At 42.4% G+C, this 288,358-nt stretch overlaps 1 protein-coding gene across 1 annotated transcript; it reads left to right on the top strand.

Moving 5' to 3' along the window:
• The first annotated feature begins 58,587 nt into the window (after nucleotides 1–58,587).
• On the top strand, nucleotides 58,588–59,991 carry LOC147728685 (uncharacterized). Its single transcript, XM_086963324.1, has one exon. The coding sequence runs from the start codon at nucleotides 58,588–58,590 to the stop codon at nucleotides 59,989–59,991; it is 1,404 nt and encodes a 467-aa protein (XP_086819450.1).
• Nucleotides 59,992–288,358: the final 228,367 nt, after the last annotated feature.

The following is a 288,358-nucleotide window of genomic DNA, read 5'->3' on the forward strand; positions in this document are numbered from 1 at the left end:
GTCCTGCACAATATTGGCAATTATATAAGCTGCATGCGATCAGATGATCAAAGTACATTTTTGGCTGTCTCGTTTTATATCTACAAATCCTGTGAATTAAGAACCTGAATCCAGGAAAAACTGCGTTCATCAAAAGGCAACACTTGTACACTGATCCAGCGCTCCAACTAAAATACTTTATAAATGATGTCACAATCCACCATCACACTTACCAATCAATACCAGGCCCATAAGAAACAATAGAGCAGCTGAATCATGAGGTGAATGGATCAATTATGTTGATTTTGATACTAGCTACAATAAACAAGACCAGCTTGTCATTTTAAAAGTTTATTTTAAAATTCATAATTGGATAATCTTTATTAACTCTCTTTATTAGAATCAAACATTTAGTTTTATTAATTCAGTTAAATGCATTAAACATTGGCACAAAGATAACTGTCAACTCAGCATTGCTCAAAATAATGAATCAAGAAAAACATAAATCTTATTCTCTAAGGTAGCTTTCTGACCTGAAAGGGAAACAAATTAATAAACAGTAGAATGCTTACAGTCCAAAGGAAATCGGACAGCACTTCGCCCTCAGGAAACAGTCAGCCCCAATCCCTTCAAGATAGCCAATTTTATATCATTTTTGCTCTCAAATTTAACTAAATGTGTTTCTTTTTAAAAGTTCAGCACTCTGATTGGTTGATGGCTGTCAAACCACCAAAGCCACCTCTTCTAGGGTATGAACGTCACCCTGCTATTGTTCGTTGACATAGAGTGACATGACTTCCGAGCTTTGCAACATTTTAAAAGTTGCCTTTCTGACTTCCACCAAAGCTCTGCAAAATTATGCCTGCCACTTCCTCGGCCTTGTAAAAAGAACATCCAGAGCAGTTAGTGAAAAAAGTCTCTTTTGTTAGAGCCACAGTCTTTTTCAAAGGTTATGTGAAAGCAAAGTTCCATGGAATATTTCCAAGATGACTGCACTTGGCTCCAACTCTGCTCATGTACAGGCCGACCAACTTTTCTTCAGAAACAGAGGCTAGGCCTCAAACCACTCTCGGGCTAGTATTTAAACAAACACAAAAAGAGTGATGAATTCAGGTAAAGCAAACCCTTCTGTACCACCCAACCCTTGCTAATTATTAATTAACCCACTAATAAAAGACATCTAGCAAAAGCAAACAAATAAAGCAGCACATAAAATATCTACCATTCTTCATGTAATCCAGCTTTATGTTTCTGAAAGAGTAAAAAGATGATTAAATGATACATAGACAGACAAACACAACATAGGACAAACATGTAAGCACATATAAAAAGCACATGCCATGAATAATCTGCCGCATATTAATAGTGGCAAAGACAATAGGACAGACATGACAAACAAAACAATATTAATCACATGTTACAAAACAGACTTGCAAATGCAACAAGAGCACATGTTATTAATTCCTGCGTGTTAATTTGTGGTGCAAACTTAATCTAGGTTGAATTAATTAAACAAATCATGCAACAACTCATTAATAAATTAGTTCATGTTATGGGAGATTAAATCCACGAGTCAGAATAAAATATTTTCTGAAGCTCGCTTCATCAACTCAAAGGCCTAGATGTGCTTGTTATCTGAATGATTTCTGAACTATCCATTGGTTAAAAAGCAGCATCTCCTAATGTGCTGATAAAACTCAAATTAAGAACTTGTTACAAAATTAACATTCTACTTCTTGAACTACTCTTGTAACTGTTTAGATTTGAGGTCTATTGAGTTAGTGCACTGAAAAAATCATTGTGTTTATGGTTTTGTTCAGAGCAAGTGTGTTAAGTAAATGAAGGAGATAATATTAAGGGAATGAGTTTTGTACACAAATTTTAGTTTAAAAAAATTATTGTAATGCCATAAGTGAGATTCTACTTTAATTCTATCTTATACCTTTTAAGACCAATAAGCCACACTGTTTTTAACTTCTCTTTTAGACATATGCCGTAAATACAATTTCTAAGGACTGTTCCATGGTTTTTCCAATAGAGTTTGTTCTTTTGTTGATTTTACAAGGCAGGTTTAATAGTGCAATTGCCACAAGGATTCTGTATTGAAGCAGAAATGTGCATTGGGATAACAGGACGTCAGAATGTAGGGAGTGAGTCTCTTTACCACATCAGTACCTGTGGGCCCAAATCGGACAAGATCACCGTGCCTCACCTGAACTCCCAACCTTCCCTGAGTAACAGGTGATTTGGCAACCTAGAACATGACCCTCTAGTCCCCAAGGGAACCATGGAAACAGCTCATCACCTTCCATGTTCACTCATGTATGTCCTAAACAAAAGAAAGACAAGGAAAGTTTACAATATTTCTTGAAACTACCGTAGTCTAATAAGAAACAGTTGTGCTGCGATTAGAAAACATATACAACTAAGCAGAGTAATCAACATTACTAGCAAACTGTGTACAATAAACAGCCCTACCATGGCAAATAATGTATCAACATGTTTCTGCCCTAGTAGCCGTGAGGCGGTCTGTGGGCATTCATCAGGACCAGTGAGTGGAAGTGTGTAAGGAAAGGAATATTATTAACCTGTTCCTTGGTGCGAGGTCACTTGGTACCTCATGTTAAATAGCGCATTGCGGCATCAGTTGGGAGGCGCTGGGGTGCGGATGGCAATTTGCCTCGCTACCGTAGCTAGCAGCTTGTGCTGTCGCTGCCTTCAGCCCACAGACCGCCTCACGGCTACTAGGGCAGAAACATGTCGACCTCTCCCCCCATTTTTTTGCACTGAATAATTGCGTTTGGACAAAATCAATCCAATAAACGCACTTACCTTTTATATTAGAGCTCATTGAAGCTACCCGAATCCAGACCAATTAAAATAAACAATCTGGCTGTACGGGTATTTTAACTATATACCTCACCTTTCTCACTCACCAACCACTTCCACGATCACTACTGTCACAACCCAAGAAAGAACCTCCTGGTGGAGGGTGCATTTTACAAAAAATAACCCAATGATTATGCACTTACGTCTACTTTAAAAAGCGGGTACCCAGTATATACCGCCACGAGATCAGTACAATAGAACAACGAAAAGACACGTGCGTGAGGGTTAAAATTTGGGAGACACCATGTACATCCTGCACACTTGGGTTTTGCAGGACTAGTGATCCTTTCCATTTTTGATTGTTAGTTAACCATAGGTCCCCAAAACGGCAGAAAACCCTTTACGAAATCTCAAAATTCTTGTCCTGCAGTGTCTTCTTCACTGATGACACCTCTAACTATCCTTGTCTTATGGTGAGCTGCTGCGGCCGTGTAGGTGGGCGGCAACAGGAATGAAACAAAACATGTGCCCGAGAAGTCAGGGGGCAACCATGTATAGGCTCTATCATGGCAGATGAAATAGGTACCCTTAGCTGCTAGAAACGAAGGGGAAATCTGAGACGCAAAAACATATGTTTCAGTGCAGATACTTTTCACTAACTGAGCTCTGGGATTCTTGCCATTACCTTGCAGACATAGGTGACCCTGATGGGGTACAATCCAAATCGAGAAGGATCTCTTTGCTCGCTGGTTCTCACTCAGAGTAACTCCATATCCTGTTACATTCCATCTAGCGTAAGCTTGTAACTCATCTCTGGGAATTGTTCTATACGAGTCAATGTTTCTGCTCATATTTGTGATTCCCGCTATCAATGCCTTGTTGCTCGAGTTACTTTTCGTGGAACGTGGGGGATATGGTTCGATGGCATATATGATCATCGTCTGAAACGCCCACAAAGAACCATTGTAGCTAAATGGTAATACCAAGTATGGGATACCCTTATCTGTTGTATGTGGCATAAGACCACACACCCAACAACTAGTTGTGTTCACTACTAATTGGTGTTAGTGTAAGAGCTGAATGAAGGAGTTATTGATAAACTCTAATCTTCTAGCGGACTCGTGCTCAGGCAGAGGGTGAAAAGAATGCGAGGAAACAGTAGAAGGAGGTATGGACTGTGTAGTGGGTGCAAAGGTCACTTGAAAAGAGAATAACACACATCCTATTAAAAACATCATTACACTAAGCAACATGAAAATACATAATAACAAAAATCGTTTCTTTGTCATCAATATACACATTCTGGCTTTAAAGTCTATCTGTTTGGCAGGTCTCTCCATCTCGGAAAACTCCATCCTCTCTAATTGCTGCCCGTGGCGGTAGGGTGTTCTATGCTAAGGAATGCTTCCGTCAGTCCAGGGCAACTCCCTTAGACCGACCAGAACTGTCGACCTAACATCTTCAGCTGCACTCAAAGACTTGGGCAACCACGACCCTAGCAGCTGAACCCAGATGGCAGTTCGAAAAACAAAAATAAGAAAGTTTCTCAGATGAGAGAGCTGCACTTTCAAAAATAGAAAAAAAAGGATTTTTTATTTGTCCATAGTTCTCGGCCTCAAATTATAATGGCTTTCTCCAGGTACTGTTTGGTTCTGGAACAAGAGTGCAGGCTCTGTAGTGTTCAATCGAATTGACGGTGGCACAGCTTCTTGCAAAAGATTGTCACTTTCTCGTTCAGAAATTGTTCCTTTTACACGTGCATCGCTTAAAGGCAGAAAACGAGGCACAGTCTCAGTCTCAGAGCCAGTGATCCCCTCCTGGACCCACCGGTCGTACGGTAGAGGCAAAGGGACCCTCTTGCAGTGTACGCCATGGATCCAGTTCTTTTTCCCTTCCACTCGACAGCTGATCTTGTTGAGAGAAGGACGAGGTGAGGGCCAGTCCAACGGGGCTGGTCATTCTTTGTCCTTTGGAAGTTCTTGACCAGCACCCATGATCCAGGATCGATAGGATGTCCTGGAGCTTCAGAGACCTGAGGCAGAGTATCGTGAACCTGTTGGTGTAAAACACGCAATTTAGTCGTCAATTCATACAAATAATTAATCAGTACAGGGTGTTCCATCTCACTGAATTTTGTCGGCCTTGGCACTCCCCATATGTTGACCGGGCAGCCGAACACAATTTCATAGGGACTAAGTCCCACTTGCAAATGCACAGTCATTCTTGTTGATAGGAGTGCTAAAGGCAGAGCGTCAGGCCATTTAAGACCAGAACTCGCTTGGATCTTGGCTAATTTCAGTTTTATTGTGCCATTATAGCACTCTACTAGTCCAGCTGATTGGGGGCGATTTGCAGCATGGAATTTTTGTTGGATTCCTAGCCCTTCACATACTTTCTTCATCACTCGACCCACAAATTCACTCCCATTATCACTCCAGACCACTCTCGGCATTCCAAACCTAGGGAAGAATTCTTTGACAAGGGCTTTAGCTGTGGATATGGCAGTGTTGTCCTTTAAGGGATATGCTTCGACCCATCTCGAAAAGGCACAAACAACAACGAGTACGTATTTCAAATTGTTGCACCTTTCCATGTGGATGAAATCTAGCTGCAAAACCTCGAACGGATACGTTGGAGGCGCAATATGACCAGCTGGAGTTGGGATTTCCCTACAAGGATTGTATTTCAGACACACCATGCAATTCTTGACCACATTCTCTGCACACTTAGGAATTCCAGTATTTTGCCATACTGGAGCTAACAACTTACAAATCCCTTTCACACTGATATTAGCCATTCCATAGGCCATTGTCACCACTGCAAGCACATACGCATCGGGTAACAACCATCGCTGATGTTCTGACAATTCAACCCAACAACCATTTGCATCCAATGTACCCGTACTCTCTCTCCACACACTCAACTCTTTCTCTGAAGCTTCAGCTTGAATAGACTTCACACTCTCTATCGTGTCTTCACACATTCCAACGTCACCAACCCATCTTGCAGGGCCTGCAACATACATTCGATTCATTACATCGTTTGCTGTTTCTTTTGCGATTTCGTCAGCAAATGCATTTCCATGACCAACATCATCAGTAACCTTTTTGTGTGCACTGCATTTCACAATCGCAACTTGTAACGGCAAGGTCTGTGACTCAAGAAGCTCATTCACCAACTGACCATGTTGTATCTTAGCTCCATGCGAAGTCAGGAACCCACGTTCTTTCCACAATCGTCCAAAACTATGAGCCACACCAAAGGCATACTGACTGTCAATATATATGGTCACTCTCATTCCTTTCGATAACACACACGCTCTCGTAAGTGCAATCAATTCTGCTGCTTGAGTTGAATTATGCGGGATACGTGCAGTTTCAACAATCGTATGCAAAGTTGTGACAGCATATGCAGCAGTCGTATCACCATTCGTAAGCTTGAAGCACGAACCATCCACACATAAGGTTCCGTCACACTTCACAAGAGGAGTATCTTGTAGATCTACTCTCCCTTTCGTTTCTTCTTCTGTTCTGAGAAAACAATTGTGTTGTTCGATATCATCTGACTCTACTGAAATCGGCAATAGCGTGGCTGGATTCAGCGTATTGCACCTCTTTATGTGCACATGACTCGCTAACAGTGTCAACTCGTAACCTGACAAACGAGCACTAGTTAAGTGCTGTGTCTTGGTCCTGTTTAACAAAGTGTCCACCGCATGTGGAACCATCACAATCAACATATTATTCATCACTAATCCAGCAGACTGTCGGATAGAAACAGCTGCTGCCGCTGTGGCCCTCAAGCAACTTGGCAACGCCTAGCTACCGGATCCAAAGTCGACGAAAAATACGCGCATGGACGCTGTTTGTCTCCGAAAGACTGTGTCAGCACTGACAATGCACAACCTTCTTTCTCATGGACATACAGTGTAAAGGGCTTACTGTAGTCGGGGGTACCCAACACAGGAGCCGAACACAATGCATCACGCAATTTGGAAAAATAATTCTGACAATCTTCAGACCACGGAAGATAGTAGTGTGAAGTGGTGTGGCTCACTGGTTAGAGGCGGCAGACCCAAGAGCAGAGGACGGCCCGGGACCAGGGCTCGATTCCCAGCGCGGCAGGTTTCTGGACCAGGGTCAGCGGACTCGATAATTCTCTCGCCTCGGTGCCCACTCTGATCAGCGATCACACTCGGCAACTCTGGGCATTAGCTTGCCTCATCTTCACTAACGGCTCCACCAGACCGCCGGGGATGCCTGGTCTCACCCTGGAGATACCCATTAAGGGACCATCTCTCAGGGAAGCCAGGAAGGGTTTCGCAGCGGTCGAAGCGCCTTGGGATCCTCCGGGTAAGTAGTGCGCTATATAAATGCCTATACATTACATACATTACATTACGGAATGGGATTCGGTGTATCTTTACAAGTTAATGCCACCAAAGGTTTGGCCAACAAAGAAAAATTTGGTATCCATTGTCTGCAATATGACGTAATGCCCAAAATAGCACATACTTCTCTCTGTGTCCTTGGCACACTCAATTTTGCAATTGCCTGAATTCTTTCTGGGGTCAGTTTCCTTCCCTCCTTCGATAAGAGGTGACCTAAGTAGGTTACTTCTTGTCGACAATATTGTAATTTTGAAAGAGACACTTCGTGATGCAAATCATACAAATGACGCAACAACGACAAGGTGGCTTGTTTACAAATCTCCTCATTATCTGCAGCGACTAGCAAATCGTCGACGTACTGAATAAGGGTAGCGCCATCAGGAAAAACAATTGTATCAAGCTGTGTTTTTAAAGCCTGACTGTATATCGATGGACTTTCACATTAGCCTTGAGGAGCACGTTTGAAGCGGAAGCTTCGGCCTCCTAAACTGAAGCCAAAAATATCCCTGCTCTCCTCGGCAATCGGGATGCTGAAGAAAGCATTCTTCAAGTCAATCACTGAGAACCAAGTGGCTGAAGCTGGAATCATAGTCAATAGGGCAGTGATATCAGGGACAACGCGAAACTGTGGCACAACTATTTTGTTTACCTCTCTAAGATCGATCACAAACCTGTAAACAGGTGGCTGAGAGGGGTCGGTACGCTTCAAAACAGGCAGAACAGGACTATTACAAACATTGCCTCTTGTCTCTTCAATTACATCTTTTTCGATCAGATCATAAATGATGGCTAACAACGCCTTTTCACCTTCGGTAGAGATCTTGTATTGGGGAATGCCCGGCATTCTAACATTGGCTTTCAATGTGACAATATATGGCGGTATTTCCAAAAGACCCACGTCGTTAGGACCAGTAGCCCAAAGAGCATCTGTAAGAGAAGACAATTCGGTCCGAAGTGTATCCTTCGACAAATACATCGGGGAGACCACTCTCTTCCCCAGTGTAAGTTGTACTCCCGAAGGAGAACAATACAAGGTCGCATATAGTCTTTTCAACAGATCCAATCCTAGAAGGTTCTCCCCACAACCTGTCGTCAGAATAAGGGGTGCTTCAAATTCATAAGGTCCAACAGAAAGAGACATAGGACTAGAAATCGGGTTCCTAACCGGGGCGCCAAAAAACCTACTGAAACATTCATTTCGCCAGACAAAGGTGCGCCAGGGAGTTTTGAGTGCATAATAGAACTCTTTGTAGCACCAGTATACAACAGAAAAGTCTCTGACACACCTGATGTAATCACCTCGACATAAGGTCCACAATGATCTACTGGAACTGAAACAACTCCCTCTCTTTGTCCATGGCTGTCCTAACAATCATTACCATTCATTTCCTCGCCTTCATTATAGTAATCGTCCGTATAGTACTGAGCTGCCTTACCAGATGAACCTCGCTGTTGATCAAAACTATTCATCGAGTTCTGTGGAGGCAAAGAAAGTACACTCTGTCCACGACCTCTACCTCTAGGCGCTTGTTGAGCACCTCTACCTCTTATACCAGAAACACCATTCGTACGCTGCAACAAAACCAGACAACTATTTTTGTAATGACCCTCTTCTTTGCAATACGCACACTGATTAGGACCATACGGAAAACGCTGTTGAGAAGACTCGTTTCTTTGCGAGTTTCTCGAATACTGCTGATTTTGCTGATAATCACGTTGATTATTAGTACGGGGTGGATAAGCTTGCTGTAGAAGAACTTTAGTTTTCAATTCCTTAGTCTTCTTATCCGCTTTCTCTAACTCATCTTTGTGCCTATTTTCATAGTACTGGGCAGTAGCCAAAATTTGTGCTGACGTGGAAACAGCCCAAGCACTTTCAGAATCCTCCAACTTATTGCACAATTCAGGAAGCAAATTATGTACAAATTTGTCAACAAACAATCCCTGACCGCCCTCTGTAGCCATATCCTGACCACTATGGTCGACGAAAGTCTCTTCAAACCTCGTGAAAAAGTCAGACACCGTTTCATCTTTCTTCTGCTTACATGCAGACAACTTGTCCCAATTGACAAGCAATTCGGGCATTAAAGTCTTCATATACGTAATAATCTTATCAGGAAGTTCAGTAATCAAATCCTCAGGGTTAGCACCACCTACTTGCCTATTGTCGGCATCTCTAAGATTAACCCCTGTATCACCCAATTCAACAGCATGATCCATTTGACGAATCTTACTCCAAATAGGTTGTGGAACAACATTGCCAAACAACATATCGATGTCTGCCAAATTCATAATACATGAACCCACAGTCTGAGTCAACTCTTTATAGTACCCTGCTGGATTTTTGCGTGGATCAGGCAAAGATTGCTTAATAGCTAAAACTTCAGCGCATTTCCATGGAACATGCACCCAGACACGCTGAAAATGAGCCGGTACAGCTGGCGGATTATTATTTGCACCAGCAGCCACTTCTTCTTTCCACACCGGAGGAACCTCTCTCATTGGATATTGTCGTGCCTTTCTCCCAACTGAAGAATCAGGCCCGAACAATTGTCGAGAAGGGGACTCACTCCTAAATGACAACAACATCGCAACTGCTTTCCCAACATCAGATGGACTTACAATAGTTCCTTTCGCAAATTCGGAACGTATACTGTACAACTCGTCAGGAGCTTGCCCCACTTCCTCATCCCATTTTTCAACAAAAAAAGCACACATCGTATCGAAAACGTACCGTTGCTTCAGTACTTCCCATTGAAGAAAAATATGCATAACACCCTCAAGATCATACTGTGTATCGTACCTAATCCATTTACGCGCCATGTGGTCCAAAATCGTACGCTCATCCATATTCGGCAACTGACTACGTGACTGTCTACGCTCAGTAACAGGGGACATACCCCATTGTCCCAACAAAGGAGAAAAGAAACCAGTAACTGCAGTAGTCATTCGTTGTCTAGCAGAAGGAGAAGGTGAAAGAATAAGAGAAGACGGAAAAATAGCAGAAGAATTCGAAGTCGGAATGGAGGGAGAATTAAGAACAGGTGTAGGAGTAGCAGATGGAGAAGGAGGCAAAGGTGGCGGCCCCTGAGGAGGCGGCGCCAAAGGAATAGTAGCCAACGGAGCTGGCTGCGGTGGAATCACAGGTGGCACAACAACTGGGTGTTGCGCAACCACAGCTGGTGGCGGTGGTGCCATAGCATTTTGTGCATAAGTGGGTGGCGAACTCAAGAGATGTGACATTAAAGGATCTTTCTCAAGATCTTTCTTTTCTTCCTGTTCTTTACGCGGTAAAACTGGGTAGCATCTATCTACCGCTAACTTCTTCACCCTAGGCATCTGTTCGCTATCTTGCTCTTCCTCATTATCCCTAAACGCAACAGCAGCTTGTACCATATACATACCTCGTTCTCGTTTATTTTTCTTCGCTAATTTCATTTCTCTCTGTTTGGCTTCTTTGCGCCATATGCGAAAAGAGTCAAACATTGCCAGCCGGGCTTTCTTCTTAAAAAGTTTAACCTCCAGATTATCCAAAATCTCAGCGTCAAAACTACCATATTGGGGCCATTTTAAAACACCATCTTTCCTGGTGTATCGGATCCATACTTCATTATATGCGATGGGGCCTACGCCATGTTTCACATAAAGTTCATAGGTTGGAGTTCCAATCGGAGGAACCGGACAAGAGTCCTCCAATTGGGAATCCCTATGACAACCAAGACAAAACAGATTTCCAAGTCTGCTAAGACCAGGCATCTTCGCTCTCTAGTCTAGCTTCAAACTTCAAAGGATTATCGAATACGATAGTCTCGTGAATACACGAGTCCCTCGGCTTTGGTACTTGCAAGTTCCAAATCAAAGCGATCCCAAGAGGATTCCCGTCGGGAAGCGGGGAACCTCGCAGCAAAGACTTTCGGACCACGTCGACATACAGGGGTCAATGAAGTGGCGGCCTTCCTCCAGAATTTTCACACGAAGCTCCTCACGAACCTCTGGCTGGACCGGTACCGCTGATATCGCCCCACGTGGGGCGCTAACTGAAGTACTGGGTTTTTAAGAACCCAGCGGTGCCAGGGAACACACCATAAGACTTCGAGTCCTTCCTGTTTCAGACTACAGAAACACAGAGTCTTCTTGGTGAAGTCAAAGAGCATATTTATTGGCTGCAGCCAGTAACAGGTATCCTAGAAGTACAACACGGTGTATATTCTCAGGAGACTGCTCAATCTTACAAAGCCAGCCTTCTCTTTTTATACAAAATTTTATGCTTTAGGCAAACAATCCTTATTTTACAGTTGACCATTCACATATTTTCACTACAAAGAAAAAGCAGAGTCATGATGACAAGCCCATATTTTAGTTTGTCCAGCCCACAATCAATTACCCGGCAAGGCCCTGTATTTTCATCAGATTTCAACGGACCTCCTCCTCGTAAAGCAAGTCATAAAGAAAGAAACAGGGACAGGTGTATGTAATATTAGGCATGGTTTGTGTGCGATGAAAGGTTTATGATATGTTGTGCCTTGATACTAATCTCATTCGGCCACTGGGAAAGGAACTGGCCGAACAGGTTTGGCTTCAGGCAGTGGAGTCAGCTTGCCCAGGTCACAGAGGAGTCAGCAAAGGTATACGTGTCCTTCAGACTCGTTTTTGGCCTTAGTCATTTGGCCTATGTGAGGGCAATCACAAAATAGCTGCCGTTCACAAAATGTAACCCGAGGGTTCAGGACGGAAACTCTGATTTCAGGATGATTCCGTCACCCGAATGTGACGAAAATGCTTGTGCATTTTATTCCAATCATTCTCGGTCTGCTGATACCAAAATCGTCATTATACGACGATGTTTATAACACAGGTCCAGAATTTTCAGTACCACAGGCCTACCCTCACTCTGCAAGCACAGTGATATATCAGTGATCTCTGGAAATTTAGCAGCCTTGTGCTAACTGGTTGCGAGTGTACTGTCAAAGGAAGCACACTTTCATCTGGACTTGAAGCAGTATTCTCTGTGGTATGTATTGAGACTCCATGAAGCAAAGTATTTATATACTTAGACTCTTGTTTATTTGGTTACATCAATAGCAACGGCAAGGAGCATCGCACTCTCAGAATGAAGGTCAGAACTGCATGCAGTTGATCAAACTCCTAAGAATGAATACTCCAAGCACGAGGCAAACAGAACACAGAAAGAAGAATATTCCATTAATGTCACATTTAATAAAAACCCATTACATAACCTACCCCATAACACAAAATAAAAACAAAGTAGCAATCAGTATGTAACAAAATCCTTAAGTCTGGAAGGAAGTCTTTTACGATGACCCCCATACCAAATTGCCCACATTACTATCCAACGTACCCTCAACCGGTTCCACAGCTGAAGGACTTACATTCTCACTCCTGAACCCCGCCTGTTCATGATCATTCAACCAATTTGTCCACTCAAGATCATGCTCATTCATTGAGACCTTCTTGCCTCTAATCATTTCTGCTTGATCCTTCCTCAACTTAACGAACTGCCTTTTGTTCCACCAAACTCTACCTTCCAAAAATGCTGCACCTTTTTTTATTTATTTGGAAGTTTTATAGAGAGCGGACAAGACCCTTGCAGGTATCAGAGTGCTTTACAGTAAATGAGTTTGGTTATATCATACATTAACATACCATAGAGCACAGCATTATTCATGAAGACAAAAGTAAAACAACATGATGCATAACAGGAACGGCCTGGTGAATCATAGTAGAATAAGGAGTATACAAACAGCAAAGCAGTAAGGTGCAGAGCAAGGACGGGCTGACGAAGCAAGGTCATAAGAACCTGGGATTATGTTTAGGTGAATTTTGCCATAAGGATTCCTTTTACTTCCAACTTGAAGGATGAGGTGGAGGGATTCCGTCTTGTTTCCGGTGGAAGGGCTTTCCATATCCCGGGTGCCATTCCTGAGAAAGATCGTCTATACGTTTTTTTCTTGTTGAATTTTTGTGGCTTCAAAAGGAGGTTTTCCGTACTGCTTGTGGATCTGTTCCCCCCGGATATTGTAAGTTTTTGTGTGAGATAGCTGGGAGCACGGTGATGTAAGGCCTTGTGAGTCATGCAGGCTATTTTCAGGTGAATTCTGGCCTCAAATGACAGCCAGTTTAGATATTTTAGGTCAGGGGGAACGTGGGACCTTTTTTTCTAGCCTTACAGACTAGAACAGCATTTAAAAATACAGATTCACCTTTCTTAACCTTGAATGTTTTTTTTTAACAAAACCCAGTCCCCCTCAGCAATCTCCAAATCTCCTTGAAAACCATTCCTTTTCTTCGTATCTGCTGGTTTCTCCTTGACTACCTTAGCCATGCCAGAAGAGTCAATACCAACAGATAACTTACTGTCCTGCCATGACGGTAACAAAGAAAAGTTTGCCTTTCTACCCCATAGCAATTCAAATGGAGTGAATTCTGTGGTACAGTGTAGAGAGGTATTGTAATTCCACACTTTTTCTTCCAAAAATGCTTCAACATCAAGACCAGCAGTCAAGGCAATTTGAATGCCTTCTTTAAGGACTTTATTGCTCCTTTGCACTAGACCATTGGAAGCCAGGGAATACCTGGCCACTTTCAAATGCATGATATCATGAGTTTCCAAAAATGTACACATTCTATCCGACATGAAGTGAGTTTCATTATCTTTCACTAAAGACCTAGGTGTTCTTTTTAAAAAATGAATGGTATTATAAGTGTTAGGAGAATCCACAGCTTTGTAATACATCCACTTTGAATGATAGTCCATTGCCAAAATCAAGTATCTTAACTCTTCCGCCAAAACAATATAAGGACAAGAAAAATCCAGATCAACTTTATTGCAAGGTTTCTCCGTGCTTGTCTGAAAGCAAACATTCTTCACAGCCGTTCACAAGACTTCTAACCTGAGCTTCCAAAGCAGGCACCCTGTAATGTTGTTTTATTTTCATGCATGTTTTTGTCACACCCAAATGCCCCTCTGGGTCAACTCTAATAATAGAGTTTCTTAGACTAACAGGAGGAACGAATCTATCCCCTCTTTGCATGCAACCACCCTTAACTGAAAGTTCATGAGCAACTAATGCAAAAGTCCTTAATTCTCGAGTTACATTTCCTACTTCTGGCCATTTTCCAGTGGAAAATTCCACCCCCTTGGAAAAAACAACATCATTTAAGCAAGCAATACTCCAATCTGCTTCTGAAATAATTGGACTACAATGTTCAACTGCGTCCAGAACAGAGACACACTCTACCTCATCTCATTAAAGTCCTCTTCATCATCCTTTTCCATCAACATTCTTGACAGGCAGTTGGCACGAAAATTCATGCCCCCCTGAATGTGCTTCATATCAAAGTTATACTCTTGTACCTTTATTACCTCTGTAATAATTTTTCTATAAACACAACATCACAAGTCAGGAACTTAATGGCGGCTCTCCCCTGTATACTGACATGCTTTCAGACCCCCACAAACGAAGTGATGCATAAACGTCTACTCCATAAAATCTGGGGCGCCCACAGATCCCTGTCCACCTTCCATTATGCACCAGGCAGCTCATAATTTCTGTGAAAATCTCACTCCGGTCCTTAACCAAATTATAACCTCCGGCTGCTATCCAGCAATCTTGAAGACAACGTCTATTACCCCTCTTTTCAAAATCAACAGCCTAGATCCCACCGACCCTCAGAATTACCGACCCATTGCTGGCCTGCTAAAGGTAGCCAAAGTGCTTGAAAAACATTTAAATAAGGCTCTATCTAAACATCTCGATGATAACAGACTACTGGACCCTCCCAACACAGCTTCCGCTCGTACCATTCTACTGAATCCACCTTAATCCGTGTCACAGAAAAAATCTGAAAGGCAGTGGATAAGGGAGGGAGAGCGATCCTTGTGCTCCACGATCTCTCAGCCACATTTGATACCGTGAGCCACATCACTTTGGTAAAGCGGCTGGGAGATGTAGGGATAGGGGGAACTGCCTTAGATGTCCTGTCCTCCTTCTTGAAGGAGAGAGAGCAGCGGCTGTTTTGGGATGATCTAAAATCTGACAGTTTCATCCTTCCATGTGGTGTCCCGCAGGGCTCTGCCCTCTCCCCCACCCTGTTCAATCTGTACGTCACCCTGTTGGCAAATCTCGTCAGAAGGCATGGCTTTGATTTGGTCTTGTATGCCGATGATACACAACTTGTCAGTTCCATAAACGACCGGCCAGAGACCATAGCAGCCAGTTTTCACATCTGCCTCTCCGAGAGCATGGCTTGGATGAGCCAGAATCATCTGAAAATAAACAACAATAATACTGAGATGATGGAGTTTGGGCCGGGAGAATCGCTGTGGAACCAGTCCTGGTGACCCCTGGAGGCAGGAGACCGCCCCTCCCCAGTAGAAAAAGTCAGGAACTTGGGCCTTATCTTCGATACCAAACTGAACTTTGGCCCACAGATAAACAGCTTGATTTCACCATGCTGTTATCTTCTAAAAACTCTGAGGAAAATACTCCTGTATATTCCCAAAGACCTCCAAAAGACCGTGATGGTCGCTCTCCTACTATCGAAACTGGACTATTGTAATGCCCTGTTTCTGGGAATTGACAAGTACCAGCTGCAAAAATTGCAGTCTTTACAAAACGCTGCAGCAAGACTTTTACTGGGTATTCCCAGAGGTCAGCCAACTCCGGCTGGTATAAAAACTCTACATTGGCTGCCTATTAAACAGCGGGTCGAGTTTAAAGCTCTGACTGTGGTACATAAAGCAATTTATGGTGGTGGTGCAGAGGATCTCCAAGCTCTTTTTACACTCTACACTCCCACCGACCCCTCAGATCAGCCAACCACAGCCTTATTGATACCGCAAGGATAAGACAGGCAAGATGGGGGGGGCAGAGCAATTAACACTGTGCATCCAAACTTTGCATCAACTCCAAACTCTCTTGAACAAGCAGATCTCACAATGCATGATGTGTACTGGAGCGTGAAGCTTCTCCAGGAGCGCGCTTGGCCTCACTCACACCCCATATGCCTGCTCCCACTCCCCCGCCCACGACGCCTTGCACCAGACTCTCCCGCCGCTCGCCATATGCTCGTTGCCTCCCACTGGCGGCCTGCGGCCACTGCAGAGAAGCTTGTTTTAGGTGGTTCCTACGATGCTTGTAATCATGCTTTATCTCCTTTCATTTACTGTACATTTAAAGATCGAGCCCAAATGTTACCAGCAGTTTTGGAGTGGCCTCCTCCCTAGTACAGCTTCTGGGTCTTTAAAGTGCACTGCTGTCAGAGTAAACTTCCTGCAAGGAAAGAACACTGCCTCAGCTGTGGGAGTGCATGACCGTCAATGCTCACTTATTATCTACCGGAGCACTTCACAGAAGTTCCTGCGCCGCTGCTAAATCCTGGCTGAAAGCTCTGGTTGTGTGCGCGCACACACGTCTGCTAGCGTGGCATGGGCAGTGTACCTTATATATGATTGTACAACCCCCACCCCCTCCGCTGGGTATTAACTTGAGTCACCACCAGTCCCTCCCTTCCTCCTCTCATGCCTCTGCTTTTAACTCCTGCCCGGTCTCCTGTGTGTTGCTGCTCAATAACGCCCCTCCTCCGCTACTACCCCACCCTTGTTGCTTTATTCCGAGCAGGTCATTGCATGTGAATGTTAACAGATGCATGTATCTGTGTAAAATAAACAGCTTTTCGACATGCCATTACGTTTATCTTAAGAGCATCTTTTCTGCTTGTTTTACGTAGATCATCTAGAGAGATCATACCACGCCCACTGTGGAGTTTGTACTGAGGCTTTTAGCAGGAGAAGATTCTCTAAGATCTGCCCCCAAAGAATCGCATGCTAAGAAACGCCGCAGTGTTTATGCAGGGGCATGCGAGCATGAAAGCCACGGGTTGCAAAAATGTATTTATTTGGATGTAGGTTGTAAAAAAAATGTACCACGGGCCTACAAATCACAGTTAGGAAGCAGCAGTATTCATACATGTGGATATGTCAGGGCCCGGAGCCCCCATACATCCATCCCCCATCCATCTATTCCCCTCACTCCATCCATCCCCCCCATTCATCTAACCCCCCACTCCATACCCCCATCCACCCATCCCCCCACTCTATCCCCCCACTCCATCCCCCCACTCCATCCCCCCACTCCATCCCTCCACTCCATCCATCCCACTCCATCCATCCATCCATCCATCCCACTCCATCCATCCATCCCCCCACTCCATCCATCCATCCATCCCCCCACTCCTTCCCCCCACTCCATCCTTCCCCCCACTCCATCCATCCATCCCCCCACTCCATCCATCCATCCATCCATCCCACTCCATCCATCCATCCCCCCACTCCATCCCCCACTCCATCCATCCATCCCCCCACTCCATCCATCCATCCATCCCCCCACTCCATCCATCCATCCATCCATCCCCACACTCCATCCATCCATCCATCCATCCATCCCCCGACCCACACTCCATCCCTCCCCTGACCCACACTCCATCCCTGCCCGACCCACACTCCATCCCACCCCGACCCACACTCCATCCCTCCCCTGACCCACACTCCATCTCTTGCCCACACTCCATCCCTCGCCCACACTCCATCCTTCGCCCACACTCCATCCCTCACCCTCCCTCTATCTCTCTCTCACCCTCCCTCTATCTCTCTCTCACCCTCCCTCTATCTCTCGCCCCCCTCTATCTCTCACCCCCCTCTATCTCTCGCCCTCCCTTTATCTCTCCCCCTCCCTCTATCTCTCTTTCACCCTGCCTCTATCTATTTTTTGATTCAGAAAAGGGGGTGGTGATGGACAGAGTATCTGAATTAAGCAGAACACTCGTACCCATTCAACAGATCAGGGCTTGATCCATCACCGTTTTTTAGCTCACTGCACCATCCCAGCTCAGAACCTGGCTACATGCAAATTAGTCTGTCCCTGACCCAGTGCATCATGGGAACAGGGCAGACAAAATTACCAAGCCAATTCTTTTACTGGAAAGGAAAAAAGCTTCCGGGGACCGGTTTCTGGCATTACAGCCGTCTTCGGCCCGGCTTGCTTGAATCCTGATGGTGCAGTGAGCAAGGGACTCATGTCTGACCATACCCTTCCACGCTTATGGTGAACAAAACGATTCAGAAAAGGGTTTTTTTCGTCCTCCCTCTATCTATCTATTGCCCTCACTATCTATTGCATCTACAGCATCACTCGGCACCACCACAGCATCACTCAGGGGCACTACAACTTCACAATGCGCTACCACACCATTACTGAACGCTACAGCATCACTTGTTGCCGCCACAACATCATTCAGAGCCACCACAGCATCAATCTGTGTAACCATTCAACAACAACTGCTTCAAGTATGTTCTCTCCATGTTTCAAGCTTTATTACAAATGTCACAAAAAGATGTTGATATTTTACTTCTGTTCTTGGATTTTGTCACAATAAAATACACTGAACATAATCTTCACAAACATTATTTACAAAAGTTTAAGCTATTAAGCTATTGCCATTATAAATTACAATACCTTTTATTTAAGTATCAATTATTTAAAAAAATTAAAAGCCATTGTTATTTGTAATATCAATACATCTAAGTCACTTAAATACAACACATATTGCATTTACAAATGCTATACGTGTCACATTTGCGAAATTTCAAACTATTGGCATTGTAAATGACAAAGCTATTAATTTCGCTATTTTCAAAACCAACATATAAGTAAAAAATGTGTCATTTACAATACCAATAGCTCAAACTTTCCTGATGCGAGACCTATTGCATTGCAAATGCTTGTTTTGGTTACAGGAGCAGCCCTAAGCAGGGAGTGTCGCACTCTCATGATCCCGATGGGGATGTAGTGCTGGATGCGAAAACCCCCCCTTGTTCTGTAGGGGCTGGGGTCTGCATGGCTGATGTTGGAGAAGGTAAGGTGGCTTCTCTTATACAGGCACCTTGCCTTGTCGGGATATACCCGCTACCTCTCTCCGTAGGGTGTTCATGTCTTTCCTAAGTTCTTGATTCTCTAAGCGTGAGCATTGCACCTCTTGTTGCAGAGCTGATAGGCTCTCCAGCAATGACGTCAATACCAAGTTAGTATCCATCGTTCAGGCTGAGCGTCAAACTTGGGCTTGACAATCTGTCTCGGTTGTCAGCAGCACAAGATGTGATATACGCCACTAACCTTTTTCTGCAGCAGCCAGCAGGAAAGATGTTGTGAAGAATGGCCTCCCTCTTACCCTGAATACTACCCCTACCACAATGTAAAGAGACCACACCCTGGAAAAAGGAGTACCCGGGGGAAAAGCGAAGGGGACAAAATAATAAAGGACCTCTTTTACTTCACAGATCTGATCTAGCTCGGCTGCCTTCTTCTGGAAATACTGTGTATAATAGAAAAGGAGAGGACAGTAAGGGACATAGCAAGCATACATACAATTCAAATGTCAATGCTTATACTGTTAAACTCACTTGGAATGTCTGAGCCAGATTCGTAATAATGTACACAAAAAGAATCCCTCGAATTCCTCAATAGAAGTTGAACCCACAATGTTATGCAGGGCTATTTCCGAGGCAGAAGTGGGAAAAGCAATGTAGGCACCTAGACAGTTTTGTAATGTACTTTCACTCCACATTCAACTCGAAATTTAATGCAAGCAAAATATACTGAGATTTTATAGGCTTCACCAATTACCCAACAGAAGGAAGCCATTCTGTGGGAAAGATTCTGGAGCGTAACGCAGGCAGCACTTTTAGCTTCCCAATGCCCCCCTACCGTCCTCTTTAAAGATGGCGGGTAAGTCAGAGAGTAAACAATATACGGGACGGCGATAAAAGAAAGTACCTAATCTCCCTTCGTCCCGTCTGGATACGGAATGATGGAATGCCAATGCTAACAAAACACGGGACGGAGAGCGGAGAGGAAACAAGTACCAACTTTCCCTTCGTCATGCCTGGATACGGAATGCGGAAATGCCAATGCTGTCAACCACGAGAGGAGAGCGCTTCCATGCGCAATCTACCACTCTCGGGAAATACCTGTGTCACCCGCTGAGTTCACTGAAGCTGCTCCGGCATTCTGACGTCTGAAATTGAACACGCAAGCGCTCTCCGGCAACAAACGGCTCCTTCTAGGTACATCAGTGTCTCGATGGCGATGTGCCGAGACTCCTCCAGCGGGGAAGCACCATCCGCTCCTCGGCCCTGGAAGATTGTCAAGCGCCGTTCTCTGGAAGTGGCGGCGCTAATAAAGGAATAGGTTTTTTCTTGTCACATAGAGAGTTCTCTTTCCTATCACAGCGCCCTTTGGCCTTCTGGGAGATGTAGTGCAACAGACTACATTGCGGATCCTGAGCATTCATTCAAAGCAGTAAAGGGTGTTAAGTGTGTGTTGTCTGTACTAACTCCCTTTTGTGTCTGTAAACAAGTGATCGCGAACTATGAATCACAAAAACAGGTGTAGTTGTGTTGTATCTGTAGTTACAGTTGGTATCGCCCACACACACACACACACACCCCTCACTCTTTTTCCCCGTTGTTCAGCTCATCTGTCAACATTCCATGCCGAAGGCCTGTAAGGTTATTCATGAGTCAAGGGATATGGATGTTCGCTGTTAGCACTTGTTCTGGTTAATAAACTTGTTATCTAATCAAGAGTGCTTAATTTTTTCACTGGCGACGATTGTTGGGAGGAGGCCAACGTGCGACATCCCCTCCTGGAGTTACCCTATGGAAAAGGTGAATTAAATGAATGAAGTAGCAGAAAGTGAAGTTAGCCGCATTAGCTGGGTGTGGAGGAACCAGCAAAAGGAACGTAGCGGTAAGGAAGAACGTCCGTAATTGTATGCAATCAAACAGACAAATGGAAAAGTGAAGGATAAACGGCGCGAATTCAGGGAAAAAGGAACGTGAGGGATCTTAGTGTTGTAAAGAATTCATTGGAAGAAAAAGCTGACTGAAGCGTGTGAGGGGAGAGGTCGTGAGAAGCAACAGGTGCAGTTAATGTCAACTCGAGTTGCAGAGTAACGCGCTGACAGCAGCAACGTCTTAGTGGAATGGCAGACGGCGGATTGCGCTAAGGATCCCAAGCAGGAAGTTACGTGTTTTTATCTGACCTAGCGTGGAGATTTGGAGAAATTGAAGGGCGCAGGCAGTGGCTTCACGAGTGTAATGTGAATTGTGCTGCCAGCTGTGCCGAGTCACGCAGAGGAACAACAGTGGCTGAGAAGAGGCGTGAGGGGCGGAGCGTGTTTGGCCAAGCGTGGAGAGAGGCACACTAAACAGAGCAGATTCGTTAATGCGGTGTGTGACAGGAAAAAATCATCGGTGAACGCAGCACGTGACAGACAGAGCCATTGCGAGGAAAAAAGGATTTATATAACTTTACCTTGTTAGGCCAGTGTTCAGGAAAAGAAAGGGAAGGCTCAGTGGCTGTCTGACATCGGGTGAGGAGGAAAAAAAAAAAAAGGAAAGTTACTTCAGGCAAAAGCAGATTCAACAATTCAACAAACTGTAGCTGGTTTATTTATATGTAAGCAGATTCAACACGTGAACACAAGGAAGATTGAGGAACTTAATGTGAAGAAAAAAATAAAACAGGGTTTGAAATGCAATAGTAATGGTAATAGTAATTGATTAATTACTTGAAATTACATTTTGTAACTATAGGAAAAGTGAAATGCAATCAGGATTAGTATACTGTGTATGAAGTAGTTTAAAGGATATTGGAAACTGAAGGAATTAGTGAGATAATTCAAAGCATTAACAGTTTCATTGTAGTTATATTACACAGGTGAGGTATAAAGATGGCGGCAGCTAGCATGAATCAGCCTCCACCTTTCCTGACAGAAGAGGGGGAACCAGCCTTACCATGGAAAGATTGGAAAAAGGGGTTTGAATCATATTTAATTGCAATTAGCACAAGTGGGTTCTCAGCAATAAGGAGACAGAATATCCTAATGATAAATCTGGGGACGGAAGGAAGAAGAGTCTTTGATAGTTTACCAGAGTTGGAGGTGGGTGAAGCTGAGGCTGAGGATAGAGATGTATATGATCTGAGCCTAAGAAAACTAGAATTACAATTTGCTGATAAAATAAATGTTGTATTGGAAAGGCATACATTTTTTGGAAGGGTGCAAGGGAAAAATGAAAAAGTGGGGAACTACATTGCGTGTCTACGTGGTATGGCTAGCACATGTGAGTTTAATGAATTGACAGAATCTCTCATAAGGGATCAGCTGGTGAGATGCACCAATAACAAGAAAATTCAGGAAAAATTACTGGTTGGGAATCCAGATTTGAAAAATGCAATAGATATAGCGAAAAGTGTAGAACACACAGCTGAATGTGTGAAAGAGATGAATATAAACGAGGGGAGCAAAGTAAATGAAGTAAATGAGAGAAGAGAGGAATGTAGAGAAATTTATGCAGTAAAAATGTAAAGAAGAAGGAGCTTTACAAGGAGCCTGTCAGAGAGAAAAGTAACATGGAAGCCAAATTTAAGTGTTTCAGATGTGGGAGCACGGCACATTTAGCCGACAGTATTCGTTGTCTAGCAAGAACTGCGACATGCAGAAATTGTAACAGAAGGGGTCATTTTGAGAGAGTATGTAAAGATGTACCAATGAAAGTTGTAAATTGTGTAGGTAATGATGAAGAGTATCAGGGAAGATATGTACTGAGCATAGACAACAAAGAGGAAAACCAAGTTAAAATGGTGAATTTACCGAAATGTGACATAGAGCTAAATAGTGAAATGATAGAATTTACGCAGACTCTTGTTCACCTTTCACTTTTGTAAATCTGCAAACATACAAAGATAGATTGGAAGGCAAAGGGGTAAAATTTGAAAAACCAGATGCATGCCCAGTAGGGTACAACATGGACCCCATTCCATTAGAAGGGATGGCTAGTATGAAAATATCATTCAAAGGGAGAAGTACAGTGGGGAAAGTGTACGTTGCTAAAGCGGGTTCAAACCTGTTGGGTTGGGCTCATCAGAAAGACTTAGGAATGAAATTAGACCCCACAGCTGAGGTTCCGGTTATGCTTATGGACAGGAATGTGTGTGGTTTAGAAGTGGTGGAAGAATTCAGTGAAGTTTTCACAGAAGAAATTGGATGTTTGAAGGAGTATCTTCATAAAATAAAACTTTAAAAAAAAGCCAAACCAGTGGCTCATAAGTGCAGGAACATTCCACTACTAGCAAGGGAACAATTAAGAGAGGGAGGAACTGGAAAAATTGTTGAGACAAAAAGTGATTGAACCTGCGGAGAGCTCAGAGTGGGTGGCTTCCATTGTGATAACGGCCAAGGGTAATTCAGGCAAAATCAGATTACGCATTGATCTGAGGGAACTGAATAGCAACATATGGGTAGACAGATTCCCATTGCCAAATATAAACGACATGTTAAGTCACGTCAAGGAGGCAGAATTCTTTACAGTGATAGACCTGTCACAAGCTTATCACCAGGTAAAGTTACATCCGGCAAGCAAGGCATTGACAACCTTTATCACACCTTTCGGGGCTTTTAGGTTTTGCAGAATGCCATTTGGGCTAGCCTCTGCGGCTGCAGTTTTCCAGAGAGCGATGCAGGGCATTCTGGAAGGGCAGAAACAAGTACTGTGTTTCCAAGATGATTTACTTATATACGGAAGGGATGTGGAGGATCATAACAAAGTTTTGAGAGAAGTTTTGGAAAGATTAAAAGAGGCAGGATTAACCTTACAGAAAGCAAAATGTCAGATAGGGGTGACTTTGGTTACATATCTAGGACACGGAATCTCAAGGGAGGGAATCGAACCCAAATCTGACCACGTGGAGGCAATCAGATTGGCACCACAGCCCAGTTCAAAGGAGGAAATAAAATCCACCTGGAATTGGCGGAGTATTGTTCAAAGTTCATTAGGAACTTTGCAGAGATATCCTCACCATTGAGGCTAATACTTAAAAAGGGAGCAAGATTTGAGTGGAGTGAGGAGTGTGAAAGGGCGTTTGAGAATCTAAAATGTTGTGTAACCAAAGCACCATTTTTAGGCCAATTTGATACTAAACGGAACGCAATAATAACAACGGATGCGAGTAATAAGGGCATTGGCGTGACCCTTAGTCAGATCATAGAGGGAAAGGAGAGAATAATTGCTTTTGCTTCGAGAACTCTTACTGAGGCAGAGTCAAGGTATTCAGTGGTGGAGAAAGAAGCGTTAGCTTGTTACTGGGCAGTCAGACATTTCAGGGTGTATGTGTGGGGACTGCCATTTACTATCCGCACGGATCACAAGCCTCTAGTGAATGCGTTCAGTACAAAGAACTTAGAGAGGACCACTCCAAGAATTGCTAAATGGTTCCTGGGATTGGAAGGTTTCAATTACCGGATGACATATATTCCGGGAAGGCTAAATGAGGCAGCGGACTGCCTATCCCGTTTACCCAGTAAGAACAGAGAAGGAGAGTGTGAAAATGTGGAGGAGTATGTAGTGGCAGAGATTAAGGAGGCAGTAAACAAAGAAGAATGGCAAAAGGCGGTGACAGAAGACAATGCACTGCCTAAATTAAAAGACCTAGTATCCAAGGGCTGGCCTGGGAAAAGTTCAGACCTAGGACAGGAAGAGAAAAGATTCTGGGAGGTTAGGCATGAATTAAACCTTCTGGAAGGGACATTGTACAGAGGCAGGAAATTGATTCCACCTGAAAATATGAGGGAGAAAATAATGAGTCTGGCTCATGAGGGCCATCTAGGATGCAGTCTAAGGAAGAACAAAATCAGGATGCATTATTGGTGGCCCAGTATGGACACCATGGTAGAAAGATATATCAGACAGTGCGGGAGTTGTGCTACCAGTGACAAAACAAAAAAAAGTATGAAAGGGCCAATTTCTGCGGTAGAAGTACCAACCACTCCATGGAACAAATTGCTATAGATATTGTTGGACCCTTAGATGTAAAGGGTCTGGGTCAAAGATTTATAATATCACTAGCAGACTATCATTCGAAGTGGGTAGTAATAAAAATAGTGGAAAATGTGACAACGAATACAGTGATATCCTTCTTGCAAGAAACATTCAGGTCTGAAGGAGTACCGCAAATTTTAGTGACGGACAATAGGGTCCAGTTTGTTTCATCATTAATGAAAGAATTCTCGCACAGCTTGGCAATAACTCATCTATGCACTGCACTATATTGTCCCAGAGCAAATAGGATGATTGAAAGAGTGAATCGCATGATAAAAGAATGTATACAGTTGAATGGTAACAGCGGGAGCAATGTGAGAAAGGCCCTGGATGAGATGATCTGGTCCTATTTAGTAAGCCCCCACAGTATCACGGGGTTATCACCTTTTAAATCTCCTAAAGGTAGAGAACCTGGTACAAAGATATGTCCCATGTGGCTGAGGGGTAAAATGGTTGAGGAGCGGGATAAAGGAGAAGTGGTGGAAAGAATAAAGAAATACCAAGACGCTTATGTTGGAAAATACAATGTGGGTACAGGAAGGCAGAATAGAGCATGGAAGGTGGGAGATGAAGTAAAAGTCAAACTCCCGAGGTCAGTGCACTCAGGGTGCTCAATGTTTTCAGAGAGGAAAATAATTGTAAAAATGTGTAAGAATGTGGTAGTACTTAACGATGGACAGGCATGGAGCATGGATCTTATTGTAAAGGACAATAGTAAAGTACTGGAGGAAGATGACGCAGACAATGGTGAGAGAAACAACAAGGAAATAGACAATGGACGCATCAAGCCGGATCTCAGGAAGACAGAGCGGAGACAACGTTGGCAGAGGGACTATATAATGTGGTGATATGCAATCCTTTGTTATTGCATAGGGAAGGAGATGTGTTGTATCTGTAGTTACAGTTGGTATCCCCCCCCCACACACACACACACACCCCTCACTCTTTTTCCCCGTGGTTCAGCTCATCTGTCAACATTCCATGCCGAACGCCTGTAAGGTTATTCATGAGTCAAGCGTTATGGATGTTCGCTGTTAGCACTTGTTCTGGTTAATAAACCTGTCATCTAATCAAGAGTGCTTAATTATTGCAAGTTGCTATGGACTAAAGCCCTTCTACATGTCAGAATAGTCTTTGTGACTCACAAAAGGGTTTTAGCGATCCATTAAAATTACTATTGGGAGGGGTATTTTTATCGCTAACACCATTGGGTATAGCAGCATATGTTCTAAGGGGCCACTCCACGCTTTCCCCGTTTTCTATTTAAAAAAGCATCACCTTTAAAATGAGGGGTAATTGACTGCTTTTAGCTTCTTTTATAAAAATATGTTTCTGAAAGTAAAATGATCGTGGGAACAGAGATGTGAGCACTTGTGCATCCCTCTATTCATAACTAATCATAGACGGTTGTAAATTGTGTAATGGCTGGCTCATTAATAGTAATGGTTGAGGAGACAAGTTAGTTAACATATTATATTTAATTTTTAAGCCTCCTTTCTTTCCTCTTACGTATATGTACAGGGGAATGTTGTTTAATTGCTGATAAATGTCCTTGTGTATTATTTCACTTTTATAACTATTTAGCTGTTGCTTGTTGGCTTTTGAGGCCTTTTGTAGTTTACAGATATTTTCACTGTTATTCAAAATTGCCTATACTTAAAGAAAATGGCTTTTTTAAGTTAGCTGCCCTGAAATGTACATGTAACATAAAAAATAAGGGTTGACCTGTAATATGGTCATATACAACGTCATCTCGAGTTTCTGGTGATATTTACAAACCATTCAGCCTTCTATCTCATGGTTTAAAATTTCACAAGGACACTGGGATGGGATGTTTTCTGTGCGTGCTTTTATTTTTTTGTGATTTTATTGCACAGCATAGATACCCCTCGTGAGATAAGCACGCTCTACAAATCCTCGTCATATAATAAAACAAAATTCAGTGTTATAAAACATATTTCTCAGAATATCTGAAAATTATTAGATGAATTATGTATCAAATGCAGCAAATCCGTAACTAGGGTGGAAAATGCTGCAGCTACATAATTGCTTATTTCACATTATCTTCGGGAAAACTAAACAAAACCTAAATGTTTTAATTTCTCTTAGTGCAGGTTGCTATTTGACTTTGATGGAAACTGTTTTTAGGTCGAGCATTCGAGACCTTTTGTATATAATTTAATATATACTTATTTAGTATAAACTTATATGTGTATGTACTTTGTGGGCTTTGAGATCATCCCTAGGACTTGTCTACTTCCGTTTAGGGACTTTTTTCTGTTCCACTGCCTCTATTGAACTGTCTAGATAGAAAACGACCAGTAGAGGTCAGTAAAATACCAGAATTGGTTTCTGCTTGTTCAACTGCCTCTATTTAACTTTCTTGATAGAAAGTGGCCAGCAGAGGTCAGTAAAATACCAAAATCACTTTAGCATTCTCTAAATTCCAGTCCATAGAAACTTTCTTCCACGAGCACCCGTAGACAATAATATTTTTTTCAAATCTTGTATTTTCAGCGATATGACCACCGAAGGCCCTGATTTTATATTATAAACAGAGCTTTGGACTATACAATTTCCAGCTGAAAGGCACATTTCTCTCCATGCATTCCCATACCTGGCATGTCATGCAGCTTGGTGCTTACTTTCCCTCCATGTTAAAGAACAGTAGATGTTTCAGCACCCATGCTAATGTGCTGCATAACTAAATAAGGTCCCAAAGGCGAGACCAAATGCATTGCAAATGCTTATTTCATGCAAGCTACTCCAAAACAAATGCCCAATACTCAGTGGGTAATATTGTCTTATATTGCTATTTCTCTGCTTTGGTGATATTTTCAAACCACAAGGCCTTCAGCTTCATATGTATTAGGTCAGCAGTATTCCTCAATGCAACAGTGCCTCTATTACACCGTTCTCATTTTTATATGTGTGTGTGTGTATAAATAGATAGGTAGACAGACAGACAGACTGATAGACAGACTGATAGATGGATGGATGGATCGACATTACAGTAGTGTAAGTCAAGGAAGCAGAGAAGAGAGCGTGAGTGTGAGCGTGTGTAGGTGTGTCTATGTGTGTGTGTGTGTGTGTGTGTGTGTTTTTATGCCATCCATCCTTCACTTGAGGACTTCAACGAGGAAGCCCATGATTTTGGTAATGATTACCAGTAAATAACTGGGTCATTTTAGTTTTCCTTCCTATCAGCTGTAATAAGGTACGTTTCATCGCTGCATCATTGTCAGTGAGCCTGTCAGCCGAAATCAGGACGCACATGCTAGACCACGTTTAATTATAAATGTTTGCTGCTGTCATTCATGTGCTTTGGTTTCATGGACTTGGATGCCTTAGTCAAGGATCTTAAGGTAAATTATTCACTACAGAGTTGAATGAAAATAGCCTCGGAGTCAAAGGAAGTGAGCGGGTCGAGCTCTCCAAGAACAAACGTAAGGCGCATGTGAATACTTTATTGTCTCTGCAAGGCTTTCAGCACAAAAGTGTTTTTGAAACTTTGTTATATTTTGAAGCATGGTCAACATTTTCAATCATCAGTCAAGAAATGTAATATTCCTGTTTAACCATAACCTTTCAGATGTTTTGTGGATCGATAAGTTCCTGCTCACCTGCCATTAGGTTAGCACCTATCATCTATTATCGTTAATTGTGCATTTAATAGCGAAATACTTGGTAATAACATTCTCCAGATTTCCTGCTTACAGGGCAGCTTCTTTGATTTTTAAATGCCATGACATAATGGAAACGTATGTGTTGCAATTTTTTAACTAAACTGCATTATTTAATATAGTTTGTGATACATTAGATCGATTGCACTATTTCCTTGTCTCTAGTATTAATTTTAATTCATTTTCATAAAAGTACAGGGACAGTTTAATTTTTGACTGCAGTGCTGATGCAGTCTATTCCTTTAATCGATTTGAATTGATCTCGTGTGTTTTGAAGGACAATATTCCTTTATTTACAGTGTTACGATCTGCCCTCTCTCATGTAGTTTACCAGACAAGGCTATTTGCAGCGTTTCCAGATTTTGCTAAGTGCAGCGACCAACGATCTAGGCCGCATAGCTTGCAATACCTTACAATAAGGGCCGGGACCACACAGTAAAGTTAGTGGGTGGAGTGACCCCGAGCGGTAATCCTCCAATTCATTTATAACCTCGGCCACGCCTGGCCCGAGGGTGAGAGGTGCTACATTTCAGACTTCACGCCTGGAATAACAACAGGATCGCTGACCTGTTACTTCCCATCTCAAATCAGCCTCTTTGTTCTTCTTGTTGGGGCACGGCTTGCTAGGTGGCCAGAAAAGTCTCTTAGCCGTGAGCTCGGGGGAGGATTTTCATTTAGGCTGTATCTGGGATGGTGACTGCACCCTCCACGTCCCACTACTGTTGTTAGGGGTGGCGTGGTTAGGGCTGGGACAGCTTCGGCCGGAGGGGTGGTTGTGTTGTCCTCCTGGACAGCCGATCTGATAGCCCAGGGCTCCTTGGTGTCTGCTTCAGTTCTGACTTCACTGGGGGACCAGGGGGACTCTTCCTCCACTCCTTTGAACCAGGATATGTTTCAGGTCACCCTCTCGCCATTCTTCTCTGCTGTTACCATTATCCTTTTCACCTCTGTTATCTGTCAGTGGCTGGGCTCCTATGGTGTCCTTAATTTTCTGTCGGGTCTCCGATCCTTTATTATCACCAGATTCCCTGGTTGTAGGTTCTGGTGCTGAGCCCTTCTTTTGCGGCTGGCAGCCATATTCTGTTGTTCTTTCTTGACTTGGGCTTCTTCCTCTTGGTATACAGGGCAGGCCGGAATAGTGTCCTGGCGTGGCCTATTGAACATCAGCATGCTGTGGGGGGTGCTTCAATAGTCGCAGAGAAAGTTGTAGTTGGCGTTCAGGGTCAGATCCTTTGGCTACTGCGAACCTCAGGACTTTATTGAGTGTTCACATGAACCTTTCTATCTCGCCGTTGGCCTGGGGTCACTGTGGGGTGATCGGGCGGTGCCGTACTCCATGAACTTGCGGAATTCTATTCCTTAGAAAGGTGGTCCATTGTCGCTTTTGATCTCTTGAGGGCAACCAAACATGGCAAACACATTCTCAAGTTCCGGAGCTACTAGTGAGAAGGTGTTGGAGCTGAACACTTCCACTACTGGGTAATTCGAGTAGTTGTCCATCATGACCAGTGTTGTTATCCCATCTGGTAAACTACCAAAATCCATGCTTACCTTTTCCCAGGGGCTTCTCCCAGGTGCTTCTGTTTGGATGGAAGCGGAGCGCTCTGGCGCACTGGTCAATTGGCAGGCGGGGTACTTCCTGGCTGTCGCCTCTACTCGCTCCTCCAAGGGTGGGGAACCAGACCTTCTGGCGCATTCTTGCTTTCATTTTCAGTGATCCTTGGTGTCCCCCGTGGGCCAGCTGGGTAACATGGTGGTGTAGAGCTGCTGGAATAACGATCAGCAAGCCTCCCCTCCTTGAACGGCGCTGTGTGTCCAGTTTTGCAGCTTCTATGATGTCAGCTAATGTCAGCGATCCTGGGCACACAGCTGCAGAGATTATATTGATGTGGGCTTCCAACACTTTGACCTCCCTGGATTCCTCCTGTGATTTTCTCGGCACTGGGTGGTGAAAAAAGGAAATCCGCTGGGTTCTTCGAGCCTGGGCTATATACCACTTCCATTTGATATTGTTGTAGTCCAGTAGCCCAGCGTTCAATCCATGGAGATGGGTGCGGTGCTGACCCTTGGAAGAGGGGCACCAGTGGTTGGTGATCTGTGATTACCTTGAATGGCTGCTTGCTGACATATAGGTGGAAATGTCGGCATGCCCACTTTAACGCAGGGCCTCCCTCTCAATTTGGCCATACCGTGCTTCAGTAGGCAACAGTGACTTGCTTGCGAATGCTAGGGCGGCCCACCTTCCTGGCTCCTGTTCTTGGGTCAACACAGCTCTGAGGCCCACGGGACTGGTATCCACGATAAACTCTGTGTGCTTTGCCGGGTCGAAATACACCTGTGTGTCGTCGTCCAGGAGGGCATTCTTGATTCTCTGAAAGGTGGCTCCTTCTGGCTGCTCCCACTACTACTTGGTATCCTCTTGAATGAGGGTCCTCAGTGGCTATGCAATCATTGCTAATTCTGGGATGAAGCGGCCACAGTATGTGGCCATCCCCAGGAAACTCTGTACTTTGGATACTGTCGTAGGGGGCATTCTTAATGGCTTGGGATTTCAGTGGGTCGACTTGGATACCATTCTGGCTGAATATGTATCCAAAAAAATCCAATGGTTTGCTGGAAGATCTTGGACTTCTCCTTGTGTGGGATGACTCCGTGTTCTTAGGGGTGCTTTAGCGCAACTCAGAGGTGCCTGTATTCTTGGTCCGTGGTAGCGAAGTGGATGATGTCATCGCTCATGTTTAAGATGCCAGGTAGCCCAGTTAGGATGTCGCCTGTGGCGTTTTAAAACACCTCCACGGCTCACGAGATCCTAAAGTTGAGCCATTTGTATTGCCGTAGCCCCAGGTGTGTGCTGAACGTTGTTATACATCTGCTTTCCTCCACCAGGACTAGTTGATGTGGTCCTGTGTTTAGGTCCAATTTTGAGAACCCTCAAGACCCATTAACGTCCGCCACTATCTCATCCATTGTTGGTGTCAGGTGTCGCTCCCGGTGGATGGCCTTGTTCGGGAGGCGCATGTCAATGCATATTCTGATCTTGCCTGGTTGCCGGGGTTTTTCAGCAATGAACATGGGAGACACCCATGGGGTAGGTCCCGACACCTTCTCGATCACCCCTTGGTCTTAAGCTTCTAAAGTTCCTAATCCACCAGCGGTCGGAGGTGGAATGGAATCCGCCCCTGCCTCAGCACCGTGGGAGTCATTGAGGGGTCGATGTGTAGCTATACAGGGTCTCGCTTGATGCATCCTAGTTCTTCAAACAGGCTGGCGAATTGTTGTCGCAGCCATTAGTTTGGTTGGATTGAACACTCCTTGCAAACGTTACTAGGCTCCGGTCCTCTGCGGCATGGCTGCTGAGCAGCGTGTCTGCTTCTTGGTTGATGACATGGATGGTTGTGGTAATTTCGCTGTTCTCTGAGTGGAAGGGCACGGTCATTCAACCTCGCTGGGGCGTGTCCCTTCCGTAGGTTAATATCTTCATTTTGGAGGGTATCAACATAGGTCTAGGTGGCAACCTGTTGTAGTATTGGATCCCCATGACATTCAACGACGCTCCTGTATCGATGACGGCCTTTACTTCTGATCCGGCTATCTTCACGGTGCACAATCCTCCTTCGCTTCTTCAATTCTTGCGTGAAAGAGAGTAAGAACGTCTCCACTTCCCCATCATCTTCTGTCAAGGAGTTATCAACTTGGTAGGTTGACTGCCAGGTGCTTCTCTTGCCGCTTGGTGTCGTGATGAAAGTATTCGACAGTTGGTGCACCAATTTTATCATTGGCCTACCACTTCTGGTATCTCTCCTTTGGGTCTTCCTGCAGCATACCACTATGAATGGGTTCAGTATCCCACAGTGTGAACACGTCTGGCCTTGGACTGAGCATGACTGGATGGGGTATTCCTCCCACCCACTGTAAACACACTTGCCTTTTGGGTGTTTGGGTTGGCGGCTTTGGGCTCCTTTGCTTCTTTTCCCTGTTCTTACCTCGTCAGCTCATTCTGTCTTGATGATAATGTTTCGCTCTGTCGATCGGGTTAGTGCCAGGTCCATCTCATCCGCCCTTGCTGTGGAAAGATCATGTGTTCTGGCTAATATCAGAATGTCTTCTAGGGCTATGTTTGGTTGTCATAGGATCAGCCCCCATAGAACCTTGCTGCGGCAGCCTTGGATGAGCTGTGCACGTATGTCCTTGGGTTGGTCATCAGCTGTACAGGTACTTGAGTGTTTGCGGAGCCTGGCATGAAATGCATCAATCGATTTATCTTTGTCGGGCTTGGTGTAACATGAACTGCTCGAAATTGAGGTTGAACTGTGGGTCAAAGTGTGTGTTTAGCGCCATCATGGCAGTGTTGTAGTCAGTGGCTGCCCCAGTCTTCGGCAGGTGCTTGAACAGTATGTACACCTACTCACTTCCTCACCTCCATAGTGCACGAGTAGCAATCTTTTAACTGCCTCGTCTGTTTCTCTTGTTGCCACAAAGTAATTTTCCAGGCACCCCAGCCACGTCTTCCATCTTGGGAAGGCAGTGGCAGGGTCCGCTAGTTCACTAAATGGGGGTAGGACTCCTCTTGGGGGGTGTTGCACGATAGTGCATGCCTGTTGCTGGGCTGCGTCTGCTTCTTCCCCATGTTACTTGTGTGCTCTCTGGTTAATACTTATTTAAATTTTCCTATCTTCAAGTGGTCCCTGTATCTTCCCCCCTAATCTATTATGTCCTCTCAGGTGTTGTCAATACTTGGTGTCCTGTCTTGTATGGGGTGTCTTCCCCCTTGTTCCTGCTATAAGAGTCCCTCTCACCTTCCCTCTTCTATATTAGAATCTTCTGTCGGTTTTGGAGGAGTAGATGATCAGTTGTCCTTTCCTGTGTGCATCTGGGATTTCTCTCCTACCTCTTCACTCAATGTGGATGTGGATGGGGCTGGATCATGAGGGCTGGGTGGTGCAGGAGTTGGCCTTGCACAGGGCTGCAGAGCTGTCATGTGCATCTTGCACTTACTCAATCAATCCTGGAGGGCGGGCCGGGATGGTGCTGTCATCAGGCGGTGCCATATCTGGTTGCTTCACCGGCACGATCGGGGGCCCATGCAGCATCGCATCTGAGCAGACACATCTCGCTCCACTGGTGTTTATTCGTGCTGGGGGCTGAGCACCACTGGGGGTGGGCTGCGTGGATGCGGGTTGCGCCGATTCAGGACTGGTTAGACATTTCCGGCTTCTCGCTGGGCATAACAACCTGACGCTGACCTGTTACACTAAGGGATGATGATTTTGTTGCTATTTTGCAGGATCACAATTTAGAGAGGAGGCAAATGTATAGGCGTGAGAAACCACTGGGATGTATTAAATTGAATGGCCATTTCTGGACATACTCTAATGAAATTAAACAGAACATCTGAAATGCAAAGCAAATGCACTGCAAAACGCGAGCCACGGAACCCATACATTTGATTCATGTAGCTGTTGAGTTCCCATTTTACGAGTGAAAGTACCAGGCAGTCTTAACATTTTAGGTAAACAAAAAGCAAAATTCTGTTGGTAGGATCGAATAATGCACTGCTACTGCTGATGTTGTCTAATCCCTTGTGTTCCACACAACATACCAACCATACACATTCAATTGGAAACCACGGACCCTACTAGGCAATTATAATACCTATAATACTACAGGGATATACATTAAGAAAGATTTTATTCTTTTTTTAAAAAGATCAAAATATCATGAAGGTACAAGTAAATTCAATACTTCAAAATACATTAAAAACACAATGCGATATACATAAAACAATGAGAGACACAGACAGTTAAAAGTGCAGACTATTCATCACATTTTGTTTAGGTTGTTCCATATGGAATTTTTTCTATTATTTGTTCCAATGTCCATAACCCTTATCCTCTATTGGACATAGACAAGTTCCTTGAATACAACCATATGTCAAAAACACAAGGCGTCGACGTGTTTGGGGGGTATTTTTTCTTGATGTTAACCACCTTCTTCAAGACAAAAACATATATAATAGTGTCTCTTGTGCTACACCACGAAACAACCTAATAAAAACATAAATATACATATAATCAATATTATCAAAAAGGTCCCTTAACGATCAAGTACATTGCCTCACCTAACATTAACATTCTCAATTTAAAAAAAGAAAGTAAAAAAATGTTAAAAACCAAATCCACTGTATTCACTTTAGGTATTCAAATCAATTAGATGTACATTTCTCCATCAGCAATTAGTTAATATTAGAAAATCTTTTTTTACAGTACATTTTACCATTGTCAATCCTTATCCAAACACCAGTATCTCAATATGGGGTTACTCTATATATTTGGCCGTAGGGTCCAAATTCAGACAGCCATACTCATTCTTCCACACACATTTATAGGGTGGTGACTCATAGCAAACCCTACATTACTCCCACCAATTTTGCTGTGCCTCTATTAGCATCCTACCCACCTCTTAAATTCCTGGGGTGGGTCAGAGGTTTGTGTCCTTCAATTTGGATGAGTGGGGCTCCTTAGGGCTCCAAACGCAAACATACACAATCTCTTTGAATAAAACACAAATATCAAAGTGAGACCTAATTATTAAAAAAATGAACATTTCCCATTATCGCTCCCCTCCTGTCATAGGGAAACCTACCTAGTAAGAGGGCAATGCCCCGCACCTCAAGTATTTTAATCACGAAGGTCCAATCAAAGGCCCCCTTTATAGTTGATCCATTTTTGATCTTTTAAAAAAAATAATAAAACCTTTTTTAATGTATATCCCTGAAGTATTATATGTAGTATAATTGTCTAGTAGGGTCCTTGGTTTCTAATTTAGTGTGTATGGTCGATGTGTTGTGTGGAACACAAGGGACTAGACAACATCGGCAGTAAATGTGAATTATCCGGTCTTCCCAAGATAATTTTGCTTTTTGTTTACCTGTGGTACCCCTTCTCTTGGGTAGTGGGGTTGCTCCCTTCTTTTGAAACAGTCGTAACATTTTAGCCCTGAATGCAGTGGCAGCTGCTTATTAACAGGGGTGGTGAGGCAGGAGAGAGGGGGATACAAAAAAGACTTACCTGTCGGCGGCCACTGCCTCCTGTTCCTCTTCGGTTGTCCACACGCACAAAGCACACAAGCTCCCCTAGAGCTCCTGGGATGAGGCGTTGGACTTGGTAGATAGATGTCTGACAGTTGCACCACCATTCGGAGTGGCAGTACACTTATCCCAACCCCCCATGATACTTCCTCCTACCTAGATTACTCCCTGTTGTCAGTTTCAGATGTTGATTGCAAAAACACAGTCCTGGATTCTTTTGAGGGGGCTCTCGAACCATTTCCCGCAATGGTTGGTGGTTGGGGGCTGACTGCCTGGAGAGCGAGGTCTGGGTAGGTTGAATGCATGGTGGTTCCAGGAGGACAACTTTGATTTGAGATTAGGGATGCCATTACTCACTACTTAGAACTTAACAAGGGTACAGTCTCCTCCTCCACAGGCCTCTAGGAGGCAGGAGTCATCCAAGATGGTCCTTGGGGCTGGGTATTTTGATCAATAAGTGGGCATAATAGACAAGAGGAAGGGGAGCTGTATTACGTTTGGAGGATGAGTTTTCCAGCCCTGAATAGCAGGTTCAGGCCTCACCCACACAACCGGTGCAGCGTAATTCCGACCAGGGGATCACTGACAGAATATCGAGGAGGAAAATATCGACCTGACAAAATATCAAGGACAAAATATCGAATACAAAAATATCGAATTCCTATCTACAAACAGGTTAGTACAAAAATATCGAATCCAAAATATTGTTGTAAAAAACATAGCTAGTCAAAATATCAAATATTTAAAAATGTTCAAAAGTAATTTAAAATTAATGAAATAATAAATATAATTAACTAAAACATACTTAAAAAAAACTTACAATTAATAAATAATTAATGTAAGACAAAAAACCAAATAAACATTAATTTTTATTACAAAGATATATATATATTAACGTAATATTAATGAAAACTATTCAATATTTTTAGTGTAGGATAGCGGGAGGGTAAAAATTACTATTCCCAATCCAGTGAGTGCAACAGTAGGGAAAGCGTTGGATAGTGTAAGGGTAAAAATTACTATTCCCACTCCAGTGAGTGCAACAGTAGGGAAAGCGTTGGATAGCGGGAGGGTAAAAATTACTATTCCCACTCCAGTGAGTGCAACAGTAGAGAAAGCTTTGGATAGCGGGAGGGTAAAAATGACTATTCCCACTCCAGTGAGTGCAACAGTAGAGAAAGAGTTGGATAGCATAGGGGTAAAAACTACTATTCCCACTCCAGTGAGTGCAACAGTAGGGAAAGCGTTGGATAGCGTAAGGGTAAAAATTACTATTCCCACTACAGAGAGTGCAACAGTAGGGAAAGCATTAGATAGCGGGAGGATAAAAATTACTATTACCATTCCAGTGAGTGCAACAGTAGAAAAAGTAATGCTTTAATATTTTTATAAAAAATATATATACCGTATTTTCTGGCGTATAAGACGACTGGGCATATAAGACGACCCCCTACTTTTCCAGTTAAAATCTGGGTTTTGAGCTATATTCGCCAGCTTATAAAATGACCCCAGCGTATAAGACGACCCCCGACTTTTGAAAAGATTTTCAAGGGTTAAAAAGTCGTCTTATACGCCAGAAAATACGGTATATATATCAATACCAATAAAAAATTAATTAAAATAAATGACAAACTACAGAATATTTAATAAATACTCAATTTTAAATACACATAGATATTAGTTATTAAAAATTCATTACCTATTCTTAATTAATTACCAACTAAATAGTTTTCAATACCAACATGTAATTAATAATAAAAATAAACCAATTAATATTTTAATAATGAATTGATTACAAATAAATTACTTCCCACCCTATTCCCCAAGATCCCACAACCCACTATGAATAATACATTAATACAATTAACATAATTATCAATTAATCAATTGATAAAAAGTAATTACCAATTAATAAAAATAATTACCCATAAAAAATTATTTATCAATAAATGAATTATCAATACCAATAAATAAAAAGAAATATTTACTTAATTACAATTAAATTACTTCCCACGCTATTCCCCTATAAACTCACAGCCTACTACAGAACTAAAACTCAAAATTAAATGAAAAATAATTAATAATTCCTAAAAATTAAAATTACTTTACTATAATTAAATTACTTCCAACCCTATTCCCCTGTAAACCCACAACCCGCTACGGAATTAAATTACGCAAAAATTAAATACCATAAATTAATTACTTAATAAAATAAATAAACATCCATTACCAAAATAATATACACCTTTAACAGATATACTAACATACAAAAGACTTTAAAAAAAAAAGGAATATTATAAAAAATTCGATATATTTTAATGCCTATATTATGTACTTCGATATTTTGACAATTGATATTACTTACCTGCATTTTGATATTTTTAACCACTATATTATGTCCATTCTATATTTTGCCTTTGATATTATGTCCATTCGATATTTTATTTTTCAATATTATGTCTAGGTACCTTACCAGGCACACCTGGCACTTTGAGGAAAGCTGCTGGATTTAGTATAGCTGAACTGGCTCCACTCCCAAGGGTGGGTGTATTACCTGGGGTATAGGGCCCGCAAGTTAATTTACTGACTGGTGACAGTGGACTGCATGTGCAGTTTGATGTCTGTAAATAATATCAAAAAGGGGGAGTAAAGAGGTGGTGTTCAGCGGCACCAAGGTGGGTGCATCCTCCTCTCCTGAAAGTACGGTTTATCAAAAAGGTCCACCTCAAACTGAGTTATTGTGTGTCCAGATGTTAGTGGAATACACAATGTATGTTAAAATACCCCTCACACACCAAAAGGGCCCTTGGTGTCATGTTTCATCATTGGGGTCTTCCCGCCCTGCTGCGGGACGGGGCGTGCTGCAACAAGCGACTACGCTGGAGCACCTTTCTTATGTGTATGCTATGTGAGTGTATTGGAGTGAGTGTCGGTAGGGTCAGGGATGATATATAAGGTGATGTTAAAAATACCTTGCCTAGTGGTCGAAAAAATATTTAATAGACACTGGCTGGTATTGTTAAAAAAAGTGATTCGGAGAGATAAAGCAAGTTAATGGGCTTTCTCTCTTGTGCGGGTCAACATGTTTCGGGGCACCGTGCCCCTTCTTCAGGACCGGGGTCAAGTCCCCCTGTCACTCACTAATGTCTTACCACAGAAAAATATTTATAAAGTGTATGTACAAAGGTGTGTGATAATATTGTCATTATCAATGTGTATTGATATATAGTTTATATCATTAGTTTCCCTAGCTCTGTCAGAAATCCTGATGTAATAATCTGAGAGAGAATGGAGTCAGTGCCCCATGAGCCAAGTCTGGACAAAGGGTATATTAGGGTCCATTCAACCCCAGCAGCTCATTGCTTCCTCCTTCGTTCGTCACAACACGGAAGCTTATTGCAATATTCATATCCCAACTTTACTAATCCTCTGAAAAAGGTTGCTTAATGTTCAAGTGAAAGGGGGGGATCCTAAATTGCCCTTGTCTTGAGTTGCATAGCGTGTCAGTGCACTTAATCTTAAAGTAGTCTGCCCTGATAAAACCTTCAACCTACCTCCCAACTGTCCAGGCCCCAGCCTCTTGGATGTTAAGGTCTCAGTCTCTCCCCTGGTGGGAGAGTGGATGAGGGGTAGGGAAATTAGAGTATTCTGTTTCAGACCTATCTTAGTGTTTGGAGCCTTGGGCTTACTGTTTCTTGATGCCTATCGGCATCACACTTGCATCTTGAGTACACTCCTGACCCCAATTTCTCCTATTGGAAGCACCTCTTGTGTGTCTCCCTGGCCTGGCGGGTTAAACCACATTTGTCTGGTTTCTCCCCTCTCCCCCACTCCATACTGACTACTGGCATGACCCTTGGGTTCTGGGTGCACATTGGTGTCCTTCTTGATGGCTTTGTCTCCCTCTCCAGCCTCAACACTAGGTTCCAGGCTCGGTTACAGGAATTTATATCTGGATGGGCCAAAGGTGCATTTGGGTGGGTCAATGTGTGTTAATTTTTTGACAATTCTGGAATGGTCCAACAAGTGCCATATTTAGCATTAAAAAAATTCCAGTCATACAGAGCATGTGGAGAGTTATTTGAGAATAAATACTGATGGCTATACACGCCAGCTGCAACCCTCATAATTTCCAGCAGGTGAGGCTTCAATGAAAGCACCTAGGCCCACATGCATCAAAGCAAAAACCGGTCGCAAACAGGCAGATTCTCAGAATCTGCCCCTTTGCTACTGGTATTTTTGCATTTGGGATGCACCGTCTAGTCTGGGTACTCCACACTAGGATTCTGCAGGCACAGCCAGCATCCCCACCCCCGCAGAATCTATTACTGCACGGTACTCACAGTTCTAGGTTTGGCACTCTGTCCCTCCTCTAGAGTGGACATTGACTCAGGCGCAGGCTTCTCACCTTCAATGCCCATGCAGCCTGGGATTTGCCATCTAGTATTTCCGGGGATGAGCACCGAGACTGGTTTAAATATTGGAAAACGTCATTTAAGTATCTTACAGGGCTCTCAAGCAGCTCAGGGTAATTCTCGTCTGAATTCCCTGCAACTAGGGCATTCGAAGAGCTATGTAGGGATAGGACTAATGGAAGATCTTAAGTCTGTCATAGATTCTCTAACAGCTCACATCCAATTGGCCATCTTGTTGCCATTACCCCTTGCCGATACACATTTGTATAGAGCACATCACTACAGACCCATCTTCGCAAACATCTTTCAGGTTCATGAAATACCGCATTGAGGCTGAAACCCATGATTCATGATAGCAGCAGTTTCAAGTAGTAGACACTCTTCAGAATTCATCATCAAAGGAAAGCGCACTGTTGTCAGACGAGGTAGAGGAGGTGACTACAACTGGTATTAACCCAGTTCCAAAACAATGATTTTAAAACATTTTGGGCCAGATGTAGGAGCCCTAATACCGGTCGGTAACGGCCGAATTCGGCCGTTACCGACCGGTATTAGGGTTTTCTGATGTAGGGGGCCTATATTTTACCGATTCTGTAAATTTACCGAATCAGTAAATATACAGAATCTGTAAAATACAGAATCTGTATATTTACCGATTCGGTAAAACCATATGTAGGTGACACTCCTAAGAGTGCCACAGGCCCTTAAGAGTCAGTATTTTACCACCCAATCCTATTGGGTGGTGAAATCATGAATTCAGGTGTGCATGCACATCTGTGCATGCACACCTGTGCAATGTGACACACAGACATGCCCTTAGGGCATGTCTGTGTGTCACATGGCACACAAGCCTGTACTTGGGGTGCTAGAGGGTGTCAAAGTGACACCCCCTGCACCCTTGCAGGATTCGGTATTCACCGATTCGGTAAATACCGAATCGGTATTGCCCATTGATTCCTATGGGCTTCAAGGCCCATAGGAATCAATGGGCAATACCTATTCGGTATTTACCGAATCAGTAAATACCGAATGTTAACGATTCAGTAATTCTAAATTTAAATTTTGCTACATCTCCCCCCTTCTAATTTACCGATTCATAAATACCGAATCGGTAAAATTCAGTATTTATGAGTCGGTAAATTAGAGTTACCTACATCTGGCCCAAAATTGCTTTGAATGTAGTCTCAAATAGCAAGTGATTATTTGTGTTGTTGGCAATTTTGCAATGGATTCAGACAGACGCAGGGCTGAAAGTGAACCTATCAGCCAACAAGTATTCTGCCCAACACTGTGCGTCATCACTATTTGAAAACTCCTTTTGAAGCTTTGTAGAGATGACCCTCCAATCACCTCACCCCAGAGGCTATTCCATCAATTAATTGTACCTAACAGTGACATGGTTTCTCCGGTCTAGCCGCGATTTTTGTTTTCTCGTTTTAAAGCATTGCCTGTTGCTAACTACACCCGTATCATGATCCCTCGAGTTCTCGTTACCTGCAGATAGTAGAAGCCTATGTCTTAGTAAAACAGAAATGTGCATGATACAAAAAAATAGAAAACAATTGTCATAGATAGGCACATGATGTTTTCATGTTACTGTGATGGCTTGTATTCTGAAAAACCCTTCAATTATAGGAAATAGATTTTCGGGAAAATTGATTTTCTTTTTAACAGCACCACCAACTAGAACATCCTTTATTGAAGTGAGGAAAACAGTCTTCCTTACGAATACGCGGGTTTGTATTCCTGCCTCACACAAACAATGCCAGTGCTTTAAGATTCGTGAGGGAATAAGTCAAACTTTATAAAGCAGAGGTGGAGAGTTCCACATGCGTTAAATAAAAATGTGTCTTCCTAATGTTTTATCGACTAAAAGAATCAATAATGTGATTTGTAAGCTTGACCCCATGGTAGCATTAAGAAATGCATTCATATGGCCGAGATACCCGCCACCCCCTCTCAACACAAATCCCAAAAAGGAGGGAAACCGGAAACAGTTCTTGAAGTTTTTGGAAGTGGGATGGAGTGACCATCCCGGCCGTATTTATTAAAACAAAATTAAAACATTAAACGTTTCATGTTATGTACAATTTCATTACCACATTGCGATGTTTGGCTAACCTTAACAGATTCTCTAATACAGAGGTTCTCCTAGCCGAACTAGCATCCTACAAACATTTTCTTGACATATTGAAATTGTACATCCTAACGTTTAAGGGCCAACGGCAAGGTCATAACCGGTGTCAAGATCCCTAACCCGACTTACCCCTCCCACTTGGGAGGGGCGACAGCACGGAGGCGTACCTCAAGTGCAACTACTACCAATTTCCCTTGACTTGACGGGGGCACCTAAAGACTCGACGCCAGTTAAAGGTCGTTCGAATACTCGTGTGAGGTATCTAGAAGGTATCGTAGACCTTATCCCAACCCTACACAACTTACCGCATCTGCCGTCGCAGATGTCACTGGCCCCGGGAAATTCCCCAGGAGGGGGCTGTAACCCCTCCTACAAAGGAAGGGGCCTTGACCGCCTTTTCCTTTACTTCCGGCGACCCATCCTTAGAAGGGACCGCCTCCCCATTGAGGGGCCAATGGCCACCTCTCCCGAGCGCTCCCATCCGTGTTGGGTGACGCCCACTCATAGGGATCTACTAATTAGTGCTCACCGATCATGACCTTACCGCCTACCAAAAATAAATACGACAATGCTAACTAAACCTAAGAAACATTGGCCACCATGACCGAAAGAGCATGCTTAAAATTCAACACTATATCTGAATCTCTTTAATGGCAAAAACGTACTCAAACCGACCATTCTTTATTATACTCAACATCAACATGACTCCACAACCTGTAAACGAAATGGAAGCAAAATTAATCAACTTTATTACAAACAACTGGCTGTCTTCAGGGGCTGGTGGGTGGGTCCAAATTGGCTCTTCGTTCTGTCCCGAGCTCACGTGCAGCGAGGAGGTGCAGCTTCAGGGCACAGGAACAAGAGGATGTCTTCTGGTCTTGCGTCCCTTCTTATCCGTCTTCAGGGCGGGCGTGCACCCGCCCCTGCCTGCCCCGAGGGCGTGGCTGGCTGCGTCAGTGTCTAGGCCAGCCCACTCTAGGGCGGGAACGGGCGCGCCCCAGCTACGCCGCTTCGGGCATACCAGCCGAGACACGCCTCCCGCCCAAAAATGGCTTCCCGGGGGGATCGAGGCACTCTGCCATAAGTTCGGGGGGACCGAGTTGGTCGCCCCTTTCCATATGGCCGAGATACCCGCCACCCCCTCTCAACACAAATCCCAAAAAGGAGGGAAACCGGAAACAGTTCTTGAAGTTTTTGGAAGTGGGATGGAGTGACCATCCCGGCCGTATTTATTAAAACAAAATTAAAACATTAAACGTTTCATGTTATGTACAATTTCATTACCACATTGCGATGTTTGGCTAACCTTAACAGATTCTCTAATACAGAGGTTCTCCTAGCCGAACTAGCATCCTACAAACATTTTCTTGACATATTGAAATTGTACATCCTAACGTTTAAGGGCCAACGGCAAGGTCATAACCGGTGTCAAGATCCCTAACCCGACTTACCCCTCCCACTTGGGAGGGGCGACAGCACGGAGGCGTACCTCAAGTGCAACTACTACCAATTTCCCTTGACTTGACGGGGGCACCTAAAGACTCGACGCCAGTTAAAGGTCGTTCGAATACTCGTGTGAGGTATCTAGAAGGTATCGTAGACCTTATCCCAACCCTACACAACTTACCGCATCTGCCGTCGCAGATGTCACTGGCCCCGGGAAATTCCCCAGGAGGGGGCTGTAACCCCTCCTACAAAGGAAGGGGCCTTGACCGCCTTTTCCTTTACTTCCGGCGACCCATCCTTAGAAGGGACCGCCTCCCCATTGAGGGGCCAATGGCCACCTCTCCCGAGCGCTCCCATCCGTGTTGGGTGACGCCCACTCATAGGGATCTACTAATTAGTGCTCACCGATCATGACCTTACCGCCACAGGCCGGATAGTTGACCGGCTATCCGGACCCCCACAAAACTCCTACCTAAAGGTCATGTTCCAACGTTTTTTAACCATGCTAAGAAGTCTCCTATGAGTAACTCATTTCCCACCCGAGACAAATGCACACCATCCCCTAGATACATACTGTCATCATTAATACAACCATGCGAGATAGAATGCAATGTCCTGGAACGGAACAACCTACTCACTTTGTTATTAAGTTTTCTAACAGAGTGATTCAAAGCAGGAATCGAAACGGCCCCCCGCCACACTTTTCGTGGTATCATATGAGACCACGCAATTATGCACCCCGGAACTTTCCTCGCCAACCAACTTACAGTGGAAAGCATTGCCTCTAGGAGAAGTCGTCTACCGGTGGTGACCAAATCATTGCCCCCTAAATGTACTATGACTATAGACGGCGGTGACCTCGTCCGCCCTAACAAACCCTCAAAGAATGCCTGAAACTGGTCAATACAGAGACCGCCCCTTCCGTAGAAGGACACCCTGTACCCGTATTCCCCAGCTACGTGAATCATGTCACCTGCTTTGAATACGTCAGCGGCCCGCCTCACGTATGAGTGGCCCACGACCCACACCTCTTTCCTCACAGCCGGTGATGTCTGACCGCTGGCCTGGTGTTGGGTCGACTGCATAGTCCGCCCCGCCTCGAAGGCATGCGAAACTGAAAACCAAACAAAAGACAAGAAGCGTGAGTACATTGTCATAGCTTCACAACATGTGCAACCGCACATACCTCTTATAACAATTGGAGGACCAGCGCCCCACACGTTTCACTTGTTCCACATTGAGACCCCTGGCTGTAGCTTCAGTGGCAGCCCCTATCCGAAAGGAATGGGTCCCAAACTCGCCCGGGTCCAGGCCCGCTGCGGTAATTGACATCGCGAGCACCCGCTGAAACTGAAATTTCGTCAGTGGGGTGGCGTCCGCGTGTCTCAACAATGTCCCTCCCCATGATGCCACCCTTCGTGCTAGGTAGTCTTCTAAACACTTTACCGGACACATGGAGGACCCTGGAATCCTGCGAATGACTATGCAGTCCCCTACCCCACCTTGATCGGTTTTGGACTTGACAAAGGATACAGTCATCGTCTCACCCCAGATCTGCACGTGTTCCCGGCATAAACCCCCCACCACATCCTGTTTGTTCCTTGCCACCAGCTCACTTATCCTCATCGCCCCGTGAAATGCAAGCGTAAAAGCAGCTCGGAACAAACAGGCCTCGAACTGAGACGAGCATGTGGCGGGGAGAGTGGCCAGCAACTGGGACAACCTATCCAGACCTATCGGGCGCCTCTCATCTACCCTGCGACCCTCAAGGCGTTGCCACCCACGCAGCGCCTTCTGTACCACAAAAGACGCTGTCGGGTCCTGGATATTATGAGCCCTGGCAACAAAGGAAATGGCAGCACGATGCCTCTGGGCTGTAGCCACCGACTTCCCAGCCCTACGCAAGGACATCAGAAAATGTACTACCCAATCCTCATGCCCCCAAAGCCCCCCTCTCTCAGTCCCCAAAAAGGCTAAATATGCCCGAAACGCCCCTTCGTATGCCTTCCTCGTCCTTGGTGCTAGACTCTCTCCCACGAGGTAACGAAGTTCGGGGCACCGAGAGACCAGAGAGCTTCGGGAAAGGGTGCCGGCTCTGGGTCCGCTGAGGGAAGGAAACCCGAGAAAGCCTGCATTTGAAAACGAGACAGTGCATCAGCCGCCTGATTCATCACCCCAGGGACATGCTTCGCTCTGAATACCACGTTCAGTTGCATACACAGTAAGACAATTTCTTTAAGCAGCCTTAAAATCATTTTGCAACGTGCTGCCTGACTATTGATGCATTCTACAACGGTCATATTGTCAGACCAAAATATGACAGAGTGATTTTTGAATCCATCGGGCCAGGTTCGGAGGGCCACCAAAATGGGAAACAATTCAAGGAAAGCAATATTACTCGTCAGCCCCTCTTCATGCCACCATGTTGGCCACCTTTGTGCCGACCATTTTGTGCCGAAGATGGCGCCAAAGCCCATGCTTCCCGCTGAATCCGTCCATAGACCAAGCTCTTCAGAGGACAAGGCTGGTTTGTTCCAGACGACTCGACCATTGAAATCCACCAAAAATGCTAACCAAATACGCATGTCTTGGCGGACCTCAGCCGACAGTCTCGTGCGATGATGACCCTCCTTTAAGCCGACCATCGCCTGGGCAATTGAACGGGAAAAGGGGCGGGCCATTGGGATCACCCTCAGGGCAAAATTCAACTTTCCCACCAATTGCTGCAATTGATGCAGCGTAACTTTAGATGCATTTATACACATTTGCAGGGCTGCCCTGAATTTCGATACTTTGGCAGCTGGTAAACGAAAACAACCCTCACTAGAGTCCAACTCGATCCCCAGAAACTCGAGGCAAGTCGTGGGACCCACAGTTTTACCTGGTGCCAATGGCACGCCAAATCGATCCATTAATACACAAAATTCAGTCAAGGCCCGGGCACATTCGTCATCCCCAGCGGCCCCAAGGAACAGAAAGTCATCAAGGTAATGCATCACATTTCGAAAACCCGTTTCCTTCGTGTAAACCCATTGTAGAAAACTACTGAATTTCTCGAAATATGCACAAGATATAGAACACCCCATCGGCATACACCTATCCATGTAATACGAACCTTGAAACATAAATCCCAGAAGACGTTGGTCGTCCGGGTGTACCGGGAGCAAACGGAACGCTGACTCGATATCTGATTTTGCCATCAGCGTCCCGGGCCCCAAGCGATTCAAAATGGCTACGGCCTCATCGAATGATGCGTACCGCACCGAACATACCTCTGGATCAATTGCTTCGTTCACAGAAAGGCCATGAGGAGCTGATAAATTGTGTATCAATCGAAACTCACCTGGGTCCTTCTTGGGGACCACCCCTAAAGGAGAACAGACAAAATTCTGTACCGGGGGAACACTAAACGGGCCGGCAACCCGACCTCGGATAACCTCTTTCCGGATCTTATCCTGCACTACAGTCGTATGCTGCAAGACGGAAAGTTGATTTTTGCACGTCCCGACACCCTGAAAGTCCCCCACCGGGATGCGGAAACCATATGAAAAACCGTTCCGCAGCACCCCAGCAGAAGTACGATCTGGGTATTCGCTGAGCCAGGGAATCATCGCCAAGGTATCAATCGGGGTTGGTAAAGGCGCCCCTCGGACTACATTAGACCTGTTTGGCGCCTCCTCTACCCCCATTCTCACCCGTTCTGGCTCTGCACAAGGACTCAGGATGGGGTGCCCCGCAACCACTACATTCGTGCTTGAACTTACACGATCCCGGGGGCCTAGTACATTTCCCTTTGTTGAAATTAAAACAGAAACCCTTCTTCCCTGCATTGCCGGCGGGTCTCGGATAATCGTCGGTGCCCGTACCCGACCGAAAGGGCGTCCCCCCATATTGGCGGGAGGACTCACCAACAGTACTCCCCACCAACGGCATTTTCAACATCCCTGACTCTTTCATTTTATCCCATGTCAAAGAATCATAACAGTCCCAGGTTAAACTTTTGTTATGCTCCATCGCTTTCCTGAAAAGGTTGTCATAACAGAACCATTGGTTACCTTGGTGCGATGTCGAGTACCCCATAATTCGTGACTGATATACTGGAAACTCAGGGAGCAATTCAGGCCTACGTTCCCCCAAAATTGACGTAAAAATTCCCCATGCATTGCCCCAGTTGCCAATATTCTCATTCACTTTAAAGGCGGCCATTTTTGCGCGCCAAACACTTGGATGCATCAGATCCTTTTGACTCTTAACAGTTTCAACCTCATAATGATCAACAAGCAAGGAGAAAATGTTTACATATTCCCCCGCCCAAATCTTCTCCTTTATTGTCAAAGGAACATGTTGCCCCAATTTTTCTCTACGAGAGGGTGTTGACTCATCCCTCGCGATCGGCAATGGCCGCTTACCTGCACCGAACGCTGCTTCCGCCACTCGTGGCTTGTCTATCACCGCAGCCGGCGTGGGTACCTTGGCTGTATCACGTTTCTCGCGCAACTGTTTCATCAGTGCTTGCGCTTCGGCAGCCGTGGCGCCCTCGCTACTGTCCCCCAACCACGCTGCTAACTGTGCCGCCAACTCGGGAGGCATATCCTCAGTGGATGTCGGGGTGACTACGACGGGAATCGGATTCCCTTCCTTCGGTACCGGGGCCGGTACCGGGGCTGGCGCCTCGAGCGGGGAACAGGGGACCGGGACGTCTCCCCCGGCTGGCCCCCTTCTCGGCCTCTTTGGCTTCCCTCCAGCCGGTGGACGCCCCGATCCCTCCTCCCCGTCTCGCTCCGCCAACCGCTTCTTTATTTCGGACATCTCCTTCATGAGGACCCGAACCATCTGGTCAGTCGTCATTCTCTTCGCGCCTTTCTTGGGCATCTTTCAAACGAAGTATCTAAAAGACAAAAAGAAAGATTAAAACGCTCCAAATTGGCTCTTCGTTCTGTCCCGAGCTCACGTGCAGCGAGGAGGTGCAGCTTCAGGGCACAGGAACAAGAGGATGTCTTCTGGTCTTGCGTCCCTTCTTATCCGTCTTCAGGGCGGGCGTACACCCGCCCCTGCCTGCCCCGAGGGCGTGGCTGGCTGCGTCAGTGTCTAGGCCAGCCCACTCTAGGGCGGGAACGGGCGCGCCCCAGCTACGCCGCTTCGGGCATACCAGCCGAGACGCGCCTCCCGCCCAAAAATGGCTTCCCGGGGGGATCGAGGCACTCTGCCATAAGTTCGGGGGGACCGAGTTGGTCGCCCCTTTCCATTCTCTTGTCTTATAAAATGTTTTTGAAATGGTTGCTTCACATTCTGGGTGGGAAAGGGTAATATAAAGATTTTTTCCATAGCTGCAAAATCTATAGGTATTTAAGTAAATGGTAATTGTTTATACAATTGAAAGAAATGCCTATTACCTATTATGATGCAAAATAAGATAAAGAGAAAAATACGAATGCCTGATTTTCGTAGGCCAAACCTTAACTGTTGCTGCTTTCATAGATTGTAGGGTCTGTTAATAAATTACCAAAATTCAGAACATGAAATGTGTTAACTTTAGTTTGTGTTTGCTAATTTTTAGCAATATGCAAGGATAAGGCAGCTGAGGAGACTTTTCTCGCCTTGTGACATATTAGTGTATTATTATAGCATGCTGGCTCCTCTCTTTCCATCCCCTTCTCTCTATTTCAGTTCTCTCTGCTTTATCATTGAGGTGGTGAGGTTTTGCTATACATATTGTATGCTATTACTCTAAGATGTGGCGTTTAACTTCGTAAAGGGCAGCACTGTTGTGGCTAGTTTTGAAACATGTTGGTTTTAGACTTGTTTCTCCAATAAGCACGTAAAAGCTTAACAAACAATTTCGTGTTTTTGACATTTTCCTACCGATTCCTCAAAGGCATATGTGAGGATCTGGGAGTATTATATGGTATGGCTTTGGGGCCTTATCATGAAATACACTTGCTTGCAAAAACTGTCTTGGGTTCAGTCAGGTTCGTTTGTAAATCTTAGGCTCAACCCTGGGTAGCTATTACTTTGACCAGCAAGGCTTAGCAAAGTAACAATGTGTATAGTATTTAACAGCAAGTCATGCTACAAGAAAGAGCCATGACAACAATGTATTTAAGTAAAGCGCATTGTATTAATTTTTAGAGATCTTGATGACCGTAATCCATTTGAGGGTTTTGGAGATACTAATTTTGGAACTTTTAAATATTTTTAAAAATGTAACAGCAAACACACATTTGTTAACAAAAAGTTTGTACACTTTTTAAAAATTTGTAAGAGTTTGCCTGGCTTGGGTGACCAAATCTGAAAGGATGGAAGTATAGGGAACCAGAGAGGATACTTTGAACAGTTACCTGTCCACCAGACCATTTTTAGGGCACTGTCCAAGGTCTACAGGATGACCACCATAAACTATAACAGAGTGTTCCTGATGTTGGGGATGCAGGCTCAAGATATGCAAAGGATGCATGGTTGAGGTACAGTCAGTGAGGGTGTCTATGTGGTTGTCCCTTGGTCCTTGGGTGATGTAAGGTGACTCTGGCCACTGCGTTCGAAGACCCTAAAAGTCATTACATTAGCAGTAGCAGGCCAGTGTATGCTGGGCTACTGTTCTCCTTGCACAGCAGATGAGGCGAAATGCTTAGGTGGGAGCTAGTGTCCCTTGAGTGCAATAAATCTGGTGTCTGACAGAACTCCTAGCAGATATCGGTGCAGATTTTAGCTATCTGAAATTTGTCTTTTTATTCACCTGGCTACAGGTAGTGGCAAAACTTCTGCGGTTGCTACCAACTTCTTAGTTGGAGATCTTTCAGCTGTTGTACTCTTGTGTCCCTGGGGCTGTTTGCAGGGGATCAGACACCTGCTCCTTTTAGCCACTGACATGAGTTGAAGACGGGAATCAACTTTTCCCCAGGTCAGGAGCTAGGCACAGTCCAAACTTCACTGTCCGAGAGTGCAGCAGGTGCAGTTCTTCCCATTGTGCAGCCTCTCTTCTTGCAGTTTCAAGAGCAGTAGGTGTAGTCCTTCTTCAGTTCTTACTTCATGTCAAGAGTGATCATGTGAGCAGGGTGCCAGGATTGTCATATTGTTCCCATGAAAGTACACTGAGGGGACCATGCCATCATTAGCCAATGGGCTGCTGGGTCCCATCCCACCTAGTGAAGGATTTCCTGCAGATAGAATCTAGCTATCCCAGAGTGCAATATTCGAATCACTTTCATAATGTAAGGCCCCTTCCTCAACTGTCAGGAGCTCGGTAGCCCACCCTAGAGGTATGGCTACTTGTGGGCTATATGCCCACGGAAAAACCAGTCCAACTTGTCTGCAGGAACAAAAGGCATCCTTCTCGAGAGTGTTGGTGCAGGTGGCCCTATAAATGTAGCTTTTCCTTTGAAACTCACCTTTTGGGCTAGCACCCCGAGTGGCCTCCCTGGGTGAGGAGGCAACATCTCATTCTGCAGCAACTGCCTTTGTTCCTTGGCCTGGAAGTCTTTCACACGTCTGCCGAGGTGGGCAGAAAGTTGTCTCTGTGCTGAGGCCTTTGTGAGGCCACTGAACTAGCTGGACACAGATTGGCAACTTTCTAAAAGTTGCTTAACCTTAAACGTGACACAAATATTGACTTGCAACAAACCAAACCCCAGGGGAATCAGTAGACAGGGCCATCCTAACAGCATTATAGGCCATCTGGCAAAGCAGTGCACTGGATATTTGTCAAACAGGGAGTGACCCCACAACCCAAATGAAGGGGTACCACAGGTAACTAAAGAAATAAAAGGACTCTTGGGAACAACAAAAAGGTTCTTAATGTATATACCACATTTAAAATTGTCACAGTCAAATGGGGCAAACTCACACAATCCTCACACACACTTTTTGTAAAAAGAACTCTCTTAGTCAAGTGTAGTACAAAAACTAAATATTACCAAGATGTATACAAAGTATATATACATTTATTGAAAAACAATGTTGGTTCTTTTGGTTAAAAATTAAAACAAACACAAATCACAACCTCATCGAGATCATAACAATACATAAAAAACAAAATGACATAAATGAGAGATACAGACAAAAGTGCGATATAATAATCACATCATACTTGGATTGTTCCACATGGAATTCATTTCATGGATCTGTTCTTATGTCCATCAATACAATCATTTATTGGGCATGAACACATTCCTTGGTTACAATCTAAGGACAGAAAAATGCGTTGACGCGTTTCAGTGGTGTTTTTCTGATGGCGACCACCTTCTTCAAGACAAGCCAAATACTAGTCTCTCTTATTAAATAATACACAGTTAAAAGCCTCCTGAAATCAATTGGTAGGTGAGGTAATAATACCACTAATATTCTCTATGCGGGGCACCTTGAGGCTCCACACGGTGTACAAGAAACTAATTTCTGATGGCTGTTCAAGAGCTACACTTTAATTGTCTATACTCCTACGCCCGTCTTGTCCCTCTATTATATATTGGTTCCCGTAAGATGTCAAGAAATGATTATACTTCCAAGGCACCAAGGAATCTTTGGTGTCGATATGCCTGTAGGTCCTAACCACTCTGGTATGGAGATGGAAGTCCTCTTACTTTGCAGTGGTTCAAATGACCCTTCCAAATCATTAGGTTAAAACCTCGGTCTTGGACAAAGCAGTGCACAGGGCCCAGCCTACACATCCACACTGCGGAGGAGATGCTCTGGTCAAATTTTGGTTTGTGCATAGATCAGCATTGGGCCTGTATGCTCGTGGGCCCCCCGGCAACTTCCAAGCATGCCCATGCGATAAGACAGCACCGCCTGTAGACCCAGTTGAGACTTTTAGAAATAATGATATCTGAAATAATGTCTTAACATGTATTAATAGAGAACCAATTTCCCACTTAATAAATAACAACAGAAAGAGGAAGTACCAAGTATATTACTATGTTTATATAAACATTTCAGAGTACAGAAAGATACAAAGCAGCATCAACATTTCTGAACTATTGGTGAAGTGAATATAACTTAGTGAACACTTAGTGCTCATGAACTAGTGCCCGTGAATGGCGCATGTGAAAGACAGTGAAAATAAAAGGCCACAATTAATTTGATATCTTACAGTACTTACTTAAGTAGTCCTATTCAGGAGTTAGCTAGGCTGGAATGCAAGTCGGTAACCCTGTGTTACCCATTCGGGTTACTAACTTTTGCCCAGCAAAATGACAATTTAGAAGTGGTGCTGTTAGGACATATCAAATATATGTATGTCTTACTTAACAATATACAGCTGAATGCCAAATTCGAAATAGCAGTGCACACACTGCTCTTCCAATTGTCAGTGGAAGACTGGAAGACATTTTATCCTTTGCAATACTCAAGGTGGCACAGCCAGTGTTGTAGCTCTGTGTGAACCCTCTGCCCCTATATGCCACGGTGTGCTTCATTATAGAGTTAAAGCACACTCGTTCTTCTTTACATGATCCACCCGGTACACATAAGTGCATCAATTATTCCTAGGATGCCATTCAATTCCTTGGTGGCTTAGAAGCAAGCTGTACTGACAGTGTCTGTGTGGGATTTCTTTGAGAACTGTATCTGCTGCCACTCACTCTCAGCAAAGTGCATTCCACTCAGTTGAGTATTTTGCTGAAGGATGACTGAGAAATGCCATTCACCAGTATAGCACTAGTGGCATTTATTGGCATGGGGATTTCCAGTTGATCCCAATGTTGGCCCCAGGGTAGCCATAGAGATAAATAAATGGTATGTATGGTGCCCATGCCAAGTTTGTATGTCCTTTTGATCTCAAGCTGGCTCAAGTTGAGGTGCTCTAGGTTTATTCTGTCAATCCTGGCTCTAATTCTATGTTGCTGTACTTGGATTTATGACCTTACTTCCATACTCATGCACAGGCATGGCTCCTATGTTATGGCGGAGGAGCATTGACCCACAGCCCATACCAGCAAACGGTAACTAAAATGACAATAACACAGTTATTTTATTTATGCTATCTGTCCAAGCCCCGCAATGCCTATAGGGTGTGGCGGGGCTGGGGCATTTCCAGGAGGAGAAGAGTGCACTCAAGTGTGCATGTGTGCTTGGCCCGCTGTCCTAGGCTCACTTATGTTTCTCCACTCCACTTATGTTACACAGTAGGGTTGGAGAAAAAGAAAAGGCTGCAATGCACCCTCTGAGCAGCAAATCAGGCTGCTCAGACCAATCCTGGTGCTGCTATCATGTGATAGCAGCACCTAGATTGGGTGTGGAGCCTATGCACTGAGGATTCATCCCCTTCCTGCCTGACTGCGATGAGAGGAGCAGCAAGGCAGCGTCAGCGAACGGCTGGTAAGTTTTTCTTTTTTTTCTTTTTCATTATTTTAACCCTCCCCAAACTCCTGCCCTCCTCCCGCAGCCACCCTACCACTCAAAATAGGCGGCAGCAAACACTTTGCATGCAGCGTTGTTAATTGTCTCAGATCAGGGATCTGGCATATCATGATATGGTATATTGGCAGAGATTAATACATGATGACGTACTGCAGAGTGGAAGTGTGAACTGCTGCAATCAATTGTGTTTCACATGTTCATGGCTGTTTACAAAGATCAGGTCCTGGGTACAGGTATATGATTTTCTTGTTTACACTTAAATAGTGTATGTATTGTGTTTGTGTCCATTGTCATCCTTGCTTTTTTGACTAGTTTTCTAACTATTCTTGTGTTCCCTACACATTTATGTACTTTAACCGCCTTCTTTTGACTAGAGGTATTTTAGGGTGGCATTTCCCACTAGTTTTTATCGAAATTTCATACTTGTAATTTGGTTTTATTCACCAGATTCACCAGATTTACTCAATTGTACATGCGATAAATAGCACACATGGACCACAGCCATTCTGTATTAAGCATGTTTGATAAATATTGTGAGTGGTTTATAATTTGTGGTCAAAGTATTGCCTCTCCATTCCAAAATAGCATGATTTATCCACGCAAGTACATATGAAGAAAGAGAACTCTCTGAGCCTAATGCTATGATTACAGTAAGTTTCATGGGTTGCGGGGCCACCACTACCATCACTTTTACTAATATTGTATTTTCCCATTTGGACTATTAGTACCCAGGCTATTCTCTATTGATTTACAGTTACATACTAACTCTTCTAGTGTCGTTAGCGTGTTGGGTGCACTTCTCCTATATTGTGACACATTCCCTCATACTTAGGAACTTGTAGTAAGCATGATTCTGGATTATTTCCACTCACGCCAATAAATGCGACCTGACCGCCATGTACTATTACTTTTAGTGCCAGTAGTGCGTGTATCTTAAAGTCCATCTGTCTTTCTTATCCAGGAAGTTGTAGCAAGCACGTTATGACCTACTGTTGTACTGCTACAGTTTGATTGTATTGCATGCATGCTCCCACTTGTGATAAGATTATGCCCATTGTTTCAGGGCGATTAGACATGTACTATATTATTAGTAATATGTGACATATATCAAAATGATGTTTTTACATATTGGTATTATCAATAGTAATCACAATATAACAATGGGTATTATTTGGCTACTGGAGGGAGCACTATCTCGACTATTAGTAAGATGCTACTTGTCTTTTGGACCTATCATACCTCAAACGAGAGGATGTGATTATTTTATACATGTCGTTACGTATACTGCGATATGATATTATTGTCACCTTTTTCATTTACTCAGGACACAGTGTCTACATGATTGTTGAATCAAACAGAACATTTTTACTTTCACCCTAAAAGTAGGTAGAGATGATCTAGAGCTGATTAAGGTTACTGCAATTTTTCTATAATTTTTGTATTATTTGGCCTGTCCCCTATATGGGTGAATGGTAGGCATCTTGGCCCTGAGGGGTGAACCCTTGGGGCCTGATTAGGATGAATGTCTGACAAAATATCGAAATCCACAATATCGATGTACAAAAATATCGGAACAAATATATCGAAATCAAAAATATCGGGTTCCTATACTTAACTAGATATATACACAAATATCGACTTTTTAATATCGATATACAAAAACATTGTTTACTGTGATATCGACTACATTAATATCGGAAAACTAAAATATCGCATTCTACAAAACATAATGACATTAACAAAAATATCGACTTCAAAAATATCGTGCACATAAATATCGGATTTTAAACTATATCGACTTTTGATAAGCATTTCTTTACATAATTAATTAACGCTTTATAGGGAGAAGTGTGGCTCAATGCTTAGAGCGGCAGACCTTGATGCAGAACGCTGGCCAGGGACCAGGGTTCGATTCCTGCCTCGGCGGGTTTTGGGCATAAATTCCTCTGACCGGATATTCTCTCCTCAGTGCCGATTCTAAGCATGGGTCCCACGCTGCAACTCTGGGCTATAGCTTGCTTAGTCTCCACAAAGGCCCCCTGATACACAAGGGATGCCTGATTTCACCATGGGATGCCCAGGAGTGGACACCCCAAAAGGAAAAGCCAGGAGGGGTTCCCTTGTGGTAGGAGTACAAGCGCCGGGATGCCTCCGGGTCACTGTTCGCGCTATACAAATATGCCACATTTACATTTACACATGTTTTCACATCAAAATAAACATACAATACTTTCATTTATACTATAGACACACTATAAATTCATCAAATATTTACTATTGAATAATTATATCACCTACACATATAAAAATATTGTATGCTAGTTTGTATACTTTTATAATTATAGTTGGTTTTTCAATTCTAATACAAAGTAATCACAACTGAAATTCAAATATACTAACTAACCAATCACAACCCTAATTTTTTAAATGAACCAATAGCAAAGTAATTACTACTGACACTCCCCTATATAAGCAATGAAAATGTAAGCACAAACTACTTGCCAAAAGTCACTGAAGGAGATTCACCTCTATCCGAATAGCTGCACAACAACTAGAAGAACCAGACTATCAACCTACTATTACATCTTCTAAGTAAGTAAATAAAATAGAAACTGCATTATTTGCTAATAGTACTTACTTACCTGCTAAATACCCAGTGCCCCTTTGCTATTCATACTACTTAACATGCTGAATAATAATATAAAAATATTTTTTGTAGATACTACCACTACTGATTCTTCTACTCAAAATAAGTGTGAACAAAGCATAGGAATACAGATTCTAAAAACTATGTAAGTAAATTCACATTGTTTCATTATGTGCACATTAATCTAAACACACAGAAATAATGACTTTTGCACACCATCTTTCTATTTTTCTGTAGATTCTACTACTGAAAACTGCACTACTACTGAACTAAGGACATCAGTACTATTTCTACAATACTTTGTACTAAGTAAGTAAATAAAATAGAAACTGCATTATTTGCTACTACTACTTAATTACCTGCTAAATACCCAGTACCCCTTTGCTATTCATTGTAGTTAACATGCTAAATAATTATGTACAACAATTTTTTAAAGATACTACGACTACTGAATATTCTACTCAAAATAACTGTGAACAAAGCATAGGAATACAGAATCAAAAAACTATGTAAGTAATTTCACATTGTTTCATTATTTGCACATAAATCTAAACACACAGAAATAATCATTTGTGCCCCACATATTTATTTTTTCTATAGATTCTACCACTAAAATCTGCACTACTACTGAACTAAGGACATCAGTACTATTTCTACAATACTTTTTGCTAAGTAAGTACATAAAATAGAAACTGCATAATTTGCTGCTACTAATTATTTACCTGCTAAATACCCAGTGCCCCTTTGCTATTCATACTACTTAACATGCTAAATAATGATATAAAAATATTTTTTTAGATACTACGACTACTGAATATTCTACTCAAACTAACTGTGAACAAAGCATAGGAATACAGAATCGAATAACTATGTAAGTAATGTGACATTGTTTCATTATGTGCTCAAAAATCAAACACACAGAAATAATCAGTTGTGCTCCACATATTTATATTTCTCTGTAGATTCGACTAATGAAAACTGCACTACTAATGAACTAAGGACCTCAGTACTATTTAAAAAATACATTTTACTAAGTAAGTATTATGCAACTGAAATAAATGTAGAAAAACCATACAAACATTTATAATTGTTCTAATTAATTTCTATTATATATTGTTCATTTACAGAGCAAAGACGGCGAATAGATATACAGACATCATACAGAACTTCACATTCTAAACAATACTGATACAAATCACAAAGTAAGTATATTAAAGAACATATTTACCAGATAATGTTTTAAAAAACCTACCAACATGGTGATTAAGCTAACACATATGTTCCTTATTTTTTTAAGATAACACTACAAAGTACTCTCCAGAAGCTGAAGAAACAATTATACTGCCAAATACCAACCTTAAAAAATATGTAAGTATCTTCACAATGTGAATCATGAAGATACACTTTTGTAGTAGAAATGAGCTCTAACATTGCAAATGTACCTAACCATTAATTAATAATATACTACTTTCATGTGTCTCATAACAGCTACAACATCATCACAACAATTTATCCCCAACTAAAGAAGCAAGAAACTCCTAAGTTTTGCTTTACATTCTAAAACACGTAAGTATAAACATTCCTACTTATCACTAACATACATTATTTATCACATGTAATTTGACATTAACTATGATATATATATTTTATAGATATACAAAGTACAAAATGACCGAAGGAGCCGAATTTGTGACCAGCCAAAAAGGAAAGCTATTACTATGCTACATGGGTTACACGTACACACAAGAAAAGCAATATGGCATGAAAGTTAATTGGAAATGTTGTAAATATTATTCGAACAAGTGCTATGGAAGAGCAACAACTAGAGAAGCTACAGTACTATATACTAGGGAACACAATCATCCACCTAATATTACTGAAATAGAAGTTAAAACAGCTTTGGAAAATATAAAAGAAGCTAGTACAGGTTCCCAAAAGCAAACAAATGTCATTTTAAAAGAAGCCATTCCTAAAATCCCAAAAACAGCCACAACCCAAATGCCAAATATCCTATCCTTAAAAAGAACTATAGCACGAACTAAAAAAGCTACAACTGCTACAACACCATCTCCCAGAACATATCAGGATATTAATTTCACTGCAAACCAAATAATTACTTTAAATGAACAACCCTTTATAGTTTATGACAACGAAAACAATGAGAAAAGGCTTATAATTTTTGGTACCAATATGAATTTAATTAAACTGCAGCAAAGCCAATATTGGATGATGGATGGAACATTTAACATCTGTCTCAAACCATTTTTCCAATTATACACAATACATGGCCCCTACCACAACTGCAACATCCCTTTGCTATATGCACTATTGCCAAACAAAAACAATTCTACATATATGGAATTATTAAATATCATAAAACAAAAAACGAATGATTTTTCTCCAGAGAAAATTATTCTTGATTTTGAGCATGCAATGCTCTCAACTATTCTAAAAATCCACCCCCATACCTGCATTCAAGGCTGCTATTATCATTTCAACCAGTGTTTATGGCGACACCTTCAAAAAACTACCCTAAGTGTCGAATATGCTACAAATTCATCATTTGCTTTCCAAATCAAAAAACTAATTGCACTTGCCTATGTCCCTGCAACAGATGTAGCTGAACATTACAACATTATTATAGACAGTCCATTCTATAAACAAAGCGAAGCTAGATTAAGTCCTTTTCTCGATTACTTTGAAGACACCTGGGTAGGCAGACTCCACAGATCTGGCCACAGACGAAATCCAAAATTCCTCATACCCTGGTGGAACGTGTACAATAGTACCCTTAACGGAGAATCAAAAACTAACAATGCCGTGGAAGGTTGGCACAATGCATTTGTACAATCAACTGGCAGAACCAAACCTACTCTAGAAAAATTCATTAAATGCCTACAGAAAGAACAGAGCTATCAAGAATTTAGAATGGACCAATCTGTAACAGAACTTGTCCCAAAAACATCCAAGCAAAATAAACAAATGCACAAGTACCTGGAAGAACAAGTTAAACTTTACCCTAATACAAAAGGCATAGAATACCTAAACATCATAGCCAAAACACTACTGTAAATAATTCTCAAACGGTTATAAAACACCAAAAGTAGCACCTAAGTATGCAAAAATATGTAACGTGAGCTTCTAAAGTATTTAATGTATGCAATATATAAAGATATTTTTATAATATATGCACACATTAAAACTAAATAACAAGTTCAAAACAATTCCATAATAAATATGACATTACCCACCCACACAAAAATAGAAAGCAATGACTTACCAATTATGTTGTCAATCCAATAACGTCCTTCTCCACCAAAGTAATCCAGGTAGTGCAAAATTAACCCCAAAAAAATGTAAAAATACAACTGTTTCCAAATTAAGAAATCCATGTGGTCCTTAGCCATCGAATAACCATAAAAAACCTGAAAAAGTTGAAAAAAAGAAAGAATCGCTCCTGGAAACCCGAAAAATGTAAAGAAGTGTTTGTAAATCAGTGTTTAATGAAAAAAACTAACACTTCCTTAAAAAATAACCGGAACTTCCGATGTAGCGTACACCTATGACAAAAAACATAGAAAACAGACATTCCCACCCACATTAATTAGCTAGTAATTACATACCAACATATTAACATTGATGATTTAATTGTAGATATACCCTAAAAGACTTAAATGCACTCTATAAATAAATAGTTAACTAACTAACACGACGTGTATATAGCATACGTAAATGTCTGTTTTCAAAATGTAAAATATAACTCCCTCACATTCAACAACACTAAATATAAGCTCACTAGTCTAAAAACATCATAATAATACACATAAAACATATAAAATCAACCTTACCTGAAGCGACGTGAAGTGTCTCCCAACTGCGATCAGCCCTTCTTCCAAACAACCCAAAACGACCTAACCCGGTTACAAAATAAAGCACCAAAATGCAATAAAATAGTCCCAAGTTTAAAATATTATATCTATAGTTAACCAAATATGTTAAAAAAATGTATTATTTTATGTTATTGTAAAAAAAAATTCTTTAATCCTACAATGATTTCATTATCAAAAATGTACATGACTGTAATAATTAAAGATTATGAAAATAATAATGTTTATGTTAACAATGTTTAGAAATATAAGTACATTGTCACAAAAGAAAATAATGTAAAAAAGTGTAAAAAATGTGTGACTTATATTATCAAAATTTGATCTTCACAAATGAAGCAGAAAAAAGCTTAATTGAAAAATACTTGTGATATTTATATTTATTTTCCGACATAACAATATGTAAATTTCTGTTAAAAAAGATTACAAAATAATAATGCTTCTGTATAGTTGTTTATGAGTGTGTTGATAAAAATGTGTTTTAAAAGGAAATGTAAAATAAAAAATGTTATTATGAAAAAAATTATATTTTTAAAACATTAATAAAATAAATGTTTCTACAATCATGTTGATCAATTTGTATCATTATCTTACTAGAAAGTATCAATCTTATTAATAATTTTTAACTGTATATTAAATGTGAGTATATGTTGGACTCTAATAATGTAACGATTCATATACCAAATCCAGTGTACATAAAATTAGAGTTGGTGCTGCACACTAATGACATATTAATTAATATTCCTACTGCATTGTACATTAAATGTTAATATGTGCTGGACATTAATTAATTATAAAATAATATTCCAACTGCAGTGTACAGTAAATTAGAGTTGCTGTAATGTTATATATTTATAATTTCCTTTAATTGATTGAATGTAAAATAATTATATTTTTACCCTGTACAACTGTACAACAAAAACAGAAAACTGACCCTGAACCCTACAAATACCCCTTGACCCAAAAACAGAAAACTGACCCTGCACCCAAGAAATACTCCTTTACCCAAAATCTGAAAACTGACCCAGAACTCAAAAAAAAACCCTTTACCTAAAAACTGAAAACGGACCCTGAACCCAAATAATACCCTATTACCCAAAAACTTAAAACTGACCCAGAACCCAACAAATATCCCTTTACCCAAAAACTAAAAAACTGACCCTGAACCCAACAAATACCCCTTTACCCAAAAAACTCAAAACTGACTCTGAACCCTAAAAATACTCTTTTACCCAAGAACTGAAAACTGACCCTGAACCCTAAAAATACCCCTTTACCCAAAAACTGAAAACTGTCCCTGAACCCAACAAATACCCCTTTATCCAAAAACTGAAAACTGACCCAGAACCCAACAAATACCCCTTTACCCAAAAACTAAAAACTGACCCTGAACCCAACAAAAACCCCTTTACCCAAAAACTAAAAACTGACCCTGAACCCAACAAATAGCCCTTTACCCAAAAACTGAAAACTGACCCTGAACCCAACAAATACCCCTTTACCCAAAAACAGAAAACTGACCCTGAACCCAACAAATACCCCTTTACCCAAAAACTAAAAACTGACCCTGAACCCAACAAATACCCCTTTACCCAAAAACTGAAAACTGACCCTGAACCCAACAAATACCCCTTTACCCAAAAACTAAAAACTGACCCTGAACCCAACAAATACCCCTTTACCCCAAAACTGAAAACTGACCCTGAACCCAACAAAAACCCCTTTACCCCAAAACTGAAAACTGACCCTGAACCCAACAAATACCCCTTTTCCCAAAAACTGAAAACTGACCCTGAACCCAACAAATACCCCTTTACCCAAAAACTGAAAACTGACCATGAACCCAACAAATACCCCTTTACCCAAAAACTGAAAACTGACCCTGAACCCAACAAATACCCCTTTAACCAAAAACTGAAAACTGACCCTGAACCCAACAAATACCCCTTTAACCAAAAACTGAAAACTGACCCTGAACCCAACAAATACCCCTTTACCCAAAAACTGAAAACTGACCCTGAATCCAACAAATACCCCTTTACCCAAAAACAGAAAACTGACCCTGAACCCAAAAAAAACCCTTTACCCAAAAACTGAAAACTACCCAATAACTCTCAACAAAATACTTTACCCAATATTACATATTATTACTTAATTACCAAATATTAATTAATTAACAATAATGTAAATATATAAACTCATTAGCTGTAATAAAAGAATATAAATAATAATTAATAGTTTTCAAAATTTCATTAACACAAAAAAAATATATACTTTTAAATAATTCACATAATTAATATAATTAAGTAATTATTATTAATTAATTACCAATAAATAAGTTAAAAATAATATGTACTATATGATCTTAAATAATTAATTAATTAACATTATTTACCAATTAGGTATACATTAGAAATATAGAATAACATATAATAATTAATTAATTATTATTATATTAGTTCCCACCCTTATCCCCTATAAACTCAATAACCCGCTCCTAAACCTAGATATGTTTTAGTAACAAATTTTTTATATAAAATGTAAATTAACACAAAATTTATAATATATGTTTAAATAATTAACCTCATTAATATAATTTACTAATTATTAATAACTAATTCCCAATTAATTATTCATTAATAAAATAACTATATGATCTTAATTAATTAAGTAATCAATTAAAATTAATTACCAATTACGTATAATTTAAGAAAATTGCATAACATATATTAATGAATTAATATTTATTAAATTACTTCCCACCCTTATCCCCTAAAAACCCAATAACCCGCTCCTAAACCTAGATATGTTTTTATAGAAATTTTTTTTTAAATTTAAAATTTAAAAAAAAAATGATATATGTTAAAATAATTAACCTAATTAATATAATTAATTAATTATTATTAATTAAGTACCAATTAATTAGTAATTAATAAAATGGACTATATGATCTTAATTAATTAACTAATTAATTAAAAATAATTACCAAATAGGTATAATTGAGGATTATTTAATAACATATATTATTTAATAAATTATTATTAAATTACTTCCCACCCTTATCCCCTATAAACCCAATAACCCGCTCCTAAACCTAGATATGTTTTTAAAAAAATATATATTTATAAATTATTTTTTGAAAAGGATACACCTTTTGTACTACATTTTATGTACAATTATTTTACTTTTTCCTATACTATTGATTATTTCCATTAGTACACGATATTTTTGATTGTCGATATTTTGTCAAACGATATTATTGTTTTCGATATTTTTTTACACTTACCTATTCCGATATTTTTGTATCCGATATTTTTGCTTCCCTATATTTGTGACCTTCGATATTTTTACTTCGATATTTTGTCTTTCCGATATTTTATTTTATTTTATTTTCGATATTTTGTCTGATTACCGATTAGGATATCTGTGTCCAACAGACATCCAGCAGAGCGGTCTGCATACCACATTATAATGCATCGTGGGGTCCCACAACGCTTCCAACGGGCTCAAGGAGCGTATTCCCTACAGTAGGGGAGGTGCCTATGATGGAGCAAGGATTCGCATACAAAGCAACTTATTCGTACTCATGAACCTCGAATAACGTTAATGAAGTAACCAACCTGTTAGTCTTACTAATTTTGAACATCTTGCATTTACATCGGGTATCTGAGAGAAGCTTGCTTATGTATTTTCTAATCCTAATTTGCTTGCGTCTGCTTAATCCTAATGCTATAGTTTATTATAAAGTAATGGGTATAGCGTAGAAATTCATGGTATACAGTGTAATCATTTATTTCTGTGTTCTAAATTTTTTCCTTTTACTTTTCTTGTATTGTATTCTTTGGGCCTGGGAGGTGCTTATTACTCCATCTTGGAAGTCTTTTCCGCGCATGACAGACTGCAGCGAGAAGTTGAAAACATTTGACATTGAATGGGAGCCAAGAAAGCCACAGCCAATATGCGCCTGGGAAGATGAACCCTATCCCTGCTAGAAGAAGCTGAACTGTACTGAAATTATTACATTGTATTTTATGTTAAATTCACCATTGTTAGATGGAAGGGGTATGTCATGAGCACCTGAAATTTAATGGGCATAGTCGAAATTTGACAAAGGAGACCGAGAAAGTCCAAAATGTAGGTGGTGTGATGACCTGTCCTCCTCCTTTGTCCAATCAAGATTGGGGATCCTTCCACTTGCAACATTGGGGGTTGGTACACTGACCTGAAAAACAGTATAATTAGCGTAGGTTTAGCTAGAGAAATTGTCCGACTTGTGTGAATAGCTGACCTGTCACTGACCCAACGCATTCAATAGGTGACTAAGAGCAGAGAGCTGCGGAGCACTCTGTCGGGAGGTTCGAGAACCCAATCTGGGTTTTGGGAAGTGAAAGTGCTGGCGAAGCACTTTGTTGGTGAAAGCTGTAACCCAATCGGGGTTTTGGCAGATTCCTTGCAGAGAGGGAGAAGCGCAGTCTTTGCAACCGAAACTGCAGGTGCTGGTCTTAACTTTTGGTGATTCGGTCCTGATCCAAATCCTGTCCTGAATGTCCATGAGCTGCACCTGATTGCCTACTGGCATTAAAGTCTTTGGGGTTTCTCCTGTCCTTTCCACTGACCCGTGGCCAGGGTTGGTCTTCACACTATTCTAGGTAAATATAAATCTGTGTGGGTAATTGTCTTTATAAATTAAGTCCTTTTTCTTACCTTCCCTGAAATTTGCAAAGCTTTGATTGCACATGTTCCTTCTCTTTCCTGTCCCTTGGTAAATGAGATTTTCAATTTTTGCACTGTCTATTAGCGTGTTCAAATTTACATCCCACCATTAGTCAATATTACATGTTTCTGTAATAGTATATGTTCCTTTTCTTACCCTCCCTTTAATGAGATAAGCTGAATTTATAGTGTGTTCCAATTCTTACTTTCCCTATAGTTATGTGCTGAATTGAACCTAGATTTACATATTGTGTTCTCTTTTTCCAAACTGCCAATGAATTGTGAAAGTTCTTAGGTTTAATATGTTCCCTTTCTTTACAATCCTGTAATCAAGTTGCGAAAGTCTGTTTTCTAAAATGAGCATGCTCCTTGTTTTTACTTTCACTTTACTTTAAGTTTGCTAAATGGTTGTCATAGCTGAACAATGTTTCTGATCTTGGGTATTGATAGTTTAATTGCTTTCAATCTGTGGCTCATGACTTTTGATGATGATAAGATAAAGAGTTTGAACCTACCCTGAGTCTGTGGTTATTATATAAATACAAATGTTATGGTATTTTGAGTGCCTTTCTTTATTAAACTCCCTGATTCATCGTGTTTAAGTATCTAGGGACAAGGATTGGTAAGTTACTGGTATAGGAATTAGTATAAACACAAACTGGTAATAGAGCATGGGTTACCTGTCTGAGGTAACAAAATTGATATCCTTTGGAATTATGGACCCAGGCGAGTATTGGTAAGATCCTAGTCAGGTGACCTGCACGCTCTATCACCTGCTCAGGGACCACTGTGGGGATTACGATATCCCTTTCTGACAACCTTGCAAGAAGCAAGATGGCCGCCGGGTAGGGAGCTGCTCCTGTGAGGAGCTCCCGGTGCTGGGAATCCCATTCGGGCATTATCCCTGTCAGCACTCACCAACACGACGGAATGGAAGGAGAAAGAAGAACGGAACGTAAGAGTAACTGGATCAAGTAACTGGATTGGATTAATGACCCCTGAAATGCCCCGAGCGGACCTTCGATTCTGACACCCTCAACGCAAGGCGGCATAAGAGATGAGCATTAATAGGGGCGGCTGAAACTACAGGAGCCTAGTCCAGACAGCTTAATGACTTCGCTGAGTTGGAAGTGGTCCCCCGCTACAAGGCGGAGGAGGGCACTGGAGCTCGGTTGAAGCTTCAGGAGCCTAGTCCCGACAGCTTGACGACGTCGGAGAGTTGGACGTGGTCCCCCGCTACAAGGCGGAGGAGGGCATTGAGTTCGGTTGCTGACCCATCCCTAGAAGCTCAAAGGCACTCACGGTTGATTTGGTGAGCACCCTCGGCAGCACAGGATCGGTGATGCTGAGGAAGGGGGTCGGCGTGAACAAGCGCCCCCCCCCCTCTAAGGAAGGCTTCAAGACGGAGCGGTCGATGTCTGGAGCGGCTCCGGTGTGCCCCTTGGTGTGTTTTTAGCAAGGATTCGACGGAAGACCCCCCCCCCCCCCCGCCGTCCAGTGGCTCGTGAGTACCGAATGGGGGCATCTGGAGCGGCTCTGGTGCGACAGTGTTTGGATGTTTGTGGCGGCGTTTTGGGCGGGAGGCTTCCCCCCCCCTCCCCCCCTCACACGGCCGGTATGCTCTGTTTACCGATGTGTTGGGGGCACCCTCTGCGCAACTTGGGAGAAGCCTGATGGGAGCAGCAGCATCAGTGGTGATTTCTGAGGTGGCTGTACGCTGAGCTGTCCACCAAGGTTCCATTGCAGGTCTTTCCGCTCCCTGCCTGGAGTGCAGCGCACAGGACTATTTAGACAGCCTTTGGGGCGACGCGAAGGGCAACTACCTGTGTTCACATCATGTCAAACATTCATGCAGGCTTTGTTTTGTGCTTTGCCCGGACTTCTATGTGACTGGTATTTGCGCAGGCTTTTCACTCTTCATTGCTAACCTGGCTGGGGCCATAAAGCTGGAACCATAAATCGCCCCCCTGCCCACCATGAAGCTACATACCAACGCGGTCAGGGAGCAGCAACACAGAGATAAGCCACCATCTAGCAGCATAGAAGCTGAACTCTGCTCCCCCCCTCAATCAACATGGAAGATGGGCTAATTCGACATCCCCAGAGTAGAAAGAGAAACCAAACTCTGGAATCCTTGCATTTTGGCTGCCATCTTAGACTGGTCTCTCCCTCTCTCTCTACCTCTGTCGGCCATTCTGGACTAGTCTTTTTCACCACTTGAACTCACCCTTGGGAAACACTCATTAGGCTAATTTTAACTGGCGAATGTTTGCCACTTTGCAGTAACATACCTCCAATCACTCTTAATGCACCGATAGTTAGCCCATATAGCATCCTAAGAAATACTACTATTAATTAGAAAGACTACTATTAATTAGCGTGTGAATGCCTTTTTTTGTAGTACTATACTTCTATTTGTTTATAATGCACCGATCGTCAGCTCATATAGCACCATAATGGCCTATGTTAGATTATTATCAACTAGTGAATGTATGCCTTCTATTGCAGTATTATACCTCTATTTGTTTTTAATGCACAGATCATTAGTTCATATTGCACCCTATGCATGACCTATCTGATTGTACTGATTGCTTCTTTTGATTTATTTGTTTGACGATGTTTTATCTCTGAACTATGATCCCTCATGTACTCCTTCCATGTAAAGCGCTCTGATATCCGCAAGGATCTTGTCCGCGCTATATAAAACTTTCAAAATAAAATAAAAATAAATAAACCTTTCCTTTGTCGGTCTGACAGCCATAGAAAGGCTGTCAGAAAGAGACTTTGGGGGCCCTAGGCAGGGCCTCATCCCCTCTGTGCTTCTGCTATGAGGCTCAGGGGACACCATCTGGTGCTTGGCACACGGGGCATGGATGTTTCAAAACATCCCCTATTCCACTGCAGCTTGTGCTGCGGCCCTTATCTGTCCCACAGAACAAGCCACAATGGAAAACGGGATGCTTCCGACTGCTTTCACAGCAGTCGCATCGTAATTGTGGGGGTGGAACTACGACCTACATGTCGTTTGGTTTCCAATCTGCTGTGTTAATGGTTAGACACTCGTCCGAATGCCATTGCAATTATGTCCTTGGTTCTGAGTAAGCAGCTTACATGATGTGAATTTTGCACCCTTGCCAGCTTGTGTACTTGCATGTGGGTTAATACCTTGACACCTATTTATTTATTTATATATTTGTTGTCTACATTTACTTGGAATTAATGACTCCATTATTTATTCATCAATGTATATTTTTTTGCCACACTATCGTACAAGTAACTTTTTTTCTTTTGAATTTTTCACCCACTGGTGGGTGAAGCTACCATAGTGATGTGTGCCTGTGTATATTTTGATGTATGGTTATCTATTACTTTAGTCTCTAGAAAGTTGGAGGTGAATGTACCACTTCGACTTAACACGTGATAGCTGTTTAAAGTGTATAACTGCTGCACATAAATTGCTGTATAAGGAATAAGGGTCAACAGAGACAAAGAGGCAGCAGGGTTGACGGCAACTGCACTATCTAGGCTAGTCATGTAGTGTGCTTAGTACTCGTTTTGTCCACCTCAAATGGCGAGCTGCCACATGACCAAAAATAGATACATAAAGAGGGTAGATGAGAGGCAATTCACACAATCAGCAAATTAAAGAATATGTAAACTACAGAGTAAGCAAAGTAATGTTCATTCAACCGTCGTTTGTCGTTTTTGTTGCATGTCTTTATTTTACTCAAGCTCTTTGTACAGCATTAGACACAGCCAATGCGTTTAACCCTAAAAAGGGCTTCTTCAGGGAAAAAAAAGTAATGAAATATGTTTGAAATGGATTTAATCCGGTATTATCTAATCCACACAAAACTTCCTTCTTATGGACGTGATCTCCAGAAAAGATGCCTTAGGCCGGTTAAGAGTACCTATAAATCCTCAGTACAGAAGTACTGTACGTGGACTCCAAGGCGGAGGTGAAACTCAAATGGCAAACACACCGATAAGAAAAAGTACATTCACAGAATACACTGGAGGCATCCATTTGCCATTTGAGTTTCACCTCTGCCTTGGTGGCCATGTACACTACATAGGAAATGTACACATCCAAACAACTACTTAAACAAGTCAGTAAAATTTATATGTAAGTAAAATGAACTTGTAATTGAACTTTAAAATGTAAATGAGCAAATAATTAACAAAACACTCTCCAACTTCCATCACTTTACATGTAAATCCCAAAAGAAAACAATATGACTTTCAAAAGAAATCTGCCAAAAAAATCACAAAGCAGCAAAAAGATATGTTATGTTATGTTATGTTACATACATTTGTAATGCGCACTGCTGCCCCAGCTAAGGGGCGTCCAGGCGCATGGCAGGTAAAAATGCAACACCACAGGAAACACAACAGAAGGGAGGAAAGTGAATTTATTAAAACAAGAAGGTTTTTAAGGCTTTACGAAAGACTAAAAGATCATCGAGCAGTCGCAACTCTACAGGAAGGGAGTTCCAGAGCTCGGCTGCTCTGACCCGGAAGGAACGGCCACCAACCCGACACAGCCTGTATCGGGGAATCACAGTAAGTGCATGACCCAAGGATCTCAGGGGCCGAGTAGGCACATACCACGACAAAAGGTCCGCAAGAATAGGGGGACCTACTCCCCTCAAAATCTTGAACGCCATACACAGCACTTTAAACTGAATTCTGGCCCTGATAGGCAACCAGTGCAGTGATCTCAAAGTGCTGGAGGCAGAACAAGTACGGGGTAGGCCAACAATAGCTCTCGCCGCAGCGTTCTGGACGCGTTGGAGGCGGGTAACCTCAGCCACGTTGGACCCTACCAGAAGAGAGTTGGCATAGTCCAGGCGAGATAACACTGTAGCCTGGACTATCAGCTGCCTGGTGCGATGGTCAAAGAACTTCAAAACCGGGCGAAGCGACCGTATGATACCAAAGCAACAGGCCGCGATTTTCTTCGTGTGGCCAACGTAGCTGAGGGAGGGATCCATCCATACTCCTAAGTTCTTTAATTCCGTGACCGGGAGGGGGGCCGGCCCCAGCTCCGTAGGCCACCATCTGTCCCCCCATAGCTCCGATCTCTTGCCTACGATCATGATCTCCGTTTTCTTAGCGTTGAGCTGGAGACAGTTGTTCTTCATCCAGCTCGCCACCGCCCTAAGTCCACTCTGAAACCTGGGGGCATCCCGGTCCGCATCCCCGCTGATCGTAACCGCTAGCTGAGTGTCGTCAGCATATGAGACCATAGTCATGCCCCATTGCTTGACGACCTCAGCCAGCGGTCTCACGTAGAGATTAAACAACGTGGGACTCAGCGAGGATCCTTGCGGGACCCCCTGTTTCAAAGGATGGAATTGGGACTGGAACGGTGGGACAGCAACGCTAAAGAAACGATCGTCTAGAAAAGAACGGAACCACTGGAGGGCAGGTCCACCCAGCCCAATCTCCTCCAGGCGATGCAACAGGATAGGATGCGAAACAGTATCAAACGCGGCGCTCAAGTCCAATAAGACGAGCGCTGCTGTCTGTCCCGCATCCATCACCGTGCGAAGGTGTTCAGCCATGGAGAGGAGGGCGGTCTCCGTGCTGTGTCCAGCACGGAACCCATTCTGGGTGGGATCCAAGATGTTAACATGGATAAGGTGAGCCGAAAGAACTTTGTTGACATGGGCCTCCAACACTTTGGTCGGCCACGGGAGTAAGGAGATGGGCCGATAGTTTTCAGGCTTATCTGGATCCAGAGACGGCTTCTTCAAAATGGGAGAGACCACTGCCCGCTTCCAGCTAGCGGGTACCGTGCTAGATTCCAATGAGATGTTAATCAAGGAGTGAACCACGGCCCGTCCCACAAACGACTGCTCTCTAAAGAGAGTCGCTGTAAGCGGATCAGCGGGGGACCCTGATTTGACCTGCAGAGCCAGGAGGTCAAACCCCTCTGATGTCAGCGGGGGCAGCACGTGCAGGGTGGAATCACCATAGATGTTGATCGGGGGCTCAACCGGAGGCCCTGTACAAGGGAACGTCCGATAGATGTTTTGGACCTTTTCCAAAAAGAAACAAGCGAGAGCCTCACAGTGAGTGGTGGAACCAGTCGTCGTAGTACAGGCACGCTTTGCCAAAAGATCCTTCATCACTTTAAAGATGGTTTTAGAGGGGTTGGAGCTGTTGCCAAATTCAGTAGCGTAGTAGGCTGCCCGAGCTTGGCAAACAGCCCGATGGTAAACTTTGGCGGAGGCGAGATAAATAGCTTTTTTCCCGATATCGTACGCCTTCCGCCAAGCCCTCTCTGCTCGCCTACAACTACCCTTGAGTGTACGTAGGGCGCCATCGTACCACGGACTGGAGTCCCTGGAGCTGACTTTACAAGCGGTAAGTGGAATAAGGGCGTCAAGCGCCTTGGAGATCCAGGAGCAGAACTTCTCGTAACCTGAGTCAACCAGCAACGGAGGTTCTAAAGGCTCCTCGGCGAGGACACGGTGTAAGTCCTCCAGCCGTAATTTACTCCATTGCCGCCTTGTAACCAGCTTTGCCGGGAGAACAGTAATCGTTCCCGGCAAAGGGGTACAGATGGTAACCAAAGAGTGGTCCGTCCAGCCAAGAGGTGTGACGGCGGAGACAGCAGCGTCTGCCAGATTGGTGAAAAAAGGATCTAAGGTATGGCCGCCTGTATGAGTGGGCTGTCGGACCATTTGCACCAGTTGAAGGGCCTCCAGGTCAGCAAGAATACCGCTAACCGAGGGGGAGGTAAGGTTCTCAAAATGTAAGTTGAGGTCTCCCAAAATCGAGAAATTGGAGCAGCCTACCGCCAAGGAACTAACCATGTCGGGGAAGGCCGCTCTAAACGCCACATCACTCCCAGGGGGGCGATAGACCACCATCCCCGAGAGTGTGAAATGTGGGGTGACCGAGATCTTAAACACCGCACTTTCACATCCCGCAATGGTCAAACCAGACCAACTACCAATGAGGCCAGGTCGCATGGCCAACGCAATACCCCCTCCCCTGGTAGATCGATTAAGGGTAAAAACCGAAAAATCAGAGGGAAATGCCAAGTTGATAATGGCCACATCGTCATCCTTCAACCACGTCTCGGTGATGGCTACGATGTCCGGGGCCTCTTCCTGTATCAGGTCAAACACGGCCTGATAATGCAGCACCAGAGACCTGGCATTCAGGCTGAAGATGCGAAGGGACTGCTCGGCGCGGTTCCTACTAAGGGCAACCGCAGGAATTTCGTGTGAGCTCAGGGTAGGGGGATCCAAAGACCACCTTCCACACGCACAGTGAAAGGGGCCCACAAGTGGGTGTATAGGGGGAAGGGTACAACTCACAATTGAACGACCTATACCCCGCAGAGTGTCGCCAGAGTACACCAGCATGGTAACGAGAGCCGAGACCAACTCTCATGGACCCCAGATGCCCGCAGCGCCCTGCGCGTCCTTAGCGCGGACGGGCGCAGACGGGCAGGACTCAGGCACGACTCCGGCTAAGCGACGGCGTCCCACTGCGCGTTCCCGCTGCGCGGGAGAGGACGACTTTAAATAGGCGTTCCTTGGAGCCGAGCGAGCGTCAAAACGCTCCAAAATGGCGCCCGCAAACAAACCACAAAGCCCAAAGCAAGATGGCGCCTAAAGCTGCAACCCAGGGCCACCCACGGAACCCGGACCCGCCAAGTGACGGTGCTTTAGTAAATTTTACGTGCGGTAAGAGGGAGGGGGGAATCTATACCCATGTCCTGCCAAAAGTAAGGGAACAGTAAAAGCTCAGCCAACAAAAGAACAAAACTGAAGTTAAAAGTGCAGAGCGAGCAGAGCGCACGTACCAGCGCGCTAAGGGTAGAAGCAGTACCTGACCTGATATAACAAAGTAAGTATACAAAAGTTATAACAAATTATAAACTCACCCTAACAGCAAGTAAAAATAAATCTCAGAACCTTAACCTCTAGAGACAACAAACAAATAAATATCTAAAATGAAACTGACACTTTTTTTTATTCCAACAGTAGAGGGAACACCTGCTCCACATGACAACACCCCCAAAGTGAACACTGCAAAACAGTGTAAAACTTCATAGAATATATGTAAATATACAAATAGCAGTATTTGCATAATTGTATATGTAAATACAAAAGCTATAAACGTTGAAAATGTATGTTTATTTAAACTGCTAAACTATTTTCAGATACAATTACACAGCAAGCAAAATACATAACATCCCAGAAAAAAAGTAATTACTAAGGGCCTGATTAGGACTTTGGTGGTGCATCAAGCGGCAAGACCGCCAAAGTCGTGGTTGGGAAACTAGCCAGATTAAGAGTGTAACTTGTGTCTAGCACGCTTTTGTTTTGACGTTCCCACGGCGATGCCCTGAAAATGTAAATGTATTGGCATTTATATAGCGCACTACTTACCCGTAGGGTCCCAAGGCGCTTCGACCGCTGCGAAACCCTTCCTGGCTTCCCTGAGAGATGGTCCCTTAATGGGTATCTCCAGGGTGAGACCAGGCATCCCCGGCGGTCTGGTGGGGCCGCTAGTGAAGATGAGGCAAGCTAATGCCCAGAGTTGCCGAGTGTGATCGCTGATCAGAGTGGGCACCGAGGCGAGAGAATTATCGAGTCCGCTGACCCTGGTCCAGAAACCTGCCGCGCCGGGAATCGAACCCTGGTCCCGGGCCGTCCTCTGCTCTCGGGTCTGCCGCCTCTAACCAGTGAGCCACACTACTTCACTTGGGCACCGCAATGGGAATACCAAAAACAGTTCTTGCTTGACATAGACTGTAAAGTCAATGCCATGGAGGAACTGGAGTGCATGCACATAGGGGGACACATGTTGTGCCCCCACTGTGTGCATTCACATAGGTTAGAGTCACATGGGGGCCCTGCAGGGCCCCTTTTGCTTCCTCTCTAGCACGGTTCACTGCAATACTGCCAGGGAATGGTGGTTCCATGGCGGCTGTGGCAGGGCAATGGTTCTCCAACCACCCTTATTGTAAAAGGACGGTCAGGAGACCACCACTGCCCGCTACTCCATGAGTCTGCTCGTCAGTAGACTTGTAATCAAGCACTAAGTCACATGGGTTACACCTACAACCAAGAAAGTGCATTGACAGAAAAGAAATGGGAATTGGAAATGTACCAAATATTATCCTAATGCATTCTAATGCATGCTATTGAAGGGCTACTGTAAATTATGATGTTATGAGAATATAACCACCCCCAAATGTGACAGAAATAGAAGTAAGGGACCAATAATTCTGAATGACCTTTGACGTTCCACTCTCTATGTTTTTGCTGTGTCTTTGGCGCCGGGAAACCCTATTTGGGTAGCTGTTGCGCCTTACAAGTTCATAAAATAAAATAAAATAAATAAATAAGGGAGGTATGGCAGGATATGAGAGCGTCAAACACTAGTTCCCAGGAACACGTTACCAGAATCCTAAAAAACATGCTACCTAAAATCCCTGAGCACATCACAGGGTAACTACTACCTATGTTCACTTTAAAATGTTTAATTGCACAAACAAAAAAAGCAACACGTGATACTCCTTCTGCCTTTAGAAGATACCAAGAAGCAGAAATACCTAACCATTTAACAATGACACAAAATGGGGAATCTTCCCTATTACAAAACAATCTAAACAATGAGAACCAAATTCTGATATTCTCAACAGCAAATATTGTACTAAAACTAAGCATTTGTCTAACCTGGATGATGGACGCGGCCTTCAAAATGTGTCCCAAACCATTACTCTGATATACTCCATCAAAATGCAAATATTCCTTTTATATATGCCCTACAACCAAATTTAACAAAGCAGCACCTACTGCAAACTATCAAACCCCATTGAACATAAATGCATACCTACTACCCACAAAAGGTAATCATGGACGTTTCACTAGCAATGCCTCTGATGATTTTAAAAATATACCCCCACACAGTCATATAAGGCTATTGCTACAACCAATTTTCCTTTGAAATTAAAAAATGAAGGCACTAGCGTATGCCCTTGATACAGAAGAAGCTAATCACTACAAATTACTAATAGAAAGCCCATGACATTAACTTAAAAAAGACAAATTAAGCCCTCTATGGATTATTTCAAAGTCACTTGGTTTGGCAGAGTGCATCACTGTGGACACAGACATGAACTCAAATTCCAAATCCCGTGTTGAATTGTCTATGACAGCACAGGAAGTCAAGACAAACAACACAGTTGAAGGATAGCACACTACATTCCAATCTACATTAGGAAGTATCCAATTTACACTCTATAAATTTATAGAAGCATAACAAACCGAGCAAAACTACCAACAACTACTAATGAAGCCATCTGTTAGCCAAAATGCACCTAAAATTAGAAAACAAACTATGAGAATGTACGACATGCTACAATTTAAATTCAAACTGTTCATAAACAACAAAGGAGTATATTACTTGGAATTAATATCTAAAAGCATATTATAAAATAAATAGTAAGCTAGAAGTCCCAAAAACCTGCCACAAAATGTAAGCCAAGATGAGAAACCATTGTTTATATAGTTAATATAAATAACATTAAATAATAATCCAATATTAAAAAAGACAGAAAAATAAAATAATACATGCATTATTTACATAAAAAACGTAAATTTGTCCAACCAAAAATCTCAAAAAACAAACTGAATCAATATGTGAAATAAATAAATAAAATAAACTGTACATTTCCAAATATTTCACTAACAATCAAATATAACATTATGCATCCAAAATAAACAGAATATATATAACACTATATGCAGTAGCTGTGCATCTTCTTCTATATCCATGTAGTTAAAGATTAATAATCTGCCAAAAACTGAAATGTATTTTCCAAACCCCCCCAAAAATAAAAAAAATTAAACAAATCAAATAGACATCCTTCTTAGTAATCGAAAGAATGTAGGAACCATTAAAAACAAGAAACAGTGTTTACAAATAGAAAAGCTCCTTGAAACCTGAAATAAAAAAAATCAAAGCTAAAAATATTGGTTTGATATAAACCAAAAGCAATTCCCTCCCAAAAAGAAAGTATAACTCCCAATTCCAATAGGACAAGTTCGCTGACAAAAATCCATAGGTAAACAAGAAAACCCACCTGCAAAACACATCACATTGCATTATACTGAATCATCATAAAATACATTACATAATATAACAAACCTTAATAAAACAGTTTACCAATGTCCCAAATTATTTACTAGTAAAAAACATTATTACTACAACTAAGGGCCTCATAACGATGTTGGCTGCCCAACATCATCTCAGTCAAGGGACCGATCGACACCCGGTCAGCAGTCCCGCCCGACTAATTAGGATGCGACCAAACACTGTTAGGTCGCATACCTATACTTTACAATGGGAGCATGTGTTCGATCTGGAATACATGCTCTCATTGTAAAATAGGAGGTGCAGTTCATCTTTGCACCCCTTGGCAGGAAATTCAAGGTGCCTGCCATGGTGTGTAGGGACCAACACAGCCTCCAACCGGAGGAAGTACACACCTGTGTCAGAAAGGCAGGCACCGAAAGGCTGCCGAAATCTGACATCGTAATCCCCGGGCGGAAAGAGACACCCTTGGGATTACTGACAACAGTCCGACTGGCAGAGGAGCTCTCCGAGCCCCTCAGAAGCCAGTCGAAATGAACAGTTGTATTCCTTTCCGACTGCCTCTCTTTTGAGGCAACTGAAAAGGATTACGACCGGCACATTACGATACTGTCGGAAAGCTCTAAACAGCCATTGGAGCCTTTTCCGACAGCATCATAATTGGGCCCTAAATGTACAAAAGCTCACAAACATGACTATAATTCAACTCTAGACCCCCTGTACACCCTTCCTACTATCAAAACCCTTAAAAAACCTTTAAAAAGGATGACCATCCAACTGTTTTCGTTGAGGGATGGTGACAACCCGACTAGTAGTGAGTAGTTCCACCCTCCAAATTACAATGTGACCACCCATGAGGCAGTTGGAAACATGCTATTTTCTATTGTGGCTTGCGCTGCGGCCCAGAAAAGGGCCACAGCAGAAGTAGCTATGGAAAGGACATGTCTGTAAACATCCATGCCCCGTGAACTAGGAACCATGTGGTGCCTTGCACATTGTGCATGGATATTTGGCAGGGCACCACTTATGACCCCCCGGCCCAATAGTAGAGAGCCACAGGGGACGGAGGCCCTGCAAATGATGCCCAAAGTTCCTTTCCAGCTGGCTGGTCCTGGTAGTGGAACCATTATGACCAGGCAGTCGGAAAGGGGTATCCCAGTCCTTATGTTGGGGTTTGCACTGGCACTGCCTCATTGTAGGAATTAGCAATCGGACTGTTGCTGTTCCAACGGACTCCTGAAGCCTATCGGAGGCACTGGACATTCCCCCGCTTAACTCACTCCTACTGCCGGTATCGTAATTCGGCGGTCGGACCAATGGCATGGATTTCAGTGGGACCACCACTGAAGGCCTGTCAGTGGTGGTCCCACCTATGTCGTTCCACTGAACAGCAACTTCTTACCATGACCTTGATGAAAGTAGACCAAAAATGACACAAATAAAGTGTTAAATAGAAAGTAGCTCTGAAAAAACGAAATGGCTGCTGAATGAAATATAAAAAAGACTGTGGGTCTTGTAATTAAGCGTGGGCGGAAAATCCGTTCCGCTCGCGGATTTTGCGGATTTTCGGTAAATTCGCAATCCGTGAACGCTCGCGAATTTACAAAAAATCAGCAAATTCGCACGCGGCAGATTTTTTTTTTGGTGATACAATTTTGCGGCGTGCGGCGTTCACTTACCGTCATTCAGCGTTTGCCGAGTTGTTTTTCTCGATATATTGCGAGTGCTGCGCCATTTTGGATCTTGCTGCGAGATCCCACGGGAGTTTGGCGACCGCGATTACGTCATCGCGCTCTCCACCTTGCACAGCGAGAGTTTGTGAACGCGAGTACGCCGTGATCACGTATCGCGAGAGTTCGCACTCGCAAACCCGTACATGCGGCGGGCAGCAACAATCTCGCACTAGCGAAAATATAAAATTTGCAATTCTGCACAAGAAATCCACCAGCAAGCAGCATAAACCTTCTGGAAATGATGATTTTTATCAGAATAACTCCTCAGGTTGACATTTGCCTGCACTTTATTTTGCAAGGAGTCCATTTTGGGGGGGGGGGGGTGGGAGGAAGGAAGTGCCCCACAGTCTCCAACTTCCTGTTCCTGTCCAGCAGGCTCCTCCCAGTGCTTTCTTCAAGTGCTGGTCACTTTCATTCGGATTCTTCACCTGGAAGGATTACTTTTTGTGGATGCTGCTGGATATTTGGATTTGAGGCCTTTTTGACTTTCTTTGGATCACTTTTAGATTAAAATTTCACAAGTAAGTTTCTTTGGGGCATTACAGTTGCTGCAACTACAATTTTGTAATTTTCGACTTTTGGGCTGTTGTTGGGGCCTTTTGCCCAGGGGTACTCAGTGGTGGGTGGACTGAGTCTTTCTGTGGGGTCTCTTTAATAAAAACATCATGGAGGGCCTGGATGGCTTGGGATTGTGCTGATTTTTCTGTGATTTTCGTTTTTTTGGGCTGTTGTGGCCTTTTCACCAGGGGTACTGAGTGGTGCATGTGCCTAGTCTTTCTGTGGGGTATCTTGAATTTAAACATCATGGAGGGCCTGGATGGCATGGGATTGTGCTGATTTTTCTGTGTTTTTCGATTTTTTGGGGTGTTCATGGGGACAGGCCATGTGGGTGGGGGCCATTTTGAGTGCTGCTACAGGCCCTGGCCATGTGCTGGGAGGGAGGGGGCCATTTTGAATGCAGGCAGTGTTCTTAGGTCTGCAACCATTTTGCCTAGCTTTCCACCTTTATGCCCAGGGGTAGTGAGTGGTGCATAGGCCTAGTCTTTCAGTGGGGTGTCTTGAATTTAAACATCATGGAGGGCTTGGGATTGTGCTGATTTTTCTGTGATTTTCGTTTTTTTGGGCTGTTGTTGTGGCCTTTTCACTAGGGGTACTGAGTGGTGCATGGGCCTAGTCTTTCTGTGGAGTGTATTGAATTTAAACATCATGGACGGCCTGGATGGCATGGGATTGTGCTGATTTTTCTGTGTTTTTCGATTTTTTGGGGTGTTCATGGGGACAGGCCATGTGGGTGGGGGCACCTCTGTGATGTTGCGGGATATGCGGGGCCACTCCAGCTCCTGCCGCTTCGTCTTCCCGGGGTGATTTAAGGGTAAACGCCGTTGTCCGGGTTGTGGCTGGACGCCTTCATGGACCCATTTCAATGTTCCTCGTCCTGTAACGGCTGGCGCACAGCATCTTTGTTTGCTGCTGAATACGAGGTCGGTAGGTTGTCATGCCCTGCATATTTACGATCTTCTTGTTAGGGAAAATCCCCTTTGTCTGCTACTTACCGAAACCTGGTTGGGAGAGGCTTCCAACCCGGATGTCTTCTCAGCCATTCCTCCGGCGTACAATATCTTCCGGCAGGATAGAGTGAAGGGTAGAGGTGGGGGAGTGGCGGTAGTGGTGAAAAAGAGTGTTTCCTGCTCAGTTCTTCCCCTTAATTCCATCGGGAGCTCTGAGTCGCTCGCCTTTACGCTCAGACTGTCCCCGGGCCAGGCTCTGTAGGGGTTGTTGGTTTATAGACCACCAGGCCCTGTGGGTTCCTTCCTGGAAGATCTGCAGACAGCTGTCTCTGAGTTGGTGCTTACCTCACAGCACTGCGTCATGGCTGGTGATTTCAACTTCCACCTTGACGTAGCGGACGACCCGGATGCGGTCAAACTGTTGGATATTACATCTCCACTGGGTCTTATACCGTTTGTGTCGGGGCCAACTCATGAGAAGGGGCATACCCTGGATCAGGTGTTTTCGTCTGTCCCTCTTATGGAGGTTGACACCCTGCCGGTGCTCTGGTCCGATCACAGGCTGATCAGATTTTCGGTGCTGGAGAGTGCGCAGCCGGATAACAGTGCCTCGGTCCTGTCTAGACCGGCCTCGAGAGCGCTGCACAGAGTGACACCTGACATGCTGGAACAGGCGCTTCTGGATCACCCATGCCACCTTTCAGGCGATCTGGATAGGACACTGAGGCTCTGCAGCTGTGGCTCATTGATAGGCTGGACGATCTGGCCCCCAAGGCAGCCCCCCGATCCACGGCGGCACGGCAATCTGCACCGTGGTTTACGGAGGCGCTTCGTGTGGCTCGCAGCCAATGCAAGGTGGCCGAGAGGGCCTGGCGCCGTCTGTATGATGGGGAGGCTAAACTCGCCTACAAGGCGGCGGTGAAGGCCTACCATCGGGACATTCTGGGAGCTAAGAGGGACTATTTGGCTAGGAGGATCGAGGCATCTGCGAACTCCTGTAAGTAGATCTTCACCATTGTGAAGGAGTTCACGACCCCTAGCTCCCAATCGCCCCCTTTAGTTTCTTCGGATACGTGGGCATGTGATCTTGCCGGCTTCTTTACTAATAAGATCAAGGCGATTCAGGCCTCCTTTGTGGAAGGACCGGAGGATGGAAGCGGCGTCACCGGGGCTGGGTGCGGACTTCCGCACACACCGGCGGTGGTGCTGTCTGATTTTCCTGCTGTTTCCAGCGATGTGTCCAGGCAGCTGTTGGCCAATTTGAAATCTGGCTCGCCACTTGACCCCTGCCCCGCCAAATTTTTGACTGGGATGGCGGAGGTGGTGAATCCGCTGGTTAATCCCATCCTCAACGCCTCTTTGAGGGAGGGGAGGGTCCCTAGCTCTTGGAAAAGAGCGATGGTGATCCCCCTCCTAAAGAAACCGGGTCTCGACGCCGAGGTTCTGGCCAATTATAGGCCAATTTCACTTCTTCCAGCCCTCACGAAGATCACGGAAAAACACGTCCATGGTGTCCTGTCGCGCTTTCTGGAAGCTAACAATCTGCTCCACCCATCCCAATCAGGTTTCCGTCCTAATTTTAGTACGGAAATGGCATTGCTAGAGATCACGGAGATCATCAGGGAGACTCTGGATGTCGGCGGGAGGGCCATGTTGGTCATGTTAGACCTATCGGCGGCCTTCAACACCGTCCCCCATAGGGCGCTCTTAGCGAGGCTTTATGACATCGGCCTTAGGGGGACGGCGCTCAGGTGGTTTACATCCTTCCTTGAAGGCCGCCACCAGACGGTCTGGGTTTCCCAGAGCTCTGCCGAGATGCCGCCATTGGGAGTTGGGGTTCCACAGGGTTCTGTGTTGAGCCCCACGTTGTTTAACATCTTTATGTCACTTTTGGCGGCCTTGGTGGAAGCATATGGGGCCCAGATCGTCTCCTACGCTGACGACACGCAACTCCTCTTCACATGCGGGAAAGACCAGGAGTTTGATGGAGGGAGAATTTGGGACTGTCTTACATTGGTCTTTGACTGGTTCCAACGGAACAGTCTAAGGGCCAACTCTAGAAGTCCGAGGTTCTATTCTTCGGTTGCGTTGTCGATCTTGAGTGGCAGCACTGGTGGCCGTCCGACATGAGCCCTCCTGCACAGTCTTCCTTGGTGGCTAAAAATCTGGGTGTCAAGCTGGACAACCAGCTGTCGCTGCGAACACATATTCAGGGTCTGGCTGGCACCTGTTATGGAATTTTGAAAATGCTCCGTAAATTCCTGCCCCTGCTGTCTGAGGAGCACAGGCGTATTACTGTGCAGGCTCTCGTCGGCTCTAGGCTAGACTATGCTAATGCCCTCTTCCTTGCCCTCCCTGATTACCTAGTTCAGCGCCTTCAGGTGGTACAGAACTCTGCCGCCCGGGCTATCTTTGGCCTGCGTGGACGAGCCCGAGCCTCCGGGCTGCTACAGGCGCTACACTGGCTGCCTATACGGAAGCGGATCCAGTTTAAATCCCTGACTCTGATGCACAAAGCCCTGTTTGGATCAGGGGCTGGATACCTGCGGCAGAGACTGGCCTTCTATCGACCAGTCCGCTCCTTGCGCTCGGAATCCCTTTACAAAGCGGTGGTCACTCGGGTGAGGAAGGCCCGCACGGGAGGGCGCTCTTTCAGCTGCAAAGCTCCACAGCTGTGGAACTCGCTTCCTCTTTCGCTGCGCAGCACTGCCAATCTGTTCCAGTTCAGGAAGAGCCTGAAGACCTGGCTTTTTAATCTTTAGGCTGTTTTTATTGTTTCAGTTTCAGTTCTTTTTCTTATTCTTTTTGCTGTGTTGTGTTATTTTTATTCTGAGTTGCAGGTGGAAAGCGCCGGGACACTCTTTTCGAGTAGCCGTGCGCTATACAAGAGCGTTGTAACATAACATAACAACATAACATAACATAACATTTTGAGTGCTGCTACAGGCCCTGGCCATGTGCTGGGAGGGAGGGGGCCATTTTGAATGCAGGCAGTGTTCTTAGGTCTGCAACCATTTTGCCTAGCTTTCAACCTTTATGCCCAGGGGTAGTGAGTGGTGCATAGGCCTAGTCTTTCTGTGGGGTGTCTTGAATTTAAACATCATGGAGGGCTTGGGATTGTGCTGATTTTTCTCAGATTTTCGTTTTTTTTGGGCTGTTGTTGTGGCCTTTTCACCAGGGGTAGTGAGTGGTGCATGTGCCTAGTCTTTCTGTGGGGTGTCTTGAATTTAAACATCATGGAGGGCCTGGATAGCATGGGATTGTGCTGATGTTTCTGTGTTTTTTGATTTTTTGGGGTGTTCATGGGAACAGGCCATGTGGGTGGGGGCCATTTTGAGTGCTGTTACAGGCCCTGGCCATGTGCTGGGAGGGAGGGGGCCATTTTGAATGCAGGCAGTGTTTTAGGTCTGCAACCATTTTGCATAGCTTTCAACCTTTATGCCCAGGGGTACTGAGTGGTGCACAGGCCTAGTCTTTCTGTGGGGTGTCTTGAATTTAAACATCATGGAGGGCCTGGATAGCATGGGATTGTGCTGATGTTTCTGTGTTTTTTGATTTTTTGGGGTGTTCATGGGAACAGGCCATGTGGGTGGGGGCCATTTTGAGTGCTGCTACAGGCCCTGGCCATGTGCTGGGAGGGAGGGGGCCATTTTGAATGCAGGCAGTGTTTTAGGTCTGCAACCATTTTGCCTAGCTTTCAACCTTTATGCCCAGGGGTACTGAGTGGTGCATAGGCCTAGTCTTTCTGTGGGGTGTCTTGGATTTAAACATCATGGAGGGCTTGGGATTGTGCTGATTTTTTTGTGATTTTCGTTTTTTGGGCTGTTGTTGTGGCCTTTTCACCAGGGATATTGAGTGGTGCATGGGCCTAGTCTTTCTGTGGGGTGTCTTGAATTTAAACATCATGGAGGGCCTGGATGGCATGGGATTGTGCTGATTTTTCTGTGTTTTTCGATTTTTTGGGGTGTTCATGTGTACAGGCCATGTGGGTGGGGGCCATTTTGAGTGCTGCTACAGGCCCTGGCCATGTGCTGGGAGGGAGGGGGCCATTTTGAATGCATGCAGTGTTCTTAGGTCTGCAACCATTTTGCCTAGCTTTCAACCTTTATGCCCAGGGGTACTGAGTGGTGCATAGGCCTAGTCTTTCTGTGGGGTGTCTTGAATTTAAACATCATGGAGGGCTTGGGATTGTGCTGATTTTTCTGTGATTTTCGTTTTTTTGGGCTGTTGTTGTGGCCTTTTCACCAGGGGTAGTGAGTGGTGCATGTGCCTAGTCTTTCTGTGGGGTGTCTTGAATTTAAACATCATGGAGGGCATGGGATTGTGCTGATTTTTCTGTGTTTTTCGATTTTTTTGGGGTGTATAACTGAACTGATGTTCCTCTGTCTTCCATTGCTTTTAGGTGCACAAGACTCAAGAGAACCACCAGTGCCAGGAAGAAGTCCTGCAGCAGTGTGTGTGTGCAGCATACCGTCCCGAGACGTCACGTCTGGCCACAGAAAACTATGCAACTCGTGCAACTGCGGCCTGCTGTTCTGACCTGCTCTGAAGAAGTTCCCCGTAGCTCCTCTAGCAAGAAAGTTGCCAGTTAGGAGCAGAAGAAGCAAGTTACCAAGGGGACTGGTGTGCCGCCCGGCACACTGTTTGGGAGTAAAAAAAAAAGTACGCCTTCAGCAGCAGCGGGATCTGCTGGGGACCAAGCTGGGAGCAGCTCCCCCGCTCCATTGGGCTAAGTGCCGCCACCACCACCACCACGCCAACTTAAGTCCAAGCTCTTGAGTGCTGCAGAGGCACTTAGTCTAGTTGTTCAATCACCATCGACCAGTGATGTTGGCTCATCGCAAGAAAGTAGCAGCAATGTCCCTGAATCAACACAGGTTGTTGTAACTCATCTGATGAGTGTTGAACAACCACAGCCGCAACAACAACCACATGTGCAAGTACAAGCCCAAGTACATGTGGAAGGAGAGGCAGCGCAAGGAGATGCGCAAGCAGAGGTGCATGGAGGGTCACAAGTGCCCACAATAGTTGTTCCTCCCAAAGTAGGGGCACATCAGGAAATCGACAATCAAGCCGAAGTATAATTTGAGGAAGCCACTCCTCGTGATGATCATTCATTGTCTTCCACATCCCTAGCAAGGAAAAGATCAAGGTTGGTGTCTACATCTTCTTCAAGCCCACCTCCTTCTGATGATACGGATCCCAATTGGGAACCAGCACCACTGCCGTCTGAGAGTGAGGCACACCATGATCTGACAAAGGTACTTAAGCGTAAAAGGAAGGTCGTCAAAAAACTCATAGTTATAGAGTGTGATGAGGCTCAACAAGAAGTGGCGGATACTGCTGCTGATGAAGGTTCTCACCACGACGACCCAGTCATCATAAAGGTCACTGCAGCCCCAGCGGGAATGCAGCAAACAGACATTTTGACACTAGCCCGAGAAGCTGCTGAGCGTGATGATGTTGTTGACGAGGAGGCAATGGAAGAAACACCACAATCATTGGAGTTAACTAGTACACCAACACCTACCGCCTCCATATTTCTTACTCGCCAGAAGGGACCTCGATCCACCTCGACCTCAATTAGTGGTGGTGAAAGTGCAAAACATACTGAAGTTCGGCAATCCACATCCTCCACTTCATCTGGCATTAGCAGCAGGACCACCACCACCAGTATCGCCGCCTCCTCCGGCCCTCAAAGACATTCCAAGTCCCCAGTTTGGGACTTCTTTAGTGTTTGCCCAAAAAAGGAAAACCTCGCCATTTGTAGCATTTGTAAGTTTGCAGTTAGTCGTGGAAAGTTTGGTTCCAACTATGGTACCGGAGGCCAGAGAGGTCAACTTGAAAGAAAGCACGCTGTCAAATGGTTTACGCACCTACAGGCGATCAAGGAAGCCCGAATTGCACGTAATGAAAACGTTGATGTTTCATCTGATGATGACGAGGAGGAAGAAGACGTGTCAAACACTTCACTTACACCCAGTACCCCTGTCAGCAGCACACCCCATGTGAGCCACACTAAGAGTGTGGGAGAGAGTGAGACACCAATGCGAAAAAGTTCATCAGCGAGCGTAACTGGGTCGAAGAAATCATCATCATCATCCCGTAAATGCTTGGTCCATGGCAACATTAAAAAGATGTTGTTTACAGAAGCGCAATATGAACGCAACCACCCACTGACGCGTCTGTATAACACTAAGCTGGCTAAAATACTAGCTCTGTACCTTCTCCCTTTTTCTTTTGTAGAAGGGGTTGGTTTTATAGAATTAGTGGCAGCGCTCTGCCCTAAATGGAAGGTTCCTAGCCGGTTCTATTTTGCCAGAGTTGCAGTTCCAGCACTACATGAAGATGTGCTGGAGGTGATTGGGGCAGTTTTGCAGAAGAGTGCTGTTCACACTATACATCTGGCAACAGACATGTGGACCAGTGGCGCAGGCGCTGATTACATGTGCACACTGGGTCTCTTTTTCAGGGGTTAAAGCAAAGCTAAACGCAGGTGTTGACCCGGACCAAGTTTTTACAGCTGCTCGGAAACATGCAACACTAGCCATGTTTGGCTTGGAGAAACGTCACACAGCACAAAACATTTTGGATGGGTTTAACACAAAGGTCCTTCAATGGCTGTCCCCAAAAAAACACCAGATTGGTTATGTTTCCACGGATAATGGTGCCAATGTAGTTAAGGCCATGGAGCTGGGTCACTATTTCAGAGTACCGTGTTTGGCGCACTGTATAAACCTGGTTGTTAAAAAATTCTTGAGTTATAAAGACAGTCCAGCGTACGAGGTAGTGGACACCTGCCGAAAAATGTGCAACCATTTCAGCCATTCTTTTAAGGCCCGGAAGCATCTGAGGAGCCTGCTACATGAACGTCGAATGCCAGTGAAAGCACTCATCCAGAAGGTGGCAACACGTTGGAACTCAACCTTCTACATGCTTGGGCGTCTGTATGAGCAGTATACGGTACTCAATCACTATTTCTTAAAACAGGGTACAGCTCACAAGGACCTGAGGATGCATGCAGCACAATGGGAACTAGTTAAAAGCCTGACAGACATGCTTCGTCCTTTTGAGTTCTTCATGCATGCAGTCAGCAAGGAGGACTGTAATTTGGGAAAAGCTATCCCATTGTTGTACATGCTGGAGCACCAACTGAAGGCGGTGTTTTCTGTGTTTCAAAGAAATGAGAAAAAACCAAGACCCTTTTGTTTTGGCGGAGAAATTATTAGAGCGCCTACAAGGTGATGAACGTCTTAAAATGAACCACTCAGAACAGCATTACATTTGTGCTACTATTCTGGATCCACGCTACAAAAAGGCGCTGGCAGGCCGAGCATTCTTTCCTTTTGCTGATGAAGATGTTACAAAGTACAAACGTTGGCTAGCCTTGTCAGCCAAGAGGTTTGAAAGAGAACGGAAGCTCATTGAAGGAAAAGGCAGTACATCAGCATCAGCAGGCCATCCCCAGTCAAAACAATACACTTCTGCACCTGTGGCTGTGGCACAAGTGACCTCTCAGCCGTTAAAGACACCGGCAACCGGATCATCTGCACCAGAGACAACAGTAACATTGGAGGCTGAAGAGGATTGGCTAGCTCTGCTTGGGTTTGGTTCTCAAAAGGTCACAGCAACAGCTAAGCAAAGTGGAGGAACCTTGGAGGAGGATCTTGAGTCAATGGTGCAGGACTATCTGAATGACTCAACAGAGGTCTATGTTAGTGCTGAGCCATTGGCGTATTGGCATGGGAAAAAAGAATTGTGGCCACATCTCTCCAACCTGGCTTTAAACTACTTGTCTTGCCCACTCGCAAGCGTGTCTTCTGAACGTGTTTTCAGTGCTGCTGGTGGCATTGTAACTCCCAAACGGAGCCGCCTCTCGCCAAAAAATGTGGAGAGGTTAACAATGATCAAGATGAATCAGCACCTCATACCACCAGATTACAAAGTAAGAGAAAGCACGCCGGATGAAGACGAGGTGGACAGCAACGTAGATGAGGGAATTTCTTCTCTGTTAGGTGACACTGAGCTCACCATGCCTGAATTCGCAGAATAGGATGACGAAGCCTTATTCTAATTCCTGGACCCTGACACCGAGCCCTGAAAATGAGACAATGAATCAAAAACCTTCTTTTTCGTCCTTTTTCACTTTTATTCCTGTGTGTCTGTCTTTCTTTGTTATGCACAGTTAATATAATTCAAACTTTAATCACCTAATCACAAAAACAAGCCCATCAGCAGAACTGTCTTCCTTTATTTGCTTATTGATTTGAAGGTGCCGCAGTCTGCATTCCTCAGGTTCACAAGTTCAGAAGAACATGCTCCTCTATCTTCCTCTTCCAGACTCCTATTTCCCTCAAAGCAGAGGGCTGGATTACGCCCAATGAAGAAAGACTCAGCACTTGTGGGGGTGTTCTATTTCTTTACGGGTGAGTTGACAGCTCTGGGGCCATTGCTGGGAAGCTCTAATACCGGATAAAAGTGGTTTGGACCAAATCGGAGGCAGAATTTTTTGTGTGTTTTTGCTGACTTGCTTGCCTTTCAGGTGCTCTTTGGGGGGGTTCCGGGTGTTTGTGGGTGAGTTTTGGGGTCTGGGAGCACTGCTGGGACAGTCTAATCTTGATTGCATTTGCTTTTCAGGAAATTCGTGGTGGAAAACGGGAGTTATGACATAGCTGCACAGCGCGTTTGGACCGAAGGCCGAGAAATATTGTAAGTATGAGATTTTCCTTTTTGGCTGCTTGGGGGTGTTGTGCTTTTTGGCGGGTGGGTTGGCGGGTCTTGGGGCATTCCTGGGAAGGTCTAATACCGGATAGAAGTTGTTGGGACAAAATCCATGCTGAATTTTTTTTGCTATTTCTGACATTTTGCTCAATGTAGAGTTTTCGGGGGGCCTGTTTGGGGGGCTTCCTGGTGTTTGTGGGTGGGTTTCGGGGTCTGGGAGCACTGCTGGCTATGGATACTTTAGTTTGCAAGAGGTTTGAAGCAAATCCATGGTGGCAGAGGGGAGTTAGGGCCTAGCTGCAGAGCGCGCGCGGAGTGATTTGGGAAATTTTCAAGAAGATGACTAAGTCCCCATTTTTGTACTTTTGCTTTTTGGCTGTTTGGGGATCTTCTACTAGTTTTCTCCTGGGTTGACGGCTCTGGGGCCATTGCTGGGAAGCTCTAATACCGGATAAAAGTGGTTTGGACCAAATCGGAGGTGGAATTTGTTTTGTGTTTTTGCTGCCTTACTTGCCTTTGAGGTGCTCTTTGGGGGGGTTCCGGGTGTTTGTGGGTGAGTTTTGGGGTCTGGCAGCACTGCTGGGACAGTCTAATCTTGATTGCATTTGCTTTTCAGGAACTCCGTGGTGGAAAACGGAAGTTATGGCCTAGCTGCACAGCGTGTTTGGACCGAAGGCTGAGAAATATTGTAAGTATGAGATTTTCCTTTTTGGCTGTTTGGGGGTGTTGTGCTTTTTGGTGGGTGGGTTGGCGGGTCTTGGGGCATTCCTGGTAAGGTCTAATACCGGATAGAAGTGGTTGGGACAAAATCCATAAGGAAAAGCCTTTTGGCACTTTTTGTAACTTAGGGTTCGTTAGGGTTAGCCCTAGCAACAGGATTGCATGTGTTTCGGGGTGTTCTAGATTTTTGCAACTGAGTTCTGGAGTCTTAGAACACTTGTGAGAATGTGTAATTTTGGTTGCAAGTCATTTGAAGAGAATCCATGGTGGGAAAGGGGGTATTTGGCATAGTTAAAGAAAGCCTTTGCCACTATTCTTAACTTAGGGCTCGTTAGGGTTAGCAGTATTTCTATTGCATGTGTTTGGGTGGGGGGGTTTTTGAGTCTTGGAGCGATGCTGGCTATGGATACTTTTGCTTGCTTGCAAGTGGTTTGAATACAATCCACGGTGGGTAAGGGGGTATTTGGGCCTACTTTTACTTTCAAAGTACGTTTTGTCACCAGTTCTCTGCTAGGCCTCATTTTTTGAGATCTGATCGGGGGTCTTCTACATTTTTGCGACTGGCTTTAGTAAGGGTCTGGGTGGGAGCACTGTTGGGAAGGTCTAATTTTGTTCTAAAACACAGTTTACAGTACACCTAGCTTGAGGCGAAAGATCCGCTAAATTAATTTGCCCATACTTATTTATCCTTCAAAAGGTGACTCAGACAGAGTACGCACTTTCAAAAATATTGTACTGTCTATTAGGAAAATCAAAGTGTGACTTTTTGCACTACACAGCGTACATACCTTATATTTATTTATCAGTGGTGTTGTAATATTATATCACTTCCTGTTTTTCGTTCAATAATTACAGGCCGGGTTTCCGTCTGTGCAATGGGGAAAAAAGGATGGAGTCAGGCTTCACATTAGCGAGCCGCAATTCAGCATCCGCCAGGCAGGCAGTGGACAGGGTGTCTTCTAGTCACCAACATTGATGGAGGAAGCATCAGCTGGAATGGAGGAGTGCCGCTAATAAGAGGAATTGGTTGCTGCATGATACTAACTTCCCAAATTCAACAGAACAACTACAACAACATACAGATACAGTATCCATTGTTTTCTTCTATGAGTGTGACTGCATTTCTTGGATCTCTCTCTCCTTCTAAATTGATCCCTACAGACATTCTATAGGTTTTACTTCGGCTATTTTTTAAACCTAATTTCATGTAGCCCTGTACTGTAGCATTCTGTCATTCACGGTTGTCGAAAGTACTACTTACTTTTCAGTAACAATGCATTCAGTAGTGCATGCACTTCCTTTATGTCACGTAAAACATTTATGGTTAGCTTTGTACCCAAAAATTTCTTTATGTTCAATTATTGTTTGTCCATGCTGTGCTTTTTTCTTTTCTCTCAACAAAACCTACCCAAAAAGAAACCCCCATTCCCATCCATTTTACAAACCCTAACCCTCTTCCCCCGGGCTGTGTGGTTTTGCTTGATGTGTGACTAAATGACATCAATAATTCCACACACTTGCTGGGGAGGATAAGGTCATAGCAACAGGCTGGTGAAGGAATCCGAGGATATATTCTAGACTTACTCAGCTTCAGTACTATTTCTTGTAGTTGTAGCCAATGTCAAAGAAATCCAACACAAGTACAAGTTATACTTTGAATACTTTACCATTTGTTAGGCTACATTGTGGCACTGTTCTAGTGTACTGTCACCTGCTATATTCTCTATCGTACCGTTGTAATGCTACAGTAAGGACAAACCAGGTTTCATTTTCTTTTTTTCCATAGGCATGCAACTGCCACTGTGTCACACCACTAGTACCACCGCAATGAGGAGGAAGTTTCATCCGACCTGGATTGCAAACCTTAATCGCCATTTCCCGTGGAGGCAGCCCTGGGCCTAGCCCTACTTTCAAACACAAATTACAGGTAAGATAAGCGTTTGGTTGGAGGTAGTATAATGGAGTAATAGGAGAGACGAGAGATTGACGGTAGTATTACTAAAGTCCTAGGACTATTCAGGAAAACAAACTTACTGTTAAACCCCCACCCACCAGACTCAAAAGCAGTAAAAAACAGGTATGGTCAGATAAAGTTTAAAAAAGTATATTTTTGTAGCCCTAACAAAATAATCTCCCACAAGACCCTCCCTAACCCCAACGATTGTCCTTCAAAAGTCCCACAAACAACCCAACTCCCAATTCCCACCCCCCAAAAGTCTGTAAAAAAGGGGCAAGGGACACTACGGCAGGGTGCTGTTCACTTTAGCGGCCAGGGCATCATGCTCCTTGCGGAGGGTGGCATGGTCGAAGCGGAGGCCCTCCACCAAGTTCTTGTAGCTTAGGACCTCCTGCTCCAGGTAGGACACTCTGAGGCATAAGCGGCGCTGGTGTGCCTTGCAAATCCTGTGGGGGGCAGCTGCTGTCTTTGCTGCTCGGCGGTGGCGGTTGGCTTTGGTAGCCCGGCTCCGTACTGCTGGAGCACTGCGCTGGCTGGCAGCCCGTGGGGGCACGGAGGAGGATGCAGCTGTCCCAGTGGATGTTGTTGTGGTGGTACTGTTAGACTGTGTCTCCTCCTCCTCCAGGGCAACCAGCCACCGATATTCGGTGACAGTGGCATCCAGCCTCCGTTGCCGGGCCATTCGAGCCAGCTTCCTCCTCCTTGATGGTCTGTTGGATTTGGAAGGAGCAACTATATGAAGAAATAAAGACATAGTCTGTAACCAATGCTCCTTAAGATTAACACAAAATGATTGAGCAGAAAGTTGTGTCACAGTACAAGTAGCAAATTGAAAGCACAGTACATAACTATTGAGGACAGTATCTATGTAACCTCCCACTTCTTCATCCTTGCTCTAACATTAGTGGGAGTTTAAGGAACAAATTCTACGAGCACTATGGACTTCCATTACAGTTGACTATGACAGTACGCCAGTCTTATTCTTCTTCTTCTCTCTTGTTTAGGAAAATTGGTACGTTATCTAATGCAAGCCGGCATAATGCCAGCGCAGGGAACTTGCACCCGAGAAAAACAGACGCACACCATGATGAGTGAGACAGACTTGCGTTACTGTACCGGTCCAGTACATGCAGGTGGTGAAGCTCTTACTTTTCTATTATGGGTGGCACTGAGAATACTCTGTTAAAAGGGCTACTGCTTAATTAATTTAGCTTTCACCCTACAGTGCAAATGAGTACTAGAAAAGGAAAATGAAGAAGCTAAATAATCTGATTATCTATCACTTCACATGGGATGTATTTGATGACATATGGGATGACTTTAGGTGCTTTGCTTATTATTGAGTGAACAGTGATACACCCACACATGAATGGCGTACTACTACTAAACTAAAGTTATTAAGAGAGGTAGGGAGTGTCCACCGTAATAAACGGATATATGCTGTGCTTGCAGCTGCAATACAAACTACTGCTACTATTCATGGTAGTATTTGGACAAAATTACAACTTCTTTTCCTCGCCTTTCCTACACTGGAACGGACGTGCGGGTGCGGTGTTACATGCTCTTCAAAGTAACACTTAGTTCATCCAGTGACCGTCTACTCTCTCTAGATACACCTATGCTATCTAAGAGTCAGATAGTACCATGATCCAGGCATCCATCCATTCAAAGTATATGCACACATACAGTTTCTGTTTCACCCACCCAGGCTGTTCTCCTTCCACCCATCCTTGCTTCATCATTCACCCAGCCATGCACCATACCATATTATTTCCTTCCCAGCCACCTCGGGGACCAAGCAAACACATATCATTCTTCTTTGCCAGTCATCATTACATTTCTCGTCCTTCCACACTTACTCACACCCTTCTTTCGCTTTTCGTTCATCCCATCCATCAAGTTCATTTCAGATCTGATTGGGATTCTTCTCACCAAAAACTTCACAGCTAAGTGGAAGTACATTTAGAGGAGGCTACTACCTGGTTGATTTATAATACACCCGTGCAGAAAGCACACTCTGCAGTCTTCAATCTCAATAAGTAAGGAATTACCTCTGCCCGCCACCACCGTGTTATCCCTCACAGGATTGTCCGGCACTTGCACCGCCTCCTCCCCAGATTTGTTCCCCTCGTCCAATACCAGCACCTCCACGCTGGCCCCGCCTCCAGATGTTCCACCTACAAAGTACATTAGAATGTTAGAATACACCACTCACTACTATATAATATTTGGTCTAGGAGGAAGAAAGAAATGTGAAAAAAACAGAATACAATGTAATAATTTGTGACTGTCTACTCTAAAGTAAAAATGTCCCTTTTTCCAGGGAAGGCTGTTGTCTTGCTGCACCTTTTTGGCACAACTGATGAATGCTTGCCTTTTATTTTTAACATGCACCACTTTTTCTCCTAACAGACAGAAGCTTGACTTCTAAGAACACGAGCAGGATCAAGTTCAAACCAGGTGAGAGCTCGGCTCGACCACAAGAAATGTGTCCAATTAATCGTCAGCACTAAGCACTTTTCCATTTTCAGTTAAACGTTTACTTTTATGACAAACTTGATTTTAATAAATGTGTTTACTTTTAATAAAGCTTTTTAACTTAAATAGACTCTGTGGTTTTTGGTCCTCCAGACTAGAGTGGATGAGCTAAAGGTTTTGGAATTTTTGCAAGCATGAGTCCGTGCCCCTGACATCATTGGGGATCAATCATCGGTGACTTTGGGAGCCAAATGACTCTGCCACACTATCTAGTCAGTAAGGAGATTGAGGGTTCAACTACAAAGTCTGTTATCACTGAGGTATGTGAAAAGTCTAACAGCACCTAATATAATTCATAAGCTAAGCAATGCATTATTTAGTGTCCATAGTTCTGTTTGTGCAGATTTGTCCCTGCAACAGTAGTAGAATGGATTGTCCTACTATCCAAACCAAAAGTAAAGTAGTATCTTATTCTTTCTTGGTGGTCATTCACCTTTTTATTGTTGGCAATTGTCAAAGCATAAACTTTTAGAAGACTTGAAAAGACATTATGGACAATCCCAGAGGACTGCACTCAGTGCATAGAGCTATTGCTGACTAGAATGTGAGTCCAATGGAATTGCCAAATGTGCAATCTTAGTTAGCTACACAGACAGACTAATAAGAATAATCTAGTAATACCACAGGGAGTCATAGTCGAGGCAGGATAAGAATTTAGATCCAGTCTACAAGAAGATCAAAGACGATTTAGAAAAAATCGAATGAGGAACGCTAGGAAAAAATAAGTACTCTATATTAAAATTAAAACTTACTGGGGCCAGCAAAGGAGCCCTTGCCTGCCCGATCCTGGCCTGCATCCTGAACAGCACCCTCCTCCTCCTCCTCCTGTGTCCTCTTGCCCCTGGGGGGAGCTGATGTACAACATGAAAGAAAGAAAGACCAGAAAACATGGATGATATTTGTCAACCAAATCAAACATTTCAAAAGAACAATAACAAAATATTTTGGCGAAATAGCAAATAGACAACTATTCCACTGGATATATTGACCGATCTCATGTGGTCTACTACGTTATTAGTATTGCTTGATTTGCGGACCGTCGAATTGGAAACTTCTTATGTAACTCAATAAACAAAGTACTAAAAGGGTTTGCCTAGGATTGGCAGGCAGCAGTCCTCAGCACGCAAAGTGACAGACAAAGTCCATCGTGATTGCAGATCAGCGACAACACTAAAGTTTCCTACTACATTAACCAGTCATTAAAAACCTCAAACTATCAATCCACCACCACTATTTCTTCTTATCGCCATGTGTACAAAGGAAGGACTGGACTTGAGTCTGTAGGGGCTGATTTAGAAGCCCCTTGTGGCTCTTTTGCTCCATTGTTGCGTGACTTTTGTGACGCAGCGGCAGAACAAAAGAGGCGCAATGGTGCGGCGTATATTAACAACGTGACGCATAAGGCAGATGCTTCACGTTGTAAAGCCCTGCGCCATCAGGGAGGGGTCCGGCGCAAGGGAGGGCGTTCCTGCGCAGGAACGCATCCTCAAAGTGGCTGAGGGAAATCTACAAGATTTCAATCACTCACTTTAACGACAATGATGTATGACTCAAACCCTGCGCCTGCTTGAAGCAGACGTACGGCTTGACGCAGCATTGGGGAGATAGGGCACCCCAGAGCATTGATGGAGCTGCGCCATCATTGCGACGCAACTCCAGCAATGCGCCGCCTTTATGACACAGATGCGTAATGCTTTGGTGACGTTTTGGGCCCATGGTGCGCCGCATTGTATATACGGCGCACCATGGGTGGTGGTGGCGTGGCGCACAATTACTGGCGCATCCCTGCTACTTTTAATTAAAAATCCGAAATTTAGGGGCAGATTTATGTTAACTGGCGCATCCCCAGGGATGCGCCAGTTAACGTGCACCACAGAGCGCCACAGCTCCGCCATCCATGGTGCGCCACATTTATAATGCATAGTGCAACAAAATAGCAAGCAGTTACAAGTAGTGAGGCTTAAACATGCAGGTGTTAAAAATATTAAAATCCTCCAAATAAAATACATACATAAAAAAATCTATCACAAACAATGTGTAGGCAGACAAAGCCATCAATAATATTATGCTGGTTGTCATATATTAGAAAAAAGTGTATCTGAGGAGGCAGTATTACAGTGGGACTCCAAGTACTTTTCTTATATGCCTCACTGCTACGAGGTAGCAACCAAGATTTAGTCATCTCTTTACTGCAATCACAATCATTTATAGCAGTTAAAGTCTCCCTCAATGAGAATTTGTTGAGCTCATTGACTCTAGGCGGAGCTAGTTCAGATACAGCATGAAGGAGGACTGGCAAAATAGGAGCTGCATATAGGCTAGTGAAGTGATCTACCCTAATGCAGATCTAAAAATCTGCTGAGGTTGCATCATACATTTAATGGGACCCTTAGAGACAGCATCACCATGAGAGAAAATCTGCCAGAAGAGGCAGTTACCTGTATTATTAATGGCTTCAATACGGGCTAACCAGCCCAAACCTATCCCTTCCTGCTATGGCGATTGTGGTGATATTTTTTTTTATAAATTGTGCGTTGTTGCCTAATTTGGTCACAGTTGCCTTTGATGGCACTTATCAGTAGGTCCTTGCACACCAACACTCTGTTGTATACAAGGGAGGGTCCTCGTCTCCCCCTGCATATGTACCTTCACAACAGAGCATTATGTAGCTTACCTAGGGGAATTCAATGTGGAGGAAGATTAGCAAAAGGGCCTAATATTGTAATGAACTTGGTGTAAATTTGACTAAGGGCATCATTATAATGTTTGGTGGATCACTACCAACAGGTCAACTGTGGCAGTCTATCCGACATCTGAGGCTGCGGTTCAACCACTGCATAATAATGATGTGGTCTGTTGGATCACAGGGGTCGGAAGGACCGACTGACATTTCTGACAGGCTCAAGGAGCCCGTCAGGGCATCAGTCGGACCGTAATTCCTACAATGGGGGCGGTGCCACCACCATAGGGATTATGATGTCCATTTTCCCTCTGCCTTTACGTGGAGATCTGACCTTTATGTGGAGTCAGGTGGAAAAGGACTTCTGGGACTACTGGCAGGCCCTCCGAGAGTCTCCGCTATGGGCCAAGGGGCACATGTGGTGCTCCCCTAAAGATCCATGCACTGTGTGCCAGGCACTTCTTCGTGGCTAGCACACAGTGCATGGATGTTTGCAAAAATCCTTTTTCCATTGGGGCTTGCGCTGTAGCCCTTTTTCGGGCAGCATTCCAAGCCACAATGGAAAAACGCATTCTTTTGACCACCTACACAGTGGTTGCATTGTAATTTGACGGGTGGAACTGCCTACTACATGTCAGGCGGTTTCATTCCATTGGCGATGGTAGTTGGTTACCTGTTCAACTGCCATCATAAAAAGGTCCTAAGTGTCTGAGGGTTAGGGCTGATCTTAGACCATTTTATTTCCATTATATTGTTTGCAAGCAACAGTATTGTTGCTGGATGTGGAATACAATTCAAATAATAGAAACTATTTCTACTACATACAAAAACAGTTTAAACAAAATACCTCACACAAAATTGTAAAATGGAATACCCACGCTCCAACATAAACCAGTTTAAAAAATATTATTGGCAACTAAACGGATGATATTTACTATTCCTACTTTAAATTATACCAATCTGAGGAAAGTGTTGAATGTTAAAGGGTTGACAGTTACTCTTCCCACTCCAGTCTATAGCACTTTAAAAAGATGTTGGGCACTAAAATGCTGATATTTACTATTCACGTTCAAATGTATACCAATTTTAGGACGATATTGTTCACTAAAATAGTGACACTTACTATTTCCACTCCAATCGATTCCAATTGATTGAAGGTGTTGGACACTGAAAGGGTTGTGTTTAGTATTCACACTCCAAACTATACCAATGTGTGGAATGTGTTGGACACTAAAGGGGTGACAATTACTATTTCTTCTCCAATCACTTCTAATTTGTAGAAGTTGTTTGACACAAAAGGGATGACATTTACTATCCCCACTCCAATCTAACCCAATTGGGGGAAGGTGCTGGTCACTAAACAGGTGACATTTAATATCCCTTTTCCGAACTAAGCCTACTAGGGGAAGATGATGGACACTAATTGAGTGACATTTACTATTTCCACCATATTCTAACCCAATTTGGGGAAGGTGTAATACATTATCTTAATAAAAGCACAAATTAAACACATTTAATAAACATGTACAATAAAACACACCACAATAAATTACATACAAAACAACACTTACATATGATATTCCTGACCTGTTGGCTCTTCAGGCTCCTGCTTTCTTTGGTGCACTCAAGCTATCAACGCCACTTCTCGCTGGAGCATCCTTTCTGGACCTGTGGTAACAGCTGTGGCTGCGTGTTTGCGTGCAGGGCTGCGAGCGAAGGGACCGGGACTCCATATCCCAGGAGTCCTGGTACACCAGAGCCTCTGACACCTGGGCCGCTCTCCCTGCTCGCCCCACCCCACTAACCAACAGCCCTATATTAGCTAATAAGTTTCCCCGCTGCACGGGAGCGCCCGGGGTGAAGCCCGGGCAAAGGGCGGGCCCTCTGTGGCCCTCCGAGGCCTGTAGAGTCTGGTCTGGGCTACAGCTCTTGGTTCTGGTTATTGTTTTGAAACATGCTTTCATTTTAGTTGTCTTGGGTTCATTTAGTGCGAGTGCCTTTGCCTACTTTTATATTTCACTGTTGGTTGCTCTGATTTGGCCATTGTTGTTACAACTAATCCTTGACCCTTGGGTATAGAGATGTGTACTCGGGAAACCTTAGTGCCTCTAAGTTGACGGGCACATTGGATAATTTTATTGTGCGCACAAACACCCTAATCGATGAGGGGATTGCCCTCATGGAAAGAAGAGTGTCACAGGATCTCGCATCAGCGAGGAGATCATCTTTAGGCCCTATAGCCTCTGTACGCACACCAAGTAGAGCCCAATGCACTCCCCAGCTAGATCCTATCCAGCCTACACCCGGAAGCCACCCTAGTTCTAACAGTCAATCTGTACCCATGGATTCTGCGTCCTTGATGCCCCCTCAAGTAGCCCCTCCTGCCTCTCTAACGGCTCCTCCGTTTGCTATAAATGATCATAATACAACACTTGTACAAAGAGGTTTGAGGGAAGGCGCTATCCCTAAATGCTCCCAAACACCAAGCAAGGATAATGCTGATATAATAGTTATAGTTGACGGGGCAGGAATTTCCAGTGATCCAATTAGTACCTCTTATGGGCTAGAGGTGGAGAGGGATATAGTGGTTAATTTGGAAAATAGTGAGGATAAAGCTGAGGAGCGTCGTGTTTCACACCCCCTACCACTGGGTATCCCTGATGATACAGCTTCATCCCCAAGTTCGGAAAATTTTCTTGAAGAGAGTAGCCTGGATGAATCCTTTGATGGGGCTGAAGACAGGAAGTGTATTTTTATGAGCTCTATAGCTGAGCTCATTAAAACCTTACTGTCTGCCTTGGAATCCAGACTACAAGGCATTGAAGACCAATTGCAGGCCTTAAATCTGGAATTAAAAGCCAGACCAAAAGTTCCTGCCAAAAAGGCAACCTGTGTACCAGTACTGGCTGGTGCCAAACCACCATTGTCTAATACTCCAGTAGGGAAAAATCTTACCCCCCAAGCGTGTTCGTCCAAAATACCTCCAACCAATGTTAATACAAATAGCAGCAATAAATTTCCCTGCACTGTGCCTAGTATACCCCAGAAAGTAAACTGCCCCATTACTCCTGCCCCCAAACCTCCCATTTCTCTTGATCCCAAACCACCCTTATTCCACCCAGCGAATATTAAAATACGTCGGAATATTGATTTGCCCCCTGATGCCCATCCCTATGTAATTGTCCTAACTGGTGTCCCTGAGGTTCCCCCCTCATCAACAGAATCGTACTGGGCTTTTAAAAACAAAGTCTGTCACTGGTTAGATAGAAACTACCCACTCCCGCCCAACATTCATAGTAATCTACTTATGCTGGAGAGAGCACCTTGGGTGGGTGAGAATCCAAAAAATCTCCAGCGTGACTGTATTGTTGTGACATTTGAGGACCCGCGTACGGTGGAGTACATCTGTGCCAAACCTCCATGTGACAATAACTCCTCCATTCTAGTTAAATCCCTCTCCTATTTCTACATGCTGGCAGACCATCGCAGTAATAGGTGGAGTTGGTTAAGGGCTCCAAACTATATAAGAAGGGGTTGAGAGAAGAGCCTTTTCAGGATTACAATGTAAATCATTGGGATGGGGGTGAAGACAGAGGGTGGAGCACAGTACAAAGGAGAGTAGGTAGGCCTCCTTTTGGGTTTAATCAGTTCCAGGGGAATGGTTTGGCCATCAGCATAACCCCCCTCCACTACCCTGTTTTAATCATTTCAGTGGTCTGGAAGCAGTCGATTGACATTCAATTTACGTTTCCGGTCAAAAGATTCTGAAGGAGGAGGTAGGGTCACCGCTGCCTAAACCCACACTAGGAGAAAAAATCGAAGTGTCTGTGGATAATGTGGCCACTGGAATGATTGAATTGGACTGTACCCCATTGCCTACAACCATTGTAACAACTGTAGCTCATTCTTCAATTAACATCATTTCTTGGAATATAGCAGGATTAAGGAAAAATCTTGAAAATCCGGATTGGAATGACTTTATTGATCCTTTCCACATTTGTTTGCTTCAGGAAACTTGGTGCTTGTCCCCACAATATAAAAACGGATACTCCACATACTTTGTCCCAGCAGTTTCTTTAGGAAAAGGTCGCCCTTCAGGTGGTCTGCATATCTGGGTAAAGGTGAACCTGAATTGTACTGTTACTACACATAACACACCGTCCAATGACATCTTGCATATTTCTTTGAAAAGCCCATTTGGGGGCATTGTCCATTTGTTCTGTGTTTATGCAAGAGGGGTACAGGGCGGTTTAACATCACAAACGATTGAGCTTCTAGATGTAAAATTGTCTGAGCTTCCACCTAGTTCTAAAATCCTGATGGGGGCGATTTTAATTGTACATTTGAACCCCTAGATGATGAGGACGTTTTGGGCTTGAATTCTGAAGACTGGAGACAGGCCATACCACCTTTAGCGTTGGCCCCTATTAAGAAGTGGACTGCTAGAGCAATACAGTTGAATGCATTAGCTTTGGAGCACAATTTTAGGGCATTAAATGGTCGGACTACTTCTGAGTTTGATGGAGCAATGACCTATAATAGGATAAGCTGCCCATCGCGAATTGATTACATCTTTTTAGATGTTCAATCTTGGGCTAGTTTAAAAGATATGGAAGTCAGGCAGTCCTCAGACAGTGATCATAACCCATTATGTATGGAAATTAATTGGGCACACAGGTTTAGTAACAACGGGGGTCCAGAGATGGTCACAAAGGATGTCCTCCCCTTCAATTGTAACCGGAAATTGAGGTGGGATGTTGTAAAATGTGAAGAGGAGAAAATTAACAGTATCAGGGATTTAGTTTAAACAGAAACCTCCAGCCTTGCAGCAGTGGATTGGGGTGAGGTTTCTTCTGTGGGGCATAAATTATTGGGTCAGTATAAAACATTCACAGATAAAATAGGAGAAAATTTCCTTAAAAACACCCAAAGGAACTCCGCGGTGGCCAACAGACCGCCAAAGGCGAACCCATGGTGTACAGCCGAATGTAGAGCTAAGCGAAAAGCCATTGGTCTAGCGATAAAACTCAAGGATCTGACGGCAGAAAATTAGCTAGAAAGGAGTACCATGGTTCAATTGCCTCAGCAAAGAAAAATTGGGAGGAAGAGCATTGGCAGCAGCTTAAAATTGCTGCCAGCGGAAAGAACTCCACCATTTTTTGGAAATTGATTAACGCGTTAGACCGGAGGGGTGTCGATCCTAAATCACACTACTGAACAGCAATGGCACGCTCATTTTTTAAAATTGTATTGTAATGCTGCAGATCAAACTTCCCCGCTTCCACCAGTAGAGTGTAGCAATAGCAACCCCAGTTTGGAGTTGTCTGGCAATGAAATGATATTCTCCCAGCAAGAAGTTAAGGCAGCTATCTTAAACATACTCCCAGGCAAAGCGGCCGGCCCAGATGGTTTGCCCGGGGATCTTCTACTACATGATCCCTTAATCTGGGCAGAGTATATAGCAAGCTTAATGACTCTTATCCAGTTAGGCCATCCCGTCCCGGAATCCTGGAAGGGGGCGGAGGTGATTACGATCTATAAGAAAGGCAATAGAGAGGACCCTGCCAACTACAGACCAATTAGTTTAATTGATACTATCCAAAAGGTAGTTGGCAGGGTCATCATAAATCGAGTTGAGACATGGCTAATGGATAATGATATTCTCACCCATTTCCAGGCTAGTTTTAGGCGGAATGTCGGTGCAATGGATCAAGTCTTCCGGTTTTGCGCGGTCTACTGGAAGTCAGTATCAATTATTAAGGGCTGCTTGTATCTGGCTTTCATTGACCTGAAAACCGCATTCGATGTGATCCCACGTGCCAAGCTATGGGAGATTTTACAAGCTATGGGGTTTCCTAGTTCCTTGCTGCAGCTGGTTATCAAATTGCATGAGGACAACTATGCAAGGATATGATGGGGGTGCCAGGGTCAAATGACAGAGAGGGTACCAGTCAGCAGGGGGGTACGGTAGGGATGTGTGATGGCGCCGACATTGTTCTCCCTCTTTATAAATGGGGTGGTGGACCATTTGAGGGAGGACCCGGCAGATGCCCCCATCCTTGCCGGGGAGAATACCCCGACACTTCTCTTTGCGGACGACACCCTCCTGCTGTCCATGACCCCCAAGGGTCTCCAAAAATTGCTTGACCGTTTTTCCCTCTTTTGTAAAGATCGTGGACTAACGATCAACACCTTGAAGACAAAACTAATGGTCCTATCTCCAAACAGAAAGGTTAGGAAGGTTCATCTTACTTTGAGTGGGTCCCCTTTAGAGGTGGTGAACAAATTTGATTATCTTGGGCTGAGGCTGTCCAACAACATGAGCTGGGATTCCCACATCTAAAAAATGGTATTAAATCTTAAAAGGGTGTCCGGTGCAATATTAAAGAACCAGCGCCTTTCTATTAGTAGACCGGTTGCCCCTGTCTTGGTAGTCTATGAAGGGAAGGCTTTAGCCTCAGCAGTTTATGCCTCCGAATTAAGGAGTGCTGAAAATACTAAGGCACTGGTAACTGCGGAAAATAAGTTTATCAGAGATTTAGTCTCACTTCCAGCCTCTACCCCCTTGTTACCCTTATTTTTTGACATGGGTAAAAAATCAATCTCGGACAAAGTTAAACTATGGCCACTGCTATTCTGGGTGCGCCTTAGAAGAACCGAGGAACTAGCCATGTATGCCCGAGCGTTGGACGAGTTAATAACCCTAAATGCTTCTCATCAAATAAAGTGGCTTAACAACCTTAAGAAATTAGTAATATCAATAGGCCTGGGGGAGTCCTGGGCGTTACAAGTCCCTCCTGCTAAGCAAATTGTAAAAAAACTATATTGGGACTGGGTTGAGGCCAAGATCAATAACAACTCAAACCTGGGGACTTTAACAACGAACTTTCTTATTCACAAACCCTCTATGAAGTTGGAACCATTTTTGGATTTTATCCAAGTAGCTAGAGATAGAACCCTGTTCATGAAATTAAGATATGGCACCCTGCCCCTTAGAAAATGTATGGAAAGGTGGAAGACCAAGGGGGGGATTGAACCAAAATGCCCAAGTTGCCAATGCCCAGAGGAAACCCTTGGCCATTTTTTATTTGCTTGTTCAGCATACAAATTTGTTAGGGCTAAATGGTTGAAACCTGTATGCAGGGAGTTGGGTGTATAAGACCATAGGTCAGCCCTCCGTATTATCTTAACTAATACTGTTTCCATGTATATCATCTGTGGTGTGGCAAAATATCTGGGGGGTGCTTGGATAATATGCTCTAGACTGTTGGATAATGTATAAAAACCTTTTTAATAAGTAAACATTGTTTTAAACATTGTTTTTACTTTGCTGTTTTTAAAATTGCTATTTGCTGTTCTGGATGTAAATGTAGTACTTTGGATGGATTGTTTTTTATGTTTGTACTTTTATGATAAATATCTATCGAATAAAGTATTACAACAACGATATTCCATACAATAACATTTTCTAAAGCAATACCTTTTACAAGAAAATATCAAAAACAACACTTAAAACAATATTTGTAACTTCAATATTCCTGTGGATAATATTTCGACATCATGATATTCTTGTAAAAAAATCAATTGATGGATCGAATGTTGAGCAATGTCACAAATTCTTGATGGATTAAACCCAGATCTTTGTGACAGGGGGTTATTCTTTGCATTGTTCAGCATTCTGTTCATCAATTGTTCATTTTTCTTTTGCTTTTGTTGCATTAAGTGGGAAGGGTATGCCTAGACATGGGTCCTGTGCTTACTGAATCACTGGATTAAAGCTGGTTGACTGATGAGGGATTATGCCTCGAAAACTGGTCCCAGGATGCTTGTTTCCGGTCCAGGGAGGACCTGGCTTAGCAGTTTGGGATGGACTGTTCTCATGAGGAACAGGATCAAGACTGATTTGCATATGGCTGGGTTCAAACTTGCACTACAGCCACCGTAGACTGGCTGTAGTGCAAGCTCCCATGGAGAATTGGGAGATTCTGTTATAGAGAAATAGGAGTAGGTAACCGCACCATATGTGGGTGCATTGTAATGGCAGTGTCGTGGCCGCTGCCCAAAGGGCGGTCGGTCGGTCGCAAGACCGAGGCTATATCAGGTGGACTCATTGGAATCAGGCCCTTAGTTTTTTATACTAAAGGAACACTGATCTTCATTACCTTAGAACAACAGAGTCCTATGAACATTTCAAAGTGAGGGCTCTGACATCTGGAAATACAATTGTGAATGTAGTAACAGTGTCGTAAGTTAGGGCCCTCTAAAACTGGGGATATCACCATGACTACATAACTGGCCATCTACTGTAATCCAGGAGGTTCCTTAAGGAGTGTGAATCTAGTAAATGATTTGCAACGTTCCTCATTTCCCAAGCCAGTGCAACAGTGCATTCTTGCCTCATACATCTTCATCTTATAAATCATCCTGATTTTCCTATACTTTCCCCATCACATTAACATGAATATTACCTTTCTTTCACTGAGGCGTTTCAATGAAAACAGATAATATTGTAGTCTGTTTAGCTCTTGTCATTCATCACATAAAGAGGATCAAAAATGTAGCTGCTTGTTCCTTGCATCCTCATAAATGTAATAGCAGAATGCAAATTCAGCCATACGTTTCTTTCAAAAGACTCTCTATTAGCCACCAAGCCATTCAAAAACAGTCCTATTTTTTATTGAAAATATAATGGATGCACACAGAATGTATCTCTACTTCTCATAGACGTCTTACCTTCCCTAGATTTTGAAAAACACAAAAAGTTGCCAGATATTTCTCTCTTATAACAGCACATTTGTCAAACGTGTTGCAGTGACAGATGGGCTATCAAGCCTACCAAACTACCGTGATAAAATGTTCCTACACCAATGTTTAGTTTCACAAACGACAGTTATTGAGTTCTGTTGAATCTCTATGTAAATAGAACAGTGACGTACATTTGCTGTAAAAAACTCTTATTAGAAACGATTGGCCATATTATCAAGAATGGCGATAACATTATCGGCGCTTTAGCGGCAAGAAACTGCCGCTACAGCGGCGATAAAGGGCTTGATAATATGCCCTTGAGAATTCCAATAGAAGCCCAGGTTTGATGTCCTTCACACCAGAACCTGGGCTTCTATCGGAATTCTCAAGGGCATATTATCAAGCCCCTTATCACAGTTTTAGCAACAGTTTCCTGCTGCTAAAGCTGCGATAATGTTATCGCCGTTCTCGATAATATGGCCCCATATTCACAAATTGTCCAGAAAGTGAGTAGGCTGTTCATAATTTACCGGATATTCAGAACAAGGTATAAGTTACTCTGCGACATCGTTTGATCATTTGTTTTATTTTATAATGAAAACAAGTCATATTTAAATTAATGAGAGGGGGGATTCACACTGCTGTTTTACTGCTATGCAGTGCAAATATGGTTATATTGATTGAAATATGTAAACCCATTCTAATCCACATTGTTGTATAATTCCTTCATCAAAATCTGGCAATGAATAGGATTCCCTTTAGCATGGTATATAATGAAATGGCTCTCCAGAGTTCGGTCATCTAGTAGAGCATGCTTTGAATTTAGGTGATCCCTAGATAAAATATGAAGAGAATATTTTATTCTTTTCTTGAGGAATGTGGGATTCTCCAGGTGAAAGCCACCCATAAGCTGACAAGGTGAGCAAGAATAAGCAAACCAGCCTATGGAAATAGTGGGGAAAGGCCAGGAGTAATAGGTAGAGGGAAATTGAGGTACACATAGAAGAACAGCATGTAAGATGCCTGTCTTGAAGAGTTATATATTTAACAGCTCCACTTGCCCCTATGCATAAGCCGAACAAAAAGGGAGCAGAATGATTGACAGTGCACAGGGAGTTCTTGTAATACGTAGCATTTAATTGCATAGTATCCATAATACCCCATTCCTACTTTGGAACATTCTTAGCAAACAATCCAGTAGTGAACTGCTAGTTTCATAGCACCTGGGTGGCCATCTTAGTTGTAGTTCATGTAGAATTCATTGGGGAGCCATGGTTGTTGTACCAGGCAGCTGCTCACAAAAAAGCACAAGCTTTGCAATGTAACATTTCAATGGGGCAACACCGAGGGGGATGGAGGGTCAAAGAGGTTCTAGCGCAGTGCTCCACAGAGCAATGTCGCATAAAGAGAGCTTACGACGTACACGATTAAGGGAGGTAGAGGGACTCAAATGAGTTGTGCTAGAGTCATTTCTCACAAGAACACAATATGATACAGTGTTGAGAACGTATGATTGCAACATATCCTATCAGTAACTAATCATCATAAACCATAAATCTCTTAAAAAGTGTCTCACCCATCGCTGGACATTGTAGACGCAGTTGCTTTTCTATGCACTCAATCTCAAATAATTGCAAAGAATCTAACCATTAAAGTATACAATAAGGGATAGATGGAATGTTCAGCCACTGGTAATTACTCAGGCCCCATCACAGTGCATCATTATTCTGCACACCGTGCAACTTCAGTTTGGACCCAGCAATATGCAAATCAGTCTTGACTCTGCTCCAATGGGAGCAGTCCAGCTCCAACTACCGGACCAGGTCCTTCCTGAGCCAGAACACAAGCAGCCCAGGACCTGTTTCACCCAAGTTAGAGCTCAGCAACCCTGTACAACTTGGTTCTAGTGACACTGTGTGCATGGAACCCATTTCTGGACATACCTGTTCCACTCATGTTAACAGACTAAAAACACACAAACGATGATAGGTGGAGTGCTTGGATCAATTTCAGGTACTGGTAATAACTGGGGCTGCATCACAGTCCATCTAACCATAACAGTATGTTTTGACATCAATTAAATACTATTTTTAAACAGACAATGTGGTAATTTTGCAAACTACATATGTATACTGCTCTACACTGAAAAGATTTTTGTAACAATTGATGAAACTAGATGATGAAGAGAGAAGTGCAAAAGGCTTAGTTGTTCACTCATAATACAATGAAAGGCCATCCAATAGAAACTTGCATGGATGAACTTCAAAGAAGTAAATTATGATAGCTCAGATGTGGGTTGCTAAGGCAACATTCTGAAACTTCTCATTCTCGCTCAGTTTCTGCCCTTTGTGCAAATAGCTTCTTCACAGTGCACATACACACACTTTTGGTAATAGGTTTTTACCTGGAAATCTTTCATATATAAAACAAAATAGTCATTCTCTTTTCTAACATAGCAGCATGTGAACAAAGAAACATTGCATTGAGTCTCATACCAATGTAATGACTGATGAATATGAGTTTTACATTAAGAGAGCCACATGCATTGGCTGTTAGAAATTGCTCATTAATAAAGGTTGTGTTGGGATCCTATTATAGATGGGATAAAGTACGCTTTATCATCTGTCAGATGGCCCATGGGGACATTGTTGTATTCTCTAAGTTAGCATGAGCACGCTGCAGACTGTCCACTGTCTAGCGCACGTTACTGCACAAGTTTATTTTGCAAATGCCTCTTTTGCCGTTTTCACATGAGAACCTATTGCTGTGTTCACTCTCTGCAGGTTCCTGGGATTTGTCTGAACATTGTGAGCAAGGTCGATCAACAATGCCTTTTGTTATTCTGTTCTGATAAGGCCCTTGCACCTAGTCAAAACATACTGATGCAGCTGTTGTATGGGAATACATACTACGGTCTTATTGGAATATACAAATAGGTAGCACACACTTGGAGAGGGAACTTTCCAGGGAGAAGAGCAAGACAGCACCTATGATGTAGATCTGCTATCTATAGACTGAAGTATGGGGTCTGCAGATAACTCCCTGAGATGATCTAATATATCATCATTCTGCTTCTATACAAGGGGCGGGAGATTGGGTTACACTGTCTTTTCATAATGGCAGCTGATTTATGGACTACTTGCTGTGCTGACCACATTTGTGTTATGCATATTCCTGGTGAGTGAAAAGGTGTGTCTTGAAACCGTGATTCCTGAGAGAGTCCGGAATGTTGTGTTCCGGGGTGTCTAATCTTTTATTTCTCTGTGAGTGAGTAGGAGAGCAAGTGAGACACTATAGCTAGTCAGTCCTGGGCTCAGGGGTACTAAGGTGATAGGATGGTAGAATGACTCAGTCCCTATGCACTAAGGTCCCATAATCCTACGCATAGGTCTGTGTTTGTGCAGAATCCCTGCGACACATTCTTTCTCAAAATATCACAAGTGAGCTGAAAATCTTTTTCATTGTTTAAATAGCAGTTATAAATCTGCACGGTGATCTGTTTTTCATAGTATCTGCTTTGACAGCAGGCATTATGACACTACAAATTAATAGTAATATGTTATTAGTGGCATTTCTCTAAGCAAATGAAAATTTAATTGAAATAAGGTTGTGGCACACAAGTCTTGACAGCGTGTGTCTCTATCAGGTCACTATATTGGTAGCACCTATCTAAATTCTCTTTATGGCTTTAAACCTAGGTCTGCTAGTGTAACAATTTCCCCTTAACAAACCTCTACGGGAAGGGGAATGTGTTTTAGAACTATGGGGAATTCAATATAAGATGAAGAGACAGCAAAGAAACATAAGTCGAAATACTTTATAAAAATAGAGAATAATTTGATTAATAAAATGGCACCAAAATGACAAAACTCCAATAAGGGAAACTTGACATAGATGTTTTTAAATGTTTAAATACGTTTTGTGCCAAAAATCACTAAGTGCAATCTGCCATCGTCTGCTCGCATTTGACCAGGCCCTAAGCATGACCTTCAAGTACACAGGTGTCCTGCCTTCCTGGCTCCAGACTAACTACAGGGAGTATGCAACCCTTTGTGTGCCAGCAGGACACAGCCTACTCAAATGTAAGTGGGGCTGTGCCCAGCTCCTCCCTTCCCAACATGCTAGTGATGTCCCATCCAGACATGCCTAAGCTCCCCATTGTCTGTGATTGTCTAGGAGGAATACACCATGCTCAACTGTCAGCTACACCTAGTCATGTGACCCAGCGATAGGCTGCAGGCAGCAAATGTATAAGGCAAGAAAATGCCAATTTTCTCAAAGTGGCATTTTCAAAATGGCAACCTGATTTTATCATAAGTTAAGATTCTAAATTCCAATTCCAGAGACACCAAACATGAAGGGTTTACCTGGTCCCATTTGGAAAATACAATTATAAAATGTATCAAGGTAATTATGATGTCATCCTATGGAAGGTGGGCCTTGCAGCAGTGAAAAACGTATTTCAGTATTAGGAGATGTAACCTTTACAGTACATGTCCTACTTTAAAACGTTACCCACTGCCCTTTGGAATGTCCAGGTCCTACCATATGGGTGACGTATGTGTATTAAAAAGAAAGGTTTGGGCCTGGCAAAAGGCTTATTTGCCAGCTCAAAATAGCAGTTTAAAACTGCACACACAGGCTGCATGGCAGGCCTGAGACATGATTACTTAAGTTGATGGCAATTAGTGCCACAGACCCCTTAGTAGCATAGCATTTACTTTAATTAAGTATGCCAATTGGGTATAAGCCAAGAAGAGAGCACAAACACTTCATCATTCGATAGCAGATTTAACGTGCACACAGTCCTAAGGTCAACAAGAACAAATTCAGCAAAAATGACGGACTGAATGCAAAAGGTCTGGGGATGACCATGCAGAAAGTGCATAGTCCAACACTCTATCTACATGAGCTGCACTCTGCAGCACATATTCAAAAAGGAAAACTCATCTGAGGATTGTTCTTGTGCAGGGTGATGTCCTATCCTGCACAAAACAACCCTGCCTAGAATGCATGCACCCGTACACCATGGTGCAAGGGTGCCTGCGCTGGAAAGACCAGAAATGCACTATATAATATTAAATGTGGTGCATTCTAGAACTCTCCCTTTTACAAAGCACTGCAAGGTGTCTTGCTGTGATGCGTTGTATAAAAGTTTCATAAAAATCTGGGGCCTGGTTTGTCCCAGTTGGAATTTTTACATTATGACTTTGTCTCTGAAATTAATGAAATTAAAGTCAAAAATCCTCAAAGGGGGAAAGTAAGAAATTGTAGCCAAGAAGGTCTCCACAACTCTGTATAGCTGTCAAATTCCTAGTGAAGTCAGGGACTTCTGATAGGAAAGATCCAAGAAGAAGAAATTCAAAATGTGTCCCACGAAATGTCACTTCTCCTTGCGAAGACTTCTATGTGAGAACTTAGTAACTGTTTGGAGCTTGGATTGTTCTTACAAGGTATGTAAGTTGAAGCCGTACAGGGCTCTGTGAGGCTGAATACCTTCCCTGCAACCTCTTGCTGAAATGGATTTGCTGCTTTGGAAAAGCTCCGAGCGGGAGCAACCTGAATCTTTGGACAAGCACCAACGCATTTTAATTGGATTGACCTTGCAGGTTTGTCCCTTTCTTCCAGAGGTCTGTGGAGGCCCAACGTTTCAAAGGCCCAAGATTTTTAGTCTATATGGAGGTATGCTCTTAGGCAGAGCCAAGGGTCCCAGGAAGAGCACTTGGGGGTCAGTTGGGCTCTTCAGAAAAAATAGACTCGAGTATCTTGTTGTATACCTGTAGACAACTGACCCTCGGAGTCGACCTCCCTATTCAGGGTACTAGGGGAGCAAGTCAACACTCAGGTCTCTTCACAGGTCTCAACGACAGGTGCAACCTTTCTTCTATCTCCTAAAGGTCTCTTTGCAGGTCTCAACAGCAGGTGCAGTCCTTCTTCTGCTTTCTACGGGTCATGTAGTGTTCTGAAGATGGTGTCCAAGGGTGCAACATTTATGCCTGGTATAAGCCTGTAAACTGGTGTGAACTTAAGCCCATCCCTAAAGTTCCCAGGGGTGAAGCTAACCACTTTTAAAGCAGTTCCTGTGTGCTCCACTGCAAACTGTCGCAGAGTGCCCTTTTACCTATAACCAAGATGGCAAAGATTCCTTTCCTTGTTAAAAGCTCCTGTACCCAACCTAGAGGTGTGGCCAGGGAAATGAGTAACTCCTCCTCAATGCTCACTCTAAAACAGTTTTGGGGCAGCTTCCATCTCATTTGGCCTGGTCTCAGACTGGCTAGGGGGCAAAGGAAGGGGGAAGTCTGTTTGTTAGCTACACCCCCCCGTGACAGGGTAGTCCTATTTGTAAAGATAAATAATCTCATGTCAGAAGAACAGAACAACTCCCTACACCAAGGCCTTTTTCTCAGCTCTGGGAGCAAATTCACACCTCATCACCCAAGAGCTCCTGGATGAAAGATGGAAGCTCATGAAAATGGGCCTCTAGAGGATTTGGGCAGGTTAAAGGAGTGTGACTTTTAACAGTAACTTTTGTAAAATATTTAGCACAAATCCAACTTTAAGAGTGAATTAGGTTTGTAATAAATATTTTAAAAAGTCTTTGTAGCTGTTTCCTAGGGTGAAATACCATTATTAATGGTAATATTGCACCCTAATGCTTACTTAACGACCAGCTAACTGTGCTATGGTGAAAATAACTTTTAGGGGCTTGTCAATGTAAGAGAATGTTTAACGTTAAACATTTTCAAATTTTAATTTTTGAACGCCTATTTAGTGGTTATTTATCAATATGTAAAAAAGAGGGTTGTGGCCTGTCACAAGGGGTTATTTTGGCAGGTTAATTTGCATTTTCTAAACTGCACAGACTTGCTGCAGTAGTAGACTCACAGACATGTTTTGCACTATCACTCTACTGGTGGCACAATGTGTATTATGGTCAATTAGTGGCATTTATCTTACAAGCCATGGTTACACTTTGAACCATATACTAGGCACTTATAGGTAAGTTACATTTCCAACATAGGAGCAGAGCCAATTTGGAATTTTTTAGGGATCTGATCACATGCACCAGGGCCGAGATAAATTAGTTAAAACAAACATCAGCATCAGTCCAAAAAATGGGGGTTATCATGCAAAAAGAGGCATTTTCCTATCTGAGATATGGGCAAAATGTTAAATATGTTGGCTTAACTTGTAAAATTTGCGTAGTTTTGCATTTTTGTACAGCAAATTCCCAAAAGTATGTAATTACGAGACTTCTCATATCAAGGTGTCCTTTATGGTAAAAATGTATTGCAAACATGCAATTCTCAGTAAACATGTACCGCAAATAAATAGCAACAACAGAGCGAGAATGGGTGTAGTTCTCAATGCTTTTGTTTAAATCCATTCTCATTTAAAAAATTTCCATAAGGACAACTTTTGCACTCAAATATAACAGAAAATGACTGATGCAAATTTCACGTAAATACAAATAATTTTGGGTAATTTGTTGTAATCTCTCGTAATTGCAAAACCAAGATTATGAGAAGTTCCCACATCACTATTAATGTAACTTTTAAAAGTTACTTTGTATGCACATATGGCAGGTGTCTAATATGTAAAAAAGGCTCACTCTATATTTTTTTTTATAGTGCGCCGTCACAGTGACTGAAGGACTTAAAGATATTTCACTGTGTGAATTTAGCAACATATTCCATAACACAGGCCTAGGTGTAATTGAAATATTTAATATTTCATTCCACATCACTGCCAGGTAAAATGACAGAAACGTTGTTCAAGCTAATTTCCCACTTAATATTTGAAATCTGATGTAAGGGTTGCTGGAAATAGCCCTTTTTGCAAGGTTATCCCCAAACTTTTTGCTTCTTCCTCCCTTCTTTTTGATGACCTGTGGTTGTTGGCAATAGGACTCTGGGCACTTTACCACTGCTGATCAGCGCTAAAGTGCCTATGCTTTCTGTATAATCTGTTAATATGATTGGTTATCCATGTTTGGCAGATTTGTTTTACCAGTGTGTCCCTAGTAAAGTGCACTTGGTGTGCCAGGACTGCTGATGCAGATGCTACTAGTGGGCCTGCAGCACTGATTGTGCCACCCACATGAGTAGCCCTAAAATTGTGTCTCAGGCCTGCCACCGCAGTGCCTGTGTGCAGTTGCTAACTTCCAGGCTGACCTGACTAGTGTCCCCACTGGCCAGGCCTAACCCTTCCCTTTCTGTACACATTGGACACCCCTATGGAAGGCCCAAGGTACCCCCCTGGGCAGGGTGCAGTGTCTGTGAAAGGTAGAGCATGTACAAGTGTGGGTGACATGCTCTGATAGTAAAATACTGCCAATTTTCTTTTCCACTATTGAAAGGCTATTTTGCCCGTAGGCTAGAATGGGGAATGCTATGTGTAATGTTTACCAGCATATCTTCCCATAGTAGCAAGAGAAAAAATTAAAGTCTGGTATTGCTGAACTCAGAATTTAATAACCCATCTTTTAGAAAGGATAGTTTTTTAATCTTGTGTTTGAAAACAGCACTTTTAGCAAGTGGCTGTTTTCTTGTCTGACCTTTCAGTGCGCCTTTGCCTGTATGTGAATTGACTGTCTTGTTTGTCAGTGACAGAGGCTGGGGTGGCTCCAGGAGGCTGGGCGAGTCAACACTAGGCTGAATAGCTTCATCTGCATCTTGAGTGGTGGGAGGGGATAGGGCTGGGCCTGAATAGGGCTGTTCCTGCCTCCCACAATGCTGGCTCCACCTCCTGCTGGGCGGCTGACGACCCTGCCCCTCTCTATCAAAGGAAAGAAGGAGTCATGTAAAACGTTTGCTCAAGGACTGACCACAACTGGTTTAGACTAGGCAAAAGCCTCTCTCCCTTCAGAGAACAAAGGGAATACTGGTATAAAAAGGGGTACTCAGGCCCCAGGACTTTAGATCATCCTAGAATCAAGAAGGAACCTCTGCCAAGGAGAAAAGCTGGAAGACTGAAGAGGAAGGACTGTCTTGCTGTATGTTGTAGGCTGACCTGCAGTTCCTATTCTGCCAAGGAGAGGGGAAGGACTTTGCTGTTGCTGTGTCCCCTGCTTGAAGAGATCTCCAAGGGCCTGAGAAGAGCTGGCCTCCTGTTAAGAAGTCCCAGAAACTAAAGGACTTCACCCCCAGCTTCCCCCCTGAACTCTGCTGTGTGAGTTCTGACCTGCCTAGAGTGTTTGATCCATTTGTGGGGCCTCTGGATGTTGATTCCTGCTGTTTGGGGAGCTGGAAAAGAAGAAACGAAGAAGATTGCATGCATCGCTCGCTTGCGGAGCGCATTGACGACAGTGTGCGAGAATTCCCGTTGCCGCGAAGATCGTCGCAACGCCTGTTGCCACTGCTGGAACTGACACTTCATTTGCTTGTGGAGCGCATTGCCCCGGTGCGGGAAGATTCCTGTTGCTGCGACTATCATCGCAGAGCCAGGCGTCGCTGTAATACTGTCACATCGCTTGCTTGCGGACCGCATCCCGTTGCTGTGAAAATCGTCGCAGAGTCCAGCGACAACGCATCGAGGGGCTGGGGCAGAAGAGGATCAAACCTGCGCATCGCCTCTGCACCGAAAATCATCGCCGTCCCGAAGATCGTCGCATCGTGCCTGTGTGAGACGCTTCTACCGGAGAACCTGCACCCCGAAATCCACGCAAGGTATTGCATCGCTCCCCATATAGATCGGATTCATTGCAACACCCCGGCTGCGTGCAGCGGGGTTGTCGCATTGCCTCCCCAGGGTCTCAGGAGTGACGCATCACTTGTTTCTCGACACTGCATTTGTCGCTAGGAACTTTTGTTGCATCTGTAGGTACTTTGGGCTAAAAGTGACACAACTGTGGATTATTTTGACGCAAACCCTAGAACTCTTTTAAAATAATATTCCTGAACTGTGTTTGTTGGATTTTTGTTGTTTTGGTCTTGTGAAGTTTATATAAAGATACTTTATTTTTCTAAACTGGTGTGGAGTTACTGTGAGTGTTGGTACAAATACTTTACACATTGCTCTTGATAAGCCTTTCTGCTCGTGCCATATTACCAAGACGGTGAGCTGGGGTTATCCAAAGATTGTATTCCCCTTACCCTGACTAGAAGCAAGGGCCCCTATTTGGACATTGGTACCTACCTCTGCCAACTAGAGACCCCCAGATCTAACAAGGGTGAAATCAAATTTTCAAAAAATCAGTTTTCCCACCCATCACTTCTCCAGTGATGGCATACAAATCCTTGGCAGTGAGAGTTATCAAACCTGAATTAGAAGACAATTGTCTTCCTCTTAATCCAGGAAGTACAGGGTGGTCTTAACTGCGGATGACTTAGAAGTAAAATGCTATCCTGATGCTGAAAGAAATAGCTGTCAGAACAAAGAACATGACTTCTTTTCAGTTTAAAATGTCAATGCAGACTTCTCCTGTTCATTGCAAAGAATGTTTTAGTTAGCCTGCTCCAAGCTCCAGTGGGGGAGAGAACCAAGCTGAACGTGATCAGGTGGGAAAAGATCTCAACCAAATAGGGAGTGGCAAAGTAGCCGAAGCAAGGCTTACTGTGTATCCAAAGGGTTTTACTATGGTGAAAAAGGGACTCCTAAATAATGTTATAGTTCGGCATAATAAAAGTGCTGCAAACGGACAAAGAGGACTGGGAGAACATTGGTAGGATTGGGTAGCAGAATTTCTCCATTCATTGGCAAGTAGACAGGTTAAATATAGCAACTCTACATCCTCAAAACGGTTCTGGGCAAGAGAAAAGTACAGTGTAAGGAAAAGACCCTGCTCGAAAAAGAAGACTCAAAGACTCCCAAGACCTGCTGGCAGTCAGAGGCTGTTATGTTATGGTGATTTGCAAAGTGCAGTAACTACCCAAGCAGGTATCCAGGCTCTTGGGCACGGTGTGTAGCTGTGTGATCTCAAGGTGCTTATATGAAGAGGCAGGTCTTCAGCATCTTATGAAACTCAAGAAGTGAGGTGGAGACTATGATGTGTTGAGGGAGGTTGTTCTGTGTCTTGGATGTGATGTATGAGAATGAGCCACCTCAAGTGTTGCTTTTGTAGATACAGGGAACATGTGCGAGTGACAGTGAGGCAGAGCATGATCTGGTGAGTTGGTGAAAGGAAATGAGGCTGTTCAGATATTCTGGTCCTGTGTTGTGTACGGCTTTGTATGTGTGGGTGAGAAGTTTGAATTGGCTGCACTTCTGAATGGGGGCTGTAACTGCTTAACATGGGCTGATCTTGTGTTTGTCAACTTCTTGGACATACAATGCAGAAGGGCTCCGGGTTCCAAATGGGCCCAACTGGCTATAGAAGACGGGAAACTACAGGAGTCCTAGCTGAGGGCTGAAGACTAGCCAGAAGGAATTGTTTCAGCAGTTAGAGATTAGTTGGAATTAGTCATTTTTTCCACCTTTGAGAACCTAGACAAGAAACCAGTGCTTGCCCAGAGAGGTCCCACTCAGCACACAACACAGATCAAGGCTCGTCCAGCTTGGAAATTCTTCCCAATATGAAAGGGGGTTCAGTGGGACCTTGTGGTAATGGTATCTTACCTTCTGGAGCTTTGCCCAGGTACAGTTTCCAGCTTTTCCCCACTTGAAGATTTTGAGAACCAAAAAAGGGAATAAGTCATGACACCAAACCATTGACCAGAGCAAGGAAAGAAATCTATAGGACCTGGAAGGAAAAATGGCAGCTATGCACTACATATGCAATTTATGTCCTATGTCAGCTATCCTTGGAATATGTAAAAAAAGATATAAGGATGCATTGAACAAATCATTTTTGGGACATTTTGATATTATGTGGTTCCAAGATCTCCTGTTTGTGTATGTGATCAGTGGGAGATTTGTATATGTTGATATGATGTATTGCTCTTTAAGTTCTCCGGACACCCGTTGAAAAGAGAAATATGACAATAGATATATATAAATTTTTTAATATATTAGAAATAATATATTTAAAACAAGTTAATGGTTGTGTTGTGTCAAATTTTTTAGATATAATTTTCTTGAAAGATTTGTGTTTTGTGAGACAGGAGAAGTGTCACTAATGTTTGAGGGATCATTTATTGGCCCTTCTAGTATTTATTGTTTAATGAAAAACATTATTTTACAATTCCTCTCGAGGAGATTTTGTTCACCTGACAGAACTCTTTGTAGCTCATAACCTACACTCTTCTCGGCGCAGGGCTGCCCTCTCCGCCAGCCCCCACCTTTCTACTTCTTTCTTCCATTGGGATATCTGTGGCGCTGTGGAAGATTTCTAACTCTGTGTTAAGAGGCGCTTTGTTATTAATAGGTATAGTAAAGCCTACTCCGTCACAATTCTTATGTGACTCCCCTAATACTTATTTTGCTGAAAAAATTGCAAACATTAAATCCAGTATCCCTCAGTCCTCGGCACCTTCAGATCCTCATGGCTCATATTCCAACTCTTGCCTCTGGCTCCCCTACAGACAGTTGCCCCCCTCAGATTCTTTGGTCAATGTCCTGAGCCCCCAATGTCACTTCTTGATAATTTCCTCATCAAGGGCATTATCCCTAATCTGTTCAAGAGTGCAGAAGTTATACCTATTTTAAAGAAACCGGGTGCTGCCCTGTCAATACCCAGCAACTTTTACCCAATTTTATTGTTGCCCTTCTTGGGGAACATCTTGGAAGCCCATGTGGCCAACTGTCTTAGTACTTTTGTTGAGCAGTCATATTATTTGGATTCTCACCAGGCTGGTTTTAGACCTGAACACTCCACGGAGTCTGTTATTTTAGCAGTCCTGGATGAATTACGCAGGGGGACCGACCACAGCTCTATGCAAGCTCTAGTACTCCTGGACCTTTCTGCGGCCTTCAACACGGTCGACCACCATCTGCTGGTCGACCGTGTTCAGAGCGCAGGGATCCAGGCCCTCCCACTGAAATGGGTGTCCTCCTTCCTCGGTGATCGTTTTCAAGCAGTTCGTCTAGCTGACTTTCTCGCGGAGAAAAGGAAGTTGACGTGCGGGGTTCCCCAGGGCTCATCGCTCTTTCCCCTCCTTTTTAATTTGTACATTTTTCCTTTAATTTTGGCCCTTCAAAAAAGAGAGGTGGTTATATTTAATTACGCTGACGACCTCCAGTTGGTGATCAATGTTGTCGCCTCCCCTTCATCTAGGGAAACTTCCAGGCTTCCATGCTATTTATTAGCAATTGGATGAATGCAAACTATCTGAAGCTAAACCCTGATAAAACTGAGCTGATTCCCACTGGATCCTTGGAATTCCAACTTTTGGCCGCAGTCACTGGGCTGCTCTCCATCTCCTGTCAGCTCGGTCAAGAGTTTGGGAATTGTGATTAGCAATGACCTTACGATGAAGGCACAGATAAGCACTTTGGTCTCCCCTTGTTTTTTTCATCTCCGAAGAATCCTCAAAATAAGCAGATATTTGAACATCGAGGCTAGGATTTTAGTTATACTGGCTCTGGTTATGTTGCGTACTGATTATGCTAAATCTTTATATACCGGCATTCCAGCTTACCAACTACGGCGGCTTCAGTTAGTGCAGAACCAAGCCACCAGGCTTGTCTGTGGCCAACCGAAATCTTATCATGTAAAACCTCTGTTGACAAAGCTACATTGGCTTCCAGTCACCCAACGCGCCTTTTCCAACTAAGCTGCACAATTTATAAAGCCCTCTCTGCCCACGACCCGGCTTTCATTTCATCTAAAGTACGGCGCTATGTTCCGTCCTATGACTTACGGTCAGCAAACATGAATCTGCTGACTCCTTGTCCATACAAACTCAAAAAACAAGGGGTTTAAGATTTCATTTCTGGCACCACAATTTTGGAACTCTCCTTTTCCTGAATTGTGACTGTCTACTTCGTACACCCAGTTTAGAAAGTCTCTTAAAACTTGGTTATTTGTCCAGGCCTATATTTGAAAGTTCATGTACTGTCACAGTAACTGATTGACTCCGCTTAGCACCAAGAAACCGCTGGTGAACGTGCACTTTATAAATTATTTTTAACAACAATAGTGCTACGTCCGAAATTGCTACATCATTTTAGCGCCCTTGGGTCAAGGATACAGCCCCAAGATACAGTGTTCTAGTGAGTGGCAAGTTTCTCCTTCAGCTAAATCAGACATTTCATCTGCATCCAGTGGCGGACACCAGTTGGACTTTGTGTATCACATAAACTCGTGAATGTTTTCCCTGCATTATGGGGTCTAATCTCCACTGAACTATCAGGAAATTTGGAGGAGTACGGATCTGAATTACCTACTCTATTCTGGAGGCCCTGTGACCGAATTACGGCATGGCGATAAGTGGCTCTGATCGCACATGGCGATAAGTGGCTCTGATCGCGACAGTCCTGACGAAGACCGGGGTGACCTCCCTAGGGACAATTCAAGCGGTCGAAACATGTTGACTTCAGCAGTGGTAGGAGGAAAGTCTTGAGGAACCTCATTTTCTTAATAAGACATTTTCCCATCCTTTTCTTATTTTTAATCCTGATAGGGGTATCAACCTGCATCTAATAAAGTAATTCTTTCTATTGGCACCCTTAATCAGTTTTAATCACATCCTTACTGCACTTTTTTTTTAAGCCACAAGGTGTTCACTGCACGTTCTACAACTTATGTACATATTGATTTATTTAGTTGTATGTCTTATAGTGTGGAATTTATTATTTTTTCCCCTTCCCTAATGCTCCGCCCTGGATGTGGCTACACCAGGGCGTTTGTAGCAGGCCCTATGATGAAGCATGTCACATACCTTGGTATGTGAGTGAGGGCAGTTTTTCCAAATTGGGAAATTTTCCTTTGTTGTGTCTTTGTTATGTACTATATATACCCCCTTTGTGGGATCATTAGTTTGTATCTGGGGGCCTGGGGTATTGGAGTTTAAACAATATTGGCCCTCTCCCCTTATTTGTGTTGATGACTCCCAGTGTTGCTGCATGTATCATGTGATGCTGGCGTGTGTTAAGAACAGTTTGTCCAGTAGGCCCCGGGCATGTGCGAAGTCTTTGTAGTTCAGGAGACTGTTATCCCTGAATAATGTACTGATCATCGTGGCTCTGCCTTCTACGCAGAGGCACAGTCTTTTTGTTGTAAGGACTTCAGCTTTCATGGGGAGTCCCAGTTGGGGTATGCTTGGAACATATGGAATCACCGGTGTGGTGTATCACAATGCCATTTTCCAATAAGAAAGGGCAAAGTGGAACAAAAAGGTAGGCTGAAGCGGCCAGGGCTGATCGAGAGTGGAGTAAGTTATGTATTCTGCCTTGGCTTAACATAGATGTCCTGAGGCTCCTACTGCCAACCAGAATCAGAATCAGAGCTATTGTAGATGGCCTGACAGACAGTAGGATTTAAAGTCAGATGCACCCATACCCCCTCTATCAGAGGAAAGCTGTTGAATCTACAGACCAACCTTCATCTTCCATACTAGATATGTCAGAAAAGTGTTCAAAGACTTAAAACAGCGAGCCAGAATCAATACAGGTAAATTTAGAAAGTAATAAAGAATGTGCTGTAGCATGACCATTTTGGCTAGTGCCAGCTAACAAGCTTTCGAGAATGGCAATGTAATCTAGGAACCAACTAGTGACTGTAGAGACCCAATTACCTTCTGGAGATTCCGCTCTATGAGACCTGTCAATTCATGGTAGAGCTGGATTCCTAAATATCTAATTGTTTGAGGCGCCACCAGGATCCTTGGGTCTCCAAAGGGCTGAGAAATGAGAAAGCATATGATTTATTGAAAAGACCAGAAAACTTCGCAAAGTCAGAGAAACTTTTGCCAGTGTCAGCGTGGTTCTCCAAGAAGACTTTTGAGTACAAAATCATGTCATCTGTGTATAGTCATATTTCATGGATCATGGGTCCTAAGCGTATGCCCCAGCCTCTGGTCTCCTACCTGATCCTCTGTGCCAATAGCTCCAACACTAATACAAATAGCAATGGGGCAGCGGACATCCAGGGTTAGTTCTGCAAGAGATTGTGCAGGGGTACAGGATGTAGGAACTCGTTCAGGTTCACACTGTGGGAGAGGCACATAGTATACTTACCCATCAGCTGTAAGTCGGGTGGACTCTAAAGCACTAAAGCGTAGCAAACATGACGTCCCAACATAGTGTGTCAAATGCTTGCTGGAGGTCTAAGAAGAGACAGCCAGCCCAAGTGTACTGGCCTCGCACTGCATCCATGACATGATATAGTCAGTGTATATAGAGGGAAGTATTAAGGTTAGGGACACATCCACATTGATCCATATGAATGAGTCTTGGGAGCAGAGGAAGAAGCTGTTTAGCAAGCACCTTGCTGAGAAATGTTGAGGAGCAATAGTGGTCTGTATGATGCCATAAACGAGGGTGGCTTGACAGGCTTCAGTAAAGAGGTTACCAAGGCCTTTCTAGTGGCGGTGGACAGCATACCCTCTTCTAGTGAGGCCCTGAACATTTACTCCACTGAGGAATTAGGCGACTAGCATAGGTTGTGTAAAACTCTACAGCAAGTCCATCAATTTTCTGAGTTTTATTTCAGGCTAATTCCTTAATAGCCTCACGGATTATGCCGGATGTTAGAGGTGCTCCCAAGGATTCCCGATCAGGTACTGGGATCTTGGGAACTTCCAGCTATTGTAAGAAAGACTTGAACACTTGGGAGTCAGTCAGGGGGTAGCTGAGTATAGTTCCTCATAGATATCGTGGAATGCTTTATTCATCTCTAGTTGTGTGGTGACCTGGACCCTTGGTCAGAGATCAGCTCTTCCCTGCTGCTCCACTTGGCTGCGATCTGGCCTACGGGCCCACACAGGCAGGGTTCGAGAACTCTCCCTGCTGGGTCGCGGATTTTTATTTTCATGTGTATCTTACTTGTTCTTGGCTCCTTTTCATTTGTATTGTATCTACTCCTGGCTCCTTGGCTTGTTTTGCCCCCTTCCCCCACAGCCCATAACGCTGCCAAAGCATTAATTTATTTTACCGCCGCAACCCACCCTGCACCCGCCTCCCTGCCACACGCCCCTCCCCCCTACTTAGTTGGTGATCGATGCATGGTCACACTGAGGACTTGTGCAGCGGGAGTGCCTAAGGCAAGCCCGTCTGTGTCCGTCCGTGTCTGGACCGTGACCAGTGCCAGACCCCCTTGCCCTCGTGAGAGCCACGGACTCAACACCAGCCGATCATCAAACTTCTTCCAGGCCAGCCTGATACTCACTTCAGGACCCTTCACCTGCCGTAGCTGCAGCTTCACCAGCACACCCTACCCCATCCGTCAGAGCAGAATGCAACCACCTCAGATACATACTAATCAACACCCGGTCCGTCCACAAGCACATCATCAAACTCTGGGATGTACTCGACTCAGCCACCCGGATGTCGCCTTCCTAACAGCGACATGGAGGAACTCCTCCTCGGCACCTGACATTGCCATAGCCATCTAAGATGGATACAAGATCACCAGAAGAGACGGCACTAACAAACCAGGAGGAGGAATCGTCATCGTCTACAGGAATACCCTCAGAGTCTCGACCTGCACGACAGACACCTACAGCACCGCCGAGCACCTGCACTTCCAGATCCACACTGACCATACACCATCCTCAGAGGAACACTTGTTTACAGAATCCCAGACCCCTTCCACAATTCATCGACGCCATCTCCGACATCAACATCACTCAAGCTCTTGAGTCCACAGACTAAATCCTCCTGGGAGACATGAATTTCCACCTCAAGAACGCCAACAACAGCAACTCGGTCGCTCTGCTCTATTACCATGCCAACCTCAGACTACATCCTCCTTGGAGACTTGAATTTTCACCTCTAGAACGCCAACAACAGCAACTCGGTCACTCTGCTCTATTACCATGCCAACCTCGGACTCAAACAGCTTGTCAAAAACCCTACCCAAACCATTGGACACACGCTTGACCCCATCCTCTCAGCCACCAACCACCTCACGTTCAGCCACACTACAGAACTCCACTGGACCGACCACCGCTGTGTCCACTTCACCTTCAGGAAACCCACTGCGCACCACCACCAGCTACAGATCCCCTACCGCAGCTGGAACAAGGTTACAAAAGACCAGCTCATCACCGCCCTTGCCCGATACCCACTGACAAACACCACTGACACAGCCGCCAGCAACCTCAGGCCATGGATCGACGACTGCACCAACACTCTCGCCCCAATCAAAAATCCCTCAAATAGATGCACCGACAGAATGGCCAGCTGGTTCACCACCGACCTCCAGGAATCCAAGCGTACTTGCCGAAGACTTGAGAAAAAGTGGTGCCACGAAAAGACACTGACAACCACTCAACCCCTAAAGAACGCCAGCTGCAAGCACGACCTACTCATCCGAGCCACCAAAAGGACCTCCTTCAAGGAATGCATCCACAACAATGCACACAACAGCAAAGAGCTCTTCAGCATTGTGAAGGAGCTCTCCAACCCCAGCTCCACCTTCAATGGCATCCCGCCGTAGCAAGACCTAAGCGACACACTAGCCATCTTCTTTCACCGCAATATCGCAGACATCCACATCAACTTCAACACCCATACCCTCCCTACAGCCCCCAACACTGCAGACTCACCCCCCCCCCCTCAGCCTCACCAACCACCTGCTCTCCTGGAACCATGTCAATGACGATGACACCATCAAGACCATGAACACCATCCACTCCAGCTCACCATCCGACCCCTGCCCTCTTCAACAAAGAAAAATGCATCACCGCACCCCAACTTTGGAAGATCATCAACAGCTCCTTTGAGACTACCTCCTTCACGGAGTGTTGGAAGCATGCAGAGATCAACGCACTGCTCAAGAAACCCAAAGCTGACCCAAAGGACCTCAAGAACTTCTGGCCCATCTCCCTTCTTCCGTTCCCGGCGAAAGTCATCGAAAATATCGTCAACAAGCACCTGACTCACTTCCTTGAGGAGAACAACATCCTGGACCCATCCCATTCTGGATTCTGCAACAATCACAGCACCAAAACCATCGTCATTGCTGCCACAGATGACATCAGGACCCTACTGGACAATGGCAAAACTGCAGCCCTCATCCTCTTGGACCTCTCGGCTGCCTTAGACACGTCTGACGCCACATCCTATGCACACTCCAACACGACACAGGAATATGTGACAAAGTGCTGGACTAGATTACCTCCTTCCTCACCGACAGAACCCAGAGGGTCCGCCTCCCGAAACCACCAAGATCATCTGCAGCGTGCCCCACGGATCATCCCTCAGCCCTACCATTTTCAACATCTACATGGCACCGCTCGCCAACTCCTATGCTGACGACACTCAACTGACCCTCTCACTCACCAAAAACACCACCACCGCCAAAACCAACCTACATGAAGGAATAAAGGCCGTCGCTAGCTGGTTGCACACCAGCTGCCTAAAACTTAACTCAGACAAGACAGAGGTCCTCATCCTCAGATCCACTCCCTCCGCCTGAGATGACTCTTTCTGGCCAGCAGCCCTGGGAACTGCACCCGCCGACCACGCCCGCAACCTGGGGTTCATCCTGTACTCATCGCTCTCAATGACCCAGCTAATCAACGCCGTCTCCTCCTCCTGCTTCGACACCCTCTGCATGCTCCGCAAGATCTACAGATGGATCCCCGCTGGAACCAGAAGGACCAGCAGGTCTATAAAATGATTCAGAGATGAGACAGAATTAGGTGGGAGATCACGTCATTATGCAGGACAATATCATTTATTTGAAGCGCGTTTAATTGGAGGCATTGTAACTTAGGGCGCTCTGCTTACTTTTTGCAAATACTGTTTTCAGCAGAGTGGACAGCAGCGTCCATAACTTGAGAAGAGAAAGAGAAACAATGTGAGAGAGAGTGAGAGAGAGAGAAAGAGAGAAAAAAATGACATTGAAAGTGTGAGAGAGAGAAAGTAATAGATGGAGCAGGAGAAGTAGTATTGATACTGAAGAAAATCTTTGTAGCTCACCTTTTTGCCTCCAGTGTGTGTCCAAGCATGTGCCAGTTCATAGTGCACCCTCAAGTTTAGTGATGTGAAAGATAGTATAGAACTAGTTATAGCAGAGTACATACAACTGCACACATATATTTCAGATTTTACATACAGTCCTGCACACATTCTGTCTTCAAAACACATACAAACAGTGAGTCACCCAGTCATGCATTTATGCGGTAAATAATACCCCCCACCAAACTATACAGACACTCATACTGAAACTCTAAAAACCAACTAATAACCCATATCGACACTCATGTAGCTAGTCACCAACCCAAGCAGCCACTTATACACAAAGTGAGACACTGATACAGATATTTTCATATTTAAACATTACTCGCTATACATGTATTCACTAAGATACACTTAATAAGTCAGTTATTACAAATAAAAACATCCATTTAGACACTTATTTACAAATTATTCCATCAACCTTTAGATATACATATATAAAACATATTTATTTTTCAGAAAGACACACATTCACTGGATGATGTCCTCAGTGATGTCATTTGAGATGTCATCAGTGATGTCACTGACCATGTCATGAGTGATGTAATATGTGACGTCCTCAGCAGTGCATTGCGGGCGCGCGAGTTATAGTTAGCTGAATTAACTATAACGGGGGAATTTCAATGGTTTTGTAGGAGTGAAATGTCCAGCTAACTATAACATGTGTGAAACCTATGGTTTTTTCAGTGAATTTCTAAAGTTTTTTAAATGCTAATACCTAACTACACATGGCTGAAACCTATGGTTTTTTCAGTGAATTTCTGAGGTTTTTTATTTTTATTTTTATTTTTTTTAAATATTTTTATTGACATTTTACAACAGTTTTTCCCCCCCACCCCGCGCCAAACAAAAAATTCATCATTTCTCATTACTCATTTACAGATGATACATATTGCAATAATAACATATCTTACAAAATACAATATAAAATAACAGAATCGACAAAGAAATCCTAATTTAAGACTACCAACTAAAACTTTAAGTATTTAAAGTAGAAGGGAAAGAAGAAAAGACTTAACATTCGCTTCTTCAGGACCTACTACCTTGTATTGCCCCCTTATACATTTAACATCCTGTCTTTCCAATCGGCAATCGGCTTCCACAACTGTAACCCCAGTGCTCTCCCTTTTTTCCCCTTTCTAGCATAAATAGCCCTCTCCAGGTTGTGCATATACAATAGCTTAGCCAACCACTGTTGAAAGGAGGGAGCCAATTTATCTTTCCATACAGACGCTATACAAAGACGTAGTACGGCCATTGCCACAAATATGAAACCACCTGCACTATGTTGTTGTATATTAGGTGCCTCGAGGCCTAGTAATATTACATCAGGTGTCAATTTCACTTTAAAGGCCAATGATTTATCGCAGAACATTTCAATACTATTTATGAGTGGTGAGAGGATTGGGCACCCTGCGAACATATGAATTATGTCTCCCTCTGAACTGTCGCATCGTGGGCACCTCACCCCCTGTGTTCCTCCCCACTGAGCGATCCTAGCTGGGGTATAATAAAGTCTAAACAGAGTTTCTTAATGTTGTGCTTGTAGTGATGCCAGACATAATACCTCATGCCCCAAGGTTAGTGATTTTGTAAATATCCCTTCAGAAATTCCTAGTGCCTCCATCCATTTGGTCTCATGCTTCCCTAAGTCGTCCCCTCTATGTTCTATTAATGCTGCATACAGCCGTTTAATTGTACATGGCCGCTCTGCTTCGATCATCTGCAGTATTGGGTTCTCCTTAAATCCCGCCTGACCGCCACGTTTATTACCTAAAAAACTTCTTATCTGTAAGTACTTGAAAAAAGACCTATTACTAACCCCGAATTCCTGTTGAAGCTCTGCAAATTGCCGTACCCCTGATTCCCCCATTAAATCTCCCATATTTCTAATACCTTGTCTAACCCATTCTTTAAAGATTACATCCGAGAAAATATCCGAGGGTAATGTTGTGTCCCCTGCTAATCTTGTATATCCATGAAGTCTACCCAGACCAAAACTCTTCTTAAATGCCTTCCAGATCTTATTGGCGGCTTCCAATGTCTTAAACCTAGTTCGCTTGAAGTAGCTTGGCTCCGTATATCTCAGGAAAGCATTATTAGCTTCATCTCCCAAAATTAAGCCATACACTTCTAAAGACCCTGTATGTAATTCCTCCTCTCCACCGATCCCTCCCAATAAACAGGTCATTTGTTGCAGAGCCGCTGCCCAATAATACATCCTGAGGTCTGGAAGAGTCCATCCTCCCTTATCATAAGGTAGTGACATGTATTTCAGTGCCCTCCTTGTCTTCCCTTGTGCCCATACGAAGTGATTTACCATATTCTCTAATTTCTTAAACCATATCAAATTAAAAAACAGCGGGATTGTTCTAAACAAGTATAGTACTTTGGGTAGCAGGTTCATTTTCACATAATTAACCCTTCCAACAAGTGTCATGTGCAGATTGTGTATCCTATCCAGGTCTTTTTTCGTTTTTGTGAGAATAGGAGTGATATTGATTTCCACCAATTTTCCTAAATCTGCTGTGATAATAATACCCAAGTATTTACCTTCGTTAACCACCCGTGTGTCTGTGCAATCTGTGTGTGTGTTTTTAATAATGTGTGTCTTATTTTTATTCAATGCATAACCCGCTATTCGCCCAAACAGCTCTGCCTCTGATTCTATTTCCCTTATCGCATCCATTGGGTTGGGTGTTATAACCGCTATGTCGTCTGCATACGCAAGAACCTTTATATCTCCCCTCTTAGAAAGTAGTGGTTCGATTCTTGCGTTTTGTTCTAATTTATATATTAGGGGGGTCTATATACATTGCAAACAATAAAGGTGAACAGGGGCACCCCTGTCTTGTGCCCCTGGTAATATTAAAGGGTTTCGTGCGACCTGCATTTATCCTGACACATGCTGTTGGACTTGAATAGAGTGCTTGTATTACTTTGATAAATGTTTCGCCCACTCCCCCTCTACTCAAAACAGCCTATAAGTACTCCCATGCCACCCTGTCGAATGCTTTCTCAGCGTCGAGTAACAAAGTGGCCATTGGGTTCCCTTCCCCTTCCTGAATGTCAAACAGTGTTATCATTTTCCTTACATGTGTTGTGGTATCTCTGTGAGGTATGAACCCGTGTTGATTGACACTCATCAGTTGAGTAATTACCCTGGTGAATCTAGCTGCCTGTATCTTTGAGAATATTTTGGTATCTGCATTAATTAATGTAATAGGTCGATATGATCCAGGTTCTGTCGGGTCCTTCCCTTTTTTTAGTAAGATTACAATGTCTGCTCCCGCCCAACTGCCTGGGATTGCCTGCCCTTGCTGAATTCCCTTGAAAGTTCTCGCTAATTCTTTGAATATTGAGGGTAAGAATATTTTATAAAATTCTCCTGGAATCAGATCGGGTCCAGCTGCTTTCCCATTTGGTAAGCCCAGTATAGCGTCATTTATCTCCTCATCGCTTATGTCGTTATCCAGATATTCTCTATCCTCTTCGCTAAGTACTTTACCCGGGATGTTCTCTAGATACTGCTCTATTTCACCCCTATCCCGGACTAACTCCTCCTTATATAACCTGCTATAATATGCCCTAAATACCTCAGCGATTCCCTTATCATCAGTGATTATCTGGCCTGTTTCGTCTTTAATTTCCTTGATTTCGCTTTTAGCTACTCTTTGTCTTGTTTGTGCAGCTAGCGTGCGTCCTATTCTTTCACTGAATTCGTAACTCCTCTCTCTCTGTGTGTCATACAATCTGGCGGCCTTAATCGCCACCTCTTCCAGAGCTGCTGCCCTAGCTGCTGTTACTTCTAAAAGTCGTTCAGTGAGTGCACGCTGTTCTATGGTAGCTAACTCAAGACATGCTTCTGCCAAAATCAGAGCATTGTTCAACCGATCTCTTTCTATTTTTTCCCTCCTCTGTTTAGCAATGGAATAGCTAAGCGTCTCCCCTCTAATACAGGCCTTGAATGTATCCCAAGCATTCACAACGTTGGTGCTCCCTCTATTGATATCCCAGAATTGTTTAATCCATGCGTGCATGTATGTGACATAATCATCGTCTTTCAACAAACCCCTTTCGAACGTCCATGATCCCACCACCTTCTTAAAACCTACTCCTTCAATTGTTAATTTTAGAGGGTTGTGATCTGCCAATATACGTGGTAATCTCTCAATTGTTGCATTATTTAACAGTACCCGGGATATAAAAAAATAATCTAACCTAACGCATTTGTGGTGAGGTGCTGAATAAAATGTATATCCAGGATCTGACTGTTTCTTGACCCCCCATACATCATACATTCCATTGTTTCTTACTAAACTCTGTATTGCCCTGCAGACTCTTTTCTTTCTTCCCTTATATTGCCCTGTTGTATCTATATCTAGCCCCTTAGCCCCGTCGATATTAAAGTCTCCTGCCAAGATCACCCGTGACGCCCAAGATGGCAACTCAGTATCCAAAAAGAGGAACAACTCTGGGTCATCCTCGGTTGATCCGTAAACAGAGCCTATGGCAATGTGGGTATCCAGAAGACCGCCTAACCTTTGCACTTCTGCAGACATCAAATCAAGTTTTACCACTAGGGGTTTAATGATATTTTCCACCCTGGTATCAATGATATTAGCTAAAAGATCAAATTGCTCAGCATTCATTCTGACCGTGCCCTGCCTATCCCCTGACTCTACTCCACACATGGTACTTTTAGGTGGTGATTCAGCCTTTTTATTGTTACGGGTATTACGAGTTCCCCCTGTTTGACTTGTACCTTCTTACACGCCCTCAGCGCTCTCGGGGCCAGAGAGCGCCGCGCTGGCATGTCGTAGGGCACGACCGGACTATCCGGATTAGGGGTTACTTGGTCAGGCTCTATTATTGTTAGAGTTTCGAGGTTATCTGGCTGACTACTATCATCTAGAGGGTGAGCTTGGCTAGTAGGCGATGTAGGCTGTGTGGGTGATATAACATGAGGACTGTCCCGGCCTAAAGATAAGAGTCGTTCTTTATTAATCTTATTAACCACTTTCCCCAGATGGTTATCTAGCGTAGCTCGCACTGGCGGGGTAATAAAAAGTTTTGTTATTAAAAAGCAGTGGTTAAATTTGACAACATTTTTTAAAAAAAATATGTATTTACAGTTCACTGTCTTTACCTCGAAAAACAATGTCTTTATATTTTTTTGTCCTGATCTTGCTTCTTTATTCTTTCTTTAATTTCTGAGGTTTTTTAAATGCTAATTCCTAACTATAACGTGGCTGAAACCTATGGTTTTTTCAGTGTATTTCAAAGGTTTTGTAAATGATAATTTTTAAATGTATTAATTGTTATTTTTTTATACTAATTTCCTACATTGTTTTAAACTATTTATTTTTAGATATTTTATTTTTTAAATTACATTAAATATTTTTATTATAAATTGACAAAAACATGTTTTTAAAAATATTGAAATTGTAATATTTTTATTTTATTTTATATTTTTTTAATTTATATATATTTTATATAGCAGGCAATAATATCCTATGGAAAGAAATTCAAGTTCCTGTAACTATGATTAGAATTACTTTTCAAGATCAATAGTTGGCTGAATGATGCAGCACTGAGGTCTATCCTAATAACAGGTGAGTCAATCGGAATTCGTAGTTTGGCTGATTTTTGAGGAAAGGCCCATTTGCAGAGGAGGAACTAACTCAACTTGCATACTGGGGGTCCCTGGTGGCCAACTAGCCCACCAGGAACCTCCAGTATGCGCTCGGGAAGGTACAGAGTACAGTACGGAGTACTGTACAGAGTACTGTACTTCATACCCCAGAATTTAAAAAAATAATAATAATTTTTGGCCTTGGGGGACCTTGTTGGACCCCCTGAGCAGGCCTAGGGGGTCAGGGTGTTTCTACCTGCCCCCTTTGAGTGTTGAGTGTTTCACTGCTTTCTTATGCCTTGAGGTACAAGATGGCTGCCAACACTTCCTGGTTTGGAGTGTTGACAGCCAATTAGCATGAAGCTCGTGCTCGGGAAGGTACAGAGTACAGTGCAGAGTACGGTACTTCATCTATAGATATATCTATGATTTTACTTTTGATTTTCTCAGGAACGACTGAACGGGTTTACACCATTTAAAAAAAGGGTAATCTGCGAACCAAACTCCACCTTTTTGCCAAATTTGGTGTAATTCCGTTCAGCCGTTCGGGCTGTAGCCCTGGCTAAAGGTCCCTATGGAAAATTGCATGGGGAAAACACGTTTTGGGACCCCCCTTTTTTCTCAGCCCCTGCTTCCCGAATCACTCCCAAACTTTCAGGGAGGAGCGGAGCGGAGCAGGCCATTGTCTTGGAGAATTTCATGTGTATTCGTCGACCGGCGCCAAAGGTATTCCAAATAGAATGTTGAGGATTTCCAATGAAATTAGGTCATAACCATAACTACCTACTGGCGACCGCCAGTCGGTAATCTATATATATATATATATATATATATATATATATATATATATATATATATATTTTACCTACTGGCGGTCGGTATATATAGTTAGGACCTAGTTACCATAGGAAATTTCGAACATTCTATTGGGAATAACTTTAGTGCCGATTGAGGGATTTGCCTGTAATTTTCCTTAAATTTGCCTCGCTGCGCTCCGCTCCTTCCCTAAAAGTTTTGGGGGGATTCGCCAAGCGGGGGCCGAGAAAAAAGGGGGGGTCCCAAAACGTGCTTTACCCATGTTAATTTCCGTAGGGACATTCTGACAAGGCTACAGCTCGAACGGCTGAACAGAATTATACCAGATTTGGCAAAATGGTAGGGACTGGTATGCAGCAGTGCCTTTTATATGTTTGGTGTAAATCCCTCCAATAGTTCTTGAGAAAATTGAATTTGAAATTTTTCAAATGGCATTTTCTATGGGACCTTTAGACACGGCTACAATCTGAACGGCTGAACGTAATTATATCACACTTGGAAAAATGGTAGGGACAGGTATGCAGTAGTGCCTTTTCTATATTTGGTGAAAATCCCTCCAGTAGTTGTTGAGAAAATGAATTTGAGCAAATTATATATCTATATGCGCTCAACATTCTATTGGGAATAACTTTGGCGCTGATTGAGGAATCTGTGTGTACTTTTCCAGAATTTTGGCCAGCTCCGCTCCACTCCTTCCCTGAAAGTTTTGGGGGGATTCGTCAAGCGGAGGCCGAAAGGGGGGTCCCAAAACATGTTTTCCCCATGTTAATTTCCATAGGGACGTTTAGACACGGCTACAGCCCGAACGGCTGAATGGAATTACACCAAACTTGGCAAAATGGTAGGGCCTGGTATGCAGATGTGCCTTTGCTATGTTTAGTGAAAATACCTCCAGTAGTTCTTGAGAAAATTGAATTTGAAAATGTTCAAATGGCATTTTCTATGGGACCTTTAGACACGGCTACAGTCCAAATGGCTGAACGGAATTACACCAAACTTTGCAAAATGGTAGGGACAGGTATGCAGTAGTGCCATTTCTATATTTGGTGAAAATCCCTCCAGTAGTTGTTGAGAAAATTGAATTTGATCAAATTATATATCTATATGCGCTCACCATACGCGCACCGTACGCGTACGGTACGTGTACCGTACGCATACATGCGCCTACCCTTACGTGCGCGAGCGTGTTTCTGATTGGCTGGCAGTCGACTGTCAACTTTCCAAACTGTCCATACCAGGAAGTGTTTGCCACCATCTTGTTTTTCAGGAGAACTGAGGCACAAGAGAGCCCAAAACAAGAGTGGAAAACACAAAAAGGGGCAGGGTAGAGACCCCCCAACCCTCTAGCCCTTCTCAAGGGGTCCCAAAAGGACCCCCAAGGGAAAAAAAAAAAAAAATAAGTTGCGGGGTACGTGCATGGTGCGCGTAGGGTACGGGTACCGTGCTCGTACCCCGCGATTGGTGGTCCTTCTGGGACCCCCTGAGAAGGGCTAGGGGTCAGGGGGTCTCAACCCTGCCCCCTTTTTACATTGTCCACTCTTGTTTTGTTCTCTCTTGTGCCTCACTTGTCCTGAGAAACAAGATGGCTGCTCAGGTGGTCCCAGAAGGATAATAACACATATAAACGTTATCCGCTAACAGAATTAGCATTTAAAAAAACCTTTGAAATTTATTGAAAAAAAATATAGGTTTCAGGCCTGATATAGTTAGGAATTAGCATTAGCACCCGCAATCCACTGCTGATGATGTCACATATTACATCATTCATGACATGGTCAGTGACATCACTGATGACATCTCAAATGACATCACTGATGACGTCACTGATGACATCTCATTTGACATCACTGATCACATCACTGATGATATCATTCATGTGATAATACAATGCACCTCCTCACACTCTAATACAACCTTTGATACACCCAGTGTTAAATACAGACTACCATTCTTGAAACAATTGACACACCAATACCAGTTACTACATACGCACTCACTGATTCCTAGGTCTACACACACATTCACTCATTCACCCATAGATTCACTCATACATACAGTCACTCATCAATACAACACTATCATATGCACTCATACACCTATACAGACACTCACACACTGCCACTCATCCATGGAGTTACTCACACACCTAGTCAGTCATGCACAGAATCAATCACACTTTCATTTCCTCAACTATACAGTTATACACACAACACCTTACTTATTCAAACTTATACTAACACATACTTACTCTCTTATACAAGTACACAATGATCCATATAGCCACTCGCACATTCACTGGCTCTCATGTATAGTCATTTATATATGCCAACTCTCACATGCACTGTGTTTTACATATGTACTTACTTGCATATGTAGCACTGAGATATCCATTCACTCACCAACACACCCATGCACACAGTCAACCGCCCATATAGCTGTTTCCACATGCACTGTTGAACTCATACACCTAGTGAATCAACTGCTCACACATCTATGCACAGAGTCACACACCTCCCAGCCACCCACACACACACTCAGTCTCCTATTCAAAGACTTGGGCAACCAATCAATAACCCATAAAGCCACTCCTATAGCTACTGATCAACACATGCAGCAGCTTACACAACAACAGACATACTGATGCACACATTCAGACAGTTTAGTCACTAACCCATGCATTTAATAAGACACATTTAATCACTCACTCATACAGTCAGTCACGCACCTACTAAATCCTTCATCCAGACACTTATACATCCACTCATTCTTCAATATGTAAAACGTATTTAAACTTTACAGAAACACACAGTCACTGGATGATGTCATCAGTGATGTAAAATAAGAGGTCATCAGTGATGTCATCAGTGATGTCAATTGAGATGTCATCAGTGATGTCATCAGTGATGTCACTGACCATGTCATGAATGATGTAATATGTGACATCATCAACAGTGGATTGGGGGTGCGCAAAATATAGTTAGTACAACTAACTATATAGGAGCAATTTCAATGGTTTTTTAAATGCTCATTCCTAACTATATAAGGCCTGAAACCTATGGTTTTTTAAATGAATATATATATGTATATATATAGAGCCATACACTTCCAAACAATCTCATCAGGAAAAATGGCAAGCACTCCGGTGTCAAGATTTAAAGTTCATTTATTTCCAAACCCCCTTCACCCCGACAGACGCGTTTCGCTCAAAAGCTTCGTCAGTGTCAGTATGTGCAAACCATCAATCGTCATTTTAAACCCTCCGCCCTCCTTCATATCTTCGAAATAGATGATGGTAAATTACAGTTTCCGTGGCGGCCATCTTGTAGTATGGTAATACAAGGATTTTGCATTGTTAAAAATGACGAAAAATAAAGTGCTTAAGTGCAGAACTAAAAACGGTTGAGAGCAACAAACATTATATCAATATTGTGCACACTCTTTTCATTCTTTCTTATTTCATGTCAAGTACCATTTTTTTACAAATATGCTCAGTCCGTTTGGATTCATGTGAGTACTTGGTGTGGGGGTGTATCCCCCTAATTCTCATCACAATCGTCTGTGCAGATATTTTACATTTGTTATGTGTATTTCATTATAGAGCCCTATAACGGCCTACAACCAAACGATATACTTTTCAAATATTTACAGATTTATCTACACAGAAATTATACAGTGAATGTACAGTTTTCTCTTTGGGGCCCTGTATGGGCTTGAATCCAAAGAGTATATGGTACAACTTTTTACATGTTTACAAGGCTTCCACTGGGAGTGTATTTACATATTTACAAATCTTGAGCTTGAAGTCACATTACTTTCAAGAGTACAGTTATCGCTACATTACTGGATGTTGGCATCAGTGCTATCCCCCAAGGTGTCTCATAGGTGTACCCACACTTCTGCATCATTATTTAGACCCCATGGTGTCATTGTCTTGAGGTCCACTATGTATCTAGATTCAGTGATGCGGAGCACTTTCTCCTTGTCCCTGAGGTAATATAAATTTTTATGGTCAATTGTGTCCCCTAACGTGAACCCCACCGTCTCCATGTACGAGCTTAAAGTGCATGTAACTTCCCTCCTCGACCTGCTATGAAGACGCAAATACATTTGCGTCCAACGTTAACATGTCCTCTTTCAGATCCACCATGAATGGATCGATAATTCAGTTCCTAAGTATGCCTTGCCAACGTCTTTTCCTGGTGCACTTTCACGTTTTTCCTAGCTCTGCAGAGCTAGGCCCTGATTTCTGTCATCGAGCCCTTTTCTGTTCTCTGCCTCCTGAAAGCTGCAACGTGGGATGCCTCCCTGACCTCTGTCCTACTCCCTGCGCGGCGAGAGGTGCCCGGCTCGGCCTGCTTGCCTGCCAAAGACAGTATTTTGCCTTCAAGTTATCAGTATAGCCGAGCTCAGCTCCTCGAAAACACATTCCAGTCTAGCAGAATAGATAAACATTTCCCCGGCTGCAGAGCAAAGGGCCCGGCCTCTCTGTCTCCATGCAAGTAATTCATTGCTCCTGTTACCATGGTAGACCCATGGCCCCTCGCATTACATGCAGACACGCAGTCACATATGCACGCATTAATAGTCAGTATAGAGTAGCCTCTGCCCGAGAGACCTTTTCCTTTTAGATAATATAGTTTCCCAAACACAAGATATCAGATATGATTTAGGAATGAGTCGATCTGACATGCCAGACTTCTGTTTCTTTCCTCTAGTGCTAAATGTCGAGTCCCCTGCACCCTCCAGCCTCACGTCAGTTACACGTCATGCTGCTGCGCGCGCATCCTTGCTACAGAATTTCTGCTGACACTGCAAGATTCCACTATGTATCCACCCACTTGTGACACTTTCATGTGACGTTTCTAGCACACACCTCTGTGTACGCCCTCGTGCACGCCTTTCTGTTACGCACATGTGTTCTTACCTCGTTTCTCTCAGCTGTTACGCCTTCTGTATCCATCACCATTATATGCATTAACTATAAAAGTTGTATTCTGTCAATAAAGTATGCTCTATCCCTTCCTGATCCTTTATGGTGAAAGGAACATGATACCCTGGTTCGAACCATTCCATTTTATGGAATAAAACCCATTTTGAAACTCAGATATCACGGATTTTGCCTCTTATTTTCGACTGAGTTATTTTATTGAACTTTACTGCATAGAAATTCAGACGGTAAATATTTATTTACCACATTAATTTGGCGCCCGAATAGGGACCCCTCCCCCACCTTACGCGCCGGCGGTGCGTTGCAAACCTAGCCCCCTGCCACAGCCAAGACGGACAATTACGCGTACCCGCAGGATTTCCTGTATCTCCCTCTGGCCAACGGAGGTGACTGAGACTGCGATCGACACCCAGACGAGGCGGTAAGGAGTGCGGAGGATCCCGACCAGAGCCTAGCCAAGAGAGCAAGATCCGAGGTGTTTAGAGGCCCACCAGTTCCGACGTGCCTGTGACGTCACGAGTCGAGTCGAGTCCAGGCCGGTCCAGTCCAGACGGGTTTTCTGAGGCCTTCCGTTCCGTGCTTCCCGGTGAGTACCGTTGCTGGGGACGCTTCTAGACGGGTGCATTACTATGCATCCGGTCAAGACGGGTTTGGGTACACAGACCCGGTCTGCACTGTTTTAGCGGTGTATCTGTACTGTTTAGCAGTATATCAAGTAACTAGTGTTTTCAACAGTTCAATTTCCGTTTTCGTTATAGAATTCAAGCTTAGTCAAAATGTGTTCAAAATGTTTCTATGTGATTAATGTCGTGGTGTGAGTGACTGTTTGATATACATTACTGTGTTTCTGTGTTAAAAGTGTGTTCAGGTTCAAGTAAGTATCAAGTACCGAATATCAAGATGCCACTGTTTTCCAAATTAAGACAGATAGGAACTAGGAAAGGGATACTAGAGGAAGCAATTCCTGTCCCACCTAGGGATACTCCCGGAAATTTTATGTACCATAAGCATGGCTTAGATGCCATCTTATATCTAGATTTATGGGCCGATTATACTAAGAACCTAGACGAGAGATACAGATGGCCCGTTACAGGGACATGGGATGCAGATTGCATCATTAGAGTAGAAGAAGCGTTATGGAAAAAGAAGGCCAGACAATCTCAGAAAGACGCTATAGAATTGTGGCGTAAAGAATCTCATAGACGTACAGAGAAAGAACTCAGAAAAGCAGAGAAACATAGAGAAGATTCAGATAAAGCCCGAGAAAACGCACTAGTTGAAGAAGGAATACGAGTTAAAGCAGAGCAAGTAGACAGACAACGAAACACCCTTGTGAATGGTATGTATCGTCTTTTGGCCGAGGGTTTACCTAAGGCCACTCCGGAAATACCAAAAGATCTGCCCCCTCCATTGGTTCCGACTAAATTACGTCACAAGACCGCAGCAGACATTTTTATTTCTTCCTATTTAGACGATGTAGCTCCTACCTATACTACTGCACCTGCCCATGTACCCGCACCACCTGCACCTGCTGATGGTCTCCCACCCCAAGATAATCTACCCCCAGGTCCGCAACAACAAACTCCACCCCTTCAACGTACTACGCCTGTTCCCCCAACACTTCCCGCACCTATTGTTACTTCCCCTCTCGTTCTTCCTGGCATTCATCCACTAAATCCTTTTGGACCTGGCACCACAGGAGGTGCGACAGGAGGTATTTTTAGGACCCCGCCGCCAACACATAGACTGACTTTCAGGGATTTAGCAAGGCAACGTACACCTCAAACAGCGAGTTCTGAATTACTTAAAGAGCCCCTTACAGACTGCAGATATGATCCAGTACCCGGTAAAAACGATAGGATGATGCTAGCATCAGTACGTTTACGACGAGGTGCAAACTATTTAATGTTATTACCAGGAATGATTGAACATCTAGACAGAATCTATCATTTTGTCCAAACGGTGGAAGGTCCTGAAAGCATTGGCGAGGCCATGGCATACCAGAAAGTTGACACTCAAGGTTGCATATTACGCTTCTTCATAAACTGCTTAATAAGAGAACAAGATAGGCCAGGTGTAGACAAGGAAGAGATGGATGCACTAACCAAGTGGGGTCAGAATATAGCAGACGGAAAGCATGATAAACAGAGTTGTATAGACAACATGTATAGAAGGATCCGAAAAGCAGTAATACAAATACATGAAAGAAGGAAGCCTGAAAGAGAAATAGATACAGACAAGAATGAATCCTCGGAGGAGGACGAACAACCAGAGACCACAGTAGAGACATCACAATTACCAGCTAGAGAAATGATAGCATATGTAGGTAAGGGAAGACCCTTTAATAATACAATACGTCCGATACGTCCAGAAAGCAAGAGACTTTTTCTCTCTGCCATATCAAATCCGAGTTCTCCTGAACATATGTTTCAGGCTACCGATAAAATACTTAAAGATCGAATGGGGTACCATGTACTCAATTCCATGGATGAACAAGAACTAGCCCGGTCCGCCGTACAATGGGCTGACAATTCTAGTACGTATAATGATGATGCAGTAGCTCAGACGTTTTTGAACCTTTCCCCTGATGAACAAAAATTAGCTAGTGTATACATGATTCAGCATCTCATTACGTTGTTTAAGAGCCAACATTCTGATCCAGGTCCCTTACCGGACATATTGGTAGACCTGCTCTCTAATAGATGGAGAGGCCTAGGTACTGATTTAATTAAAGAAATTCTAGAACATAGACACAAGTATAGTGCTTTTCTGAAACTACAGTTTATGTCAGCTCCACCACCTTCAGAAAGAAAAATGTTTTACTTTGATAGACAGAATCCCTTACGGGAAGTACACCCGGTCAGAAAAGACGATAACACATTAGAACGTGTATTCGTATACACCCCCTTAACTAAAATAGAATTGCTAGAAATGAAGAAACTAGTACCCTGTCACGATAAAGACCCTGCAGGTTTTCACCGAGAAATTAAAGATATGCTACTCATGGGTGACTACACGTACTCAGATATTATGAAAATGTTAAAAGTACTGTTGCCTGCTGGCATTTACGAGAAACTCAAAGAGAAAGAATGGGAGGTGGGAGATAAAAAGATTAATTGGACCGAAATAGAAGACGAGGAAAATGGACGTACTCCAGGGTTAGGCCTTGGGCCGAAAGCTAAAGCATTACCAGGATTAATTGTACAGGGTTTGCCAAGATTATTGACAACGAAAAAGGAAGACTGGGACGCAATCTCAGCCTGTAAACAGAAACACGATGAAGACACTAGTGATTTTTATTCTAGATTCGAGAAATGTTTTATTATTATTAGTGGCCTGAAACCAAGTAGCGAGTCATACCCGCACCTTTTTGTAACCAAATTAGTCGAGAATTCCCTGCCACAGGTTAAGAACCGTGTATGTAAAGTCGAAAGCACATGGCAAGCAAATACGCCATCCCAAATGTTACAAATGTTACAGTACCATCAGAATAGAATTAGAGAAGAACAAGACCACGAACAGAGACGTATGAAGGATACGAAAATGAAAATGTTAGTTGCTCAATCAGTTCCAGCTGACGGTCAGAAAAAGGGTATGACACAGTCAAATAATACGGCGGCTCCCGTTAAAGGGACATGCAACTATTGTAAACAGCCAGGTCACTATGTGAATGAATGTACGGTTTTGAAATACAATATAGCAACAGGAAAAACTAAAGAGAGACCACGTCAGCCTAGATAGGACCAGGTCCAACACCAAGTTCAGCAGACACAGAACGCCCAGCCAATGCCTGCTCCACAACAGACAGGACAGACAGTAGCGGTACCACGTCCACAGCCCATTGCCGCGACACAGCAAGTTTCACAGCAGATGTACCAGTATGCACAATCTGATTACCCCGATTATCAGCGATACTCATGAAACAGCCTAGAGAGGGAGGTTGGCTTGCCTCTCATTGAGGTTCCTGTAGATCAAGAGGGTCCTTATGTACATAGTCAAGTATTAGGAAAGGATAGAAAGTTTTTGATTGACACAGGGGCAAGTCGAACAACAATAAGTCACGATGAGGTTCCAGGGGCACCCCTCTCAGGCTCACAGAATGTTTCCCTTGGATTTTCAGGACAGCCTATTGTTAATGAAGTATCGAAACCTGTTCCCCTAGCAGTTGGTCCATTGTCACACACTACAGACTTACTACTCACGAAGTCATGTCCGGAAAACCTGTTAGGTATGAAGACACTGAAAGCTCTAGGAGCTGTAATATGTTGTTCTCCGGAAGGAGTTAGACTGTTTTTACGTGACTTCAAAGGTCACTATGTATTACGAGATTTTGATGACAGATTTAAAAATGTACCAGAACATTTGTGGGCGAAAGGCCCAACTGATGTAGGTTGTATGCACATTACACCATACCGAGTGACACTCAAGCCAGGAGTTGTACTGCCCCGAATCCGACAATACAAGTTACCACCCGATGCTGTAGTGGCTTTACTGGAAATCATTGAAGAGCTCATTGCACAGGGAGTGGTTGTAGAAACCGACTCCAATCTATGTAATTCCCCTATCATTCCGATTCTTAAACGTACTGACCCAAATGCACCACCAGTTTATCGGTTGGTGATTGATCTGCGAGAATTAAATAAATGCATTGTGCCACAGTACCCTGTGGTCCCCGACATCTCATCCTTGTTGACTGCTATTGATTCAGAGGCGACGTTCTTTACTGTAAGTGACCTCAAGAACGCCTTCTTCAGTGTCCCCATTAATCCGGAGAGCCAATATCTTTTCGGTTTCTGCTTAAATGGCCGAAGCTTCAAATTTGCACGCGCACCTCAAGGATTCACAGAAAGCCCCAGCATCTACAGCCAAGCATTGAAAAGACAACTTGACAGTATTCAAATGCCAGTTAACACTGCCCTACTGCAGTACGTCGATGATCTGCTGATCACCGCTCGTAGCGAACCTGAATGTGAACATGCATCACTGACGGTTTTGCATTTCTTAGCTGACAAGGGACACAAGGTGTCCCCTTCAAAGTTACAATTCTGTGTTGAGCAAGTGGTGTACCTTGGGCACTTGCTGTCCAAGAGGGGGAGACAGCTAACACCTGACCGCATCGAGTTAATTGCACACTTACCGCAACCCACGACACAAAAGGAAGTGCGGGCCTTCATTGGCCTCACCTCTTACTGCAGGCAATGGATTCCCCAGTACGCATTTCTAGCCAAGCCACTCATACAGTTGACAACACAGGAGGCAGCGACTTCGACTGTCCTCCCTTGGACTCAGGAACACACACAGGCTTTTGATGAATTAAAGAAAGCATTATGTCAAGCACCAGTTTTAGCAACACCTTGTTACAGCAAACCTTTTACACTTTTTGTTACCGAACGTGATGGCACCGCATTATCTGTCCTCACACAAGACCAAGCAGGTTCACATAAGCTGTGTGCTTATTTTTCGAGTACATTAGACCCAGTAGCCCAGGCTCTGCCTGCGTGCTTAAAATCAGTTGCAGCAACAGCCTTAGCAATCCGACAAAGTGATTCCATAGTGTTAGGACATCCCCTGACAGTACAAGTTCCACACTCTGTGGAGGTTCTTTTAAACAGAACACAGACTCAACACTTGACTATAGCACGACTGACAGGTTATGAATTGACATTGTTCCAGCCACACATAGAAATCAGACGCTGTAACATACTCAATCCTGCCACATTGTTACCCTCGAACATTACAGATCCAGCTCCACATGACTGTATAGAGATCATTAATGCAGTAACAAAGCCCCGACGAGACTTGACAGATGTTGCACTGACTAACCCAGACCTGACACTTTACGTGGATGGTTCATGTATGAGAACAAGCACAGGAGAATTAGTGGCCGCATATGCAGTGACCACTGAAACTGAAGTCAAAGAAACACACCGCATTGATACACTGTCTGCTCAAGCTGCAGAGCTTATTGCCCTGACCCGAGCTTGTATAATAGCCAAAAACAGGAATGTTAACATATACACAGATTCACGTTATGCATTTGGAGTCGTACACGACTTCGGTGTACTCTGGCAGGAAAGAGGTTTCTTGACCTCTCACGGAGCCAAAATCCAACATGGTCCCCTCATTCAGGAATTATTGGAAGCAATACATTTGCCATCAGCCATAGCTATCATGAAGTGCAAGTCACATACTCAAGTTACAGATACCATTTCCCAGGGTTATGATCTGGCCGATCGAACAGCGAAACACACAGCTCTGACTCATACACATGCAGCTGACATGACAAAGACAATAGTTCCGACACCAACACATTGCATGACAGTTAAGGATCCCCCACTAGATGTAATTGACATACAGACACATGCTACTCCAGACGAAATAAAGAAATGGACTGAACTAGGAGGGATCCAGACAGATCAGGGATGGATGACGAAGGGAAAAGCCACATGGTTTCTCCCCGACTCTATGGTTCAAGTTATGATCAACACTGCACACAGTCCAGCACACCTGGGAGAAAAAGCCATGTTAGACAGTTTACAAAATCTCTGGTACAATAAACATTTACGAGCAGCAGCAAAACAGAAAGTGCGTACTTGCATGATCTGTTGTCAGTTCAACCCAGGTAAAAGCATCCCTGTAGAGCAAGGTGGATTCAATCCTCCCGATTACCCTTTTGAAGTCCTCCAGATGGATTATATCCAGATGGAACGATGTCGAGGATTCAAATATGTCCTCGTAATTGTATGTGCACTTTCCCGTTGGACAGAAGCATATCCAGTCCCAGATTACACTGCTCCGACCACTGCCAAACAGTTGGTTCGTGAATTCTTCCCACAATACGGTTTGCCTCGTGTCGTGTATTCAGATAATGGCCAACCATTCTCGTCCGAATTAATGAAGCAGGTTTCACTCCTGCTAGGATATCAGTGGAAATTCCACTGCGTCTGACATCCCGAGGCAGCAGGTCTCGTGGAACGCCACAATCAGACACTGAAAACACGCCTTGCCAAGATCTGTGCCGAGAAAGGGGTAGACTGGATAGTCGCCTTGCCAGTTGCATTGTTTTACATGAGAATGGTTGCACACTCTAGAACAGGGCTATCCCCGTATGAGGTGGTCTTTGGTAGGCCACCGAATATGTGGGGGACGCCTCTGCATCGAAAAATAACAGATGTTGATAGTAACATGTTGACAGATTACCTTGCCTCCTTGATGTCTGCACTACAATCTTGTCGTTCACAGGTAGCTGCAGCCTTTCCCGACAATACCGAGGTGAAGCCGCACGAGATTACACCGGGGGACCTCGTTTTTGTAAGAAATTTCGACAGGAAGAGTCCGCTGGAGCCCCGCTGGCAAGAACCGAAGCTTGTTTTACTGACTACAAGGACAGCCGTGAAGGTGGAGGGCTGCAAAGGCTGGCTCCACTCGAGTCATATAAAAAAATATAATGGACTGCAGCCAGAGTTAGACTCCCAGCCGGGCCCCATCCTAAAGACTGATTCAACACTCCCACTGGCAGAGAAAACTCCTCAACAGGAGTATCGTTCAAAGTTGAGGTCTAGCAAGTCAGACAGTTTAATTGTTTAAGTCCTCCCCTAGGTGAAGCGGTTAGACAGGTTCCTGACATGTACAAGCCAGACCCCAATAGAGAGAGAGATAGACAGAAACAGCTCAAGAAATGAGAATATTGTAAATATCTTCGTAGTCATTGTATTGTGACATTATTGATTATGTTTTTTCTGAGTCTTACGATTATTGCTGCAAGTTTTCTGCTACACATGTATTTCCCTATTTCCATACATGCACATTTCTTTCCAAATAGCACTATCGAGCATACCTTCAGCGAATTACCTCCGCATGAGTTGTCTTACCGGCTTGCGCTGCGCAACAATACTTTCATCAGTATGTTACATCACTCTCATCAGACCAGCAATGCTACCAATTGTTGGATATGTGGCCGACTTCCTCCCTATCAGAAATACAAGGGAGTCTTGCCCCTCTTCCCGTATCCGTTCACACATAATGGTTCCTGTGGTGCATGGTTTAGTTTAATAAATTCTTTAGACTCTGAGTCCATAGTCTACAAAGGCAGTTGGGTATGGGGAAATCTGAACACAGTTCTGCATAAAGCATGTTACCCTAACAAGGAGGGTCTTCCACAAAGGACAGGGACCGATCTAGAAAATGAAGTATATGGATTAGGTAATTATACACTTAACCTCATGATTCTGAATGTCCAGTCTGATACAGGACCAGACTTACCCTCTATGTCAGTATTACCCGTCAAAGGCGAATTATGTGTCAGAAAGAATGGTTCAGTACCTCTAGGACATAGTAAATGTACTACTGTGATCAAATTCAGTGATAAAGGCAAGTGGACATTCAAAGCTACCCGCCATTTCTATTTCATTTGTGGTCATACAGCCTATATACGTCTGCCACTAGATTGGGATGGGACATGTTACATTGCATTCCTTCTGCCACCTGTTTTTCTAGCTCCACCTGATTCTCATAAGAACTCCCGGCTAGTACCTAATAGACACATGAGAGATCTCCCGATTGTCGACTATACTGAAACGGCATTAGAACAATATTCAGATTTCAATAAAGGTTTCTTTCCCTATTTGGGAGCTATCTTCAATAGCAAAGCAATACGTCACTTGACCAGAACCCTTGAAGCAGTGGTAAATGAAACTACTTCAGCCCTAGGCAACTTAACAGAGGAACAGTCTGCTATCAGAATTGTTGTCCTTCAAAATCTTTTTGTCCTTGACGTCATACTGGCCGATAGGGGCGGAGCCTGTAGAGTTATCGGATCGAGCTGCTGTGTTTTCATTCCAGAAAACGCACCGTCAGTATATAAAGCCATCACGCGTCTCAATAAGATTGCAAGTCAGATACATCAGAATCCAGGTACCTGGACTTGGTCCGGTTGGTTCTGGAGCATGTTGTCAGCCTGGGGATGGAAAGTCCTATCCTTCCTCGGAATAGCCCTTCTCATAGTATTCAGTTGTTGCCTATGTATACAATGTGGGCCGGCGATTTGCGGCTTGTGCGCCACATCCTGTTTTCCTCATCCCAGTCCACGTTCTAAATCCCGCCTGAAAAAGGAAGAGCAAATGATGTTATATGAACAAATAGATGGACTAATGAGGATTGATATATCATGAAGGGTCCGTAGGGGACAAGGAGGGAATGAGGTAATATAAATTTTTATGGTCAATTGTGTCCCCTAACGTGAACCCCACCATCTCCATGTACGAGCTTAAAGTGCATGTAACTTCCCTCCTCGACCTGCTATGAAGACGCAAATACATTTGCGTCCAACGTTAACATGTCCTCTTTCAGATCCACCATGAATAGATCGATAATTCAGTTCCTAAGTATGCCTTGCCAACGTCTTTTCCTGGTGCACTTTCACGTTTTTCCTAGCTCTGCAGAGCTAGGCCCTGATTTCTGCCATCGAGCCCTTTTCTGTTCTCTGCCTCCTGAAAGCTGCAACGTGGGATGCCTCCCTGACCTCTGTCCTACTCCCTGCGCGGCGAGCGGTGCCCGGCTCGGCCTGCTTGCCTGCCAAAGACAGTATTTTGCCTTCAAGTTATCAGTATAGCCGAGCTCAGCTCCTCGAAAACACATTCCAGTCTAGCAGAATAGATAAACATTTCCCCGGCTGCAGAGCAAAGGGCCCGGCCTCTCTGTCTCCATGCAAGTAATTCATTGCTCCTGTTACCATGGTAGGCCCATGGCCCCTCGCATTACATGCAGACACGTAGTCACATATGCACGCATTAATAGTCAGTATAGAGTAGCCTCTGCCCGAGAGACCTTTTCCTTTTAGATAATATAGTTCCCCAAACACAAGATATCAGATATGATTTAGGAACGAGTCGATCTGACATGCCAGACTTCTGTCTCTTTCCTCTAGTGCTAAATGTCGAGTCCCCTGCACCCTCCAGCCTCACGTCAGTTACACGTCATGCTGCTGCGCGCGCATCCTTGCTACAGAATTTCTGCTGACACTGCAAGATTCCACTATGTATCCACCCACTTGTGACACTTTCATGTGACGTTTCTAGCACACACCTCTGTGTACGCCCTCGTGCACGCCTTTCTGTTACGCACATGTGTTCTTATCTCGTTTCTCTTAGCTGGTACGCCTTCTGTATCCATCACCATTATATGCATTAACTATAAAAGTTGTATTCTGTCAATAAAGTATGCTCTATCCCTTCCTGATCCTTTATGGTGAAAGGAACATGATACCCTGGTTCGAACCATTCCATTTTATGGAATAAAACCCATTTTGAAACTCAGATATCACGGATTTTGCCTCTTATTTTCGACTGAGTTATTTTATTGAACTTTACTGCATAGAAATTCAGACGGTAAATATTTATTTACCACATCCCCACCACGCTCTGACTGTGCAATTTGGTCTATGCAGTAGTAGCTGAGCAAATCCCTGTTGCTACGATGGAATTCAGGAAAATGCCGGGCTACCGGATAGGTCTTATTATTGTTCGCGATAGCCCTCATATGTTCCAGGATTCTCATTTTCGTGGGTTTGATGGTACTGCCTATGTATCGTTTTTTGCATGGGCACTCCAAATAGTAAACTGTGTATTCCTAATTGCAATTCAGATGTTTCATAATTGTTCTGTTTGGTTTGCCCTCTCCTGATCTTCCTGGGTACTCTTTGACTTTCTTACTATGCTTACAAGCTTTGCAGCGCAAACAAGGGAAAAAGCCTTTGATCTTGTTGGTAGTCGGGGTCTCTATTTCGGGGGAGAAATGACTGTGTATCAAGAGGTCTGAGAGTGACTGGCATCTTCGATAGGTGATCATAGGTCTATCAGATAGATGTTTTTTCAAGATGTTATCAGTTTGTAATATATGCCAGTTTTTCTTAAAGGCATGGACCAGATCACCTGATTTGATGTTAAATGTAGTGATCATTCTGACCTGATCGCTCTCTTTTTCCACCTCCTTCACCACCAGGAGGTCCCTCCTGTTGATGGTTTCTGCTTTCAGGGTTGCCTGTTGTAAGACGCACTTAGAGTAACCCCTAGCCTGAAATCTATTGCTAGCATCTTTATGGGCGTCTTGGAAATCAGTTTCCCCTGAGCAGTTTCTTTTGAGGCGCAGGTATTCACCATATGGTACATTCCTGACCAGACTCCTAGGATGGTGGCTAGCTGCATGTAATACGGCATTGCCCGCCGTGGGCTTCCTATAAAGTCTGGTGTGGAGATTATTATTTTCCACAAACACTTCTAATTCTAGGTAACATACACTTTTTTCGCTGATTGTACAGGTGAATTTCAAATTTAGATAATTATTGTTCAGCGTGGAGACATAATCCTCAGCCGAGGTCCTGTCTCCCCGCCACACAATAAAAAGATCATCGATGTATCTAGTCCACATCAATATTCTCTCATTCCACATTTCGTTATTGCCTCCCCATGCCTCGTGCTTCTCCCACCAGCCCACAAATAAATTTGCGTAGCTGGGAGAGAAGCATGAGCCCATTGAAGTACCCCTGATCTGTTTATACAACTGACCAGCAAAAAGGAAAAAATTGTTATACAGACAAAATCTCATCATACACAGAAGCATTTCACTGTGTGCCCGATATTTAGCTTGTTTCCTGTCTAGGAACCACTTCGTGGCACGCAATCCTTTTTCATGGTCAATGCAAGTGTATAAATTAACAACATCTAGTGTTATTAGTAACATGTCCTTTTCCCAAGAGACACTGTCCATTATGCGCAGGAAATCCTGCATGTCCCTTACGTAGGAGGGCAAGTCCTTCACAATATATATACCCTACTGGCGGTCGACAGTAGGTAGTTATAGTTAGGATTTTTTTCAATGCAAAATCTCAACATTCTATTGGGAATAACTTTAGCGCCGGTTGAGGAATCTGCCTGAAAATGTCCTCAAATTTGCCTCGCAACACTTCGGTCCTTCTCTGAAAGTTTGGGGGGGATTCGTCAAGCGGGGGCCAAGATAAAAGGGGGGTCCCAAAACATGTTTTCCCCATGTTAATTTCCATAGGGCGGTCGACCTCACTTTTAGGCCGAACGGCTGAATGGATTTCCACCAAACTTGGCAAAATTGTAGGGACTGGTAGCCCGATGTGCCTTTGCTATGTCTCAAGATATGTGCGCCAGTGGATTTTGAGTACTTTAGGTTAAAAAAAATATATATATCTATGGCCGCGCTCTGGTACACGCACCGGGGAGCGCTCCGGGCGTGCTACTCGACTTGCGCGCGGAAAGCTGATTTGCTCTTGGGTGTCTGTAAACATTCGAAACAGTCCTGAGCGGCCGCCATCTTGTGTCTCGGTAAGATCAAGACAAAAGAGGAGGCAAAAACAAAGGGGGAAATGACCATAAGGGGGCAGAGTGGACCCCCCCTGATCCCCTAGGTTTTATGTGGGGGCCATAAAAGGGCCCCACAGGGCAAAACATTTATTTTTTTCGATTTGCACCGGGGTTACATTACACTGAAAGGAGGTCTGTTACTCTGTCACAAGGATGGTGTCATCAGTGATGTCATGAATGATGTCACTGACCATGTCATGAGTGATGTAATATGTGACGTCATCAGCAGTGCATTGCACGCGCAAGTTATAGTGAGTCCAACTAACTATAACGTGGGAATTTCAATGGTTTTATGGGAATAAAACTTCATGCCAACTATAACTGGTGTGAAAATTATGTTTTTTTTCAGTGAATTTAATAGTTTTTTTAATGCTAATTCCTAACTATAACTGGTGTTATGAGTGATGTAATATGTGACGTCATCAGCAGTGCATTGCAGGTGCGCAAGTTATAGTGATTCCAACTAACTATAACGTGGGAATTTCAATGGTTTAATGTCAGTAAAATGTCCAGCTAACTATAACTGGTGTCAAACCTATGGTTTTTTCAGTGAATTTAATAGGTTTTTTAAATGCTAATTCCTAACTATAACTGGTGTGAAACCTATGGTTTTTTCAGTGAATATGAAAGGTTTTTTAATAGCAAATTTCTATAGCTATGAAATATAATATTTTTTATAATGAATCCTATATTGTATATTTATGTAATACTATTTTTTTTGCCCTGGAGCGCTCCCGGTGCGCGTACCGGTGAGCGTCCCGTTAGGGCTATTGCCGAGAACGAAAACATCATCGTGACGTATCGTGTAGCCCCGTGATGCGTCTTATGACGCACGGCGTAAGCGCACCCGGAATCGCCCGAGCGCATACGATCGCGCTACGTAAGCAGCCCCAGGCGCACCCCAGGGCGCGTAGCGTAAGCGCGTCGGGTCATGTGACCAGTTTTTTTTCCAAATGATGAAAGCCCCCACCTTTTTTCCTCATTCTCCCTTTGTACTTTGACCGAGGAAGACCTGCTTGCAGACCTGTTTGTAGTAAGTGAGAAATGGCTACAGTAGCAGCAGCAGCAGGAGCATCTCAACCATCACCACCACAAGGACCACCACAACACCACAGTGGTGGTGAAGAAGAAGAGGAGGAGGAGGAGGAGGAGGAGGAGGAGGAGAGGCAGTTCCTGCCTGAAGATAATACCCTCTATAAACCCAAGGAGCACTTTGTGTGGGAGTTTTTTAAAATCCCAAGGGGACAAAAGAAAGTAAATGCTCCAAAAGTCACATGTCTCATCTGTGGCACTGTACTTTCCAGGGGGAACCATGCAAAAAAGTATTCATTTGGCAACAATACAATGATTCGCCATATGCAACGCAAGCACCCAAACAACTATGCTGCGGCAGAGGTCAGAGAACTGACAAGAAACCCTCACCAATCTTCACCCAGCACCTCCAAAAGAAAACAACCCACTCCATTGGGTCCAGAGACAAGGGAGATGGTCCCAAAAATGTTGTGTAGATTCAGAAGAGAGTAAAATGTAATACTTGAAAACATCATACGGGAGCAGGGTAGACTACCCATGATCCCCTAGCCCTACTCAGGGAGTGCTTAAAGGATCTGTTTCTGCTTTCCTGACAGACTATGGTATGGATTCCATATACCACAATAACTTCTGTAACAACATGCAAGATATCTACAGAGGAGACAGTGTACATTGAATTTAAAACTCTGCATTGGTCCCTACAAGTAGGTACTTAAATCATCCACACAACACAACTGTATTCAGAGCTACCCTACCTATACGCACTTTAAATTATTATTTTACTGTTTCACTGTGTTTTCCCCATGGTACGCTCCCCGGTACGCTCCCCAGTGCGCGTACCGGGCGCTCCCCCCGCGAAAAAATCGAAATAAAAAAAAAAGATGTTTTGCCCCGTGGGGCCCTTTTATGGCCCCACATTAAACCTAGGGGGTCAGGGGGGTCTACCCTGCCCCCTTTTGGTCATTTCCCCCTTTGTTTTTGCCACCTCTTGTGTCTCAATCCTACCGAGACACAAGTTGGCGGCCGCTCCGGACTGTTTGGAATGTTGACAGACACCCGAGAGCCAATCAGCTTTCCGCTTGCGAACTCGCGTAGCGTGCTGGAGCGCGCCCCGGTGCGCATACCGGGGCGTGCTTATAGATATATATTTTTTTGAACCTAAATTACTCAAAATCCACTGGAGCACATATCTTGAGACATAGCAAAGGCACATTGGGCTACCAGTCCCTACAATTTTGCCAAGTTTGGTGGAAATCCATTCAGCCGTTCGGGCTAAAAGTGAGTCCAACCGCCCAATGGAAATTAACATGGGGAAAACACGTTTTGGGACGCCCCTTTTATCTTGGCCCCCGCTTAACGAATCCCCCCCAAACTTTCAGGGAAGGAGCAGAGCGGAGCTGGCCATTTTCTTGGAGAAATTCAGCCAATTCCGTCCATCCACGCCAAAGTTATTCCCAATAGAATGTTGCAGATTTCCTATGGAAAACGATCCTAACTATAACTACCTACTGGCGACCGCCAGTAGGTAATATATATATATATATATATATATATATATATATATATATATATATATATATATATATATATATATATATATATATATATATATATATATATATATATATATATATATATTTATATATGCATATATATATATAGTCAGGACCTAGTTACCATAGGAAATCCCCAACATTCTATTGGGAATAAATTTGTCGCCGACTGAGGGATCTGCCTTAAATTTGCTCATCTACGCTCCGCTCCTTCCTGGAAGTTTCGGAGGGGTTCGTCAAGCGGGGCCCGAGAAAAAAGGGGGGTCCCAAAACGTGATTTCCCCATGTTAATTTCCATAGGGACCTTTAGACACGGCTACAGCCCGAACGGCTGAATGGAATTACACCAAACTTGGCAGAATGGTAGGGCCTGGTATGCAGATGTGCCTTCGCTATGTTTGGTGAAAATCCCTCCAGTAGTTCTTGAGAAAATTGAATTTGAAATATTTCAAATGGTATTTTCTATGGGATCTTTAGACAGGGCTACAGCCCGAACGGCTGAACGGAATTACACCAAACTTGGCAAAATAGTAGGGACAGGTATTCAGTAGTGCTTTTACTATATTTGATGAAAATCCCTCCAGTAGTTGTTGAGAAAATTGAATTTGAGCAAATTGTATATCTATATGCGCTCACCGTACGCGCACCGTACGCGTATGGTATGCGTACCGTAGGCGTACGTGCACATACCTTTACATGCGCGAGCAAGTTTCGGATTGGCTGGCAGTCGACTGTCAACATTCCAAACTGTCCAAACCAGGAAGTGTTGGCCACCATCTTGTTTTTCAGGAGAACTGAGGCACAAGAGAGCCCAAAACAAGAGTGAAAAAGAGAAAAAGGGGGCAGGGTAGAGACACCCCAACCCTCTAGCCCTTCTCAGGGGGTCCCAGAAGGACCCCCAAGATAAAAAAATTAATAAAAAAATTCTAAAAAATCGAGGGGTACGCACACCGTACCTTGCGCGTACCCCGCGATTTAATATTTTTTTTTTTTGCACTTGGTGGTCCTTCTGGGACCCCCTGAGAAAGGTTAGGGGGTCAGGGGGTCTCTACCCTGCCCCCTTTTCGCGTTTACCACTCTTGTTGTGTGCTCTCTTGTGCCTCACTTCTCCTGAGAATCAAGATTGCTGCTCAGGTGGTCCCAGAAGGATAATAACATATATGAACGTTATCCGCTAATAGAATTAGCATTTACAAAACCTTTGAAATTTATTGAAAAAAAATATAGGTTTCACGCCTAATATAGTTAGGAATTAGCATTTAAAAAACTTGCAAATTCACTGAAAAAAACATAGGTTTCAGGCTTATATAGTTAGGAATTAGCATTTAAAAAACCTTGCAAATTCACTTAAAAAACCATAGGTTTCAGGCCTTATATAGTATTATAGTTAGGCATTAGCATTTAAAAAACCATGCAAATTCACTTGAAAAACCATAGGTTTCAGGCCTTATATAGTTAGGAATTAGCATTTTAAAAACCTTGCAAATTCACTTAAAAACCATAGGTTTCAGGCCTTATATAGGTAGGAATTAGCATTTAACCATTGAAATTGCTCCTATATAGTTAGTCTTACTAACTGCATTACGCGCACCCGCAATCTACTGCTGATGATGTCACATATTACATCATTCATGACATGGTCAGTGACATCACTGATGACATCTCAAATTACATCACTGATGACATCACTGATGACATCACTGATGATATAATTCATGTGATAATACGATGCACCTCCTCACACTCTAATATAACCTTTGATACACCCAGTATTAAATACAGACTACAATTCTTGAAACCATTGACACACCAATACTAGTTACTACATACGCACTCACTGATTCCTAGGTCTACACACACATTCACTCATTCACCCATAGAATCACTCGTACATACAGTCACTCATCAATACAACACAATCATATGCACTCATACACCTATACAGACACTCACACACTGCCACTCATCCATGGAGTTACTCACACACCTAATCAGTCATGCAAAGAATCAATCACACTTCCATTTCCTCACCTATACAGTTATACACACAACACCTTACTAATTCAATCATATACTAACACATACTTACTCTCTTATACAATCACTGATACAAGTACACAATGATCCATACAGCCACTCGCACATTCACTGGCTCTCATGTATAGTAATTTATATATGCCAACTCTCACATGCACTGTGTTTTACATATGTACTTACTTGGACATGTAGCACTGAGATATCCATTCACTCACCAACACACCCATGCACACAGTCAACCGCCCATATAGCTGTTTCCACATGCACTCTTGAACGCATACACCTAGTGAATCAACTGCTCATACATCTATGCACAGAGTCACACACCTCCCAGCCACCCACACACACACTCAGTCTCCCATTAAAATACTTGGGCAACCAATCAATAACCCATATAGCCACTCATATAGCTACTGATCAACACATGCAACAGCTTACACAACAACAGACATACTGATGCACACATTCAGGCAGTTTAGTCACTAACCCATGCATTTAGTAAGACACATTTAATCACTCACTCATACAGTCAGTCACACACCTACTAAATCCTTCATCCAGACAATTATACATCCACTCATTCTTTAATATGTAAAACATATTTAAACTTTACAGAAACACACAGTCACTGGATGATGTCATCAGTGATGTCATCAGTAATGTCATTTGAGATGTCATCAGTGTTGTCACTGACCATGTCATGAATGATGTAATATGTGACATCATCAGCAGTGGATTGCGGGTGCGCGAAATATAGTTAGTACAACTAACTATATAGGAGCAACTTCAATGGTTTTTTTAAATGCTAATCCCTAACTATAAAAAGGCCTGAAACCTACGTTTTTTTAAGTGAATATATATATATTCCACCTTTCGAGTAGATAAACTACCATTGACGAGACTCTGTGCTGACAAAAATGTTTATTTCATGTCGCCCTCGGACGCGTTTCGCCTGACCAGCAGGCTTGCTCACCGATGCTTCAGTGAATTACAATCGCCATTTTAACAGAGTACACCCAAACAGTCATGTGATTAGGACTACATCCTGACTGACAGTGAAAACAGACTCGTAGTTTTTACAAAATACAAATAGCATCCCGTTTTATGATTTCGTATTATTCACTACTTTCATTCATTTTGCCTCCATAATTAAGAGAAGCTTTTTCTTAAAATGTGGCACAGTTGAATCACTCCACAATATGTACATTTAGTTTCGTATCAAATTATACTCGGATGCGCTTACAGAACAGATAGCCGCTTAAATGCATACTTTCTGAGTCGCGCCGAATACTGTGCATTTCATAAAAGCCTTGTATTAGTGGGCGTATACTCAGTACATGGTAATTAGGCATTGCTATAGTGAAATTCATCATTTAACGTCATTCTTTTATAAAATACTTCCCAAGTGGGCAAAAACTACCAAATGTCGTCAGGAATAAAAGGGACTGTGAAAAGAGAAGGGGAAGGGAAAAGCGGTAAAAAGAAGAGGGTGAGAATATAGAAGAAAGTGGGGTGCAAGAAGAAGAGTGTGGGAGAGAAGGGAGAAAACGTGCCCTTGTTTTGCAGTACACAATTTTCTGACACAGTGTGTGTACAAACATAGAACATTAAAATGAGGTTACCGTTGCTCTTCATCTTTGAATTAACCAGCATTCAAATGACACCGAACTTTAACATGGAATTTGTCAGATGTGTGGGAGTCCAGACTCATAGTACCTATTATAAGTGTGTACTAAGATCTTCTTCAAGGTTAAGCCCCCCGGGGCCTTGGAATTAGGTTCTAGAATATACCTTGATTTGAGGCGCCTCAGTTTTTTCAATCTATCTCCGCCTCTCACACTTTTGGGAACATGATCGATTACAAAGTAGCAGAGCCCTGCCTCATCTTTGTTGTGCTTCTCTTCAAAATGACGTGCTACTGGGTAAGTTGGATCCGTGTTTCGGATAGCTCGCATATGTTGCAGAATGCGCATATGCACTGGATGGATAGTGCTGCCCACTAACCTCAGGCCACACAGGCACTGGAGCACGTAGACAGCATAATCTGTTTTGCAGTCAAAAAATCCTCTGATTTGCTTGACTCTCTTAGTGAGACCCCCTTGGTATGAATTGGTGTTGGTTCCCAACTTGCACGCCTTGCATTTCGTGCATTTAATGAAGCCAGGCTTTCTCCTGAGCCAATCTGATCCGGCTCCTTTCATTTTGGGTTTAGGAGGCAGTATGTTGGACACTAGCATTTGTTTTAGTGACCTAGCTTTCCTAAAAGTAATAGCGGGTTTTTTGGGAACCAGATCTTGTAGTAAGGGATCCTTCGCAATTAGGTGCCAATGGCGGTTTAGGATTTTTCTTACATCTGCGTGTTTTTTATTATAAGATGTTATCATTCTGACCTGGTTTGCTTCACTCTGCTTTGTAGCTGCTGGTTTATTTTGGTTAAACAAAATTTCTTCCCTACTGCGTTTTTTTGCTTTCCTAATGCACCCACTGATGTTATCCTGTGAGTACCCTTGCGCTGAAAACCGGGTATTAAGTGTTGTCAATTCTTTTTTTAAATATTCTGGGTCACTACAATTTCTGATGGCTCTTAAACTCTCTCCATACGAATGCTTCTGATTAGATTAGTTGGATGGAAGCTTGTTGCATGAAGCAACGTATTCCCTGCTGTGGGCTTCCTATATAAGTTAGAGTGTAATTTCCCATTTTTTACAAAGATAGTGAGATCTAAGTAGCTCAGAGATGTGGCACTGATGCTGCTTATAAATTTTAAATTTAGGTCGTTGACCTGAAGTTTGTCAATAAAGTTTTGGGCACTAGCTTCTGATTCTTTCCATATGAGGAACAGGTCGTCGATGTACCTGCTCCAATGGAGGATATTATCATCCCACTCTTTGTGGAAATCCGCTTGGACCACCTGCTCCTCCCACCAGCCCATATGCAAATTAGCATAGCTGGGGGCAAAGCAGGTGCCCATCGCGGTCCCACATATCTGTTTATACAAGTTGGCATCAAATAAGAAATAGTTACTGTTCAGGCAGGTTGTAATCATTGCCAAGAGCATTTGTGTGTGGAGCCATAGATTGATTGGGCGTTCTTTTAAGAAATGTTTTACTGCCCGCAGGCCATCTTCATGCCTAATACTTGTGTAAAGCGTGGAGACATCAATTGTTACCAATAAGAGATCTTTTTCCCATGGAATATCATAGATTTTTCTCACAAAATCGCTTGAGTCTTGGATAAAGGAGGGAAGTTGTTTGACCAAATGACACAGGAACGAATCAATAAATTTAGAAGTATTTTCCAGGCCCCCCCCTATTGCAGAAATGATTGGGCGGCCAAGTGGGTTGACCACATCTTTATGCACCTTAGGTATAAGGTAAAACACTGGGGTAGTTGGATTAGTGATCTTTAAGAACGTGAGTTCCACTAGGGATAAGAGGCTTTTTTGGTACCAGCCTTGCAGCTGCTGGTTATAGAGCTCGAACTGATGTTGCATAGCCAGTTCTGTTGTCTTGACATAATTCAGGCGATTGTTGAGCTGTTTATGTGCCTCAACTAGATATTGTCCCCTGTCCCAGAGAACAACGTTCCCTCCTTTATCTGCATTTCTCACTATGCAATTATGATCAGATTTAAGTTTCGTGATTAACGCCGAATACTCTTTTTCTTGTTTACTGAAATTTTTATGTTTTACACTTGTGCATTTTTCTAGGTTTTTCAGATCATTTACAACCAGATCATGGAAAATGTCAACCGTATCTCGAATACTGCGAGGGGTAAACTTTGAACTAGGTCGAAAGTTCGTGGTCACAGATTTATTGATATTAATGTCTTGTTCCTCGGCAATCAATGCCGCTTGACTACTAGTGGCTTCGTGAAATTCTTCCGGATTAAGTCTCATAGTTTGCGTTGGAGCATCCATCTCGACACTAGCTCGGGTGTTGTTGCCTTGTAGATTCAGTAGTAGATCCATGTCGGCTACAGAAAGATTGTCTTCAATAGCGATAGATTGAGTGGGTTTCTTGGAGTGTTTAATTTGTGCAAATAATTTTTTCAGCTTTAAATTTCTCACAAACTTAAACGTGTCAACGCGCGTTTCCACGTCATTGAAGTCCGCAGGTGGACAAAAGGAAAGGCCCAGTTGCAGGACTTTCTCTTCTTTGGAAGTCAGAGTAATTTTCGTGAGATTCAGAATCGTGTTATCATGCCCCGAAAGTTGATCATTTATTTCTTTGCTCTGTTGGGCGCTATATTGGATTTGTTTTCTCCTCTTGCGCCTCCTGCTCCTCTGCCTCTTCCTTTTTGATTGCCTCCGTAATTGACTCTCCGTCTCGGTCTCAGGTTGAACCTCCTCTCCTCCTCTAAAAAAGCAAATTCGTCGATAACTGAAGGAATCGGTTGCTTGCTCGATCTACTTTGTCCTTCCTCTAGATCTGTGTCGACTTCTGAGCTAAGGAGAATACTGTCATCTGACTGAGGGTCTGAACGTCTCGGATCAGGATTGAGTCGTTGTTTACGCATGGAGCCGAATTTTTCCGCAAATGTGTAAATTTGCCCACTTTCGTAGTTTCGCTTGTCCCTCAGGAATTTTTCAGCTTTTCTTTCTGTTGTACTTAGTTCCAATTTTTTGAGACGTTCTGCCATGTATTTTTTGAATTTGCTAATGGAATCTTGATCCGACTCTTTATCCAACATCTGGAGTATTTGCTGAATTTCTGTTAACATTTTCTCTCTATCCGATTCCGCGTATTTAATCAGGATTGCCAGCATCTTACTGGAAGAGTCATGGTTATTATCTGCCCACTAACGTAACATATTGGGATCTGGTTCCTCATAAGTTGGGGCCACCATTATCCTTAAGCCACGTGGAATCCGTTTTACCTCCAGGTAGCGTTGCAGGGATTTTTGTTCCCACCATTTAGAAAGCTCTCTGCGTTTAAGTTTTTCAAGACGCTTTAATCTGGCCACCACATCTGGTGTTTTTGCAGGTGTTTCCTTTGTTATTAGTTTAGCGCCTGCTGTCTTGGTGTCATCAAAGATGGAGAGAGTGGTTTCCTCTCGTTCCTGAAGTTCTTGGGCAGACATTATTATTAGATGGAAGAATCTTGGAACTTTCGTTCCGGTACAGCAACCGCTAGGTTTTCCAGGAAAATGCTGTGAAAACTTTCTTTTCTTCTGAAGTAAAGAGACGTAGAATATATATATATATATATTGATTTGCACGGTGCAATTAATGTATTTCATCTTATGCTTACGTTGGTTTACCTGCCCCAGTGTTAATACTCTATTGTAGAGAGCATACAATCATGGTGGGTGGATAATGTATGATGCATATTTATGAGTCTGTTATTTATGTCTACATTTACCTTAAGGGCTATATATATGAATTGAATGATGGCGCCAAACAGATTGAAAAAGGCTTCTTGAAAGCCGAAACGCGTATCTTTTATCTCAGGGGTTGAGGGTGGACCTGATAAATAAATATTTGCCACATCTTGATTACCTCGTGTCCGTGCCTTCGTCATTGAGTTTTCTGTGGAAGCTGGATTGTTTGTTCATATATATATATATATATATATATATATATATATATATATATATATATATATATATATATATATATATATTTATATACATACCGCCAGTAGGCAATATATATATATATATATCTTCAACATTCTATTTGGAATAACTTTGGCACCAGTTGATGAATCTTCACGAAATTCTCCAAGAAGATGGTTTGCTCCACTCCGCTCCATCCCTGAAAGTTTCATCAAGCAGGGGCTGAGAAAAAAGGGGTCCCGAAACGTGTTTTCCCCATGCAATTTTCCATAGGGCCTTTAAGACGGGCTACAGCCCGAACTGCTAAACGGAATTACACCAAATTTGGCATGGAGGTAGAGTTTTGTTCGCAGATGTTGCTTTTTGTGGAATGGTGTAAATCCTTGCAGTAGTTCCTGATAAAATCAAAAATAAAATCATAGCTATATCTATAGACGAATTACCATCCGAGGATTATACGCATACCTTTACAAGCACGAGAAGCATGCTAATTGGCTGTCTACTGTCTGTCAACACTCCAAACCAGAAAGTGTTGGCAGACATCTTGTGTCTCGGTAGAATCAAGGCACAAGAAAACTGAGAAAAAGTGCACAAAAGACGCAAAGGGGCAGGGTAGAAACACCCTGACACCCTAGGCCTCCTCAGGGGCCTGAGAAGGATCCCGAAGGCCAGAATTTTTGTTGTTGTTTTTTTTAATCGCGGGAGGCGCGTACGATACGTGTATTGTGTTGGAAAAAAAGAAAACCTGAAGCCTGCTTTAGTTCTATTTAGCCCCCGGGGTGCAAGTTTCGTGGGCAATGTAGTTTATTATAATGGGGGGCCCAGAGGGGCCACCTAGTCCCGGGGAACACCCTCTTGGGGCTTTTTGAAAATATATGTGGGGGGGCTCATGGCCCCATTGCAGTAAATGTAAATGTATATGTGTGTGGGGGCTCTTTGGGCCCCATGGCCCCGGGGACCACCACCTCTCAGGACTTTAAAACATTAATTGATGAGGGTCTCTGAGGCCCTTTCAGCCCCAGTACCGGGCTTCAAAATATTAATTGAGGGGGGTTCTGAGGCCCCGGAGCCTCGGGGACAGCCACCCTCTGGGCTTCTTGAAAGTGTTGGAGGGGGCCATGTGGTTCTCCTCCTGGAGCCAAGATGGCCTGGAGACTGTCACTCCCCAGGGCCAGCTCCTGTAGTGTGGGACACTGCTGTTTGCAATGACAGGGTGAGAGCCTCGCGGCTCCCACCCTGTCATTGCAAACATCTTTCCTATTTGGAAGAGCGAACTTTTACAGGCCTATTCTAGGTTGGCAGTGTGCGTGGACTAGGGTTTGGCTGGCGCTGATAGGGAGCAGATAGTATTTGTGTTTCCCGTAGTTTTGTGTACCCTCTAAATCAGAAGGGAGCTTATATAGGCCTATTTTTAAATTGTATTTTTTTATAAATGTATTTATATTTTATTTTTTTGTGTACTCCCTTTGCAGCTCCTTAAACATTCTAACATATAATTTCTGTACGATCTTCTCTGTGTCGGACAACAGAGTGTTAGCCCAGTGTTTTTATTATGATATATGATATCTTTTTTCTCCCTTTTGTATTTTACCCTGGCTTTTTTTACAGTATTCTTTTACCTCTTATGTCAATCAGTTTCACAGTTTAGTGTCCGTTTGTTGCAGTGTTCTTAGCCTTGTTGTTGTTTTGCTGACTTACCAGTTTGCGTACATGATCCGCCGTTGTATTTGTGCAGCCTTCTGTGTATCGACTTTTATATCTGACCTTGGTTCTTTACTTCTTAATTCAGTGTCCTGTACATACTGTCAGCCACTGACGGAGGGAGTCAAAGAATGCAGGAAAGCGTTCGGCAGCCGCCGAACGTACCAGACAAAAGAACAAGAACTTCAGCACTTCACGGAATACAGCGTCTCAGCCGAGAACGAGGTACACAGGTTCTAACGAATCGTACAGAACAACAAGGGAAACACGGGACTGACTTTCCAACAGAGAATCACATACAGCGTACGTTGTGCTTCGTGCCCCTATATCGAATTGTAGGCTCCGCCCCGGGGCTGATCCTTCTGGGACCTGTAGTTTGGCATTCGCGTCTGGCAAATCATGACAAGTACATCTGTTGACAAGTACTTTATTTCTTTCCATTTCCTTGTCTCCACACTAATTGACAACGTAATGGTGGGAGACACAGTACAGGTCTGTGGTCTCCAGTGTCTGAAGTTTGCAACACAGTTGGTAGCACATGGATTAAGGTATCCTGTGACCACCACTCATGGACTCTCCTGCCCCTTGTTTCCACCTCCTTTGCTATGCCTTATTTATTAAATCTCTGCACTTAACCTGGTCTTCCTCCAGTGTATTCTCCTCATAGTCCAAGCACATACAATCTATCATTCCATCTGCCCTTGGCCAGTCTGTGTGTGTGGTGGTGCCACCAACAGATTTTGCATATTATACACCACCTTGAGTGTATCCGCCTTAAAAATGCCTCCACTGGCCATTGTACATGGAGACCTTGGACCACCCTTTATATCCATTCTTGCATCTTGAGATGTAACCTCCTACCTCTGTTCTTTACGTCCTACTTTCCTCATTTAAATATTCAAATCTTCTTGGAAAGACTGTATCAACGCTTTAAGAGAAAAAGTAAGAAGGTTCGATAATCAATGTATATGTGATCTCTGTCTACCATCTTAATACCCAATCATTAAGTTACAGGCGTTGTACCATTCTATAATGCGCTTGAGTTGCACTGTTCATTCTTGTCTGGGTTTGTGTGTCATGACAATGAAAGGGACCATATTCCTGCAAATCTTAAATAAACCACTTGACACAATGCATAGTGACTCTGTATTTATTTATTGCATTTATTTATTGAATGTATTCATAATAATTTCCACTCAAGTTCACTTTATTCCTTTATTTTCAAAATAAATATTAAATGCATTTCTTCGGAAGTAAAGGAGTTGTAAAAATAATTATAGTGTTTCACAAAATATTTTATATGAGCATCTTAAACACTGATAATACAGTAAGGAAGTTCTTAAAATCATTTCAATGTATTACAAAACATGTTATGTGAGCACCTCAAACAATGATATTACAGTAAAGAAATTGCAAAAATAGCTGGAGTGTAGCTCAAAATATTAAATGTGAGGACTACAAACACTTATAGACCAGGAAACAAGTTGTAAAAATAGTTTCAATGTATCAGAATAACTCATTTCACTTCACTGAGAACATGTTTCTTTACTACTGACAGATCTTACATCTTACAGAAGGAACATATCACTTACACAGTAAGCATTTCTTCTTGGCATGTAGTGGTGTAGATTCATATGGTTTTCATAGTCCTTCCAAATCGTGTTCTGTTAGGTTGTTTGCAAGTTGTTTTTCTTTGAAGAAGTATATTTAGTTACTTGGTAAGGCTGTCTCCTCCTTTTGATGATATTCTGCATGGGAATCGACTCTATTGTCAGGGAGCTGCCTGACTTAATGTCATACAAACAGCATCTCACCTATCCCACTTGTTCTCAATGGGGGTTCCCATATAGACGTTGTAATCATTCCTTAATATATCTAAGCGGAATTGTTACAACTCCATCAATTTCCTACTTTTCTCCCATCTTCCTCACACTTCCTGCCGTCACACCATGAATAAGACGGAGCATATTATATTAAGTTCAGCGTTAGATATGCATGATTTTTGAGAAAATAAGCCAGGTGGTGCAGGAATAAATATGAAGTCATGGGAGGATTAATGGATTGGCCCACTACAGAGCTAGGATTACAACTTGCACTACGATTAAATGCGAGGAAGCACAGGTCATGTAGCGTAGCAAAAAATTTGACACAAAAAGTGAACATTTCTCTATTATTTGTGAATAAGATCTATTAAGGTGAAGGTGTAAATGAATGTGAATAAAGGTCTGCAATGTTGAATGTAAAATCCTCCAAAAATGTACAACTTATTCAAATATCTGGTTCTGGATTTTGAGTTATGTAAGAATCTGCTAAGTGGGGCATGATCGCATGTCCCCCTGAAGACGACGATACGCTCAGATGTCTCCAGTATCAACTTTCAATGCTACTTTCTGTTCCTACCATGGTGAAATATGAAAGAAGATTTGAGCAAGTTGACAACTTGTTACAAGAAATAAAGTCTGTTTTTTGTAGGGTGTTTGGATTTCCCGGCCATTACACAGTAGTGTCCAACATGGGATGTATTAGTCGATCGGCGTTGAGTAGATACAAAATATATACGTGTATGTACAAAATACATACTCTAGATAACCTCAAACAATTAAAATTGTTTTATTAAAAATGCAGTCCTATATAGTGTATGAAATTACATGTATATATTTGTTTTCCAATAGCAGGAACGTTTTTATAATCGCTCAAACGTCCGGAATATAAACTATACAAATACTTACTTTAAATGTGAGAAGAAACGTGTGTGAAAGGGCGATGTTATCCAACTCCACATTATAATAGTAACTATTACCAATCACACAATTTTTCTTTTACTATCTTTTAGATGTAGAGGTTCAGGGTGCATTATGTCCTAGCACGTGGTGAAAAACACACTGGTGACAGAAAGTTGAACTGCGAATATTCTTTGCAGTCACTCGCTCACTTCTTCTCTCCTTTCATAAAAAAATTACACACAAACTTAACTTCCTTTTTATCTTATAGGTTGTGTTTCACAAATTGGCGTCCCCCCTTCACCTCTAAAACTCAAGTATTTTGATTGGTGTTATCTTAGTTTGGTTTCCACCGAGTTAGTGGTACCTGATACAACAAGGTTCTGTGGAGTTTGCGATGATGTGTGGTCTAAGCAGGACGCATTGGTAGCAAAGTCTATAAAGTCAAGTTTTCCAATAAATATTGGTTGTTCATTCACGCAAGTAAGTTGAAGTATATCCCCAAAAACTATGAAATATTTTGTTCTAAATAAGTGATCTCATTCAATATGGTCACGTGGCAATGATTTCTGGTGCACAGAGTTAGTAATTCTTTTGGCGTTGAGTTTGAACATACCGTGTGATGATGCGTGGTCGGGGGAAGAGGCACAGTAATTGAAGTAATGTCTTTTATAGATTGAATTCTGCATCAATTCAATTTAAAAGTGATAGAATGCCTCCTTGTTGACATGAAACTCTTCATTTTTCTTTGCGACGATTTATGGTGCACTGAGTTAGTAGTATCTTTGGTGCTGAGCTTGTACGTACTCTGTGATAATGAGTTTTAAAGGGGGACACAATCATCGATGAATGCTACTTTGTTACAGTTAACAGAATCTGAGGACACAGTACAATCATTTCTGCCTTAAATAAATCGAGACTGAATTCAATGTTGTCTTTAGTGCTACTGCACCACTGGCACTAAGTAGTAAACTCTGTTGGTCGCAGTGTACATTTGTAGGCAGTACTTAGTACAGACATTGAGGAACGTTTTTTGTGGCATCCATTAACAAAATTGTCTCTGCCTTACATAAATCAAGGCTAACTTGAATGCTGTCCGTAGTGTAGATTGAAAGCTGAATTCAAGTTGTGAACCCTGCTGTCTGCAGTTTAGATTGACGGCAGTTATTAACAGACATAGATGAATGCTGTTCGTCACTTATTTAAAGAAAATGTGAAGACATATAGTAGAATTGTCTCTGCATTAAAAAAATAAAGTCTGAATTTCTTACTATTCAGACTTTAAGAAAATCTGAGGACATTGTGCAATTTACATCCAAATCTGAATTCAAGTTGTGAACCCCGCTGTCCGCAATGTAGATTGAAGGCACTACTCGACACAAACATCGATGAATGCTATTTTGTACAGTAAACAGAATCTGAGGACATAGTACAATTGTCTCTGCCCTAAATAAATCAAGACCAAATTCCATGTTGTCTGTAGTGCTGATGCGCTCTTGGTATCAAGTAGTAAACTCTGTTGATTGCAGTGTACATTTGAAGGCAGTACTTAGTGCAGACATTTTGCAAAGACTGATAAGGTCTCCAAAATCTGGACGGATGTCCGGATGCGGGGTCGATGGTGCTGTGGAAGTGCTGGCTACAGGTGGTAGAGGGTCTTCCCGCAGCCTGTCGCATGCAGCCCTTGCATAATTGTGGGGATGAACATTCTTCACATGTCTCAGCATGCTGGCGGTTCCAAATTAATATTTTTTATTTGGATCACCTGTAGGAAGCATGGTCCCACACATCTTGAAGGCAATTTTCTCTTCTCAATAGGACAACCATTTATAACCTCATAAGCTCGACCACTGGTGTCAACTGCATGCAACAAATCATTGGTCTGAATATAACTCTTTTCATTAAAAAAAGGGTCAGAACTTTCTATGACAAAGAATCATAGTGGCTTAGTTAAGCTTTTTATTGAACACTAATGCTAAATAAGTTAAAAAGGAATTTAAAAGTATGAGTTTGTTGAGGGAGTCTGAGAAACGTCAGCTACATGCATGGAAGGCTGCAGAAGCGCAAAGTACACACTCCCAATTAGGTTACGTACTTACAAAAAATAAGAACACAGGGCTCTTGCGAGGCCCTGTAATTGGAATGAGCAAGTTGACATTTCCTGTTGCTTAACTTGGAAGCAGAAATAAAGTGGTTCTGTATATGAAAGAAGATTTTAGCAAATTGACAACTTGGTACAAGACAAAAAGTCTGTTTCCTGTAGGGTCTTTGGATTTCCAGCCTGTTATACAGAGTGGGAGTAAGAGTTCGTAGTCGGAGCCTGAAAAACGGCTACCACATCCAAGGCAGGCAGCAAGTGTGCAAAGTACCTACTCTTGACTCCGGGTGGTAGGGATGAAACGTATATACGTATGTTGTCATTCAGGTTTACTGTACAACTTGATGCTGAGAATCAGTGTTCGAGTCTCGGAGTTTCATGCACATCCTGTTATTGTAGAGTAATGACGTAATGTTTTCGGCATTAAATAAACCAAAGTTGAATTTCGTACTCTGTATAGTGTAGATGTAATGGTGAATTGAAGTTGTAAACCTTGCTGTCCACAAGGCACATCTTAGGGTGGAGTGTATCATCAGCATTCATAGTATAAGTGGGGATTGAACATGTATGCATCATGCATTTCATTATTCAACTACATCTATACGTGATATAAAATATATTTTTGAAGGAAGCATACTAATGGGATATTGTGTGGGGTTTGATAGGTGTTATACTTAGTTTGGTTTCCACTGAGTTAGTGGTAACTGAAAACAACAATGTTCTGTGGAGCTTGAGATGATGTGTGGTCCGGGCAGGACGTACTGATAGTAATGTTTTTTTGTCTTGTGAATTCTGGTTTAGTAAGAGTAAGTGGCGATTGTGTGTAGGTTTGACAGAGGTTACTTTATTTGGTACAGTACTTTGTACGTAATGAATGACGAATCAATTAAATTCTGCCTGAATACGGCCATGTGGTGATGGCAGGAGGCAGCGGTTAGCAAGAGCCCACGACTATGTGACATTGATTACAGCTGCACAATATTGGTAATTTAGTGTGTGTAAACGCAGCAATGATAAGTGGTGGAAAGAGTTAGTGACACCTGAAGCAACAAAGTTCTGTGGAGTCTGCGATGATGCGTGTTTCAAGCAGGATGCACTGGTAGCAAAGTCTTTAAAATCAAGTTTTTGAATAAATATTGGTTGTCCATTCACAGAAGTAAGTTGAAGTATATCTCCAAAAAGTATGATATATTTTCTTGTAAATAAGTCATCTCATTTCAATACGGTCAAGTGGTAATGATTTCTGGTGCACTGAGTTAGTAATACCTTTGGCGCTGAGCTTGAACATACCCCTGTGATGATGCGTGGTCAGGGGGTGAAGCACAGCAATTGAAGTAATGTCTTTTGTCGATTGAATTCTGCATCAATTCCATTTAAAATGGACAGTATGTCTCACTGTGACATAAAACTGTTCAGTCTTCTTTGTGTTGATTTATGGTGCACTGAGTATGTAGTATCTTTGGCGCTGAGCTTGTAAGTTCTCTTCGATAATGAGTGGTAAAGGGGGGGGGCGCATTCTGACCAATGTCTTTTCTATATTGAATTTTGCTTGCATACGGCTACATGGCGATTAGTTATGGTGCACTGAGTTAGTAGTTCCTTTGGGACTGAGCGTGTACGTAACCTGCGATGATGCATAGTCCAGGCTTCACTTGGAGTAATGTTTTTTGCCTAGTGAATTCTGATTTAATAGGGCCACGTGGAGATGACTTGTGGTACAGTGAGTTAGTGAGACCTGAAGAACTCAGCGTGTATTCATCCTGCGATGATTTGTGGTTTGGGCGGGTCGCACTGGTACAATGTTTTTTGCTATTGGAATGTGTCATGTGCAATCGCCATTCCACCTGAGTCGTGAGCCCTCACAATGTAGATCAAAGGCAGTTTTCAGCACAGATATTGACAAATGCTTTTTTTGTTACAGTTAGCTAAATCTGAGGACACAGTACAATTGTCTCTGTCTTAAATAAATTGAGAATTACTTTAATGTTGTTTGTAGTGCATTTCTGCTTCTGGTTGTGAACCGAGCTGTCCGTAGTTTAGATCAAAGGCACTACTCGACACAAACATCGATGAATACTTTTTTGTCACAATTAAGAAAATCTGAGGACAAGGTACAATTGTCTCTGTCTTAAAAAAATCGAGACTGAATTCAATGTAGTCTGTAGTGCTGATGCGCTCCTGTTGATCGCAGTGTACATTTGAAGGCAGAACTTAGTATAGACATTGAGGAAAAATTTTTGTGGCATCCATTAACAAAATTGTTTCTGCCTTACATCAATCAAGTTGTGGCCATTGTCTCTGCCTTAAATAAATTGAGACGGAATTCAATGTTGTTTGTAGTGCTTCTCCGCTTCTGGTACCAAGTAGTGAACTCTGTTGATCACAGTGTACATTTGAAGGCAGTACTTGGTACAGACATCGAGGAACGTTTTTTGTGGTACCCATTAACATAATTGTCTCGGCCTTAAATAAATCAAGGCTAACTTGAATGCTGTCACTAGTGTAGATGGAAAGGTGAATTCAAGTTGAGAACTGCGCAAACAAAACAGTCTGCAACTGGAACAAATAAAGAAAACAAAAATAACGCCTCGAGCAACGGTGCTCTTTTTTGCGCCTGCAAATCAAATCAATGGACTGTTCTCCATAATATAATGTTTCTTTGCAAAATTTGCAAAAAATAACAAGGTCTGCAAAATTGGGACGGATGTCCGGATGCGGAGTTGATGGTGCTGTGGAAGTGCTGGCTACAGCTGGTGGAGGGTCTTCCCGCAGCCTGTCGCAAGCAACTCTTGCATAATTATGGGGATGAAGAGTCTTCACATGTTTTACCGTGCTGGCAGTTCCAAATAATTAGGAAAAACAGGACATTCTATAGTACCTTTAGTTGTGTTGAAAAAATCTTCGTAGCTCTCAAAATCTCCAAGTAATTCCTATTCTGAATGCCACGTCTTGAAGAGTTGCAAAAGAGCTAAATAGTAAAATTCCCTTTTGTCAGGAGTATCGTAACTCAGTTTTTGGTGATTAATCAAATGTCCTTTTCTTTGTTTCACCAAACATCCTTCAGAACCAATCACAGCATACTTTCCATTATTGCTGTTGGCTGCTGGAGGCCGAGTTGTGGGGTAGCCCCATCACTTCTTTTGAATGAAGTGGATGTACACTGTAATGTTCATAGATTTCTTCACTTCTTATAGTACTCATTTGTTTATCAGATACAAACTCGCCTTTTGCACTTTCCTAACCTCCACTAATTCCTGACAGATGTTCTTACTCTTGGGGCTTGGAATTAGAATTAGAATAAGAATTGGCAACCACATCCAATGAAGGTAGTAGACTCCCAAATTTCCCACTGCCTTGTCGGGGTAGTAGTTACCAAATACAACAATACTGGACTTTTATTGAGGGTCTGTAATTGGAATTAGAATTGTCAATCACATGCAACAAAGGCACAAGACGCGGAAATTACTCACTGCCTTGTCGGGGAAGTAGATACCAAAAATAATAATACTGAACTCTATTGAGGGCCTGTAATTTGAATTAGAATTGACTACCACATCCAACGAAAGCAGTGGACACGCAAATTACCCACTGCCTTCTTGGGGATGTAGTTCCCAAAAACAACAATAATGGACTCTATGGAGGGGCTGTAATTAGAATTAGAATTGACAACCATGTCCAACGAAGGCAGCAGACACGTAAATTACCCACTGCCTTGTTGGGGATGTAGTTACCAAAACATTATTATAGCATGAAATAATATGGTCTGTAAAATTGGGACGAATGTCCGAATGTGGACTTCATGCTGCTGTGGAAGTGTTGGCTACAGCTGGTGGAGGGTTTTCATGCAGCCTGTTGCATACAGCTCTCGCATAATTGCGGGTATGAACATTCTTCACATTTCATACCATGCTGGTGGTTCCAAATGAATATTTTTTATTTGGATCACCTCTAGAAAGCATGGTCTCACACACGTTGCAGGTGACCTTGGCTGCATTCACTTTGTTTTCTCCGTCTGGAATTGTAAAAAAATTCTAGATCAGAGCTTCTTTCCTTTTTGGCTGTGCATCCCCAGCAAGAAATTCTTTTTCTGAAGAGTGTTTAGATGTATCTTCCTCCTGGCGTGCAGCCATATTAAAGATGTCATCAAAAACACAGAAGCTTCAGAAAAGAGATGGTTGTCAGGGAAGTAGTTACCAAACACAATAATACTGGACTCTATTGAGGACCTGGAATTCAAGTTAGAATTAGAATAAGAATTGGCAACCACATCCAACGAAGGCAGCAGACATGCAAATTACCCACTGCTTTGTCGGGAAAGTAGTTAGCAAAAACAACTATACTGGGCTGTATTAAGAGCCTTTTATTGGAATTAGAATTGGCAACCACATACAAAAAAGGCAGCAGACGCGCAAATTACCCACTGCCTATCGGGGAAGTAGTTACCAAAAACAACAATATTCGGCTCTATCGAGGACCTGTAATTAGATTTAGAATTAGAATTGGCAACCACATCCAATAAAGGCAGCAGGTTCGCAAATTACCCATTGCCTTGTCGGGGACGTAGTTGCCAAAAACAACAATACTAGAGTCTATTGCCGGCCTGTAATTCAATTACAATTGGCAACCGCTTCCAACTAAGGCCTTTTGAATGTTTGGTTTACCAGTGCATTGCACAGAGTGTGAGTTGTAATCCACAGTGGGAGCATGGGAAATGGCTACCACATCCAATGAAGGCAGCAAGTGTGGTGGATGTAGTTATCAAAAACAACAATACTGGGCTCTATTGAAAGCCTGTAATTGGAATTAGAATTAGAATAAAAATTGGCAAGCACATCCAATGAAGGCAGCCTTGTCGGGGAAGTAGTTACCAGAAACAACAATACTGAACTCTATTGAGGGCTTAGAATTAGAATTAGAATAATAATAAGAATTGATAACCACATCCAACAAAGACAGCAGACACGCAAATTACCCATTGCCTTGTCTGGGACGTAGTTAGCAAAAACAACAATACTGGACTCTATCGAGGGCCTGTAATTAGATTTAGAATTGGCAACCACATCCAGCAAAGGAAGTAGATGCGCAAATTACCCACTGCCTTCTCTGGGAAGTAGTTACCCAAAAATTATTATTGCATGAAATAATAAGGTCTGCAAAATTGGGATGGATGTCCGGATGCGGAATTGATGGTGCTGTGGAAGTGCTTGCTACAGCTGGTGGAGGGTCTTCCCGCAGCCTGTCGCATGGAGCTCTTGCATAATTGCGGGGACGAAGAGTCTTCACATGTTTTACTATGCTGACAGTTCCAATTGAATATTTTTTACGATAGTAGTTAAGATGTGCAGATAATAATGCACAAAGGCAAGCATTAAGTTTGATACCATGCTTACCTCATCAATATTAAGAAGTTTCATTTTCTTCAAGACTCTTGAAACTTCACAAGAAGCTTCTCCAGATAGCTTGTTGCATTCTAATTTGTTTTCATGGTGTACAGGTAGCATTAGTAAACAATGTAAAGCAATTCCTTTAATGCTGTGTGCTGCCAATGCAGTTGGAGCAGTGACAACACAATACAAATGTGACTCAGTTGTTTTCTCTTGATAACTGGTGATTACTTTAATTAAGAAACTTTTTCCTGTTCCAGCTAGTTCAGTCACATACATTCGGATAGGTTGAAATGACGTGCATGAGCACTCTTTCTTTTCATGAAGTAATCCATGGTCAATCTGTTCTCTCACTTGGTCATATATTTGTTTTTGCTTACTATTTAGTTACTCACAAATTGGCTTCAACTCCCCCACCCTCAAAAACCTACAAAGCTCTACGTTTGTGCATTCTGCGATGATGCGTGGTCAACGATGTTGCAGCAAGATCTAGACTCAGCCAAATGATTCTTGTAGGTTTGGACTATAGACTTGCATATGATAAGCGATCTAAGTATTCATACGCTCCAATTTCTTGAAGAGATAACATCTTCAAACTGTAACTGTATAATTTCTTTGTTAGACTCTTCACGTGGGAAATCTCTTCCCACATTTCCTTTGATTCCGTCTTTTCTGATTTTGTTATGTAGGATGTTACATATCGAGCAACAGCAATGGAATTGTCCGCAATGTATTGAATATCCATGTTAGCATTCCACATGGACAAAATAACTGGATTATAATAATTTATATATTTTGACTCTTCACTTCTTCTAAAATTACAGGAATTTTTTAAACACTTTCTTGTCAAGGTATTTCACATAGCTGACATAAAACTGTTTAGTCTTCCTTTGGATATTATAGGACGTGGAAAACTAAAACGACATTTGGTGTAAAACTTTTCCTTTGACTTGTGCTTCCCACAATAGTGCTTCCCACAATAGTATTTCCCACAACGATGGCTTTGGAATTGTAAGATGTGTTGCCTTAATTTGTTTTCTTCTGTGCTTTTGGGTATAGCACATGTAGCATATTCTTCAATAAAAGACAACACAGTATCATCCGAATCTGTTCTGAATGTGGGGATATCTTTGATCCATATTAGCATATGTATATGAGGAGCACCTCTTGCTTGATACTCCTTTCTCCAAAAGAAATCCATAACTTCTCCAAGAGGAGGATTATTTTATTACAGATAAAACACATCATAGGTTCAAATCTATGATTGAAAACTGCATACATTAACTGGATCCAAAGAACACAACTCTCCAGTTGTCCTGCATTCAATATTTTCTAGATTTGGAGATCTACTACAATTTAGTAAAAGGACAACTAGTATTAAAACTCTTGAACATGAAGCTACCAGAAAGTCTTTGGGTAGCATTGGAAATGTTAACATTTGGTCATATTTTGAATATAAGGACATTCGACAGGCAAATGATGCTGATTATTGAACTATTCTTCAAGATATAAGAATTGGAAAAGTGACTGAACATGGCAAATTAGAAATTATAAAATTGGAATCTATTGATAAAATAGAGCACAAAGGAATCACTATTATTTTGACAGAAAAGTTGAAGAGGAAATTGGATTCTTTAGAGAAATCGATATTTAAAATTGCTGGTTTAGAAAAGAATCTATATGCATGTATAAACTGTCGGGAAATTTTACGACGTCATTTGAATGTGGAAAAAGGTTTAGTAAATGGAGCAATGGGTAAAGTTGTGGATTTCATTAGTTATCTAAATAGAGATGGTATTGAATTTTTTAAAGTCAAATTTGATCAAATCGAAGAAGTACAACTATTTAGTCGTTGTTCAGCTCAGTTTTTGCAAACTTCTTAAAATATCATCTTTGGGCTGTCGACTTATGTAAGAAACTGGAAACGGTCTCAATATCTGGAACATTATTAGTGTCAGCACCTATTCTTGGAATGTTGAGCTATTGTTGCGCTCTATTGAGGGCTTGGAATTATAATTATAATTATAATAAGAATTGGCAGCAGACGCGCAAATTACCCACTGACTTGTTGGGGATGTACATATGAAAAACAACAATAATAGACTCTATTGAGGGTTGGTAATTAGAATAAGAAATGGCAACCACATATTTTTCTGAAGAGTGTTCAGATGTATCTTTCTCCTGGCGTGCAGCCATATTAAGATGTCTTCAAAAACACAGAAGCTTCAGAAAAGAGATGGTTGTCAGGGATGTAGTTACCAAAAACAACAATACTGGACTCTATTGAGGGTCTGTAATTAGAATTAGAATTAAAATATGAATTGGCAACCACATCCAACAAGGCAACAGATGCGCAAATTACGCGATACCTTGTCAGGTAAGTAGTTACCAAAAACAATAATACTGGACTCTATTGAGGGCCTGTAATTCAAGTTAGAATTAGAATAAGAATTGGCAACCACATCCAATGAAGGCAGCAGACGTGCAAATTACCCACTGCCTTGTCGGGGAAGTACTTACCAAAAACAACGATACTGGATTCTATCAAAGGCCTGTAATTAGAATTAGAATTGGTAATATCATCCAACGAAGGCAGCAGACGCACAGATTACCACGGCCTTGTTGGGGAAGTAGCTACCAAAAACAACAATACTCAGCTGTATTGAGGGCCTGTAATCAGAGTTAGAATTAGAATTGGCAAGCACATCCAACAAAGACAGCAGACGTTCTGTTTCTTGCGAAGTCTTCAACAGAATCTAAAGACCTACAATGATGATGTGTGGCCTTTGTAATAATGACTGAAAAGCATCTTACATTTGTCATAGTCTTCTAAACATTACTCGATTATACTGTCAAACATTAATTAAAATAATCACTAACTTTCAAAATTCCTTTGCACCTGTAACACTGAAAAGTCACATAACAGATATGAATATTACTCGAAAAGCAGAAGATCGATATTTGCCCAGGAAAATACAGGACAACACTGTTGCTGAGATGGCTAAACACTAACGTTAAAATAAAAGGTTTTCAGTGCACACATTGATGAAGAATTGTTATTTATGGCTAGGTAACTGGAACATCATTATACCACACATCTAAATTATGTCCCATTACTTAAAAAAAAGTACCCTTTAATAGATTACCTTTTTACGCTCGATTTTTAAGGCCTCAGCATATCGAGATTATATTTTCTACGTAAAGGCATGTTGCTACCATCGACTAAATCTACTTGCTTTCCTTGCATTTCAGAAATACAGTAGGATACAGTAAAGTTGTGATCCAAAATGTTTTCGTTTCCTCGTTGTTCGACTGTAATTTTTTAAAAGCACTAAATCTCCTTCTCTGAAGGTGCACAGCTTACAATTCTTGGAAACTCTCTTTTTATATTGTTCTATATACTTTTCTTTGACAACATCAATATTCTGCTTTATGTGCTTCTGCAATTCTGCTTTTCTAATGTTCTTTTCTTCTATAATGCCTGCATGTTTGCTCTCTGTTGGTAGTATAAACTCAAGGTAATAAAGGAAACATAAAACTCAATCACTGCTACTTACTATTTAAAAATATATACTCTATTCAAATTTAAAGAAAGTAATATTTTTATAAATCCATTTTATGACAAAAACAGGAAAATTAGCACAGCAAAAAATAGATGTCATGTTTTTAACAAGTATCCAACAAGTAAATGTATGTATAAATACATATCACATACATTTACAGAATTAAAATACACATTGGAGTACTCGAAATTTCAAATTTCAATGATAAATCAATACTAGAAAATTATACTACCGTCAATAGTGAATTTCATAGACAGTCTACGCAATCCATGCTTCTGGACTTTACAGAAACCATCAGGATACAGATTACGGTTTACATAATCCAGAAGCGTTTTTGGTACTTAGTGGCATCCATTTCTATTTCAAATAAAGATACACGAGAAAAAAGACGAAGAAAATTGCATGTTAGATGTAAAGAACAAATTGTACATGCTCACATTCAATTACAAAGACATAAATAACTATAAAGGTGTGTGAAAAGACAATTACTGAAACAAGTGTCACTCCGTCTTCACAGCTCAATCCGCTCATGAATTTTAAGCGAGGGATAGAGAATATCTAGCATTGCATGGAGGTAGCAATTTTTTTGAGTGGGAGAAAACTTGCATTAACTTTGGGGTTATGGCATGCACGATTTATAAGAATAGATGTCTGTGAGGGCCATGTCACACAGCAACAAGTATTATATTCACGGGAGGATTGAGAGGGAGCACATTACATTAATTTCAGCGTTAGAAATGCATGATATTTGAAAAAACAGGCCAGGAACAGCCACGCGGCGCAGGAATAAATATGAAAGTCAAGGAAGTATTAAGTGATTGGCACACCACAAAAGTAGGATTAAACCTTACACTACCATTACATGCAACGAAGCAGAGGGCCCCTGGCGCACCACAAAAATGCAACACAGAAATTTACAAGAAACTATTTTTTTAGGCGGAGAAAACTTACATTAACTTCGGGGTATGGCTCACACTATTTATATAATAAGAATAGAGGCCTGGGATGGCCACGTGATGCAGCAAGAAGTATTACAGTCATGCATGCACGATTTATAAGAATAGAGGCCTGGGAGCGCCATGCGAAGCAGGAACAACTATTACAAACATGCGAGGAATAAGAGAGAGCACATTACATTAAGTTCAGCATCAGACATGCATAATATTTGAAAAAACAGGCTAGGAACGGCCACGTGGCGCAGGAAAAAATATAAAAGTCAAGGGAGGATTAAGTGATTGGCCCACCACAGAACTAGCATTAAACATTATACTACCATTACATGTGAGTAAGCATAGGGCTTGTGGCGCAGCACAAAAATACGACACAGATATTCACAAGAATCAGTTTCCTGAGCAAGAGAAAAATTACATTAACTTCGGGGATATGGCACGCACGATTTACAAGAATAGAGGCCTGGGAGGACTACGTGACGCAGTAACAATTATTACAATCACGGAAGGATTAAGAGGGAGCACATTACATTATATTGCATGATATTTGAAAAAACAAGTCAGGAATGGCCACGCGGCTCAGGAATAAATATGAAAGTCTAGGGAGGATTAAGTGATTGGACCACCACAGAACTAGGATTAAACTTTACACTACCATTGCATACAAGGAAGCACAGGGCACGTAGCGCAGCACAAAAATACGACACAGAAATTCACAAGAATCAATTTCCTGAGCATGAGAAAACTTACATTACCTTTGGGGTATGGAACCCACTATTTATAAGAATAGAGGCCTTGGAGGGCCATGTGACGCAGCAAGAAGTATTACAGTTATGCATGCACGATTTAGAAGAATAGAGGCCTGGGAGGGCGACGTGACGCAGCAAGAAGTATTACAGTCATGCACACATGATTCATAAGAATAGAGGCCTGGGAGTGTCATGTGACGCAGCAACAACTATTACATGCATGGGAGGAATAAGAGAGAGCACATTACATTAAGTTCAGCATCAGACATGCATGATATTTTGTAGTATCCTGCTATTCTCAATGTGATGCCCCTCTACCATCTATGGAATGTTCATAAGTGCAGCTGTCAGAATGTTGGTGTTCTGCCTAGGTAATGACAGTTGGATGGGCTGAGCACCTAGATGGATGCTCCTGGTGGGGTCTCCCTTGGGTTCCCCTTAGCTCTCCCCTAGGCCTGCCTATCGTCTCCTATTGAGCTTGTACTTGCCATAACCTTACTGCTCAATAAATCTACTTGAGAACTACCTACAAGCGTGGACCCAATTACTACATTATTTTGGCGATGATCCTCTAAAAGAACCTACTTCTGTCACCTCTGCAAGCAAGTTAATGGCACAAGATTTGCTGAAATTTATCAAGACACCCCAACTGGCATCCTGACCCCACCAGTGACCTGCCACCGGTCGCCCACAGCAATCTGCCAGTTGTTCAAGCGTCTGGTGAGTCTTTTCTCTGACTGTAGCCCTTCGAGCAGCGTTTTTCAACATCAGTGGAATATTGATATAATTAACAGTCGAGTGTTTAAGAAATGAACAGTTTACTAAACAACCCTCGAGCAAACATGCAAGGAATGAGTGGCTAAGTGGGAAGGTTATTGACTGTCTATTTATAATGCTCCTGCTTTTAGTAACTGAAATTAAGAAGTCACGATTGATGTGCCAGTCGTAAATCAGATTAATGGAGGCTTTAAATCTCAGTCAGACTTCCGCTTTGCCAGCTGCGCACTTTCACCGAGACGACGAGTGGTATGATTTGTGCTACTTAAAAGACTAAAAGAAAACTTTCGGTTGTTTTCACTTATGTCATTAGTGGCAAGTTAAATTCATTCACGACGTCTGTGCAGAGTTTTCTACATCTATTTTCGTCAAGGTCTGTTAATATTGAAATCAACCCTGAGCTTATTTTGTCCGTGGCATTTAAAACTAAACAGTGTACAAGTTTGTACTTAATATCGGGACTTTCAGTGATCTTTGACATTTTTTTTAAAGCTTTGCCAGTCACACGCAACTTTGACAGTTTAATTGGAATTTTCAAAAATAAACACTGCGTATCTTTACCTGTCCTCGAGCCATGCAGCACAGTCTTTCAGATCACTGTGGAGGTCTTTGCATTCTTCTTATTGATGTCAGACGTTCTGCTGCGCTGACGCACTTGGAGCCACCCGACCTAACATCAGAAAACGTGCCACCATTTTTGAATGTCAAGTTTTCAATATTTACACTCGGATGTCTGTGGAGTCATCGAGAGCACGGAGATGCCTACTTTTCATTAAGCGGATTAATTTTACAAACGGAGACATTAACTTTTACATTAAAATTGACTCAGAGCACAAGTTTCCTACCATGGGTGTTTGACATTCCTAGTCTGATTGATCGACGTAAGAGACAGTTATCATCTCGGGTGAGAGAGTTCGCTCACCGGCGTGCTTTTAACTTACTGTTTTCTTTTGCATGAATAGTTATCATTCTTGTTCCATTTGACAGCATTTTAGCTTTGATTTGCTTTTCTAACATTCTGAGTTGGTGATGTATCTGTTTATAATGTTCACTGCTATTATTTGCCCATGTTTGTGGTAGTTATGTGAGATGTCGTATTTAGCTGTTGTTTGGGCACGTTTATTGTGTGGGTAGTGGTGTATGGGAGCTGGTCTCCTTATCCTGGTCTATTCTCAGTGTTGGGTTGTGCGCACACTCCTTCACTGGTCCCTTTCTTTTCGTGCCTAGTCTTTGATGTTTTGCATTTCACATTGTGGCTTTTATTCTTCTAGGCAGTTGTTTTGTTGTTGCAGTGACTTTATTTTATTTGCACTTTTATTAGTGTAACTTGAACTGGTATCCAACTTTTGTTTAAATATTACAGCATGTCAATTTTCTGTGTTGTGTAGGGTTTTAGTCCCTTTAGTTTTCTATTGTGCACGTCAGTTGTCCATACACAGACCTCTCTTGTTTTAGTTTGTCTGTAATTCGTATAGGGTTTTATGCCCTTTAGATTTTACTGTGCACATCTAGTGTCTATACACAGATCCCTTCAATTTTTTCTTATCTGTGTTTTCTGAGGATTTTAGTCCTTTTAGTTTCTACAGGACCACATTAGTTGTCCACACATGGACCCCACATAAATGTTGTAGGTGCTAATTTTGTTTCCTTCCAAGGAGTTATGCTTGGGATACTGTCCCTTGATATTATCGTTATGGGTTCCTTCTCATACGTAATTTTGTATTTCATTTTTTTTAGGAGTTGTATTAGTGTGCAATTCTCTTGTGTGATATGGGTTCCCACCCATACTATGCCTTTTCAGTCCAGTTTGAAGGAATTTATTGAAAAGTTTAAAGTTCTTTACTTTTCTTGTCTTGAGTTTTACTTATATCTGCTGATTACTCAGTTTTTTTTGTGCTCAGTGTGTTTTCAAAGTTTTTTTTGTCTTCATACTTGCAACGTTTGTAAGTTCTGTTCATAGTCTGGTGCACTGTGCAAATGAGTTTTGGTCTTATTACTATATTTAGCTTAAGTTCTATTTTTATTTATGTGTTTTCATGCATCTTTAGCTAAATATGTTCTGTTTTATCGTATTTTTATTAATTTTCTTGCACTATTACCTTTGCACTACTGATTTGTATTTTGTTTAAGGTTAATGGTGTTTTGATTAGGTTTCTCCCTATTTGTTCCTCATCTTCTTTTCTGTTTATCTTCTTTTCTGCTTTTCTGTGTTCTGTAATTTCCATTTTTTTTTTCATTCTCCATTCATTCCTGTTCTGGCCAGTAGGTGTGCGTTGGAGTTGTTTTTCGTATTTTCTTCTATTCTTTTCTTTTCTGCTGTGTAAGAAGGGAGGATGGTTTGTATGTTTGGTTCCATTCTTCTATTCCTATTTCTTGATTTCTCTTTGGTTTATTTGTTTAATTTCTATTTCTTGCGTGTTTCTCTATTTCTCTTGTTGCTTTGCTCTTGTTGCTTTGCTTCTGACTGGTGTTCCCCTTTCGCTGTTTCTTTCCTTCTTTTACTTACTTTTCTTGTTTTCATTTCTCTGTTTCTTATGTGCTGTTTCTAACGTTTGTTTTCTGTATAAGAAAAGGGGATATGTAGTATCCTGCTATTCTCAATTTGATGCCCGTCTACCATCTATGGAATGTTCATAAGTGCAGCTGTCAGAATGTTGGTGTTCTGCCTAGGTAGTGACAGTTGGATGGGCTGAGCACCTAGATGGATGCTCCTGGTGGGGTCTCCCTTGGGTTCCCCTTAGCTCTCCCCTAAGACTCCCTATCGTCTCCTATTGAGCTTGTACTTGCCATAACCTTACTGCTCAATAAATCTACTTGAGAACTACCTACAAGCGTGGACCCAATTACTACATATTTGAAAAAACAGGCCAGGAACAGCCACGTGGCGCAGGAATAAATATGAAAGTCAAGGGAGGATTTAGTGATTGGACCACCACAGAACTAGGATCAAACCTTACACTACTTTACATACAAGGAAGCACAGGGCACGTGGTGGAGCACAAAAATGTGACACAGAAATATGCAATGATGTATGGGAAGCAATACAGTACTCATAGTTACAGTATAGACAATTACAAAAATAATGCACATTTCTCACTTTGTAAGGATAGGAAAAAGATGAGGTATGCACTCGATGAACTCAACGAATGAGGTATGCAAACGATGAACTGCACAAATGGGCCTCCTTGTTTGGTAGTTCAGGCCTACATCAACCTTTCAAACCAGTAGGATGGACCATCACAGCGATTGGGATGGGAGCACTCTAAAATGACATAGAGCACATGTGCCCCGTCTTTTTTATAGGTAGGTTCTTGTGTGTTGTGACGCATGTGCTGGATGGTTGTGGTGTGGGTGCACACCACTCATGAGGGAGTGTGTGTGTGCCCTTCTGTCAACTAGACCTGGAACTAACAAATCACTACAATGAAAATCTGGGCCTGATAGCATAATTGGTGTAGGCTGGCCTGACATACACTAGTGCTGCGCAAGACTCTGAAGCATGATTCCGGACCTATGGGCATGATTCCGTTGTGAGCTGTATGAAAAATCATGTGATTCGGAAGTCTGTTTTGTAGTGCTGACGTCACCCGCGTCTTAAAAGTAAATGTGTCATTATATCTGTAAAGTTCCACAACTTGGCTAACATGGAAGGTACGGGGTATCACTGACTGTATATTCGCCGTAGAAACGCACATAACGTCACGCGAAAGCGCCGATGTGACGCGTAACATCAAAACGTATTCGTAATGTATGGGCTGGTACGCGTACAATACGTTTACAGGTGCGAAGGATAATGCGAGGATAGTATGTGAACCATACGGTCATCACAAAAAAAATGCAAAAAAAGATAGAAATTAATTTTAATATAGTGAAAAAAAACAATAAAAAAATGATTTTCAAATTTTGTTTTTTTATTATTTTACATTAAAAAATATCTCATATAATTTGAAAAATAAAATAGCTATAAATTATTATTACAAAACATGTACTAAATTAGTATAAAAAATAAATAGAACAATTAATAGATATAAACATTGGCATTTATAAAACATAAGAAATGTATAGGTTTTAGGCACTTTATACTTAGGAATTAGCGTTTAAAAAACCTTGCAAATTCACTGAAAAAACCATAGGTTTCACACATGTTATAGTTAGGAATTAGCATTTAAAAAACCTTAGAAATTCACTGAAAAAAACATAGCTTTCACACATGGTCTAGTTGGCTGGACATTTCACTCCTACAAAACCATTGAAATTCCCCTGTTATAGTAAATTCAGCTAACTATAACTCGCGCACCCGCAATGCACTGCTGATGACGTCACATATTACATCACTCATGACATGGTCAGTCACATCACTCATGACATCACTCATGACATCTCAAATGACATCACTGATGACATCATCCTTGTGAAAGAGTGGCAGACCTCCTCTCACCCTAATATAACCTTTGATACACACATTCAAAAATAGAAACTACAGTTTTCAAAACAATGAAAATATTAATACTAGTTAGAACCAATTATTCAGTAATTCTAAAATCTACATACACATCTAATCATGCACCAACAGTTCTATAGTCACTCATACATGTACTCACTCATCATATGTACACATAAATAGAGTTACTCACACACATGCTCACACATGCAAATAAACTTTCAAACATTCAATTACTTGCATATACAGCAATATACACACCTCTACACTTGCTTCTACAAAAATGGACACATACTTACACTCTTAAACAATCACTTATACTTATTTATACATGAACTCTTCCAATCTCTCACTCTCATATATACTCACTTATATACATCAATACTCACATATACTAGTTTAAAACATTTTTACTTACTCATAAATACACTATTGAGACAGTCATTCACTCAGTAACACACCCATACACATACTCATCCACCCATACAGTCCTGCACACATGCTGTCTTTAAAACACATACAAACAGTGAGTCACTCATTTATGCATCTATGCGCTAAGTAATATCCCCCACCAAACCATACAGATACTGATACTAAAAAAACTAATAACGCATATGCACGCTCATGTAGCTACTCACCAACCCATGCAGCCACTTATACACAACATGAGACACTGATACAGATATTTAAATATTTAAACATTACTCGCTAATACACGTATTCACTAAGATACACTTAATAAGTCAGTTATACAATCATTTTTTTTAAAACATCCATTTAGACACTTATTTACCCATTTATTCTTCCATCGACATTTAGATATACATATACAAAAAATATTTATTTTCCAGAAAGACACACATTCACTGGATTATGTCATCAGTGATGTCATTTAAGATGTCATGAGTGATGTCATGAGTGATGTCACTGACCATGTCATGAGTGATGTAATATGTGACGTCAACAGCAGTGGATTGCGGGCGCGCGAGTTATAGTTAGCTAAACTAACTATAACTGGGGAATTTCAATGGTTTTGTATGAGTGAAATGTCCAGCTAACTATAACATGTGTGAAACCTATGGTATTGTCACTGAATTTCTAAGGTTTTTTAAATTCTAATTCCTAACTATAACGTATGTGAAACTTATGGTTTTTTCAGTGAATATATATATATATATATATATATATATATCCACTCCACTTCCGCTCGCTGACAGTACTAAGGTACCGACGGAGAGAGCGGGGCCTCTTCCTCCCGAGCGGTTGCCGGGTGAGGTGAGGCTCGTCACCCACACAAAGCTGGGAAGAAGATTCATTTCTCTCCCTACAGTGGACACCTAAGTATTTATATACCCTCGATATAAAAGTAACTCTGTCAGTACAGGTTTATTATTCATCATCTATACACTCTGTATGTAGTTGCAGTAGCTGACTTCTTGTCATCGGTCCTGAAGAAAGCTGGGCGAGATGCCCTTAAGCAGAAACATGTCGACCATATCGCACTGCGCTAGAGGGTAGCCATGCTACCCAGCGTGCCTTTTTAATCTTTGACACCCGCACTTCTGTCGCAATGCCTCCAGGAGTCCGGACTGTTAAATTTTTTAATTTCATCTTCACTATTATTTGAGCACTGCACTCTTCTCAGTTTTCCATCACTTTAGGATGCATGCCTATGATGATATCTTTTACATCCATCCCTGCACCGGCACTATATGGTCGGTTGTGGGACGGCATGACAAAACTTTTCCCACATGACGCAAACTCCACCGCATGGGTGGTCTGATGGGAATCGTGTCAGCCTCCTTCGACTTCCAACCAATGGTTGAGGAAGGAGACAGACCACGAAGATCAGGTAAGATGTTTTATTTAACTCAAACGTTCAGTAGAGACACATTTCAAGCTCAAAAATATATATATATGTTATCTACTAGCGGTTGCCAGTAGGTAGTTATAGTTAGGACCCATTATCCATAGGAAAACCACGACATTCTATTGGCAATAACTTTGGCTTCGATAGATGAATCTTCTTGAAATTTTCTAAACTTTTGGCCAGCTCAGTTACGCTCCTTCCCTGAAAGTTTAGGGGTGATTGGGCAAGCGGGGGCCGAGGAAAAAGGGGGTCCCAAAATGTGTTTTCCCCATGCAATTTTCCATAGGACTTTTAGACACGGCTTCAGCCCGAACGGCTGAATGGAATTACACCAAATTTGGGAAGAGAGGTAGTTCTCAGTTCTGACTTGTGCCTTTTGCTTATATGGTGTCAATCTGTTCAATAGTTTCTGAAAAATTTACGGTTAAAGTCATTTATATATTGATGGGCATTGTGGATCGGCAGATTGTGCGAGGATTGACATCGTAGCATAAGCGCACTATCCCGATCACGCTCTCAATTCTAATTGGCTGTCAAGCGGTTGTAAACATTCGAAACCAGGAACTGTTGGCAGTCATTTTGTGCCTCGGTAGAAGTGAGGGTGAAGAAGACTGAAATATGTGTGCAAAACGTGGACAGGGGCAGGGTAGACACACCCTGACCCCCTAGGCCTGCTCAGGGGGTCACGTAAGGGTCCATAGGGCAAAAAAAGTAGGAAAATATACATATTTTTTTAAAAGGTCGTGGGATGCCCGTAGGATCCGAGCATTTTGCCGCCAAAAAAAACAAAGCGTGTGTTTTTGAGATATACATCAAGCTTATGTACATACTCGTACTCCCATCATCATCGCAGGTTCTTTGCCCGCTCAGTGCTTCTAATACCACTAACTCAGTGACCAAAGAGGCCACACACGTAGTGGTGGGACCCCCTACTTGGTGGTTCCGGTCTACATGAGGCGTTCGAATCACTAGGACGGGCCATCACAGCGCTTAGGATGGGAGGAACTCTAAAATGGCGTAGTGTACAAGCATCCCATCTTTTTTATTGGTAGGGTCTCGTGTGTTGTGACACAGGTGCTGGATGGGTGTGTTGTGGGTGTATACCAGCCATGAGGGAGTGTGTTTGTGCCGTTCTGACAACTAGACCTGGAACTAAGAAATCACTAAAATTAAATCTGGGCAATGTTTCGTTGTTGTGTTTTCCTGGAAGCGTAAGTGGAGTGGGCTGGACTGACGTATGCCAGTGCTGTGCGGGGGTCTGAACCATGATTCCAGAGCTATGGGCGTGGTCCCGTCGTGAGCTACATGAGAAATCAAGTGATTTGAGTGTCCGTTTAGTAGTGCTGATGTCACCTGGGTCTTAAAAGCAAATGTAAGAAAGAATGGTTTTTAGATGTCAGAGAAAGGGCGCACTGCCAGTATGGAAGCACTTTAGAACTAAGTAGGGTGTGGTGCAACTGGGTGAGTGGATCACCATATAACCACTCAAAGGATAGTTTAGCAAGCTATACTATTCCAACGTGACAAATAGAGACATACCCTATGCACACACTTGAAAGGTACAAATAATGGGCACAATTTGTTGAAATACAGAGGTTCAATACAGTGCAGAGAAACAACAATAATATGCAAGTTGGTGTAAATGAATAGACGAGTATTTGTTTAGAAATCTTGCTATGAATAGATTTTTAGGCAACCGACCAGCCTCACTATACCAACACACTGTAATGCTTTCTGAAATGATGGATTTGGTTTTGAACAATAACTTTTTTGTCTTTGACAAGAAATGGTATCGCCAAAAGAAGGGAGTGGCGATGGGATCAAAATTTTCCCCATCGTTTGCCAACCTGTTCATGGGTAATTTAGAATCTGATCTCATCTGGGGGGAAAAGGGCTCACAATACATTGACTCCATAATTTTCTGGGGACGTTATATAGACGACTGCATTCTCCTATGGTCAGGCTCGGAAAAACTACTCATGGAATTCTTTAACTACTTGAACAACAATACGTGGGAAATCAGATTTACAATGACACACAGTCAAACCAGAATAGTATTTCTAGACATAGAGTTGTATGTCATAAACAACAATTTGCATAGCAGACTGTTTAGGAAAACCAGCTCATGCAACTCTATATTACACGCAGACAGCTCACATCCTCCGCACCAGATAAAGTCTATACCGTATGGTGAATTCTTAAGAGCTAGAAGGCTATGTAGTGAAGAATCCCAATTTAAAGACTGCGTACATGACATGAAAAACAGGTTCGCCAAAAGAGGTTATGCCAGTAATGTCATCAAACATGCAGAAAAGAAAATTAACAAGACTGGGAGAACAGACACTTTGCAACCCAGAAAACAACTTCCGTCTAAAGACAACACAATCAGGTTGATCACAGAATTCAATTTCTTTCACCACACTTTGAGAAAAAGCATGAATAAACACTGGGGTATATTGAAAAAGGAGAAATCTTTAACTCCGTTTGTCACAGACAAGCCCCAGATTTGTTTCAGGAAAGGTAACACCCTCAGAAATAGATTGAGTCCCACTGTTCCACATGGTCTACAGGCAACAGATTGGCTCTCTATAAAAAGTAAAGGTTTTTTTAAATGTGGATTTTGTGCCATGTGCAGATGGGCGAAACACAAAACCAAACAATTCTCAAATCCCAAAGGCGAATGTTTCTCTATAAACACCAACATCAACTGCCTCACCAAATATGTAGTTTATATTATTGAATGTAAGTGTGGGAAACAATACGTTGGGAGCACCATACGTGCCCTTAAGGATAGAATCTCGGAACACATAAGGGCAATTGTCAAACAAGATCCCAAATATCCTGTAGCCCTACACGTGGCAAGTTGCCAAAGTTCAGAAAATGAGAAAGTTGTCTCCTTCTTTGGCATTGATGTAGTAAACCTGGGATCCAGAGGAGGCAATAGAGAACTAAAATTGAGACGTACGGAAGCTATGTGGATCATGAAAATGTACGCAGTCGGCCTAGGCCTTAACTTTGATTCAGAGCTTCAATTTTTCTTAGGTGACTGAAGTCTTTACCGATACCAATCATTGAATAGACACACAAATCAATCAGACATTAAATACGAGGAGATTGTTTGAAAAATCATAAGGTTGTATTAACATCTATTGGATGTGTTGTTTGTTATGGGGGTATCTACTAGATATCGAGTCAGTTCATCATACCGCAACTATTGTATATTTACTACACACAAATGTGTTAACTAGAATGTAGATTATTTTGTTGCATCCTGGTTACACCATATTAATGCTTTTTTCAATCTGATTGAACCAATGAGGTGTTTAGAATTGTAAGAGAGGTTGGGAAGATATCGTTTTCACTTCTTCCACATCCAATATGATAATATGCGAGACCATTGCAACATCGTCTTGGACGTAGTTAAGAATTACGGCTCACTTACAACTTGATAATGACATTAAGCATGTATATTTTCTTTTTATCAGCACTGCGTTGTGGGAGCATATCGTATTCACGCACTACACGCTGCGCGTCACCGCTATCACAAAGATTAAGGATTTACCCCACCAGCATGAACACTTCTCACCAAGAATGAAACAATAGACATGTCTCTTTATAAAATATACTTAAATATTTACACGTATTCCTTTTTGGGCACTAATTACATGCCTGAAATAATTATCTAATTGTATAAATATTCTGAGGGACGCACACCGCTATCTTGGCTTCCCCCCATTATTACTGTCTCTTTAATTTATCATGCCGAAATGACGTTTACGTCACTTAGGAGGCCGGACGCTATTTAAATGACAAGTACTTCCGGGTCACGTGTCGGCACTCCGAACACAGAGACCCGGGAGAACACAAGAGGGATAAGACGTCCACAAGGTAAGATAGACACACAGCTTTCCTAGAGGCATGGCTTTCAAATGTATACCGCTCGAGAGAATAACCGCCTGGCCGGAATGTTTGTATTACAGACATTGAGTCCGGACGAGGCCATTGAGCTAGTTCTAATATTCGCGGGATACGAAAGAAGATAGGTAAGCTGCCTAAATTTATGTCCCATGGATAATGTAGTCTACATGCTTTTTGCCAACATATAGATATTCTATTTTAACACCATTCACTTATATCATATTACAGATATAAAGTGATTGACTGCTACACCTTCTCCCGGGCCACCGATAACAAGCGCATTACGCTTGAAAGGTACGCAACTTTCATACAAGTATTATTAGAAACTCCCATTATGCTAAAAGTATTTGCTCAAACAGGGGCGTTTATGTTTCAAGCTAAAATATATTGTTGTCTAAATGGACTAAGTTAATAGCGCTCTCTCTTCCTTACTGGCAATTCTGACAAACCCCACTCATGCAGGCTCCAACGAGCTGTTGCATTGTTGTCTTGCATAAAATCACTGTTTACAAATTAGCGTTTACAAACTAGAAGAACGTGAACGTATAAAAACATCAGTGTAATACTTGATAATTTTCGGTCAGTAATGAGGACCATGTATAGCTCAACAAGTTTACTCTCCACACACTCAGATATGTATATATATCTTTTCTCTTTGAATTTATTGCAGCCAATTTAATTCAATTTGAGATTGAAATTTGACGGTTTTGGGCCCTTCCGGGTCGGAAATATCACCGGAAGAGCGTGAGACTACCACTTTTTCCTTATGTCACAACTTAATTGCTAATTTATGTTTACCCATGTGGCTAGAAATGGTCTTCAATGGGATTTATTGATAGGACTTTATGTCTGTACCTAGTTACGTGTTTAAGATAAAAAAGACTTGCGCTTTTTAAACATCTAACTTTCCGACCTTTCTTCTTTTTCTTTTCCCCTTTTCTCCATTGCCCCTTTTCCTTCTCTTGTTTTTTCAATTCCACCCACATCCATTATTATATTAGACCGCTTGGTCCAAACACAACCATTGGAGGTATGTGTCAGATTTTTGGCTTATGCTGTATTACAATGCACCTATTGCACGCATGAACTCTCACATCGGTATAAAATAAGTGAAGCACTTCACCACTCACATCTTGGAAATATTAGCACGGAATAGACATGTGAATCCACGCCATCATTTAGGGTGCTTAAGTGCACAACCGCTCACACTAGTGCATGAATTGAATGAGCTTTCGGAGAGCACCTTAGCACACTAAAGGATGTTTTCCCTTAACCATCTCAAGGGCTCAGACTTATGCATGAGAATATCAGATGAGAGGCTTGTCTCGACTGCTGACCTTAAGTGGTGTCTAATTGTCACCATACATCTGTTAATATCCGCAAGTATAGCCCCTTGTTTTTTGTATTATTTCCAGCCCTGAAGATTCGCGAGATGCGATGAAACACGTGTCGGCTGGTTGTTCACAAGCTGTGATTGATTAAAACAAGGAGACCAAGATTTCTAAACAAATACTCGTCTATTCATTTACACCAACTTGCATATTATTGTTGTTTCTCTGCACTGTATTGAACCTCTGTATTTGAACACATTGTGCCCATTATTTGTACCTTTCAAGTGTGTGCATAGGGTATGTCTCTATTTGTCACGTTGGAATAGTATAGCTTGCTAAACTATCCTTTGAGTGGTTATATGGCGATCCACTCACCCAGTTGCACCACACCCTACTTAGTTCTAAAGTGCTTCCATACTGGCAGTGCGCCCTTTCTCTGACATCTAAAAACCATTCTTTCTTTCATTTGTTTGAGTCAGTTCAGGGTTGCCGCCTAGCACTCTCCAAACAATCCCACTCAAATTGTTTGTTATCATCAGACCTCTAACAGAGTAAGCTTAATGGATCGCGGTAAAGCGGCAGAGGAACTTTTTGATAATTTAGCGAAAGGCATGTCCACCATAACTGCCACTACAAGTACTAACCCTCCACGAAAGGAAGGCCTTAGAGACAAGTTCATCAAACTTGAACGCCTTAAAAAACAAGAGAATGCGAAGTGGTGGGACGGCACTACTCTTAAACAGTATCAGAGATTAAAAAGAATACCCAGAGGTCTCAGAGGCCACATTTTCCTACCTATGATGACTTGGACACAGATCTTATGTCTAAGTGGGAAGATTCACTTACTGTGAATTCAATGACCCTTATGGACATACTAATAGAAAGTTCGGACCGCATGGTTACTAAATTACAAGCTGATATTGCTGTGGTCGAACAAGAAATTAAAGATCTCAATATACCTGAAGCGACAATGAAAAACTACGATATCCTGGATGATATCCTTCTCAAACAACAAAATGACATCAAGAGTAGAAAAGCCAGACAGATCAGACGAGATGAGAATGACTACCAACAAGGCAGGGTATTCACCTACGCCAGTAAATACGACTCACTTATTCCTAATAGCAAAACAAGAAATGTTAACAATCCACCTACAACAGGAGCTAGCTCAGTTTCATCCAGTAATGCCTCAATTAGCAGTGCAGGACTAAGCAGTGGGGAACCTGAGACCTTGGCCACTGGCAGTGTGGCGAATTTTTCCCAGGAGGTTCAGAGAATAAGGAGAGGCAACAGGTTCCCGGTCCAGAGAGATCCACCCGATCCAAAACCCGTAGGGGTAGAAGACCAAAGAACAGATTACAGAAGCAAGCTCAGATCAGGAATGAACAGGAATTGAACCCAGATAAGCAGACAGAAGTTCAAGTAATTAACCTTTCCTCACATGAGCTTACTCCAGACATGATTTCACTTTTGAGCAAAGGCCTTAGTTTCAATCCATGTGCCATAGGGGATCTCTGTAAACTTAAAATAGATCTGTTTAAGTTTATTAGAAATTTAAAGCTGAAAAAACATTTTTCTGACAAAACTAACACTGATGTAGGCAGTAAGAATATTCCTGTGCTGACCAATACAGACGATTTTCTTTCAATAAAAGATGTACAAGCCACACATTTGCTATTGTCAATTACTGATATGGAAGATTCACCATACGACATGAATAGACTTTTAATGGAACTTGATATAGACCCAGACTATAGTCTTTCTAGTGGTTTGAAAAGCAAATCTAGATGGATACCTACACTTTCAGGAGGTAATGCCATAGATCAATTCTACAAGAGAGTACTAGAAGACATTGATAGGCTAAACACTAACAATCTAGCAAAGTCTTTAAAATATCATGACAACCTAACTGTAGGAGAACGGACAGCCCTCAGATCTCTCAGTGGTAATGAACATATTGTTATCAGAGAGGCCGATAAAGGCGGCAACGTAGTAGTGATGAACAAAACTGACTATGAAGGTGAAATCCACGGCCAACTTGCAGACACCACCTGCTATGAACCAATACCCTTCAATCCAATAGGTCCTTTAACAACCAAGATCAACGATAAATTGTTACTTTGGAAACAATCAGGTCTATTAAATGACCAAGAGTACTACTATTTAAAAATCTTTCGACCAACATACCCTTGGCTGTACACACTCCCCAAGGTACATAAGAACCAGCCCTTCCCTCCTGGTAGACCAATAGTCTCGGGCATAGGGGGTCCAACGGAAAGGATGGCAGAATACATCGATCTCTTTCTTGGTCCACTAGTACACAACCTTCCTTCATATATTCAGGACTCCAGACACATCCTGAGCATTCTTTCTGATATTCAGTGGCAACCAGATACATTTCTTGTTACTATGGATGTTGTGTCCTTATATACGAGCATCAATATTGACTTGGGACTTCTTGCTATGAATAGATTTTTAGGCAACCGACCAGCCTCACTATACCAACACACTGTAATGCTTTCTGAAATGATGGATTTGGTTTTGAACAATAACTTTTTTGTCTTTGACAAGAAATGGTATCGCCAAAAGAAGGGAGTGGCGATGGGATCAAAATTTTCCCCATCGTTTGCCAACCTGTTCATGGGTAATTTAGAATCTGATCTCATCTGGGGGGAAAAGGGCTCACAATACATTGACTCCATAATTTTCTGGGGACGTTATATAGACGACTGCATTCTCCTATGGTCAGGCTCGGAAAAACTACTCATGGAATTCTTTAACTACTTGAACAACAATACGTGGGAAATCAGATTTACAATGACACACAGTCAAACCAGAATAGAATTTCTAGACATAGAGTTGTATGTCATAAACAACAATTTGCATAGCAGACTGTTTAGGAAAACCACCTCATGCAACTCTATATTACACGCAGACAGCTCACATCCTCCGCACCAGATAAAGTCTATACCGTATGGTGAATTCTTAAGAGCTAGAAGGCTCTGTAGTGAAGAATCCCAATTTAAAGACCGCGTACATGACATGAAAAACAGGTTCGCCAAAAGAGGTTATGCCAGTAATGTCATCAAACATGCAGAAAAGAAAATTAACAAGACTGGGAGAACAGACACTTTGCAACCCAGAAAACAACTTCCGTCTAAAGACAACACAATCAGGTTGATCACAGAATTCAATTTCTTTCACCACACTTTGAGAAAAAGCATGAATAAACACTGGGGTATATTGAAAAAGGAGAAATCTTTAACTCCGTTTGTCACAGACAAGCCCCAGATTTGTTTCAGGAAAGGTAACACCCTCAGAAATAGATTGAGTCCCACTGTTCCACATGGTCTACAGGCAACAGATTGGCTCTCTACAAAAAGTAAAGGTTTTTTTAAATGTGGATTTTGTGCCATGTGCAGATGGGCGAAACACAAAACCAAACAATTCTCAAATCCCAAAGGCGAATGTTTCTCTATAAACACCAACATCAACTGCCTCACCAAATATGTAGTTTATATTATTGAATGTAAGTGTGGGAAACAATACGTTGGGAGCACCATACGTGCCCTTAAGGATAGAATCTCGGAACACATAAGGGCAATTGTCAAACAAGATCCCAAATATCCTGTAGCCCTACACGTGGCAAGTTGCCAAAGTTCAGAAAATGAGAAAGTTGTCTCCTTCTTTGGCATTGATGTAGTAAACCTGGGAATCAGAGGAGGCAATAGAGAACTAAAATTGAGACGTACGGAAGCTATGTGGATCATGAAAATGTACGCAGTCGGCCTAGGCCTTAACTTTGATTCAGAGCTTCAATTTTTCTTAGGTGACTGAAGTCTTTACCGATACCAATCATTGAATAGACACACAAATCAATCAGACATTAAATACGAGGAGATTGTTTGAAAAATCATAAGGTTGTATTAACATCTATTGAATGTGTTGTTTGTCATGGGGGTATCTACTAGATATCGAGTCAGTTCATCATACCGCAACTATTGTATATTTACTACACACAAATGTGTTAACTAGAATGTAGATTATTTTGTTGCATCCTGGTTACACCATATTAATGCTTTTTTCAATCTGATTGAACCAATGAGGTGTTTAGAATTGTAAGAGAGGTTGGGAAGATATTGTTTTCACTTTTTCCACATCCAATATGATAATATGCGAGACCATTGCAACATCGTCTTGGACGTAGTTAAGAATTACGGCTCACTTACAACTTGATAATGACATTAAGCATGTATATTTTCTTTTTATCAGCACTGCGTTGTGGGAGAATATCGTATTCACGCACTACACGCTGCGCGTCACCGCTATCACAAAGATTAAGGATTTGCCCCACCAGCATGAACACTTCTCACCAAGAATGAAACAATAGACATGTCTCTTTATAAAATATACTTAAATATTTACACGTATTCCTTTTTGGGCACTAATTACATGCCTGAAATAATTATCTAATTGTATAAATATTCTGAGGGACGCACACCGCTATCTTGGCTTCCCCCCATTATTACTGTCTCTTTAATTTATCATGCCGAAATGATGTTTACGTCACTTAGGAGGCCGGACGCTATTTAAATGACAAGTACTTCCGGGTCACGTGTCGGCACTCCGAACACAGAGACCCGGGAGAACACAAGAGGGATAAGACGTCCACAAGGTAAGATAGACACACAGCTTTCCTAGAGGCATGGCTTTCAAATGTATACCGCTCGAGAGAATAACCGCCTGGCCGGAATGTTTGTATTACAGACATTGAGTCCGGACGAGGTCATTGAGCTAGTTCTAATATTCGCGGGATACGAAAGAAGATAGGTAAGCTGCCTAAATTTATGTCCCATGGATAATGTAGTCTACATGCTTTTTGCCAACATATAGATATTCTATTTTAACACCATTCACTTATATCATATTACAGATATAAAGTGATTGACTGCTACACCTTCTCCCGGGCCACCGATAACAAGCGCATTACGCTTGAAAGGTACGCGACTTTCATACAAGTATTATTAGAAACTCCCATTATGCTAAAAGTATTTGCTCAAACAGGGGCGTTTATGTTTCAAGCTAAAATATATTGTTGTCTAAATGGACTAAGTTAATAGCGCTCTCTCTTCCTTACTGGCAATTCTGACAAACCCCACTCATGCAGGCTCCAACGAGCTGTTGCATTGTTGTCTTGCATAAAATCACTGTTTACAAATTAGCGTTTACAAACTAGAAGAACGTGAACGTATAAAAACAGCAGTGTAATACTTGATAATTTTCGGTCAGTAATGAGGACCATGTATAGCTCAACAAGTTTACTCTCCACACACTCAGATATGTATATATATCTTTTCTCTTTGAATTTATTGCAGCCAATTTAATTCAATTTGAGATTGAAATTTGACGGTTTTGGGCCCTTCCGGGTCGGAAATATCACCGGAAGAGCGTGAGACTACCACTTTTTCCTTATGTCACAACTTAATTGCTAATTTATGTTTACCCATGTGGCTAGAAATGGTCTTCAATGGGATTTTTTGATAGGACTTTATGTCTGTACCTAGTTACGTGTTTAAGATAAAAAGACTTGCGCTTTTTAAACATCTAACTTTCCGACCTTTCTTCTTTTTCTTTTCCCCTTTTCTCCATTGCCCCTTTTCCTTCTCTTGTTTTTTCAATGCCACCCACATCCATTATTATATTAGACTGCTTGGTCCAAACACAACCATTGGAGGTATGTGTCAGATTTTTGGCTTATGCTGTATTACAATGCACCTATTGCACGCATGAACTCTCACATCGGTATAAAATAAGTGAAGCACTTCACCACTCACATCTTGGAAATATTAGCACGGAATAGACATGTGAATCCATGCCATCATTTAGGGTGCTTAAGTGCACAACCGCTCACACTAGTGCATGAATTGAATGAGCTTTCGGAGAGCACCTTAGCACACTAAAGGATGTTTTCCCTTAACCATCTCAAGGGCTCAGACTTATGCATGAGAATATCAGATGAGAGGCTTGTCTCGACTGCTGACCTTAAGTGGTGTCTAATTGTCAGCATACATCTGTTAATATCCGCAAGTATAGCCCCTTGTTTTTTGTATTATTTCCAGCCCTGAAGATTCGCGAGATGCGATGAAACACGTGTCGGCTGGTTGTTCACAAGCTGTGATTGATTAAAACAAGGAGACCAAGATTTCTAAACAAATACTCGTCTATTCATTTACACCAACTTGCATATTATTGTTGTTTCTCTGCACTGTATTGAACCTCTGTATTTGAACACATTGTGCCCATTATTTGTACCTTTCAAGTGTGTGCATAGGGTATGTCTCTATTTGTCACGTTGGAATAGTATAGCTTGCTAAACTATCCTTTGAGTGGTTATATGGTGATCCACTCACCCAGTTGCACCACACCCTACTTAGTTCTAAAGTGCTTCCATACTGGCAGTGCGCCCTTTCTCTGACATCTAAAAACCATTCTTTCTTTCATTTGTTTGAGTCAGTTCAGGGTTGCCGCCTAGCACTCTCCAAACAATCCCACTCAAATTGTTTGTTATCATCAGACCTCTAACAGAGTAAGCTTAATGGATCGCGGTAAAGTGGCAGAGGAACTTTTTGATAATTTAGCGAAAGGCATGTCCACCATAACTGCCACTACAAGTACTAACCCTCCACGAAAGGAAGGCCTTAGAGACAAGTTCATCAAACTTGAACGCCTTAAAAAGACAAGAGAATGCGAAGTGGTGGGACGGCACTACTCTTAAACAGTATCAGAGATTAAAAAGAATACCCAGAGGTCTCAGAGGCCAAATTTTTCCTACCTATGATGACTTGGACACAGATCTTATGTCTAAGTGGGAAGATTCACTTACTGTGAATTCAATGACCCTTATGGACATACTAATAGAAAGTTCGGACCGCAAGGTTACTAAATTACAAGCTGATATTGCTGTGGTCGAACAAGAAATTAAAGATCTCAATATACCTGAAGCGACAATGAAAAACTACGATATCCTGGATGATATCCTTCTCAAACAACAAAATGACATCAAGAGTAGAAAAGCCAGACAGATCAGACGAGATGAGAATGACTACCAACAAGGCAGGGTATTCACCTACGCCAGTAAATACAACTCACTTATTCCTAATAGCAAAACAAGAAATGTTAACAATCCACCTACAACAGGAGCTAGCTCCGTTTCATCCAGTAATGCCTCAATTAGCAGTGCAGGACTAAGCAGTGGGGAACCTGAGACCTTGGCCACTGGCAGTGTGGCGAATTTTTCCCAGGAGGTTCAGAGAATAAGGAGAGGCAACAGGTTCCCGGTCCAGAGAGATCCACCCGATCCAAAACCCGTAGGGGTAGAAGACCAAAGAACAGATTACAGAAGCAAGCTCAGATCAGGAATGAACAGGAATTGAACCCAGATAAGCAGACAGAAGTTCAAGTAATTAACCTTTCCTCACATGAGCTTACTCCAGACATGATTTCACTTTTGAGCAAAGGCCTTAGTTTCAATCCATGTGCCATAGGGGATCTCTGTAAACTTAAAATAGATATGTTTAAGTTTATTAGAAATTTAAAGCTGAAAAAACATTTTTCTGACAAAACTAACACTGATGTAGGCAGTAAGAATATTCCTGTGCTGACCAATACAGACGATTTTCTTTCAATAAAAGATGTACAAGCCACACATTTGCTATTGTCAATTACTGATATGGAAGATTCACCATACGACATGAATAGACTTTTAATGGAACTTGATATAGACCCAGACTATAGTCTTTCTAGTGGTTTGAAAAGCAAATCTAGATGGATACCTACACTTTCAGGAGGTAATGCCATAGATCAATTCTACAAGAGAGTACTAGAAGACATTGATAGGCTAAACACTAACAATCTAGCAAAGTCTTTAAAATATCATGACAACCTAACTGTAGGAGAACGGACAGCCCTCACATCTCTCAGTGGTAATGAACATATTGTTATCAGAGAGGCCGATAAAGGCGGCAACGTAGTAGTGATGAACAAAACTGACTATGAAGGTGAAATCCACGGCCAACTTGCAGACACCACCTGCTATGAACCAATACCCTTCAATCCAATAGGTCCTTTAACAACCAAGATCAACGATAAATTGTTACTTTGGAAACAATCAGGTCTATTAAATGACCAAGAGTACTACTATTTAAAAATCTTTCGACCAACATACCCTTGGCTGTACACACTCCCCAAGGTACATAAGAACCAGCCCTTCCCTCCTGGTAGACCAATAGTCTCGGGCATAGGGGGTCCAACGGAAAGGATGGCAGAATACATCGATCTCTTTCTTGGTCCACTAGTACACAACCTTCCTTCATATATTCAGGACTCCAGACACATCCTGAGCATTCTTTCTGATATTCAGTGGCAACCAGATACATTTCTTGTTACTATGGATGTTGTGTCCTTATATACGAGCATCAATATTGACTTGGGACTTCTTGCTATGAATAGATTTTTAGGCAACCGACCAGCCTCACTATACCAACACACTGTAATGCTTTCTGAAATGATGGATTTGGTTTTGAACAATAACTTTTTTGTCTTTGACAAGAAATGGTATCGCCAAAAGAAGGGAGTGGCGATGGGATCAAAATTTTCCCCATCAATTGCCAACCTGTTCATGGGTAATTTAGAATCTGATCTCATCTGGGGGGAAAAGGGCTCACAATACATTGACTCCATAATTTTCTGGGGACGTTATATAGACGACTGCATTCTCCTATGGTCAGGCTCGGAAAAACTACTCATGGAATTCTTTAACTACTTGAGCAACAATACGTGGGAAATCAGATTTACAATGACACACAGTCAAACCAGAATAGAATTTCTAGACATAGAGTTGTATGTCATAAACAACAATTTGCATAGCAGACTGTTTAGGAAAACCACCTCATGCAACTCTATATTACACGCAGACAGCTCACATCCTCCGCACCAGATAAAGTCTATACCGTATGGTGAATTCTTAAGAGCTAGAAGGCTATGTAGTGAAGAATCCCAATTTAAATTTAAAGACCGAGTACATGACATGAAAAACAGGTTCGCCAAAAGAGGTTATGCCAGTAATGTCATCAAACATGCAGAAAAGAAAATTAACAAGACTGGGAGAACAGACACTTTGCAACCCAGAAAACAACTTCCGTCTAAAGACAACACAATCAGGTTGATCACAGAATTCAATTTCTTTCACCACACTTTGAGAAAAAGCATGAATAAACACTGGGGTATATTGAAAAAGGAGAAATCTTTAACTCCGTTTGTCACAGACAAGCCCCAGATTTGTTTCAGGAAAGGTAACACCCTCAGAAATAGATTGAGTCCCATTGTTCCACATGGTCTACAGGCAACAGATTGGCTCTCTACAAAAAGTAAAGGTTTTTTTAAATGTGGATTTTGTGCCATGTGCAGATGGGCGAAACACAAAACCAAACAATTCTCAAATCCCAAAGGCGAATGTTTCTCTATAAACACCAACATCAACTGCCTCACCAAATATGTAGTTTATATTATTGAATGTAAGTGTGGGAAACAATACGTTGGGAGCACCATACGTGCCCTTAAGGATAGAATCTCGGAACACATAAGGGCAATTGTCAAACAAGATCCCAAATATCCTGTAGCCCTACACGTGGCAAGTTGCCAAAGTTCAGAAAATGAGAAAGTTGTCTCCTTCTTTGGCATTGATGTAGTAAACCTGGGAATCAGAGGAGGCAATAGAGAACTAAAATTGAGACGTACGGAAGCTATGTGGATCATGAAAATGTACGCAGTCGGCCTAGGCCTTAACTTTGATTCAGAGCTTCAATTTTTCTTAGGTGACTGAAGTCTTTACCGATACCAATCATTGAATAGACACACAAATCAATCAGACATTAAATACGAGGAGATTGTTTGAAAAATCATAAGGTTGTATTAACATCTATTGAATGTGTTGTTTGTCATGGGCATATCTACTAGATATCGAGTCAGTTCATCATACCGCAACTATTGTATATTTACTACACACAAATGTGTTAACTAGAATGTAGATTATTTTGTTGCATCCTGGTTACACCATATTAATGCTTTTTTCAATCTGATTGAACCAATGAGGTGTTTAGAATTGCAAGAGAGGTTCGGAAGATATCGTTTTCACTTCTTCCACATCCAATATGATAATATGCGAGACCATTGCAACATCGTCTTGGACGTAGTTAAGAATTACGGCTCACTTACAACTTGATAATGACATTAAGCATGTATATTTTCTTTTTATCAGCACTGCGTTGTGGGAGCATATCGTATTCACGCACTACACGCTGCGCGTCACCGCTATCACAAAGATTAAGGATTTGCCCCACCAGCATGAACACTTCTCACCAAGAATGAAACAATAGACATGTCTCTTTATAAAATATACTTAAATATTTACACGTATTCCTTTTTGGGCACTAATTACATGCCTGAAATAATTATCTAATTGTATAAATATTCTGAGGGACGCACACCGCTATCTTGGCTTCCCCCCATTATTACTGTCTCTTTAATTTATCATGCCGAAATGACGTTTACGTCACTTAGGAGGCCGGACGCTATTTAAATGACAAGTACTTCCGGGTCACGTGTCGGCACTCCGAACACAGAGACCCGGGAGAACACAAGAGGGATAAGACGTCCACAAGGTAAGATAGACACACAGCTTTCCTAGAGGCATGGCTTTCAAATGTATACCGCTCGAGAGAATAACCGCCTGGCCGGAATGTTTGTATTACAGACATTGAGTCCGGACGAGGTCATTGAGCTAGTTCTAATATTCGCGGGATACGAAAGAAGATAGGTAAGCTGCCTAAATTTATGTCCCATGGATAATGTAGTCTACATGCTTTTTGCCAACATATAGATATTCTATTTTAACACCATTCACTTATATCATATTACAGATATAAAGTGATTGACTGCTACACCTTCTCCCGGGCCACCGATAACAAGCGCATTACGCTTGAAAGGTACGCAACTTTCATACAAGTATTATTAGAAACTCCCATTATGCTAAAAGTATTTGCTCAAACAGGGGCGTTTATGTTTCAAGCTAAAATATATTGTTGTCTAAATGGACTAAGTTAATAGCGCTCTCTCTTCCTTACTGGCAATTCTGACAAACCCCACTCATGCAGGCTCCAACGAGCTGTTGCATTGTTGTCTTGCATAAAATCACTGTTTACAAATTAGCGTTTACAAACTAGAAGAACGTGAACGTATAAAAACATCAGTGTAATACTTGATAATTTTCGGTCAGTAATGAGGACCATGTATAGCTCAACAAGTTTACTCTCCACACACTCAGATATGTATATATATCTTTTCTCTTTGAATTTATTGCAGCCAATTTAATTCAATTTGAGATTGAAATTTGACGGTTTTGGGCCCTTCCGGGTCGGAAATATCACCGGAAGAGCGTGAGACTACCACTTTTTCCTTATGTCACAACTTAATTGCTAATTTATGTTTACCCATGTGGCTAGAAATGGTCTTCAATGGGATTTTTTGATAGGACTTTATGTCTGTACCTAGTTACGTGTTTAAGATAAAAAGACTTGCGCTTTTTAAACATCTAACTTTCCGACCTTTCTTCTTTTTCTTTTCCCCTTTTCTCCATTGCCCCTTTTCCTTCTCTTGTTTTTTCAATGCCACCCACATCCATTATTATATTAGACCGCTTGGTCCAAACACAACCATTGGAGGTATGTGTCAGATTTTTGGCTTATGCTGTATTACAATGCACCTATTGCACGCATGAACTCTCACATCGGTATAAAATAAGTGAAGCACTTCACCACTCACATCTTGGAAATATTAGCACGGAATAGACATGTGAATCCATGCCATCATTTAGGGTGCTTAAGTGCACAACCGCTCACACTAGTGCATGAATTGAATGAGCTTTCGGAGAGCACCTTAGCACACTAAAGGATGTTTTCCCTTAACCATCTCAAGGGCTCAAACTTATGCATGAGAATATCAGATGAGAGGCTTGTCTCGACTGCTGACCTTAAGTGGTGTCTAATTGTCACCATACATCTGTTAATATCCGCAAGTATAGCCCCTTGTTTTTTGTATTATTTCCAGCCCTGAAGATTCGCGAGATGCGATGAAACACGTGTCGGCTGGTTGTTCACAAGCTGTGATTGATTAAAACAAGGAGACCAAGATTTCTAAACAAATACTCGTCTATTCATTTACACCAACTTGCATATTATTGTTGTTTCTCTGCACTGTATTGAACCTCTGTATTTGAACACATTGTGCCCATTATTTGTACCTTTCAAGTGTGTGCATAGGGTATGTCTCTATTTGTCACGTTGGAATAGTATAGCTTGCTAAACTATCCTTTGAGTGGTTATATGGTGATCCACTCACCCAGTTGCACCACACCCTACTTAGTTCTAAAGTGCTTCCATACTGGCAGTGCGCCCTTTCTCTGACATCTAAAAACCATTCTTTCTTTCATTTCTTTGAGTCAGTTCAGGGTTGCCGCCTAGCACTCTCCAAACAATCCCACTCAAATTGTTTGTTATCATCAGACCTCTAACAGAGTAAGCTTAATGGATCGCGGTAAAGCGGCAGGGGAACTTTTTGATAATTTAGCGAAAGGCATGTCCACCATAACTGCCACTACAAGTACTAACCCTCCACGAAAGGAAGGCCTTAGAGACAAGTTCATCAAACTTGAACGCCTTAAAAAACAAGAGAATGAGAAGTGGTGGGACGGCACTACTCTTAAACAGTATCAGAGATTAAAAAGAATACCCAGAGGTCTCAGAGGCCAAATTTTTCCTACCTATGATGACTTGGACACAGATCTTATGTCTAAGTGGGAAGATTCACTTACTGTGAATTCAATGACCCTTATGGACATACTAATAGAAAGTTCGGACCGCAAGGTTACTAAATTACAAGCTGATATTGCTGTGGTCGAACAAGAAATTAAAGATCTCAATATACCTGAAGCGACAATGAAAAACTACGATATCCTGGATGATATCCTTCTCAAACAACAAAATGACATCAAGAGTAGAAAAGCCAGACAGATCAGACGAGATGAGAATGACTACCAACAAGGCAGGGTATTCACCTACGCCAGTAAATACAACTCACTTATTCCTAATAGCAAAACAAGAAATGTTAACAATCCACCTACAACAGGAGCTAGCTCCGTTTCATCCAGTAATGCCTCAATTAGCAGTGCAGGACTAAGCAGTGGGGAACCTGAGACCTTGGCCACTGGCAGTGTGGCAAATTTTTCCCAGGAGGTTCAGAGAATAAGGAGAGGCAACAGGTTCCCGGTCCAGAGAGATCCACCCGATCCAAAACCCGTAGGGGTAGAAGACCAAAGAACAGATTACAGAAGCAAGCTCAGATCAGGAATGAACAGGAATTGAACCCAGATAAGCAGACAGAAGTTCAAGTAATTAACCTTTCCTCACATGAGCTTACTCCAGACATGATTTCACTTTTGAGCAAAGGCCTTAGTTTCAATCCATGTGCCATAGGGGATCTCTGTAAACTTAAAATAGATCTGTTTAAGTTTATTAGAAATTTAAAGCTGAAAAAACATTTTTCTGACAAAACTAACACTGATGTAGGCAGTAAGAATATTCCTGTGCTGACCAATACAGACGATTTTCTTTCAATAAAAGATGTACAAGCCACACATTTGCTATTGTCAATTACTGATATGGAAGATTCACCATACGACATGAATAGACTTTTAATGGAATTTGATATAGACCCAGACTATAGTCTTTCTAGTGGTTTGAAAAGCAAATCTAGATGGATACCTACACTTTCAGGAGGTAATGCCATAGATCAATTCTACAAGAGAGTACTAGAAGACATTGATAGGCTAAACACTAACAATCTAGCAAAGTCTTTAAAATATCATGACAACCTAACTGTAGGAGAACGGACAGCCCTCACATCTCTCAGTGGTAATGAACATATTGTTATCAGAGAGGCCGATAAAGGCGGCAACGTAGTAGTGATGAACAAAACTGACTATGAAGGTGAAATCCACGGCCAACTTGCAGACACCACCTGCTATGAACCAATACCCTTCAATCCAATAGGTCCTTTAACAACCAAGATCAACGATAAATTGTTACTTTGGAAACAATCAGGTCTATTAAATGACCAAGAGTACTACTATTTAAAAATCTTTCGACCAACATACCCTTGGCTGTACACACTCCCCAAGGTACATAAGAACCAGCCCTTCCCTCCTGGTAGACCAATAGTCTCGGGCATAGGGGGTCCAACGGAAAGGATGGCAGAATACATCGATCTCTTTCTTGGTCCACTAGTACACAACCTTCCTTCATATATTCAGGACTCCAGACACATCCTGAGCATTCTTTCTGATATTCAGTGGCAACCAGATACATTTCTTGTTACTATGGATGTTGTGTCCTTATATACGAGCATCAATATTGACTTGGGACTTCTTGCTATGAATAGATTTTTAGGCAACCGACCAGCCTCACTATACCAACACACTGTAATGCTTTCTGAAATGATGGATTTGGTTTTGAACAATAACTTTTTTGTCTTTGACAAGAAATGGTATCGCCAAAAGAAGGGAGTGGCGATGGGATCAAAATTTTCCCCATCGTTTGCCAACCTGTTCATGGGTAATTTAGAATCTGATCTCATCTGGGGGGAAAAGGGCTCACAATACATTGACTCCATAATTTTCTGGGGACGTTATATAGACGACTGCATTCTCCTATGGTCAGGCTCGGAAAAACTACTCATGGAATTCTTTAACTACTTGAACAACAATACGTGGGAAATCAGATTTACAATGACACACAGTCAAACCAGAATAGAATTTCTAGACATAGAGTTGTATATCATAAACAACAATTTGCATAGCAGACTGTTTAGGAAAACCACCTCATGCAACTCTATATTACACGCAGACAGCTCACATCCTCCGCACCAGATAAAGTCTATACCGTATGGTGAATTCTTAAGAGCTAGAAGGCTATGTAGTGAAGAATCCCAATTTAAAGACCGCGTACATGACATGAAAAACAGGTTCGCCAAAAGAGGTTATGCCAGTAATGTCATCAAACATGCAGAAAAGAAAATTAACAAGACTGGGAGAACAGACACTTTGCAACCCAGAAAACAACTTCCGTCTAAAGACAACACAATCAGGTTGATCACAGAATTCAATTTCTTTCACCACACTTTGAGAAAAAGCATGAATAAACACTGGGGTATATTGAAAAAGGAGAAATCTTTAACTCCGTTTGTCACAGACAAGCCCCAGATTTGTTTCAGGAAAGGTAACACCCTCAGAAATAGATTGAGTCCCACTGTTCCACATGGTCTACAGGCAACAGATTGGCTCTCTACAAAAAGTAAAGGTTTTTTTAAATGTGGATTTTGTGCCATGTGCAGATGGGCGAAACACAAAACCAAACAATTCTCAAATCCCAAAGGCGAATGTTTCTCTATAAACACCAACATCAACTGCCTCACCAAATATGTAGTTTATATTAGTGAATGTAATTGTGGGAAACAATACGTTGGGAGCACCATACGTGCCCTTAAGGATAGAATCTCGGAACACATAAGGGCAATTGTCAAACAAGATCCCAAATATCCTGTAGCCCTACACGTGGCAAGTTGCCAAAGTTCAGAAAATGAGAAAGTTGTCTCCTTCTTTGGCATTGATGTAGTAAACCTGGGAATCAGAGGAGGCAATAGAGAACTAAAATTGAGACGTACGGAAGCTATGTGGATCTTGAAAATGTACGCAGTCGGCCTAGGCCTTAACTTTGATTCAGAGCTTCAATTTTTCTTAGGTGACTGAAGTCTTTACCGATACCAATCATTGAATAGACACACAAATCAATCAGACATTAAATACGAGGAGATTGTTTGAAAAATCATAAGGTTGTATTAACATCTATTGAATGTGTTGTTTGTCATGGGGGTATCTACTAGATATCGAGTCAGTTCATCATACCGCAACTATTGTATATTTACTACACACAAATGTGTTAACTAGAATGTAGATTATTTTGTTGCATCCTGGTTACACCATATTAATGCCTTTTTCAATCTGATTGAACCAATGAGGTGTTTAGAATTGTAAGAGAGGTTGGGAAGATATCGTTTTCACTTCTTCCACATCCAATATGATAATATGCGAGACCATTGCAACATCGTCTTGGACGTAGTTAAGAATTACGGCTCACTTACAACTTGATAATGACATTAAGCATGTATATTTTCTTTTTATCAGCATTGCGTTGTGGGAGCATATCGTATTCACGCACTACACGCTGCGCGTCACCGCTATAACAAAGATTAAGGATTTGCCCCACCAGCATGAACACTTCTCACCAAGAATGAAACAATAGACATGTCTCTTTATAAAATATACTTAAATATTTACACGTATTCCTTTTTGGGCACTAATTACATGCCTGAAATAATTATCTAATTGTATAAATATTCTGAGGGACGCACACCGCTATCTTGGCTTCCCCCCATTATTACTGTCTCTTTAATTTATCATGCCGAAATGACGTTTACGTCACTTAGGAGGCCGGACGCTATTTAAATGACAAGTACTTCCGGGTCACGTGTCGGCACTCCGAACACAGAGACCCGGAAGAACACAAGAGGGATAAGACGTCCACAAGGTAAGATAGACACACAGCTTTCCTAGAGGCATGGCTTTCAAATGTATACCGCTCGAGAGAATAACCGCCTGGCCGGAATGTTTGTATTACAGACATTGAGTCCGGACGAGGCCATTGAGCTAGTTCTAATATTCGCGGGATACGAAAGAAGATAGGTAAGCTGCCTAAATTTATGTCCCATGGATAATGTAGTCTACATGCTTTTTGCCAACATATAGATATTCTATTTTAACACCATTCACTTATATCATATTACAGATATAAAGTGATTGACTGCTACACCTTCTCCCGGGCCACCGATAACAAGCGCATTACGCTTGAAAGGTATGCGACTTTCATACAAGTATTATTAGAAACTCCCATTATGCTAAAAGTATTTGCTCAAACAGGGGCGTTTATGTTTCAAGCTAAAATATATTGTTGTCTAAATGGACTAAGTTAATAGCGCTCTCTCTTCCTTACTGGCAATTCTGACAAACCCCACTCATGCAGGCTCCAACGAGCTGTTGCATTGTTGTCTTGCATAAAATCACTGTTTACAAATTAGCGTTTACAAACTAGAAGAACGTGATCGTATAAAAACATCAGTGTAATACTTGATAATTTTCGGTCAGTAATGAGGACCATGTATAGCTCAACAAGTTTACTCTCCACACACTCAGATATGTATATATATCTTTTCTCTTTGAATTTATTGCAGCCAATTTCATTCAATTTGAGATTTAAATTTGACGGTTTTGGGCCCTTCCGGGTCGGAAATATCACCGGAAGAGCGGTGAGACTTCCACTTTTTCCTTATGTCACAACTTAATTGCTAATTTATGTTTACCCATGTGGCTAGAAATGGTCTTCAATGGGATTTATTGATAGGACTTTATGTCTGTACCTAGTTACGTGTTTAAGATAAAAAGACTTGCGCTTTTTAAACATCTAACTTTCCGACCTTTCTTATTTTCTTTTCCCCTTTTCTCCATTGCCCCTTTTCCTTCTCTTGTTTTTTCAATTCCACCCACATCCATTATTATATTAGACCGCTTGGTCCAAACACAACCATTGGAGGTATGTGTCAGATTTTTGGCTTATGCTGTATTACAATGCACCTATTGCACGCATGAACTCTCACATCGGTATAAAATAAGTGAAGCACTTCACCACTCACATCTTGGAAATATTAGCACGGAATAGACATGTGAATCCACGCCATCATTTAGGGTGCTTAAGTGCACAACCGCTCACACTAGTGCATGAATTGAATGAGCTTTCGGAGAGCACCTTAGCACACTAAAGGATGTTTTCCCTTAACCATCTCAAGGGCTCAGACTTATGCATGAGAATATCAGATGAGAGGCTTGTCTCGACTGCTGACCTTAAGTGGTGTCTAATGGTCACCATACATCTGTTAATATCCGCAAGTATAGCCCCTTGTTTTTTGTATTATTTCCAGCCCTGAAGATTCGTGAGATGCGATGAAACACGTGTCGGCTGGTTGTTCACAAGCTGTGATTGATTAAAACAAGGAGACCAAGATTTCTAAACAAATACTCGTCTATTCATTTACACCAACTTGCATATTATTGTTGTTTCTCTGCACTGTATTGAACCTCTGTATTTGAACACATTGTGCCCATTATTTGTACCTTTCAAGTGTGTGCATAGGGTATGTCTCTACTTAAAAGCAAATGTGTCATTATATCTGTAAAGTCCCACAACTTGGCCAACATAAAATGTATGGGTTTATCACTGACGCTATTTTCGTTGATAGTTGCATACCTAAAGGATGGTGGACATGACGCATTTCTGCAATTATTAATATTTGTTGTACATTCAGTGTAGTTTTGTAGCTGTAGTATTACAGAGCTGCAAAAGGTAAGGTTTAAGTTGCAGTTGTTGGCACATGAAGGGCAGATAATAGATATATATACGTATGTGGTTATTCAGGTACACTGTAGAACTTGGTGCTGGAAATCAGTGTTCGCGCCTTGGAGTTGTGTCCACATCCTGTTATTGTAGGGTAATGATGTAATGTACGCGTGCCTGAAAATGTATTCGTTTTGGGTTGATTTTGCGCTATATAAATATGCTAAAAAAAAGGAGGAATAACCCACACTTACTGTCACAGGTAAGATGGGTGCATACGCTATTTATAGCACAATATAATGTGGTAGGGTGAAGGACCAGCATTTTACAAACACAATAAATACACAGACAGATAGTTGAAGTGGGTACAGGCACGTGTGCTCGACTCCATTTTATTACGTTGTTGTTGGTAAGAAGTAGAATAGTAATCATGATATCATATACAGATAATTAATCATAAACGGTTTATGACTTCTGCCTCTTCTTAGATGTGAGTTCTGACAGGGCAGCCACAACGGTCCTATAGTTCAGAAGAAATTTTATATAGTACCCAGTCAGTCCAATGAATGCCCTGACCTGATTCTGGTCAGCAAGAGCTGTCCAATCCAAAAGTGGTTTGAGTTTTGGCCTGGAGAGGCTGTACTTGGCCTCTACCTACAAGGTGGCCCAGGTACAAAACAGAACTCTTCCCTTCTTGGCATGTACTGACCTGAATAATAAGGCCTACTTGTTGCATGGTCTGAAGCACTTCTTTGGGTGGCTTAAGTGATCCTCCCAGGCAGAACTGTATACAGATATATTATCTACATATAATGCACTGAACTGCTCGAGCCCAGCCAGGACCCTGTTCATCAACCTTTGGTTTGGTGGCAGGAGCATTAATAAAGCCAAAGGGCATTACTTTGAACTGAAAATGTCCCTCTGGTGTAGTGAATGCTGACCCTTCAGTGAGTGCTGGCAATTGGTCTGTTCATGACAAGAGACAGACTCTGAGAACCCCTTGAGCTGCTGAACATTGTGACCACATCTGGAAAACAAGGCACCAAGATTCCCTCGTGCTGCCAATACTTACTTTGTGTTATACATTTATTATACATTAAATACCTGTTCGGCTACACAGCAAATATAGCACTGATTTAGTCTATATTATTCCTTACTGTACTACTGTACTGTCTAGGGACCACTGTCTTTAGAAATAGTTATTTGGCCCTTCAGTGAGGCCCATCTGCCAGTAGCCTGAAGCCTGAAGTCAAATCAAATATACTCAGATACTTAACAGCCCTAATCCATCAATGAGGTAATGAGCTCTAGGTATACAGTAAGTATCAGTCTTAGGCAATCAATCAGGGGGTTTGGAAAGCTCAACTGCCCGCACAAAAGGGTTTCAAGGCACTGATGGGGGCACAGCTCCTGGTTGATCACGGTGATTCTCCAAAGAGCCAAGTCTTGAGGTCCTTTAAGAACTTGGAGAGTGTAGGTGTCTGTCAGACATGGAGAGAGAGGGTGTTCCATGCCTTGAACGCAAGGAGGAAGAAGGAGCGTCCTCCTGTTGTGGACTTCATGGTGTGCCGTACAGTCGCAAGATGGAGCTGGGCTGAGCGGAGGGCTCTCTGTGGTGTGTGTAACGAGAAACGGCGATTCATGTAGGCGGGTCACTGTGTTTTGGAGGGCTTGTGGGCATGGGGAGAAGCTTGAGGGTGATTCTTTTCTCTTCATGGAGCCAGTGTGGTGACTGTAGGTGTTGGCTGAGGTGGCAGTGTCGCGGTAGGTCTCATCTGTGATCAAGGCTACAAGATAGCCGAAATGCATAAGGATATGAGCTGTAACCATTTCTCACTTGGATGATCTGGATATTAAAGCACCTGAGGTTACAAGAAATCTGCTGTGCAGCGCTCTTCTTTTTCTGTGGAGTCCTCTGTGGACGAAGAAGGTGTGGTTGATTTGTATGGGGAGCTTTGTTCCCATGCTCCACAAGGTGCAAATTGATGCATGGAGGAAATATATATATATGTATGTATATATATATATTTATATCATAAATAGATATTGATATATATACACACACACACATATATATGTATGTATATAGAGGTTTATATAAACAGATATAGATATAGATATATAGACATATAGACATATATATCATTACTGACAACCTCCAGATTAAAGTGACAATATAGTTATGCATGATAATGAACGGAGGAGGAGCTTTCCATTTGCTGGGATCTCTAAAGTGTTAAGTGGTCCACTCTGCTACATTGTTGGACCAGAAGATATTCTGTGGTGACCGAAACTTGACACGCAAGACAACATTTAGAAAACTGTCTGGGAGAGTGGAATCTTCGATCATGTTCTTCCAAACTGGTTGATATATTGGACTACTGTGGAATTGTTGATACCCAACTGAAAGACATGCATCTTTTTGTTCCAAATAAGGTAGCCACTCTCCTGGGTGAATGTAATTTTGTGGATATTGAATGTTTTCTGCAGTGAAATGATTATATAAAATGACAGAATTGAAATGGTTGAGATGTATGTGATTCATAGCTTTTTAAAAAACTTTTTGATCAAAAAATGTTGCTTAAAAAACCCTATTGATATAATTAAATTTCCACTTTTGCACATTGGGAAAGGATATCCACAATTTTCTGATGAACTAGTTTTTGGTTTTTAATGAGACAGGTGGAAATATTTTTGAAACAGGTGCAGAACAGGATAGGGAAAAAATACCAATTTTGTAAAATACCTCATTTTAAAAGATCCAAGAATCTGAGGAAATACGAGGCCAGTTGTCTGTAAAACATGTTGTGCGGCCTGCTGTGATTAGTGGAGGATTTTGATTTATTACTGGTTTAAATGGAAGCTCTTCTGTATCCTCTCTGAAATTGATTGCAGATTCCTCTACAACGTTGAGGCTAAAAGGATGATATGCCTTGAAAATCAAAGTTTCCTCTGGAGATATAAAACTGGGACCTATTGTTATACTGATATCGTTCGCCAGAAGAGCGGCCTTTTTGTCGGTGCTGACACAGAGCTTTCATCAAAATACCTTTCTGTGGTAACTGGTTCTTGTTCAGTGTGTAATCCATGTATACAGAGCGGCTCAAGCTAGAACATTCCTTTGGTACCTCTATATGTGTATGTTCCTGGAAATATTGTGATAAAAACGAACTGGAGCCTTTATCTTGATGGATGGCTGAGTTGTCTCTCCTGTGATCTGGCCTTATTAAATAACTTATTTAGGGGCATATTATCAAGAACGGCGTTAAAAATTATCACCGGTTTAGCGGCAGAAAACTGCTGCTAAAACGGCGATAATGGGCTTGATAATATGCCCTTGAGAATTCCAATAGAAGTCCATGTTCTGGTGTGAACATGGGCTTCTATTGGAATTCTCCAGGACATATTATCAAGCCCAGTTTTCTGCCGCTAAACCAGCGATCATTTTAACGCCGTTCTTGATAATATGCCCCTTAATGCCACCCTACTGGCTTCTCATCTTCGTTATTGATGAATCTACTGTTTACACTGGTGATGGGCTGTACTTAGGACACGTGCAATTGAAAGGAGAAGACATTTCAACTTTTGGCCCGCTGTGAGTCACATGGTGTTGGGCTTATTCGGCACGGTAACTCGATTGGACGATTTATTGGTGAATAAGGATTTTAGTGCTTAAAATTTGAGCCTTATCAATTGTTATGAATCCATTTAAATATATGGATAATTATTTGATGAAAAGAACCCCGACCTAAAGTCATTGTACTGGAGAGTCAAGCTCTGAATTGAAATTTCAGTCAATTCACAATCTCTATTCATAAACCTTTGCAGCTTTCTAATGAAATATCGAAATTGATGTTGCCTGACAGGCAGATTTTTCTTTGCACCCAGTTTGAGAAATCACCATGGCTTACAAAGGCTTTCCCTGATCAAGGGACCACGTTTTATCTTTCCCTTTTTTGTAACTTTCTTAATTTGGCCAAAAAAGCTACAAGTTTAATGTGTATAGTGGGAGCCGCCAATACGTGATCTGAAATCAGAGGTCTGGGGTACTCTGATTTCAAGTTGCCATGAACAGACTTGCCCATTGGCATTCATATATGGACCCTTAAATGTCGCGGTGGAGGAGCAGTTTAACATCGAAGAGGAGATCTGCAGTCCAAACTGTTGGATAAATCTTGCATGATGGTTTTCTGAAGAGAATTTGGAAGATATGGCTATTTTGTGTGTTCTAGAATCAGAGTTTGGAGAGTATCGGCCAGATTCATGAAAGACCCGTTTTGCGAGTCTGAAATAGCGATTCATAAGGAATCGCTATTACAGACTCGCAAAACGGGATTCATGTTGGAATCGCAAAATTAAATGCGATTCCTACAGATTCCTTATATGCAATTAGCAAATTGCTAATCGCAAATAAGGAATAACTCCTCATTCATTCCTATGGGCCAAAAGGCCTATAGGAATGAATGGGGAGTATTCCTTATTTGCGATTAGCAATTAGCTAATCGCAAATAAGATAGCGATTTAAAGGGTGCCAGGGGTGTCCAAAGGACACCCTGTAGCACCCCTTAAATGCAAATTGAAACAGGTGTTGCGCACACACATGTCCAAAGGACATGTGTGTGTGCAACATGCAACTTAGAAAAATGCTTTTAAAAGCATTTTTCTAAGTTTTCGCTATTTACCACGAGGTTTCACCTCGCGGTAAATAGCGGGCCGAAATTGCGAATTCGCAATTTTAAATTCATGATGAATTGCATTTAAGGAATCTCAAATAGAGATTCCTTAAATGTCATTCATAGCAAAATAGCGAAATCGCTATTACCGATTTTTGCATTTGGGATGATGAATCCAAATGCAAAAATCGCACTCGCAAAGGGCAGATTCTGAGAATCTGGCCATTTGCGAGTGCTATTCTGCATGATGAATCAGGCTGTATATATGCTTTGGTCTGATTCATCAGAGAGATCTCCATTAAAATTATCATGATGTTTGGTGATGTCACTAGAGAAGCATTGAACACAATGACATCAGTAGAATGTGCGCAGCAGGTGTGTTCCATGCCCTTCCCGGACAGTTATTTTATGTGCCTTTTTTTGTACTGGAAGTGTCGTCCCTACTGCTTGAATAAACAAGTATTCAAGTATCCTGCGGTGTGTGAAAAGTCACTCTTTCTAGCGAAAGGGCTCTGCCTCCACCGAGGAGGATCGTGGGACAGGTTAATGACCTGAATCTTGGGGAGGAGTGTGAATTTCCGTGTCTTGAACTAACATTGTCTGCATCCATCACTGAGGGACCCGCAGAATCCAGATTTGTAATTCTACATTTTTGATTTCACTGTTACATATTTGATAGGCTCAGTAGGAAACTTGACCATCTATTCATCACATCTTTCTGAAGGCTCGACTGCGCCTGAACTGAATATTGGATGTTACGCTTTTTACTATTTTGTTACTATTGCCCCCACAGAAGCACTGAAAGACTTTTGTACACAATTATTAATAACGTTTTTCAAACTGTAAATCTAAATTTGGATTATCAGTTTGATTATCCCTATAACAGTAGTTTAAATCGAGCATTTAAAGTACAAGAAGAACTGAACCGCTTAAATGTAATTTTCGGAAACACTTTCCTCAGTTTCCATTTCCTCGAGGGAAGAAGCATCACTGGGCTGTCAGCAGCTTCAAAGGAGACTGGATACACAAAGTGATGCTCTGTCTGTAAAGATGCTTTGTCTCTGGTAGGCAATCCTGTTTAAATTACTGTGAACATTTAATAAATAAATATGCGCAATGATAGTGAGTGGTTTAGAGTGCTGGTTCCTGCAGCACGCTCCTTAAACAAATCAAGCTGGGGTAAAAACGGGGATCGCTCTCAAATCAAAGAAAGGCATCAGAACTGGAGTAGTAAACCTTTTTTTAAATTTGACAATAATATGACAACCGCTTCTATGATATGATCAAATACATCACTCAGACTTGTTCATAACAACTAGAACAGCAATTCACGTTATGAAAATAAAGTAATGTGAAAGAAATGTAGAGGTACTTTACTGACTACTAGAGAGCAGCAAGCAAAGGAAGCTCTTACGTTTTTGGGGACATTATGTAGCCTCTGTATAGAACCTTATGGAATCATTCTGAAGTTTAAAGCACAGATTCATTGGATTTATAGGTCTGCTGTTGTTCATGGGATTTATTCTGTTAATATAATCTTTGTCTTGACTGGCTGCCATTGAGAATGAAACAGGGTTGTAATTCGAAGGGCCTTCAGTTCTTGACAAAAATGATGAGTCCTCTTTACTGTGACGTTTCAAGCAACATTCCCCCCTGTTAGACCTGGCACCATTGTCGTGGGTCTCCCCTCCATTTTCTGCAGTTGCCTCATGTATTTTTGCTCGTATTAGATGCTTTGGGCACTGTGTCACCACTGTCCAGTGCCACAGTGCAAGTGCTCCCTACTGTAAATTGATGTACTAATCAGTGGTTCCATGTTTGGCTATTTGGTTTACTTGTCAGACCCTAGTCTAGGGCACTGAGTGTGCCCAGGGCGTTTAAATCCAAATGCTGCTGGTAGGCTTGCAGCACTGGTTGTGACACCCACAGAAGCAGCCTTGTAAAATGTTTCTAAGGTCTGCCATTGCAGAGCCCACATGCAGTCTGGTACTGTCATGCTGACTGGGCAAGTGCACCCACTTGCCAGTCCCTAAACCTTCCCTTTTCTTCATATCAGTCACCCCTATGGTAGGCCCAAGGGCAGGGTGCATTGTAAGTATCAGGTAGGACAAGCCCTGGTGTGTGTGGCATGTCCTAACAGTGGATTACAGAAATTGTTGTTTTTCACTATTGCAAGGTTACCTGTTCTCCATAGGCCAGAATGAGTTATTACATTTTATAATTCTAACTGTCTCAGAGAACATGGTAGATATTCAAGTTTATTATGCCTGAACTCAGAATAATAAAATACATCTTTTAGTAAAGTTTATTTTAATATTCTGTGTTTACAAATACCACTTTTAGAAAGTAGGTATTTGCTTGCCTAACCATTCAAACCTGCCTCTGAAAGGTTGTGTATTCCTATGTTTGGTTTTGTGAGTGACAGGGCTGCGGAAGTCCAGGAGACAGTTTGAGTCACCCAGTGGTGAATAGAGAGATCTTCATCTAGATGGGAGGGAGGAGTTGCACCTGAACCGTCGAATAGGGCTTTGTCTGCCTTCCACAATGCTGGCTCCACCCCCTGGGGACCGGCTGATGTCTCTACCCTGCACACTGAAAGAAGAGGAGTCCTGTTAACAAAGTGCTCCAGAACTGTACTTGCCTTCCACACTGCTGGCTCCACCTCCTGTGGGGTGTCTGATGTGCATGCCCTGCACTGTGAAAGGAAAGGAGAAGTCTAGTAAACAGAGTGTTTCAGAACTGGGTTGGACTGGGCAAAGGCCCCTCTCCCCTCAGAGAACAAAGGATTTTGGGGTATAAATATTAGGACCCTGATCCCATGAAATTAGATCACTTTGAACTACAAGAAGAAACCTTTACTGAGGAGAGGAACTTGAAGAAACTGAGGAGAGACTATTCCCAAGCTGAAGTGCTGCTTGGGGGATTGGCCTGCAGTGGTTGCCTTACTGCCAAAGGAAGGAGAAAGGAACTTTGTGTACTTTTCTTTCAACTTGTGAAGAATCTCCAAGGGCTTGGAAAAGAGCTTGCCTCCTGCTGAAGTCTCAGGGATAACAGACTTTACCCCCAGCTTCCCAGAGTTCTTTGGAAGTGCCTGCTGATGTTTTGGGCCTTCTGAGGAACTGCGTGTCGCAAGGAGTTGGAAGCGAGACTTAACGAGAAGAAGCGTGTCGCGGTTGCTGTGTCTGCCGTCGCAACTCCGAAGGAGTGTGTCGCCCCTGGAACTGTCGCATGCACCGCATTGTAGAGAAGCGTGCCGCAACAAAGAGGAAGAGTGTCACCGTCGCTGCTGCTGCCGTCGCAACTTCAAAGGATGGTCTCGCCACTGTAGTTGTCGCACTGCACCGCATCAGGAGAAGAATCTCGTAACGAGGTCGGAGCATGTCGTCGTTGTTGTGCCTGCCATTGCAACTCTGAACCGCTGGAACTGTCGCATTGCACCGCATCGACCAAGAGCACCTCGCATCCCTGAGAAGCGCGCCACCTTCGGAGCTGCTGCCATCGCATCTAGGATGTCGTTGCTGTAGTAGTCGCATCGAGCGGAAGCTTCACACATCATGGGAGAAGCGCGTCGCCGAAGGAGCTGTTGTCGTCGCATCGTAAGGGTGTTGCCGCTGCATTCCACACATCGAACCAAGAGCTTCTCGCACCCCCGAGAAGCGTGACGCCTCTGGAAGATCTTCGTGTCTTTATTTCTTTGTATCTGAACTTTGCCGCATTTCCCATCACTGCGACATTGCTTGTCGTGGAAGCGCAACGCAACTTAAGGTATACTGACGCAGAGTGTCGCATTTAAGAACTGAACTGAACTAAGCTTAAATCTGCCATCTTAAAGTAATCAGAGTGTGTATTTTTGTTGTTTATGGTCTTGTGGCAACTCTATATAAAGTCTACTTCGTTTTTTTATATAAAACCTGTGTGATGTCCATTTGTAGTGTTGTCACTGGGTTACTGTATGCGGTCACAACTGCTTACCTTACAACGCCTCTGATGTAAAGCCCTTTTGCTCGTGCCAAGCCACCAAGGGGGTGAGCAGGGGTTATTTTGGGAGTGTAATCCCCTTATCCTGACTAGAGGAGAGGGTCCCTATTTGTCACAAGTACCTACTTGTGCCAACTAGAGACCCCCAAATCTAACACCCCCAAACAAAAACACATTAAAAATCACACTGAACTGAAATAGACAAAAAATAAACTTCTATAGTCATGTAATGTGAGATCCTTTCACCACCAAATGATGCTCTGTCTTTTGAAAGCTTTCTTAAAAGCACTGCAAGGGACTAACTTGTACAACTCTCAATTTATCCTCGGAACAATGAAGCAACATTTCCTTTTACATTGTGTATCTTTGCTCTTATATTTTGAATGCTCCATAAAGTGCAACATTCAGAGCATGTAATATTTCATTACTTATCTTTTCTGAAATGTCAACTAAGAAATTTCTGGCTGGCATATTCCTAAGTATTTTGTTGGCTCAGTCTGCACACATTTCAAAACACATTTGTGTAACCTTTTAAATAATGAAAATAAAGTGCTTATGTTACCAAACCATGGGCCGGCAACACATTAATTAAAGAAAAAATGGCCTTTGATGCCAGTGAAGAATTCAACCTTGGAGCCAATACAAAATGAAAAATGGAATGCTCTAACACTGATCTCAAAAACTAATATCAAAAACATGCTTGTTGTTATTGAGGTTTAAATTGATAACATCATACTTTCTCTAAAATCGAGGCACCAGGCTAGAATGATTAATTGACCATAGGTATGACAGCAGTGGGTTGATGGAAAACACATTTTACCTATATGTATTAATTAGAGACACGTTAATCCTGAGCTTGATATTTAGCACACACATAGCAAAACTGTTTATATAATGCACCACTCCACACAGACTTGGAGACCACCCTCACCATCCCACATTCTCTCTCGTGGTCTGACGGATCACTGACAGACTATTGGAACCAAAAATATTGTGTGAACAAAATGTGGTGTCAAAAATATCATGGACCAAAACATCGAGAGGGTAAGTGCAAATAGGGAAGTATGGATCTACTATTAGAACATTGGAATGTTGGGAGCTCCATTGAAGACAATTGAGTGCTCCCTACTTCTACGGGCCGGTAAAGGCCCGTAGAGCAACATTCCAATGTGTTACAAGGGCCTTTTGGAGCTCGAGGGGCCTTTGTTTAATTTGTGCGAACATTCTGCCCTATAGTGGCAGAATGTTCTAATAGCCTTTTCGCACTTCGTAGCAGGGCTATACCGGCTATTAAAGTCCTGTCCCTTAAAGTCACTCGCCTTCAGCTCAGGCCTTTAACGCGGAGAGGGCCTTTAATAACCGGTATAGCCAGCTACTGCGGGCCATAAGGCTATATTATTAACTCCACATCTACACAGGAGCGGCCCATGCAGGTAAGAGCGGTAGGGCAGTAGGATGGGGTTGTGGGGGATTAGACAAACAACTACGAGGGAAAATAAATAAATAATAAATTTTCCCTCGTTGTTGTCTGTTGAAACCCCCCCATCTGGCCCCATCAATGTTACCTGCATCTACGCATCTACGTACCTTAAATATATATATATATATTGTCAAGGTATATATATGTGGAGTTACATATAGTGGAACTTTACTTAAATATAGAAACTTACCTTTACAAAATGTTTTACTTGATATTCTTGACACAATGAGGCATACTTACAAGCCCCTTGTGGCCACCACAACATCACTTTTACCGATTTTGTGGTGGCGTTACTGGCTTCATCTTATTCCCAAGCTGGCCTTAAGCCACTTAACATGGTTTTCAACCTTGTAAATAAGGCACCCTTTCATGCTATACTTAGCATGAAGGGGCAAGCAATGGGTGTTGTGGTGGGCATTCTACAGCAACATCCATTGATTTTGACGCTGCCCAATATTTCCAAGGATTTATTAAATACGGGGTAGTGCCAAAATTAAGACCAATGAAAACCTGGTCTTACCCTGGCGCAATGAGGAGGAATGTTTAATTTCTCCTCGTTTTTGCTGATTTCATGTGTGCTGCTTTGTACAGCATACATAGAAACAGCAAGATGCCATTGATTGTTTATGTGCAGGAAGGTGTCCCTTAGGCAGCACACATAGAACTTTCAAAGTGCCATTTCAGATTGTTTATGTGCAGGAAGGGACACCATCCTGCACATAAGCAAACATTGTCCTCAACTCAGGCACCCTTGCACTATGGTGCAAGAGTGCCTGCATTGGTGTAGGCAGCTAAATTAGCACAAATGCAGGGGGAAACGTAAGGCTGCACCATATTCTTGTAAATGCAGTGCAGCCCTGAGTTTCAGAAGTGGTGGAGCGCAGAGTTAAGCCAAGGAGGCTAACACTGTGGTCCACCACTTCCTTGTAAATATGTCCCAATATTTTCTCCCACAAACTTTTTGGTTTCCTTGTTCTATCTTAACACCCTGGGGCATATTTACAATGAAGTGATGGAGGGCAGCGTTAGCCTTCCTGGCTTAACGTTACACTCCGCCACTTCAGAAATGCAGTGCTGCACCGTATTTACAACACTGTGGTGCGGCCCTGCGTCTCCCCTCTGAGCTGGCGCTAAACTTAGCCACCTAGCGTTGATTTCTGCATTAAGGGCCAGATTGTTTATGTGCAGGAAGGGAGATGTAGCACACATAGAAGTTGCTAAATGTAATTTCTTTTTTTTGATTGTATATGTGCAGGAAGCGACACCTTCCTGCATCTAAACAATCAATGGCAATTTACTGTTTCTATGTGGGGTGTACAACGCAGCACACACAGAAACAGCAAAAACTATGTGAAATAAAGCATTTCTACTTGTTTTGCCTGTTTAGACGAAAATCAATGGGTGTTGCGGTGGAACACCCACCATAACACCCATTGCTCTCCCCTTTCTCTCTAAGCACTCTAAGTACATACTGAAAGGTTGCCTTATTTACAAGGCAGCAATAAGCTACATATGTGGCTTAATGCTGCCTTATAAATAAGGCGAAGCCCCAATCGCCATCACAACGTCACTGAAAGTGACGTTGTGGTGCCGATAGGGGCTTGTAAATATGCCCCACTGTCTCTCGTGGTTTCCCTCTTTGAATCGAAAGGGCAAAGTGACAATGTTTTCTCAGGGATATGCAGGGTAGGAGCAGTTGTGTTGTTGATGAGCCTGTTGGTTTGTATTCTAGAGGCTCAGCTCCACGTGCTGTGTTTTGTCTGAAAAGCAGTGCAGAATCTCCCTGCATATGTTTAACGGTCTGACAGTATTTTCTCAGCTGTTAAACACATGCAACGGACAGTCTGTGTTACATTTTAACATGCACGGCTCTGCTGTCTTTGAACATATAACAACACACCAGGCAACCGATGTGTATTGCAGTCAGCCACTAAGTTGTCTACTGTGTGTTATTCTAGTGCCTGGATGCAACACACCTAGCAGCGTTAAACTCCCTTACAAGAATGGAATGTTCGTTCTTACAGCATATGCAGTAGAGACTGCTTTTCTTTACTTCTGGTTTTAAAATGTGTTTCCTTTAGAAAGGACACATGGGCAACAATATTGAGTTTCTATTATCATACTACCCTAATAGTTTAGCAAGGAAAACGTTTATCTAAAAAATAGGTTTACTATTAGCCACATGCCTTGAATATCATTTATAGAGTGAAACATACAAAACCTATATTGACCTGTTTATACCTACCTTGTCAATATTTTGATTGTCAATATTTTAGCTACATTATTAGGGTAGGATAACATTATATATTCGATATTCAGGTACCATATCAGATGGGCAACCTCTGTGCCTTTGTACATAGCACTGTGCTGTTAGTTCTTAGGGGGTGGGAGTGATTCTGAAACAGAACAACCAGGTGATGCACCCGAAAACAGGCACACCATCTTGGTATTCTGCATTTACCACAAAGACCGTTGCAGCACAGTTTAAATAGAACAGCAACAGAAAATTGTCATTGTAAACCCTCTGCAATGCAGATAGACTTATGTTGCTGCCCTTCAACCTGCTTCCCGCAGGGTCACCTGCGACAAACGTTCAGTAATGTTGTTAAAGAATTCCTCCCAATTTCTAACTTTCTGTTAATAATGACTTGACAGTGAAAGCAATAATCAGATCATATATTAAACAGTCACCTGTGCATGGAATCAGTTAGTGACTTGATGACCGTCAAAGTTAACCTCCGAGTGATTTTATATGAATACTTTGGCGCTATGTTGCTTAGCGGGTGATGAATTTATATCGCTCGTGATTCGAGAAATTAATCTGAGCTGGCTCCGTTCTAAAGTCATCTCGAAGGTGTATTTGAGCAACTGCTGTTTTTAAATTAGTGAATATTTCTATATACATTATAACCCATTTACGAAACAAACATAAGTGCCATCAAAAATAAATGAGTGAGCCTACATCAGAGTTGCTATGTGAAAGAAGCTATCATTTACAAACATGAAGCAAAACGTGTGTCTGTAAAACAACGAGCTGCCTCTGGATGTCACCTTATAATTTGGTAATGTTGACGTCCAGCGGAATTACAATGGTATTTGGCCTATCGACTTTTTTATGTCGCCTTGCTGATGATTTGAAAGTAAAGGAAAAAGTATTCAAACATTACAAGTTCAAAATATCAACTATGCTTCTCTTGTTGTTGTTATTTTGTATCTCGATTGGACCAGGATGTCATCGGGACTATTAGATTTGGCATTTTGGATCGTAACATTTTTCTCAAGCAGATGCCATATTTTCATTTTATGTCCTTCAGAGCAGTTATAAGGACTTTGCAATAGCTAATTAATAATTTAAATTCATATTTTTTTTTAATACGGCGTGTGAAACATATTTAACCTGTCCTGTACTTACAACCACCAGTCTTGTGACACTAGTCTAGAATGATTATCTCACAGTACTTGCTATGCCTAAAATGGTTAAGCCACATGATGACCCATAGACATAAAATATCGAAGAACTTTGGTAACAAGAAACCCTTTCTTGTCTATCTTCTTATGACACACCCATATTTTAGCAAGCAAGATGTATGGGTGCATTTAATAGACAATAAAAAGTTAATGTTTGCATTGATACTTAGCCACAAAAATCCGGGCGTGTTACTGTGACCAACATTTGTTTCGAGAATTTAGAGTATTTGAAAAGCTCTTAACACTTCCTTTGAAATTGCCATTAGGGCGTTGAAGCAGCAACAAATAACCGATGGGGATCAAAACAGGCAGGTGTAGATAACATAAATATACTACTGAATGGCAAGATGAAGAATAGGGCTCTTTATTTGATCTGGAGAAGAATCAGATACAATAAAATCTAGAATCAATGTGAATGCCTCAGTGATGGATCATTCCTGAAGGAGTTTTCTGTTTCTATCTACAATGAAATGTTTCCCACCATTTAGTAGCTGAGCATGTGCATCAATCAAAATGCGTAATGGCACAATTTGAATTAACTGACAGTGGTAAAGACAGGCGACATTAACATATTTATCTCAGTTGCTATGATGTCAAACGTTCCCTGGTAGAGTTACCATCTATTTCATTTAATAATTTCAACCTATATCTCCATAAACTCTTATTTATTTTAAATGTCTAGGACACGTGTGAGGGTCTCACAGTCTAGGGAATAACCAAACTCAAAGTTGTGTGTTGCCCAGGACCACTACAGTGAGACCACTATGATTGTAGAGATCATAAACTAGTTTTAACACTACTTAATACTGACACTTGATAATATATATTGTATTATGGCTAGTAACGCCGTATCTATAAATCACTCAGCTGCTAGCCCCAGAACTGAAGCCAATTTACCGCCATCCAAATTAAAAGTAATGCCTTTGATATATGTTTTACTTTATTTTCAGTGATCAGCAGTGTGCATGATCCGTAGCTTATCTGTAAAGGTTATTATGATTACAAACATTTACAAATGGAAAGGGAAACAGAGATGTTAGACCTGGCATCCTATGCATGGTTTCCTCAGACTTTTTGGATTCAGACCTCCTGTTTTTGCTTACTTAACGTTTGCTGGCCTAAGGATTTTGCGCACTTTTCCACAGCTAAACAGAGGTAACATGCTTGTGCTCTCTTCTTAAAACATGGAACATTGGCTTATACACAATTGGCACATTGAATTTATTTATAAGTCCCTAGTTAAATGCACTACTTGTGCCCAGGGTCTGTAAATGTAATGGAAAGGGGCGACCAATTCGGTCCCCCCGAACGTATGGTCGGGTGCCCTGATCCTCCCGGGAAACCATTTTGGGCGGGGGGCGTGTCTCGGCTGGTATGCCCGAAGCGGCGTAGCCGGGGCGCGCCTTTTCCCGCCCAAGAGGGGTTGTCCTAGACACCTACACCATTGGCCACGCCCTGGAGGCAGGCCGAAGGAGGGTACACGCCCTCCCGAGGAAGAATAAAAGAGCAACAATCCTAAGAAACATCCTCTTGTTCCTGTGCGTGGAAGCTGCACCTCCTCGTTGCACGTGAGCCCTCAACGGAACAAGGAGCCAATTTTGAGAACTTGTAATTTTTGTGTTTCTCTTTCAGCGATTTCGAATCTTTGGATCCAGGACCTCGTCGAGCAGCAAGTTTCGAATATCCGACGACAATGCCTGGCAAGAAGGTCGGAAAGAAGGTTGGAACCGAACAGATGCTTCGCATGCTGGTGAAGGACATGGCGAACATGAAAAAACAGATGGCGGCAATGAATAACGCGGGCAGACCGAAGAAGGTCATCGGACCAGCATTGCCGGGAGTAGTCCCCGCAGGGAGAGGTAAAAGGGCCAGGAATAGGGCGGCAGGGGGGGAAGCCCCAGTTCCCGAGTCACCCCCGGCAAGCCCGGTTAGTCCAGTAGAGGCCCCCGTTCCGACCCCGGACGCGGGACGACCGATCCCAGTTGTAGTTATGCCCAATAATGAGGGGGATATGCCTCCGGAGTTGGCCGCCCAATTGGCAGCATGGCTGGGGAGAGATACAGAGGGCACTACGGCGCCAGGAGACACGGCCGAAGAGGCCAGGTTACTAATGAAGCAGTTGCGGCAATCAAGAGATGCTGCGAAGGCGAATCTCCCTATTGTTTCCCCTCAGGTTCCCTCGGAACGACCGGCGTCTGGCGTTGCAGCATCAGCAGGATCAGCTACCGATTCGGGTAAGCAGCCGTTGCCGATGGCTGGGGAGGGATCCTTACCCTCGAGGAGGGAAAGGGTGGTCCAACATATCCCGCTGGCCACGAAAGAAATGATTTGGGCTGATAAATATGTGAATACGTTTTCTCTCTTGACTGACCACCATGAGATAGAGCATGTCAAGAGTCAGAAGGACTTGTTGCACCCGAGCGTATGGCGCGCAAAAATGGCGGCATTCAGGGTGGATGAGACGATTTCTAATTGGGGCAGGGCATTTGCAATGTTCACTGCGATCATGGGGGAGCGTAGGCCAGAGGTGTTGACTGAATTGGCTTGCTACCGGACACGTATAATGGGTTTTTATGACACATATGAAGGCAATCAATGGTTGGGTTACGATAATAAGTTTCGTAAGGCCAAGGAGCACGACTCATCTCTGACGTGGGATTGTTTCGACTCCATCTCGTGGCAGAAGCAGCTCATGCCGGGCACGACGAAGTCGTCTTCGCTTGGCGGGAATGGGGCAGAGCCCGCCTGCCATTATGCGGCGGCGCCCTTTCGAGCAGGCACCAATAGTGACCAACAATCAAGGAATGGTGGGAATTCGGGTAGGAAAGGGGTCTGTTGGAGCTTCAACAGAGGCAAATGCACGAGGCCACAAGGGACATGTAAGTTCAGGCATGAGTGTGCGGGGTGCGGACAATCTTCACACCCTGAGAGTTCGTGCAGAGCCAAGAATGGTGATACAGGGGGTAGAGGAGGGGCCAAACAGGTCTAGCATCGACCGAGGGGCACCACTACCTACCCCCGTAGACATCATGGCAATGATCCCTTGGCTGAATGAATACCCTGATCATGTCTCCGCTGGGGTGTTGCGAGACGGTTTCTCGTATGGTTCCCACATCCCGGCGGTGGATTTTCGGGGACAATCGCAGTGTAAGAACCAGCTATCGGTTCAACAGAATACGGCGGTGGTGCAGGCTAAGATTGCAAAGGAGGTTGCCCGTGGCCGGGTTGCTGGCCCATATGGGCAACCGCCAGTCGCTAACTTCATTTGTTCACCGTTGGGAGTAGTCCCCAAGAAGGACCCAGGTGAATTTAGGTTGATTCATAATTTGTCGGCTCCGAGGGGTCTCTCGGTGAATGATGCGATTGACCCAGGAGTTTGTTCGGTGCGGTATGCATCCTTCGATGAGGCCGTCGCCATGTTGAATCGCCTGGGGCCCGGAGCGCTGATGGCCAAATCGGATATTGAATCAGCGTTCCGGTTGCTCCCGGTACACCCACAGGATCAGCGTCTGCTAGGTTTTGTGTTTCAAGGACGCTATTACATGGATAAATGTATGCCAATGGGTTGCTCCATCTCTTGTGCTTATTTTGAGAAATTCAGTTGTTTTTTGCAATGGGCGTTCACCAGAGCTACGGGCTATACGCAGGTTATGCATTACCTTGATGATTTTTTGTTCTTGGGGACAGCCGATGACACGGAATGTGCACAGGCTTTACTGAAATTTTGCGATCTCATGAAACAATTCGGCGTGCCATTGGCACCAGGGAAGACAGTGGGGCCATCTACTTCACTCGAGTTTCTTGGAATAGAGCTCGATTCAGTGGAGGGATGCTTCCGTCTGCCCAGGGAAAAAGTAAAGAAATTTAGGGCCTCTCTAGAATTGTGCATCAGCAAAGAAAAGGTGACTCTCCATCAGTTGCAACAAGCAGTGGGCCAGCTTAACTTTGCCCTTAGAGTGATCCCGATGGCCCGCCCCTTTTCCCGCTCTATTGCACAAGCCATGGTCGGTCTCAAGGAAGGACACCACCGCACAAGACTGTCTGCAGAGGTTCGCCAGGATATGCGCATATGGTTGGCATTTCTGGCGGATTTCAACGGTCGCGTCGTGTGGAACAAGCCACCAGCTTCCTCCGAGGAGCTGGGTTTATGGACCGACTCGGTGGGGAGTGTGGGATTCGGTGCCATCTTCGGTAATCGATGGTCGGCGCAAACATGGCCGACGTGGTGGCACGACAGTGGGCTCACAGGTAACATTGGGTTTCTTGAGCTGTTTCCCATTTTTGTGGCCTTAAAGACATGGCCAGACGGGTTTCGTGACCGCACAGTGGTGTTTTGGTCCGACAACATGACCGTGGTTGAATGTATCAATAATCAGGCAGCACGCTTTTGAGATTACTGAAGGAAATTGTACTACTGTGTTTGAGACTAAACGTCCACTTTAAGGCGAGGCACGTGCCGGGTGTACTGAACCAGGCGGCTGATGCACTCTCTCGTTCCCACATGCAGGCCTTCAGGGGTTATCTACCGTCAGCGGACTTGGTGGCGGCACCATTTCCCGAAGCTCTCTGGTTTCTCGTGCCCCGGATTACAGGACCTCGTGGGAGCAAGTCTAGCACCCAGGACAAGGAAGGCATACGAAGGGGCGTTCCGTTCCTGTTGGTCATTTTTGGGTCCAGCTAGGGGGGATCATTGGGAGCAGGAAGAGTATGTCCTGAAGTTCCTAGTGTCACTCCACCAGGCAGGCCGATCAGCGGCAACGGCCAATACGCACCAGGCCGCCATTGCTTTCATGGCGCAGGCGCATGGCATCAAGGACCCCACATCGTCCTTTCTAGTAAAGAAGGCACTGCGTGGGTGGCAACGCCTCGAGGGTCGTAGAGGGGACGTGAGGCGCCCGATCGGGCTAAAAAGATTGTCCCTGTTAATGTCCGTACTCCCTGCAACATGTTCATCCCAGTCAGAGGCAGTGCTGTTCCAGGCCGCTTTTGCATTAGCATTCCATGGGGCTATGCGGGTAAGCGAGCTGGTAGCAAAGAACAAGCAGGATACAGGGGGAGGTCTGTGTCAAGAACACATTCTGATCAAGCGTGATTCAATGATAGTCACGATAGCCAGGTCCAAAACTGATCAGGGAGCTATCGGGGACAGTGTGGTTGTCCAGCGCATTCAAGGGTCCCCCACATGCCCAGTGAAATGCATGGAGGCATATTTGGCACAAAGGGCAGTATCGTGGGGGGGAAGCTTGCTGAGACATACCGACGCCACTCCGCTGACCAGGTTTCAGTTTCAGCGGGTGCTAACAATGGCAATCGCGGCAGCGGGCTTGGACCTGAGCGATTTTGGGACCCATTCCTTCCGGATAGGGGCTGCTACAGAGTCTACAGCCAGGGGTCTGAGTACTGAAAAAGTGAAACAATTGGGGCGTTGGTCCTCGAACTGTTATAAAAGGTATGTGCGGTTGCACATGTTGTGAAGCCAATGTCATGCACTCACGCTTCTTGTTTTCTGTTTGGTTTACAGTTTCGCGAGCAGGCTTTGCGGGGCGGACTGTGCAGTTGACCCGACACCTGGGGACCAGCGGTCAAAGATCACCGGCTGAAGGAAGAGTGGTGTGGGTCGTTGGCCACTCATACGTGAGGCGTGCCGGGGACGTATTCAAATCAGGTGACATGATTCACGTGGCTGGGGAATACGGGTACAGGGTGACCTTCCACGGAAGGGGCGGGCTCTGTATTGACCAATTTCAATGTTTTATTGAGGGACTGTTAGGGTGGACAAGGTCACCGCCGTCTGTAATCATAGTACACCTGGGAGGAAATGATTTGGTGACCATTGGTACTGCTCGAGCAAATTCTATCCACTGTTAGTTGGTTGGCGAAAAGGGTCCCTGGGTGCATGATAGCATGGTCACACATGATTCCCAGAAAAATGTGGCGGGGGCCCTCTCTGTGACAGCTTTGAATCATTCGGTTAAGAAGGTCAATAACAAACTTAGTAGGTTGTTTCGCTCAGGACAGTTGCATTGTATTCCGCATGGATGTATTCGGGGGGACCACATGTATCTCGAGGATGGGGTCCATTTGTCCCGGGAGGGGAATGTCTTACTCATAGGAGACTTCATAGCGTGGTTAAGAGGTCTGTGAGTTAATGACCTTTAGTAGGAGTTTGTGGGGGGTCCGGATAGCCGGTCAACTAACCGGCCTGTGGCGGTAAGGTCATGATCGGTGAGCAGTAATTTGAAGATCCCTTGAGGTGGGGCGCCACCCATTATGGATGGGAGCGCCCGGGGGGAGGCGGCCATTGGCCCCTCACACGGGGAGGCGGCACCCTCTGAGTAGGGGGTCGCCTAAAGGGAAAGCGGTCATAGGCCCCTCCCAGGGGAGGAGGCGGCTACGGCCCCTCCTACGAATTTCCGGGGGCCAGGACATCCGCGACGGCGGATGTGGTAAGAAGTGTGGGGTGGGAGGGGGGTCTACGCTACCTTCTAGACACCTCACACGAGTCCTCGGACGACCACTAAGATGGCGTCGAGTTAATAAGGGGCCCCCGTTAAGACAAGGGAAATTGGAAGTTGGCACAGAGGTACAGTCCTCTGTGCGCCCGCCCCTCACAAGTGAGGGGGGAGTTCGGGTATTAGGGATCTGACACCGGTTACGACCTTGCTGTTGGCTCGTAATGTTAGGATGTACAATTTTATTTAGAGAGTATGCATTTGCAGGATGTTTAGACTCGGCTAGGAGAACCTTTGTATTAGAGATTTGTTAAGGTTAGCCAATAAACATCGTAATGTATAAATGGAAAATTGTACATAATATGAAACTGTTATTGTAATGTTTTAATTTTGTTTCTTATTTTAATAAATACGGCCGGGAGGTTAACTCCCTCCCGCCTTCCAAAAGTTCAAGAGCTGTGTCCATCTTCCCATCCTTGGGGATTGTGTTGGGAGGGGGTGACGGGTATTCCGGCCATATGGAAAGGGGCGACCAATTCGGTCCCCCTGAACGTATGGTCGGGTGCCCTGATCCTCCCAGGAAACCATTTTGGGCGGGGGGCGTGTCTCGGCTGGTATGCCCGAAGCGGCGTAGCCGGGGCGCGCCTTTTCCCGCCCAAGAGGGGTTGTCCTAGACACCTACACCGTTGGCCACGCCCTGGAGGCAGGCCGAAGGAGGGTACACGCCCTCCCGAGGAAGAATAAAAGAGCAACAATCCTAAGAAACATCCTCTTGTTCCTGTGCGTGGAAGCTGCACCTCCTCGTTGCACGTGAGCCCTCGACGGAACAAGGAGCCAATTTTGACCCACCCACCAGCCCCTTATGGCAATGATTAGTATGACAATAAAGTTGATCTACGGTGATAATATCTCTTTTTTCCAGGTTGTTTATATGTAATAAAGTTTGGAATTTTTCGACTGTTTTTAACGCAATAAAATGATTTTCTTCATAGCATGTTTCTCACTCAAAGTAAGCAGGGTATCACAGTCTAGTTTGAAAGATGTGTTACATGTGTAGACGAGGCCGAGGTCTATATTGCGAAAGTCCAGTTTAACTGTTTTCCGCTCTTCATTAGGTTCAAAAAACGTCGTATTTATTTTGGTCGGGCGGTAAGGTCATGATCGGTGAGCAGTAATTTGAAGATCCCTTGAGGTGGGGCGCCACCCATTATGGATGGGAGCGCCCGGGGGAGGCGGCCATTGGCCCCTCACACGGGGAGGCGGCACCCTTTGAGTAGGGGGTCGCCTAAAGGGAAGGCGGTCATAGGCCCCTCCCAGGGGAGGAGGCGGCTACGGCCCCTCCTATGAATTTCCCGGGGCCAGAACATCAGCGACGGCGGATGTGGTAAGAAGTGTGGGGTGGGAGGGGGGTCTACGCTACCTTCTAGACACCTCACACGAGTCCTCGGACGACCACTAAGATGGCGTTGAGTTAATAAGGGGCCCCCGTGAAGACAAGGGAAATTGGAAGTTGGCACAGAGGTACAGTCCTCTGTGCGCCCGCCCCTCACAAGTGAGGGGGGAGTTCTGGTATTAGGGATCTGACACCGGTTACGACCTTGCCGTTGGCCCGTAATGTTAGGATGTACAATTTTATTTAGAGAGTATGCATTTGCAGGATGTTTAGACTCGGCTAGGAGAACCTTTGTATTAGAGATTTGTTAAGGTTAGCCAATAAACATCGTAATGTATAAATGGAAAATTGTACATAATATGAAACTGTTATTTTAATGTTTTAATTTTGTTTCATATTTTAATAAATACGGCCGGGAGGGTAACTCCCTCCCGCCTTCCAAAAGTTCAAGAGCTGTGTCCGTCTTCCCATCCTTGGGGATTGTGTTGGGAGGGGGTGACGGGTATCCCGGCCATATGCTACTAGTGGGACTGCAGCACTGATTGTGCCACCCACTTAAGTATCCCTTTAAACGTGTCTCAGGCCTGCCACTGCAGAGCCTGTGTGTGTGCAGTTTTAAATTGCCATGTCGACCTGGCAAATTTTAACTTTTACCAGGCCCAAACCTTTCCTTTTAATACATATAAATGACCCCTAGGGTATGCCATGGACAGACCAGAGGGCAGGGTGCAATGTATTAAAAAAGCAGGACATGTATTTTTAAGTTTTCCATGTCCTGGTAATGAAAACATCTTAACTTTGATTTTCACTACTGCAAAGCCTGTGTCTCCCGTAGTATAACATTGGATGACCTTTTAACATTTTATAAGCGTATTTCCTGATTTGAAAATTATAACGGTTCCATGTTTGGTGTCTCTGGAATCCTAATTTAAAATCCTAACTTTTAGTGAAGTTGAATTTTTTATTGCAATTCTGAAAATGCCACTTTAACTTCAAACAACACCACAATTGCTAGTACTGACGCACATTCACACATTTACTACAATTTGTGATCATTCACCTGAATAACTGCAATCACCATTTATTTGATCAATATTGTTAAAAGACTTTTTTTAGTTTAGCACAATCAAAAACAAGTTCAGATGTTTTTACATATAAAGAACAAAAAGTAACGAAAAACTGTTTATTTGAAGTGCATAGTCAATACAATCCACATACAATAAAACAATGAAATTGGACAATACAAAAAACAGACAGAACCTGGGCAAAATAATCCATATTTTGCCCAGGTGACTTTTTTTGTCCTTTAGGAGCTTGATATAGTTTAGTATCTTGCATTTCCGGTCGTTGCTCCTAGCTAAATGGGCTACAACCAAACAGTGCCTCTACGTTACTAATGAAGAATGTATTACTCCTATAAAGAGAAATACACAAGTAACACTGAAGTCAGGTACTACTTATTTTGAATGCACTTGTTTGGTGAAAACACTGTTGACGTGTTTCAAACCCTTTCCACTTTTGATGTTTCTCCTCAGGCCTCAGAAAATGTGAGCACTGCAAAATAATAAAGAAATAAAAAAACACTCTAATTAACATTCTTTGCACATGCTTTTATGCAATACAACACACAATATGGGGAGAGTTATGAAAATTCACGCAGTGCAGCCCCCGGCGAGGCTGTGCTTCGTTGCGCGACAGGGAGGGAGCAGGAGAGTGCCACATCTTCAGAGATATGGCTATCTCCTCCCCTTTCCCTTGCGCAGGCACTCGTTACAGCTGCTGTGCGTGTGTGTGTGTGAGTCCAGCATAGGTTTTGGACAGGAAGGATACCCTTCCTCTGCAGAATTCTATATCTAGACATAAGGGAAAGCTTTTCCCAGTTTGTAAGTGTGCTGCACAGTGCAGCACGTGTGCAAAGTCGGAAAAAAGCATAAATTAAAGCATTTCTCCTTCCTTGCTCCTAGTTTAAAAGAGTGCAGTCTTCTTACGCTAAACCCAATCTACTGTGTTTAGCAAATTGGGTTTAGCATAAGTGACCTTGGGTGGTTGCATGGGAATAAATACCCATCCACCACCCTTGGCACGACCCCATGGCGCAAAGTAATGTGAAGCAGCGCTATTACTTTTACGTTATTTCCAGCGCAGAGCAACTTTAGCGCTGATAAGTAAATTAGAAAAAAAGATCTTGCGCCACTTAATGTCACTTTAGTAATGCAATCACGGCGCAAAAGCTTAGTATATTTCCCCCTATATTTGCACACACATCATATTACGTCGTATAATTTAAATTATTCACATGCCAACTTCCAACGCATGACCAAACATAGCTGTAGGAACTTCTACACTCACAAATCAGCCAGGGTTCCTATTACAAGAACATGAATGTAACCAAATTACTTTAAGCAAAATTTGGACTCGCCGGGTAAAATTCCCTTCACAAGCATTACAAACAACTCACTTTCTTTATTAGAAACTTTTCTTGCATGAAAAACCCATGGGGATGGAAGACAAATTCATAATAATCTTGTACTGGATCTGCATCAGTCACAGGACAGCCATTAAAGCTTTATTGTGAATTCGAAATATAAACAAAACAATCTATTTTTGTTTTCATCTGTTCTAATCATCCAAGACGCATGACTGATAGACCAGTGTTTCCCTTAACCAAACACCCATACATGGTTTTGTAGTGCCTATTTTAGAAACCATTGCATGCTTTGAAAGGTTTTCTTAAATTAAAGACGAATCATTCGTCATTTAAATGAAATACATTGACCCCTAGTATTATTTGCTTTCATTGTTAAGAGGCACACGTTTAGTTGTGAGGAAGTTATACATGTTTAGTTTCCCAGCTGGAGTTCGTATCTGTCCCGCCGCTGCCCACAACTGTCCTGTTTGCAGCTGATGTGTTGCAGGTGACACTTATTTATGTTGAGAAATGATATTGGTCGAAAGACAGAGAAGGGGAGGTGTGGCCTTTCTTAACCGAAAAAGATTATTCTAAGTAAAAATATCCTCACTGCTCATTAGATGATCTACATAACGGTAATGACTCAACGCTGGTGTTTGAACAATATACGCTGGTGCTTTATTCAAATTATAAGCAATCCCACAAATCCATTTTGCACCTGCAAACAATGGTGCCCAAACGTGGCATTATGAGAATTGTAGTTTCTTTAATAAAATCACACACAAAAACTTTGCACATTATAAATGAATTGCAGACAATATAGTAAACTAATACTGCTGATAATTGTTGCAACAATTGCGAAATCTTGTATAAAAAATATAGCAGTTTTTAAATTTACTACATAGATAAATGTTCCAGTTAGATGATGACCATATCGTCTAATATTACATATTTTGAAGCTCAACCATTTTGTTTAATTTATTTATGGCTGTATTGAACTGGACAATTAGATGGGCTTCTCTCTGAACTACACGTCTTTCCAAATCTTCACCACAAGGATCAGGACAAATAACTGACAGCACAGTCCACCGTAAATCATTCTCTAAATGTTTTCCAGTAATCCAATGATTAACTGATGGAACTGTAGACACTTTTTCATGTATATTGGATTTGTGTTGGGTTATCCTTTGGCGGATGTCTTGATTTGTTTTTCCAATGTGTACTTTGTCGCAAGTAAAAAATTACCCTGTACATGAAATTCCTAATGTTGCAATTCATTAAGGTTTTATCTCTCCAAATGTAATTTTTGCATTTGAACTCAGATCCCTCTATTGTCTGACTACAACCGGTGCATGTTCCACATTTGTGTTGTTTTTTCAACCGGAGAAAGATTCCAAACTCTTCTCAAACTGCTTTTCTCTGAAGGTGGGTGAATGTGTGCATGGACTACTTGAACTTCACTCTTTAAGCTGTGCTCCTTTTTGAGTGCAACTAGTGGTCTCATGAAAGACTGATCAAGGTTAAAATCAAGTGCCAATTTTGATTAATAATCCTTTTAAGGTGGTTAGTCTTAATGCAAAACATTGACACAAACACGAGGCGTTCAGATTTTGGACAGTCCTTTTTTTAATCAATAGTTCTTTCCACAGGTTCCACCACCCCCTCTTCCTTGAATGTTTCAGCAACTTTTTTAGTATATCCATGATCTTTTTGGCTTATCAATCCAATTATTGGCACAAAAAAAGTAATTCGATTTGTTGGAACAGTTGCATCTGATTCTTAAAAATTGGTCAAACCGCAAATTGTCACAGAGGCTTCGAGGATGATGACTTGAATAATATAAAAACGTATTTCTATCAGTTGGCTTAGAATGTAATGTAGTCCTCAATTTTCTATTGTAATTTAAAAAAACTACAATTTCCATATTGCTGTGTTTGGGCACCATTGAATACAGTGCAAAATGGGTATGAGGGATTGCTTATATTTTGAATAAAGCAAAAGCATATACTGCTCAAACACTAGTATTGTGTCAGTAACATTTTGTAGATTATCTAAGGAGTGGTGAGGATTTTTTGTACTTAGAACAATCTTTTTCGATGAAAAAAGAACACAAATTCCCCTTCTCAGTCTATCTATCAATAGGATTTCTCAACATAAATAAGAACCATCTGCAAGTTGCAAGCAGGGCAGTTGTGCCGAACAGCAGTAACGCTACGAATTTTGGCTGGGAAACTAAACAAGTAAGGTATTGTAATTGTACTGTAATTGTATTTATATAGCGCTTACTACCCCTGAAGAGGCATCAAAGTGCTTTTTCAGCAGGTAGCATGATACTCCATAACCCATAACAGATTATTGGTGAATTAGTATAGTGAAATATGGAAGCAATTTGAGCGGTGGATATGTCAGACTGTTATTTAGATTAAAAAGGAATAGTGGAGGGATAGAAGAGGGAAGGGTCTAAAGGATTTTCTTTTTCTTCCTTTTTGGAGTTCCTAGCAGTAGGAAGGGGTTTTGGATGAGTAAACCAGAGGTGAAGTGGGAAGAGTCAGAGAGAGTAGTTTAGGAAGGCTTGTTTGGGAGATATGGATAGTAAAAGAGGTATAAAATGATGCGAGGAGGGGTAGAGGAGGGAAGTGTCTAGAAAGGGTTATTTTGAGAGTCATAGTAGTGGTATGAGTTTTGGGATGAATGAGACAGTGGAGTTAGAGGATGTATTGGTAGAGGTAAAGGGTGAGAAATAGGGCAGTGCATTGGAAAGATTAGTAGAATTAGAGATGAGCCAGAGTGGAGGTAGAGGATATATTGCGAGAGATATAGGGTGAGATATAGGGTGAGATATAGGGTAGAGCATTGGATTTGCTGAATTTGAAGCAAATATATATATATACAGATGCATAAGTACATGGAAGGAATATTTATGCATAAGGAAGGTCATATGTAGATTAAAGTTGCATTTAATAAAAATACGGCTTTCAAGTTTTTATTTTTTGTAATTCAATAGTGAAGCAATTGTAGATAAATAGTTACTATAAAAGATTTACTTATTTATGCAGTCATTTATATACATGTTAACACATGGAATAATGTAACTATTAATAATATGTACATTTTTAAGCAGAGCTAATGAATATCTTCTTTTTAAAAACATAATTATTTTACACGTTTATACAAAGCATCACACATATGTAAGTACATATCTATAGTCCAAATTAATACTTATATACAGACAGATATGCTCAGTAGAGGTCGGTGGTGGGAGTGCTGTTGGGCGGTGACGTGGGGGGCGAGGGCAGGTAAGTAAACATATAAATAAATAAAATGAATAAAATGAATTTCGTTGCATGCACTGCATCGACAAATGCGCACAAATAATAATTAGAAATAATTGGTTTCTAGGGAATCTGTTACCAATCAGTCTAGGTGATCATACAACATTCCACAAATGCAGTGCTGTTGGAAATATATACCCCACATATAACTGCTCTATATGCATCCCTGAGTAGGCCTGCACTAACTGTTGAGTGTTCATTGAGCATAAAGTTGTTAGTTAGATGACAAGTGCCAGGTAGAGGCAAGGTGTTGAGGGGCAGGTAATATATTGGTGAGGAGCAAGAGTGCTTGATCAGAAACATGAGGTGAGGTTTTTTACCTTCATCGTCCATGCACATGTATCTGAAGACCCAAGTCAGAAGTCAAGTCTGGACCAGGAGACTGTGGCTAATGACGTGTGTACCCGACTGTAGTGTGGAGTTCCTGACTTTCATATGTCTACTAAGGGGCTGATTATGATTTTGTTCAGAAACTTTTCTGACCGAATCGGTTTTTGGATAATTTCCTACCGAATCGGGTTCTGGGAATCCGACCGACTGATTATGATCATCGTTCGGTCGGACTTGCATTGACTTCTATGGGAGCCTGTGTTCTGAATGAGAACACAGGCTCGCAGGGTGGTTGGGGAAAACCTGGCACCCTGTGTGACAGGCACCCCATGATGTCTGCCACAGTGGGCATGGTTGTAAAGAGGAAGTACCCCCACAGGCCTACGAGTGAAGGAGGGGCCTGCTTTGGGATCCCAAAGTCAGATTCCGACAGCCATTTCATGTCAGACAAACCAATTCAGAACGGCTGTCAGATTTGGACACTGTTATCGCTCGGTCAGAAACAGTGTCCATAGACCTGTACGATTTGGCTCAGAATGACTCGGTCTTTCCGACAGCCGTGGCCCGTGGAGAGATTTCCGTGGGGCAGGCAGGCGGAGCTGGGCAGGGGCAGGGTGGGGGGTGGTAAACACCGGAATATGGATGATTGCAGGTAAGTAAACAATTACATTTAAAAAATGAATTTCGTTGCGCGCCCTGCATCGCAAAATGCGCTATGAATGTTTATGGCGTTATTTGAGGATAACTGGATTTAATCCATTTGAGGGGCACATAAAAATGTGGTATAGATATATCGATGATATTTTTATGCTGTGGAGAGGGACGTATGAAGGATTATTGGAATTCCAGATCTGGCTCAATGACAGGAACAAGGATATACAATTCACACTCAGTGCCAACAAGACACAGATGAACTTTCTAGATCTTTTAATAAAACATGACAATGGATGCATATATACCACATTGTATACAAAAAATATGGATAAAAACACTTTACTCCATTTTTCCAGTTTCCAACAGAGAAATCTTAGGGAAAACCTGCCTTTCAGTCAATTTTTGAGGACAAGAAGGAATCGTTCTTTGAGAGCTGACTACTTTCACAATGCCAAGCTACTGCTGGAAAAACTTGCAGAGCGTATTTACCCACAAAATTTACTCAAACGAGCCATGAAGGGAGCATGGTATACTCCCAGGGAAGCCCTGCTCACACCCAAGAATAAAGAAGATGGTTACCCCCTAGTTTGTGTGACAACCTTCTCAAGCAAGACCAATGAAGTTAAGAAAATTATAAGGAGGAATTGGAACACAGGGAAAGCACTAGAACCGCTGGCTGCCGTCCCCATTTTTGCACTGAAGAAAAACAGAATCATCAGGGACAAATTGGTATGAGCTGAAACCATGAGGAAAAGGAACAATCAACCCATCCGTAACCTACTCTCACTTTCACCTATCAAAGGCAAAAAAAGATGCGGCAATTGTTCTGTCTGCGCAAGCACAATAGAAGGTAAAATCTTCACCTATGGGAACAAGTTCATGAAACACAGAGAGTTCACAAACTGCAACACGCAAAATGTCGTTTACGGCATCGTCTGTCCTTGTCCTAAGGCATATATTGGCAAAACCACCCAGGCCATTAAGAAGCGTATAACAGCATCGCTCAAGGATAAGATGTGGGATTCTAACTGCCCCTTTGGTCTCCCATTTCATGGAATATCAGCATAAGGTGGATGATTTAAAATAGACCGTACTCAAACACATCAGAGGGAACAACATTGACAATTTGCTGGCAAGATTAGAGGCTAAAAACATCCTGTACTTGAATACATTTGATGATGGCCTCAATGAAATAAGTGAAATAAGTCACATATTCTAAGATTCCGAACGTCTTACACATCAGTACTGTGTAACAAATGAAGAGCCCATTTTCAAAGAAATTCAAAATCAGTACCCTCATGACTTCCAAAGCCACCGTCGAAGTCAGTAGGCCTCCTTGTGTAGACAACATATGTGGATTTCTATAACCACACCATCTCTCCACTTAAATGTGTACTACTTGAGAGCGAAGGACAGGAGGATCGAACCCTTCACACATAATTAACGCAATGTGCCTGCACCCAAAATTGCCGCCCCAAAAGACATGGCCAGGTAAACAAGGAAGAAGCAATGACGCATCCGCTTTGCAAAGCCATCAAAATAGAAGTGGGACCACTTACACGGGTAGTCCTTGACCGGCATTCGGAGTTGCTTCGGAGAAAACAGATGCTGGAAAAAGAAGACGCGTTTTGAAATTAGCGACGCGCACATGTCCGCGACATGACAGAACGGAAAAAGACGCCTGCCACAGAAAAATAAGAAGGTAGGCTTGAACAGCATCAACAAGTTCTTTCCGCACTTGTACAAGGATATTCACGGGCATTTTGGAAAATATGGATGGTCTCTTCCGCCACAACAGTATCAGTCACCCCTAAGAGTGATGTTGACAAAACGGGGCACCTTCCATACAAAGCAGACGCCCGAAAATTATCAGATTACTTATGCCACCACCCGGGATCACAGTGGCACACCGGTGATGATATAGATGCTTAATGCATGACGATGTAAGCACTATGAGATTTTTCCCACATACACCCTGTCTAAAGTACTGAGAACCCTTGTAGGAGAAAACACGGGTGAAAGGGCGATGCACCATGTGATTATCACCAGATGGGTAACTAAAAGAAAGCATTCCCTCTCCTCTTCCCCTCTACCAAGCTCAAGATACAGTCAAACACCATTACAGGATCCTCTGCCCCACACCAGGTGCGGCTACAACTAGAATTACGGTATGTGCTCCAGTCCCACACTGTGGAGATGAGTTTTGTCACATTCACTCATCCCCTCACAAAAGTGATATTGATAGCAGTATTTGTCCTTTTTTTTTAACTGTATAGGTACACAAGTCCTGTCCCCATTTTTGAACTTGCATCTTCCCTGATGAAGACCTTCATATAAAGACGTGCCACCCAGAAGGTCGAAACGCGTTGGCCCATGCTAAGAGAGGTTTTTAGGCAAACCAAGTAGAGCACAGACTTCAAAGTGAATCCATCTCAGCCCTACACTTAGGGTTCCTCTGTCCCTCATGTTTGAATTAACTTCCTTGATCTCTCCCCCACCAGCAAAGAGTACTATCAGCCTGAGGACAGTAAAAAGCCACAGTCTGCCTTTGTTGCGTTTCTACAAAGTAATAGGACTAAAATTGGATGGAAAAACTTACATCCCTTTGTACCTTTGAAAAACTCCTAATATATCTTTATGTTTTTTTGTGATTGCAATACACTTGTCTCAAATGTATTTAGAATTACACGGTTAAGTTATTTTTCACTGTATATATTTGCAGAACACACTGCCTTGTTTTGATTGTACACATTGAGAAATGTTTCATATGCCCATGTTTGGGTTGTGTTTGTGTATTTATAAAAATTGAAAAAGGAAGTAAGATAAAAGAAAATAATCCAACAATAATTAAAAAATCGTTTGGTTGTTCAAGTATTGTTGAATCTATGGTGTCAGAGGCACGTTGTTGTTGCATAATTGACGAAGAGGTTGCCCATGGTAGTGAGATTCAATTTAGCAAGCGGAGACAGGACACCTTTGTCCTTACAGGGGCTGAGCCACAAGCACCAAGCCAATTTTGCTTCTGGGTCATACAGCTGTGAACAAGCTTGGGCGTCCTTGAGATGATACCAGGCAAGCGTCACGCCGTTTAACGAATCTAAGATGCCCATTCGTCGATCTCTAGGACTGCCCAGTAGCGCAGGCAGTGGTGTCGGGTCAGCAACTATTCCCTCAATCTTCAAGTGTGGCGCGTCCGCTGGGCCTTGCATCCAGCCATACGCATGTGCGCCCTGAGCAGCGCTGTAGTATAACTCAAAGTCCGGGGCATGTAGACCGCCCTCCTCGTAGGGGCGAACGAGGATGTCCCATGCTACCCTGGGTTGTTTACCAGCCCAAACCAGTCACAGCACTAGAGCGTGAAGTTGTCGGAAGAATGTACCCGATAAAACCATTGCCTCGCTGCCTGCCTCGCTGCCGGCTGACGCCGCTGTCGTCTGTTTTGTTTTTGTTTTGCTAAACATTTGTGCTTGTTTCACCAGTTATTTTGTCCCGTGTTAGCGTTTTTGTTTGACATTTGTGCCTGCTGTTTTTTGTCAGTTTCTGCCTGGACTTGCGTTCTCCTTCCTGTGTGCCCGCCTACCTCGCCGCCCTCCGCCTTCCCTCCCCGCTCCCCGCTTCCCGCCACCACCGCTGACCACGCCCCTTTTTCCCTTCTGTTCCCTCCCCGCTCCCGCCTCCCAGCTGCCCCGCCCACCCGCGCACTTCGCCTTATATGGCGACCGCGCGAACGCGCAGCGGTCACGCGCAGCGGGCGCGCCGATGGTGCGCCGATGGCGCGCCAAAGGTAAGCCCGTCTACGCCCGTCCACGCCTGGACCGCGCCCAGTGCCAGGACCCCTGGACCTCGAAGACCCCGACCAACCCGACTGACGTACTCAGCCGCCACCCTCAGCGCACTCAACACCGGCCGATGCCCAGAGTGCCACCAAGCCACACCACGACGCACCCACGGACCCTTCAGCTGCCACGCCTGCAAGTTCTCCTGCATCCGGACCTGCCTCGCACCAACACCCGCCAAGTCGAACACCAGCAGCACCCACCTCAAGTGCATCCTACTCAACACCCGCTCCGTCCACAGACACGCCATCGAACTCTGGAACCTCCTAGACACCACTGCCCCTGACGTTGCCTTCCTCACAGAGACCTGGATGAACGCCTCTTCAGCTCCCGACATCACCATCGCTATCCCAGAGGGCTACAAGATCGTCCGGAGGGACCGCAACGCCAACCAGATGGGAGGAGGCATCGCCATCATCCACAGGAACACCATCCGTCTCACGACCAGCACCGACAACACCCTGACCACCGCCGAACACCTGCATTTCCAGATTCACACCGACCCGAACACCACCCTCAGAGGCACCCTGATCTACCGACCTCCGGGACCACGCACCCAATTCAGCGAAGACATCGCCGACTTCGTCAGCCCGCATGCCCTCCCCTCCGCTGACTACGTCCTCCTGGGGGACCTCAACTTCCACCTGGAGAACAACAACGACCGCAACACCAGCACCCTGCTCGACAACCTCGCCAACCTTGGACTCAAGCAGCTGGTGTCCACCCCCACCCACCTCGCCGGACACACACTCGACGCAGTCTTCTCCTCCAGCACAGACATCGACTTCAGCCACGCTACAGAGCTTCAATGGACGGACCACAGCTGCGTCCACTTCATCTTCAAGAGATCGACGACCCACCACCACCAGCATCAGGCCGCCCGCAGAAGCTGGAACAAGATCACAGCAGACCAGCTCGCCGCTTCCCTGATCCAGCACCCTCCCGCCAGCTCAGCGAACCCCAGCCAGGCCGCCGACAACCTCACGAAGTGGATCAGCAACTGCGCGGACGAACTCGCCCCGCTGAGGACCCCGCCCAGCAGATCCGGCAGCAAGAAAGCCCCGTGGTTCACCGACGAACTCAAGAGCTCCAAGAAGAACTGCCGAGCCCTCGAGAAAGTCTGGAGAAGGGAACCTACACCGGACAACAGGACCACCTTCAAGCTGGCCACCCGGAAGCACCACCAGCTGATCCGCGCCGCCAAGAAAACTGCTTTCAAGGACCGGCTGGACAACAACGCACACAACTGCAAGGAACTCTTCAACATCGTGAAAGAGCTATCCAACCCCAACGCAGGAAACAACGACATCACCCCATCGCAAGACCTCTGCAACTCCCTCGCTTCATACTTCCACAACAAGATCCCGGACATACACAACAGCTTCAACAACCAACCAACGCACACCAAGACCGAACAACCACCCCCCACCACCACCCTCCACGCCTGGACCCCGATCAGCACCGAAGACACCATCCGCACGATGAACTCCATCCACTCCGGATCACCGACTGACCCCTGCCCTCACCACGTCTTCAACAAGGCGGACGCTGTCATCGCACCCCACCTGCGAGACATCATCAACACATCCTTCGACACCGCCACCTTCCCTTCTTCTCAAGAAACCCACAGCGGACCCCACCGAACTCAAGAATTACCGCCCCATCTCGCTCCTCCCGTTTCCAGCCAAAGTCATCGAGAAGACCGTCAACAAGCAGATGGCCGCCTTCCTCGAGACGAATGGATCCCTCGACCCCTCACAGTCCGGCTTCCGAGCCAATCACAGCACCGAGACGGCCCTCATCGCCGCCACCGATGACATCCGAGCCCTGATGGACAACGGAGAAACAGCGGCCCTCATCCTCCTAGACCTCTCCGCGGCTTTCGACACTGTCTGCCACCGCACCCTAGTACAGCGCCTCAGCAACGTCGGAATCCAGGACAAGGCGCTGGAATGGATCATCTCCTTCCTCGACGGAAGAACACAGAGAGTCCGCCTACCACCGTACAAGTCAGAGGCCACCGAAGTCATCTGCGGCGTCCCTCAAGGATCCTCTCTGAGCCCCACCCTCTTCAACGTCTACATGAGCCCCCTCGCGGCCATCGCACGCAAGCACAACCTCAACATAATCTCCTATGCCGACGACACCCAGCTGATCCTCTCCCTGACCAACGACCCCGCCGCCGCCAGAGCCAACCTGCACGAAGGGATGAAAGAGGTAGCCGAGTGGATGACGACCAGCCGCCTGAAACTGAACTCGGACAAGACGGAGGTCCTCATCCTGGGCTCCTCACCCTCCGCCTGGGACAACTCCTGGTGGCCTCCCACCCTGGGCACCGCACCCAAACCGACAGACCATGCACGCAACCTGGGCTTCATCCTGGACTCCTCCCTCTCCATGACCAGGCAAGTCAACAACGTCTCCTCGGCGTGCTTCAACATCCTGCGCATGCTACGGAAGATCTTCTGGTGGATCCCCACCGAGACCAGGAAGACCGTCACCCAGGCCCTCGTCACCAGCCGACTGGACTACGGCAACGCCCTCTACGCCGGTACCACCGCCAAGCTCCAGAAGAGACTCCAGCGGATCCAGAACGCCTCAGCCAGACTCATCCTCGACATCCCACGAACCAGCCACATCTCCGGCCATCTGAGAGACCTACACTGGCTCCCCGTCAACAGAAGAATCACCTTCCGCCTCCTCACCCACGCACACAAAGCCCTACACGACCAAGGCCCGAACTACCTCAACAGCCGAGTCAACTTCTACGCTCCCAAACGCCACCTCCGATCAGCCAACCACGCCCTCGCCGCCGTCCCCCGCATCCGAAGAGCGACTACAGGAGGAAGGTCCTTCTCCTACCTTGCCGCCAAGACCTGGAACTCCCTCCCGACCGACCTGCGCCTGACCCAAGACCACCTCTCCTTCAGGAAGAAGCTGAAGACCTGGCTGTTCGAGCAGTAGCGGCACCCCCCCCACCCCCAGCGCCTTGAGACCCTACGGGTATGTAGCGCGCTCTATAAATGTCATTGATTGATTGATATTACTGAAAAGAAATAGCAATCGGGGAAGGACTATCATCTTCAATAATGATATGCGGCCCAGCAGTGATGGGGGAAGATCTATCCATTTATTAACAGCGTCTTCCAGCTTGGAGATCGCTACCCTGTAATTCTCCTGAAGGACCACCTCCGAGTCCGTATGTAGCCGGATACCCAAGTAGCGTACCGATTCAGTAGTCCACTGTATGAGATAATCTGAATCTACTCTCCTGGTGGCAGGGGTGAGTGGGAACATAACGGCTTTGCTCCAATTCACATGGATCCCGGATAGCGAACTGAACAGCTTGAGAGGTTTTCCTCTGGTTTCCGTACATATAGCAGAGTATCGTCCGCATACGTGGACACTATCAAGTTGTACCCAAGAAAGCGGTTGCCTCGGTGACTATGGTATTCTCACAGAGCACACGCCAGAGGCTCCGCAACCAAGGCTTATAGGAGAGGGGAGAGGGGGCAGCCCTGTCTGGTGCCACGGCCTATCGAGAAGGGCTCAGTCGTGAGCGTTCCAAGGCATACCCGCGCTGTTGGGAAGGCATAGAGCGTATTCAGTAGTTGGATGAAGAGATCCCCAACTCCCATGCTATGAAGTACCAAGCGGAGTAAAGGCCATTCGACAGAGTCAAGGGCCTTTTCCATATCAAGGAAAACAGCAACTGCAGGCACTTCCTGCCATGTGTGTTGGAATGCCGCAAATACAGGGCGCAGGCTATAGGTCAAATTACGGTTCGGGACAAAGCCCGCCTGTTCGGGAGCAACAAGTGTAGGGATCAATGGGCTGAGGCGGTTTGCAACAATCTTTGCGGAATATCTTTGCGTCCACATTTAGCTGCGACATCGGCCGATAAGAAGCGCAGTCCCCCGGAGGCTTACCGGGTTTAAGGATAGCTACAAAAATAGCTTCCCTCATCGTCGGTGGCAGCACCTCCGTCTCCGCCATCTGCTTGATAAGCGTCATCAACTTGGGTATCAGTATGTCCGAATACGTTTTATAGAATGAGGCCGGGAAGCAATCACTGCCCGGGGCGCTCCCTGCCTTCATGGATGACAACGCCCAAATGACCTCCTCTCTCTCAAATGGGCGCACCAAAAACTCACAATGAGTATTTGTTAGCCAGGGTAACTGAATGTGCGTTAAGTAATCGAGGATACGGTCCACAGTGATCAGGCCTCTAGTGGCGTAAAGATCCGCATGGTAATTCCTAAAGCGATCCGCCACCAGTGCGTCCGACAGTACCTCGTCAGTCTGTGGTGATCACAGTACCAGCAACGCAGCGCCGTGCCTGCGTTGTTTGGCAATCTTAGCCAAAACTGCCCATAGGGCTCTCCCTCCACGTATGATCTGGCTATGGCATATTTCCCCAGGTGTTTCACCTCTGCATCTGCTTCGTCATGATATTCGCGAAGCGTTTGCGCAAGTACCTGAGCCAGCTCTGCGCTGGGGTCCCTATAGCGGCTCAATTCAATATCCTTCAGTTTACTTTCCAGGAGCGACAGGCGACCTCGGATGGACTTAAGAAGGCCCGCATGTTTAGAAATAGCCACGCCCCGTATATAAGCCTTAAAGGCCTCCCAAACAGTCAAGAAAGAGTCTACCGAGCCTACGTTCCTTTCAAAGAATTCCTCGATGGCAGTCGCCAGCTCCTCTCTAAATGCATCATCCAGAAGCGCGTACGGTGGCAGGTGCCATGAAAATGGAGGAGGTTGGCGCGTCGTGGCTCTAAGCGTAACAAGCACCGGGTACTGATCTGAGCAGGTGTGGGGTAGCGTCACACACATCTGTACCGTGGAGTGGAGGGGCGAGGAGAATAGCCAATAATCGATACGGGTGTGGATATCATGTTGTGTTGAGTAGTGCGTGTATCCCTCTTGTGTTGGGTATCTGGTCCTCCATACGTCTTGCAATCCTAGTCGGGTCATCTCAGCCTCTAGCACACGGGCAGGGGCTGAGGGGCGTCTTTCAGGGCCATCCAAACGATCAAGCGCCGGTTGCCGTGTCATGTTGAAATCCCCACCCACAGGACATGCCCCTCGCCAAGATCCCTAATCCTGCTGGCCAACGTTAAGTAGAAGGAGGGGCAGTCAAAATTCGGTCTGTATGTGTTGTCCATGTGAAAGGTCATGCATTTGCCTGTGCATTTCGTGATAGCATAACGTCCCTCCGCATCTGTGCCAACAGGAGTTATTGTCAGGGAGGCTCTAGGATTCACCCAGGTCAGTACTCCTCTGGCATTAGAGGCGAAGCTGGCGGCATGTGTGTTGTTATGTAGCCCCTTGTAGGTTAGAGTAGGACTGTCCGGTCTCAAGTGAGTCTCTTGAAGCAAGCCTATATCAATCGCATATCTCAAGAGGTATTGAACTATCCGTCTGTACTTTCTGTGGTCATTTAGACCTCTAACGTTCCACGTCAGAAGTGTGAGTGCGTCATTTTCATTCGAATGGTGTGTCATAGCAGTGGGTGTGGTGTGCATATGAAATGAGGTTTGATCGTATGTGCCAGTGCCCAATGCGTCCGTTTATTTGTGCGTTCGCCAATATATTTCAGTTCCAAACATACAACAACAAAACATTTTCTCACTATCGTACACAGCAGGAAGAGAGAAACATATGATTCTACCCAGACCCCCTCCCACGCTTGCCCATCCCGAACATGGCAACGCCCCATCTCCCCCCACTCCCCGCCTCCCACGGCCCCCTCCATTGAACTCCATACACTCCCTCCTTCCCCCCTTCCCCTCCCGTCATCCCTAATACCAAATGTAAATAACAAAACAAAACATAGCAAAAACAATTCTCCCAGAAATGGGAGCTTGGCGGGGAAATGTGGTCTACATGAAGGGGCGTAGTTAGCATGCTCATAGTAAGTCTATATCAATAGCCATTCAGCACTCTCCCCACATTGCCCCGCCCCTCGCCTCTGGAAAAAAAAAGGTAACCAATAGTCAGTGCCCTCCTAAATGTCAGACTGTCTCTTATGGCAGTATGGGACATTATTGCCTGGCTTCAGATAGCCTATCTAACTACCTCCTCCACTGTTTCATCTATCAACTGTGGCTTACCCATAACGATCTATATAAAAGGTGTACTTCAGTATTCCGCCCCTGAGGTAAATGTGGCATCTCTTAACATCCACTGGTTTTCAGGCATAGTGTATACACGGCGTTAAAGGGCAAAGGACAACGAAAGCAGTACTGTAAATATGTCTCCAGTAGGGGAGCACTCCCTCCCCCCACACCATCATGTTTCGTTGCTTCCCGGCAGCAGTCTGGATAGCCTTATTAGATTACAGTCTCAGTATAAATCACAGCCCATCCCTGAATCAGCGATATCAGCAGCCAAAAACAGTGTCTTTCTAATCACCCAGTAGCCGGCCACAGTCTTAGTCCTGTTCTTCCATGGATCCAAACAATGCTTCTTCTAGTCTTCTGTCGCTTGATGCATTCCGAGTTTCCCTGCTCCAGTCCTTCATGGCTTTCTGGAAGGCTCTCGGGTTCGTGAAGATCGTAGACCTTCCCCGTCTGTTAACCCTTAATTTGGCAGGATACAGCATCGCATAGTCAACTCCAAGGTCCTGGAGTTTATCGCTTCATAGGAACAAATTGGCGCCACGCTTCTTGTACTTCGGCTGTAAAATCCAGGAACAAAGATAGCGTGCTACCATCGTAGTTTAGTGGTTGTTTCTCTCAGGCAAGTGTGGTGTTGCGATCCCTATAATTAAGAATATAATTAAGAAGCTAAGCCACAATGGGACGTGGTGGGGCCCCAGGCTTGGGTCTCGGGCCAAGGGTGCAGTGTGCTCGTTCAATGACCAACATTTCTGAGAAGGCGGTGTCTCCCAGCAGCTTTTTAAGGTGCGATTCCATGAAAAGTTCCATTGTACCCGTCTGGGTACTTTTTGGAAGGCCGGTAATGCGTATGTTGGATCTGCGCAACCTCGCCTCCAAATCTTCAGCCTTGTCCTGTAAGAGTTGATTCACCTTCCAAGCTGTTTATGTTCCGATCCAAGGTCGTCTGCGCCTCCTCCACCTCTCCTATTCTGCGCTCCGACATACCTAGGCGTTCGGCGTGTTTGTCTAGCCGTTCCGCCATCCGGTCCATGCGATAGTGAGTGCGTCCATTTTGGTTCCTAAGGAAGTGATGCCGCTCTGCAAGTTCTTTTCCATAGCCAGCAATATGCAGCAAATGTCTGGTTCAGTTGCATCTCCTTCCCCCAAGTTCCCTGCTCCGTTGTTCGCCTCACTTGGTCGGAGGGTCCATGGCTTTGGATTTTTTGCTAGCATCAAGTGTCAATTTAGGCTACGTGCGGTCCGGTTGGCCCATGGCGGCGCAGTCAGCCCTCGTCTCAGCCAGGTCCAGTCACTAGGATCCCTTGTGGTCCTCGAGACTCAAAACAGGGGCAGGCAGTGTGTGCGCGGTAAGCGCAGTTCTTATTGCTGGGCTGAAAGTGGCGTCTTTCGGATAGATGTTCAGGCACCGCAGCGCGTCTTTTCTGATCCCTTTGTCTCTCGGCTGTAGGGCACCCGTCAGTACCGGTCCGCCAGTGGGTGGAGGACCCGTACTAGGCAGTGCGTGCTGCTGCTACGGCTTCTCAATGAAGGTGGAGTCTCGGGGCTCGCAGGCCTGCCGCAATCCGCATGCCAGTGCGTTTGGTGGTGTGTCCTGCCGAGAGAGGTTACCACGGGACGGAGGGGAAGGCCCCCTATCGAATTAAGCAGCTCTACCCCCGGCGTGGCCCCCACGTGGCGACTGATCAGGCTATCCTCGCGAGTCCCCAGGTCTCACGCAATTCCAAGGGCAATTGCCACCAATCATCGCCAATAAAGTGCATCAGCCCTGCAGATTCAAGGTGGCAAGGGAGGATAGGTGAGTGTCCACTATACCTCCTAGGCGCCTCGCGTTCTGTCCCCACAGCTGTCGGACTTCAACCGCCTTCCAGGAGGGTGAAGGTATGGCAACTTAGGTTCCCGGGCAACGGTGCTATCTCCGCTGCACCAGACAAGGAGGACGGGCTCCGGGCTCACAGCGATGCGATGTGAGGCAGCAAGTCGGCTTAAATCCAATGCACCCGATCGATTTCCACCTTCCTTCAATTCAGGGCCCATCTGCACTCTCCGCAGCTCGGGCTCAGATTGGCAGCCTCTAACGTTATTTCCTCTGTGTCATGGAGGCAAGGCAGTCGTCCGGCTCTCGCATGTGTAGGGTGGGGCAGCGAGGTGACTAAGTCCCAAATAATCCCCCCTCACTGGCATCTCAGGGAATGGAAGGCCCAGAGACCCAACAGAAGCCGGGCACTCGGGTGAGATGCTGCGGCTGCCACAGGCCTCCATGACGGCTTGACTCGCTCAGCGCGGCCCCCCTGGCTCACCGCTCCTCGCCAAGTCGGGATCCGCCAGCTCTCCCCTCGGCTCCGGCTCATTGTCCTCCTCCCGTAGTCACTCCGAGACGCTGCAAGCGGAAGGCTCACACAGAACAGGCAATACTCTCGCTGTGGTTCCCAGGAGGCCGCGCCGTCGCGTATCTTGGCCCTCAGCAAGTCGGGTCAAAATCAGCACTTCCTACTGCCATCCACGGGCAAAAATCGCACAGTATGTGTCCCCACTGCTCCGAAGCTGTTTTTCGACTTTCCGGTGCTTAGAGGGCACTGCTACCTTCAGGATATATTATTGGATCGTTATTTTGGCAGATGAGCCGACGGCTTAGGCGCCATCTCTGTTGCAGGCTAGCTCCGCCCCCAAGTTGGCAAAGTTATGCATCCGGTCCAAGGAAGTACTACAGTCCTAGTCAGAGTAAGCTACAAACACACTAAAAACGTAACCTCTGCTCACCCTATGGTAGCTTTGCACAGAACAGTCAGATTAACTTAAAGAGGCAATGTAAAGTATTTGTGCAACACACACACACACAGACACACACACACACACAGTAACACAATAAAAATACCACAAAAAGACTCCACACAGGTTTCGAAAAATAGCCAATGTTTTTATAAGTAACACAAGGCCTACACAAATCCAATAAGTAGAACTGAAGTTATGAATTTTTAAACAATAGAGTAAATATAGTGCTTAAAAGTCAATAGCACCAAGGGGTTACTTGAGGTCATTCTGGCAAACCATGATGGAGGGTAGGTGGGTTACAAGACTCGGACAGGTCCAGCTTACTAAGTACCTTTAATGGAGCAAACATTGAAGACTGGATGTGAGGAATCGAGGAGGCGCTGTGTTGTTGTCAATCCTGTGGATGGAGGCAAAGCGTTGGCACAGATCTGCACCATTGAGGAAGGCTTCAACGTCGAATGCCTATATGATGCAGGCATCTATGTCGAGCCATGCTGTCCATTGGCGGCAAGCCATGCAGTACGTTGAGGCAATGTCATCGATTGGCTCCTGCCTCGGTGACCAAGGACAATGCGTTGGTTCAGTTTGACGCAAAGTCATCACTGCATCCTTTTTTAAGCACAAAAGCAGCAGAACCCACATTTAAGACCCAGGACTGGTTCAGCAACTCAGGCAAGGGAGGATTCACAGATGGCAGAGTCCTACACAAATGTTGCACTAAGTCTTCGATGGCCTTGAGACTTCAGAACAGTAGGCAAGCCAGCAAGTCCTTGGATTCACTCTGGATTCAAGTGAGATGGGTCTAGTCCCTGTCCTAAGAAGGCCCGAGAGCAGCAGGGACCAGAGCAGCACAGAAAAGCTGTACATCCATCAAGCATAAAGGTAATCCTTGTAGCACAGCAGTAATTATTTCTGCCAAAGTTCTTCACAGGTCCGGTAGTGTACTGTCTTGGTAGGATCAGAGCCCCAGTACCTATACCAAAATGTGCCTTTGAAGTGGAGGTGACTTTAAAGAAGGCCCTTGAAGTGCACATTTCCAATTTAATCCAATCCCTGTTTGCCAGGATATCTGTGGGGCGTAATCAGCCTTTTGTGTGGGAACAGGACACTGCCTATTCAGGTGTGTCAGCTCCCCCTCCCTCTTCCTGCCCAGGAAGAGCTATCCAAATGAGATCAAAAGCCTGGGGGTCTGGATGGAACAGGATCTTTTATTCAAGACCCAAGCTAAAAAAATGGCGGGAGCCTGTTTTGGCCTCCTCCGATCGGCTCGAAAAGTTCTGCCACTTCTTCAGCAGCCTTCTAGGAAGCTGCTGATCCAAGGACTGATCCTGTCCAGATTGGATTACAGTAACGCTATCTTCCTTGGTGCACCGGAAACCACATTTAACAAACTCCAACAGATCCAGAATGCTGCAGCAAGGCTTCTCACGGGCACCTCAGTCAGAATGTCAGCTAAACCAGCACTTAAGCTGCTGCACTGGCTTCGGATACGCGAAAGGGTAAAATTCAAATCATTATGTATTGCAAACAAACTGTTGTAGGGTAAGGGGCCCCTCATTCTGAAGAACTTAGTCGTACCCTATAAAGCCAACAGACCACTCCGTTCAGATCATAAACGTCTGGTCACCGTGCCCAGAGTAAAAAAGGCACGCACAGGAGGACGGCGATTCTCGGTAAATACAGCTAAACTGTGGAACTCCCTCCCCTTGGAACTACGTGCAGAATCCTGCCATCTGCAGTTTCGGAAACTCTTGAAAACCCACCTCTTTCCCTAATCATTTCTAACTACTTCTCTTTCTCTGGTATTCGCACTGGTCTCTCTGTTCTGGTTTAGCGCTGGGTTGCTTCCGGGTAACTACGCACTCTATAAATCCTCATTCATTCATTCATTCATTCATTCATTCAAATGTAGATGAATGCAGATATATTCTTTGTCACAATCGATCTTCCTGTGTTTGGGGCTCACTAGAGGGAATGTACAAAGTGTAGCTGTCACCCATACCAGATGTTTATTAAAGACAGGCTGCAAGGCACATAGAGCAGTAGGAGCAAAGAAATGGCCACTTTCTAAAAGAGGCATTCCTAAAACAGTAATGTTAATTCTAACTTTACCAGTAAAGAGGATCTATCATTACCATTCCAAAGATATAAACCATAATACAGCTACTCCTTTCAAAATCAGGAATTACAGCTTAAGAGTGCTTTAAGGAATTCCCAAGTCTAGCCTATGAGAGGATTCGGTCACACAAATAGTGAAAAATGAATGTAGCTGTTTGTCACTACCAGGACATGTAAAACTTAAAAGTACATGTCCTACCTATTAGTTACACACCACATTGCCTTTAGTGCTCGCTAGGGCCTACTTTAAGGGTGACTTCTGTGTAAGGGTGGGCAGAGCTTGCAGAGTTGCACTATGTGGAATTCCACAGGTTGCCTACAAATTCTGTGGAATTCTTCAGAGTTCTGCTCTGCCATAATTTGTATCCCTACTAGTATGCATTAGATTTCCATTGAACTTTAGTACTTCCACTGGTGCATGCTGCACTGCAATAAGTATAAAAGTAAGCATTAATAATTAAATGGGATGAGGCAGAGATTGGGTGGATAGAGCAGGAGGTGGTGGGATGCTTCATGAAGAATGCACTCTGAGACTCTCAGCAGACTGTGTGGAGTGAATGAGGGATGGCTTTTCAGAGGCAGCCCTGATGTGTGTGAAGGTCACATTATTACACATTCTGGGGCACAGCCAGGATGCACTGAAGACAGTCAATTCGAATCATAGCATAACAAATCTATGCACATTTGCAAGAACCATACCATTCCAAATGCCTAACTAACACAGATAGGGATGACACAATCCTTGCTCCTCTTCAATCGCCTACTGAAAAATAACTCCGAGTCCTAATCAAACTCCTTGTCTATTTGAATGACAACAACATTAACAGCACTCAAAGAAAGATTGTGCCTTTCCTTATCCCGAACCTCATTCAAATCTCTATCTGTACATTTTCATAAGCAGTTTTCTATGCATAATCAGCAACAAAGATTAGGGATCAAGGCTGATATGCCTGCACCGGTACTGAAATACCACAAATATCATTTGCAGAAGAAGGTGCTAGTAACCAGGAATGCAATCCCTATACATTCCTAAAGGGGAAAGTTGAAAAGACCCCTATTCCCTCAACAACATTCACAAAAGATGGCCCTGCACCCTTCAAATATTCAACATCTTACTTAAGTATTCTGGACAATAATGATATTGTACTCAATTCAACATTAGTTAAGCATTTTCCCAAGAAAAAATGAAAGGAGGCTCTTTAGTTGAGATCAATGCTTTATTCAATTTTCTGTTTAAAATTGATAGCCAACTTGTTTCGTCCATTACCGGACTTCTTCAGAGCTTCATTGGCGTCAACCAGATGACCACACTTCTGATGGATCGTGCTTACTTGTGGCTTTACACTTCGAGGCACTGTGAGGCCTATTGCTCTTTCTATGTATGCTGCACAACGCAGCACACATTGAAAGAGAAATACACAAGGAGAAATAGAGATTTCGACCTGGCCCTCTCTGCAGGTTCACCCCTAAACTGTTTGCCTTTATACTTCTATTTTTGCTGATTTAATTTGTGTTAGCTTTAGTATTCTAACCAGTTCTAAATTGCTTCTTCTTACTTCTCTAAACGTGGTTAAATTGGCTTACATCTAATTAGTATATTTAATTTACTTTTAAGTACTTTGTAGAATAGTATACAATGTACCCAAGGCCTGTAAATTAAAAGCTACTGGGCATGCAGCACTTATTGTGCCACTCACTTTAGAAGCCCTTAACACATGTGAGGAGCACACTATTGCAGCCTGAATCCAGTTTTAAACTGCCAATTAACCTTGGCAATATAATTACCTTGCCAAGTCACCCCTTAGATGCAGTCTAGGTACCATGGGGAAGGGCGCATTGTAATTAAAAGGTTGGGGATGTACTTTTAAGTTTTGCATGTCCTGATAGTGGAAAACTCCTACATTTATTTTTCACTACTGTGAGGCCTCTCTTTGCCATAGGATAACATATGGTTGCCATACTACATTTAACAAGTGCTACCTTTTGATTGGGAACAGGTAAGCATGTTTGGTGTGTGTGGAATTATAATTAAAATCCTCTTCAATGTTAAAGATAGATTTTAAATTACAATGTTGAAGATGCTACTTTTAGAAAGTTTGCATTTTTCTGCTCTAACTATTTGGTGCCTCTGGCCTGTCTTAGGTCTCATGATTGGGTGTAATTGAAAATTGTGCTTTGTTTATTCCTCCTAAAGATCCACACATTAGAAGGATCAGGTGTGCCTGAATGGGCCATGAATGGGCAGGATTGCGGAAGTGCTGGGTGCATCCACACTTGCAACTGAATAGGCTGTGTTCTGCCTTCAAACAGAAGACTAGTCACCATGGCATTACCCTTGCAGACAGTGCCAGCTTGTAGCCAGGGCTGGGGAGTCAGGAAACTTCAAGCACTTCCAAGGGACTTTTCTGGGACCTTCTCCTACTTCAAAGAAGGCAACAGGTATAAAAATGGACCCTCAGAATCACTCTTCAGTTCACTTTCTAAACCTGCAGAAGCATGCTTAGAGGACTGCCTGCTCTTGAGGCATGCTGTGCACTTTACAATACTGCTTTGCTTCACCTGGAAGAACTGCTTTGCTGCCTGGAGCTTGCCTTCAACCCTCAGAGGCCTACCCTGTTGCTTGAGTCCTGCTTCATCACTTTAACTAAGGACTACCAAAGAGATTCCACAGGCTTTATTGTTGCCTCTTGTTCAAAGCGCCAGGGACATAAAAGGTTCCAACCATCTTGAACATGCATCTGGACCTGATATAAGTGAGTCCTAACTCCCCAAATGATGCCCCTCCAGTACTGGACCCTAAGTGGAACACTTGAAGTTATTCTTAATGCTTTTTATGAAGGAAATTAAATTGGTTCAATATAAACCCAGCATTTTTTTTTATTCCCATTGATTTCTACATTTAAAAGATACGTTTTTACTTTATATTTTCATAGGTTTTTATATACCATGAGCTTCATACTTTTTATTTTTGACTATTTGTGCATTTAATTGGATTTATGCAAGGTGGGGGTGGAACAAGAACTTTAGCGATGCAACTGTAAGTACAATATTTGAATTTGTTTTTGCGTGGGAAATTGTATATTTTAATATGCATAAGTAGATTGTTTTTATTATGACTGAGACATTTGATTTTTTCATGCTTGTTTTATTTCTTGAGCTGTTTTGAATATTTTTATATTGTACAGTGAGTGTCCTAAAAATATTTTGCAATAAAAAACTTAAATACATTATTTTCATTTATCAGTTGTATGTTCTACTTTATTAATATCGTTTGGTTTTAGACAGACTCATAAAAATAAATGTTTTGATAGTTTATTTTAAAGTGGTGTTGGGTTTTGTTCTATTTTAGTTGTGAGTATATTGGTAGGTAAGTATTTTGTAATACCAATTTAGCTATCTTTTATTGGTAGTGAACTAACTTTAACTGTAGCATTTCATACATTTCCCCATTTTGTTTAGGTTTGCAAACTGTTCTACAAATACATCTTGGCAGTTTTGTTCTTTTTGGAGGGCATCTATAAATTTGTTGAGTGCTCGTTGGATTCTACCTAGTGAGGCATGGAAGGCACTGTGCCATCCTACCTCTGAATTGCTGCTCTGGACTTTTTGAGTCATGGTGCAGTCATAAACATTACACCATGCTATTTGCAATTTGAGTTGACGTTTTTTATCCAGAGATGTGCAGTCTGCCAACCTAAGAGTCTTCAAAGTAGTCCAATAGTAGACATGGTTTTTATTCATTCATTTGGTAAAATTGACATTTTATTAGCATGTTGTGAAAGTTAGCTATGTTACAGGTACACATGTCAGAGCTATTAACCTCAAAAAGAAATGGAGTGGCCCCTTTATCACCAAAGGAGTAGACCTGAGTCAAAAATAAATCTCCTTTGGACAAACTAGTTCACCAAGACCCATACATTCATACATTCATACATTCAAAGACATAATCATATCACCAGAACATAACCCCACCACCATAAAAGGTCAAAACTAAGAAAGCACAAGCATTTTATTCAGTATTAATAAAAAATATAAAAAGGGTAAAAACACTGTTTCACAAAAGTTTTAAGCAGATTATAGAAACCACACAAATTAATACAGTAATGGGAGAAACTGCAAGAAAAACAAATTTCTAATCACATAAACAGGCCAATACATCAGACAGATTTGATTATGTTGACATTTGACTTTCGTGTAAGTGAATTTAACAATAATAAATGTCTTTCATAGTCTAGAGTATGCCCGTTTTCAAAGAGCGTCAACGCGTTTCGATGGGTATCACTGCTGAAACACTACCTTCATCAGGACTAAAAAGGATGTCTCCCAGAGCACAATAAGTATCTGTTCTGGATCCAAGGTATCTGTACCATATCAACTGCAAATGTCCTTTCGCAGTCAAATCTGGAGGGGTTGTTGAACCTCACACTTAATTAGCCACCCTTATTGTATTGGTAAGATATTCTCCAAGACTTATATTTCTCACATCCAATGGTGGAGGGCAGTGGAACGGTTATATATCTCTTTCTTATATGCTCACGAGTTCAATTGTAAAACCACTTCCTGTTGTGTTTTTGTGGAGTTTAAGACTGTAATGCAGTTCTCACAGAGATTATTCTCTCGACATGGCCATATGCAATAGATCTTACTGCCACTTAGAAGTTGGGCTAAAGGTACCTAAGAAGTAAGACATTGGTTTATTAGTAGTGAAGGGTGTGAATCCTTCACAGCTAATATGCCTACAAATTATAGTTTACTGCTCACAAAGTACCCCATTGTAGCACTTGACTCTCAGTGTAGGAAAGCAGTGCAGTCCAAGCCCAACTCAGGGGATATGATGTGGATAAGTAACTGCAGTTTGGTGGTACTCAATAAATCTTTTAAAAGTGAAAAGTACTTGCACATGCACACTACGAAATACTGTACATTAAATTGTAAATATCTGCAATCAGGTAGATACCTTTACATTTGGTGATACCTATATATCATGTTACACCCATTGTGCGACATGAATGCTATAACCACAACACCCCATATATAATACATAAAACATCATAATATGAGGGGGTGTCATTATAAATAAGGTAGGCCTTCAGACTTTGTCAGGGTGTCCCCACATCAGCAAAAGTAACAACATGTTATAATTCTCCAGTGTCACACAACTGAAATCGAATCACTGACATAAAATCGACACGCACAATATCGAAATGCGAAAATATCGGCACCAAATTATCAATTACACTTTTATCGACTACCAATACTTATTAAACAAATTACAAAAATATCGAAACGAAGATATCATAAATAATAAATATTGAATACAATATTATCGAAAACACAAATATCATTAAAAAATATTGAACTTTCTTTAATAAACATGAAAATGTCCTAAATATTGAAAACAAAAATATAGACAGCAATTTTATCGATTTTATTTGAATATCGACATTTAAAAAATGAACTAAAATGAACATATATTCACCCCAAAACATGTTTTCACTATATGATTAATAACTACACACATTATAACTATTGCATAACTTTATTATAACATACACACATATGAAAACTTTAAAAGTCACACTATTAAGCTTAACATAAAATATTATTACAAATAACACATACAAAATGAAACATTATAAACTATATAAAACAAACAAAAAGCTATGAAATATGTTTAAAAAATAATAATTAGCACTAACAACTTCTTAATTAGTGTTTTCCATACATGCAAACTAACTGAAAGAAACTTAAAAAAAATAAAGAACAATGAATAGAAGCTTCAACCTAATCAAATACACCAATGAAATAAACACTTCAATAAAACAAACACTATATAAACAAAAGAATTTTACATATACTACAAACTACAACTCTACAGAAAAATGAAGATGAGACTCTGACGGATTACTTCCAGAAAGCAGATTTACATTTCTGAAAAGAACATTACAACAGCACTAAGTAAGTAAAATGCCATTTAGAATACAATACTACTTATACTCTTCAGGTAAAAATATATCAAAGTGTAATTTACTAATATATTTCTCTTAAACTTATGTCCCCATATAGATACCTTCTAAAAAGCACACAGAAAAACTTCTACTGCATCAACAAAAAAGTTAATAAAGAAGTAAGTATATTTCTCTTGTATATTCAACAATTCCCTAAAATGCCCACCCAAAAACCCACATATCTCCAATTTCCCCATCACCTATAAGTTAATAGAACAAACATTTCAACATTATATTTCTTCTTACAAACAGAAATATATTCAAGAAAACAAAAACAGAAGTTTGAAAATAAAAAACATAATCTTTACCAGCAACATTGTAAGTATATGGTATATGTATTTTCCTAAAAACTATACTGTATTATAGCAATTAATATTTATAAATATTTCCCTTAGAACTAAAGAGGCCACCATGACTGAAGGAGCGCAATTAATAACATCACAAAAAGGCAAAATGTTATTCTGTTATATGGGTTATGTATACACACAAGAAAAACAAAGTGGTTTATAAGTGTTTTGGAAATGTAATACATATTATTTGAATAAATGCAATGGAAGAGCTATTACACAGGAAACTACTGTTATATCTGTCAAAAAGAACCAAATGTAACAGAGATTATAATTACAGTTGCTCTTGAAACAATATAAGAAGCTAGCACTAGTACAGATAGACCTACCATGGAAAGACTGATGGAGCAATGACTATTAGTACCCCAACATGCATCTAGTCATTTACCATCTATTGATTCCTTAAAAAGAACAATAGTAAGACAAAAGAAAGACACTACAACTAGTATACCTGCCCCTAAAACATTTCAAGAGGTAGAGATTCCCTCTGAGCTAAGTGTAACACACAGCAATGAACCATTCATATTATTTGACAATACATGCTAAGACAAACAAATTATTATGTTTGCTACTGCAAACAATTTACCTAAATTACAGCAATATAACACTTGGAGGATGGATGGGACATTCAAAATTTGTCTCAAACTATTTTATCAGTTATACACAATGCATGTTTTTTTCCAAACTACAAATATTCCACTTATCTATACCCTACTCCCCAATAAACAACAAGCTACCTACCTTGAAATTTTAAACCAAATAAAAGATAAAACAAATAATTATTTTCCTCAGAAAATAATTATTGATTTTGAGCATGCCATGATCAATACTATCATAAAATGCTACCCCCCTACAGCAATCGAGGGTTGCTATTACCACTTTAACCAATGTCTCTGGAGACATCTACAAAAGTCAACCCTAAGGGGTCCATTATGATGTCTGGTGGATTGCCACCGCCTGCATGGCGGTGGCGATCCTCCCAACATCATTCCCTGCCCGCCTCCCATTTCCCCCTGCCATATTATGATTGCAGGGGTACCGCAGTGGAGGGGAGGACCGCCCACCTATTTTCTGCCCGGTCGACGAGTCGAGTGGGCAGAAAAGGGTTGAATATGATGGCGTGTCTGCTATTACAATGGTAACGGGAAGCAGCCTTTCTGTGGTGGCATTGACGCCACAAAAAACATGCGGATTACGCAGTTGGGGGCCGTTGTGGGCCCCCAGGAGGTTGAGGGAGTGGGGGCAGCACATGGGGGGTACCTATGGTACCTCCTTGCATTTGCATGGATGATGGGCAGGTACCGCACTTTGTGCATGCAAAGGCACAAGTGCCTTTTTTGGATTGCGGCGGGTGCTGCTGACAGCACCGCCCGCTGCAATGCAGAAAATGCTGAATGCGCCCGCCGGCGTGGTGGGCACATCCTAATCTTAAATGTGGGACCGCTGCACACATAGCGGGATGAAAAATTAGGAAAGTGTAAAATATATATTAGTATTGAATACTAATACACACTTCTTAATAAAAAAAGACGCTATCCTCTTCAAAACTCGATTCCGATAACGAAACCTGAAAAATAGAAATAAACATACCCACCCACAGAAACATACGCATACAGTATAATAAACAACATATAAACACAGTTTATGTACCATAAACACACATTTCAAAACATATCCTACCCTTTCTACCCTAGGCCACAAACACAAACTATTGACATCTCGCTAACCTATACCTAACTACCAAAATGCACCAAAAAACAAAACAACCTACAACTACACATACTAACTATCACTTAAAAACATGCAAATACAAGTACAAATCTAATACAAATATGATAAATTAAACTTACTTTCATCGACGCGACGCAGCATCTAACCGCAAGCTTCTCTTCTATTAAATGACCCAACACAACAGTAAGCCGTTACAAAATACTCCCTGTAAAAAAAAATGACTGCTTAAATAATAAAAACAAACAAAATATTTCCATAAAATAGGAAACATACAAAATTAAACAACATATATATTTTCTAAAAATATTAGACTATTGTACTATTTTTTTACAATAACGTAAAAATGTTTATTTATTGTAAAATGATAATAATAATTAATAAAATAATATTAATAATTATTATAATTAATTAATAATTTGTATCATTTACAATACATATCCAAAAATGCCTAAAACTGTTTAAAATGTTAAAGAAAAACATAGTCATATAAAATGCTAAGATGTACTAATTATTATTATTAATGTATTATAAATTAATATTATATAACATGATATATAACATGTTAAAAAATAAATAACGTGTCTATTTTTATGTAAAAATATGTATAATATGATATACTCTACATAAAAAATATATATAAATATTTTGTAAATTTTATGAATGCAAAAACAAAACTATAAAAACATGTACAATTATGTTTGTTTCAAAAATGTTTCCTGCTACAATATGTTTTAAAATCTAAAAAGTAAAAAACATGTATGTTAAAAAAAGTGTTGTATGTGAATAAACATATCATTTTTTAAATTAATTTTTATTGTTTTTTTAAATCACAAGTGAAACAAAGACAAGAAAGCGTTTGTGGTACTGAAAGCAAAAAGAAAAAAGGGGGAATTAACCAGCATCAAATACATCAAACAGAATTATACATCAGACAGACTTAAACGTACACCAAGGCAGATGTCAAATGCTGACAAGTGAAAAAAAAAAAAAAAAAACAATCCATGACAATAATAGAAGCATAAGACATAGAACAGTTAGTCTTACTGAAGACTTGACCAAACCCTCCCAAACTTCACCCTTGAGTGTAAACCCCAGGCTTTGGCTAACGCAAGTTCCATTTTGTAGACCCCCCTCAATAATATCCAAAAATCTGAAATGTTGGGACTAGATACATCAATCCAAGCCCTGGAAATGCAAAGCTGTGCAGAAATAATAATGACTGAGACTAAGGGTTTGGATAGGTAGCCTGGATCGGACACCGACCCCAGTACTATTTCTTTCTCTGTCAAATGGATCGCATTGCCTGATAACCTGCTCAGCACAAACGCGACCTCATACCTGAATGTGGTTAGTCAGGGACATGTGGCAAGCATGTGGCGGAGATCAGAAGCATACTCGTTACATTTAGGGCAATATAACTTCAAGGAGACCTGGGAAGTGGCCCATTTCGAGATTACCTGCGGGGTATAATATAGCATGAACATAGTGCGATGCTGTTGCAACTTGAGATTATTGGAAGAGACGGCCAGATTTAAAGTAGCCATTGAATCAACAACCTCTCCTATAATAATTCCAGTTCCAAACATACGATTGAGTTTAGCTACTGTCTCCAATCCGTCATTGACCATTACAGACAAGAAGCTCTGATAAGCTTTCCCAATCTGACCCTGCCCAAAAGTTTTAAAGATAACCAGCAATACATCAGGAGTGTTAGGGAAGGCCGACAAGCCCTTCCCTTGTATGAAATAATCCCAGACTTGCAGTTACTTATAAAATGAATTATGGGATAACCCAAACTCGTCTTTTCATGAAGAAAATGACCTAAAACCATATTCATCATACAAATGCCCTAACCGTATTATTCCAAACTGTTGCCACAATTTACAAATATGCCCGGGAACCTAGGATTGTCCCATAAGAAAATAAATTCATGTAGGTCTGGCACAGCAAAAGCTTTAGAAATATCTTGCCAAATACGATAAATGTGCCTAACTACCTAAATAAACATATGTATGCAAAATATTTCCTTTTCATCCATAAAAAATATGAATTTTTGTTTCTGTTTCATCAGTTGTATAATATTGCCTTTATAAAATGTATTCTTTTACCCTAAACATGTTATTAATATATAATAAAATAATGTTTACAATTAAAAAGTGTTATTATCTCTCTATTAAATTATTTTCATTATATATGTCCCAGATAAATATATTTTATTTAAATGTATTTATTTGTTATCACAAAATATCAAAATTATATATATATATATATATATATATATATATATATATATATATATATATATATATATATATATATATATATATATATATATATATATATATATATATCCAAGTTTCAAAGTTGCTCCAAAGGGTTGCGGGAGGCCCCGTGGGAAGTGGCGTGAATGCCGGCAGAGCACGCTGGTAACTTCAATGACTTCACTTCGTCTCCCAATTACACACGCTCTCAGAAATCCAATAAACGCCAGCCGAAACATGTAGTAAGGTGTCAATAAACACCCTTGGACTCTGCTGATTTCTGGCGTTTATTGGATTTCTGAGAGCGTGTTTAATTGGGAGACGAACTGAAGTCATATATATATATATATATATATATATATATATATATATATATATATATATATTTATATATATATAGTTAGGATTTTTTCTCTATGGAACTTTTGAAAATTCTATGTCTAATAACTTTGGCTCGTGAAAAAGCAGTATTTACTGCGAAACGCGTCGAGAAAGCCATTTGAATAAATCACGCTTTGCACTTTAAAGTCGCCCGGATTTCTTTTTCCTTACTGGAGAAGTACTGGTTGGATGTTTTTGGGATTCGCTATCCCATTCGAGGCCCGCCTTTGACAAGCGGCAGGGTTCTACAGCGAAAAAAAGTGGTTGGATATATATATATATAGTTAGGATTTTTTCTCTATGGAACTTTTGAAAATTCTATGTCTAATAACTTTGGCGTTTGTGGACGGAATTGGCTGAAATTTTCAGGAAAATGGCACATTTTGTTTCTGAGCAGCCCCTGAAATTTTGGGGGGGGGGTCGTCAAGGGGGGGCCAAGAAAAAAGGGGGGTCCCAAAACATGCTTTTCCCATTCATTTTTCCATAGGGCGGTTGGCCTCACTTTTAGCTCGAACGGCTGAATGGATTTGCACGAAACTTGGCAAAATTGTAGGGACTGTTAGCCCGATGTGCCTTTGCTAGGTCTCAATATATGTGCTTCAGTGGATTTTGAGAAATTAACGTTCAAAATAAGATATATATCTGTAACAGCGCTCCGGGCAGCACTCCGATTCGCGTACTTTTCGCGTAACGGAACTTTGCGATGCGAAGCTGATTGGCTCTCCGGTGTCTGTCAACATTCTAAACAGTCCGGAGCGGCCGCCATCTTGTCTCTCGGTAGGATCGAGAGACAAGAGGAGGCCAAAACAAAGGGGGAAATGAAGGAAAGGGGGCGAGGTAGACCCCTTCTGACCCCCTAGGATTGATGAGGGGGATATTATAGAGCCACGCGGGGCCCAAAAAAAAAAAAAAAAATCCGATTTTTTCGCCGTAGAGACGCATCTTGGTACGCGAACCGGGCAGCTAACCGGGCAGCTAACCAGGAAGCTAACCGGCAGTGTAACGGGAGTCTGAGGAGTAGCTGATTGGCTGTCAACATTGTAAACAGTCAGGAGCGGCCGCCATCTTGTCTCTCGGTAGGATCGAGAGACAAGAGGATGCCAAAACAAATGGGGAAATGAAGGAAAGGGGGCGAGGTAGACCCCTTCTGACCCCCTAGGATTGATGAGGGGAATATTATATAGCCACATGGGGCCAAAAAAAAAAAAACATTCCGATTTTTTCGCCGTAGAGACGCGTCTTGGTACGCGAACCGGGCAGCGAACCAGGCAGCTAACCGGGCAGCTAACCGGGAAGCTAATGAGCAGTGTAACGGGAGTCTGAGGAGAAGCTGATTGGCTGTTAACTTTGTAAACAGTCTGGAGTGGCCGCCATCTTGTCTCTCTGTGGGATCGAGAGACAAGAGGTGGAAAAAAAAAGGTGTAAATGAATGAAAGGGGTAAGGCAGACCCCTCCTGAACCCCTAGGATTGATGAGGGGGCTATTAAAGTTCCCTGCGGGGCAAAAGAAAAAAAAAATGCAATTTTTCGCGGTAAAGGTGCTTCCCGGTACGTTAACCGGGCAGCTAACCGGCAGCGTAACGGGAGTCCGACATATTGTGTTTTTTGAACGTTTGTGATATGTGCACGTGTGGATTTTGTCTAATTAAGGTTAAAAAAATAAATATATATCTTTAAGCGTGCTCTGGCGCGCTTACGTTTTGGGTTTGGTTTGCGCTGCAGAGAAGATACGTCACGGTTATGCAATGCATCATGAGGCGTCTCACGGGCTACGTGATACGTCACGTAATAAAGAATATATTTTACAGCTATAGATATTAGCTTTTAAAAAACCAATGAAATTCACAGAAAAAACCATAGGTTATAGACCATATATAGTTAGGAATTTGCATTTACAAAACCTTGAAAATTCACTGAAAAAACCATAGGTTATAGACCATATATAGTTAGGGATTAGCATTTACAAAACCTTATTTTATTTGCACAAAACCATTGAAATTCCATATATAGTTAGTTGCACTAACTATATATCGCGGACCCGCAATCCACTGCTAATGATGTCACATATTACATCATTCATGACATGGTCAGTGACATCACTGATGACATCACTGATGACATCTCAAATGACATCACTGATGACATCACTGATGACATCTCAAATGACATCACTGAAGACATCACTGATGACATCTCAAATGACATCACTGATGACATCACTGACATCTCATTTGACATTACTGATTACATCACTGATGAAACCATTTATGTGATAATACATCTTCAGACTCTAATATAACCTTAGATACACTCAGTGTAAACAGGCACTCACAGACTGTCACACATCCATGGAGTTACTCACACACCTAGTCAGTCATGCAAAGAATTAATCACATCTCCATTTCCTCAACTATACAGTTATACACACCTTACTTATTCAAACATATACTAACACATATTTACTCTCTTATACAATCCGTGATACAAGTTCACAATGATTCATACAGCCACTCTCACATTCACTGGCTCTTATGTTCAGTTATTTATATATGTCAACTCTCACATGGACTGTGTTTTACATATGTACTTACTTTTACATGTAGCACTGAGATATCCATTCACTCACCAATACACTCATGCACACAGTCAACTGTCCATACAGCTGTTTCTACATGCACTTTTGAACCCATACACCTAGGGAATCAACTGCTCACACATCTATGCACAGAGTTATACACCTCCCAGCCACCCACACACATACTCAGTCTACCATACAAATACTTGGGCAACCATTCAATAACCCATATAGTTACTGATATAGCTACTGATTTAAACATGCAGCACTTTACAGAACAACATATATAATGATTGCCAAATTAAGACACTTTAATCACTAACCCATGCACTCAGTGAGACACATTTAATCATTCTCTCATACAGTCAGTCATGCACCTACTAAATCCTTCATCCAGACACTTATACATCTACTCATTCCTCAATATGTAAGACATATTTTAACTTTACAGAAACATACAGTCACTGGGTGTTGTCATCAGTGATGTCATCAGTGATGTCATTTGAGATGTCATCAGTGATGTCATCAGTGATGTCACTGACCATGTCATGAATGATGTAATATGTGACATCATTAGCAGTGGATTGCGGGTCCGCGATATATAGTTAGTGCAACTAACTATATATGGAATTTCAATGGTTTTGTGCAAATAAAATAAGGTTTTGTAAATGCTAATCCCTAACTATATATGGTATATAACCTATGGTTTTTTCAGTGAATATATATATACATATTAATTTTACTTACTATTACATCTGAAAAATTATAGACAGTAATCAAATCTAATGTATTGCTCCCTCTCCAGCTAATATATAGTCAGGGAAGTTGCTGGACACTAAAGATATTTAATTTACTATTCCCACTCCAGTCAGTATTAAGTCAGGGAAAGTGCTGGACAATAAATATATATAATTTACTATTCCCACTCCAGTCATTATTAAGTCAGGGTAAGTGCTGGACACTAAAGATATATAATTTACTATTCCCACTCCAGTCGGTATTAAGTCAGGGAAAGTGCTGGACAATAAATATATATAATTTACTATTCCCACTCCAGTCATTATTAAGTCAGGGAAGATACAGGACAATAAACATATATAAATTACTATTCACACTACACTTTCTATTATATGAAGGAAGGCGAAGTACACTAAAGATGTTTAATTCAATATTTCCCCTACAATTATTAATAATTCAGGGAACATGTTTAACTTTAAATAGACTAAATATAAAGAATTCATACAGTATTTTTTTTTCAAAAAAGTATTATAACATTTTTATACCTTAAACAGTTTGAAAAATCCTAAATTTTAATATAAATATGAATACATCTTTGTTTAATACAATTTCAAACATATTTATTTAATAAAGATAATCCATAATACATTTATTAAAATGTAAATGTACCAAAACTAACAACTAAAAATACAAATAAAAAAAAATATATTTCTAATTTCTATAATTTATTTAATATTTTTTTAAAACACTCCCCAGCCACATCGTTTAAAAACACTACATCCCACTCCAAAACACTATTATTAATCAAATGTCAACTTTTTAATTAATTTTTTATTTATTTTAATACGTAAACAACTAGTACCTCACCAATATCCCATAATAATACAAAAATCAACACCTACTACATTTTACATTTTTCATTTGAATTTTCAATTTAAAAAAAAAAAATGCATTTTTCATTTGAATTTTCAATTTGTAAATTTTTTTTGTATTTTAAAAATACTCCCCACCCTTATCCCATAATAACTCAACATCCAACTCCTAAAACCAAAATTACAAATTTCAATTGAAATAAATATTTCAAATTTAAAATTAATAATTTTAATACACTCCCGACCCTTATCCCCTAATAACCCATCATCCTGCTCCTAAAACAACATTTCAAAATTCAAATTCAAATTTAAATTTAAAATTTTTAAAACTAACATTTTTAAAACACTCTCCACCCTTGTCCCCTAATAACCCAACATCCCACTCCTAAAATGTATATTACAATTATTATTTTAATACAATTGACTACAACTGTTAATACAATAAAAACAACAATATTTTAGTAATAAAAATACTATTTCGACATTTTCCCCAAAATATATTTTATACATTCTAAATAATTGTTTTGATATTTTTTACAACACTATCAAATTACATTTTTTTTATAGCGATGTTTTTGACTCGAAATTTAATACTTCAATATTTTTTTTAAAAAGCGATATTTTTGTAAACGATATAAAATACATCATAAAATGGTATTGTCAATAAAAAAAATCAATATTATCGTCAGTCCATATTTAAAATTCTATATTATGACCATTTAGCACTTAAATCAATGGGGACAGTACCAATAAAATGCAATACTAGTTATGACCCATCATTTCAGTCAATGGGTAGCAACAACAGTGAAACCTTGTATTGACATCAACATCATTAATAAAGCATGATATTCAAAAACATGTGCCGAAATCTTTTTTTGTTCACCAGACTGCTACTGCAGTCACAGAATGATCCAATAGGAGTATCTCCACTCTAGGGGGCATATTATCAAGCCTGTGCGCTAAAATTATCGCCGCTTTATCGGCCGATGTTAGATGTGAAGACATCTAACATGGGCTTCGATTGGAATTCCACAGAGCATATTATCAAGCCCATTATCGCCGCTTTATCGGCCGTTTTCGGCCGATAAAGCGGCGATAATTTTAGCGCACAGGCTTGATAATATGCCCCTGGAGTCTCTGTGCCAAAGTACATTTGCAATAAAAACGTGGCATAAGGAAACAAGGATTCCCCTGTGTTTTTAACCCCTTCGCTGCTCATGACGAGCTCAGCTCGTCATGAACAATGGGATTCTGCATTCTTCAGCACACAGCGGGAAAGTGCACTGCATGCATGGGGTTAAAAAGGAAAATGGATATAATGGATTGAAGAATAAAAGAGTAAAGAATGAATGGACAATTATGGTTAAAATTAATTATTAATGAAAATGTTGATTACAAATTTAATTCATTAAATTCATTACAATAGGTTGTGCAGCTAGATGGAGACCGCAATGTGTCTCCTTTGCGTCTTTCACTTGTTTGCAGTGCAAATGGGCGGAGCACCGAGAGCGAGCATGCCGACAATGTTAAAAGTGGACATTTCAAATAGTGTTGGACAATTATAGGAGTAATAGGAGTGCATCTCTCCACTCTCCATGTCTCATTGATGGAATTTCCGCCCTAACTTCCACTCAGGATCGAGAGTAAGGTGTAAAGAACATACAGGACAGAGTTTGAAACATCGTAAATGCAGGAGTTGTGTTTCCTTGCCACATTTGAATGTGTTTACAAACAAATTCGAAGTTTTAATATGAGATCTCGTCTTGAGTGGCAAACGTCTATTCGCACGATGTATAAATGAAAGAGTTGTTGGATAACATTAATTGAGTTAATTGTATTGCATTAGCTTACGTATTTAATTCATCTTAGTAGCGTGACAACTGTTTGGGTGAGAAATGTGTACTCCAGTTCCGTCATGATTTGGGTATAGAGGTATTCTGGGATATGTTGTACATTGGAGGAGCAGCAGTGTGAAAGTCAGTGCAGCCACAGTAGTTTGGGGGAGGTGCGCAGCACGAGTAGGTTTGTCACGTGTAAACGCAGCTGGGGTTATTAAGGGGAGCATTTGCCAGGATTCAGTAAAGTCTTCTTTTTTCACGAAGAGTGGGACTAAAAGTGGACATTTCAAATAGTGTTGGACAATTATAGGAGTAATAGGAGTGCATCTCTCCACTCTCCATGTCTCGGTGTCTGAGAGACACCGCCACCATATAAAACCCTTTTCTGCCCGGTCGACATGTCGACCAGGCGGAAAAGCGGCGGACGGTCTTTCAGTTCACCGCGGACCCCCCAGCAATATTAATATGGCAGGGGTCATGCCAGCACGGGTGGTGGGCAGATCGCCCCGCCATCCTAATGGGGCCCTTGGGGTGGTAGGAGGGTACAAAATGCCTGGATTTGTATTATGAGCAGAGCCAGGAAATATGACAATTCTTAAAGTGGGAAACATTCCCAACAGAATCATTCTAGAATTTTATATGTAATAGACCCAGATTCCGAGGGCTAGCGGGGCCTCCTAGTGTATGTTTAACATTTTATAAAGTGGCACAAGGAGTGTAGGTATGATGTAAAGGTTGCACATGTACAATAAGGGTTAACCCCTAGATTGATACTTCACTGGATCATGTAGGCCTAAGTGGTGTGAAACTGTTTTTTAAGACAGTATTTCATTCTCTCCCAAAAGAGGGAGCTAAAGAAAAGGGATCTTCCTGGTGTGCAGAAAATGAAGTAGAACTGTTGAAAAAGTTTCATAGATATTTGAATGAATGAGTTTCAACTGAGGATATTTTGTCTGATAAATTTCATCATGTCTAACGGTGTATGTGCTCCTCTTGGTGAAGGTTATTGTTTGAGAAGGCAGATGTGACACAGCAACTGTTAAGGGATTAAAAGAATGTGCAACTCATTTCTAAATTTGGCAGAGAACCAATTCCAATGCAGTACCAGTAACGCATATTCTGAATTAACATAGACACTGAAGGTAAAGAGAAGTGAAAACTCTAAAGGGAGTGAATACCATACAGGTGACCAAGGTCACCTCCATCCCTGGGAGATATTCACTACCAATACGTAACTATTTCTGCATTCTGAGTGGCAGTAATGAGAGTCCACCAAAGAGATGATGTCCCTTTCCCTCAGAATTGAGAATATGTTTGATTTCATAGTTGTAATGTGTCAGAAGGTCTAGCATCTGTCGGTTACAGCGAAAGGTGACAGGGGACCCAGTTTCCAGAACTGAGATATGAAAGGGCAGATGCCAAAAAAACGTGTTACTTTGTCCTTGAATGAACAAGTCATTAAATAGATTTATTGCATCTGGACCCCCCAATTTGTATGTATTCAACTAATGGAGTTTGTATGAAATATAGGTGATAGCTTCTATTACAGTATATTTTCTCTGCCCATTTGGCTCAAATAGCTGGCCCCCATGCAAATGGAGATGGAAAAAAAGTATAGGCAATGTTTGCATTGTGTAAAGATGGTTTAAGTTGCTCAATTAAAGTTTGCTCTTTTTTAAAGTTCGACAGTAGAGTAGTGTTAGAAATTGGGTTCCTGGTTGACTGGGTAGTAAGTAACAATTGCTCCTTAGCACTTTTATGTCATCTTTTTGTTCCCCTGGTTGATTTCACCCAGAATTTAATATACTTTTAAAATGTGCTTTCTACATACAAGTGAAAAATGTGGCATAACCTTTTGAATATCCTTTTCACGATCAGTCACTAAAGCCAATAAACCCCCACAATACCCATTTATAAAACATTCATTCTAATTTCTTCAACACACTTCACTACACTACTGTGGCAGGTGTGTGCAACAGACATTTAACTCCCATTATCCCCCATGCAGAAATCATTATGGCCATTATCCCAAGAGGGCTATATAAAATACCTTGCCCAGGGTATGCACAGCTATCTAATCCCCATGATCCCTCATTTAAACATTAACACCTATAATATAGGGGGAAACCAGTTCAACAACTGTTTAGCCCCATTATCCCCTGTGAGTAAAGTGGTTATTACCTCCTTCATCATTTACTAAAGAAGTCTACCAGGTATATGTACAAGCCATTTAACCCCCATCATCCCCATTTAAAAATATTTATGTCAATTTCCTTAGCACAAATCATTACACTACAGTGGCAGGTATATGCAACAGACAATTAACACCCATCATTCCCCATGTAGAAATCACTATGGCCCTTATCCCAAGAGACCTATGTGAAATTCCATGCTCAGGGAATATAGCAGGAATTTATTCCCATAATTCTCCATTTAAACATTATCTATTTCCATTTTCTTAACAGGGCCATTACACTATAGGGGAACATTTGTTTAACAGCTATTTAAAGCCTATAATCCCCTGTGAGGAAAATAGCTTTTACTATTTCCTTACAGAAATCATGAAAGTACAGTGGCAGGTATATGTCAAAGCCATTTAACACGCATCATCCCCATGTAGAAAATCCCTATCTGTATTTCCTTTCTTGAACAATCCTAATGCATTTCCAAATAGATTCAGTTGCCATTTGAGACCCATAATCCCCCATGCTGAACACGGCTATGCCCATTTACCTTCAACATTTACTAAATACCAGTACCAGGTATTTGTACTAGCCATTTAACCTCCTACATCACAATGTAAAGAATATATTTATGCTCATTTCATCAACACACAACACTACACTAAAGTGTCAGATGTATGTAACAGCCATTTAACTCCCATCATCGCCCATGAAGGAATCAGTGTTGCCATTATCTCAACAGGGATATGTAAAATATCATACCCAGGGTGTGTAGCAACCATTTACCGCACATAATCCCCCATTTAAACATTATCTATTTCCCTTTTCCCAACAAGACCAATATAATATAGAGTAAAATGTGTAAAATGTGTTCAACAGCTGTTTAAAGTCCATAATTGGCTGTGAGTACAGTTTATTACCATTTCCTTACAGTAATCATAAAAATACAGTGCTTGGTATATCAGAAAGCCATTTAACAACCATCATCCCCAATGTAGAAAATTAATTTGCCTAAGTCCTACCTTGAACAAACCAAATATAATTCCAAATAAATATAATTGCCATACAACATCCATAATCCCCCATGCAGAACATAGATATGCTAGCATATGCCACTACACTACAGTGGCAGGTATATGCAACAACCATGACATGGTGACCCACCATTTGTGGGTCAGCACTGGGTTGCACAGCCAGATACACATTTGGTATTTCATTTATTACACTTAGCCCCAAAGTATTAAAAAAATAATCAATTTTATTCCAAGTTTTTATCCAAGTTCATGAATCATGTCAAAAGCACAAAATTCATTTTCTTGTGAGTGTTGCATATTTCAGAATTGCCCATCCAGGCCTATTCAAAAACACTTCAAATTCCACGTCCTCCAAACAGTTCCAGAAACATCACCCAATGCATTTTGGTCCATTTGACCCTAGTCAGAGGTACCTGTACTGTATAAAAGATGCATCTTTCAACATTAATTTCTATTAAAGACCACCTCTAGGCCTGGATGGGCAATTCTGAAATATTCAACACGCAAATGAATTTTGTGCTTTTGGGGTGATTGATGAACTTGGATAAAAACATGGAATAAAATGAATTACATTTTTAATGCTTTAGCACTAAGTATATTAAATGAAATACCAAATGTTTACCTGGCTGTGCAATCCAGTGCTAACCCACAAATGGTGGGTCACCATGTCGTGGTTGTATTCTTTACAAAGGCAAAAGTGACTGAGCCTTTTGAATAGGTGATGCACGCTGAATTTGAATAAATTGAAAAGGATAACGACAATCTTAAAAAAGGGTGTGCTCCAGGTTATCCTACTGTGTGAGGTATTTGTAACAACCATTTAACTCCCATCATACCCCTTGTAGATGCCTTTATGGCCATTATCCCAAGAGGGCTACGGTAAAAACCATGCCCAAGGTATTCAGAAGACATTTACCCCCATAAACCCTCAGTAAAACATTATCTATTTCTATTTTCCTAACAGGATCATTATAATATAGGGAGTCAATGTGTTCAACAGCTGTTATAAAGACCATAATCCCCTGCAAGCAAAGTAGCTATTACCTCCTTCATCATTTACTAAATAACTGTAGCAGATATACGTGCCTGCCATTTAACTCTCATCATCCATAGTTAAAAAATAGCTGTGTCCTTATTTTCGACACATATCACTACACGACTGTGGCAGGTGTATATGACAGCCATTTAACTCCCATCATCCCCCATGTAGTAATCAATATGGCCAATATCCAGAGAGAGCTATATAAGATACCATGCCCAGAGTGTGTAGCAGCCATTTACCCCAATATTCCCTCATTTAAACATCGTCTATTTCCATTTTTCTAACAGGACCGCTATAACATAGGGGAACATGTCTTCAACGACTGTTTAAAGCCCATGTGAGCAAAGTTGCTATCACCACTTTCTTACAGTAGTCAATCAAATGCAGTGGTAGGTATATGTCAACCCCATTTAATGTTCATTCTCCTCAATGTGGAAAAACCCTTACCCTGTTTCCTACCTTGAACAATCCTAAAACATTTCCAAATAGATTCAATGAACATGTAAGACTCATAATCCCCCAAGCAGAACATAGCTACTTACCTTCAACATTTACTGAATAACAGTATCAGGTATATGTACCAGCCATTTAACCCCCATCATCCCCATTAAAAAAATATTCATGCCGATTTCTTCAACACTCGTCAATACTCTACAGTTGCAGGTGTATGCAACAGCCATTTAACCCCTATCACCCCTGCTGCACAAATCAATAAGGCCATTTTCTAAAGAGGACTTTGTCAAATATCATCTCCAGGGTATGTAGCAGCCAATTACCCCCCCATAATCCTCCATTTACATATTATTTATTTCGATTTTCCTAACAGGACCATTAAAATGTCTCTTTAGAGCCCATAACCCCCTGTAAGGTAGCTACTACCTCCTTCTTCATTTACAAAATAACTGTCCTGGGTGTATGTTCCAGCCATTAAACCCCATCATCACCATTTAAAAAACATTTTTGCTAATTTCCTTAAAACACATCACTACACTGCAGTGGCAGGTGTATGTAACAGCCATTTAGCATCCATCATCCCATGTAGATATAAATATGGGTATTATCCCAATGGGGTAGGTAAAATAGAATGCCCAGTGTATATAGAAGCCATTGACCACTCATAACCTTATCTGTTTCCGTTTGATGTATTATTACACCTAAACTGTATATATTTGCCACTCACTGTTTTTAATGTGTATATATTATAAATAGTGTTTTGTAATTGCTTCTAGCCCTGAAAAAGTCCCATGAGGGATGAAACGCGATGGCAAAGCAATTGTGTGGTGATTTAAAAAAAAGGAGCATGTGATTCACAATAAAGGATTTATCTTAACTACTATCAAGACTTGAAACTATTTGATATTCTTGTCTGGGAAGTCATTCTTGTTTGTGATATATTTCTTTGCTTATCTGAATAAATTGTACCATGATATATATATATATATATATATATATATATATATATATATATATATATATATATATATATATATATATATATATATATATATATATATATATATATATATATATATATATTCACTGAAAAAACCATAGGTTTCAGGTCATATATAGTTAGGAATTAGCATTTGAAAAACCTTGCAAATTTATTGAAAAAACCATAGGTTTCAGGTCATATATAGATAGGAATTAGCATTTAAAAAACCTTTGCAATTGCACCTATATAGTTAGTTGGACTAACTATATTTTGCGCACCCACAATCCACTGCTGATGATGTCACATATTACATCATTCATGACATGGTCAGTGACATCACTGATGACATCACTGATGACATAATTCATGTGATAATATGATGCAGCTCCTTACACTCTAATATAACCTTTGATACACCCAGTGTTAAATCCAGACTACCATTCTTGAAACCATTGACACACCAATACCAGTTACTACATACGCACTCACTGATTGCTAGGTTTACACACACATCCACTTATTCACCCATAGAATCACTCATACATACAGTCACTCATCAATACAACACTAACATATGAACTCATACCCCATACAGACACTCACACACTGCCACTCATCCATGGAGTTTCTCACACACCTAGTCAGTCATGGAAAGAATCAATCACACTTCCATTTCCCCAACTATACAGTTATACACATAACACCTTACTTATTCAAACATATACTAACACATACTTACTCTCTTATACAATCACTGATACAAGTACACAATGATCCATACAGCCACTCGCACAATCACTGGCTCTCATGTATAATCATTTTTATATGCCAACTCTCACATGCACTGTGTTTTACATATGTACTTACTTGGACATGTAGCAATGAGATATCCATTCACTCACCAACACACACATGCACACAGTCAACCGCCCATACAGCTGTTTCCAAATGCACTCTTGAACCCATACACCTAGTAAATCAACTGCTCACACATCTATGCACAGAGTCACACACCTCCCAGCCACCCACACACACACTCAGTCTCCCATACAAATACTCGGACAACCAATCAATTACCCATATAGCCACTGATATAGCTACTGATCAACACATGCAGCAGCTTACACAACAACAGACTTAATGATGCACACATTCAGACAGTTTAGTCACTAACCCATGCATTCAGTAAGACACATTTAATCACTCACTCATACAGTCAGTCACGCACCTACTAAATCCTTCATCCAGACACTTATACATCTACTCATTTTTCAATATGTAAAACATATTTAAACTTTACAGAAACACAAAAACATTGGATGATGTCATCAGTGATGACATTTGAGATGTCACCAGTGATGTCATTTGTGATGTCATCAGTGATGTCACTGACCATGTCATGAATGATGTAATATGTGACATCATCAGCAGTGGATTGCGGGTGCGCGAAATATAGTTAGTCCAACTAACTATATAGGTGCAATTTCAAAGGTTTTTTAAATGCTAATTCCTAACTATATATGACCTGAAACCTATGGTTTTTTCAATGAATATATATATATATATATATATATATATATATATATATATATATATATATATATATATATTCACTGAAAAAACCATAGGTTTCACACCAGTTATAGTTAGGAATTAGCATTTAAAAAACCTATTAAATTCACTGACAAAACCATAGATTTCACACCATTTATAGTTAGCTGGAAATTTTACTGACATAAAACCATTGAAATTCCCACGTTATAGTTAGTTGGACTCACTATAACTTGCGCGCCTGTAATGCACTGCTGATGACGTCACATATTACATCACTCATGACATGGTCAGTGACATCACTCATGACATCACTGATGACACCATCCAGTGAATGTGTGTCTTTCTGAAAAATAAATTTGTTTTATATATGTATTTGTAAAGGTCGATGGAAGAATAAATGTTTAAATAAGTGTGTAAATGGATGTTTTTTAAAAAAAAAATTGGTTGGGTAACTGGCTTATTACGTGTATCTTAGTGAATACATATATTAGCGAGTATTGTTTAAATATTTAAATGTTTGTATCAGTGTTTCTCTTTGTGTATAAGTGGCTGCAGGGGTTGGTGACTGACTCACTGTTTGTATGTGTTTTGAAGACAGCATATGTGCAGGACTGTATGGGTGGATGAGTGTGTATATGTGTGTGTTAGTGAGTGAATGACTGTCTCACTAGTGTCTTCATTAGTAACGACATATGTTTTAATCTAGTATATGTGAGTATTGATGTATATAAGTGAGTATAGTATATATAGTGAGAGATTGTAGGAGTTCCTGTTTAAATAAGTATGTGTTTCTATAAGTGATTGTTTAAGAGAGTAAGTATGGGTAAGTTTCCTTAGAAGTAAGGTGGTAGTGTGTGTATAAATGTATATGCAAATAAATGGATGTTCAATAGTTTATTTGCATGTGTGAGTATGTGTGTGAGTAACTTTTGGATGACTGCTGATGTGTAACAGGATGTATAGGTGTATCACTACATATGATGAGTGAGTATATATATGAGTGACTATATAGAACTGTTGGTGAATGAGTGGATGTGTATATAAATGGTGGAATTACTGAATTGGTTGTTGTTACTGGTTTGGGTATCTCCATTTTTTTGAAAATGTTTGTTTCTATTTTTGAATATGTGTTTCAAGCGATACATTACACTGAAATTAGGTCTGTCACTCTGTCACAAGGATGGTGTCATCAGTGATGTCATGAGTGATGTCACTGACCATGTCATGAGTGATGTAATATGTGACGTCATCAGCAGTGCATTACAGGCGCGCAAGTTATAGTGAGTCCAACTAACTATAACGTGGGAATTTCAATGGTTTTATGTCAGTAAAATTTCCAGCTAACTATAAATGGTGTGAAATCTATGGTTTTGTCAGTGAATTTAATAGGTTTTTTAAATGCTAATTCCTAACTATAACTGGTGTGAAACCTATGGTTTTTTCAGTGAATTTCAAAGGTTTTTTAAATGCTAATTCCTAACTATAACTGGTGTGAAACCTATGGTTTTTTCAGTGAATTTCAAAGGTTTTTTTAATGCTAATTCCTAACTATATAAGACCTGAAAGCCCACCAGGAATCTCCAGTATGCGCCAGGGGACTGCATTGCAGAGAGGTGTAATGAAGCCACAACCCTTTTTACACCTCTCTGCAACGCAGCCCCCGTGCATGTTTGAAGAGGGGGAACTAATTCCCCTTGCATACTGGGGGCCCCTGGGGGCCAATTAGCCCACCTGGAACCTCCAGTATGCGCCAGGGGCTGCATTGCAGAGGTGTAATGAGACTATGCCCCTTGTTACACCTCTCTGCAACGCAGCCCACTGCCGCGTTTGCAGAGGGGGAACTAATTCCCCTTGCATACTGGGGGTCCCTGGGGTCAACTGGTCCACCAGGAGCCTCCAGTATGCGCGAGGGAGCTGCATTGCAGAGAAGTGTAATGAGGCCACACCCTTGTTACACCTCTCTGCAATGCAGTCCACTGGCGCGTTTGTAGAGGGGGGACTAATTCCCCTTGCATACTGGGGGTCCCTGGATCATATCTGCCCAAACACCGATATACCGAACGATTGTAAATTACTTTTCTTGAGAAACATTTGGATTTGGATTATCATGTCCTATACTTTGGAATTTTTGAAAGACTGACTTTGAGGATGCTATAAATTACTCAAGTCTGCCCGAATTGTGTGGGTAAAATTGATACCTAGTCACTTTGAATAAGAATATACTTATGTCTCGTCTAACATTTGGAAGAAATATCTAGTTATATGACAACTGGATACCGACATAACTTGAAGGAAATAAGAACGCCCTGAAGAAGTTCTGTTGTACAGAACGAAACCTTTCGGCTGGCTGTGGTACATAAACTTAAGGAAAATAAAAGCATTTGAATATACGCCAAGATTCAGCGCTTCAATAAGGACTCTAAGTGATATGATTTGATTGGACTCATTGTGAAAGTGGTGCTGTGCCAAACTTTGGAATATTCTCCACTACTCTCTACTACTTACTCTCTCCTACTCCACTACTCTCAAATACTCACTGTCTACTACTCATTCTCTACTACTCTACTACTCTCTACTACTCTCTCTCTACTACTCACTCCCTACTACTCGCTACTCACTACTCCCTACTACTCACTATCTACTACTCTCTACTACTCACTCTCTACTACTCTCTCTCTACTACTCACTCTTTACTACTCACTACTACTCTCTACTACTCACTCTCTACTTCTCACTCTCTACTACTGTCTACTACTCACTCTCTACTACTCTCTCTCTACTAGTCTCTACTACTCACTCTACTACTCACTCTCTACTACTCACTACTATTCTCTCTGCTACTCATTCTCTACTACTCTCTACTACTCACTCTCTACTACTCACTCTCTACTACTCACTCTTTACTACTCTCTACTACTCACTTTCTACTGCTCTCTACTACTCACTCTACTACTTACTCTCTACTACTGTCTACTACTCACTCTCTACTACTCACTCTCTACTACTCTCTACTACTCACTCTACTATTCACTCTACTACTCTCTACTACTCACTCTCTGCTACTCTCTCTACTGCTCTCTACTACTCTCTACTACTCACTCTCTACTCTCTATTACTCACTCTCTACTCTCTACCTCTCTACCTCTCTCTTCTTCTCTCTCTACTAATCTCTACCTCTCTACCGCTACCTCTCTACCTCTCTACCTCTACACCTCTACCTCTCTACCTCTCTCTACACGCACACATATACACATATATGCATATATATATATGCATATGCATTTATATATATATGTATGTGTATGTATAAAAAAAAACAACAAAATTTTTTTTTTTTAAACAGCTACTTTTAAAACTGTCATTCTTTTTCCCCATGGTAAGCTCCCCGGTACGCTTACCGGTGCGCCTACCGGTGCGCGTACCGGGCGCTCACCCCGCGAAAATCAAAAAAAAAAATATTTTTTTTTTGCTCCGCGGGGCCCTTTTATGGCCCCCACATCAAACCTAGGGGGTCAAGGGGGGTCTACTCTGCCCCCTTATGGTCATTTCCCTCTTTGTTTTGGCCACCTCTCGTGTCTCGATCCTACCGAGACACAAGATGGCGGCCGCTCCGGACTGTTTAGAATGTTTACAGACACCCCAGAGCCAATCAGCTTTCTGCGCGCAAGTCGCGGTAAGCGCCCGGTGCGCGTACCGGTGCGCGTACCGGAGCGCGGCTATAGATATATATATTTTTTTGAACATTAATTACTCAAAATCCACTGGAGCACATATCTTGAGACATAGCAAAGGCACATCGGGCTACCAGTCCCTACAATTTTGCCAAGTTTGGTGGAAATCCATTCAGCCGTTCGGGCTAAAAGTGAAATCGACCGCCCTATGGAAATTAACATGGGGAAAACGCGTTTTGGGACCCCCCTTTTATCTCGGCCCCCGCTTGACGAATCCCCCCCAAACTTTCAGGGAAGGACCGGAACGCCGCGAGGCCATTTTGAGGAAATTTTCAGGCAGATTCGTCAACCGGCGCCAAAGTTATTCCAAATAGAATTTTCAGATTTAACATTGAAAAAAATCCTAACTATAACTACCTACTGGCGACCGCCAGTAGGTAATATATATATATATATATATATATATATATATATATATATATATATATATATATATAAGCAGAATACATGTTTCTCGAGTGCAGGGTCAATTTGCAGTTTTGGATTACGGTGGTTTTTAACCGCCAACGTGGGATGTATGTGGGTCACATCCCAGACCTGTTGCACCGAGGTTTAATGCTAATCTAAGAGGCCTACAAAATATTGACGACTGGTGCTGGACTGCCTAAAGCTCTGACCCTGACCTTTTGTAAATATAGGTAAATAAATAAGAATGACTGAAGAGAGTTGACTTTCACTTTTCACATGTAAGTATTAAACTATACTGCCACTGGTGGACACTTAATACGATCTCGCTAGGAAGGCCTCCAGACGGATTCTGGAACGAGTAAATCCAATTTGGAGCCTATGTTTCTGACCGAATCATCCCCCGTTCAAAACAACCAAGTATGATTCAAAGATCTCGTCTTCTTCGACTGAATCATTTCCGAACCCGATCCTGTCAGTCCGACTCATTCACAGTCGAATTGGGTCCATGCAATGGAGCAGCTTCCGAGCGACTGAGTACAATGCAAGATTCGGACAGCCGTATCGACTAGGCCTCAGTGAGATGAAACAGCTTTGGGAATCGGACTTTGGGAGCTGTTGCAGGCCCCCCTTTACCTGGGGCCCTCCGAATCTGTCCTGTGGGGGTACCCATGAGATCTCCCTTTCCATGCATGCACAGTGTGGCAGGCACCATTGGGTGCCCACCACAAGGTGTACTCTTTTCCCCACCCAGCCCTTTTTGCAACGGGAGCCGGTGTGCATGTTCAGTATACAGGTTTCCATTGAGTTCAATGGGAGTCCGAACGAGTGCATCGTTCTCGGTCGCTCGGACTTGCAGAGCACAATTCACTCGCAAAGCCCTCCGGATCCGAGTCGTATGGAGGGCTTCCTAGCGAGATCATACTTGGGCAATTAAGAGAATACAGGTCATCGTCCCATCATCCCCAATGATCCTTTTAGTGTGTCCCAAAATTAATTCCCAGGGCTGTCCTCTTATCGGTCAGATACTTTTGGCATCTTCACCGGTCAAGTTTTCTATGTTCAGACTTGGTCACTTTTTTGGGGCTTGGGAAAATCCAGTTGGGAAGGGCTTCAAGCTGTAGCCAAAGAGAGCTTCATAATGCCAGATACCTTTCCTATTATGTTCACCAGAAATAGATTGACCTGGCAGGTTTGTCCTGGTCCTCCGGAAGTCTTTTTATAATTAGCCTGCAGGTCAAGAACTTGAATACTGGTAGGATAGTTAATAATGATGATGCAATTTCTACAACGAGCTGTGTGCAACCTGAAGGTCACAGGTTAACATATTCATTATGAACGTCTGGAGGCTCATTAGTATGGCAGGCCATATCAGTGGGAAATGGGACCGCCCTCTAAAAGTGCGATGGTCCGGCACATCCCATTAGGATGCCCCCGCCACACTGGCGGGTACATCCTTCACTTCTAACATTGCGGTGGGCAGTGCTTAAAGCACCGCCTGCTGCAATGCCAAAAATGCATGTTGTGCTTTTCAATGCCCAATGTGACAGCACTGCGTGGTGCCTGCCACATTGTACATTGAAATGCAAGGGGGTACCATAGATACTGCCCATGTGTACCCCCACCTCCCAGAGCCCCTGGGGGACAGCAATGGCCCCCCGCAAGAGATTCCCACACGCCTTTCTGTGGCAGCAATGCCGCCACAGAAAGGCATGTTCCCGCCCCATCATAATATGGATGACGGTGTCTAGCAGACACCGCCACCATATTAAGCTCTTTTCCACCAGATCGACTTGTTGACCGGGCGGAAAAGAGGCTGACGGTCTTTCAGTTTCTGTCCGCGGTGATCCTCCCTGCCATAGTAATATTGAGAGGGGGGAAATGGGTGGTGGCTGGGCACAGATCTCGGGCGGATCGCCACTGCCATGCGGGCCGTGGTGATCCACCCGAGATTCTAATGACCCCTTAGTTGGTAAAGGATTCTGCAAGGCAATGCATATAACCTGCTCCCAGCAGGTTTGAACTGGGAGTGTTTGGACTTTTGTCAGACTTAACCTATGCAGATGTAATTGAGTTATATTTTTTCTAAATTAAACTTAAACTTCTGTAATTTCAATATTTTTGCATAATGTAAATTGATGAGGTGCAATAAACTCTAAAATTCGGTTACCCAGTTGTAAAATCCACCAAAAAGCATAGAGATATCAACAGAATTACATTTCTGCATTTAGGTTTTGTGATGATCTTTAACCATAGGAAAGGTGACCGCAAATTATCTGAAATGATAAGCTTGCCAAGTAGCAAAGCAGCTCTTTGCAAAGGTTTGCATCACGTATTTTGACTTTGTACTGGCACAAAGTGTTGGTAAATCTTCCTCAGTGTGTGCCTTTAACCTACTCATTGATCTGTGCTGTCTAATAGCTAGTTTATGAATGGAGCATAAAGGCCATGGGTCTCCGGCAAAGGTAAATCTGTTCATAAACATGCGTATACAAATAAACATACCTTTTTACCCCTCCATGAGTGAAGAAAGCACTATGAGTTTGGAGATTTCCCCAACTATTAAGACAACTCAAGGGGTGGGAAATGGCCATTCAAAGGTGTGGTTTGCCTCAGAAGTTTTGAAGTGCCCAACTCTACGGTTGTGAGCATTCAAAAATGATTTATCCACTTTCATCCTTAAAAAATGGTAAGGAAATTTAGTCCAAAACAGGACTGGTGTATATCCTTTGCAGGATCAGATAGGGAGTGAAGCACCCCAACATTTTCTCGAAGTGTAGAGAAAGGGTTTTCTCATAGAATAACTTCCATTTGCACAATGAATCCTATTCCTGCTATGCCTAATTCTGTGCATTGGAGAACTCTGACCAGAAGGAACAGTAGCCAAAATCGAAAGTCACATAACTATTTGAGGAGTACGTCTGGAAACTAGCATCTGATGTAGAATTGATTGCCCTTATCAGAGCATGCAGTTTAACTGCTCATATGAAAGTCACCATGTTTACAGATAGTCAGTAGGCTTTTGGTGTTGTCCGTGATTTTGGGCAATTGTGGTCACAGAGGGGATTCCTTACTTCATTAGGGCACCAATGAGAAATAGAATGCATGTTAAAAATCTGCTTGAAGCATTACAATTGAAAAAAGAAATTGCATGGGTTAAATGTACAGCTCATCAAAGTGGTAATGGGTACATCGCCATGGGAAATAGATATGTTAATTCAGTTGCACTGTATTGTTCTTTGTTGGCCTACACATTTAATGGAAATGTCACATGTGAGTCAGAAGAGGTAACCTCTTTTACTTGACTAATGAAAGTAACTGATACTTGGGATAAATTAAAAAGAATACAGGAAAATGTTTCAGAAACCAAGCAAAATTATTAGATTAAAGCAAGTTGTGAGAAAAATTCTATTGGTATTTGGATGTCAGCTGATGGAAGAACCATGTTGCCAGACAGTGTGTTGTTTCCAATGACACAATTCTGTCACAAATACACACACTTAGGCAGGGATGCCATGATTAGGCTTTTTCGACAAGGATGGTATATTCCTGGATTTAGGATACTGGCAGAAGACGTTTGTCAGAGATGTGTAATTTGTCAGCAAATGAATGCAGGAAAAAAATACATCTTAAACTGAGTCACATTGGGAGATAATGTTATGCTTCAACAGAATGCAAATAGATTTTATGGAGATGTGTGTTTACAATGGGCTGAGATAAATCCTAGTGATAGTGTGTGTCTTCCCAACAAGCGTGAAAGCCTACCCAACCCGAAGAAATGGCAGTCGCACAGTAGCAAAAGGCTGTTGCGGGAAATGATTTGGATTGCCAATTTCTCTCGGATCAGATAGGGGCACTCATTTCAATAATGAGGTGCTGCAGTTGATTTGCACAGCACTACAAATCAAGCAGAGTTTGCACTGCAGTTACAGACCTTAAACATCTAAAACTGTTGAAAGAGTAAATGGTACCATTAAGTTAAAATTAACAAAGCTTTGTGCTTCAACATTACTGAAATAGTCAGATGTATTACCTTTGGCACTGATGAGTATCTGAGTATCCCAGATAAATGAAATTGTAACTGTACTCGATTACTGCGAAGGGTTGGCTGATATAGTCTGTTATATTTCTTATTAGGTTAAAGCTGCCACAAGAGATCCGCACCAAGAACAGTGCCACAACCTCAATCAATGTGATTGTGTTGTGATGAAGAATCACATTTGAAAGACTTGTTTGGAACCAAGATGGAAAGGCCCCTTCTTAATAATCTTTGTAAGTAATACTGCTGTTAACTGTGCTGGATTTCCGAACTGGATTCATGCTGCTCACACCAAGACAGTGAGAAATCCAGAAGAAGCAATTGTGGTCTTGATGCTGAACAAAGAGTATTGGTGACTGCACCGTCACCTGAAAGACCAGCCAGACCAGTGGTACCACCACCACAAGAAATGCAAGATAAAGAGAGGAGTGAAGATGTGCAAGTCGAAAGACAGATTCAACTGTTTGAAGTTACACAAAGTGGCATTGAAGTATCTAATGAAATATAAGCAAAGTCTGTTCCTCAAAATGGATATATTACTGATAACCCATCAGTACTACTGGAAGATCTAGGTGAAAGAACACACATTTGAAAAAGAAGAGTCACCCACAGAGCTGAATGACCACAATCATATAAACAAGAACGATTGTGAAAAAGTACATCAGTTGAATGAATACAATCAACTATACCTGAAGAAAGTGAGTCTAGTGATGAAAGTGGTATAGAGCAAAACACACTCACTCAGAAGATCAAAGAGAGCAAGAGAGCCTTGTTGAAGGTATTCAGCACATGAATGGATGTACTATGTTGATCAAGTACTTAATGTCACATCAGATGATCTGTTAGATGTGAGATCCAAACTGTTTGAACCACCCTGATGATTAAACCCTAGGAAAATTGTGAAAAGCTGCAACAAATATTTGAAAAATTATCAGAAGAATAGAAGAAACAGAAAAATGAAAAGAAACTGTCCTCTTAAACCTTTATTATTTAAATTTCTTATTTTAAAGATGATCAGCTGAGGTCCAAGTGTGCGGTGGAAGAGTGGGAATAACAATATAGTAGAACACTAAGTAGGGTTAAGGATTGTCTAACAAGTAATATGAACTGCTAAAGCTAAACTATGTTATAAGACTTCTAACAAAAGGTTGTTGAACTACTAAACTGCTGAAATGTCAATGTGGAGTTGCTGAACTTTAGAATAAAACCTAGTTTGATTTGAGAGAAATGTGTTGCATTAGTATTAAGTGTAAATATATTATGTGCTCAATTTTCTTAATAACAGTAATTATGATCACTATAGTATTAGTAAGGTTTTATTTAACCCCAGTATATGATCATAGAAATAGTGAATCAACTAAACCACATGCATACCTGCCGATAAAGACGAGTTTAAAGCTTATTTTGTTAGTAACAAGAAAGATGATTTTTCCACAAATGTTTACTCTAGATTAGTATAGGAATACACTCTTGCTATAGTCATGAAGGACCACTATGTTTGTGCTCATTTACCTACTTCCACATCAGAATAGGTGAGTTACTTTCATATGCAGTTGTCAAATGCTAGTTCCTGCAGTACTTGACTTTCACTGCACACTCAGTAAAATACCTGCTCCACTGTAATGCAGGCATTGAAGCACACCCAGGACACATTCGGTGTTCATGGGTGGGCCCGATGATGAAGCATGCCGCCGACTAGTTTTGTGGGAGAGGGCTTCATAAGGAAATCAAACAGTTTTCCATTCCCTTCCCATACAGTCCTGAGTCCTGTATCACGCATAAATAGGCTAGTGCTCTCTTGATTGCATATAATAACTTTGGGGATACAGACTGGCTATCCAGTCCTCTCTCTCTCCTTGATAAGTGAATAGAATTGTAAAATTTACTGACAGGATTCATGGCCTCCACAAGTACCACCGACCAAGATTTTAGATTACTCTTGCAAATCTGGAAGGAAGTGACCATCAGAGGAAGCCACTTGTACGTCGTATTTGTGGACTTAAAAACGGCCTTTGACTCTATTGACCGTACCCAACTTTCGCTAGCACTGAGTGAACTAGGACTCCCATCGTACATGCATAATATCCTGCTCCGGTTACAACATGATACATACGCAAAGGTCAGGTGGAATTCTGATGGTATTCTTACAAATGACAAATAGGTTTGGAAAGGTGTTCCCCAAGGTTGTGTCCTTGCCCCAACATTATTCACCCTCTGCATTAATGGCTTAATAGGAGAGTTGTATAACTGTGGTGGTGACCCCCTGAAACTTGCAGACAGTGTAGTGCCATGCCTGCTTTTTGCACACAATACATTACTTATTGCTAGAACACCTAAAGGGATCTAGAACCTTCTGAATGAAAGTGATAAAGCATGTAAGGAGAGGGGGCTAGAAATAAACTGCTACTAGACTAAATACATGACTTTTAATCCGTAGAAATCCCACAAGGGTAAACTCATGCTGGGCACGCAATCCCTAGATCAGGTAAATTCTTCCTATTATGTGGGAGTACGTATTAGTGCTAGGCTGGCCTGGACATCACAAATTGAGAAGAGCACTCTGACCCTCCAGCATGTCGATTGTGCAATAGTTCGAAAGGCCAGGGCGTCTCCTTACCGGCCGATTTTGCCTATTTTAGAACTTCACAGGGCAAAAGGTCTAGGAGCCCCCCTTTAAGGGGCTGAGTTGTGGGGGCTGGAAAATCTGAAGGCCTTAGCCCTTGCTGAAAAGAAATTTATTAGAGCGATCCTGAACCTGCCCGTGAATACTCCCCTACTGCGGCTAAGACTTTATCTTGGTCTAAAACCTATAGACCACTTTGCCATCCTTAGAGATCTCCTGTTCTGGATTAGGTTATTGACTAGTAATACACACTTCCCGGCGAAGGAGGCCCTTGAAGAGCTGATTGCTCTGCACAAACAAACAGGTCACATTAGGTGGTTCAATAAGATCAAGGAGTGGTTCCTAAAATTAGTGTCGGGATGCTTTTTGGGCAGAGCCAGGTTACATTATAAATTCAATGATTCCCCTTCTCAAAAAAATGAACTTGGAGTACATGGACTCAAAAAGTCTAGAATGTATTGCACATGACACTTTAACAGTTTTTATTAATTTTAAAGTAGGGTTTTGCTATGAAACGTTTCTGGATGACATCGAACACCCAAGGCAAGAGCCCTGTATGTCCAATTCAGATACAGAGCTTTCGTTTTAAAGGCAAGAAGAAGCATCTGGGAAAATACATCTTTTACATCACGGTGCCCTACATGTCACTCTTTCCTGAAACTCTTGATCACTTTCTTTTTTGTTGTCCCTCCTATAATGATCTCAGGAAAACTAGGATAACACCAGTATGCTGCTTACTATCTTTTACTCGCCACAGTAAAGCTCTACATATTTTCAGGTCAGTTACTACTAGGTGGCTCGTATTTACAATCTTGAGATTCCTGCTCTTTGCCTGGTGGAAGAGGTCAAAAGTGATAAAAATTGCCTCTGAGAATTTAACTTGTTAATGCATCCCAACTTGTCCCCAGTGAACGGATTTATGTATTTTATATTTATACTGGAAAATGTGAAAGTCTTGTTTTACTATAAAAACATTTTTATGAATTACTGTATTTTATTTTTAACTGCTTTTATGCTTTTGAATTGGTTTTTATGAAGTAAATGATCATTTTTTTAATTGAATAAAGAATATATAATAGAGGCTTGCTTGCTGTTTTTGTATATATTATTTCTCAGCTGTAGATTTGTTGTGTGCAAAAGAAGGGAAAAATATCTAAACAAAAGATGTGTAAAAGATTTGGGATTAATCGGTATCATGAATGATGATGACATGAAATCACTAAATTATAGAGGACAAAAGAGAATAAAATGAGATTCAACAGATGATGAGAGTGGTCTTTGAACGATTTTACATGTGAAATTATTTTAGTGTGATGGCTAAGATAACCATCAGAAGGGAAATTCTCGGAGTAAGGTATTTGCATATGTAACTAATTATTGAAAACACTAATTTGCCTTAGGAATTAACACAAAAACTGGATTTTTAAAATGACATGCAAACAAATTGTGCAAAATGCACCAGGCATTCATTTCTACTGGTAGGCCTCAGCTAGGCCTCTTTTTAAAAATAAAATAGATGATTTTAGGAAATCCTTAACCATGCACAAATGTATTCCATAGCGCGACCTTAATGCGACTTGCTCAGATTTGTCATAACTGCAGAGTATTCAGAGTTTATGAAATATAGTCCTTTCTTAAGATACATATTTTTGAAGAACCTAGTTTGAACTTTCCAGCTGTCATATGTTCACATCATGCTGAATAGAGAAATTTTTTTTTAACAATAAGTACTGTGAATAACTAATGCTATTGCCTGAAATCTGCAAAATAATATTTCTGTCTTTGATATAGTTCTTTATTCCTCAGTGAAACATTGAATAAATGATAAAATAGACACTGTAATAGTCTTCCATGGAAACCTAGGAGAGACATTCCCAGTTATACAAATATTTAGTACTGTTGGATAAACTGTAGTAATGGATCGTGAACTACATGAGTTTGCCATGGGAAACGAAGGAGAATCAGCTCACCACCAGAAGTTGTCTTTTCATTAGACGGGAGAGATCAGATCTGCAACTGTCTTGTCAACATGTTCTCATGTCTTTTTTATTACTGTGTCTTTTCTAGTTAGAGAGGGCAGATTTGACCGATGAATTTCACTTTCTTTTGTACCCAGAGCTTTGTGATTGCTGTGAGCCATATGGCCAGGTATTGCCCAGTCCCCTCCCAATGGTAGATTTGTTGACTGCCCAAAACCCCTCCAGACAGGAAATCCCGGGATGGTTGCTTCCAAACCCCTCTTTCGCTGATAATAAAATCATCCAAACACAGAATGTGGATTAGGAGTCTGATAGCCCTGGTCGTATGTTATCGAGTCCCCTCCCATAGGTGGATTTGTTCACCCCTCAAAACTGCCCTCTAGACAGGGATGCCCGGGATGGTTGCTTCCAAACCCCTCTTACCCCTGAGGCATCGATAATAAAATCATACAAACACAGAACTAGGATTAGGGGTCGGATAACCCCGGCTGTATTTAATTAAAATTAATAAATCATAATTTAAAATTCTTAACACAATTTTTATACGCAGAAAACTCAAACATATTCAATAAAATTTCAAATATACTTATTTATACATCTTTGATGGCTAACTTTAACGTGAGTCTAATACATAGCCATACCTAACCTAAAACTCGAATATGTACTGTTCCCAACTACTTCCCAGGTCCCCCTTTAACGGAGTGACCTTGCTCCGGAGGACAATTTTGCCGATCAGATTGCTTTCCACGGGAACTCCATACGTCCTCCAATACTACCCCCAGGGACTGATGTTATGCCACGTTGGCACCCATGCCCCTGCACGGGGGTACGCCTAAGAGGCCTGCCAGAAGCAGCACTTCCTACTCCCTGCACCCTTCAGCCTACCAGCGGTAAGTGCCCCCTGGAGTGTGATGAGGGAACACTGTCCCCGAAGGCATCCCCATTAAACAATGGGAAGCCTACTAAGAGATATAAAAATTGACCAAGCAATCATGACCTTACTGTCACAGACCAGTATAGTTGACTGACTATCTAGCCCCCCCATCCGCAGCTGACCTGATGGTCATGACCTGTTTGTTACCACCTAACATCCAGGCTAGGACATGCACCATGAAAAAATAATTGCCCAGTTTGGAAAGGTGCTCCCCGTCCTGAAGAAAAAAACACTCCCCCCGGATGCAACCATGCACAATTGTTTAGTGTTTAGGAGACTGGAAAAGCTTAACTATCCTTTTAAT

The sequence above is a fragment of the Lissotriton vulgaris genome, chromosome 3_1, assembly GCF_964263255.1.
Source record: "Lissotriton vulgaris chromosome 3_1, aLisVul1.2, whole genome shotgun sequence".
In the NCBI taxonomy this organism is placed as follows: domain Eukaryota; kingdom Metazoa; phylum Chordata; class Amphibia; order Caudata; family Salamandridae; genus Lissotriton; species Lissotriton vulgaris.

Bases quoted from the DNA above. Each gene is read 5' to 3' on its own strand.
- LOC147728685 (XM_086963324.1), top strand. From the start codon at position 58,588: ATGACCGAAGGAGCCGAATTTGTGACCAGCCAAAAAGGAAAGCTATTA.